Here is a 288,358-nt window from a genome sequence, read left to right as displayed (position 1 = left end):
GGAATGTTTCACATTTCACGTTTCACGTATCTTATGCTTACCTACATATGAATATAAAGCTACTTATGAGACATGTAAATTTCAGTATCTGATACTTGATGAAACAACACTGTTAAAATCAGATGTAAAAGAATACTTGGTTCATTTTTTTTTATCAGTTCACTTTAAATCATGACTATAGTGATGACGATGTAGATGGTTACTGCAACACACTGGAACCTGTGTCACAGATCTGGAAAAATAAATTTCTTATATTTTGCAAATAATAGAAATTTGTATTTTAATATGTTCCAATACAAAGGTATAGACCCAGAAACAGGCAGTTTAAAATAACAGAGAAGAATAACCTGGAAAGAAGAGTCTGAAAGGGATCTGTAGGTTCCGATGGAGAAATGGCATGAACTCTTAAGCAGCTACATTATGGCAAGAAAAGTTAATACAATTTTTGAACACGTTAAAAGAAAATAAATTAGCAAAAGCAGAGAGGCAGTTTTTGTCTGTTCATGAGATCATTTTAGAATAATATTTTCTTGTCTACTAGCCTTTTTTTTTTTAAAGATGTTAAAAAAGAAGGACAGAAATGGAATAAGAAGAGCCATAAAGCTCAGGCCTAAGATAATGCTTTAAAGCAAGAAACCTGAGGGGCCAGATCATCTTGGCTTTTCAGGAAAAGGACTGAGAAGAGACTGGAAACTATAACGGAAAAAGACACAAAGAAAACCAGAAGATGGACTCAGAAGGCAGAGAACTCCAACTTAAAAACTAGACATCATGTTTTTACAGAGATTAGTGGATTTTTCATCTCTCAGTGCCTTCAGGTGAAGACTAGACACCTTTCTAGAAAATTTTTGGAAAAGATGAGTCATTTTGCCAAATAGTTCTTAGAATGTAAGAGTAACTGCATATTTGTTCAATACATAGAAGAAAGAGACTTCATGATTTACTATTCTGTTCTGTCCATCTGCAAAGGTAGAAAGGTCAGTAGAGCAATGATTTCGGCTAAATGAGATCAACATTTTCTGTCTCAATTAATCCTGTTGCCAGAAATTCACTGCTAACCAGGCATCTAACAAGCAATTTCAGAAGATCCACATCTTGAAAGAATGGAATTTGATCCTTGCCTAACTGTTCAATCTATAAATCCAAGAGCTTAAAGTTGTCATCCTAAAAGTCATATTGTTACATTTGTAGTACCCTCCTCATATTTCATGATCTCAGGTTACATATACACTGCAATATTTTAATGCAACAGCCTAATGCAAAAGGAGATGAGTCTTAGTTTTCTTGGTTTTGTGAGCTTCAGTCAGCACCAAAATGTTACTTATAATTTAGAGATGTTAGAATACCAAGGACAGCAAAAAGTTTTTTGTTAGCAGCTGGATTTTCCACTACAAACCATCAAACAAATGTCGTATTCTAAATTCTGAAATTTTGGTTAATGAAATATCTCTAATTCTAAAGTTGACTTAATTCTGAAAGCTACCAGCCTTTGGAAGCTGATATCCTATAGTAGTCCACAGAATACAACTGTGGCTAGCAATAGCAGTACACATTCATCTGCCAGTGTAGATTCCTACTTGAATCTTCCCTAGAAAGGGAGTTCTTCACTCTCCAGCTTACAGCCACATTTGTTCCCCAGGAACTTCCCTCAGTCATCTATCTTTTTCATCCTTCAGCTTTCATGTGTTGAGTGAAGCTGTAATCTGTAGGATACCAACACTGTGACCCATCCTGACTTCTCTATCGGCCAGCTTCTCTAGAGGAATATAAGAAGTCCACTCCAATCCCCACACACACACACTTCAAAGAACTTTTGAACAATTTGAATTTACGTATGAAAATGTACTCCTAGCCAGTCCCATTCAGCTGCTGAACTGGAAGTTTTAATATAATGTGATTTTCTGTGTTTGGTTATTACAATGGCTATGAGTCATTGACAAAGGCAGGCAGCTTTTGCACTTTTTCCCACTTTCTGGCTAAAGTTAGAGCCCTTACATGACTTGAATCTAATAGTATTTGACTGAATAGGAAATCAGAAGTCAGGCAGGAATTTTTCAGCCCTAGAAAAGATAAAAGTGAGTTACTGCTTTAATTGGCTGTTGAATTAGCTCATATGAATAATAGCTCACGGTCTTTTCAAGTTCTGTGGTTTAGTAAGACTCTCTTTTACTTCTTTGTCTGAAGATTTACTGGAAAAGATTCATTCCTTCTGGACATAGTGATTACATTCAAACTCCAGATGTGAAAAAAGAAACAGCTATGCAAAGCAAAAAGCATAAATAGTATAGGCTGCTGGTAGACTGGTTTTTTACCACCTTCTCCATGTGGCAAACACAAAGGTCTGTTTTAATTATGCTACAGGGCAAAAACTGAGGGGACACTTTGTTACATGGGACTGCACCATAAGGGCCTTGCAGAGCTGCATATAAAAATAAAAACAAGAAAAGGCAAAAAGGGACAGAACAGATGTATGCCAGTACAGCAGAACCATCACCGATGTCAGAGAGCTGGAACCCAGGTGGTACATGGGCTTTTGCAAGTTCAGATTTGAACCAACAAACATGGGGAGAAATTTTATGTGATCCAAAAAGTAGACTCCTATTGAGCCCCGGACCTATAGAACCTACAAGCAGACACTACCAAAAACCATTCTGTGTGTATCAATAATCAAAACAAAAGGTCAACACAAAAGGAAACAATTCTTTATTCTTTTTGAATTATTTTTGTTGTGAGTTACTAAGCCAGTAGCTCCCTACCTGAATGAACTCTTACTATAGCATCTTTTTCCTTGCAAACAGTAGCATTAAAGATGTTTATCTAATCTCCAACCAGGCACAAGCTGTTAATGCATTGCCACTATCTTCCATGGCACCAATTAAATATCTACCTAAGCACTATTTACCTTAGTGTACCCAACCGTACCACTTGGAGGCAGTGACTACGTGGGGCATAGCGTGGAGCAAGTTCCCACAAAAGACAAGAACCTCCAAAAATTCCATCACCTTCTGCTCTCAGCACAAAGTGCACTCCTGAACCCTACATATTTGAAATAGGAGTATAGTCACTAAAGTACTCATCACAAACCTGAAACTCCATACTACCCAAACAACCAACCCTGCCCCAGAGACAGAAAAAGGCATGTGGGACATCAGTACATTGTTTAATCCCTGCTTTTGGAAATCTCTCCTGTACAAGGGCGATAATAACATCTTGTATCTATGTATTTTGACACAGTCTTTAATCACTATTTTTGCATAGGACCACTGCTTCATTCCCCAAACAGCTAATCAATATTTTGCTTTCACCTCATAACTCACTGTGTGGCCCATGCTTTGTTTACTGCCCATTATTCAATTGTGTTATGATGGCAGAATTATTAATTTCCTCCAGGCCTTCTCAATGGTGCTCACCACTTCAATATCTGAGTGCTGCAGAAATGCAAATTAATTTAGCTTCACAAAAATCCACAGTGTCAAAGAAAAGGTACTACTGCTATCTAAAATATGGCGTGGAGGCACAGAAAAAATAAAGGCAGAGATATTCACTGATTTTTCATGTCCTGGCTGAGGCATCATAGGTGTAATTTAAAAGTATTTAACAATATTTCAAACACAGAGGTTGCAGCATCAGTCGCAGGTGTGACTACTGAGCAAATTGGATTTAGGACTCTAAAGGTGGACATTAAAAATTAGATAATTAGAAGCTATTAGACTATCAGAGGTTCCACATACAGAGATCATGTTTAAGTGGCTATATTAACACTAGATAGGAAAAGTCCAGTGCAACAGTGCATTATTTTGGTCACATGACCTTCCTTTACCCTCCCTTGCTTCATTCATTAATGACTTCCCAGCTAAAGGAATAAATGAGGCAGGAGTCACACGAGCATCACTGGTCTCTCCTGCACAGCCCTAGTGCATCCCCAGAGAAGGTCCATCCTGCACAACGCTTGAGCCAGAAATCCTGCATAAAAACAATATGTGATCACACATGTATCATAAGGGGACCGAATTAAGGTTGCCAAGCAACCACCTCCCCACATTATGCCACAAATCCTTGTCCTTCATCTCTTCAGCAAACAAATGCCAGGCCCTGTCTCACAACCCTGCTCTTTCCCTAGTCTGCTTCTGCGACCCTCATTACCCGTGCTCCCAAAGGCTTCTTCATTGCAGTTTCTTTGTCCAGCCAGTACCAGCTTTCCGTCATTACTCCAGTTGTTATTCTGTCTTTGTGTTCCTCATAATTAGCATTTAGTCCATCCTATTTCCTATTTCCCTGACCAGCTCTCAGCCCCAAGAGATGAGACAGACACTGCTAAAAAAATAAAGCATTCTCAGTGAGGAGAGAAGCTTCAGAGATTTTAGCTGTTAAACTTTTAGCAAGTGTCTCCAAAAGCAGTATAAAGCACAGTTTCTTCTAAAGCATTAAAATGTTGCCAAGTTTAAGCGGATTTTTACAGCGAAACGATCATCCACCTCTCTGCTACCAAAACAATTGCCTGCCAGATTTCAATTATCTATTGCAGAATAGGGCATGCTACTGCATTTCCAAGAAAACATCACCAGAATGAGCAAAGCATTGTCATATTGCATAAAGTTTATCCTCAAAACCAGCTAAGACATCTCAGCTGACTTTTTTTCAAACACAAACAATAATCAATGGGCATGCAACACTGAAAATGTCAGATGAAGATAATGAAGTCTGGCAAAGCTGTGAGCAAAAACAGTTGTTAAATGAAATTTTCTTTAGACTTTTTAATGGGCTAAGAGCATGACTAGAAATAAAAAAGTTCGCCTACACTTCATTCTCGAAGTGGTTTCTGCTACTGTTTTCCTCTAAGTGTGAATTTCACCCAAATTCAACCAATATCTTCAAAATCTATTTTATCTATCCTCAGCATATTTTTCCTTTACCAGTCCATTGTCTTTACTGTGATAAATCACTGAGTAAGTTAAAATAAATTTTAGTTGCAAAAAGAATAGATGATGAGCCTGATAACAGGAACTGGATCCTTGCTTGAGAGCCAGTAATAACATAACACTTATTGTCCTAAAACGCACATACCTATGGATATGTCTGACTACATAGAGAAAAATGGTCTAGAATATACTTGGAGCATCAAATGGTCTGTTGGTCTTCTCCAAGGGGTGTGAGACAAAGACACGACGGAACAGCTGATAACAAGCAAACAGTCACAATAAATTTAGTCAATCCAAAGAAAAGCAAAAGCAGCAAAAGAAAGTTAAAATAATCGTGTACGTGTCACTGCAAACAGTAAGGGAGACAAAGCAAAGTGAATTAGGCACTTTGAGCATACTTTTGTTGTCTATTTCTTGTTACACAAGGCATTTTGCTGTTCAGAAAACTGCAGTCAGCAAACCAAATCAGAAACGTGCCAGTGCATACCTCATTTCAATAGGACGTTTGGAGGACACTTTCAAAGTAGGCCTCCTGGTCTTGGAATGACTTGTGATTTAGATCTGCTGAATATAGGCACTTTTGTTGTTCTAGGCAAATTTCATTGTGAACCTCTGAGGTGCAGTGGATGGCGTTGTCCCCCATCTGCCTAATCTAACTCCCTCTGTGTCATCTACTTGTCTCCTCCCATTTTAAAAGGAGAATTGGATCTGGTATATATTCCCTCTATTACTTTTTACTTTAAAGTGAAGAACCCTATGATTCTAGGATTGAAAGCATACTTAGAATCCCACATCTAGATAAACATAATAGGTCTTGGTAGGACACGTGCTTAAAATAAGCAAAAGAAGATGCCTCTTTACACAGAAAAGATCCAGCCTGTGGAACCGATTGCCGGGGGACACTGTGGACACGGTAGAAGAAAGAAAGATCCGTCAAGGGTTACTGAGTAGGAAAACTGTATCGGGCTCAGGCACCTCCTGAGAGCAGTCAGCAGCTGGAATGATCCCTGGGGCAGTAGGGCACGTGGCTGTCCTACTCTTAGTCTTCCCCCAGTGTTCACCTATGCCTACAGCCAGTGACAATAGGAAGAGGCTGGACTACTAGGGCATTACTAAATGTGTAGAAACCACAGGAAGGTCTCAAACTGTGTACACTGGGAGAATAACAGGAGCTCTATCATACATGCTTGCCCTCTGCTGCTACCCCTAGGCCTGTGTTTATGGCTGCTCTTCCTACACGTTTTCCCATTTCAGACACAGGTGTCAGCTCTTCCCTAAAAAAAAAAAAAAAAAAAAAAAAACAAAAACACCTAAGATTTTACCTGTGAACAGTGATCTGAAGATGAAAGAAATCAGGGAAAACAAATGCAGGGGAATATGGAAGTGGAAACAAGAAGGCAGGGGAGAGTCAAAGGATTGCAAATGTAAAAAATAGGGATTCATAGGGTGACATCAAGCTGAGCATCTCTAACAGCACTGCTGTGAGCCCTCTGAACGTATGCAAGGACCTGGGGAGGCTGCCCAGTGGTGGCCCACCCGGAGATGGGTCAGGATGAGAAATGGGCCCACAGGCACTGGGATTCCCCTTCCAGTTGCCTCCTCTAAGAGCTGCTGCTGACATGCTCACCCAAGGCAAGAATGTCACTGGCAAGAAAATCCTATTATCTGGTGAGGCCTGGGAAGGGGACGATATACAATTTACAGGCTACTGGACAGATGGCCCCTTGGTCTGATCCCACACAACAGCTTCATGGCCTCATGAACATGCTGTCCTCCTTCAGAATCCCACAATTGGTTTCCACCTCAATTTCCCCCATCTTGCCCCACCAGGCCTATGGTGTTTTATGTATTTGCAGCACAGGACAGAGTCTTGGTGCAACCAAGTCACTCCCATCACGCGGCCTTGCACAGCTCTAGCTCACGTCTCATGGACAAGGGTGTTAAGGGAGATCTCATTATGTACAATCCCCGTGTTAGCATTAAGCCACTGCTTACAGATTTCTAGGAAAAAAAATATCCGCAAATACTCTAATATTATTATTCAGCTTCCCCACAGTGATCCTGAATGCTGCTGAAAGGAGCACCACGTGCAGCCATGCAAGTATAAAAGCCTGCATGAAACCAGGCGAGCACTAAAGCTGCACTATTCCAATGTGTATGCGGAACAAGCAGCAACTGAAATCACTAATGGTGACATTGTTTGCAGCTGGCTTATCAAGCCACTATCAAGCTTTAACAAGATGATTTTTAGATAGGCTATGCCCAGCAAAAAGGCACAATTTCAGAAGCGGAGAAATGCTAATAGAAACGCAACAGCACGTTACTGCTTTATAACTCAAATGTTACACAGGAAAATGAAAGGGTAAGAAAAAATATAATTCAAGAAGAAAATGGTGACCATGCTTAAGTATAAGACAGATATGCATATGTATCAGTGCTCTTTCTTTCTCCCTGTGCTTTCAGTACAGCTAATCTTTTCATCTGCTTGGTATATTTATAGCATTCTGCAGAAAATTTCAGAAAGTTATAAAAAAACGCAAAAACATTGCAAAAATTACAAAAATCACACATGCGTATGTTTGTAGTCTTCTCTCTCTAAATTTCACATTAAAATGTGCAGGGTTTAGCTGCTTACTGAAACACAAGCTATGCTAACATCTTCTAATCTATATTTAACCTGCTGTGAAGAATAAGGCTAGACAAAAGATTTTTTCACCCATGTTATGAAAATATTCTGGCAAACATTCCTGCAAGAAAATCTTTATTGTACACATGCTTTCAAGGGCAGAGGACTGTGTCAAGGTTCTGTTTTATGAGAACAGAATGAAAATAAAATATCAAATAGTGCTCGCCAAAAGAGTACCATCCATCTTGTTATGCACGTAGAGAGAATCTGGTGAAAAAAATAGCATGTGAGTATATAATTAAAAACTGTATCATGATATATATGCATAAGAAGGGTAATTAAGGTTGCACAGGCACCATTCTTCTCTGACTTTTGAGGACTTCGTCATACAATCTGAATAGTATCTTTTACCTTAGGCTTGGGTGGGGGGTTGGAAGCAATAGGGATGAAAACAAGCTAATCATGAGCTAATTACTAATTAATTTTCTAAAACTGCATAGACACAGAGAAATTGCTCCCAGAAGCCTAAAGAAGAAGAAGGAGTGACCAAAGAAAAAAAATCAGCTGCTCTAAATAAGGTCCAATACATTTCCTAATGGCAAAGGCTAAATGTAAACAAGTCACCCAAAAGTCAGTAAGAAAAAGCTGAATTTCTCAAGTTATTTAAGAGAGCTAAACAAGGCTGCACCGTCTCCCAGCCTATGCAGCAGAGACACAAAGCACAGGCAGAAAGAGATTCATGACCTACTCCCATCCCTGCCATTTGTATTACTTCAGTGCCAATGTAGTTCATTTACCTAGCAACAATAGTCTTCAAAGTGCTGCATAAACATCTATCTTTCCAGTAGCACCGCCCCTTCTCCCTTGTCTGCAAGGGGGTAAAAAGTAAAATCCTTTCTAACAAACGGAGAACAGAACAAATGGGGAAAAAGAACAAAGGCTTTTCAACGATCTGGCCAAGGCCACAGAGGAAGCATCCAACAAAAGTGGGATGAAAGCCCCAGTTATATCCCACTGCTGTTTAGAAGCAGTTAAGCAGTGCTTTGCTCAGCAGCACATCCTTACAGCCAGTACATCCACAGACCTGGAGGTAGGCTGGGCTGCAAGTGCATTTTAATGTCATTCAAGAGAAGGCTCAGCCTGTGAAAGAAAACAAGTCCTTGCCTTGCTGGGCCATGCTGGAGCTTAATTCATGCTCCTCTGAAATTTATGTGAAACACAACATCAAAAGGTGGCAGTGGATCAGAAATGATATATGGACCGTCTAATAACTGCTCCCGTATATGCCAAGGGTTTGACATGACAGTGATTGCCACGCAATTTCTTGCACCGCTTTCTCGGCAACCCCCGCCCCCGGAGCCCGGCTCCCCCTTCCCGCGGCAGCGCCGAGCCCCCCGCTCACCCCCGGCCTGACAACCCGCGCCGGCTCCCTGGGAAGCGGCTGAGGAGGCTCCCGGCCCCGGCCGCGGCCTGGGGCACCCGGGGCCCGGACAGAAGAGCCGCGCCCGTCCCGCCGGGTGGCGGGGGCGGCGCGGGAAAGGGAGCGGGGAAACGCCGCGGGCGTTGCGGCGGGAGAGCCCAAAGCGGGCTCCCTCCGGCAGGGCTGCGGGAGCCCTCCGCCTCTGTCTGCCGCCCTTCGCTGCTGATTAAGCTCGGAGGAGAGAAAAAAACAGAATTAAATAAAAAAGACAGATGCCAGGGCGGGTTTGCGGCCTGCTGGGCGTGCCGGGTGCCGCGGCAGGGGATGCGGAGCCGAGCCGCGCCAAGATGCATTATGGCAGCGCAGCCCCGGTGTCCCCCCCCGCCCCCGGGCAGCTGAGCCCCGCAGAGCCAAGCCGCGCCCAGCCGCTTCCCCGCCGCCGCCCCGTGCCGGGAAGGCAGCAGGGCTGCGGGGAGCGGCCGGGCCCGGCGGAGCCGGCACCGCCACCCCTCACCCGCTCCGCGCTGCGGCTGGCGCAGGGCCCGCGGCGGGGGGGCAGGCACCGCGCTGCGCTGCCGCGCCTAACCCTGCCTGCCCCGCCCTGCCTGCCCGCTGCCTGCCTCCGCCCCAGCCCGTCTCCCTGCCTGCCCGCTCCCTGCCTGCCCGCTGCCTGCCTCCGCCCCAGCCCGTCTCCCTGCCTGCCCGCTCCCTGCCTGCCCGCTGCCTGCCTCCGCCCCAGCCCGTCTCCCTGCCTGCCCGCTCCCTGCCTGCCCGCTGCCTGCCTCCGCCCCAGCCCGTCTCCCTGCCTGCCCGCTCCCTGCCTGCCCGCTGCCTGCCTCCGCCCCAGCCCGTCTCCCTGCCTGCCCGCTCCCTGCCTGCCCGCTGCCTGCCTCCGCCCCAGCCCGTCTCCCTGCCTGCCCGCTCCCTGCCTGCCCGCTGCCTGCCTCCGCCCCAGCCCGTCTCCCTGCCTGCCCGCTCCCTGCCTGCCCGCTGCCTGCCTCCGCCCCAGCCCGTCTCCCTGCCTGCCCGCTCCCTGCCTGCCCGCTGCCTGCCTCCGCCCCAGCCCGTCTCCCTGCCTGCCCGCTCCCTGCCTGCCCGCTGCCTGCCTCCGCCCCAGCCCGTCTCCCTGCCTGCCCGCTCCCTGCCTGCCCGCTGCCTGCCTCCGCCCCAGCCCGTCTCCCTGCCTGCCCGCTCCCTGCCTGCCCGCTGCCTGCCTCCGCCCCAGCCCGTCTCCCTGCCTGCCCGCTCCCTGCCTGCCCGCTGCCTGCCTCCGCCCCAGCCCGTCTCCCTGCCTGCCCGCCCTGCCCCGGGGAGCGACGCCGCCTCCAGCACCACGGAGAGCGCCCGGGCCCCCTCCGCCCGCCCCGTCCCGCCCCGCGCCGCGCCGTGCAGAGCCAGGCCGGGCCGGGCCGGGCCGGGCCGGGGTGGGGTGGGCTCGTCGCCTGCTGCCCCGCCGGGCCAGCCCCCCACCAGGGCATGCATCCGCCTGAGACCGGGGTAGGGCCAGCCCTGCCGGGGTGCTGGGGGCCGGGGGTTGTCTCTCGGTTAGGGCGAGGCTCCCCAACCCTCTGGGGCGTCCCCCTCCCTCCGCCCTTCTATGAGCAGCACTCAGTCGTTTCTCACCATTTCCTTTCAGGAATAAGCTCCTCTCACTACAGACATCCCGGCACAATTAGGTCTCAGTCTCCTGCTCACCCTACCCCACAGGCAGCCACACAGCTGAAGGCCCAGGGGTTTTTCACCCCAAAAGGCCGCAGGGTCCCCGGGGCCGCCCTCCTGCTGCGGCTGAGGGCAGGGCCTGCCAGGATGGCAGATCACCCCCCGCATCCCCGCAAACCTGCCTCATCCCCCGCCCGTCAGCGAGCCAGAGCTGCCTCAGCAGGGAGCCATCACAGCATCTGCCGCGCTGCAGCTCACGGGCTGGTGAATCACAGCCCTCTCTCCGCACGCTGTACCGTTTGGGGAGGTTTCCTTCCCCCAGCTCACTTGCAGACTTTACCGTTCTCATTTAAAGAAAAAAGAGCTAGTTCCTGCAATTCAGAAATCATCAACAGTGACTCAGAGGAGAAAGCTGGCCTCAGATGCATGCTCCGGGCCCTGCTTTACTCAAAGGTGCTGCTTACTGACCTCAAGGAAGCTTGAAAATCATAGTCCTGCATTGCCTGTGCTAGGGAAGCACACAGAGGGGAAGAGCAGCGCAGTTGGTGCTGGCACACTGCGCGGGCTGTGCAGCTGCGAACAGTACCACTGAGGGAAGCAGAACGGTGCCAGTGCCCTGCCTGCTCTGGGAGAGCGCAGCTCCACGCTGGAGACCTCTGCCCGCTCTGCTGCTTTTCTCACCCACCCTTACACACAACTCCACAAGCGGTGTCCTCCAGATGCCAAGCTGAAAATTTGCCCTACGCCCTGTCTGCCTGCAAGCAGTGTGGGAGGCTGTTAGCACTGCAAGCTTTTGACAATAAGGCTGGTTTTCCCCTGGGAGAGGCCAATGAGCTCCAGCTGGGCAGTGTAAAGATCAGAAGGTAAAGATGGAGTATGAGAAGGTAAAGATGGTACTCCTCCTTGTACCACCGTCTTGGACACTGTCTCCTCTAGGCCAGCAACTGCTTCCAGCCCTAGGAGGTGTACAAATAGGTCCCATCACTGCCATCTTTCTAGCAAGAATTTCAATTAGCCCCCCACATTTGTTTAGTGGCTGTCAGCCATGTCACTGGCTTTCCTCTTGCTGGGGTCAGAGAATCCTTAAAATTAACGTAGAGAATCCTTAGAATGTGTCCATCCCCTTTCATGTAACAATCACATCAGGTCCCATTCTGCACACTTCATCAACTGAATCAAGCTCGCAGCTTGCTTGCTGGCTCTTGTTCTAGTACATCAGGGAAATGGTTATGGACAGTTCTTTTTGCATTTATCCTGGTTTTGGCTTTCCAGAGCCCTTCAAGAGTGCCAGCAGGTCCAGCTGCCGTTCCCCAAGTTTTAGCAGAGTTCAAGTTGTCCAGGGTTAGGTTTGGGGATACTGAAACATAGAAACATTCAGTATAAACCAATTGTGTATGGTATCTGCATGCATTTGTAGGAAATGGGATGCAGAGGTAAAAATAATCTGAGCAGCTGCTTTACCAAAATGGTTTAGAAAATCCCTTGCACTGGTCCCTTTTTTTTTGTCATGTCTTTGGAATAAAATGTGTTAAAATGAATTTGTGCATGTTTTACAGGTAGCAACAGCAGAGCCTTCAACACCAATAGGCTTTTTTCATGTAAGACATAAAACATTTGACATGGAATGTACTATTAACGCCAGACCGAGGGGGGAGAGGCATTCAAGGACTGAATTCCATTTCAAACGGCATTCTGGCACTTTGTACTCCAGCACCATTGGTGGATCAATATTTAATGCCCAGAGATTCTGGCTCTGCAGGAGTCATGTCAGGGGACCTCTAGAGCCAATCTGCTTGGGTAGAGGAGTGATAATTATTCATGGGCTCCTGCCTCTTGCTCCTTCTCTTGCACAGCCCCACTCTGCTGACTCAGTGCCTTATTCAGTCTTCTCTCCCTCTCTCCACTGCTGTAGCTGGACCCCTTTGCCTTCACCACATCTGAGAGCCTGCACATCCCACCATGGCTAAAACAGCAATGGGTAAGAAACCGCATCTCTTTTTCTTCAGCCACTACAACGGCCACTATTTCCTAGGACGGCTACCTACACTGGGTGCTCTTCTCAGTGTCCCTAAAGTTCAGAAGAAATCAAGACAACGCTAAACATATTTTTAATTTCTTTGATCAGAAAAAAAAAGGGAGGGGGTGTGGGATCCTGGGGCTCTTTTAACGTCTTAACCTGAGATCAGATTCATTCTTTACTGATGGGTGAGGTCGGCACATGAGCACAGCCTAATTTTGAAACGGCTGTCATTATTTTAAAGAGAGAGAGAGATATAATGGCATTTAAAAAAAAAAAAAAAAAAAAAAAAAAAAAAGAGAAAACGAACCGGGAAGTTATCCCCGCTACAGACATGCCTCCCACCGCCCCCGTAGCCCCCCTCGGCCGGGGGGGTTATTATTATATTATATATTATCATTCTCCCCTCTGCTGCTGGAACGAACCGCGGACCACGCGGGGAGAAGAAAAGCGGGGCGAGGGGAGGCAGCGCCGGGCGAAACCCAGCGCGGCGGCGGCGGGGGGGGCGGTGGGGGCGGGGCGGGGGCGGCGGGGGCCGGTGGGGCCGGGGCGGGGTGGGGACCGGGGGGGCCGGGGCGGGGGGGGGGACCGGGGGGGCCGGCGGGGGGTGGGGGGCTGCAGCGGGGCGGGCCCCTGCCGCGGCGCGCACTGCGGGCCGGCCGCGCCCAGCCCGGCGCAAGGGGCTGCGGGGGGGCGAGGAGAAGGAGCCGCCGCTCGCCCGCTGCCCCGGCGCTGCCGCACCTGCAGTCTGCCGGGGGCGGGGGGGGGGCACGGCGGGGGGGCTGAAGTAGGTCACCGCATCACGGGTAGCTGGTGTTTGCTAGCAGTTCCCACCCTGTTTTTCTCTCCCGGGGGGGCAGCTGTCAGGGCTGTTGTTATCTTGCGTTTTTCAGCTGCAAGCGAAGCATCCTCCGCCCCGGTTCCCCCCCCGCCCCGGCCGGGAGCCGCACCCTGCGCCCTGCCGTCGCGGCGCCGCCCCCCGCCGGGCCCCAGGGAGCGGCCGGGCGGGGCGGGGCGGGGCGCGGCCGCGGGAGGTGCGCGGTCCCCGCCGCAGCCCCGGCCCCGGGGAGCCTCGGGGGGTCGGGGAGCGCTTTGCCCTCGGGTCCCTTCTGGCCGTGGGGCGTCTGTCCGGGCGCCAGCGGCGGGAGCGAAAGGCAGGAGCCCGGCTCCGGCCCCTTTGTTCGAGGGAGGCTGCTGGAGCGGGTGGGGGAGCGGAGAATCGCGGCGGGGGGGGGCGGGAGAAGGAGACCAACCGTGGGGGCAGGCTGCTGAAAGCATCCAAACCCTATTACTCCTTGATTTTTCTTTTTTTTTTTTTTTGGGGGGGGGGGGAGGAATGAGGCAGGACCTACGTTTGACGCATTCAAGTTCAAGTTTTCACAATCATTCACCATTAAAGTAATGCACACACAAATCTCACAAAATAAGGATGGAGAGCTCCAACGCAATTATTATCCTTCCCCAAGAAGCAGATCCCATTCAAATTCACATTCTGTGCAGGCTCTGTTATCACTTTTAATCATGTTGCATAAAGTTATATCAAATCCTCCTGGCACTGGCTGTAACCGATGCATTATACATTTATTTATTTGAATGCTGATGTTCCGCTCCCGAGGAATAATCGGTGTGGATTGAAAGCATTTTAACCTGGCTGTGGCACCCCTGGGAACAAGGCATGAGACAGCTGTAGACGCAAATAGAGGAGGGAGACAAGGGCTGTGGGAGTCTGGCCAGCCCTGCAGTGCCGAGCACGCCATCCCCTCCCCACTGCAGCAATCTGGTAATCAGTATTGATAATTTGTAGTCAGTCGGAGACTTACCACTGCAGAAGGCCCTGTTAGGAATTCTGTCACTAGGGAAGAAAGGGCTCTTCAGTCTTTGATTAATGATCTCGCAGCACACAAATAGAAAGGTTTCTGCAGCAGGAGAGATGCTGGAATCATTAGGTTTGCCCAGAGACGGATTGACTCTGCCACGCCAGTTTGCTTATTAATACCTGGTTAACAAGCTACATACACAAGCATTAAAAAGCAATGTAACTACATAGGTTTCTAAAAATACTAATTACAACAGCATTCAATTAAAAAAAAAATGAAAGAAGCGTTGTTAAAAGCATCTTCTGTCTTTAAACTCACAAAGGTTAAGGATTCTCTTCACCATTTCTTTGAACCTTATTCTTCCTTGCTGTAGTTACTTGTAGAGAAAATTTGGATCTAGACAGCATATTAGAATAAGCCACTTTATTCCGAGAGTTTCTTCAAGGCAACAAATTTTATTTCCATGTGGAAAAAAAGATGCACTATCAGTCATACACATTTCCAGTTAGTGCTAAATAAGCTACATTTGTTTTGTACTCAAGCTTTACCCAATAGACCACTGAAAGAACTACAGAGTGCCTGATTTTTTTTCCCCTGTTGAGCACCGTATTTTGCAAAGTGGCAATAAAGGCTGGATCCTGCTGCCACTGGAGCCAACAGAACGTTTCTAATCAGCTTAAGCTGGCCCACTGTTATGTTTCTGGCCCTGATCCAGCAAGGCACTTAAGCAGGTGTCTGAGTTGGAGCATGTGAATAGTCCTACTGGCTTTGGACAGAACTCTTCACATAGCTCAGGTTAGGCAGGTGCTAAATACCTTGATAAGCCTGCGTTTATATCCTGCCATAGAAAGCAAAATTAAGCCTCATTTTCTCTTAGGCTCTGTTAAATAAAAGGTTTCCCAGGAAATCTCCTTTGACTTACATAGGAATTTCAACAGCTGCAAGAACTTCTGGAGCTCAGTACACCCTGAATGCCCATGATGCTCTTCTCTCTGTTTAGTTTACATAGTATCTGAATGATGCACGCCAGGCACACACACACACACACACACCCACACACCCACACACACACCCCCACACCCACACACACACCCCCCTATTTATTTATTTATTTGTATTTAAGTGTGTCTTATTTTAAAATTCCATATAACATGACTGTACAGAAATTCTGGGGGCTTTTAAATTGCATCCTCCCCTTGATGCCATCTTCCAAATGAAATCTGGATCGTATGGATGGACTCCTTCAAACCTTATGCTCCCTACCATACAGGATGTGTGTTAGGTAAAGCAGCAGCTTTTGCAGGTGGGGTCACTACAGACCTGATAGGCCATGTACCTGGTTGGAAAAAGTTTCTTAGGATATGTACATGGCAGTGTGAGGGTGAAGCAGTCAGTGATGCCACTGGAACTAAAAAAGGTGTCTGAAACGATTATTTCATTGTTTCCTTGCAGTGTTTAATATAAAGAATATTTATTATGAAAACATCTTCAGACAATTGTCATACAGAAAGTCTCAGTCCCAATTATGGTTCTTGTTTATTTTATAGGAATTTGTCTAACAGAAATACATGAGATATGTGTGAATAATGTGTTAAAGAAGTGTTTTAATTCAGATTCCTTTTGAGATAGTCAGGAACTCTGTGAGGTGATAAATGGATGGGATTATGAGGATATGGGAATTCAGGCAGCTCCACGCTGTCTCCTTTGCATATCTCAGTAAGACTGATTAAACTGTAGTAAAAGTACTTCAGAGTTGTTCTTCTATTTTGTCATTTGCATTTTAGTTACAAGCTCAGACCTCAATACTTAGCTTGATGGATGCAATGTCACTGCTAAGTTTGTCTGTTAACCGAGCACTACATTATTCTTTTATCTGGTATGTAAACATACATACGAAGTCATAAATATGTGTATGGTTGCTGAGTTTAACTGGTTCAATTATTTTAATAACTAAGCTTTTTGACTGGAAAGGGGTAAGCATTCTGCCTCTCATCTGCCAGCACGCTTAAACAATTGCTTCATCTTCAACAATTGCACATGAGTAGTCATCTGGACATCAATGGCAGTGACAAGCTTCAAGTTAAACAACATATGGCTAAGCACCAGGCTGAATTTGGACTGAACCTGCTCCTTTCCGTATTATGCAGTTTTTAGCAGAAGGTTTTAACCTTCCACTTTTATAAATAAATAAGGTTCTTCCCCTTTTATAAATAAACACAAGTCAGCAGTGACTTATTTTCAGTTGTCAGAAAATTACATCTGTACAGACAAACAGGAAATTACTTTAAGATGAGAATGAATGTAGACAAGATTCAGAAAAGAGTTTATTGTCTCATAATGTTAGCAGAAATGCAGTTTGACTGAGACACCATTTTTCCAAATTTTGTCAAGATCTAGTAGAAGAAACATTTCAATTAGTTTATTTTCCTGAGAATTTTGATTACTAAGCTAATATCAAGTTGATGGCAAGTACAATTCACTAGAGAACTGAACGTTAACACCTATTCACATTATTTTCCTGTTTTTAAAGAGTAGATTACTCTTCCTGCTATTGAGAATTCAGGCAGTAATAATTTTAAAAACAGTCCATATGGCTAAGAATTTATGTTGCCTCATAGCGGTTCTTTACTTACCCTCTGAAGCGTACAAGCAGGAGGATGGAGCGTCATCTATTCCATCATCTTATGGAAGAGATCCCATAACATGCGGAGGAAATAAAAATAAAATTCAGCAGCTTGAACACTTCCAAAATGTTCTCTCACCTCCACCTCCATGACCTCTTTGTCCCAATATGAGCTCTATTTACACTAAAGGCTTCCCTGTTTAATAATGGATTCCTGTAATTCATTGACATTGATTTTGTCAATTTGAATTTCCTTTCATTAATTAATTAAAACTGGATTTTTTTTTCCCCATTTCTTTGGTATTTGTACTACAATAGTACATTTCTCTAGATCACATTTTGCACTACAAATATATGTGTAATCTAACCTCATGGTTAGCTTTTTCTCAGGTGACATTTATATTCATTGCTTTAGAAAAGAATTCTCCATTTTCAAATTAATAGCATTAATTTAAAAATACATTACAGAAGCGAGATCACAGAATCATAGAATCATAGAATCATAAAATAGTTTGGGTTGGAAGGGACCTTTAAAGGTCATCTAGTCCAAACCCCCTGCAATGAGCAGGGACATCTTCAACTAGATCAGGTTGCTCAGAGCCCCGTCCAACCTGACCTTGAATTCCAGGGATGGGGTATCTACCACCTTTCTGAGCAACCTGGTCCAGTGTTTCACCACCCTCATTGTAAAAAATGTCTTCCTTATATCTAGTCTGAATCTACCCTCTTTTAGTTTATAACCATTACCCCTTATCCTATCACTCATATCTAGCAATATATTTAGATAGCATTTTAGCCTTCAAAGACATACAAAATTAACTAATTAATTCTCCTAAGAGCCTTCTGTGAGAAGTAGGCATTATTATGTAGTCTGAAACACAAAGATCAGAGGGTTCCCATGACAAGTAGGTCTGGGCAATACTTGACCTGTGCAGCATTTTCACATAGGTCTAATTTAACTACCTTATTAGTTCATCGTCAAAAGGAACAAGAGATGTTCAGGACTTCTGAAACACATCAAGCCCTAGGTGTCTTGAAATAGGCATTCGAAAATGGTGTCACTGCAAATAATTGATGTAGTTGGAAAATTAACTCACTAAAAGCTTTGCTAAAGATTATACAGCAAGAAAGCCACCACTTGAACATAAAGGACTGAGGGCAGCTCCTAGCCCAATGACCAGTGGGCAACCACACAACTGGAAGTGAAGTCTTCCAACAAGTCTTCTTGCAGTGTGCTCCCCCCAGGCTATATATCTATTGAGTACATTTGCCTTTCAACTTATATTATCAGGCTTCAGAACTCTTTATCTTGGCACTCTCAGTAGTTCTGCCCAATGCTTTAAGGAGGAAAAAATGTCACATCATGAACCAGCAGTGCTTACTTACCTCTGCAGTAATGCCTTCAAAAATCCAATGTTAATTATCCATAGAAGTCACCTTTATAAACAAAAAACTGTTGCTGTCATTAGGTGGCTTGTAGAGAACATGTCTTCTTCAGCAGTATCCATAAAATGGTTGATAGATGAATCAACTTTGCAAATGAGTCTTGCCTCATTGGAGTCAATGAAGTTCAGCCATTGGCTTCAGCACAATCAGCTGATCCTTAGCCCATGGGGACACAGAAATTGGTAGCTGATTTGGAGGAAAGGCTGCTATTCACAGTTTTCTCTAGGGTACACATAAGCCTCAGGCTGTGAATTCTGTGGATACGGTCTGAGGTGTTGTTCATTTTCATTCAGTTTAAAAATACTGTTGATCCCACTTGGATGTGTGAGTCCCCCTGTGAACATCAGCCAGCAATTCTACCTGGGACACATTATCTCGATGCTGAAAGGTGCTAGGCACCCATGACTGCAATTCAGGCAGTATCTATAGCTCTAGTTGCTCAGCATTTTTCAAAAACAGAAAAAATTGCTTTGGAGACCTCAGTCTGCAGAGACCTGCAACCTCAGTTGAAAAAATGGACTAATGCAGAAATGCCGGCCCCTGGGAACAAAATATGCAAGACATAGTGTGTCTGAGCAATACCAGCATACAAAGCTGCTCTGTAATTAATTCATTTTCTCTTCCACTTATTATGTTTTTCTTTTTCCTGTCTGCTAATGCATAAGCTAACAAATGAATTAAAAAAGAGAATTTAAGCTCTTTCTGCCAGGATGTGCCGTTAAACTGATGCGCAGCGTCTACACAAAACATGAGGCTTTGCTGAATACATTTAGCAATGTTATTTTTTTGTAGGTGTAGCTGTCTAATCCAAGAAGTTCATAAATAAATTACAATTTATGCACTCATTCTAATACACAAAACTCATCGCTGTTGTAGCAGCTATTGCATGGAGAAATTGTGGTCCTCCATGCACACAATCACAAAACAGGATTGTTGGGGTTTGGTGGGGTTTTTTTCACTAGTTTTGCTCCAAGGAGGTGGGTTAGTTTAGGGAGGTGCCTGAGGATAGAGTTAATAAAGTTCTAAGGCACCTGTGGTGGGGTACAGGTGTGACTGTACCTCCACAACACTTGGGGAGAGGTCAGCGCCTCTGGCCATGGTTGAACAGCACCTTCCTGAGATCTGCCCAGAGTGGATCTACTCATCACTCAGTGACCAGAGGAAGGTACAGGGGGGATTGGTGAGACTTCAACCGTCCCTTGGGCGCTTCACCTGCAGCCACAAAGAAGGGGTGATTTGGTCTTCACCATTGTGGTGGAAGGAAGAAGAGGTGGCAATGAGTGCAGTCCTCCCCCTCAGCCAAACAGCTGGTGTTTGGCCTCTGAGTGTGGCACTGGAATGTGGTGGCCCTTGTCCCTACGTGTCCTCCCTCCCTGGACAACAGCAGAGCCACCAAGCTGTGGCCCCTTCCCATTCTGCCATGGGAATGGAATCATGCTGGAGAGAGGACAGGAGAGCACACAGGAGGGAGATGACCTCCACCATGATCTCCACCTAGTAACTGGGAAGCTCTGGTTTATAGGACCATCACTGGGTTTTGCATGATACAGCCACTGAAAAAAAAAATAGAAACAGCTGTGAGAGCAGAAAAATAAAACTCGAGTTTCTTTGAGTGGCAGTTAGGACCCTTCAGCTTGAATCCCCTCATTTCTGAAAGAGGTTGAACCCAGCTTGGGCATTTCCCAGTCCAAGGTGCTCACTGTAGACAGCTGTACCAAAGGGCAGGAGTAAGACAGCCAGCAACGTTTCTCCTCAGCTGCATTTTAAAAGAAAGCAGTGGCTGTCCTTGCATTTATGAAGGACCCTGCCCTATCTATGTGTGTGACATCCTCTCAGAAAATAGGCTACACCCAATTCCCAATATTAAGGGGTTAAACATTTCAAGTCTAAGGCATCCTTGCTTGTAGAAAAAAGTAGCACCCTACAATGCACCACCAATTTGAAGAGCACAAATTGTGATATTTATGGATTTTCATGACCTCTCTGCATCTGTGCAGGAATTTGCAGGATCAGCATTTTGGATTTAGAAGCCTGAATTTTTCTTAAATATCATTTTAGGCGCCTAGCTCCTTTATTGGATTTGTACCTTAAGCATTTTATGACCAGACTTTCTCTTCATTAAGATGGGGATAATCTTATATACTTACCTCAGAGTTGCGATGTGAGGTTATGTTCCATACTGCATGGAAATGTGTAACAATGCTCTAATGTTATAGAAGTTGCAAAAATCCGTACTGATCAGATGAGGAAAGAGAGCAACTTACCTTCTAAAGCTGTATTAGCATTCTGTGCTATTCAGGTACTTTTTATAATCTTTATCAATTTCTTAGGTAAAAGAAAAATAATGATGCGTCTATTTTATACTACCGATTGGCATAGAATTCTACAAATTGAGAATTTAACTTAAGATATACTTTAACTGAAGCTAGCTAAAGTACTTTTTAATGTTTCAGTTTTTTACATTAAATTTAAATATTTTCACTAGTCATTAAGTGACTACATAGCTAGATCCTTTCTAACATTGTTGAAAACACAAATTGTCCTTTTGGCCTAAGATTTCTGATATACCCATGGACAAATTCATCCTCTGGTTTCCACTAGGATGGCTCGTGATGGGATTTCATTGGCAGGGCTCCCTGAAGTGTCTAATATTATTAATTATTATTGACCTTTAAAGGTCCCTTCCATCCCAACACGTTCTATGATTCTATGATTACGGTTATTATTTTTTCCATTTCAAAAGACTGTAGAGACCACAGCTAGGTCAAAGATGCACAAAGATTTTTACCTACATTTATGTATAAAAGTGCAGCAAAAATTAAATTTTTTGGTTTACTAGTATTTTTATACTGCAAATGCTCCAGTTACCTGAATGGAGCTGGAAGAAATGTTTTCACGCTCCTAGGAAATCTTTCGAATTAAAATGAATGCATGAATCAAGCTCTATAATTTTTCAAAGATATTTTTTGGAGGTGAAATTCACTTTTGTAACCCATTTTATTAGCCGTTGCTAAAGATCACATTTAACTATTTTGATATATTTGTTTCTTATTCATGTGAAAAGAAAGAGCAGTTGATGTCACTCAGCAGTCATTTTTATAGTCACTTGAATATACAGTCTTTGTCTCCAGGTAGTGGTATTTATTCAAATTATTATGTAGATGTAACACAAAAGACTATTTCTAAGCTAGTATCTTTTCTGTGTGTTTAGGTATTTTTTGACACTATCAAGATTGCAGTCAGGGAGCTTTTAGTATTATTTGTTTTAGATAGGAAAGAAGCCTATACTCTTTGTGGTTTAAAAACTGAAATGTTTAGTATTTGTCAACAAAACACTTGTTCTCAAGCAAATAGCTTCTTGCTGGGGAAATGATGTTCTGCCTCTAAACATCATTCTTTTCTAAGTAAAATATCAATAAAGGCTTCTTAAGAAAAGTAATAGTAAGATATTTATTTTAATCTGCATTGAGGATTCAGGTTATTCCCTTTTGAAGTGCATTCACATTTTTTGCAGTGAAACATTAAGAAGGGAAATATCTTACCTAGAGAATCTTACTGCATTAGATTAACAGTGCAAAGAATTTCACCTTCTAGTGGTGGGAGGCCTGAAAAACAGGATTAAGTATGATAGAGGTACTTTTAAGTGCTCTGCAAAATTGTAATTATCAGTTTGCAGAGCTTGCCAATGCTATTCTAGAGATCTCAGCTCTGCTGGCATCCTGATCTCTTCTGCACAAAAGATGTGAGCAGTACTGTAAAGGGTAAAAATTGCAATAATAAGAATAAATACTGAACCCTGGCAGAAAATTCAAGGCATTTAGAGAAGCAAACAGGAGTAATATGCAATACAAAGGTTACAAAATTGCATTTAGTATATTTCTATGTACTTACACAGATATAATTTCCTAGATTAAAACAAAAATTAAGAAAAAGTATCCTGGAAACAATATTATATCAGATGGACTTCAGCCTGTCCCTGAACTGCTACTCTAATATTTTTGTAGTCTTTAGTGTCATTTACATGTTAGAGGAAAGTCTGAGCTAGCAGTCAGGAAGATTTCTATTTCAGATGACTCTGAACTGTCTTGTGAACAATCTGCCATCCTAATCAGAATTTCCCATCTGCTCCATCCCCACCACCTACTGATTTCCAGTCCCAGTCCATTTCCTTGGTACCTTTTCCCTCATTTTCTTAACCCAGCCTGATTATCCAGTCAGTTGTAGTGTCACCCTCATTCTCCGTCCAGTTTCAATCATCCCATCCCCTGACTTACTTTACCTTTTTTTTTTTCTTCCTTTTTTTTAATTTGTCTGCTCTTGGCAATTTCTTCCACCAGGCTGATTCAAGTCTCGTCCCTTCACACAGCCCATGCCTTCTGATAATCCTCCACAACTTCTGCAGGGCCAGAAGGGGAGGCATTAAGACCACAGGATAGTTGTTTCCTCTTCTTTTTCCAGTTTCCAGCAGTCCTCTGGTCCACAGCGACCAGGAGGAGCAGTGCTTGAAGCATCAGTCTCAGCCCATGTGGAATCAGTCATGTCCAGCACAAAGTGTTTTCAGAGAAATTGGCTGTAAGGCCTGGATATGTCTCTTCCAGCCACGGTTGAAGCCTGAAATCAGATTATTTCAATGCCTTATTCCACAGCCAGGCCTGGGTGGATTTTTCAAATGAGGACCTGGCACCAAGTGCTAGAGCCTTTCAAACAAGTACAATAAGTGCTTGTTTAGTTTACCATGTGCAAGTTATGTATTTTTCCCTAGTCATCCTCCCAGAAACAGTGAAACGATTTTTGCTAAAAACTTCAGCAAAATTCAGCAAGAGGCAGCTCTCCAGCCAAGAAAACGGTAGGCCAAATTGTAATTTAACAAAATGATACTCAGTGGAAGGAGGACTCCCATATTTTCTAATGCAGTGGAAGTAAAAAAAGTGGCACTAGATGGGAAATAACAATGTCTCACTGTGGTGTATGGGTCACACATTTAAGTGGCTAAGATGTGCAAAGGCCAGGAACACGAATCTTGCTTGAATTAGATCCTAAACCAGTGCAAATCTGTGGTAGTAGACCCATGTTGATTTATGTCTGATGAACCCATTTTTTCGCCTTTAAATCTCCTGAAGCAGCAGCTTAGGAAGGAAACATCTCCTTCATTATTTTGAAAAGTCATATAAAAGCCAGATACACTAATAAAGGAGAATTTGATTATACAGGAAAAGAGACTTTTTTATACAGGAAAAAGAATTTGATTATACAACAAAAGAGAAAAAAAAGGCTGTTATAAGTTGACATTCGGTTATATCCAGCTCCCCTTACTTTTAGAACATATTGAAAAATGTGATGGCCAAGCCAGTCCTGGAAGTTTGGTAAATCCGTTATAAAGGACAAGCTGAACAACACAGCAGAAGTTCTGATTTGCCTTTAATGACAGACTGTTGATGCTGGGATATGCTGGTGCACAGTGCCCTGAAACTCTAGCTACTGCAAGTGAAGATCCTTTTTTATTCAAAATGAGCCAAGCACCCTCACATCAGAGCCCCACAGAAATCAATGGAGCACCTCTGCAGGGATTGACTCCTCATGTGGTTAATTTAGTAGCAGAGCGGTGTCTCTGAATTCATTAAGATACTCTTCTGCGTAAGTGGAGGCCAGTACTGCAGAAAAGTAGAGACAGACAGACAGATAGATAGCCACAGAGAGACAAATAGACTGACAGAGCAAATGAATTCTAGATATCTTCAGTAATATTTCAGAACAGGAAAAAAATCACTACATTGAAAAACAGTATAAAAGAAGGAAGGAGAAGAGAAAGATGAAAAACAGAGGTGGATCATGAAAGACTTAATTGGGAGCAGTCATGTTACTGAAAGTCCATATAAATTTCTATAGCATAGACATTTATGCATTAATTCTACATCTGAAAAAATCAATGCATTTCTATTATGGAAATCTGAGTAAAGCTGCTTAAAACACACGTCTCTTTCTCTGACCAGTGGTTCTTGTTCTAGTTTTATTGTAGCGTCAATTGTAACAAAAATATCCCACCAGCAATTGTTCTCTCTCAGCCAATTTAATCAATTCTGAATAATATACTAATTTCTTTGAACCATCAGCATGGTTTCAAAGAAGAGGCTGTCATTCTTTATTTTTCTTTTTTTCCTCATCCATTCTACACATCATCTGATTAAAATACTCAATAATATTTATAATCTATGCCTAACTATGATAAATTTTAGCAATATGCTGTTGAGTGGTGTCATTATTTTCTTAATGGAGGCAATCAAATGTTTGAATATATGCATAAAGACATGGCAGGATACAATAGTAGAAGTATAAATCAGGTAATTAGTAATAATAGCTGCATAGATAGTTTAGTTAAAGATCATACAGAAAAATCTGAAAGCCACAGAACAGCAAACATGTGACAAATAGCTCAAAAATTTCATCTTAGAAAGCCACCCAGAAAGCATCTATTAGATAAAACTTAAATGCACCAAAGTCAAAGAGAACTTTTCAGCTGACTTAAAACAAGGCTGAGACTTCTTCCACGAATGATCTGATTGCTAGTAAAACAGTACCTTCACCTGTTCCTCCGTGTCCCTCTTAAATTGGGGGCCCCAAAACTGGATGCAGTATCTCAGGTGCAGCTCCACAGCACCAAATACCTTCAACCACTGGTGAATCCAGCCTCCCCTCCTGTTGATTCACACACACCTCTGCTTCTGGTCTGCTTCCTCTTCTCCATTTTCCCAATCTGACCTCTTTGAAAGAAGGGTGGAAGAAACAGCAAAAAACTTCTTCCTTGTGAGACTTTCAGAGACAACCTACATATGCTGAATTTCTGTAAATTTACTTAAAAAAAAGTCACTGCCCCAGTATCTGCTCTATTTTGGTGCTTAGACTTCATCTTTCAGCATTGAGTAGCCACACACTGAAACACTGTCTGAAATCTCACTTGGGCATTTGTACTTTCTTTAGGACTGGGTAGAAGATTAGCAGAAAATTACCTTATGTCTTTAAATGCTGTGAAAATAGATTTTCACAGTGAACAGTTTGAACACTGAACTGTTTAGAAAGTAGCCCAAGTTTCTAGATTTGAGGGCCTGCCAAAAGGTACTTTTCCTAGTCATTCTGCTGCCTGCTTGTTAGGAGATAATGCCAAATGAGAAGATGAGTTTTACAGAATCTGCTTTGTATCAACATGGTTGATCAGGGAGTTGCTGTCATTTTTGCTTACTCTGTGTGGGGCTTTCAAAGTCCTTCAAAACCTAAAGACATTATTTTTGAACCAAAGGATTTCTCCAAGGATAAACACACCCTTGACAGGCTTCCTACACAGGGAAACTTTCTTAAATTAGGGACTAAATTTCTCTAACCCCAGAAATTCAGTCCTTTGGAATATCTTGTAATTAAATAAGTACAGCTTCTTGCTCCCTCATATACCCAATTGAGTAGACTCTTAAATTTGTATAAAAGCATTTAAATTTCTATAGTCTTTGTTATGAAAAAAGGGAATTAAGCCACACAATATAAAGCACCAGAGTATCAGGGCATCTGCAGCACAGTTTCCATTATCACACCTCATTGGGTTTAAAGCAAAATCCTCCACAAATACGAGTTACGTTGACAGGCAAACTCTAATATCGAATAGTTTTATACAGAAACTTAAAAGTCATTTACCAAGAGCGTATTTTGTTCTGGCATTAAAATTTACAACACTGTTGTTAATTAACACAATTATAATGTGCATACCATTGTTTGTATTATCGCAAGGATAGGAACACTTCATTTTTAAGTAATCTGCTTACATATGTCATTTGCAATTGTGTACAGAAAGCAAACTAATGCCTTTATTCAAACTGATGAGACAACCTTATTTTAAAATTAAAATTCCATTCACAACCCAGAAGAAAATTGGATTTTTTCAAACTGTCTCCTTTCATTGTCTTTTGCATTTTGACATTTAGTCGGTAGTCATGGCAGCCAGTAAGAGTGATTGTGTAGCATAAAGATGCCATTACACATATTTGGCTTTGGGTTAAGTACATTAAATACATGCGGATTGCTCACAATCAACCAATAAACTTAGGTAAAAAAAGCTTTATATATATACATTTTTATGTATACACATATATAAACTAAATAATGAATGCTTCTATATGTTTCCTATTCAGACACTATAAAATGGGTTTTCTAGGCTATATGAAATGATTAGTTTGAGGGGTACCTTCCACAGCCCTCACAGCAGCATATTGTCTCTAAAATGGATTATCCTGATAATTATGGTGTGAAAATAATTGCAATAGGTTCTGCAGTCAGTGAAATGACTCAGCAAGCAAGGAATACATTTAATTACTGGAATATAAAGATCAAGACTCCAACCCTACTGCAAATTATAATTGTATTTATCCCATGTAATATAAACACAAATTGCTACTTAGCTGATTGCCCTCAGTATTTTCTTTGCCTAAAGCAAAAAAAAATGCACCTTGCAATTGAATTTGCTTATTGTTTTCTGAGCCTGAAGTTATGACTAACTAATATTTTGGCTTTCATCAGTTCAAAGCACAATTTTTAAAATATCGGAAGACATCAAAGATATCTGCACTTTGAAATGGCACAGGATGTGTATTAATGAGGGTTGTGGTTACAACCCCTATATGAGTTATAATAAAGGTCACATTTTACATCTGATGTACATTTCTATTAAAACCACATGTATCACTGATACCAGAAAAATGGCAAGGACCAGACTCTCTGTTAATGGAAACTGGTAGCAATGCAGCTCTGTTTCCTTGATTGAGGTACTCCACAACAGCTGAGGCTCCTTGAATGATGAAAAACAGAAAAAGTTGGATAGTTTACCCATTCTTTCTTAACTGCCTGCTTTGCTGAAGCATTGTGGGCTCTCTTGATGCTGTATCAATGGCTTGCTTTCAGAACATGTGGGTAATTCCTAAAATTTGCTCTGTTGAGAAGCTCAATATGGCTCTTAAAACAATTGTAATCTCTGACTATGATCTCAGTCCAAAAATGAGGAGGGATTTCATAACATAATTGCAATAATGTCAGTACAAGTCCAGAAAGGACCTACTGTGTCCAGATGAAAAAAAACGGTAGCACAACTCTTATTTCAATTGTAAAGACTGACAATATGTCAGGATTATGTCATTACTCTCTAGGCATGATATTACACAGTTGCCATGGAATAAAATGACATCCAATGTCAGTGGGTGATGCATGGCCGGGTGATGCAAGACCAGGAAGAGTTTTTTGAGCCTACATAAAGGGATCAGGGTGATGCAAAATTAAGTCAGTGGAAGCCTCTGAAGACATCATTAGGAAAAACTGAATAAATGCCACTGTTCCAAACACACATGGCTGAGGGCGAGATTCAGAAAAATAAAAGAAATGCTGGCAGCTAGCTCTGTCACACCCTGCTCTAGTAACCCACTCTTACTGTGCTAAAACAGAACCCGCAGCACAATTCATACCTTGGGAAGATGCTGTTTGATCATAGCAGGCTGTGTCACCAAACCATTGCCATTCTATTTCATCATACTTGATTTGCATCTGCACTCTAGAGGCTGTTTCACCAGCCAGCACCTGTATTATCTGCAGCACTCTCCAAGAGACAGCCTGTGCCAACGGAGGTGTCACTCATCCAGAAATCAGGAGACCTGGGTTCTCCATGAAGCTTTCCTACAGAGTGGGTCTGTGACCGGAGGCAGTTTTTTTCGCCTCTGGGTCATTTCCTCCCCGGCATCCCTTGCCTGTCTTTCTCACTTACACCATAAGTTCTTTGGCACAGGGTGTTCGCATCCAACACGTTCGTACAGAAAGCAGTGCAGATCTCAGCTGGGCCTCCACGTGCTCCCACAATACAATAATGAGATGACCTTAAGAACACGCTGGGAGGCAGCAGCCATCTCCAATAACCTAGTCCCTGACTGCTGGGTGCTCCAGGGGAAACTAGTGTGCTCAACACAAGGACTTGAAATTGCACTTCCCATCCAGTGCCTGGACCACCAGCAAGCAGAAAGCTGTAGGCATGCTGCCGCTGTGGTGACTGGGATCTGCACACCAGGGCTGTTGGGGGAAAGCAGGCTCTTGCAGGCCCTACAACTTCTGTCCTTCCAAGCTGTAACTCAGTCCACCCCACACCTCACTTGTTATCTGTTTTGAGGACATTGAAGAAGTACCACCTCCTTTGCACATCCTTCCCTGGTGCTTCAGCCACCAGCGCGGACCAGGACCAAGCCAACCACCACAGCTTTGCGCCCAGGAAACAGCATGGCTCGGGGGGCTCGTAAGCACTACACAGTCTCTTCTGAGGGAAGGATCATACATCTGGGGGTTGTCCTGCTGCAGGGAAGTCCTGAAGCAAACTCCACTAGGTGCTGTTAAAGCAGGCTAGTAGAGGTGGTAGCCCCAGTGTCAGAAATGCTGAGACAAGATAACCTGTGTGCAGCAGGGCTGCGATGGGTGTGTTGAGGAGGGTCTCTGAGAAGCCTCCTGCTTCTCTGGCCTTCACATGTGAACAGGAGCGTGCCTGAAAACACTCCTTTTAGCCTGTGTGGAGACTGAGGTTCTGGTTCAGTGCTGCTTACCAGGGGGGATCTTCAAAGTCATGTTAGTGGAAATTTTTGAGTGAAATATCTGTCTTTTTAAGTCCTTTTATATGTAACTTGTCTTAGAAGTAAAAGAGTTTAACAGCTTTGTGTGCTGGTGAAAGGGTATGTCACAACCCTTTGGGCATATGATGCAAAGGAAATACGTTACACACAGTGAGCATTAAATCATGGAAAGCAAATCCGCCTATTCAAAAATTCCAGGGCTTAAGGTTTTGATCCTTAAATCATTCATGTAAGACTCTGAGTGATAGCTCAGGGGATAGGAGTTTTTCCTGAGAACAGGAAAATTAATGGTAGGATCAGACCCAGAATGATAATGTGCAGAATCACTTACCACTACTCTATCAGTAGTCCTAAACTAAAAGAAAAATTGAGGTGTTTTCTGTAAGACATGACAGAGCCAAGCTTGCTACAATACCAATCAAAAGAGACTGTTTTCCCAGTGTGCAGGTATGTAACAAAACCAACAACAGTTCTCAAGCAGGTAAGGTGAGCCAAGTAAGGAGGGTTATTTCCTCCTGGTGCAGCTGCTACCGCCTATTCACTTTTTCCATCCAGTTCACATTCAGAAAAATCTCTTCTATTTACATCATCCCATAGCTGAATTTCTGCAGTCTTCTGTTGCTTCCACAGAATACAGAAGACAGCAGATAGCAGAATGGGTTGGGTTGGGATGGGGCTTCCTTAAAGACTCGCAAACTCTTGATGCTTACATGACTTCCACACTTAGGTGATAATAGTGTATCAGCAACTATCTATGGCTGTGATGGCCTCTGATGAAGGTAGGCTTAAGTTCAGCATCTTAAACATCAGCATCCTGCCAAAGTGTCTGAAGAACAGGGGTAGAACTTCTCACTGCAAAAAATTAAACAGTTGTTTTCAGTTAACCAGCAGGAGATAAAGCTGTCTTAGGAGTACTGTAGCCTTTGAGTTCATTCCTCACAGTTCATCCTCTCCATTGTCTTCAAAGTCTGTTTCAGTAGCTCACATCCTTTCCAACATAAAAAGCTCTATGGGAAGAAAATAGCGGGAAGGGAGATGGGGTGTGGAGGTAGGGAGGGAAATATGGTGGGGGTCCCTTGAAAAAATTGCAAAGGCAAGGCAGATCTTAAAGAAGGAGGTCTTCTCCCCCTGGGAAAAAGAAAATTCTGGAATTATTGTTTTCACCCTAGCTGACGTTCCCTAAAGTTCAAATAGATTTCAGGAGGGCCGCAGACCTCTGTATTAGGATTGGGTTCCATTGCCTTCCCCTCAGTCCTGGACTGCTGGAACTGAACTACCAAGAGCTTCCTGATGCTGATGTGGTGCGCTGGCTCTCAAAGGGTTGGCTCACAAGAGAGAGTGCAGTGCATGGCTCTGCCACCGCTACGGACTGGTTTCTGCAGAGCCTGAGAAGGAGGAGAAGCTTACCCACAGCTTTATTGTCTGGCTTACTTCTGTTCTTCCCATGTTTCCACCAGCATGCAATGCCGTGAGGCTATCAAGGCCCTGAGTGCACTGACAGGCTCTGGAGAAGCACATGTCTGTATTCCTTCCACGCTAGAAGGAAATGTGTGTGTTGACATTTCTGTAAACAGACAGTACAATCTGGCCCAAGACTCTCTAATAGTGACTATGGCAAAGCATCTGCATCACTATTTGTGTCGAGTAACCATGAGAAGATCTTTTTTTTTCCCCAAATTAAAAAAAAAAAACTTCCATTAAAATCTCTTTTTGGCAATGCTGTTGCATTAGCCTGACAAAGTAGTCCCATTAATTCATGTCACAGATGACCCTAACAGTCAGGGTTCAGTAAACGGATTTTCTCATTGCTTCAGCAGTGAAAATTACATAAATTGAAATAATACAAAATAGTAACTTTACATCTTAACATTCTGACATCAGAAAATAAAGTGAGCAAAGATATTTGAATCCAATCACATACATAAAGTAAAAATCATACACATAGCATCTGGAGTAGTCCATTTTAGTCCAAAAATTCACAGTAATGATCAGTGATTAAGCTGTAAATTTAGGGGCAATTTTCAGTCAGACTTGCGGCACCCTCCAATCTGCATGTTTGCATGTGTTTGCGTCTACACACCGTAGATGCAAGAAAATCATTGTTGGGCAGTCTTTGCATAAGCAAACAGCTGCTTGTATATTCCTTGGGATGGGTTTTCCAGCCAGATCCTGTGCTGTCGCCTGACCTATGCTGTTGAAGTGGCATGCAAAGGCTTGCACTCGAGGACAGGGTTCATATTGGTACAATTTGACAGAGTCTTAAGAGGAAGCTGAAGGGTCAGATCTGTCGCTTGCATCTTTTTTTGTGTTTTGAAGAACTGATGCTACAGTGCTCCCTGATTTCGCTACCACCCTGTGCTTTTATGAATAGTACTTTATTCCATCCCAAGCCATTTCAAAGCTGTTCGTTAAAATGATCTCTTGTTGGAGAGAATAAAATTGCTAATACTTCTGCAGAAACCTAGGTGGCTTTAGTGACCTCAGAACAGTCAGGAGGGTTACAGAAATTAATGCCTAAAACTACTTTTTAAACCTCTCAGTTGCCACAAAAACAGATTAGATCTGTCCACGTTCTTTCTTTCTCATTTTCTGGACATATGGTAGGAAATGCTAGAGTCGCTGTTGGCAGGGGAAACCCAGTAATTCACAATTTCTTTTCCTTGTTTTCGTTTCTCATTTCCTTTTCATAGTACCTGCTTACTCTATGGCCTAGATACAGAAATACCACAAAATTCAGGGGCAGGGGACATGACCGAAACTCTGTATTCATCCCTATACTAAACTGCATTGCAATATATGAAGAGTGCCATTTTAAAGACTTGGTGACCAAAGAATGGCCCCAAGTGAGTGAAGGTCCTGTGCTACCTTTCCCACCAGTGAAATGTGAGCACTATAGGGCATTAAAGAGGCAGTTCTGTCCAGCTTAAGTGCCTTTGCTTTGAGCCCGTGAGCTGTTAATACAATTTAAAGCAGTCTAATTTTTGTTGGGGAAACTGGACAAGTACACATGTACATGAAGTTGCGAGATGGACTCACACCAAATATTCTGGTGAGCAGCGTTTTGTGCTCAGAGAGACAGTCAGAAAATAAGCCCCACCTGTATGAACCACCAAAATGAGATGTCACTCATGACTGAGTGTAAGGGATGGCTAAGAGGTATTCACTGCAAGGGCTTTTGCTTTCATTCCCTTCATCACTGCGACTCCATAAGCCTATAAACATCCTTAGGTTTTCTGACAATGGAGGGAGATGCATTGGCCTTAAGACAACCTAATTCATTTATCTTAGACGGCTCTCTTGGAATGGGACCAGTCACTCGCTGGTGGTGCTTCTCTCTCCATTGACTAAAAAGAAAGCTTTCATGTCTGCTGCAAACTAGCTGTCTTAAATATTAGACAGCCAGCATTAGTTAAAGTGAATCCCAGACTCCTACATCTCAGACGAGTGCCAAAAATTAAATTATATATAGAATCCCTATCACTCCTGCCCCTTCTTGAGTTTTACTTTCCCCGGTCCCACGAACTAGTCCCAGTACTAATTCACCACTTTACCAGCACTCATCTTGCAGCCTTCTTCAAATACGCCACCAGCTATGGGGAAACAATTGCAATTATGATCATATAACACTGTTTCATTTGGCAGAAAAGGATGCAGCACACTATTAAAATGAATTATTAAAAAAAAAAATACTGGCCAACAGAGTGTGCCTGTTGGTGTTCACAAAATGACATGGCTTTTCGTGACTTATAGCATTGTCTTGGCAAACCATAAACTCTAGCACTTCAAAGGGAGCATTAACAAAGTGAAATTTGTAATTCACTTTGTCAATAACTGCTTTGTCAATAACATCCGTGAGAAATCGATGTAAAGGATGGTTGTGGTAGGTCTTCTGTACCTTGCATTTCATGCTTCACCTAAGCTTACTTCTTATTCCTGCAGTCTCTTCCAAAGCAGAAAACAAAGCAGGATTTCATTTCAGTCTCAGAAAGCTGTCTGTCTGACAGGTGCCTGGCAAGGGAGCACAGGGCTGAGCTGTGGTATGGGTTGCACATTTGGGCAATGTGCCAGTTTCTGTTTCCTTCCAGGTGTGCAGAACTTCAAGAACTAGTTGGCTAGTGGGACTTGAAGTGTCAAAAATCAGTAACACTTTATGATACGCAGACTGGATTCAGTAAAGCAAAAGGAATCAACAGATTCGCCTTCATCAGATGTTAATTATAAGTAACATTTACACTTCTCTCTCTGCTTTCATGTGTTAAAAATAGTCTTGCTTATGAATAATGGTCTCTGCTGTGACACAGCAATCTGTCCTAGCTGTGCTTTGCCAAGGAACAAAATGTGACCCAAATTGCCCATGGCCCATCAGTCAGGACAGATTTTCATTTTACAGTGTAAACTGTTAAAAAATTCTTACAGCTATTGGATAACAGATGAGAACAGACAGGGTGGTTTTACCAGTGTTTTCCTTAATCTTCCTATTTCTCCCAGCAACAAATAAGTGCTTGCTGACTTCTAGTGGCAGCCATAGCGCTCTTCCTTATTAGCTTCACTCAGTGAGGAAGTGAGCTGCAGGACTGGCGATGGACTAATTTTCTGTTGTTAGTGGAGGAATGTGAGATGTATCTGAATAAGCATATTATTTGAGATCAGGAGAGCACTTTCAAAAAGAATCATCAAAACACCCCAGCTGACCATGCTTTGATTCACACTGCAGAGCAATCTCAGAGTACACAAACTGGTTTACTTGATAAGTAATGAAACTGGAAGATGCACATTAGCAGTATAGCTGCTATGCTCCAGGCACTAATGGTTGTTCAGACCATGGGACCAAACTAGTCTAAAGAAGAGACCCACAAAATATATACATGAACATGGAGTCCTTAGAATCGTTTCCCTCCAGAGATCCAGTCCTGCTGTGCTTCCCTGCTTGCTCATGCAGAAGTAGCACTGACGCCCTTGAAAGCCTGCGGGAGATCTTATCTGGACCAGCAAGTAAAGAGCCCACAAAGAAAGAGCATGGAAATGTTCACCCAATGCAGGGAGTGGCTTCAGAGTTTCTAAACATAGGTGTTAAAAAATAACAGCAGAAAATGTTGAGACTAGCTTAAGACAATACTAAGGTGCATTTGAGACTCATTCAGAAAAAAATCATGCAATCTTGAGTTTCAGACTTATCTGAGTTTCTTCTCTGAAGCTGTCAAAGCTTTTAGGGCATTAGATAATATTTCCAAGGCTTTCTCTACAACTCCGAATATGATGAATTTATTTTTAAAAAATAGATGAGGTTCTGAAATAATCACACAGCTTCAGAATTTAAGACCTGTAAATATTAGGATATTCACAGCAAAACTCCAAGAATTGCTAATACCAAAAGCCCTGCTGGTTTTAGCAAAAATCAGTGTTCTGCTCTTGCCCAACTTTGAAGCATTTAATGCATCTAAATCTTGCTGCATATAACTGAGAAGATACTCTTGCTGTCTCTTGTCAACATTGTTCTTTCCTAGCAATTTCCCTATCAAAGCTTTTGTAGTATTACGATTACTATCATTTACTTTCCTTCATTTAACTTGCACAGTTAATGGCATGATATGTACCCTACATGACTGCACAAGGAGCTATCTAATTAGCAAGCCAGTTGAAACACATTTGGAAAATAAACTTCGTTGCAATCACTGCTTGTCTTCAAGGGTTTTTAAAAGCTCCACTATAAGACAGATAATTTTTGTGCCTGTTCCAGTTAACACAAGAGGTCCTGTGCAGGTTGCATAAATGCTGTGCTGTTGGCTTTCTGGCCTAAGTGTGCGGCTTTTTTAATGGAAAAAAACGTTTCTTTTAGAAAGAACAGGCTTCCATGGCTAAAACTCTAACTCCTTGGAATTTAGGAAAGCACAGTTATCTCCCTGTTCAACCTGCGTGACACTGGCCAGCCACTCTAATCAGACCACTAACTACAGGTGCCTATGTAGATGTCACTGGGCTAACAATACTGTTTGTTTTTTTTTAATGTATGGCAGTTTAAGAAAGGACAGGTGAGCAAAGCAGGGCTTCTGCTACTTAGTGCTGCCAAATAAGCTGTTCTTTGCCCAGTCAAGGAGGACAAATCACAACAATGATGCTGAACACCTGAGGAGATGTGTAGGTCTTCAGTTCCTTTGAGGCCCTCAGCCCTTGTCTCCAACTGGAAAAAGTACTTGTCAACATGTCAGGAATACGATGCATTGCATACTCTCCCAATGGCTGCCCGAGGCAGAGTAGGACTCCTTTCCCATCCTCTCCTGCATCATCCACGTGTTGTTTGGTTCCCAGGGTTGCAGCAGCCTCCAGAACTTGCTGCGAGTATTCAAGCCAAGTTCCAGCTATGGTTGAAGGACTTTCTAGGGCAAATGGAGACTAAATCAATACCATGAAAAAAGAAAATGTAATGCTTGTAAAGTATGGAAAGTCATCCTAATTCTGTCAGTGGCCAGAATGATATAGGACAATCATTTCGCCAGCGTGCTTTCACTGCAGCTGCTGTGCTGAAAGGAAAGAGAGCTGAGCATGTTCTTATCTTTCTCCAGCCATGTTTTGCAGATGACAAGCTGGGAGAACAAACACATTTTTCTAATTGTTTTAAATGCTGTTAGAAGGCAAGACATATTCAATGTCAAGAAAAGATAAAAAACAATAACAAAGGCCACAAAAGGCAGGATTCCTAGGACACTGCTCTGCAGGCCTCTTTCTACAAAGATATTTCAAGGTGTACATTGTAACAGTGATGCAGCAGACCTTGTACAAGAACATTGAGCTTTCAGCTTGGGTCATCAATGGCCATGTCTTTAACACACAAGCCAGCGTCCATTTTCTGTATGTTTAGCAGCCTCCCAGGTGGCATGCAGGGTCCCATGTGCACCCACTCCAAACCCTCCCTGCTGAAAAGGATGCAATTTTGGTGGTGTGCCCAGCCGTCCTCAAAGGACGGTCTGGACAACCACACCTGTGGTCTTAGAATTATGCATGCGGCTAAATGCTTTGTTGGATAGAGGCCTAAATGAACATATCATTATGTTTGACTATTAACAGACATCAATTGGACATCACTTGTTTTTTCAGAGGATTTTTGTGTTATTCCTGGCAAGTTGGTACTTCTGTTTCAAACCAAAAAACTTGTCAAGACCAAGCTTCCTTGACAACCTCAGGTCACAGAAAGAAAAGTCTTCAGTACACTCTTGAACTGAGATGCTGGCTTTCACCAGGGGTTTCCGTAAAGCTTCCTTTGGGTGGGTTATTTATTGTCCATGATTAGAGGCCCCCACGCAAAGCTTAATTAGATTAATCATCCACTGGCAGTTAGAAATCCATTCCTGAACTGATGTATCATAGAATCATAGAATCATTTAGGTTGGAAAAGACCTTTAAGATCATTGAGTCAAACCATTAGCCTAACACTGCCAAGTCCCACTAAGCCATGTCCCTAAGCACCACATCTACCCGTCTTTTGAATACCTCCAGGGATGGAGGCTCAACCGCTTCCCTGGGCAGCCTGTTCCAATGCCCGATAACCCTTTTGGTGAAGAAATTTTTCCTAATATTACCAATCTAAACCTCCCCTGGCGCAACTTGAGGCCATTTCCTCTCGTCCTATTGCTTGTTACTTGGGAGAAGAGACCGACCCCCACCTCACTACATCCTCCTTTGAGGTAGTTGTAGAGAGCAATAAGGTCACCCCTCAGCCTGCTTTTCTCCAGGCTAAACAACCCCAGCTCCCTCAGCCGCTCCTCATAAGACTTGTTCTCTAGACCCTTCACCAGCTTTGTTGCCCTTCTTTGGACACGCTCCAGCACCTCAATGTCCTTCTGGTAGTGAGGGGCCCAAAACTGAACACAGAACTCGAGGTGCAGCCTCACCAGTGCTGAATACAGAGGGTCAACCACTTCCCTAGTCCTGCTGGCCACACTATTCCTGATACAAGCCAGGATACTATTGGCCTTCTTGGCCACGTGGGCACACTGCTGGCTCATATGCAGCTGGCTGTCGACCAACACCCCCAGGTCCTTTTCTGCTGGCCACCTTTCCAGCCACTCTTCCCCAAGCCTGTAGCATTGCATGGGGTTGTTGTGACCCAGGTTCAGGACCCAGCACTGAGCCTTGTTGAACCTCATACAGTTGGCCTCAGCCCATCAATCCAGTCTGTCCAGATCCCTCTGTAGGGCCTTCCTGCCCTCCAGCAGATCAACACTCCTGCCCAACTTGGTGTCATTTGCAAACTTACTGAGGGTGCACTTGATCCTCTTGTCCAGATAGTTGATAAAGATATTAAACAGAACTGGCCCCAATACTGAGCCCTGGGGAACACCACTTGTGACCGGCCACCAACTGGATTTAACTCCATTCACCACAACTCTTTGGGCCTGGCCATCCAGCCAGTCTTTTACCCAGTGAAGACTATGCACGTCCAAGCCATGAGCAGCCAGTTTCTCCAGGAGAATGCTGTAGGAAACTTACTAAAGTCCAGATAAACAACATCCACAGCCTTTCCCTCACCCACTAAGCAGGTCACCTTGTCATAGAAGGAGATCAGGTTAGTCAATCAGGACCTGCCTTTCATGAACGCATGCTGACTGGGCCTGATCCCCTGGTTGTCCTGTACGTGCCGTGTGATGGCACTCAGGATGATCTGCTCCATGACCTTTGCTGCACTGAGGTCAGGCTGACAGGCCTGTAGTTCCCTGGATCCTCCTTCCAGCCCTTCCTGTGGATGGGCATCACATTTGCTAACCTCCAATCAACTGGGACGTCCCTGGTTAGCCAGGACTGCAGATAGATGATTGAAAGTGGCTTGGTGAGCACCTCTGCCAGCTCCCTCAGTACCCTTGGGTGGATCCCACTTGGCCCCATAGACTTGTGTGTGTCTAAGTGGTGTAGCAGGTTGCTAACCATTTCCCCTTGGATTTTGAGGGCTTCATTCTGCTCCCCATCCCTGTCTTCCAGCTCAGGGGAGTACCAAGCCCAGGTACCCCGAGAACAACTGGTCTTGCTATTAAAGACTAAGGCAAAGAAAGCATTAAGTACCTCAGCCTTTTCCTCATCCTTTGTCACTATGTTTCCCCCCACATCCAACAAAGGATGGAGAGTCTCCTTAGCCCTTCTTTTGTTCTTAATGTATTTATAGAAACATTTTTTGTTGTCTTTTTATAGCAACATTTGTTATTGTCTTTTATGGCAGTACAGTATCATTCAAATGCCACGATTTTGAGCAGCACCTAAAGGTTCTCAAGCCCTCATCAACTTCAGGGGCCTTTCTGAACAGGAAAAAAAATCAAAAAAGCACAAGCGCATCCATGAGAAAGGCTGAATGACAATTTCATATGTATCCACAATTTGAAGATCAAAGGGCTGTCTGATTTTCCTTTAGTAACATCAAGGATTAATTTGGCCTAATCTGTTAAATACAATACTTTCAGCCACAGTTATATTTTAAGCCATGTTTTCACATGCTGGCAGTAAATGTGTGTCTGCCTCTGTAGATATGATTTTGACAGCAGCAGGGATTTGTGTGTGCCAAGATGAATTTTGAAGCAACCTCCCCCTCAACATATATACTTTATGCAGTGTGGGCAGTGGCTAGGGTATTACCCCAGGACCCAGGAGAGCTGGCTCTAGTCTGGGCTCTGTCATTGACTTACCAAGTGACCAGATACAAGACTATTTTCCTACTTAGAAACTGGGATGATAGCAATTAGAAAGGGTGAACACAGAACATATTGTATAATGGGTAGGTATTGGTATCACCATTTCTAGTCTAAGTCCTCCTCAGTCCATGACTGGGGCCTATAGGCATTACAAAGTCAGTAAAGGTAATATCCTAAAGGTAAATTACAAGGGTATTTATTGCATCAGCTGATATACACTAGCCCTGAGTATGGAAGCAAGTAGGTGAGGAAGGAAAAGTTTTGTTTCAAGTAGTTAGGCATATTAAGGACCTTTTGCAAAGGATTTGATAAATGTATCCTCATGTCTGGTTTTATTTTTAATTATCTGGATGACATTTTCATTTGTAACAGATAATGTCTTTAGCATCTGTCTATGGCAACACATGGGCAGCATTTCAGAGCTGTTCTCAATTGCATTTGGATACGTCAGAGAATTTGTAAGAGCTTCATTTCTCTCCACCTGCCAGGAGAGAGTGGAGTCATGGCACTCTTCCAATGCTAAATAAATTTCCTGGTAGCCAAATTCACTTTGTATAAACCAAAGAGGACTGTCTGTGTTAGACCTAAGGCTGAGGTCATGTAGGAGATCAGAAGCAGTCTGCAGTACTGAGCACCTCATGTGTAATTTGATAAAGGCTCAATGTTCAGAAGCAATATTTGAAAGTGAATATTCTAGAGAAATATGCCAGGTGGGTGATAGAGCAGATTTCCTGGTCCCCAGCCAGTCACCTCAGTTAGAGATTCACTAAGGAGGATTTGGGGAAATGAAGCATGCTAACAAGGTCTCTCGTTTCAGCTTACAAGGAAAAGATGAAGGAGCTGTCCATGCTCTCTCTGATCTGCTCCTGTTTTTACCCTGAACCTCGCAACATGAACATCTATAAATATGATGGTGAGTGACTTTCACTGGAAACCATCCTGCAGGTCAGATAATGTGCTAGTGCTGGGAAATTACTCCATTCACCGTCCCAGTCCATAATGTTAGTCAGTGGATATTTTGCTGATTTAACAACTCGTTTGCTGGTTTTGGCTATTACTTTCTATTGATTGTGTATTACCCGTGATGCTGGATATTGTTCCTAATAGCAGCTAACTAAACTCTTAAAGCTAGCCCTCTCATACTGAGCTGTACTTTTCCTACTACCTATTTGAAAATTACAGCTCTTCACAGCTGACATAATTCCCAAGGAAACCAAGAAAAGATGAAAGCATGCTTAAAAAATTAATCAGTTTGGGCACTGCTCACAGGGGGTGTGAAATGACACGGAACCCCAATAAGCTTCCAAAACTGCTGTAAATTTTTATCTTTATGAGATTAAGGTATAATTAAGCTATTACAGAGAAAATGGAATACACTTCTCCTGAGAACAGTTTTCAGCCCATAATCTGCCATTGCATTTAAAATGCCCAAGGCAAAGACGGTAAATCTTTTGTCTGTGCTTCTTATCCTACACAAACGTCTGTGCTGCTTCTCTCCTCAATACCGCTGAGGTATTGAAGGGCTTACCGTTTCTCACTTTATTGTGCAGACATGGAAGTGAAACAAATCAACAAACGTGCCTCGGGCCAGGCCTTTGAACTGATCCTAAAGCCGCCATCTCCCATCTCAGAAGCACCACGAACTTTAGCTTCTCCAAAGAAGAAAGAACTCTCTCTTGAGGAAATCCAGAAAAAGCTGGAGGCTGCAGAGGAGAGGAGAAAGGTATCTTTCCTTAAAAAAATGCTAGTAATTAGACCTGACAGTGTACACAACAACAGCCAAGTTTCCTGTCCTTGGTATGTTTTCCATTGCCATCACTGACTCACAGTGGCTTGCATGGACAAAAATTATTAACATGTTTAACAAATGAGTTTTTATTTTCTTTCAGCAGCTTGCAAACAAACCTCACTGGTTTTGACGCTTGGGAAGTGTGTGTCACAAAATACAGATAGCTTTGGACAAGAGGCCCAAGTGGGTTCAAATACGCATGCTTACTGTGTGAGTGTAAGCGGTTCATTCAGACCATCTATAATAGTTGCTGAAAACCAGTACAATTCTTCTGGTGTCTAAGTTTAAAAGAGGTGGATATGCAATTCAAACAGGTACTGTCTGGGCTACCAGATCTTGACTCCTTGTAGTGCTCATGGAAATTACTCAGAAGGCCTGCCTGAAGCAACTAAAATGTCTTATTTATGCAGTATGGAGGCACATCAGCCTGAATAAAGAGTGTTCTGGATCATTCACCACACGTGTGGATGAAGATGCTGGCATAGAACAGCTACTAAGGAGACACTCTCAGTATTGCTGGAAGTTGGCCTTGTAGGGTTATCTACAGACTAAGTGTTCCCTTCTTTATGACCTTACCCATAATGGTAAAACCGTGTTTCATAATCAATGCTTGTCACATAGGGTTTAGAAGGATTGTTACACCTTCTTCACAAAGGTTAGCACAAATGCAAGGTGCATGCAGCAGGCAGTCCACATATTAACTCTTTATTTGGCTTTCATCTTGACTGATGTGTTGAAGAGGTCTTTATTTGCTCTAAGTCAGAGCTAGCTCAGATTGCTCTTTTTTTTTTTTCCCAGAAGATAAAAGGCCAAATTCCAGATCAGATAAGTTGGAGGATGACAGGCAAAGCCAATGAGACACTCATCACTGACAGCCTGAATTGCCAGTCTGAAAATTAGCAGTGTTCTCTATGGGCTCAGTGTTTATGCTGTGTGGCACCATTTGAGGAAGGTCATGGCTGGCTGCAATGGCCACAGAAAACTCAAGATGTGGTAACATATTGTCCTGGTTAATCCATGTTTCCTTTTGCTGTGGCACAAAAGGAAAGCCACAGAAGCCAGGGAAGCCTCAGGAGCCATAGAAGGACTCTCTGTGTCCTTCAACCAGGCAATCAATGTTATTTTGTGGCAAATCTGCCTGCACCAGTTAAATTGGAGTTAGAAACCCCTTCCACCTGCACATGGAGTCCCTGGTAGAGTGTATCTGAAAATGAATCAAGCTTAGATGTTTCTGAGCCTTTGATTTATCTCTTAAACAATGTGATTTGTTACTAAAACAGATGCTTACAGAATTGTTTCCAGATATGGACAAAAGTGTAGGCAGAAGTCCAGGGACAGCAGATATGCCACAGATAGCGCATGCAGCAGCTCCAACAAAAGCAGGTCTATTCTCCTTTCACTCCTTTCAGACCAGATCAGGGTCACTTCCAAGAAACCCAACGGAGTGATTATACTGGTGTATGGTGAGATGTGAGTCCATAGAAGCCAGTAGATCTGGATTACTGAGAGGTCCTTAAAACCTGGCCCTCAGTTTTGATTTGCAGTGAAACCTGACTATTCTGGACCTCACTAATTTGAACAATTATTTTAGGTGAACACTGAAGCGTTGCCACATTTGCCATTTCTGCTGCCTTGCTAACACAAGACTGTGCTTCTAATACACACACATTAGCACTATTGCTTCTTTCAAAGAAAGTCTGCTGCCAGAGTGTTCGTTTCAGTGAAAGGACATGACTGTATGTGAAAGGAATATGCATTCGCACTAGCACCTGCCCAGAAGTATGAGCTTTCACACACCCAAATGATGATATACCCCAAAGACTCGATCTGTGAAGCGCCTCTGTACCGAGTAGAAATATTCAAGTAAAGACGGACACAGAATGAAATGGCAGCAGTTAAGAAGCCTGATATTATGCATATACTTAGTGGGAAATAGAAATTGAATGTCCCAGAGATTTCATTTCATTGATTTCATTACTGTTCATTTCTTGCTAAAGAAAAACTCATTATGCGATAAACTGGTAATCAGTGATAGCAATACAGACACCTGCCATTTCTTCCCCTTGGTACTATATTCATTTTGAATGAACATATAACAGTTATTTTAATAGACAAGATCCTCCATATGAGCATTGCAGCAGAAATTGCTGAGAAAGGAACAAAGAACAGAGCAGAAAACTTCATTACCTCACTGTTATAATCCCTGGTGCTCCCACATCTCAACTATTGCCTTCATTTTTGGCCTGAAAAAGAGTATATTGCAGAGAAGGATAAAAAAGCAATCAGAGGAGCAGAACATCTTCCATAAGAAGATAAATTAAATAGTCCACTTTTCAGCTTGGAAAGAGACAAGAGATGGAAGATAAGATAGAAGTCTACAAAGTCATGAATGGCAATGAGAAGATGAATAGGAACAATTATATTCTGTTTCACGCAATCCAAAGGGGAAGAAACACTCAATGAAATCATCAGATGGCAATTTCAAAACAGAGGGAAGGAATCACCTTTTCATGTATTGTTTAATCAAGCTGTATTTGTTATCACAGACTATTTAGAGATTATTAAAATATTATGTATTTCAAAAAGATAATAACAAAATTGATAGAGCACTACCTTGTAGGAAGTGATTATATGAATGCAGCCTCTGGCTCAGAAAAATATGTAACTTGGTGACTGCTATATATCTATATCTGTCTATCTCTCAAGGAAAGGATGAGGCAGATTTGCCCAACTTCATCTACACTTTCCCTAAGCCTCTTCCACTTTCTGTTGCTAGATGAACCAAACAGACTTTCTGACATCCAGCATGGCATTTGTTATCATACTTTTCAATCTATGTACAGCAGCTGTCAGGCATGACCATTCTAGATTGTGTCCTTCCAGCACAGTTCGAATTAAAATCAAGTATAACTAATGGATGAGAATTGCCTTTTTGGAAAAAATACTAATTGATTTCACACTGTTTAGGAATTAGGTTCTGCTCTGTTAATTAGGCAGTGTTCATTAATAAACTTTCAAACTCATGAGAACATCTACGGCAATACATGCACTTCAGCAGTCTCCTGCTTCTGCTGTTTCCTGTTTATCATTCTTGTTTATTCCCTTATAAGCTTTTACAGGCCTCTTCCCTTTTCTCCCCCTTTTTCTGTACCTCACTTGACAGTCACTGTGACCTCATACTCTCAGATCAAACCGACAGTTTCACCTGAGGCATTTTTTCCTTTTGCACCGCATAGCGAGACCCATTTGGGCTAGTTACAGATTTGTCCTTTCCATTTATAGAATCCTCTTTACAGCATGTCGTTATCATCCCATTATTTTTCTGGCATATGTGTGCTATATTTTCGCACCTTGGTGGATAATCAGAAAGATCTTTTCATCCTTCCCACTTAAGAAATTAGAGCACAATGACATTGTAAGCAGCAGATTATTTCCTACAGAACCTTTAGCATTTGACAATTTTTATCCATTGGCCTTGAATGTTCCTCTATTATTACACTTGATGTACAGACTTCAAGAACCATATGTTGAATTATATATCTTTATTACCCGTGTTCAACTTACTAGCATAAAAATGAAACACTAAAGGGAAGCACATTTCTACTAGACTTTGGATTATGGGAGAGAAGTCGTATGTAATTAAATCCTCTTAATGGCTTTGTATTGGGATGAAATTGAATCAGGCTCGTCCCTAGTGCTTAGCGCCACAAAGAATGCAGGAGAACAGTCATAATTTTTAACTTTCATGCTGTTGGATGTAGACTTATAGCTACATGAGGTTTTAATACCATTACTATGAAATGTGGCAAGATAAGCCCCCCATGCAGCCCAGGCTGGGCAAGGCTTGCTGTGCTCCCTGCAGCAGGCAGGCAGCCCGAGGCGTCTCTGCCAGCGTCGCGGCCGCACTCTGCGTTGGGCTTCAGCACCCAACTTGCTGCCCCTTTGAGCCAGCCCCACACCCTGCCCAGAGGTACTTCTTAATACTCTTGATCCATCTCTCCTTTGGCATTGAAAAAGCCACCTGTGCTTTACTGCATGGTACACCAGGCTGTTGGGGTAAAAGGCTTCACCAAGGCGGGGAAGGCGGTGGAGCTGGGGGACAAATGCCCCCTCCTAGAAATTGTGCGGGACCTACAAAACTGCCGCTCCAGGCAAGAAGAGAAGCAGAGAAGGGATCAGTATCTTCCCTGGCAAAATTGGAGCTTCGTTCTTCCAATTCATTCCTAGTCCCCTCTTTGGTTTCCTGTAATTTGTAAGCAAGCGAGCAGGCTGGGAGGGAGGACAGGCACTGCCCGAGACTTTTGCCTCTCATCTTGCTCATCTACTGATCTCCCTTTCTGTTGCTGCTGGCCCTCAGCTGTGCTTGTGTGGAGCGGGAATACAGCATGAAATGCTTTTCCACATGAAGGTCCCAGCAATACGTGTGGAATCAGCACCAGAACCAGATGTTTCTGCCCCATTTTGGTTTACACCATAGCGTTTCCATACATGGTGCTTCACACCTAATGTTTATGAAAGATAACCAAAACCTCAAGCCACTCTGCAGCTCCTCATCCAAAAAGTGTAAGCCTGTGGGATATGTGGCCACAGGAAGATGTTTGATACCAGCTAGGAGCAAACAAAGGTGTTAGGCACAAAGGTCTTGTCTCAGAGCGCATGGAGTCGAGCAGAGACAGCATACATCCCAATGCTGGCAAAGCTGCTCCCCACAGTCTGCTGTGGGCTTTGCTGCTATTAAATAATCATAAGATGAACTGACATTGATCTTTATTAGCTTTAAAATGCCAGGCCTCAAACTGCAGCAGATCAAGGAACGCCTCATGAGCAGGGAGGGGAGCATCAGGCAGAGGGCTCAGGTGGTACCTCTTGCATCAGCAAGGGGTTTGTTTCACATTGTGGATGGGCCCTTTTTTTTTTTTTTTTTTTTTACTCTTCTTTATGTGCTTAGTAGCCCTGACCCAAAGCTCCACTGGCAGACAGGACAAAAAAAAAAGATTCTCATCCAAATTCAAGCAAAATTTTGCACTATATCTATCTGGTTTCAGTAGAAGCAAGACTTCACCTACGGTTAAAGCTCAGATGTCTCTGGCTCTCCTGACGTATGGCCATTTCACTCCTCTGCTCTGTGACCCCATGGAGCAGGAGCATTCCCGTCTTTTTTGTGTCTCTCTGGACTGTCATTGCTGTGGGAGAGGATCTGCCTCTCCCTGTGTATTAGCACACTGCCGGGGACAGTGAGTCCTCACAACAGCCTGAACAGGTGCTAATGTAATACAAATAATAGTATTTCTAGTGAGGAATAGGATGTAACCATACAGAGATTTGAAGAAGCCAGTACCATGAGTGAGGTCTAACTTGAGTCCATTCTCTCGCTTCTATGTGGAAAAATCCCAACCTCAATTCCTTCACCTGAAAACATCACTACTTCAACTCACCATTTCTTTCTGATTAATACCTAGGCTTCACCTTGGCATTTACCTTGCACTAGGAGCCTTTAATTCTGTCTTCCCATTATGTTCCATTAATAATATACCTTAAATACACAATATGCTGAAGAATACTAAGGTTAACACAGCTTCTGCTGAACAATTTAATTTTAAAAAATCCAGCCAGTGAATGAATGTGTTATGAAAGTGGAGCTCTCATGACTGGTAGTGTGCCTCATACATCCTAGTAACTAAGGATCCTAGTAACTAAGGTGAATGCATTCAAGCTGAAATTCCCAGTTTAAAAGCAGTTGTCTGAGCCCATTTCTTGGTTAAAAGTAATCCTGTAATTTTATCTCTGCGTAAATGACTTCAATATTTGGACATGTCAAAGAAAAATAGATAAATGTGAGAAAATAAAGCACCTGTTACTCAGGTAAGTAGAATTTTCTTTCTGTGAGTAATAATTTATATATATATATATCTCCAAAGCCAGTGTCCATAAATAATTTTTCTCATGAAATGAATGTTTAGTTGTCTGCATCTATCTCTAGCCATCTAAGTATGAGATGTGGATTTCCTTTAGAAGCACTCATCTCTGAGAACTGGAGGAGCACAACATCCTTTAGAAATATGACATGAATATCATAGGCGTTTGCCTGCATTAGCCATCTTTTTAGCATAGCAGTACATTTTGCAACAAACAGGAATGTTTTGCAACATTTTTATTCCTCCCCATCTAGTATTACATGCTGCAGCACTATTATTGATTATTCCTTGTTATATTTAAGAAGTCTTCTGGATATTCCCCCTCGAGTATTGCTTTTTCCTTTCTCTGCCATTTCATACTTTTCTCTCCTCATTAATCTTCTTTATCTTTCATCCCTTTTCCAGCCTTTTTTTACTCATTTTCTCACAATAGTTATACAAGAAGCTCTTATTGTAAGCCATTTACAAATGTGTTAGAACATGGACTATCAAGGATTTGAAAATATCCTTTCCAGCACTTCAATCAACACAATGTTGAAAATAAACTTGGAATCAAAACTTCCTACATATGTTGGAATCCTGTATCAAGAACGTGGGAATCCAAACGCAGCAGTTAAAAGCCAACACAAACAACAAAGGGAGTCTATTAATCCCAGCCCCACTAGGTATCTGGGGTCATTCATTTAGCCATTTCTGGATGTGTAGTAGACTTTGAACAGACAGGGTGGCCAAGTTCTTTTGCCAAATGTGTTGGAAACAGAAAATTGTTTGACAATCTAGTACAAAAACACACCAACTGCCTTCCAAAATTGTCATAAGGGGATTTCAAAAATGGTCTGAACACCAGGGAAACAGGCAGACTCACAGCTGGGGTACAACAGCGTTAGAAGACGGACATCGGTCTAAATGAGACTCTACCCCATGGATGTTTTGTGCTGGCGAGGGGGATCCCTTTATTTTGAACCAGTCCTTGGTACCTTGAACATTTTGAGTGAGGAAAAGGAATGCCGTTTAAGGCATATCATAAAGGAAAATCGCATTAGGGGTGCAGTCAGTTCCTGAGGCCTGGTTTAGCTGCCATTCAGACTCTACTGGTGCCAACACAATTTGCATCCAGTGAATACTGAATTAGAGTATAAGGATTTTCTTCATTATCATGCATTAGTGGACAAATTACTTTTGAATGTGTTGTCTGCCAGCATAGCCTCCAGAACTATGTGTACTTTGATATGGAACTCTAATTTTTCACTATTCTCCTGGATTTATGATAATAAGAAGTAGTTCCAGAAGGCAAAGGGTTTGAATGGAAGAAGATAAATCCTGAAAAATGGGCAAGTGCCCCAAAGTCTCAAAGGCATGTTGCTACCTACCTTTGAAAGCCAATGTTCTTTTCAAAAATGCCGCTTATAGGCACAGTCTAAACCTTACTTTTCATTATACCATCTCCATTGGCCCTGGGTATGTCCTTGGAAATGTCTGTTTATCAAATATGAAAATGCTTGATTTTATAACACATTTTATATATATATTTAAACACCATGAAATGTTAGCCTTCCAAATTAAGAAGTCACTTCTTAAATGTTACATGGGAAAGGACATTACAATTAGTATCATAGTATCTTTTCCATTTAAACTCCCAACAGGAAGATAAATAGATTCTTAGATTATCGAAGTTACTTTTAGACCACTTAAGCAAAGGCTTCACAAACTTCATGTCAGCAACCAAAATTTAATGACGATAACTTTTCCAAAAGTAGATGAAAGGTTGACATTGAATAGTAAATTAAACAGAAAATGCAGAATAACTTCACAAGCACTGGTCAAACTGAATCACTCAAGCTGGTCCAAAAATGGTAAAACAAGATGATGTTCAATTATTTCAGTGTTACATTGTACAAAATCTTTAAAAATAACTTCTTTATATTTTTAAGTAGCCTACATTTAAAGAAATGTTAAATGCTAAGTATGTGAAATCAAATCTTTTATTCAAAATAATTTATTTTTATTATATGATTATTAAAATTATTGATATTCTTGTTAAACTTATGGGGGTTTTATGATTTTTCAGTTAGTCTACAAATTTCCTTCTTTGCCCAGCTCTCTTTCCCTTTGGCTCATTCTCCTTCCATTCTCTGCCAGTGAAACTCCCTCTGCTTTTGGTTGCGCCTGTCTTGCCTGGGGACTTTTTGTTCCCATTTGCAACCTCTTTTGACCTTCACAACAGTTATTTTCTCTGAGTCAAAGATCTGAAGAATGCTTGCTCTATTACTATCTGTTCAGCATGTGCTGTAATGGAGGTAAGAGCAAGGAGGAGCCTTTGTAAGGTGCCAACCATTTCAGTAGACCATTCCCATCAGGAGTGCTCCAGGGAGCACAGTTTGAGAAATGAGCCCTTAACAGCAACCAGGCCAGAGGTGAAAGCAAATGCATTAAGTCACTAAGATGGATGAAAGCAGCTTTTTTCTCTGATCTCAAGCAAGCTATTACAGCCTTGCAAAGCCAGATACGTTTTACTTCAGTGTCTTGCTGCAAGATGTTCTGCCTGGCTTTTGCAGCCTTTTCTAGAATCTGCTTAATTTGCCTCGTCAGTGCTTTTGGCTTTATGTGTATCTTTCTTACCTTCGTTACAACACTTGTTTTCTCCTTCTAGTTATATCTCACTCATGTAAAAGAGTTGCAGCCTTTTTCACTCCATTTAAAGCCACATGATAGAATTTAATAGGATTCATTATCACTAATTGTAATTATTGGTTGCAGCCCTTAATTTAGGCCTTAAGCTAATTCATTTTTACAGATAACAATGGAAACAGTGCATTGTGATCTGCACTGAAATACACACTTAGCTTCCTGGAGCCATATTTCATTCCCTGATTTCTGTTTGCTTCTCATGCTCCCTCTAATTTATTTTATCCAAAAGCATACAATGTTGTTCATCATTTCCAAATAACCCCTCTGAAACATACTGTCTTTTCAACTAGACTTGCCTGGAGGGTGGGTCCAATGCTCATCTTGGCTCTCTCCTAGGATTAGTGGTTTCATATTAGTAACTTCATTTAAAATAAATAACCAAGCTTATGCTTCTGAGCAATGAGTTTACAAAGAAGAATAACACAGTATTGCACATAGGTTGCATCCGAGTAATTCCTACCTGCAGTTTTCATCTTCCTTGCAAAATTTGAATTTTTAATTAAAAATAGCTTTTTTGGTTTTTTCTATAGAATAAACCCCTTTTTTCCCTTCCTAATCAGTGAGATGAAGCCAAACATAAATACCAGGGGGAAAAGAACATTGTCTGCATTGATTCTGTCTGTCTTTCACAACAGTAAACTTCAAAGCCCGTTATTAACTATTCAAGCACATTAAAGGATAGTCCAACCTAGGCGAAAAATGCACGTCTGCTCTGTCGGCAACCTCCTTTTTAACACTGTACATACCTTCAGCCCCCAGTCCCATAGCTCTATGAATAAAATGCTCATAGCTAAAAGACGGCAGCTGTCAGAGGTTGAGCAACCACTGCAGTAACCCGGACAACCCAGGGCAGTAACGCATGACAGCATTTCTTGTTAACAGAAGTGCTTTGGACACTTCTCTGCTGCTGCCTCAGGCACACACCTCACATTTAGCCAGTGCCTCTTAAGCCCCTGTTATTGAAGTTAATCTGGTTTATACACAGAAGTGATCTTTCCAAACAGTGCATGTAGCAACAAAGCAACAAACTTTACGCAGTTTCTAAACTCTGTGAACTGTTACCCTATGGTTGGGTTTTTTTCTCCACATAAGCATTTCATTTCAGCCACATGTCTCTCTGTTTCCAGTCCCAGGAGGCCCAGGTGCTCAAACATCTGGCAGAGAAGAGAGAACATGAGCGAGAAGTGCTTCAAAAGGCTTTGGAGGAGAACAATAACTTCAGCAAAATGGCAGAGGAAAAGCTGATACTGAAAATGGAACAGATCAAAGAAAACCGTGAAGCTAATTTAGCTGCTCTTATTGAACGTCTCCAAGAAAAGGTAACTGCACCATCACTCCTCACCCTAGACCAAAGAGCAAAAACTAATCAATATTTTGAAGAGATGTTGTGGGTAGCTCCTATCTCAGTTGCTACACTTGAGCAATTTTTAAGTCAGAGTCCCTGATGCCTGTCTAAACCACCACTCACAAGACTAAACATCTATAATCACACAATCACAGAATGGTTGAGATTGGAAGGGACCTCTGGAGGTCATCTGGTCCACCACCCCTGCTCAAGTAGGGCCACCCAGAGTAGGCTGCCCAGGACCATGTCCAGACAGCTTTTTAATATCTCCAAGAATGGAGACTCCTCAACATCCCTGGGCAACCTGTGCCAGTGCTCCGTCACGCTCACACTGAAAAAGTGTTTCCTGATGTTCAGAGGGAGCCTCTCATGTTTCAGTTTGTGCCCACTGCCTCTGGTCCTGTCATTGGGCATCACTGACAAGAGGCTGGCTCTGTCCTCTTTGTACCCTTCTTCAGGTATTTATATAAGATCCCCCTGAGGCTTTTCTTCCCCAGGCTGAACTGTCCCAGCTCCCTCAGCCTTTCCTCATAGCAGAGACTGAGAGATGCTCCAGTTCCTTAATCTTCATAGCCCTTCACTGGACTGTCTCCAGAGAAAGACTGATTTTCTACCTTTTAGGAAGTGCTGTGAACAAATGAAAGGTCACATGTTTAGATTTCAACTTTTACGAAAAGTCATTGATCAAATCAAACAGTTGTTCTCTGTAGTTCTTGGTTTCTCGGAGGAGAAAGACAAAAAAATATGTGGAAAAAATCTTTCCTATACATCAAAAGGGGCCTGTTCTTCCATAAGTCTTGCAAGTAAAGAGAGTAAATTTTCTTTTGGAGATCTTTTGGTACAGTCAGAGGAAACAGGTAAATCACAAACCCCACGATGCAGGACCAAGTGTGCCCTTCTCCAAAACAACCCTTTCACACAAGAGAGAAAAACATGCGAATAAAGATTTAGAAGTGTTAAGAAAAAACTAATTAGTTCTGCATGAGTGATCACTTGTTTCTCTCAATGATGAACTTTCTAATATGTTAGTAAATTGACCAACAGAAAGAAAATAGCTCTCAGTGGTTTTCAATGAGATCTTCTCCATAAGCACCTCTGTTTCTTTGTTGGAGACAAAAGTCTCACAGAGCAGGAAAGAAACAACAGAAACCAAGGATGATATTACAAGTGACTATGCAAACAGAATAATTCTTGAGCTTGACATTTTTGTATGAGATTAGTTTGCAGACACATACCCCAAAGCTTATGAAAGGGAAAAGCCAATTGGTCATCCTTGAGACCCAAAAGGAACTGGGAAGGACAGCTGAAGCATCTCTCCGTCCTAGGTTAATGTTAACAGACTGTTAAGCCCCGTTTCCACAGCAATATGATGGCATATGTGCATGAAATCCAAAGAAGGCTTCTGAACAAAGGTGACAATAACTCATTTGGGAACATTTTTACAGACCAGTAATTAAAAATTGCATGACTACACAGTTTTGCCAACACAAAAGTGAACCCTGAATATGCAGGAAAAGAAGAAGTGAGATATCTGGGTCCAAATCTTCAAAAATTACACAGAACTGTGGATGCCCCAAGGTTTTGGTGTCTAGAAGTTCCTACAATCAAAGATAACTTCTGCATACTGCAGTTAACAGGAGCAAGGAACAAGTCCCATACAAAATCTAGCATTCAGAGTTACGGAACTTATAAGAAACTGTGATTTACAGTCAGTTGATGCAATAAGCTCTCTTGGCCTGTGATCCATAGTTCAACTCAGACAATAAAAAGATAACTGTTGACTTTGGTGAATTTTTGACAATAAAAGATCCTCTAATGCATGGAAATAGCTAGGGAGTGCCTTAAACTGAAGTCAGCTAGGGATGGATGTTTGCTTCTGTAGTCGCTTTGTGCTTGTCATTTGGTTGTCTGGGGTTTTTTTTCAGTGATCAGACTCAAGAGGTAAAAGTCTGATAGTTTGACAGTTGAAAGGAGAGAGGCATAAACCAAAAGCCCTAAAACGCAGAAGTTGCCAAAAATACAATAGTTTTATAAACACCCCAAGTAGAACATTCCTAAATTCATTTGACAGCTGTTGTTCCTGACCACAGGCCCATTTCCACAGAAGTCTCTGAATACAGAGTGACTCAAATAAGTCTAAATTAGTTATGACTGCTTTTGTAAAAGGGAAGGCAGCATGGCTGGAAGTGGACAGAAGGGTCTAGCATTGACTTTTGGTAACCACGTCCCTTCTCCATCACAGCCAGAGAAAGAATGGAGAGGACAGCTAGCTTCATCGTTGTGTCTAAGGGGATGTTTGAGATGTTCAGATTGACCCATCTTGGTGGAACTAAATTCTTGGACCTTTATCAATGGTTCCTAAATGCTACAGATAACACAGTAACTAAAACTTTTTCTGCATACAGTGTGCAGGCAATTAATTCAAGCCCACTCATCCTCCCCTATATTTAGTTTAACATCTAGGAATTCAAAGAGCAAATGCGAGCGTGTGGCACATTTTATGCTGCAGGCAACACCTCTCTATGTGGGCCTTTAAAATGAAACTGTGAGGTGCTGAGGATTATAAGGCCATACCAGATAAAAGACTGAGCTCCAGAGCATAAGCAGAATGTAAGCGTCAAACATGCCTCAGGCTGGTCTGGTGGATGACACCTCTCCTGAGCTGCATCCTTTAAAGAAGGCTGTGCTGTGAAACAAGTTTTGCACAGGCACCAAACGGGTTGTCATCAGGAGGCTCCCTGGGCAGGTGGAATGAGAAAGAGGTTTGATGGTTTCCCTTCTTGATGTTTTCCAGGAGAGGCATGCTGCAGAGGTCCGTAGAAACAAGGAGCTCCAGGTGGAACTGTCTGGCTGAAAACAGCAATGGTGGATGTGACCCATCCCTACCATTAGTAAACTTCCCCTGCCTATATTATTATGGATCATGCGATATCAGTATGGGAAATGTATGACATGGTTTAAAAAAAAAAAATGAAGAACTCACTCAATAAAAAACTTTAAAAAAGAAACAAAAATAAAAACAAAAACAATGCGGTCTCTTTGCAGAATGATTTGCTTGATGTTTAAAAAACTTGGATCTTATTTTGTAAATACTTACATTTTTGTTAAAAAATACAAGTATTGCATTATGCAAGTTATTTCATAATCTTACATGTCCTGTAACAGGCTTCTGATGTTGTCTATTTCCACTCGGTTGAATTTGCTGGGTCTGTTCATTTGAAGCACCTCACGTCTAATTCCATTCCCTGCGACTTTCATTCCAACCCACCACGAGGTCAGTAGTAGTTCTATGGTGCTAGAGACCAGTCATTGCCTAATAACCTAGACTGCTTTGCCATCAATAAGCTTTGTTGAAACAGTGACTACATCACAGGTATCGTGACTTCACGTTCAGCTGTCCGAGACAAAAGGCTCTTAAAATGTAGTTTGTTCAAATGCAACTTACACTACAGGACTCTGTAGTGTGCTATATAATTGAGGTTAAATCACCACATGCAGTACTTGTTGCTTCTGCTTTTTGAGGTGAGAGGCGACAAATACAGCTGTGCAACAGAATGAAAGCAAGTGGGATCAGTTTGAGGCAAATTTAAGAGGCACATTGTACCCATCAAGCTATGACAAATTCTGGATGATGCCAAACAGCCATACAAATGCTAATTGTAAAGTGAGCTTAATTCACCACTTGAAAATTTATTGATGGAGCAACTACAAGCATCAAGTGGCTTTATCTGTAGATGCCATGATCTATGATACTTATCTGATGCTACCACATTACATGTGTAATAGTACAAGAGGCTACCGAATATTTCACCTCGAACCCATGAGCCAGTTGTTACCTTTTTTTTGACACTGCTGACTTCCATTCATCATGACCTTTACTCTTCAGTGTTAGCCAACCCTACCTAGTGACAGACATCTAGGACTATGAGGGCTGAAGCAGGAGAAATGACTAGACAGGGTGCTTGTGCCAAGTGCAGTATCACCAAACCTAACACATCGTCCCCAAAATAGCTGCAGTTTTGAAGTTGTCCCTACCCCCCCTGGAGGTTGCTGCCTGCATATTCTACTCTTCATTAGTGCTATTTTCCTGTATGTCATTGTGAGCAAGCTGTGATTAATAAAGAATTGGGGTTCTGTGAACTGAAAAAGGGCTTGTCTCTTCTCTCGCTCCATTACTTCTCTGACATGTGCCCATGTGAGGTGAGAACCTAATGTAGTCCTAAAAGCATGGAAATGAGACTTAAATAAGACCTATTAATAAACCAAGCCTATTTCTCTGCTAATACAGGACTAACCCCTGCTATGTGTTTTCCAGTGCTTAGGCTGGTTGTTTTTAAAGATTACCGTATAAACTGAGCCTATAAATGTGACCTCTAGCACTGAGTTCATTAAAAAAGAGAACTAGCTACACACACATGCACATGCACCCCTCCATCCTGACTCAATATTGGGAAAAAAAAGGAATTTGGGGGAAGAAAAGTGAATAATGTAGCTGTGGGTACATGCATCAATAGCTGCAGCAAGATTCTGGCTGTTAACAATACACTGATTTTCAGGCTAAAAGGGATTCATTTACAGGATTTATTGAAAAACAGAAAATCACTAGGGAAGCTGCTGAGCTGCAAAGCTAAGATATAAAATTGGATCTGACCCCATTTAGAACTGGACAGGTGATCGAAAATTACCTCTAGGATTAGTTTTCTAATTTAAAGTCATGAAAGTGGCATCGTTTACTTGCTCTTTCAGAGAGATGGCCCAAAAGCTCCAGATCTGCAGCCATCAGTTTCTGACCCATGCAGCTTATTTTATTTCAGAGCCAAGTTAGGTCCCTGGAAGACTTGACCCTCAGTCAAAAAGCAGCAGAAGCTAATCCAGGCGCAAGGCTGCAAGCTCAGCTCTGTGCGCAATGAGCTCTGTACCACAGAATGAGAGGAGTACTCCAACTTGTTATGGCAGCTGGGTTTCCTTGCCTAAATCCCTTGTCTTTCTGGGAAAATTACCAGAAGTAAACCTGGCAGATACACCGAACAACAAACTTTGAATCTAGATGTCATGAGCTTCAACATTGCCAAGCCTTCAAAGTTTGTATATTGCTTTAAGTACCAGTGAAAAAGGACATTCAGTCCTTTTACGGTCTGAATTAAGGTCCAGGGTCTTGGTTTGAGGGCTCCTGGATTTTGGTTTCATTTCCCAATGGCAAGTCACTTACAGTTTTCCTTGTCCATCGATTTAATAAGCTCTGGTCGTGCTTCAAGCCCTTTTCCTGTTTGTCCTGCTGGCTGTGCTTGCTCGGAGAACAGGCCAAGGACAAAGCTCTGATGCTGAGACCAAGTAGGGCAGCCTGCCTTGCCACCATGGGGCTAAACTCTCTTCCCCCACAAACGAGGGTGTCCACACCCCAAGTGCCAGTTGGGATGGTCCCTGGCACATGTTCACCCCAGCACAGACCTGGCCATTGCCTGGAAAATGCTTCTCCACAGGTACCAAGACTGCACCAGGGAAATGAGTGAAGAACAAGAGAGCATGAGCACTGTAGACCCACGTCAGAGCCCATGCTCTGCTCCTGTTCATTTGGATCTTTCAACAGTTGTGGGTCTAGGGTTCATTTTATTAAGATATAGCTATATTTTGAAAGCCTGCTTGCAAATACACTGCATATTTAATCTATAATAACAAAAAGAAATACCCAGAGAGCTGCAGCATGGCCATTTCCTTATATTACTCCTGTTCCCTTATATTATATCCCTATATTTTGCTTTAGTACTGCTTTCCTAGCTCCTCCCTGCTTGTGTTAGCAAAAGCGTATTTGTGCCATGGATCTCTCATGTGGACTTGCAGATTAGAGATCTCCTTGAAAAGTAATAAAATATTCAAAACATCCATTTTTAAAGTATTACCATTCTGGCTACTTGAAATATCTCAGTTTATTTTTTCATTCAACGACAAGTGGAGTGCTCAGGACTTTTAGATTAAAAAAATTAGGCCCCATCTTTGATTAACTGTAGATGCCCAACTACATGCTGTGAGCTTTGAGCAGCTGATGCTGCAATGCAGAGCATTTTCCACAGGCTGCCTGAAACCCCCCGAAGGACGGGGGGGAGCCTGGAGTGCCAGCATTGCACCATGCAGATGCTCCCTCCTCTTACTGAAGTGTATATCTGATGGCTCAGCAGCGGGGCAGAGCTGTGCAGCACGCCAAGAAAGGCCATTCTGACCTGCGGCCTCCGCAGGTCCCAGGGCTGCCCCTCCGAGGGTGGGGAGGGCTCGGGTTCCTGTTAGCTAACCCATCGGTTATGTCCAGGCTGCCACGAGGAGGCCGCCCGAGTAATCAAAGAGGAACAATTCAAAACTGTCACGGTTCATGTGTCATGACATTTACGGTCAAACCAAGTCAAACATTTCCAAAGTCAGGAGGCTTGGATGTAGGGTTTAAACCCATCGCTGATCCAGAAGGGTTTAAACCCATCGCTGATCCAGAACTTGAAAACAATGCCTTTTTTCCTTTTGTTATCACGCTTCTTGTCACGTGGAGGTGGGTTTTGGTTTTTTTTTTTTTTGAATGACTGGAACAAAATCCTAACCCTTCTGTAGCCAAACAGCAATGTCTGTCTGTTCCTTCACTCCAGAATTCCCAAGCATGTGACTGATGTACAGCAATGTGCTACAGACACGCGTGCAGAGTTGTCTACCTCTCTGCCTTGCAGCAGTCCTTTCAGAGGGACGGGCTCTGTGATCAGTGTAGGAAAGAGCTGTACTCCCAGTGCCTTAAACCATACAGAGAAGTACTTCTTACTCCTCTCCCAGGAGAGGGACATGGTCTAAAACCTACATTTAGGGCAGCATGAACAAGTTCTTTCTCATCCAACTGTTGCCAGATCCCATCATCTCGAATCAAACCCTCTCATCAGGTTTTTGGTGGAGAGGAGAGAGGATTGCACGGGAAGAGGCAGGCACTACCTCCATCTTGCAGCACATGCCCCATTCTGAGCATATTTCAGCAGTGGAAGGAGGCAGCCGTTCACACAGCAGAAGGGATATTGCGAGGGGGGTAATGGGAGAATTTTAGATGATCTTTCCCGTGCCTCAGGGCTGGTGCCGCAGTGCTGCTGGTGCAATAGCGCCATGCAGTGGTCAGTCTTAATAATGGGGATCATCTCTAAATACACCAGGGATTGCAAGGATTTCCTCTGAAGGATATCCATTTTGTCTGCTGCACAGTTTACACTAGGTCTTTATATAAGCTAGATGGTGGCTCTGAAGTCTGAAGACTGAGTCCAGACAGTTTCAGGTTTAACTCCACTGTAACATGAGTGGCATGACCATGGATAGCTGTAAGAACAAAAAGGGCTGATATTTTTGTGTGGAGCAAGGAGTAGCCAGAATTACAACTCTTGCAACACCACCGTCAGAAACTTTCATGACTATGAGAATATCCGCATTACTGAAACTTCAAACATGTCTAGAAAGCAATAGATAATACACAGCAGCCAGCTCAAAAGAAAAACCGAAGACATGATAAAAGCAATGTCAGAAGTACAGGGAAGAGCAAGAGAAACTAGCAACAAAAATCATCAGCAGGTCAGAGACTGAATGAACCATGAAACAACTCTCACATTTGAAAAGTAGACTTCATCTCCCAGCAGAGGAGAGAGGATGGTCACCGTTGAAGCTGTCTCCCTTGAAAAACACTGAACTCTTTCTCCACCCCCACCCCAACACTTGGAACTAGGGCACAAGACAGAGGAGCCTAAAATCCAGCCTACAGTATAGATGTAAATGTAACCCATAGCTCTGTGAGCAGCAGAAACCAGAGTATGCTATGGACTCCGCATGGATTAGGGTTCTCCAGTGTACAATAGAATGCCTGTGCTTCAGCATTCCTAACTTCAGTGTTACGCTGATGCGCTGATAGCACCCGAGCTTTAACTTTTCCTCTGGGGAAATGAAAGGAGGTTCCTTTTTCTATTCAAATGTCCACAACGACCATAGGAATGCATATAATTGATAATTTACTTAGGGAAGCATTCACCTTCCTCAAGTTTACAATGTGATGCCATGCTCCCTTTCTTTTGAGTGGCAGTAAATAGCTGCTGGAAAATGTCTTCCTACTGTAACAGGTTGGCTTTGGCCAAATGGGTTCCAGAAAAGGAAGCTCCTGAGCAGCTCCTGAAAATGGAGGACATGAAAGACATTAGCCAAGAGGCAGCCAACACAAGTGTGATATAAAGAAACAGCTGAGCTTCAACTTAAATTTCTTTTATCTATTATAGTTGCAACAGACTTTTAAACAAACTTTGGAAAACAAGTACACCATAATAAAATAAATTTTAAAAACATTAACTCTTAAAATATATAATTTTCCAAAGAATCTTTTAGATAACAGTTTCCACAGGTTCACAGTTCACAAAAAATCCCCATGTACAACTGCTGGTCACCAGAAGAGGGCAAGCTCTGATTATTTAACAGACAACTACAGACGGTAAGTTTTACTTCAAAAAGCCTGTCAGGTTGTGCTCTACCCTGAAATCCTGCTTTACAGCATCGTGGAGATTGATGTTCTATATTTGCCCTAAAATCTGGATTCGGCTTTATATGCAACATAAAAGACAGTACTTTTTCTTTGGGCAAAATTCATTACTTTTGGCTAGATTTCCTTAAGAATACAGCACTGGGCAGGCATTGTGTAAGCTAAAGGATAAGGTAGCCATATGAATAAACAGGTTAAAATTAGCTGCTCTGTTAGTCTGGAGTTTAGGAGCTGATTCCTAGTCCCCAGGGAGTCTGAACCAGCCCTCCTGAGTGCAGGATGGAAGCAGGAAAACCTCATTGCTTTTCAGCTGGATTTCAAGCAGGCTAGGAAAGGTGATGCTCACAGCAGAAGCAACCAGACTCAGCAGCTGGGACACCCCTTCCCGCGCTGTGTTTTACACTTACACGTTTGCAGATGATGAAAAGACTGGTGGACCGCTGTGGCATGTGAACAGCTCTCAGTGAACCACGAACTGGTTACCCAGATTGCAGATTATTCCTGACATAGTTATTAGCTTGGGAGCAGCACCAGATAAATGCAAATCTTCTGCTTCCAGGGACAGGTTTCAAAGCAGCATAGCTGCTTGCTCACAAAACACAGCCTGTGCCTGAATTAACAGCTTCTGTTAGACTTTTAGAAGTCCCCATGAAGGGCCAGCTCAGTTTTCCTTGTGCATGCTCCTAGGACACCCTACCAATGCTGGAGGAAGCCCGACTCGACCCAGCCTGGTGTGTCAGCTTGGGTCCCTGCCTGCCCAGCCACAGCCTGCAGCAGAGCTCTAGGGGAAGGAGAAGACATCCCCTGTGTGCTGCGGGGAAGGAGGATGCTGCCGGCTGCCACTGGGAGACAGCAGAAAATGCGGCAGCAGCACCCGAGTTGGGGGAAGATAAGGGTGAAGCTGAGGATGCCACTTCTGCTTTGAGTCCGCCCTGGCCCTGGGACCTCAGGAGGGGTCCTGTGGGAATGAGGGCTGTGCATGGGGTCACAGGGCGTCCTGGGACCTGCGCCCTGGAGCCATCCAAGATGCTCTCCAGCACTGAGACCGCTGTGTGGGTGTGTGGCCCTCTGCGCCACAGCTCACAACAGGTCATCAGCCTTGGGCATTATTTGCGTCTCCTGGCCAGCTGTTGGCTCCATATTAGAGCCGACTGTAGAAATTACGCTACTTTTTTATTTTTCAGTGCATTTTTACCCTCCTGCTTTATGCAATAATCAAATGCTTGGGCTAGTTTTAAAAAAGTTAGTATTTTCCTATGAAAGGATTCATAATGACCTTTGAAGCCAGGCAGGCATCTCTGTTCTCTCAGGAGGCTACCTCCGTAGCTTTGATACAGCTCATCAGCAAACCAAGCTGGAATTTACAACACTGAAATTAGAGAGATTCTTCCTTATTATTTCCCATTATTTTTATGGTTATCCAAAGTTGCTAGTCTCTCCACATCAAGGCTGAAAAGAGATTTTTTTTTTCTTTCAAAGCTACTTAGGTGCGGAGGACTAGGAGGAGACAATAAAAATAAAAGAGCCACCTACTATCATTCCTCCCTACCTAATCATTTAACCAAGAAGTTGGTAACTCAGACATCTTCTTCCATGGCTCTGGAACATGGAGAGTTTACAGTGTTGCCAGGCACACTTTTGGCCAGTGCAAGCTGCTGCTGTGCCTGGCAGGTCCCAGGCAGGGTTGGGGAGCCCCACGTTCCTACCAGGCAGCCTGCACGCAGCTGCACTGTTTGGACACTGTGATTATTTACTGAGGCACGGGCTGGTTGCACCATTTGGCCTCCATGCCGAGGTACATTTAATGCTCATAGATGTAGCAAGCGGTCTTGGCTATACAAAGTCCTTTGCACTGCCCAAGGCATCTGCTGGCTCTTGCAGTACATGTGCAAGGATGTATCCAAGCAGCCCTAAGCTCCCTGGCCTGGGCTCAGGGCCGGCTGAGCTCAGCCAGCTTCAAAGCAAAATCCCCCCAGCCAAGCAACTCCATGCTGGGAGTCCCAGGACACACCAGTGCAAGCGCTCAGCTTCAGCTCACTGCTGGCTCGGCTCAGCCGGTGCGGAGGGCAGGTAGAGCCACCACGGCTGAGCAGGTCCCTGCAGACCCCGGAGTCAAGGCAAAGCTGGCACTTTGTTCTCCACCAAACTCTGGCTCTTTTTCTCCCAGCACAGCAGGTTCCTCTGGTCAAGGCTTCCCATGTCGTGGTTCTCCACTCTTCCTGCAGCCAGGCTGGCTGCTTCTGTCTTTTTCTACCACAGCCCAATTAGTCCTTGGGGTTTTTTGTGAGTATTAAAGTGGACTTGATTCCCTCTCTCCTCCAGGAGGCACTGGGTAAGTCCAGTCAGCTGCCGCAATGCTGAGGCTGACTCCCAGAGCCACTCAGCCACCTCCTTCCCTTCGCTGCACCTCTGCACCAAGACCTCGCCAAAGGCAGATAGGAAGGGAAGGGTGTGGGCAGCACTTGTGGGCCTGTCCTGTAGCTCCGAGCAGGGCTCCCCAACACATTGACTGATTTTTTAAGCTTTTCCAGACTCCTCCTACTGTTTTCCTCTGAATTAAGCAAGTACCTAACTACAAAAATGATGTCTTGCAGGTTTGATTAATTCTGCATCTTTTCAACCTTCACTTGCAAGAGCAGCTGCACTGGGTGAGACCAAGTATCCATTTGGCCCAGTACTCAGCTGCTGCTGGTGGGCAGTGACAGATGTTCAAAAATTAGTATAAGAACAGTATGGGCACATGGCAATGCTTCTCCAGCCTCCAACAAAATGCATGTCAAGCTGCCTGAGCAAGAATTACTTAGTATATTTAACATCCCTGATGGATATTTTCTGTTATTAATATGTCTAATCACTTTTTGAGGCCAATGCAAACTTCTGGTATCTGTAACATCCCATGACTGCATGCCCCACAGGTGTTTGATTTCCCCTGGTAGTTGTGTCTGCTACCGGCTACATCTTCAAGAAGTTCATCAGTTCTTTCAAAAAAAGAGAGGCAGACAAGAAACTTTGAATTTTTTGGCAAAGATGGGAAATTTCCTGGACAAAGTTCTTCTGTTCCTCCAGACCAGCAGCTCCCCAACTCTCTGAAACCTACTCACACACCCCCTACTCAAACACCAGCATGAAGGCAGTCATCCCTCAAAAGTATAGTTTGCTTGTCTATATGTTCCCAAATTATTCTATTTCTTCCCGGTTTAAGCAGTGTAACTCTTGAGGATCAGTCAGACGTGCTCCACAGCATTACACATCGGATATACAGATGTGCCTTCCTGGCCTGCATAAGCCAGCTCCTGGTTTTGGCAGTCATCAGCCAAAGAGTAGTCCTTCCCCTATGGAGAGGGTCTCTCTCCATGCAGGGTCTCAGAAGTGGAGTGGCTCTTCCAGCTCACTGGAAATGGATACCCATGCACACTTCGTATTTTCAAAGCTTCTAGCCCAGGGGGAAAAGCTGCCCCATGGAAACCCTCCTAATAATAATGCTAATGCTAATTAGCTAGCTAATGCTAATGCTACTGCTTACTACTGTAAGTATGGAGCACTGTCTCGGATTATGTGGAAAACTGGGATTTTTTTCTATGTTGTAATACTGGAAAAAATCCTCTCTTTTTATTTGGACCAATAAAATATAGGGGATATTTTTTCATCTTCCCATTTTACTCCTTTCTGAGAGAAATTTGACTTTTCTTGGTTTGGAGGAGAATAATTCCCTACACTGGAAGGGGATCCCTGCTTTCCCATGTCCTGTAACACAGGGGGACCACCATGAAGTCAGATACTATTTTACCTGTAACCTATGGATTCTCCAGGCAAGAAGTTTCTAAATCAAAGATAATTGCTTTCCAGGGGAATAAAACACATAGGTGTAGCCTGTATCTCTCCTTTTTTCCACCACATTTCAGACTATTTTCCAATGGACTTAAAGGCAAGACAAAAACAAGAAATCAGCTACGTATTCCAGCTTGCTAAAGAGCTCTCTATGCATTTTGTAGCTCTAGAGTCCTATGCCCAGTATAAGATGATGTATGGATCTGGAGTGTAAACAAAAATGAATGGTTAAAAAAGAAACGCACCATGTTTCTAAGTAGTATATTGATTTCTGCAGGGGAAATCAAACACAAATACTCTGATACTGAATCCCAGCATAGCTATACCCGTAAACTTAATCTTTCTTGGTTTGTGCAACATGGGAAAACATGATCTTTCTCCTTATTCTGCTCAGTGATTTATTCGTTATTCTGGTGTTAACAATGACTTATTTTCTTTCCACTAGCCCTTTAGTAGAAGCTATAGATGACTGAAAGCACAGAAAAGCTTTTGCACAGTGCATATTATCTCACTAAGAAAAAGACTTAAAACATGTTTTCACATCTTTCCACCACTATGAAGACAGTATTGTTCTTCACATGACCGCTGTGTTTACAGTGGTCTTAAAAGAAAGCAAACAGAAATGAAATATGAAATTATCTCCATTATACTTGGCCAGACAAGGGTTGGCTGAAAATACAGCTGCAAGTAGCTAGAGCAGTTGCAGTTTTATTCAGCGGCTGATCTTGGAGAAAGACTATGAATTTGAGATATCAAAATGCCTAAAGAAGAGTTGGAATAACTCCACAGTTTTCTCAGAATTAGGTAAGACTCATGAATCTTACCATTTTGAGGGCTGTTTCTGAGGAAATGAGTGGAGATGGAGATAAATAGCATTGATGAAGCAACAGGCTTTAGGAAGACAAAAGCAAGTGGGTATGTGGGTGATACTATGAATATTCATGGTATTCATTGCATTGCATGAGGTAGCTGCTACACATCAACAGAGGTAACCATGTCAGTAACTGCAGATATTTTATTACATCTACATCTGAGGAACAACTCCACTATGAAATTACAACTGTGGCACTTTCAATAGCAAGTGCAACAATCAGCCTGCTACTGGAGAAACCATTAACTACATGTCTTCATAGGCTTTCTACATGATATGCCACTAAAGTAATACGATCTATGAAGCATTAACAACTCCACATGGAATCATAAAATTATTTTCATGTAATTATCAAAAAAGCTGCAGAAAAAAACACCCTCTGACAAGGGACCAGCGAGGAGGATTCTTCATGCAGAAGAGAAGAAATACTCTACAGCCCTGCACAGAAACAGCCTCCTCACGAAGCGCAGGCCACCTGCAAGGCACAGAATGGCCACTCCTGCAAACAGTGGGCCAGATAGGTACATGGTTCTGATGAAAATGTCCTGCATTCAGGTAGCTGCAATCACCTGGCCACCACTGACAGATTTTAAGCTGCCTTTGGAAAGTTGCTGGAAGCACAAACACTGTTCCTATAAATAGTGTTAAATTCAAGGCAACTCAAAGCAGAAATTAAAGCTTCTCTAACTTTGTCTTGTCACCCACACTTTGGATGACTCACATGCTACCTACCTAAGTGGGCCTGTCTCATGACCCAAGTCCTCCAGGTAACTGCCTTAGTTACCCTTACCAGCTACCCATCCTCTGAGTAAGCCTGTGCATGGCACTGGGCTTCATTTGGTACAGCAGTCGTAAGAGAATGTGAATCCATGAACTTCTCAAGTGCTATTGAACCTCTTAGAAAGGACACACCCCCCCTTACTACAAGCTCCTTAATATTTTCTGGCAAAAGAGGTCTCAGAGGCCATGGTAGAGAAAAATATGTAAAGGAGAGAGCAGATATAGTTTCTAAAATAAGTCTGGTTTACCTCATCTTATGTATTTTGTCCATTGTAGCATAAAATAAGATAGTACTCACAAGTCCTGGTAAAAATGCTTCATGGCAAATTCAGGTCATTCTTTGGGATTTGCACAAGGGGGTAAAGAAACATAAATAATGAGGTAACACATAATTTTGAGTGTTTGGACCTCATTAATTCATGTGCACTTCTTGAAACAGTGCAATGCTCACCCTATGGAAACCTGTTTAAGTCACATACAAGGAATTGCACAGAATCCAATACTTGTTGTCAAACTGAAGAAGTGTTTTACTTTGTGAAGAATTAACTTGGCCTCTCAAAAACCAGATGTGGATCTGCAAAATTACTTAAGAATAAGTTTCTTTCCTTTTCTTTCCCATTAAGCACAATCTGATTTACTTCATTTTCTTAAACCAAGACCATTTTCACAGATTCTTAGAAGAGAATGGATTATAATGCAATGGCTGTGGCATTCTGAACATATATGGAATTTTTTAACTGGACATCACTAGTAAGTGCTACAAATGTTTTGTATTACATTAGCATTTAATTTGTTTTGATCATTCATGTTTTCATCCCTGAGAGAATACTGAATGAATTTTTGCTATTGAAACTTTATCTCAGTTTTCATTATTCTAAAGAAAAACTGATGGTCTTATAAGAGTCACAATAAATACATCCTCAGAGTAAAATCTTTTCAGTTATAGATTTAAACCTTTGCATTTTGATCATACTTTAAAAAGCATACAATTTAAAATTAACTGTAAACTTCCTAGAAAAGGACAAAATAACACTTAAGAGATACGGTCATTTATTTGATCTTTGCATGGCTAATAAAGGTTCTGACCTGAATATTCACTAATACCAACAGAAATTTGTTCTACAATGTCAATAAATGTTGAATCAGGCCCCAAATAGGTAATTCAAAATCTCATAGTTGAAAAGCTGAGTCATTTTAAAAGGAAGCATTTAGAGTCACTTGAGTAAATAAGAAAAGGCACATACTATGGCCCTTCAGACAACATCTTCTTTTTATCTAGATACCAGGGCATAATTTTCCCTAAAGTGGAAAGTACATTGCTGTTGATCTGGAACTACAACAATCATTCATTCATCACGTGTATCCAAACAGCACCTGTATCTGACTGCAAACCAAAAAAAGCAATATCAGCAAATGAAATACTGTCTTTGGCTTCCTACAAAGAAAGAAAAAGTTATCTGGTTAAGCACCTGTGACCCTGTGTGGGACAGCGCAGGAGCTGCATCTCTCCATTCTCTGACACAGATGAACTTTCTGGGTGAGCTACTTTCCTACCCTCCTGCTTGCCAGAGCTCTAATGAGTTTATCAGTCCTTGTTGTGTTATTAATGAAGCCATCAGAATAGTGGGTTTTGTACAAGACAATAACAGACTCTGTATCTCAACAAAGTACCTAAGCAGTTGCATGTATTAAGAGCAAGTCCTCATGTGCTGGATGCAGGCAACACTGGTCTCATGTCAACAGCAAGAAGAAATGTACAGAGGAGCTTGCCTGCTTTATCGTAACTCCCAGTCACAAACCAACTTATCCTCAAAGTAGAAAGTCAGGCCACAGCCCTGTGCATCCTATCTAATTCTCCCATCATGTTGGGTACTAAAGCTAAAGTCAAGGACATGTTTTATAGGTTGTAGTTAGGCATCTCTGAAGATGACTGCAAAGATTACTTATATCTATTTTAATCCACCCCAAAGAGGAGTTCTTTATCAACCCTTTTGGAGATGTAAATGATAGAACCTTTATGCTCACTTGATTTAATGGTATATGGTTTTGGGTGAGCTCCCGGTAGCCCATCACCCAGAACATTTGAGGGAACCAGAAGAAACTGCTAGGAGTAGGAGAGCTCAATAGTGATCCCACATCATTTAGGATTATTTAGGATTCTAGCAGGATACCCCAGATGAGCACAGCATCATGTCGGAGCTGAATGAGGGAAGACCCTGATTCTTCCCAGTGTTAAAAGATGACTGACCTTTCAGCAAATCCATTGGTATGTTCCAGAGCAGGCCTGAAGTAAAGATAACAACAAATGAGGCCTGGTGATGACAGCTAAAACCAGAGTCCTAAAACATATATCTGCTGAGCAGAGCCAAGCAAATCATGAGCTTATGCCTCTGATCAAAGGCAACCAAGAAAGAGCTGCAGCATTCCTTGGCATGTTCAGGAGATCCCATGGCTATTTTTGACAACGACCATGTGGTGGCCAGCCAATATATTCTGCACATGGGCAGATGATCCCATCTTGTTGCCAAAAAGCTTTAAGAGATTTACTCTCTTAAAGAGATCCACACTATTTCCAAGCTCTCTCCCAGGCCCTAGCCTCTCAGCACAGGGTGAGCTACGACAAAGTGTCCAGCAGGTGATGGGGCACTTCAGCTCACTTCTCATATGATAACGCAGAGCTTATGGTGCTCTTTTAACCAATTCAGGGGACACCTCAAAGTCACCCATATGCCCAGAGGAAGGATGGTGTCAAGGCCATGAAGACGCCTTTGGATGAAGTCTGTTTCTGGGCACAGACATGCTGTCTTGCAGTGTGTCTCAGGCAACCAGCGCAAACATAAATCTGTTCAAATTTGAGGGGTGCTTTATACAGAGCTGAAGCCCCTTTGAGTAACATTCTTCTGTCAGCAGAAAATAAATTGTGTGGATATTATGCCGACTGAGCATCCCTTTTAGCATTTTCAAACACAATGTCACGTAGGAGGATGCCAGAGAAGTAGTGAGAAAACAAAAGAAACTGCAAGCCAGGGTCTTGCAAGTCTCCAGTGGAAATGGTTTTCATGTCAAATGACGTAAGTGTCAAATATGAGTCACTGCTGCCATTTCTCCCTGCCCAGAAGAGAGAAATGTATATTCTGTGGTCAAGGCAGAGCAGGACAGGATGATAGATAGTATGCAGTTTGACTCCAGTGCAAATGAGCTGTTAGGGTTTAATAAAGGTATCTCTCTATAATGCATATTACATTTCTGTAGCACCCCATGAAGGACTGGAAACAGAGCCTTCCAGCCAGTGTGAGTTTACCAACATTTCAGTGACAGAAAGCAATACTCTTGGAAAGCTCTCCTGAACCGCTGCCCACATTTGGTAGCTGTGGTGACTAATACGAAGCTGCTGTTTTAAAAATGGCATTGGAACAAGAAAACTGCAGTTCTGCTTCATTTTCCTCCCTGATTATATGCCAAGCAGCAGTGACGACTGACAGTTTGATGCAAACAAAAGTTTAGGTTGGGGTGTTACTATTTAGACATAAAAAAGATGAAGCACCTGGAAAAGTATGTACACATAAAATGTCTTTTCTTTTTGAGAGCATGGTCTCAAAGGGGGCTGCTTAAACTAAGGGCAAAGTGGGCCAATCCTCAGCCTTTACAATATTTTGATCAAAGCTCCAGCAGCTCACCAGTGCCAGGAGTCTGGCCTATTGTCTGCCTTTCAACCCCACTTCATTGTCTGTGAGATTCGTCTTCAGTTTACCCAAGTTTAGTGTACTTCAGTAACTCAGTCAACAGAGGGAAGTAGATGGCAAACATTCCCTCCCAGAAGCATGGGCTTACTTTCTGGCAGTTTAGCAACATGAGGGCCATTGCCGATGCGAATCCTCCGGCCAGCACCCCTGTGCTTTGCCATCAGGCTTCCTCTCTAGTCAAGGCATCACTGCCTCTTGAAAGTCAAAGTGACATGGTTTGTTTTCGATACCAGCAGTGTACGTAGTTTGAATCATATCTCACTTCTTCAATGATTTGTCCAGAATGAAGCATCTGTTAGGAAAAAAATTGTAACACTGATCCTTCCCTGCTCATCTGGACACCTTAGAGGCATGCGTGTCATTCAGGTCACGCTGTGTCATCCCTTGCATGTGATGCATGGGCTGGGTTATCTCTGAGATTATAGGAGGAAGCTCAGGGGCCAGGAGGGAGGATTTTTTAGGTACGCTTGTGTGTCAGCCTGTGGGACTCGGACAGTTCAGTGTGCCCACCGCATTTCACTTTTCAGACTGGGCTTCTCCGTTACTATTTTCTCATTTTTTAATAACAGTTAATTCAAACCTATTAATAGTGACTATTTCAAGAGAGCATAAACACAATCCCTCATCTGGAATAGGCATTTGCAGGAGTGTGACACTCTCGCTCCATAGAGATGGCAGTACAGCTCCAGAGCAGAAAGATATTTTCTGACACTATATTATTTTCTGTAAGGGATCTCTCAGTGCTCAGTGGCACTGAAATTATTACTTTGCAGTTTTGAGCACGTAGCACTTGATCCCACAGGTCCTAGGAAGAAAAGGCACTCTTGGACTGCAACAGGGATCTCATGCCCATGAAGACAGCAGGATGAAACTTCTAATTATTACCCATCATACCAAGCCTCTGCACAGTTTTTTTTTTGTTTATTTTTTTGAAGGAAATCCTTCTTCCCTTGTGCCCTACATGTTAGAACTGAGCCCAGCCACAGTTGCTGGCTTTGGAGCAACGGGAAGGAAAACCAAAGAGAGTCAGCCCACTGCACCCCAACCTGCAGAAAGCCACAGAGACGTCAGGAGACAATACATACTATAAAGTCCTCTTCTGGAACAAAAGCACCCTCATTACACTCTCATTCTCTTTTAAATCAACAGAGTTGTAAAAGTTATTTCTATAGGCGCCTATTTTCTCTCTCTCATAAAATTATATGAAAGTGTTTCCTAAACAGCTCCATCGCTATTGTGCAGCCAACACCCCACCCCAAACAGCGCTCCTTCGCTCCCATGGGCCATGCTGCTAAATACATGAATTGCTCTGCTGCCTCACAACCTTCCTCCTCTCTCTTGTGAAAGCCAGAGCATAAACCAAAATTGTTCCAGAGACACTAATCTCTAATGTGTTTTCTGTACACTCCCTAAGAAGAGACATAACTGACATATTTTTGTGTGTCCAAGAGTTTTCCTTCCTGCTCTAAAGATATATAGTGTTTCTTTCCCTATAGAGGCTCCCTAAACAAGCCTCCTGTCCTAATCACAATTTTTTTCCTGACATCATCATGAGGAGACCACTTGCCCAAGGTTATAAGGGCTTCTTGTTCATTTCTTGAATAGGTTCTTGCCATCACTCCAAAGTACAGATTGGCCATTTGAAGCAACTGAGCCATGTGGAAACACAAATGCTTTGCTGAAACATCTAGTTGTTTATTTAGTGCTACACATTTGTGATCGTTCCTGGTATCAGGCAGTAAAACTAGATAGGCAACAGATGGAAAACAAGTAATTAGGGGAAAAAATCTACTATGGCACTGCTTATGCCCAGGGAAGACTGCAAGAGCACAGCTGTGCCTGCAGCAAGTCAGGTTTTGGGCCACCTTGTGCAAAAGGAGCAATGTTTTATTGCCAGCTTCTCATCAAGGTAATTATGTTCATTTCACGTACAGAGGCAGCTTCACTCAGAATAAAGGTCCAGCCCAACTGATGGTGATCCTAGCTCTCGTGTCCAAGTTACTGATGAGTCACATAGGGTTGGTAACCACCATGACATTTCTGACAAATGAGGAGGTTTGAGGGGAGTATCCTCTCCCTTCACACACAAGCCTTTCCTCAACCCTAACCTCTTTCCACAGTCCTAACCAGTTTCCTTTCATGCCTTTAACTCCTCCCAAAGCTGCACTCTAACTGCCAGTTTTCACCTCCTAGACATTTTTGTCACTGCAAGATTTTCCACTGGGATCCCAGCTTGCACCTCCCCATGTCCCTACCATGACCCAGCGCCACTGGGCAACTTGTGCCATCTCAACAGAGCCCTCATCTGTGCATCCCCCACCATCATCATCGACACACAGAGCTCCTCAAATGCGTACTTTTCTCCCCCTTAAATCCACTCTGCTCTAGGTGTGGTCCACGTGAAGATAACCTACATGTGTCACCAATTATCCCTCTCCATTGAAGGGGTCTAAGTAGCAAATCCAAGACCTTCAGCCCTACTGGTGAACCATAAGCATGATGAACTGAGACATCGTAAGGGAAGATGTGCCTTCAAATAATTTATTTAAGACCTAGTACATTATCCACAAAAGACTGTGTTAAAAACACAATGTTGAGCTGTGAAGTCAAACACACAAAAACACATCTAAAGGGAGTATTAATTTTGCCTAAGAAATCTGTTTCATTCCAACCACTGGCTGGATTTTCTTTCATCAGGGAGTAGTGAAGGGGTCTAGTTGTTGCTGAAATAGTTGAACGTGCTAGGAAACTTTGGAGTGTGAAATACAATCTAACAGTTAAGGGTACTGAAGGGTACTGTGGGATTTTTTTTTGCTTCTATTTACTTAAATGCTGTGGAAGACTAGGAGAAGGTTTCTAAAGGTTCCTGGTGTTCCTCATTGCCTGAAACTCTGACATGGGAAGTAGCTCAGCCTGATGTGAAGAAGTACTCACCCTCTGTGGCTTCCAGAAAGTCAAGAGCAGCTGTGCTTTGAATCCGGGAATTGCTGCAGAAGTCCTGAAGAAAAAAAAAAAAAAAACAACCCCGTTTGAAACACCTCAGCCAAGCAACTCAATCAACTGTTTGATTTTCAACTTTCTGAGTCCCAACTCCCTACCCAGAACACCTCCACGGGACATTGCAAATATAATTTAACTTTGGGGGAGCACATGTAATAGTGCTGAGACTGAAAAGCCCTGGGGATAGGAAGAAGGAGGCTTATTAATAAAAACCTCCTCTTTAGAGCCAGGCTTCAACATAAAATGGGTCTCAACTTTTCCCCTGTACCCTACCCACTCCCCTGGAATACATTTCATTCTGCAGCTTCTGCAGTCTTGGAACAAAGTCGGTCTAGATGCTGGGTACAAATTCTGTATACAGATTTATCTTCATCATCTACCACTGTCCCATAGGATTAACAGCACTGTTGCAACAGTTCTGCTAGTAAAAACGAGTGAGGAGCAGACGCTGTCGCCAAAAAATTAAATCTGAGGTGGCACTAGCCCCTGGCAAAGTCTTCTCTAGCCTTTTTCACTCAGTCAGACATAGTTGTTAAAGAAACCTTGTTTGGGACGTGTCAAATACAATCTCATAAAAATCTTCTTTCTGATGGGAGTTTTGGGTTATAAAAGTTAATGCAATGCAGATAGCTGAGCTGAACAGGCTGTTTCCCAATAGACTCTGGTATAAAAAGTATTTCATTATACAAAGCTTGAATCACAGCTTTCTCAGCAACTGTTTGATACAGACTGGGTTTCTATCTCACACAAGGCAATGAAAATAGTATGGAGGGAAGGCTGCACTTCCTAGCAGAGGAACTGGCAATAAGAAGGGATTTTGAACCTTTTTTTTTTTGCATTAGAAAGTATACAGCCAAAATGAAAGCTAAAGAATAATTTAATTATTTCTCCCTTTTTGCTTAAAAAATGCATGAAGTCAGACTGTCTGGCTAGCACATTATGAGGATATTGATGCTGTTAAAAAAGAAAAAAAAAAGCAGGGATTTTTCTACCCGGAAACCTGATGCGTCACTCCTTCAGCTTTGTCCCTGGGGGCAGACCATGGGAATTCCCAGTCTTGGGCCCCTGTGGCTCTCAGCCAGCCCTGTCATTGAAGCTGTGCTTTCAGCCTGGGATGTTGCTGTGCTGCAGGAACGGAAAATGAGGCTTCAGTCTGTGAACTGGCAGGATGAGGTCGGACCTGTGGGGGTTGTGTAAAGAGTCCTGCAGACCTCTGTCAGCACCATGAAGAAGCAGGGAGCCTTCTTACTTCCCAGAGAGGAGATAAAAACTGGACAAACATTGCCTAAAACAATAACAGTCCAAAGATTTTTCAAGCCCCATGACAGATTTTGCTTTAACTTCTTTCAATGAGTATCTGACTCATTCAGGGCTCTCACAGCTTCATGGCTGGTTGGGCTGGGGGCGGTACATGGGATTTCAATCCTCTCCTTTGAAAAAGACATGGATTTAACAGGTGAGGGAGTGACAACCATGTAGTTTTCGATCTGTCATGCCTCTCAGTGTGCTTGTTTGAGTTGGTGCCCCAAATCTCATGACACGGTTGTGGCCACGTGGCAGCTCAGCCCCTGGCTTCAGGTGGGGGCTGCACCTGCCCCTTGCTCAGCCCATACTGGTCTATGCGGTGGAAAAGGTCTCTGCAGCTGGAACTGAAGTACAGAGGGCCAGATCTCAGAAACCTAATGGAAGGGAAGGGTTTGTCTTCAAAAGATCTGCTCTTTCTGCTTGCATGGCCTTTACAACACACCGCTGACTAATGCACCTTACCCTGCCCACACCGACTTAATGGATATTTGGTTTTGTCCAACAAGCATGTGCACCATTTGCATCTCCACCTACTCCAGTTCTTAACAGGGTAAAGTTTAATCATTATTATTCCTGGTGCTGCTTTTGGGAAGAAAAAGGGTAATTTTGTCATTGCATGCTCCAGAAAACATGAAAGTCTCTCAGGAGCCCAAACTTCCTGTTACCAATGCCTTCAACTTTGCCCCACCTTTGGGAAGCACAGGCAGCTCGTGGAAGAATGTCATCCACTCTAACAATTGATTTTCTTATGTACAATAACGTCAGACCTTTTAAATAAAAGGCTGACCCGTCTCCTTCTAAAATAATTCGTCTGTTTTATGGAGTGTTGTTCTGATTATATACAATTCCCACAAGAAGGGAAGTACCTTTAAAATAAGGACTATTCAGTACTAGTACAGGATTTCCTCTTGTTGTTGATAATTTCCTCTTAATAGAAGACGCAATGAATCCCAGAGAAATTCAAAGGGGCAATCTACAGACAGTTAGGCATCTACATTATACAGGGAACATTGTTCAATCAAATTGATGTTTTCCTGATGAAGTAAAAAATAGATCTACCTGCTGTGTAGCATGTAAAAGCTCCTACAGCACAGACTTCAGTTCCCTTTGCTACATTTTTAATCCCTATCCAATCCCACAAACTTTTACGTAACTATCACTGAACAACAACAGATGACAATTATTCTCATTTCATCTTTTGGTATTCAAATTCAGCCTCTGAAATGGCCTCTGTTAAAGAAGACAGGCTTGGTGATAATAAGAAGCAGCATTACCAAGTTATTATCTGCACTATCAATAGCCATATATAATATGAATCAAGTTAGCAACTCTGCTTTCTCTCTACCAGACATGCCTCATCTCAGAAGCAGGCTCCATCCTCCCTTTCAATAGAAGAGTTTTCCATTACTGCTCTGAACATGCACCTGCCCTACTCACCTGATGGCGAAGGAGACCTCATACCGGCATAGACAGCTACCACATGCCCAAAACCACCACAGCAAAATCCAGGGCTAAGCAGCTGGGTGGTAGCTGCTGATAAAAGCTGAGTGATTTGTGGAAACGGCTGCTGGTCATTAGGAGCTCATATCAGTTATCCTGATGTTTCAAATTCTCTGTCAAGTTGGGTACAAGCCCCCTCTCGTGCACGGACCATGCTTTAATTCCTTGGTCTCCTTACACTCACTTGACCAGATTGTACAAATGCAATCAGTAAATCATGCTGTGAAGCATTCTCATAGCCGGCGATACTCCATCTGAGCCCTGGTTCCTCCCTAACCAGTGAGATGACCCATCAAATTCAATGAAGACTTTCACACACATTTGTTTCAGCACCTTACTGGTTTTAAATTATGTGCCTCAGTCTTTGTATGTTGCTCATCTGATTCTGACTTATTGAGCAAAATTTTGAATACTAAGAGTATTACCTTCCCTGCTCTGAATCCTTTACATACTTGCATGCAGCTTATTTTGTCATCTGACGTCACTCATTTCCGTGTCTTTGCAACAGGCAATGCAAACAATGCAACTCTGCATTCATCTGTTCACAGCCTCAGTTTTCTTCTGATCCTGCACATCACCCTTCCTTCCTGCTCCCTGCCGTTCTCTCGCAGAGCTGTGCCACCAACTTTTCTACTCCCAACATCCTTTCTTCTGCGGAAGCAGTGCAAAACAGAGAAACGCGCGTACCATCAGCATTTAACCTATTACTACTGTCTGTGCTTAGATTTTACAGCTTACCTTGGAGAAATACAAGCCACCTGGAAAGCTCCAAGAAGCCTTTCCAATGCAGAGAGAAGAGAGTGGTCTGCAGAGCTCTCCCTGTGCTGTGGCTGCCCCGACGAGCAGCAGTGCAGAAGATGTGCAGAACTGGTTCCAACCACCCCCCTTCCTTTCCAGGAGGCTTCACCTGAAGAAAGCGGCCTGGTAAAAGACTCTGAAGAGGTTCAAGCAAGGTAATGTGGTTAAGGGCTCTATAAGCAGGGCAGAATGCCCCTAGTGCTCAGCTGTTTTGAGCACTTGGATAAGCCCCTCCTGCATTATACAGCTGTGTTACATGAGGTATTGAAGAAAAAGGGAAAAACAGCAGGAAGAGAACCTCTGTCGATGAATTTTGCACTGCTGGGAAGGCTCGGGCAGGCTGCACACAGCACAGGTCAAAGCAAGGCAGTTTGGTCCACTCCTTCAAGTTGCATGAATAATTAGCAGAATTTGCTAGAGAAAAAATTGCGTGGGACTAGCTGGAATAAGAGAGAACAACATCTAATACCCAAGTACTTCCTTAATAAAAGCTTTCACCAAATGAACACTTCAGACTCCCAAAAGACACCTTCAAGTATCTGTATCTTACTAGGCACTGGCATTTCAACATTTATTACCGCAGTCAAGCTACTATATTGCAAGCATGAGTCAATGCCTGCATCTTCTGGCTCCAGAAGAAAGGGACTGTTCTAATTTTTATTTATAAGCTGGGCAAGTGGAGAGAGAGGCATTCAGTTACAGGCAAAGCACACACTGCTCTATGAGGCCGGGTAGGCTGGTTAATACACGGGCATATTCGTGCCTTAGCGTCCTGAGTCACAAGTACCACAACCCATCTCTGCAACCTTTCATGTAAGGCCTCAGAAAAGGGCTTTGTAAATCATTTTTGTTGCCTTCCAGCACAAAGCCCATGACCTCCACATTATTCGCTACAGACTTCAGCTCCGTATAGAGTATGTTACGATCCAAACTGGGAGTTTCTGGCAAGAAGCGCTTGTGAATATGCACACAATATAAAACAGGAAGAAGGATTTCAGTTTATCTGTGCTCACTTGGGCTTGTTTGCTGCTTGGAAAAAAAAAAAAACAAACTGGCAGGCTTCCCACCTCTATGCAATAGTCTAGGAAGGCTCCTGTCACCTGGGGACTCACATGCTGATGTGTGAGTGAAGAGAGCAATAGCCAGGATTCATGGGTTTTCGGCATGATCCTAATAAACTCTGTCATGCTAAGAGCGTTAAGACGGGAGCACTGAACAGAAACTGGCTTAAGAACTACTGACAGCTTCTTTCCAAAAGCTAAAAAATGTCACTTTCATGAGCTATTCCTTTATGCCAAAGCACAGAATGGATTTTCAAAGGTTTGTATCTGGTTTTATGCATCGTATACCAACCTCCTAAATTTATTCTGCACTCAAATCCAGCTTCCTTGATAAAGGAAGATAATATTAGCTTATATGAAATACCACATCATCTTACATCCCATACAAAGCTTTAGCCTGAGGATTTCCGGACAGACACAGTTCATCCAAAGCAACTGAAGGTAGCTGGGGGGTCATGGGATCAAGTCACACATGCATTTCCTTTCTTCTCCGGCATCCCTCTAGGTAAGCTTGTGCTCCTGAATTGCTCTTTTGCAACAGGGTAAACAAGCACATGTTTTGGGCTCAGGAGATACCTGTTGTCTATAGAAGCAAGCTTATTTTGCCTTTCTCAGTTTCTCTTTAGAAACCTAGCATCCTATAGGAAAGAAAAATAGGAGAACATCTCAGAACTGTAGTTTGTGAGAAACAACAGCATTTGTCATTCGTATAGAAAATTTCCAACTACCACTGTCTCTTGGTGAAAGGAGAAGAAGCGCTGCCATCCCTTTTTCACAGCTGACAAAACAGATAGGGATTAAGTGATTGCCAAGCATGATTTACTAAGTTAGCAGCACAAGAAGTAATACAGCCCTGGACTTCTGACCCTGGTGGTTCAGCTTCTGGGCCATGCTTTTCCCATTTGAATTACTAGCTTTTGCAAGTTCCTACAATTCGTTCATCTCTTTCTACGATAACCATCAGTAGATTTTGAGTCTCTAAAAATTAATATAGACTTACTGCAAAAGTTGAATAAAATTAGCACTTTTCATTAATACCTTTGCCGTTGGTAACGGAAAGAGAGGACAGTGGATGCAGAGACAAACACCAGCAGCTAAACTTTTATTGCACTCTCTGCTTCTGAAGTCCATTCAAGGGTAGGACAGTGGGACAAAAATAATTATAGGGGTCTTTCTACACAAAAGAGCCAGCTATTTAGAGGCAGGCAAAGTCATTTGAATGTCAATGAAATAACCATTAAAAGGCTGAGAAGCATTGCCATTTATTAAAAGATCTAAAGAATAGTTGCATGCACTATAGCAATCTTCTAGGTAGGAGTTGTTAATTTGGTATAAAAACCTATTAGGGACAGGGCAGAGCATAATTAAACAGGAGACAATATACACTGTGAAAAGGAAACTGGATTTGGAATTTTACAGCCTCTTATTTCATGTTTCTACATGAAATACTATGCTCTATAATCTCTCCTCAATAACACCTATGTATTTCCAGCTCCCAGAGTGTTTTGCGTTTCATTTCTAGCAGTGGTCTCCTACAGCCTAGGAAGGAAGGTAAAACAAGGTTATGCACTTGAATGCCCTCCCACTCTTTCCAGCCTCACGGCAATCCTTCTTCCAAGAAAGCCTCTCATCACTGCCACTCCTTAATTGGCCCGAGAGCCCCTCTTTAAACAAAGCTCTCGTCTCCCACAGGGCCGAGCTCTTTCTGCTGTTCTGGCAGAGCTAAATCCAGACAAGGACGTGCCATTTACCAGCACGAGCGTACTAGAAATTCAAACGCACAGGAAAGAAGCGAGGGGCTTCTAGGAGAAGTCGTTGATGTTTTTCTGCAGGTAGAGATTTGCAGATAGGACAGACCACATCTGGAGAAAACCTATTTACTTGTAAGCCTGTCAGGCTGTTACTTCAAGAAAAAGTGTAAGACGCTAGTAATACCGCTCAGTGACAAATAGAGATGGGTCGGAGACCTTGGGTAGATTCTGCACTCACACACTGAACGTGAGCTAAACCGGCCTGTTCGGTACAAAACTTTGTTCCAGAGCTATAGGGTAGGAAAAGATTTCATGAGTTAGACAGGAAAGGACTCTGCATTTGTAAAGATGATCGCTTTTTAATATTAATACACATCAGTAAGAATATTCGGGTGCGGTGCAGCTTGAACCTCCTCTTTAGCGGCAACCCTGGTCTCTTCGCCGTCTGCCCACACACTGCCAGGCAAGTAGAAGTGACACACAAAACGTATCCTAAAATTTCATTCCCTCGACTGTTACTCTGAGGCACCGCGGTTCTTTAGGTACTAAAGTGTAGCTGAATAGACCATAATATTTGAGAAAAAAGTAAATACAAATGCCCGCAGCAAGACTAAATAGCAATTGTTCGACATCTCCCGTGATACCCAGAGGCACAGAATTCTCCACTGATACATACCAGACAAACATGTCATTTAAAATACTTTGTTCTTTCTCCTTTATTTAGCCACAGCACAAATACAAGAGCAGTCAAACCCCGTCCAGTGGAACTCACTAGATAAACCTGTTCAGATTAAGATTCCCATGAAATCAGCCAAAATATACATGTACACGCACACACTCTCACGCACACAAGAACGCAGCAGAGCCCTTACAAAATGAGGAGTGGCACTGAACTGCACCTAAAAGTAAAATGCAATAGAAAAAACAACCGGTCAGGATACATCTGCTAAGCAACGAGGCTGTGCACTGAACGGGTTCCCACTGTACCATTCCATTGGCCATTTAAATACCAGCATCATTCGTTTCAGGTGCAAATTTGAAGGTCACAGAGGGCACGAGTCTGATCTCCGTTACCCAAGAACATGGGGTCGTAGAACAATGACTCCACCGTAACTCAAAGCAGAATCTGTCCCTATGAAATGAATGTGCCTATGGCCGGCTCCGGCTGGAAGACTACTGCAGGTGACAACTTTTTTTTCTCCTTTCACTTCCCCAGCAACTAAACCCATCACCAAGAGCGTGTGTAATTTGGCGTTTGCACCCTCCCCACTCTAGAGTTTGCTCTAAAGCACACACTGCTCCTTTTGGTGGAAGAAATAGCACAGTGGTTCTGTGATGTGAGTGAACGTCCACTAGGGACTAGAGTAAGACCACTAAATATACCAAAACACTGCAGAAGAAATAGAAATTGGGCTCTTAGATAAAGCTGGTCAAGCTGGTCCGTTTGATTTGTCAACGCTTTGTTCAGAAATATAAGACTCAAATATAGTTTACAAAAAGAGTAATTCTTTATAGAACATCTCAATGCCAAAATACTAACAAAAACAGCGTGTTAATGCTGAGAAGAGTGGTCTTGGAAAAATTAATAACTAAACTATGCCATTGCTAACAATAATAGGTGATATCTCTTCATAAAAAGGCGGTCTGACGTACTCAGGAAAAATGAAACATTTGAAACAAAACTGTTTACAGAAGTGATTTAAATGCTCAGCACAGATCTAACACAAGTGTTAACAACCACTATTGTAATTTTATTTTTGGACAACTTCAGCAACTATTTAAAAAAAAAAATTGCTAATACAAAAATGTAGAAAACGAAAAGAAAAATCCAAAGAGACCGTTTTTAGACAAACTTAGTTAAGGTGAAGCTGTACCTTTGTCCCAGTTATTAAGAACTTCAACTTTAAGCATGGCATAACCCAGCTCAGCTAGGTTTGTAGGCTTCCCCACCCTTACTAGAGAGTTAGTTCTTAGAAGGCTCCAATCTCAGTCCCCCAGGGTCTGTACGGTTTGCCAAGGGCTGCTGACTGCGTTGGTGCAGACGGGCTCAGCACGTTGGGGGACAGCAGATGGAAGGAGCCAAACGAAAAGGGGAACGCAGAGAGAGATGCCATGGAGGAGAGAAGAGGAGGAGACAGTTTGGTAGTAGATGTGACCACGGGGAGCACTGGTCCAACGCTGCCGTTTGGGGGCACTCTGAGTGAGGAAGTTTCAGCGTGTGGGGCAGCAATTCTGGTCTGGTGATGCGGTTCTGTGGAAGATGCTGTAGTACTGGTATTACCGTGCCCATTTTGAGCCAGCAGCAACGGGTGAGATATGTGAGGGTGATGTCCAAAGGCACTGCCCCAAGGGATGTGTCCAATGCCAGCGTGTGCGCTACTTGCTGCTTCCCGTTGAGAGGCGTAGTTATTGAGATGAGACACAAGCCGCACTCGCAGAGGATCGGAGGCGTCCAGACCCTCTATAATACTAAGGTATCGAGCAACTTCAGCCAGGCACTCTCGAAACCCTAGACTCCGGTAGTCCATAGCCAAAGCATGAGCATCAAAATAACCTAAGAGAAAAGAACAAAGAACGGAGTCTTAAGATGCTGTTTTCCAGTCATTGTCTACATGTAGCCTCCCCACTCCACCCTCCCCTATAAGCATATTTCACTTGGATGTGGTTAGTGTTCCCAACCATAGATTAGCTGCCAAGCTCCTTTTTTTTTTTTTTCTTTTTTTGTCTAACAAGCTTTTCTTTTATATCTGTGCTGTGATGCTGCAAGTCCCAAGACCAGTCACAGACTGCCATTTTTAAACTGAAATTGCACACTGTCACTGAAGGAAAGTACTTTTGTTCTTTTCATGTCTCCCCAGTGCAAGCGAAACCACAGCGCAGTGAAATTCATTAGAAACACAAGTCCTAACTTATCAGAGGGGACTTCTGCAGGCAATGTACTTTTTTCCTAAAAGTGCATTTCACCATTTTTGCTAATTCTCTTTTTGTTTCATTCAATTCACTACTCACTTCATCCTGTATTTTTTTCTGATTTCTGTTCTGAACTTTCAGAAAGTTAGAGAAACAAACATTTGACAACAAAAACTTTGTGTTTTTCCAGTTGCCAAAAGCCGATTCACTTCACAGTGCTGATACATTGCTAGAGAGACTTGTAATCACTCTCCCCTAGAACAACCAGGAGCTAGCACTGTAAAATGTTTCGGTGCTAGCGATGCCGCAAATCTTGTCAAGTAGAAGTCCCAAATCCCTGATGGAATATAAGAGAGTTTCCATTCGCTTTCTCCAAGCACTCCCACAACACACCGCACACCAAAAGCCAGGGCACGCGCTCCTCTCACAGCAGCCTCTCTGCAGAGCTGCTGACCCACTGTCAGGCACAAAACTTTACCTTTCCCTCCTGCCGTATGCAGCATTTTCAGATGATCGACAGTCATCTGCAGAATCTCTGCTTTTTCCAGCTTGGCTGATCCCTAGGAGAGAAGGGGAAGCACGAAACTTTTTAGGCAGGAGCAGAGACGGTAAAGAGGAGCGACCCTTCCTCCCGGGGGCAGGGGGAGGCAGCGCGGGGGGTCGCCGGGCGCTACCTGCTTCTCGAAGGCGCTGGGCACCAGCCTCCTCAGCTCGGACAGGCTGTTGTTGATGCGATCGCGGCGGCGCTTCTCGATGATCTAGGGCAGAAAGCGGAGGGTCAGGGGGCGGGCGGGCCGGGGCTGAGGGGAGCCGCCGAGGGCCCGGGGGCGGGCGGGCCGGGGCTGAGGGGAGCCGCGGCCGGACGGCGGGCACTCACCCCTCGGCGCCTCTTCCTGGCCAGGATCTGCGAGGTGGTGGAGGGCGACATGGAGCCCGCGGCCGAGCTCAGGTTCCTGCGGGGAGCAGCGGGACACCGGTCACCACAGGCACCGCCACCCCGGGGAAGGGGGGGAGGGGTGCGTCGGGGCCCCGCGGGGCTGAGGGAGGGAAGGGGCGGCGGGCCCCCTCATGGCGCCCACCCTGCCCGCGCTCACCCGTTCTCGTCCGCGCTCTCCTTCTCCACCTCGACGGCCTCGTCCAGCTCCTCGCTGTCCGACGAGCTGTACTCGGGGTGCGCCCGCTTCATGGCGGCGGCGGGGCGCGGGCGGCCGTCGGGGAGGCGGCGGCCGGCGCGCGGCAGGAGGGAGCCCAGCGCGCGCCCCGCGCCTCGCCCGGCACCCGTCTCCCCCATGGCGTTCCCACGCCTCACCTCCTACCCGCCGCGGCCCGGTGGGCGGGCGGGCGGGCAGGCAGGCGGGCGGGCGGGCGGGCAGGCAGGCAGGCAGGCAGGCAGGCAGGCGGCAGGCAGCCGGACGGGCAGGCAGCCGGGCGGGCGGGCGGGCGGGCAGGCAGGCAGGCAGCAAGCAGCCGGGCAGAGCACGCCCGCCGCCGCCCGCTGCCCAGCACCGCCACGCGCGGCCCCCGCCGCCCCCATTGGCCGCCGGCGCGCCCGCCTCAGCCAATTGCCGCCGGCCGGCCGCTGGGCCCCGCCCCCTTCGGCTGGGAGCGGGGCGGCGGGGGAGGCGCGGCCGCGCGCCGCCGGCCGTGGGAAAGAGGCGCGGGGGGCGGCGGGCGGCGGCGCTCCGGCGCGGGGCGGCGCGCGGCAGCGGCGGACGCCGCGTGCGGATCCCGGCGGCGGCGACGGGGGGGGGGGGGGGGCTGGCGGGGGGGGGGGGGGGCGGGGGGAGCACGTCCCGGGCTGCGGAACCAGGCGGTGCCGCTGCCGGGCGGTGGGCAGGGCAGCTCCGCGGCGCCCCCGGGGATGCCTTCAGCCCTCCCGCCTGGGTCCCCGGTGGCCCCGGCCCTGCGGGTCGATGACACCCCGTGGAGGTTAATTGCCTCTTCCAAGGCCGGCGTGGCTTCGGAGCGCTTCCCCGAGGCAGGCGGCGGCGGCAGCGAGGCCCGGGGCGTGCTGCGTGAGGAGAAAGGGAAGCCTGAGCGGGAGCAGCTTGCCCTCCTTCGAAAAAACGAGTTAAATGGGCGGCTGAGGCCCCAAAGTTGAGGAGGCTTAGACTTAGGCTTTTTTTCTTTGTTGGCATTGCATTTCTTTCTAAACTGCAAATCTGCTGGCCAAATCCTTTCCTTGTCTCCCTTGTCTCCCCCTCCCCGTATTTTGGAGGTGGGGAGAGGCAGGAACAGTTTTTAAGCAGCTGAAAGCAAATGCGCTTTGCTGTGCAGTTGCTGGCAAGGAAGAAGGGATGACAGGAAAGGTCAGCGTTGCATGCGGTATGTGCAGAGTTCTGGCTGGCGCGCTCGCAGTGAGTACATGCCACTTTGCACTAAGCAGGGCGCTGAGCCTGGATGCCGTATTCCCCCAAATTGCCATGTTCCCCAGCACAAGTCCTCTTCATTCTGCCAGCTTTCTCAGGCTGAGGTACTGGCAAAATGGGACAGGTGAAATGAGGGCGTCCTCTTTGAGGTGGTTTCATAATAATTAAACTTTCATTTACATGAAGCCTTTCAACTAATGCTTCTTTTCTAAGTTGATTCTTTTGTATTTCGCAATTGAAGGGGCTGCAGGATAACTAAGATGTGCACAGTGTGACAGCGAAGAACTGATGAACACAGGTTTCCCCATTTCACAACCCTGGAATAGCTACTTTCAGCCTCCCACTGGTTTAGGTTGAAGTTCCTGGCACAGGGTTGCTCCAGATTTCATGCAGTTGCCCATATGTTTGCAAAACATCTCTGGTGGGAAGGGAAATGGAAGCAAGGACCAGGCTACAGGTAGTAAAGAGCTGCAGTTAAGAAGATAGAAACAGTCCTGCAGCCACCTCTGAGCAGCTAACAGAAGATGATAGAAATATTCTGTTCCCACATTACATTTTTCAGAAATCTGTCCTTTCTGCAGTGCTATAATTGAGCTTGTGTCAGCACTTCTATTACATCCACCTTTCCAGTCTCTATATTTTTGTTGTAACACATCTCTGCCTGCACCACTTGCTGTTACAGGACCAAAAGCCAGGTCAGTGGAAGGCACAGTGACATTTATGCCTTTTTGGCCTGCAGACTACACATCAGACTTCTCCCATCCAGGCATGTATATGTCTTCTTCATACTATGGGGAAAAAAAGTCCTAAGAGAACTTATGCCAAGTTAAGCATTCATTGCTTGTGAGTAGAGGTCTGGCCACCCAGCAGTCAGATCCTGGAGCTGACCCCCGTCCTTAGCTCCATGAACCACTGGGGCCAGGCAGCCTCCAAAGATGCTTTCGGAGCTTGTATAGACACTGACTTCTCCGAATGCCTTACAGGAACAGGCAGGTAGATTGTAGCTGGGCCTCAGCCTGAGCAATTGCATTTGGCTATCAGCTGCCATGGGAAGATAAGAAATGTTTGCCCATGTGTGGTTTTGATCTTCCCATCCAGCGCTAGGAGGAACAGACAGCAAAACCAGCTTTAAATTACTCTTGTGCTTTTCTGGTACTGGGCAGGGCCTGACCCTCAGCGTTGCTCTAATTGTCAACCATGGCCCAAAGGGCAGTTTTATTAGCCAGAAATTTCCAACACATTGAGACAGCGCTGTCATGCACCTTTGTCGCCAGAAGGGCAGACAGGAGAGCAGCCTTTTGCTCACCAAAGTCCAAGGAAATTAAAATGACAGTGCACAAGAAGGCACTTCTAAAAAGAGCTTAATTTCAGACCCCACTGATACCTTCACAGCAATGAGGCAATGAACCTTAGGAGATGACAGCCTTCTCTCCTGTCCCCTAGACCACCATGATGCCTCCCTTCTCCCTGCTTCACACTACAGTGCAAGCACCCTCTTGCCTCCTACCTGCCTATCTTTTACTACAGCCATGCCTGTGCCTCAGTCTCCCCACCATCCAAACATTTTGTCCCACAGCTGCACCCCACACCCCTTCCTATCATGCACACCGGCAAATTTTCCTCCCCTCCCACTTCCCCATCGCTTCCAGGTCTGGCACAACTCAGCGTTTCCAGATGCAGGCTCCGCAGCCGCATCTGGCAGGAACAGCAAGACAGGGTAAAGCTGGCATGGCAAAGCAGAGGCTCAGGTTTGAAACAAGCAGGAACTGTTGGTCACGACTGTCCCTTAGAAGGGAGTGGTGTCACTTTTGTGTGCAACCCCCCATTTTTCTATGTTGAATGCCTCCTACGGCGATTTCAGTGCTAGTCCAAGTCCCACTGAAAGGGAGTTGTTTATTGCTGCTGCAGGCTTCCCTCCAGCGGAGACCTGCCACTGCTGACCCTTGCTCTAGTGTGTGCGCTAAATTAACTCCCATCCCCTTCCTTTAGGTCTTCTCTCCCAAGGGAGCAAGTGCTTTGAAGAGTAATCCCGTCAACCTGTCACCCCGAGTCCCGGAAACTCGCCGTTACTATGGTTACTGTGCCCAATTCAACCGGTGGCTCTGGCACTTCCATTGCAGCCAGGCAAAAACATCAACGCCCCCCACTCCCCCGCCGCCGCCCCCGCATATATCAAGCTGCAGCATCAGCTCTGCAAGCAAGAAGTTGCTGCTCCAAATCTTGTCTTTTCCTTCACTGACTTCTGGCTGAATGTGTTGATTGTTGGGTGCCAATGACACAGTTCAAAACTAGTTATCACAGATCGAATGGAAGGGCTCGAGAAGTGAATGGGAATGACAGAAGAGGGTTTTAGATTTCTTGCATGATCTGTTAGCAGTACTGTGAGTGTAAAGGTGTTTTCTCAGGAGCTGAACGCTGAAATTCACGTCTGCACGTCTCTGAGGTCCAGGTACCCCATTCAGAACTTAGGCTTGGGTGCACTCTAAGCATGCTGGCCCCAAGTTCTGCTGTGCAGATGCCGTGCATCTTCATGCTGAAGCAACCACTGCAGCAGAAGAACATAAATATTACACATTCACACTCACGTGCATCTGTAGTGATGTCCAGGTCATCATTTCTGTCTTCATGCTGGCCAAGGACGGGGATAATTTTTACATCAAAGTCCTTACTGTAAGCAGAATGCCTCAGCTGCAAGACTTCTGCTGCAGCATAGGTTTCAGCTCTCATTTTTTGGAAGTAGGGTATAGCTATAAATAAGCAAGACTAGCACTGTCAGCATATTAACAGCAGCAGTGCAGACAGATTTCTCCTCTGGATGGCTCTGAACAATGCAGGTAGACTTTGCATTTACCTGATTAGGCTTCAGCTCATCTCCAAAACCAGACCTGGGCTATAACTGTGTACAAGGCTAATCCGTGAACGCACATTCAAGCTGCTGACAGGCAAAGCTACCTTATATTCAGTCAGCCCTCTGTCTGAAGTGGGAACAGGCAGATTGGCTATTTTATCACTTGATTTCCTTTCCAATCAGTCCAGCCCCTTTTATCTTTCTATGCACACCTCCTTCTGAGTCAAGGCTCTTGCAGACAGCAGCTTCTTCCACTAGACATCCCTTCCTCTGTTCCCAAAGCACAGGCTGTCCTGTGCACTGACGGAGGCCGAGACCCTACAGAAGGAATGACACCAGGTCACCTTAATTAATGGCTGTCTCATAATAGATGCAAAAGGGGCCTGACTGGGGGTGGCATTCTGTAGAAAATTCTGGTTTGATTTGCAGCCACCTTTGCTCTTAATTACAGGAAAATGACCTAGTGTCCGTGTGTGTAAGAGTGTACCTTGTGTGTGAAATCACACAAGAAATTCAGTAACGTGTTATTGGCAGGACAACCTCTATCGGCATTGCCAAATGGTAGAGGGGACAATGGCCACAGATGTGTGTCACCTCCAGACAGCATCCCACCAAGGTGACAATTTCACCATAGCTGGGCAGTTTATTTATCCCCGTGTTCATTCCTCAGTATCACATGGTACAGTTTGCACCAGATATCACAGAGTAAAGGCGTTTTTTTCTTTTTGCTGACCTTTTTTCAACCAAGCCCTCTAGTTTGCCAAAATAGTTTTCTTCTGTTCCTACAGTACTTTTCTCATAACTGGACTGAGGAATAATCATACAGAAACTTGCTCTGGTTTTCTGCTGTCGAAATCCTCAGAGTCCGTCAAGGAACAGCCTGACTGGTCATTTTTCCTGTGCAATTTTGCAACTTCAGTGTTTTAAGAGCAGTGTTCAAACCATGCTTCATGTTATACAGTGATGTATGGAGAGGAAGTCCCTGCTCCAAAGACTTTACAGTCTGAGACCTACTTTGAGTTTTCTTTGCCAGTAAGATGCAGCTTTGAGAAAAATGTGTGTGTGCTATTCATTCTTGCTAGGAAGCATAGGATAGAAAACAATTCCCAGACCTTTTGCTCCACCACACAAACTGTTATTTAAAGGTACGTTCTTTCAAGGGGAAAACCTGACTTTTGGGCAAATGGAAAACCATTTTTCCTAACAAGTTTCCTAGAACTACATTTCATCGTGCAAAAATAAAAATGAGAGTTGTGCTGTTGGTAAGTACAGTTTGGAATAAAGCAAACCAAAGTAATAGTTTATTACTTTTGAAGGTACCAGCTATGAAAAGCTTTGATGACCATTGCACAGAGAAGTTAAATGAAAATGGTGCATATTACCTATCTGACGTGGTGAGCACTGACTCCTGGAAAAGTGTCTCTTTACTTTCTCTCCTGTGATAACTTGTCTTCATGTCACACCTTTCTGCCACAGCATTTACGAGACGCCTGCTGTCCCACAGCGATCAGCCAAATGAGCAAAAGTTAGACCTGGGGGAAACAACCACTACATAAGACACCCCCCAATTGCAGGGAAATGAACTGTGAGGGGATGTTTAGCATGTGTGACAAGAGTGAGAAAGTGTCAGGGATTTTTAATTGCCACAAGGCAGTCGGGACTTTAGCTGAGGTTTCGTCATGGAGATCCTGGCAAAGTCACCTGATTTGTCTGCTTTAGATAAAATAAGGACTAAGCTTGACTGGTTTGAGCGTGAAACCTTATTCCAGGCAGGCAGAGCATTTGGACATTGGAGGATATCAAAATCAAATCCTATCGTCAGTTGTCTCTTCCATTACGTTATGGAACACCAGGATAAAAATAAACAGCAGAAGAGAAGTGCCGCTCTGATTTTGCCAGAACAAAGTTAGATACCGAACCTACTTTTTGTTAGGGAAACTTCTATTTCTTAGATCAACTAAATGTGTATCAGCATCTGACCTGAGGCGTTTTTGAATCCAAACTGAGGGGTCATAAAGCAGCTAATTCCGAGATTAAAGGCGATTTTGAAGTGCCATAGAAACACAGTAACAAAATAGCAATGGTTCGCGCTGACACTGAGGGTTTTTTTCCTGTGAGATGCATTATTTCAGTCTTGCTCACAGTCCTTAAAAACCGCAGCATTCCTACGAGTTTCAGAAAAATCAAGACATGTGGACGCTGCAGAGCTGACCAGTGTAGCAGTGCAAGACCAATACCCTGTGCGGATCCACTGTTGTCAGAGTAGCTTCATTTCATCTGCTTTTAAAGAAGAAAAATTATGCCAAGAGAAATAGTTTTATTCCAAAATAGCACCCACCTGAAAGATTTATTCCAGATAATCTCAGTTATATGGGAACAGGAGCTACCAAAGCAGCATGCCAGGACAGCTATAGCAGTAACTTCCCATGCGTACCCAGGCCTCTCTTTTGATTCATACTGCTGTAGCTGCGATAAAAATCCCTTGTGTTTACTTGTTACAAAACCAAATCGGTAGCACATGGCTCTCAATCCATAACTGTCTAAGTGCTGCAATGCCACGATGATGAGCTCTGTATGAGCACCTCCACGGTCAGTATTAATGACGGTGCTCTAAAGCAAGTGCAAACAGTCACACGCTCTTAATGCTTAAACCACAGCAAATGTGTTTAATCCCGCACAATAGCTCCGTTATAATATGTCTTAAAGCTGTGGTCGGCCGGCGAAGTGGTGACCACTTCTCACATATATAACGTATACCAAACATATTCAGCTTGGCAGCAAGACAAGAAGCTGGAAGTGTCACACTGGAGCCTAGCCCCCTGACAGCATGAGACATGTGCTTGTAAGCTGTCTCAAGGAGGATATTTGATTGCCCTCTTTCTTCTTCTGCCTCTCTCCCAACAAAAGTGGAGTGACCTCGCCCATGACCTGGCAAGTGCTGAAATTCCCCAAACACATTTTTCTGTTGTGCCCCAACACTGAACAAAAGGAAACGACGCAGCCTCGATATACTTGAAGTATGGAATGAAAATAATAGCTGGCTCTTGCTCGGCCCGCAAACGCCGATCTTCACCTCCTGCCCAGCACGGCTTGCGCTGCCTCCCACGCTTATCTGCTGTATTGTTGGCAGCTCTTTTGGGTTTATGCACTTATTTATTTATTTATGCCTTTATTTATTTATTTGGAGAAGGGCAGAGTGGGGGGCGGGCGGGGGGAGGAGGGGGGGGTCTATGTAATTGCAGTTTACACTGCGTTCCCACGCTACTATTGTTTGTGACTTTGTTTCCTATTCCCATCACGTGTGCTAATTAGTTGGAGCTGCTGGCTAGCTGGGAGGCGTGTGTCTGGAGTAAAAGCAGAAAGATCACTTCCTGGAGGGATCTAGGCAATCTGAACAATTCTTTGCTTTACTTTCAGCCCTCTCCCTCCCCCCGGCTTTACCACTCAGGGAAGAGAGAAGAAGTGCTGATTGTCAAATGCTAGCCACGGGAGAGGCACAGATTTTCTCTTCTGAAAAGGAACAACTCATAGAGTCAAAGAAAATCGGGCTGGAAAGAATATTTCATCTGTGTTTAACAAACCTGACTTTTTATTATATTTTTTTTTTCCTCCAGAAATCCCCAGTGTCCTTCTGTTGTGGCTAAGAAGGTAAAAGCAGCATTTCAAAAAATCCTCAGGTTATTTTAGCCTGCCCTGAGGAAATGAGTCAGATTTTTATGGCAAGGCTAAAGCTAGCTCATGCCATGGCTTGCAAAACAAAATGAGACCCAGAGAGAGAGAGAGAGAGGGAGAGGGAGAATTACCTGAGTCATGGCATTTGCTTATTAGTGCAGGCATCAGACAGCAAGGCCAAGTCACATGGTGAGACCAAGTACCTGTGCATGGATCAGGTTTTAGACTTAATGTTTGATTTGCTGTTTTTTTTTTTTTCATTTGGATGTCCAATTAAATCCTCCTATCCATAGCCCTGGTGCTTTTCAAATGCCGAGCACACTAGACCCTCCTCAGATCGTGCAGGCAGCATGCAGCCCACACAGGCACCGGGCTGGAACCCCTCCGATGAGAGCTGCCAGGGTCCCACCGACCCTTGGTGTCACGTCAGCCTTAGCTGAAACCCGTCCTCCTCGGCAGCAAGCCCTGGGGACATGCTCTTCTGGCATTAATAGCCCTTGTCCCACTGGTCTAGAGTGACCCTCCACGTTTTCTGGTTTCACAGGCTGAGGAAAAAAGTGGGGGGCTGAGAGCATGCTGGGCAAGGGGAGGGGGCTCCTGCAGTCGGTGACTCCCTGAAGGGAGAGGAGTAGCTGGGGATCTTCTTATTTCAACCGTGGGCAACTGGCTTGAGTGCCTAATGCCTGTGCGATCATCGCTGTCAGGCTCAGCAAAGACCCAGGCGTGCTCAGGAGGAGGCAGGTCCCAACCTATTGCATTGAAGTGGGAGTGCCGAGCGCTCACCCAGAAACAGGAGAAGGTTTAAGACTGCATTTGCTTCTCTTTCACCAGGCACAAGTTTATGAAAGCAGAGGTTTGCTGACAGGAACTGTAGTCAGGCTCAGCACAAGTAAGTATGCCCTGTGCTTTCCTCTACAGCTCTGCCGATGTCTAAGGAAAAGCCCAAAGTTATGGCTATCAGTCTGCCCTGCCGTTGTGGGATTGCAGCTAGGTAAAAATCAATATTTCCATCCTCTGGGAAATTCCAATATTTCTATACTTTTTTTGGTTTTACTTGGGTCAGGGAGAATTGAAGTATCTTAAGTCTGTTTGGTTTGGGGTTTTCCTGTCTTTCTGTGGGGAAAACAAGTCCTACGTTTTGGAAACAGTGAAACACTTCCCTGTGAGTCATCTCAGCTTTAAAGGGCATCTCTTTGAGTGTCACATTAATACTTGGACATTGTCATTTATGTCATCCCCCCACCCTGTTTTTTCTTAAAGACTGGGCCCCCTTTCTGGGTTACCTGTCTCATGATACCCTCTTCAGCTCAGGGTACAGGAAAATATTTTGAATTACTGCAGGTACAGCCTGGCTGGCTGGCCCAGAGCAAGGCTGGGTAATTTTCCTGCAGTGGAAAGAAGTGTTTTACAGAGTCACTGTGCAAGGCTTCAGAGCTGCCTTCCTCGTACCATCATGCACATCCTGCTTTCTGTTCATAACCATTTTTGCCATATACAAACACTTCACATCCAGGCAGTAGCTCCAATTGCTTTGGTAGGTAAATTGGGAAAATATTTGCAATCTAGCTTTTGATGAGGTAGGGAGCTAGAATTTCAGGAGAGATGTGATCAAGTAGCTGGTGACCCAGCCCTCTGCAGATGAGCAGGCACTTCTGGTGCTCCAGTGGGTCGCAAAGCATGGTCTGCCTTGGAGTCGGGGTCATCCGCTGTGAATGTGGGGAAGCTTAATGAGGCAAAGACCTGCAGAGTCCACCCTACATCATGGCCTGTTTTACTCAGGAAACAGTAAGGCAAGGAAGACATCCTATAGAAATATGAAGGGCATTCGCATGTGCATCCTTAACTTCATTATTTCCATTAAATAACCGCTGACTTGGCCCCAGGTTTATATCTTTGGCAACCATGACAAGCAAATAGTCCTGAGCAGTGTCCCATCAGATCTTCCTTTCGCTGGTGGAAAGCGTCGCTTTCTTGGGAATGGCTACAGTATTACCGAGGGGGAAACTAGGCTTTAATATAGCACTAACAGTCTATGGAATCTGCAGCTTTTTGCACCTGTGGTCTTCTACTGGACTTAAATGTTACAATTTATTATTATTTATTTCTTTTATAATACAACTCACAAACTGTTCCAGCCACTGACCTCCCAGAGAGATTGCTAATCAGGCAAAATTGCACTGCAGGGAGTGGTGAGTGCTGTGTTCAGATAGCTTTTAAGGATTCGTGAGGACCACCAACATCTTTGCACAAGTAACCTGAACCAAAGGAAAAATAATCTAGCAAAGCAACTCTGTGCACTGTAACAATTACAAAACTTCATCAGGACTTAATCTAGTTAATGATGTTTTAGTTCTTGCAATTCATTATTTATATTTAGAAATTAAAGAGGTCCAGCAAGGACAAAAAAAACCCCAGCCCATCAGTGAGTCATTCGAAAGCTCTCTGTTCTTTTTCCTGTTTTCTCACTGAATATGGAAAGCGGCTCATGATTTCTGTCCTGATATGCAAAGCCTATTTGAGACTGGTTTAGCTGCCTGAGGGGGCTTCACTCAGACTTCATGGCCACAGTTGCCTACAACAGCCACTGCAATGCAACACTATAGCTCCAGCTAAAAGAGAGGCTTCTGGGTGCCTTGGTCACGGTAATTGCAAAATGCTCTGTGAAGATGCCCACCCCTTCTGGAACTACAAATTAAGTGAACGACCTCATTTCAACTTTCTCTCTGTGTGTGTACTCGTACAGTATACTTGGTTACACACAAAAATTTAAAAAATGGTGCTTTTCCATGGTCAGCAGAATTAATCAAACCTTGTTTCCTATGGAGTGATGCTCTCCATCCTGATACTGGCCCAATACCTGTACCTGCCAGTTTGCTCCACAGTGCTGCTGCCTGCGCCCACAGGCTGGCACCTGGGCAGGAGGCAGCCTATGCTGCAGTGGGCATGAAGGCTTGGGCATGCTGACCACCCAGATCAACTCCTCTGGCATGGCCAATGGAAGACTAATCTAGGTCCCTCCTCTTCATCAGTTTTGCATAAGGCCTGTAGGATCTTCATTAATTTGAATCTGCCATTTGTCAAAGGTGGTGGGTGTTGGCCAACAGGCCTCAACGTTATTGAGTGAGGAGTGACTGGTCGATAGATGGATAAACAGCAAGACAGATAAATGAGATGGTTTCCCAAGCTTGGTTACCAAAGGAAATCCATTTTAAAAGAGCCACTTTCGAGTACTAAAATGTTTCCCCATGGATTAGGAGGAAGAAATTACCTCTCTCCTTAGAGGTAGTAGTAGCAATGATATTGTTCTAGACCTGATGGTCTAAATAAATGAGATGCAGGTTTTTTAGGAAGAGTCAATATCTTTAGATCTAAGGTTTGTGTGCCCAGTTTATCCACTTTCTCAGCTATATCACCTGGTCTAGTAAAAGATATTCCCTTTCTTTGCAAACTTTGCCTCTCTTAAGGATTTGGAAGCCTCTAAGACACTGAAGTAATGGCCTCAGAGTAAGTACACAGATTAGATAGTTAATCAGTCACTCGCAGATGGTTTCTGAGATAAGAGCTTTCATACGCTCTCTTGGAGAGTTCTCAGGTTTGTGGTGACTGAAAATGGGGGGATGGTTTCAGTACTGCATTTTACAACTACAGGAATGTAGAGCCCACCTTTAACTTGAAAATATTTGCATAAAGCATTCAGGTAATATAAAGGAAACTGATTACTTTATACCAGCTGGATTACAGCAAGCCAATATTGACTTCAGGTTTTGGTTGTCAGCAAGATTTATTTTACTCAAGGTAAATATTGACTGTGGCACAGCCAAGGCCAGTATTTACTTTGGAGGAATATCAGTCTTGTGGCTCAAAACTGGAAGTCGATATATTCATTGTTACACTTTTTCATAAATACTAGGGAGGGGGCGCTTTGGCTAAAGGAAAACATATATATACATAATTTAAGAGAGTAGTTCTGGCGCAGTGAAAAAAAAAAAGAAAATATGGAAAGAAGGTTATTACCTTAGACCAGTAAAAGATGGGAGCTGCTGAAAGGAACATCACAGTTGGAATATTATAACTCCCAGGTAAACCCTCTCTGCAGATGCTGGTTGTTGGCCTCTTGAAAAGTAAACGGCAAGAAAGGTAAGCGGTAGCTGCCATCAGGAATGGTATAACATATGGAACAAGAATTTCTGTTCCCATTCTCCTTTGAACTGTCAGTTGATTTTTTCTTAATACTCTCTAAGCCCTGCAAAAGACAACACGCCTGCTCTGTTATGGGACAAATTTAGAAAGCCATTGAAATTGTGCTTATTGGAGTCTTTGTTTCTAGTGTCTCTGTAAAGAAACACAGCATCTAAACTTAAACCAAGAGGAAGACAGGGAGTCTGTTTGGATTTGGGGGCACTAACGCGGAAAATGCTCTATGTTGCTTTTCACTCTCTTGGCGAAACTGTGGAGGAGGGCACTAAAATCCATAACTGTTATGTTATCCATGAAATCTTTTGGCACATGCACACACACACCATCTTTCTTGAGGCAATGCACAACACTTCCCCAGTTAAAGTGCTACAAGAATATAAAAATAGCCATTACCCTGCTAATGTCAGAGACAGTCCTATTAATGGCAGAGATAGCCTGCGGGGTCCCATGGAGCTGGAAGGAGTGCTCCCCAGCACAGAGCCTAGGTGTAACGGCGTGCAGGAGGTGCTAACAGGTAACCCCAGCTGTGAAGAACCAGGCACCATCTGGACAAGTCTACCAAGGACTATGGCTGGTTTTCCAGAGGCCTTGTGCATGCCACCGCATTGCTGCTGGTAGCAGGACGAGTTTGATGCAGGCTAGCTAAAATACACCTTCTTAGATAAGAAGCCCATGGACTGATTCCTAGCCAAGGATAGGTTGCAGCTGCTGGAGCTGAGACCTTCCTGACCTGGAGCTCAGCCCCCTCCACATGACACAGGTGTTAATGGAGCCAGAATTGGGTCTCTGATCTGGAAATCCAGCCTTGACGTGGACACCTCTTCCAAGTGGTGCCAAAGACAGCCTGTCAAGAGCATGTACCAGCAAAGGAGAGCTAAGTGGCCATGGTTTGCTTCTCACCTGTCAGCTGCACCAGGAGGCATAAGCAGCAGTGGGGACACTCGCCAAGCCCACAAACGTGACAGAAGTCAGGTCTCTGCAGCAGGCCATTCACTATCTCAAGAAAATCCTCAGATGGTGGCTTACAGCTGGATTTGCCATCATCTTTGCTTGCCAGCTTTAATGTTTGCCTTTCAAAAGCTCTACGGACTTAACAGCTGTTGTGGCGATTGCTGCGAAGATCCAAGCTGAGCTTGTTAGGAATGCCGGCCTCCTTGCTTCATGTGTTATTTGTATTTGTATGTTGTGGCCCCTCCGAAATGTAGACATCAGAGCTGAGAAAACTCATACCGGCCTTCCTGCGTCTGTCCGCTCCCTCGGCCTTGCTGTGCTTGTGGGAGCGCTAGGCGTCCAACGTAGGCAGGTTCCCATCTGGAAGCCTGGCTGGGGCGAGTCCTGTGCATGAGCAATGACGGCTCTTCAAACAGCTTTCAGGGGGCTCAGATACCATAGAGGAGTTGCCCAAGTCATCCAACAGCAACGTTAGCTTAGGTCCATCCTCTCTTGCAATAAGTGACTCCCTGTGTATTTGGGATCAACAAATGTCAGCCTGCTATGAAATGACTTAATGAGATTAAGTTACTGCATGTTAACAAGATAACATTGGGGTAGCGTGATCATCTATTGCCTTTGACCAGGCAGCAAACTGCTATTTTATTAATTTTTCTTCTTTCTGTATTTTATGGTTTGGTCTAGAAGGTGGAAGAAATTTTGGCTATGGAATTTTACATTTTGTAGGTAATAGATGTGAATTTTGTCCCTCAATGCACATGAATATGATTCACTCCTGACTGATGCAAACGCCAAGAGAAACACAATGGGTTTGGAATAAGATACTCCCCTGCATGACTGCCTCAGAATATTGTAGGAGGGAACTCTAGAAAGTAATGGACAGCAGTCCTTTCATTACAGCATCTACAAGACATAGGGTTGTTTAGGAAAAGATAGCTGCCACACAGAGGCATGTGGTCCTCAGGATGAAAAACTGTCACATGCTGAAAATTCATCTGAGAGCAGCTTGTCTTGTGAAAAGCATTTGCTCTCATAGTGTCAAGGGGCTCAGTTTCGGCTCAGATAATTGAGTGTGTGTGTATGTGTGTGTTCGCCTTGATCGGCTCTAACTTATGGATCTCACCTTTTTTTCCATGCGGACTCCTTCCTTTCATACAAAGTGCTGTTTCCAAGGGTGGGACGCATCCAACCCCTTCCCGCACGTCAGGCCTTCAGCCTCAGTCTTAAAATAAATGTGGGTTCTCCCGGTGGGCTCATGTGAGGGGTAACCAGGCTATAATTGGGTCCCCCGGGAGGGTTTTACATGAAGAGGAGATGAGGTTTGTGGCTTTGTCCAAGCCAAGGAGCCGAGGGAGGAAATGAAGGGGGACCCAGGAGGAGCTCTCCCTCACTCTCACCTCCCATGCCAAGGAAGGCATAATGGTGCATTTTGAAATCAATATTTGTCTTCTGTTCCTGCTGTTCAAAAATACTTCATTCCCTGTGTTTGTGTAGTTTTAAGGCTTCTTTGACTTTAGTGAAATCCTTTCCCTTGCTCAGATTCATAACATTTTTTATAACTGGCCGTGCTAGAGGTCTGGAACGCCGTCCGCCTCTTTGGGAAATAATTACTGTTTGTGTGGTCTAATAAACGGTCCCAGGGGGTTCAACATGAAATAGCCAGGGTCTACAGGAAAGAAAACTATGTGCAAACTCGCGCAGCCCCACTAATCTGCAAGGAACAAAACAAAGTTGTACCCTGGGGTAAGAACCAGTAGCGACTCGCTTAATTGCTACCATGTCAGCGTGTGAAACTACTACCTCCGCACAAGCTAATGCGAACCTGATGCGGTTAGATTTCTGATTAAGACCAGCTAAATTTCACTTCAAACGAGCAGATAATCCCCGCGACAGATCTGCTGTGCAGCCAGGGCTGTGTTTGTTATCTGAGCCTGGTGAGGTGGCTGGTGGGGGGGAGACGGACACCCCAGGGCAGTCACCTTTAATGTGCGACAGGTATAAATAGGGTGGCCGGTGCCTCTGAATCTATGTCCCTCCCTCGCCCGCCTTGCTTATCCTGCCTGTAGAGGAGAAACTCAGCCAGAGGGTGATGAGAGCAGAAGGCGAAGTCCCTTTGGTTAGACTACAAATGATCCTCTGCATTTCAATCCCATTTTCTTCTTTCCCCTAAGAAGGTGTGCTTCAATGAGGGCAGCTTTACAAAGTCTCCCAAGTCCAGTAGTCTGCACCATGACCGCACAGGAGGGACTGTGAGTGCAGAGCAAGACAGATTTGGGCTCAGAAAGTCGTAACTCAAAACCCTGCTTTGTTAGAGCTGCACAAGCCCCAGCGGGGCTGGCCAGCCCGCCCAGAGGCAGTGATTCTGTGGCCAAGATGATGCCTGTCTCCCCTGTCTCCCCTGTCCCCTGTCACAGGACAACCTTCCCATGGTAGCTCTTCCCCAGATCCCTGCCCCGGACTGGGCCATGCGATGGCCTTGTGCTCCTTGGCTTGGATTTTAGAGAGCAGCTCATGAGCCACTCCAAGAAAAAAGTCCTGACCCCACAAATGCCCTGGCCGCAATCCCAGGGCATTGCTCCCGCTGTGCGCCGAGATGTGCTTACGCTGTCAGGCCCTTCAGCACCTGCCCAGTCACACAGGAAGCCTGTGGTAAAGCCAGGAATAAAACTGTTGCCAGAAAGACCTCCTGGCAGTCCTGCGCCTGCCTTAATCACTAGATTGCACTTCCTTTGCTTCACCCATTACACAAGATTTCTTCTTTTTTGGTATTTTTAGTGGGACACTCTCCAGTTTCCAGTGGGTTTCGGACATGGTAAATAACAAGGCTGCTGTTTGTTTCTTTTAAGTGTACGTGAATGCTTTCAGACACAAATTCCTGTAGTCTTTTCTTTGAAAGGAATCAAAATTCAGAAGTGAGGAAAGCTTTTCTTATAATGCTTTCGATGCTCCTGTAAATCTTTCCTTTTTTTAATTAAACCTACAGAAAAGTGCACATGACAGTAATGCGGTGGCTCCCACGTTACACACTGCAGTCACTGAAGGAGAGACCCCACGGGTGCTGGGTGGTGCACCAGGCAGCTTTTAGTACATGGCAGAGGTATTCTCATTCATCACCAGGAGATGCTACGGAGACGTTGGGTAGGTGCAACAAGGAGGGCCAGTGCCAAGACATTGCCCAACTCTGCATTCTGCATACATCATACATCACAGAAAACTAGTTTTGTTTTATCTGAAAATACTGAGACATTGCATTATTAGCTCTCGTACAAGGAAACTCTGTTTTTGAAGGAAGTACCAGGTGGGTTGTTAGGAGGAAAGAGGCAATGAAAGAGGAGACAGCAGCTGCCTGAGACTGATCAGAGGAGCTTTAAGTAGGTGAGAGCAACAGTACCCGGCTTCTCTTTCAGGTCCCTCAGGGTCCTGTGTCCACACCCCTTCACAGGACCCCTTGTTTGGGTGGCATGTGCCGACAGGAGAAGAGGGGCATTTATCTTCTGTGGCCAGACAACATCCTGAACAACTTCTAGAGGAACGGGTGTTGAGGAGCTGTTGCCAGCAGCAGAGGAGTTGGCCCACGCTTGCAGCTACTCTGTAGATGGTTTCTGAAGGCCAAGGTGGGTTAAACAGCTCACAGAGTGTGCATTTGCAGATGTCCCCCTTGATAAGCTGTTTCATTGGTGACCTCCTCCCCACCGCCCCGCCAAGACCCACTTTCTTCCATCAGCAGCCCACCAGCTCTGATGGGCACACTGCCCCATTTCTGCAGCCTCTCCTTGTACCTGCCCAGGAGAAAACGTCCTGCTCTGCTACCTTATAATGCACGCTAGCTAATCTCACACACCCAGTGAGCCGGTGCTGATAACAGAGTTGACATCAAAGGGCTGAATCCCGTCTGATTTGCACTGCCTGGCCATAAATTAACTGAACTCTACCCCCAGCACCCCCATCCCTATGACCTCTGAGGTGCTATATTTACCGGGGCACTCTGTGTGCTAAGTCAATGTGGAAACTGGGTTAGTCATACTTTCCTGGAAGTGTGATCTTGCCCTGCTTGGCTGCAACCCGTGAGCTTCCCCAACGCTATGAGCACTTTCAAAACCAAATGCTTTTCCAGTGGAAAGCCTTCCTGCTCCATTGTGAACCAGGGCTGAAATGATTTGCATTGGGAGCCAGCAGGAATTCAGGTTATAAAAAAAAAAAAAAAAGAAAAGAAAGGGGTGTGCTGAGGTGACTGAATCAATGCATTTCACACGGAGGTTTGCTTTCAGCTGAGAAAGGGATCAGCGGTTACGTGAGATAGGAGAGTCCTGCAGAGAACTCACAGGACTGGGTTGTTCCCTAGCTGAATTGCTGCATCTCTCATGAAAACTGGAGCAGCCCCAACACAAAACGTAATTGCTGAACCTTAAAGTATCATGAGAATGAAAAGAGAAATTATATTGCAAGCATGCAGCAAACAAGGAGAAAAGTTACCTGCTCCTGTTAAATGAATAGCCAGGATCTCATCAAGCTGTGATAAATTCAAGTCGTCTGAAGGACAACGTCATCCTGGTCCTTGGTATTCCTGTTTGATGGGTCTTCTCTGAAGTTATGGGGTAACCTTTGGAGGACCCCCATGCTAAACATTCAGACTCCAAACTGAATTCTCAAAAATGTTGTCAAGTTGATAATATAGGAAAGATTCACAACAATTTATTTAACAGCAATTTTATTTAAATTATGTTTTAGAGTAAATGAACTAAAATATCAAAAATAAATTATATTTACTTTGACACAGCATATTCTTTTCAAACTTTGAATAAATTGAAGCACTTCTCTCTCCAAAGTCCTATTCTGGAAAGAGTTCTGCTTTGAAGAATTTTTGTTTGCTGGTGCAAAATGCTCCACAGAAAGCTCCTGATAGCCAGAGTTTGTGGATTTACACTGTTTCAGCCCTGATAGCACTGGAAATTCAAAGGTTATTTGTGCTATATGCCTTGGCCATCCTCTGCAGCACTGCAAATGGATCCCGTGCTGCCTCCTGCCCTGCCACACTGCATCAGCACCTTCTCACCCAAAGGCCAAAACCTGTCAAAATGTCTGAGGCTCAAATGCATCTGTAGCTCTAACTTCTTACCTCATTCGATGGTTACCTCTCATAAAAGGCCATGAAAACAGCTCATAAAGCCATGAAATGTTTTCCGACTTTAAAACTTACACAGTATAAAAGTCTGCTTTTTCATAGTCTTTGTTGCTTTGTACAAGAAAATGTCTTCTGTAATTCTCTGCTGTCAACTAGCAGATTCTTCAAAAGAATTCGTCTCTCTCTTTTCAGGACAACAGATTTCTTAGCTGCATCTGTGAGGAGGTGGAAGCAGTCCTGCTTCGCCCTGCAGCCCTTTTGCAGGGGTGCCTGCTGCTGTGGAGTTACCCCTGAATGACAGCAGCAGGGACCAGAATCAGCGAGTTATTCGGCAAGTGAGCTGTGATGAACCCCAAGTCAGTCAACAAGCTGGAGAAGCACCTCCTCTCCTCCTTGCAGTCAAGGCTTTTGAGTAATGTAGCACCAAACAAGGTTTTCTAGTCCTATGTATGGGGTCAACCCAAACGAGCAATAGCTTCCCTCGTAGGAGTCCTAGGTTGACCTGGGAGACTTCAACAAAAACCATCTGTGTGCAAGAAGAAACATCTTCCAGTGGTTATCGCTAGCTGGAGGAGGCCTGGCCGTTGGCCAAAGAGTGGGGCACCTGGACCCTATCGCTCTCCCACAGGGCTGTGTCAGCTTCACCAGAGAGCTGGGTTGATCTCCTCCAGCAAGGTTAGGCCTGGCAAAACAACAAGATCAGGCAGTGATTTCGTCAGTGAGAGCACAGCTGTCCCCATGGCAGCTAGCAGAGCTTGAAGGCAGAGAAATGGAGGCCGCTGCCCCATGCATCGTTCAAGTTCTTATAAGCGTAATAGAGTATGAATATCAAAACCACATGAATTTGGGGTTTGCTGTCTACCAACAACTTCTGGAACAAGCCTTACAGTCTTTCTAAAAATGAACTATAAACAACCATGAAATTGAATGTAACCCCTCCCCAAATAATGTAGCAGCCAGCACTGTAAGGAGCTCTGGATAAGCAGAGGGTTTCTTACCCTTGCAGAGTCTACCAGCCTCTGTCCTGAGATTTAATTTCCTATGACCCAAAGCAATGTCAGTCTGTCGTGTGGCAGGTTGTCTGTGAACTTGGAGTAGCAAACCTCTGCTGTAAAGCTCTGGGCTTACTTCTACCTGGACTATGTCTATACCAGTAAATAAACAGGGCTCATGATGCCAAGTGCCACAGCACAGCTTATATCCGTACAGCCAAACTTTCTTCTGCATATTGGAGACTGGACTAAAACCATGCTGGTGAGACAACCTGGATAGTCATGGTAGAGTGGCTAAGCCCAGGGACAGCCTGCTCGAAATCCTGGTGCTGTGGGACATCCTACTGTGAGCAGGGGTCCTGAAGCTGGTCTGGCTGCAGCTGAGACAGCTGAAGCAGTTGCTGTTCAAGTGTTCATCATCCCTCCATCCCACCCGCCTCAGCAGCTCTGCCACCATAGCTGTGGGCATTATTCATCCAGGCCAGCCAACCCCAGCTGAGTTTGAACGGTTTTGGTGGGAGGTTCTTTGAGGACCTGGGTCATTCAGAGAGACAGGAATTAAGGACTGATTTTGCCATCAGCTGTGATGTCTGTAGGAGGTGAAATGACCCGAAGCCGGGGAAGTCTCCCTTGGGCTGATGTGCAGGCAGGGGATGCGTGGTGGCCCTCTCTGTGCCCTTCATGCCAAGCACAAGACATTTGCTGCTCGCTTCAATCTGCAGCTCAGTGTGACAAAACGTGAAGGCGCCGGGGGTCTGCCTTTACTGGGAGCATCCTACTGGTGGAGACAGTAGGGCTCCAATCCAGTCTGTAAATCCCTGGGAAGAGCAGGAGAAGAACGGCTCTGGTTTTTATATTGCAGGGCCATTCACTACAAATCATAGCATAGCTCTATGTCTTTCCCAGTTCAGGACCCACAACTGCGTGAGCTTGGCGACAGCCTCTCCCTGCGGCCAGCCACTCCGTTTTTCAGCGGGGCTGGCCAGATCAGCCTCGCAGTAAGTCTCTGAGACTTCAAGAGCTGCAAAGGCGTAGGTCTGATCCTGCCCCATAGCTGGGGGCAAGCTGCCCTCTGGGTCTGCGGAGTCTGCAGAGCCCCGGCTCCACTGTCAGGCATTGTCTCGCTCTTTGGCTAGCATTCTATTTACGAGAATTAGCCTGGAGGTTGAGAAATTACCAACGGACTGGCCAATGTTTGCGAGTAGAGCTGGGCAGAAAGGGGATTATGCAAAGCAGGAGCCACTGGAAAATCAAATAAAGAATACTGTCCTGTAAAGTAGGTTGCATAATAAAAATAACAATTAAAAAAAAAAAAGGAAAAAAATCTGGTCTCTGGGCGCAAGCCTTTATGGTCATTTTCTGACCCCTGCTCACCCAGCCCTGAGGGAGATGTGCAAGCCCCGTCGGTTCAAGGGGAGGCAAGGAGGCCGTTCCTTCCCCGGCCTAGCGAAAGCGGCCGCAGCGGGTTCCTCCTGCGGCGGGGCGGCGGGCGCGAGGGGTGGCTGGCAGGCGCCGAGGTGCGGTGGCCCCACAGAAGGCCACGCATTGTGCACGGCACGGCGAGCCGGCGCTTCGGTGCCAGCCAAGAAAACAAATGCCTTCCCGCTGTCTCCTGGAAATGCTTCCACCGCTCCTGCTGAGCGAGTTCATTTCAAAGCCAGCTGACTTTTTGCCCTTTCTAATAGAGCTTAAAATGTTTCTGTTTTCCAGCCCCCCCCCCCGCCCCGACCCTCAGCTCGGAGGCATTAATACCACAGGTTTGTGAAATGCCAGCGGAGTCTATGGCAAATCAAAAGGATTAGGAGGGCGATTGGTATCTGAGGGGGCCGGCAGGGTCTTAAGATTCTTCCCCACAGCGGCAGTGAAACGCTATAAACCCGCAAATCTTAAAAGGTATCGGTTAAAGCCAGCAAAATCCCCCTTGGAGTCTGACCCCTCCATCTGCAGGGCTGCCATCCCGCCTTTCCCATCCCGGCCTTTTTCCTTTTTTTTTTAACCCTCTTTTTTTTTTTTTTTTTTTTTCCCCTCCCCCCCCCCCCCTTTTTCTTTTCCTTTTTTTTTTTGTTTTTTGGCTTTTCTTTCCAGGCGCCGGCTGCGGCGGAGCGGGCCGGGCCGGGCCGGGCCCCGGGTCCCGGGGCGGGCGGCGGGGAGGTCCCGGCGCGGCGGCCGCTCCGCCCGGCGCTGCCCCGGCTCCGGCCCCGGCCCCGGCCCCGCAGCTGCCCGCCCGCCGGCCCCCGCCGCGGCCGTGTGTGTGTTTAGGAGGTGCCGTTTCCCACAGCTCTGATCTAATGCAGCTGTAATTCAATCTCCGTGTGACCGACACTCCGCCGGCGCTCTCCCACCCGCCGGCAGGCTCCTCTCTCCCAGGCTGTGTGTGTTACACATTTACACTGTCAATCTGACAGGCTCCCCTCAAACAACCCTTCTGTATAGATTTACAATGTCAATCAGGCGAGCTTCGGGGGCCGTCTGCGGCAATGCCTCCCGCCGCTCCCTCCCCTCCGCCGCCGCTGCGCCCGCGGTATAGTCACCCTATACCTGCCACTCAGCCCCGGCAAAGGGACTTTTGTTTCATGGCATTTGTGTGCGACCACAAAGAGTAAAGGCAGCTGAAGCAGATAAGGCTGAGAACCTGAAACAGATGTAAAAGAGATCAGACCGAGTTTTCTGCGGATCCTCAGCTCCTGTAGAGATTTATGACCCCTTTTAACCCCATTTTAAATAGGTTAAACTGGGTTTGTTTTATACGGACGAAATGAGACCGGCACTTGGATAGGAATTTAACCAGAGGAATGGATCAGCCCCCCAGTTTTGTTCTGTTCCTTATCGCTAAGCCAACCCATTCGGCCACTGCATTGCTGGTCGTTTGAACGCTTCTCTGTGATCTCATTATAGCTCACATCCTCCGAAAGATCGCAAAGCTGCCAGGTGACCTTTAGCCCCTGAAGAGTCCTAATTTTGGGTTGGCAACTTACAGCTCAACAAGCCAGGCAAGGCAGGCGGACAATAGCGGCGGCCGCGGACGGGGAGCACGGCACAACAATAAGCTGTCCTTGGAAGTGCTGGGCTGCGATTGTCATCCCAGACACAATCATGGGAGACTCGATTGGGATCGTTTTCTTTTGGCAGACGGCTTTGAACTCTGCTTTTCCCTTCCTGCTTCTCCGTTAATTATAAGTTTCTGCTTCTTCCCAATGACAGACGAATCCGCCAGGGGCGAGAAAAACCAAAGAAGGGACAAATTCTGCTCGGTGAGCGCTGCTGAGCTTCCGTTGGCTCACACCAGCTTACTCCAGGTTTACACCAGAGGGTCTGGATTGAGAGTAGAATGTAGCTTAGTAGTTCAGCCAGTGGTTTGTACAAAAGGCACAAACCAGTCTTCCTTGCAGAAGGTTTGGCAAGGCGCTGTGATATTCGCTATGGATAACGGCAAAGCTTTTCTGCTCGCTTACTGCCACAGAACTGCCCTCCTCCTCCTCCTTGTCCCGCAGGCACCAACAGCACCAATTTCTAGAAGATCCTGGGCGTCATTTCTTGAGGGCTACACCACAACTGGAGCCCCCAGTAAGACCCATTCTGCATGTCGCATCCTTGGGCTGGGACACAGGCTGTGCTGGGGCAGGGCAGTGCTGGTGCCCGGGCTGCATTTTAGGAATCACCAGCCAGCATCACTGGGCTGAGCCTTCGGCTGGAGCCCTCCAGCTCCTGCACCGCCCAATGGAAGTGGTGGCGGCTCCGCAGCCCCTTACAACTCCAATACCACTGCCCTTACCTGTGAGGTGGCTTAACGATTTTTTTAAACAAGAGTATCAGGGTTTCACTGATATCAGGAGAGGGCTTTTTAAAAAGTGCTTTTTCCATTGTTCTCCTAAAATGGAGGCTCGAAAAAAAGCAGGCCCAGAAACACTGCCATAAGAAGAACCATGTAAATTATTTCATTTCATGGGTATTACTGACTCATCACAGTTTTCTAGCGCGCTGAGCTTTTGAAGCCAGCTGTAAGAGGTGAAACATATTTCATTTCTGTCATACATGGCTTCTTCTGAACCCTCGTGTTTTCTCTGGTTGGGGATGGAGGTGAAAGAGGCAAGTCCTCTAACAGGGAAACAAAGAGTGTTCAACTTGTGGCTGTGCCTCCGCTCTCCCACACATGCACCTGTGTCCCCAAGCCTCTAACAACAGCACCAGATCTAAAAAAAGCTTTGCTGTGCTCAAAGGAAAATAAGAAATGTGACCATCCAGCCTGGGAGGGAGAGAGAGAAAACTTCTAACTAGAGGTCATGTCTCAAATCAGTATTCACAGGGCACGTGCTACTGGAAGGAGCTCCAGAGAAGAAGAAAGAACACACAGATAAAAAATAGAAGTGTCATAAAACAGAAATGGAGGCCTCTAAATTTTGCCACTTTTAGGGTGCGTATTTTCTGCTGAACTTCTGCCCAGCACCTGACTCACACCGTGCAGATGACCACAGATGCCAGTATTTTTCCCCACATCTTGCACATGCACGAGAGAATTCAACTTGCACTGAAGGGGCAGAAAACCAAGTGTTTGCCACAGCTGCCGGTGCTGTGGGTTCGTGTCCGTCAGCAAAAACCCAGACCTGGGGAGAGGAGGCTCCGCAGGCAGGCAGCTGCTCCCCAGAGAGGCGGCGGACCCACTGCAAAGCCCCGTGTCCAGCAGCCGCCGCCGGGCCAGGGCTCAGCCCAAGTCCTGGCCTCTCCTGTCCCTGTGTTGCTGGGGGGGGTTGAAGTTCCTCTGGCTTTGTGCAGACAACATCCCAGGGCCAAGAGCAAGACAGCACAAGGAGATCCTCTTGCTTCTTCAGCGGGAGGCCAGGTAGAGCTTAGCCTAACTCTCTACTCCCGTCATCTCTGCCTCAGCCTGCAAATTAACACCATCACCCTAAATCCACAAGCTGAGCAGAGAGAGTTGTTTTTATTTAAAGGCAACATAAAAAGCCTATAAAAAAGGTTAAAAGCCCCATATAATTATCTTATTTTATTTTATTTTCAGTCCCGTGGTATTAATTAAAAAAACATTACCCAGCTTGAGAATTTGATTCCTTCTGCCTGATATGGGGAAGGAAAGGAATCTCTCTTGAGAAAGGTCTCCAGAGTCCTTAATCACCATTTAGGGGCCCTGTTCTTTGAAGGGCCATAGAGGAACAAAGTGGTTTGGGGATTAGTGAATGGCTTTTATTTCTTCCCTAATGATGAGAAAAGTGCAACGAATGCCTAGGGCAGATGATAAATTGAGTCAGAAAATGTTGCACGAGTGCCCTTTGCTAAGCTAGAGGATCAGTGTCAACAATATAAAAAAATGCCTCTGTTTGCTCATAAGAAATAATGTTTGAAGCATTAAACAGTAGAGATGGTATTGGCCATATTTAACCGCCTTGTACCTGCAGCCCCTTTGCAAACAACCCCTTTGAAGTGACTTCAAAGGGTCTGTGCACATAAGGAGAGGCTGCAGTATCAGTCACTTCATTGGTTACTCATGGGACTGCGGAGCAGAGCACAAGAGAGCTGAGCTGCCTCTGCCCAGCAACCTCATTCAGGGATGGGAGTGAAAAGGAAGGCCATCCAAAAGCCCCTGAGAATATTTTACTCCAAAGAAGAGAAAGAAGAAAATACAGTGTGTTCCCTTTGACGTTGTCCCCCAAGCCACTTTGAGCTGGGGTATCCTTCAGCCGTGGGAAAAAAAACAAAAAGATGAGTTAATTCTAGGAAAAAAAATAATTAAATAGAGTCATGATGCTCTGTAGCATGTTTCTGAAAGCATCTGTGGTGAGGGTGAGGAATCTAGGAGGGAGCCAACGTCCCCAGAAGTCACTGGAGACTACCCCTGGTTTTAGAGAGTGCCAAGCCAGGGTTGAGTCAAGACTAGTAGGCAGGCACGAGTCAGAAAGCTCTGCTGGCATGAGGGGTACAGATCGGGAGCTGACTTAATAGAAAACAGCCAAATCTGCAAACCAGACTGTAATTTTTTTCCTTTTGTAAGGCTGAGATACAGCTCCATCTCAGAGCGCAGACAGGAATTTACCTACTGAATGACATGGCAGGATTTGTGGCAGCGCCTTTTCTTCTTTCCTTCTTTTCATAAACAATTTTCCCCTCTTTGCACAGACACCATGTGAGTCGCAGAATTCAGGCTGCCTGTGCTGTCCAGATAGGCAGAGATGGCATCGTGATGCTACAACTCATTGTTTTTTAACTTGGAGGAATGATACAAGTTCCTTGGGCAGATCTGGAGCTCAGATCGCCTTCTTTGGAAACTAGGGAGATACTGACAGGAGGTTAATTTTATTTATCTTACCTCTCCGTTCATTAAAGAGGAAGCCTACGGAGATAAGATGTTTTGTGCAGTGGTTTTATGTCTGGGGTTATACATTTCAGTGATATATAATGTCCTTCTCTGACTTATTATGGCCATTTAAAAGGTTCAAAAGCACTTTCTGAGGAAAGACACAAGGTAAATACACACTACGTGATTTTATTCTGCAAGATATTCTTAGTAAGTAACCTTCACCAGAGATGTGTAAATGTGCTTCCTTTTTCTAAAAATCTAAAACCAGTTTTTAGGTTTTTATGTTTAGAGGATTTCATAAGGCTCTTTGGCAGGATGAGATGTCAGGCAAGAACCTCAGGATTTCTGAGATAATTAGTATTTTTTAATGATGAAACAGCATGAATAAAAGTGCCAACAGTTTATCTCCATGGAGACAAATAAATTACCTGCTACTACAGAAAAGGAACCTGGTTAGCACCTTAGATATTTGTAAGGAATGAAAAAAATAATGATAGGGCAAGTGCTCCCCAATTAGCCATTGGCAGAAAAAGAAAATATGTTGTAATGGAAAATGAAGACTAGTAACATGCTTTACTGCACGTTACCTGAATATATAAAATAAATGCTGAGCTAGCATTATTGTCTTAATTGAAATACCTGTACTGTGCAGGTGACATAAATGGATGAAGTGGGAGAATTACTGAGGAATTTTAAATATAAAGAGCTGGAGAGCTTGTGTTTGCCTCTCTTGTATAAAACTAAACAAATGTGGGAGCAATAGCTTTTTGTTAAGGTTGAAATCGGAAGCAAAGACTTTGACTAAGCCAAGGAAGCGTAGAGATTAGGAAAACATTGTGGTCAAGAAATGTAAGGATGGATGCTATATAGACCTCCAAAGATGCCGAGGAGAGAAATTTAGGAGATGGTTTTTATATATGCCAAGAATGTAACACTGCCAACCTTTACGTCTGTGGAAAGGAAAAGTGGAAACATGTACCAGTGGTTCGAAAGGGCTTCTAGAAAAAATAAAAATGGGTTCAAAAAAGGGTTCAGGCAAACTGCCATGGCTGGAGGGAGCAGAGGGAGGAAGCAAGAAGGAAAGCTTCATGGTGAAAAGTAGTGTCACAGCTTATGAAGCTGTCACGGGAGAGCTAGGAATGGAGACTTGATTCCCAGGGACCAATTTCATCATAGTCTCCTATGGCAAAAAAAAAAAAAAAAAAAGGGAATGCTGCCCTTAATCAGGAGCAAACTGGAGGATGTCTGTCTCAGACATAAGACTGATGGGGGAGCAGCTAGAGACAGCTTCGGCTTTGGAGCCAGTCTTAGGAAAAGGGATCCTTCTGCAAGGTAAGAGTTAACCCTGGGAGCATGTTTGTGATCCTGGAAACTGCAAACACATTGTGAATAGGCAGAAAAGCTAAACACACAAAGAGAGAGAGGATCCATAAAGAAAGCGAAACCAGTTGTAGTAAAGTGGAGACAGGGATGAGGGCAATAGGTTCAGCATTGCTAAGTAAAGATGCAAGAGATTAGGATGAGCAATAAGCAGAAGGCCTTCCAACTATAAACAAGCTGCAAAAAGAGGAGTCTGGGAAAGCTGTACAAATAAGCAGAAGTGACTTTAAAAAGATATTTAGAGGAGCAAAAATAAATCTTGAATAGAGTCCTTCCGAGAGAGCTTTACAGCAGCACTGGCATGTGGCATCAGGCGTTCAGAGAAGGACACGCTGCGCCCTGCCCACCCCCTCTGACAATACCGTCCGACGAGCAAGGCCCTACGCTGGCGTCCCTGTAGAGCAGACCGAGGTTTGGGTCTCATTTCTGCAGATGCCGGAGGTTGTGTGAGCTCTTAAGGAATAAATACTAGAAATATTTGGCTAAAGAAGGATAGCACAGGGCAGAGGAGCTTCCTGGGCTGTCAGGTTTTGATTTCATCTGAAGGAAAGGCAAATAGTGGAACAGAAAAAAGAGATAAGCCAAATTTACTCTATATTTTATTAATATTTTGAAATGTTTTTTATACTGCGTTGATGAGCAGGTTAATAGACGACAAGCCAGGATATAAAGCTTTAATCTGTCATCTATTAGTGTTTCATAGACAACTTTTCAGCCCTCCCAGTCATGATATTTTATGCATTTACATAAGAAAACATGAAATAGAAAATCCTGATAATTTTAATCTTCTTATAGCCTGAATTGCTGCGGAGAAAAAAAAGGAGAAATGCTTTTTCATTATTTCCTTTTGGGAGAAAATCAGATACCACATGGTCATAAAGCCCTGAATTGAGAGCGATAACAAGTCCCCTTTCCCAAACAGCTTACAATGTGGAGAGGCAAAAAAAAAAAAAAGGGTTTGTGTGTAAAGGGGATAAATGGTTTTTTTATATCCAGAAATGCTTTATTTTTGCATGAGTCATAGCGGGTTTGAGTAAGTCCTTTAAAATGCTTCACATATTGGCTCTGGGCACGGAAAGCCTCTGTCAGAAGTCAAATTTCTTGAAGTCACTCAGAGGATGTATATGAGCTAGGGAAACTCAGAGCCGCTTCCACCGCTACAGGCCCCGTCCCAGGTCACTGGCTGTGGCAGCGCTGGGGACCCCGCAGCCATTGCCACCATGGGAGCTTCAATGTGTGCATGTAAGCCTGCTTGGAGCACACCGGCGAGTGTGTGGCTTTCAGATGTGAGCAGGGACACGTGAGCCCATCCATGGACGTGGAGACTAACTGGTGGGTGCTAGCAGCCAGTTTTGGGGTGTTTGAGTGCTTTTTTTTTTCTTTATGTTGTTTTTGTTTTTTTTTTTCTTTATGTTGTTTTTTGTCTAGAAAGCATCCCTAGGGATGGCGAGGGTGGCTCCTGTCAGGGAAGTCTTTTGTGCCAGCATTTAAACAGGATCTGTTCAGGATGCTCACACTTAATTCATACTGGTCCACATGTTCAGGGCCTTTTTCAGTCCTTTTACCTAAGCCTGAAAGCTTTCAATTGTTTCCTCAGCGTTTCAAGATTGGAATCAGCTCACGTCTCTGGGTGGAGATATCCTCTGGGCCACAGTATTGTTGCCCTGTCCCCTGCGAGCGGCCGTGTTTGCTAGGACGCCCGGCAAGCCTCCCCGGAGCCGTGCAAGTGCGACTACAGCCGTCAGGGGGGTACGTGGCTGATTTCAGTCCAAGGAGTTTGGGAGCATGAAGGAAAACAGAAGTGACGGGAGGCTTGGTAGCCCTCTTGGCTGACTTTCCACCAGCTGAAGGCACTTCCCCATCCGTCTCCCTGGGAGAGGTGGGGGGAAAAATGTGGGAAAAGCCGCCAGGAGCATGGATATCTGCCACAGCTCTTGTTACAGGGTCTCTGGATCACTTCACCTGTTTCCCTTTTATCACTAGGAGTTATGCCTGAGACATGGAGAAGCCCTCATAGAAAACCTGCTCTGAGTGACTTTCATTCTGCAGAGTTGCTCTGAATTATTCTGGGAAGAGGGGGGGATTTTCAAGCAGAAACTTTGGATACAGCACTTTGGATGGTGAAAATAATTACCTTACCCACTGGAAGAACTTTGCACCTCCCCTTTGGCCTGTTTGGCCTCTTCCAAGGCTGAATAAGAGTCATTAAACTCCTGACAGTTTGCTGTAAGCCAGGCCTAATGTTGAAGCAAGGCTATCCCTGAGGATTTTATTGAACTACATATAAAAATAAATGATATAGTCAGTACAATAGCCCTGCATTGCCTGTTTTATACTAAGATCTGCTTTGTCCCATCTATTCACCTTCCAGTGTACTTTGAATAGGTCTAACGAGAAATTTCCACCACGGAAATGATCTGGAGAGGCTGTCCTGTCGCTCAGACACCGTTCTCTCATTGCAGCCCCCAGCCTATGGCTGGATTTGTTCCTGACATCTTGGTGCCACGTCTACCACATATTCACATCCATTAATGAGCCTCTCTCCTATTCTGAATGTACTTGTCACATGAGGAAGGTGAATATATCATAAGGTGAGTCACGAAACAGTCAAGACCAAGCAGAAAAAGCCACAGAGGTTCCGTTAACAAGCAATGGCCATAGGATGCAGCCAACAGAAGACAGTCTTCAGCAATTATAATGAAAAGTCATAGCCAAGACACCAGTCAGATCTGAATTTGTCTCTTTTTATCTCACTGCATTGCTCTGTGGCCATGACATCACCTAATTTCAGTGAGTCCCCTGCCATTAGGCACTGGCGAGGAGCTGCAGGTACCCTGCAGGGCTCAGCACAGCCAAGAGAGAAGCCGCCAAGGGTGCGTTGTTGCTCCATTTAAGCAAAACAATTTGCTGCCAGGCCAACGTGCATGTGACATACCCAAACCCCTTTGACCTGCATGCCCTATAGAGGGCAGTTCCTGAGTTTATAAAGATATGGCATGGCCCAATCCTGTTGGTATTTAATTGCCAGCACCCCCTGTCGTGGGTGGCCATACCACAGCCACCGTTCCCACATGTCAGGCTAACCCCAAAGCAAGCACCGGGGCTGCTCATCCTGCAGGGAACTCCACGAGGAAATGTCTGACCTGAGGAAGCAAATTGCAGTTCAAACTCTGGGCTCCCGTGGCTGCAGTCGGTAGGGAGCACTGCCCAATCTGCCTCTCTTGGCAAAGAAATTGCTCACCCTCCAGACCTGTCAGCAGGGTCAGGTAAGTCTATAAATTATTTCAAAAACCAAAAATGTATAATATAATTTGGAGAACAGATTTGCCTGAAATATGAGAAGAGAAAAAGCAGTAGTGAAGCCAGGACACCATCAGGTTTTAGGAATAGCCTTGGGCATCTGATGGATCCTCAACAGCGCTGGTAGTTTCCGACTTGACTCCCTCAAATGCCTTTTTCACAAAAATGCATGAAAATGTCTGTGCAAGCCATGACCTCAGGCCACAGATGCCAATCCTTGTGTCTTGGGCCCTTGCCACAGTCCTGCAAAGGGATTTGCCCATTCTTGAACTGTCTCCTGCTTGTCTCACCATGCCACAAATGAGGCTCAGGCTGGGCTGGGCTCAAAGCAGCATGGCCAGATGCTTTTTTTTTTAATTCCTAGGAAACATCTTCTGATTTGAGTCCATCATTACATCTTCTTTGGTTTTTCCCTGTAAAAGACAGCTTTGAAACAGATCTTGATTCAGCTGGATCAGCTCCACTCTAGATATTTAGCAGTTTGAACTGTTCTCGGCTGGTACCTTTAAAAACTGTAGTCCTTGTTTTTTATCTCAAGAATAACCCTGCTGTGAAACCAGCATGCTGGGTTTTCTAAAACAGGACCACCACTGTGCCACTTTTTTAACTCCAATGACCAGATCCAGATTTCCCTCCATGAAGACTCAAGGCTACCTCTTGTCCTTCCCAAAGAAAACATCAGTAGATGACTTTTCTTCCAAGAACAATGCGTACTTCCCACGTACACGTTTATATCTGCTCCAGTCTGCACGTGGGTACAGCTGCAAGAGAGCAAGGGAGGGAAAGGAAGAGCCAGGAGAGACCGTGGAAGACAGAGGAGGTCTGAGAGGATTCTTCTTCCCCCGCCCCAGCATCACCTTATCTGACACTAACATCACTTCTCTCTTACCTGCCTTAGCAGCAATACCTCACTTTCCATGCTTAAACACCCCCTTTGAGTTAGGGAAGAGGCCATCAGCCGAAGCTCGAGTTCGGAGTTAAAAGTGGTGGGTGGGCTTTAGCTCCTGCTGGACTATTGTAGTCTGTGGTGGTGTGGTGATGGTGGCAGTGGCTGTGGTGATGGCCATGGTGGCCATGGTGCAGGGTTGCCTGAGGTTAGGCGTAGTGGGATCCCAGGGCTGGTGCAAATGCCAAAGCTCAAGCCAAGAAAGATGACAAGAAATGGTGAAGCAACCAACAAAACCTCTGGGAGACCTGGTCTCCCCTGTCATGGGTGAGGGGCAGCAGTGGGAGTTGTTTTGGAGTCTGCAGAGGGGAACAGAGAAAGGCAGTTAGGTGACAGGAGGATCAGCACCATTGAGGAGTACGAAGGAGAAAAGGGCTCAGGCTGAGCAAGGTGACTGCTGGATTTTTCTGTACTTTCTCCCAACTCTTGGGCACAGCCAAGAGAAATCCTTCTCCAGACCCTGCAAGTTGATGTACCAAGCAAGCTCCTTTTCATCCATCTGTTGACATGCACAATTGGAAAGAAGTTTCAGAAAGATCTAGTTGAATTTGATGTAAACCACAGTCATATTTTCTACAAACCTCCCACAAAGCCTTTTAAACCTTACCTAAACTTAACGTTGCCAGCTCTCCTGAGATTTTTTCTTGACGTCTTGTGATAATGGGTGTTTTTCCTAAAGCCCCAGCTCCTTAATGGAAATCATTATGTGAGAATCTCAGCTTTCATTAAAAAGTAGATTTCTGTCCCTCAGGGCCATGAAAGAAAGCTCAAAATCGTGAATCAAACAAATCATACTGGTTTAGAAAACAGAAGACAAATCAAAAGAAGCCTGTGGTAACTACCGTGCCCACGGCTCAGCAGAGCTTGTGGTCCTGGGTGGCTGGGGCAGTCACCACAGGGCCGTGACTCCATTCTCAGGTGAACTGCCCTGTGCCACCACGCATTGCAAAATAAAGGTGTATAAACTTTAGTTTGGTAGTAGTCAGGTGATTGGATGCCTTGATTATGTTTTATTTTGGGGTGCATGGGGAGACTCACCAATATAGATGCACTCAGAGGCACACAGACACATATCCATGTCAAATATCAGTTTTGCTGGTATAGACAGTCATCATTTCAGTTACACCAACGTAAAACCCAGACAAATTCATCAGCCTCACAAGAGTCCCACTACAGATATTGCTCAGTTATAATGAGACTACAAAAATAAGATCCGAAGACTCTTAGTTTTCTGATCACAATATTGGGAATAAATGTTACACAGCAAAAAATGACAAATGCTTACACGTTGCCTCCTGACTTTTCTAACAGCTAAACACCTCCGAGTACAAAAAAGGAGACAGAAAGAAACAATATGTAATTCTCGTCCTAATGTGGAAACACATTCAAAAGGAACAGGAAGAATAGGACCTGCATCTTTAGCTTGGCATCTCTGTCCGTTTTTTATATGCACATTTCACTTCAGTGCATGCTTAAACTGTTATATTTTATTTTGGGGGACATAAATATCTTATTTGCAGTACAGAAAGAGCCGGTTGTTCCCAGCCACAAATGCTTTGGTGATTCCTTTCTGCCAGTGAAGGACGGTGTTTTTCAGAGCAAGTACACCACTGATTTTACTGCCCAAATGCAGCAAAACACAGAGGTAGGTGCTGCACTACTGCACTGCCACTGTTTCCTTCGGGACCGAAGTGAACTGCTACAGAAAAGGAGCAGGGAAAGAAATTTCAAACTGATCAAAAAGGCAAAATGTTTTGTGACCTTTGAAACAGCACCGCAGAAATCCAGCCCTCTCACGAGCGAGCACCGGACCCAGCAGCACCAGTAAGCTTTCCATCAAGGGGCTCGGTTCGGAGGTTCGCTTGGAGGGGAAAGTGCTGCTTTAAAGGTTTTTAAAAGCTCAGCTCACATGTGCGCACACCCTGCTCACCAAAATACATTCTGAGCCTTTTCTCTTAACAATTCTTATTTTCTGACTAAGATAATTGAATGACTCAGTGAACATGGCTGGCATTAAAATCTCGGGGGAGGGAAAAGCAGAGGTAGCAAGCTCTAAATCCTCTGCCAAATCCCCTTTTCATAATTTATAGTCTGTCACCAGTTTATCACTGAGAACTGTCCCTCTTTTTCTCATTCTCCAGGCTCCTTTCCCAGTGGACAGTCCATGCCAGCTGTCTCGGCAGCAGGAACGTCCTTTTTTCCCAAGCCTCGACCTGTGGGAAAATCTTCATTGGCCAGTAATTGATTCCACCCTGCCAGCTCCATTACTTTAGTCTACAGTCAAACTGCCAGCAAGCTGGAGACAGGCAGCCTCAGCCCTCCCCTGCTCCCACTATTGAAGTCTGCTCCTACCCGGCCGTTAGCTACCGGGGCTCTGAGTTGATGTGTCAGCCTGCCCTGCAATTAGCACTAATCTGAAAATTGGCCTTTGCTAGCAAAGCCAAGCACCTGACAGCTAATTGTTGATGTCAGATTGATGTGCATTTAATATGGAAAGGTTATTTATCAAAGGGTACTTTTTTTCCTGTTGGTCTTGGTTTGTCTCTGGATTGCCACAGGCACTTACAGCCCACAAACCAATAAAGATCTTATACTTCATTTAACTTAAGGAGCCTTCTAAATACCCTTTTCAAACTCTCAGTGTAGGGCAGTGCAGTACTCATCTATTTATATTGTTTATAAAGAAACTGCTGCTAACCAAGCAGTTATTGTTTTCGGTCTCTTTTTTTGGAATCAAAATATTGAGGGGCAAAGAAAGGTTGATAACAGAATCGCAACTGCCAGCCAGCCCTGGAATTAAAAATGAATTAAGTTTTGACTCATCCCCAGAGTCTTTCCAGCCTTTCTTTACACCAGGCTCCTTCAGTGTTTACAGTATTACCTATGCTTTCCCTGGCTGCATGTATCATAGGAAACATGCAGGGAAAAATATCAGTCCTGTTGATTTTCACACAGGTTTTGCCACTCATTACAACAGAGCAGGGACTTCCCTGGTGGCTTCGTGGAGACAAAAGGCCACGCTCCGTCAGGTCCTGACCCTGCGATCAGATGGCAGAAGGCGAAGCATCGTGCACAGGGAAACCCCCCCACGCTGCCGTGAAGTTGGCTGACATCTATCTGCCGCAAAATGGGGTCCCTTGCTGACGAAGGCCATATTTAAATGTTTTCCAAGAGTGTAGTGCAATCGCTAGACTGAAAACAGGCTGCACTATGAGCATTACCATTGGGAGCATCTGCCTGACGCTGCACAGGTTACCATCTAGCACCCCTGTAAATAGCTTAAAAAAAGCAAACCCACCAGGTATTTAAACAGAATCACGTTTGTTTGGATTGGATACACACATTCCAAGTCATGCTAAAGTCCTGCTAAAAAACAGTAAGGTTTTGCAATTGCTCGATGGAAATTAATATATCCTACGGAGCCTAGGAGGTCAGCAAAGACACTAGTGGCACACATAAAACTCTGGCACGCAAGCTGCAGGAAGAAAAAAAGCTGATGGTTTTAAATGAAGCAAAAGAGAAGCCAGTCTCCAGCATGGAAAGCATGTTATGAAAAGTGGTAAATCAGATAGGACACAAACACAACAACTGTTTGATACAAATCATATTTTGACAGGGAAAAGAAAAGTACCAGCGTGAGTTGTGTGAAGCAATTGCTCATATTCATTCCACAGGTGGAGGAAAACATTTTCCATGTATATTGAACGTATCTTCTTTTTGAATGAAGGTGGTCATATATTTCACAGAGTCTCTGTCCTCTAAATACTGTGTTTTAAAATATAACAGTATGTAATTTGTATTCTTCCACAGCAAAAATTTAAGTGGAAAATATCCACCTGTGCAGGATCTCAAGGACTTTCACACAAAAAAAAACCCTTTCAAAAGAAAATGTTAATTAATTCACATTTCATCCTTCTTTAGGCTCTGCTTGGATAACAACATCTATGCATTGCTTTCAATATTAAATTTTACCCTCTGCAGTGAGGTGTTTAATAAATTTGACAAATTAAACATTTGGAGGTGAATTAAAAAACACAGTAGAGTTGGAGCAATGAACGGAGCAACGTGAGCAGATGAAGTGGAGGTGCCGACTTACTGGAGCTGGGTATCGGGGCAGGGAGAAGATGCTCTCAGCACCCAGCATCCAGCAGAGCTGACAGCAAAGTCCTGCGCATCCCAGCGGTCGCCAGACAGACAGCCGATAGACAAAATTTTCATCAGCGTAAGGGCTGCTGCTTTGCCAAGCCAGCTGCGCTTCGCTGAGACCAGAAATCGTGTCACTTGCTCTGACGGGTCCCAGGCATACTGGGAGTTTCTCAGCCAGAAACTCCAGGCCACTGTGGTATCTAAGAAGATCAGCCCCTGCCCAGGGCTGCACATCCCAGCCGCGGTGCTGCACACAGCTGCCGGCAAAGGCTGGGCGCATCCTGCACGCGTCCGCCACGGCGTGTCCTCCCGCCGGGGGAGCACCTACCCCAGACACAAAACTCCCTGCCTAGCACCCTTGCAGGCAGCACGTAAACTAAGCAAATCCTTCATTTTAAATACGTGCTTAAACCCGTCTGAGTTGGTCCTCGGCCGGGATTTAAAGACGTGTTGGAAGGTTTTGGCAGCGTTGGTTTCAACTTGGCCAGTGCGGAGATGTTGAAAGCTGCACGACTGCATCCACACTGGAGCTCTGAAATGTGTTAATTAAGACATTCTGTTACCAGCCCTTTCCTTCCTACACAAGACAAAACCCACCGGGTGATAAACGTGTCTGAAATGATTCGTATGGTTTAATGCTTTCCTGAATACAGATCAATTTTAACACTTTTTCTAATGCTTGTACCCTAGCCAAGACAAAGCCGATGACTCCAGTCTAATTCGAGCACACGTTTAACGCCCTCCGCTGAATAGGTCCTAGAAGAGGAGAGAGTTCAAGAAGTCATCTCGCTTACTCCCCTGCTCAGGGTGGGAGAGCGGCCAGGTGGATGTTTGTCTGAGCTGTCCTTAAAGATTTCCAGTAACAAAAGCTGCACAAATTCCCTCAGGCAATTTATCCTACTCCTTCAGTTTCCTTACTGATAGAAATTATTTTATGAAGTCTAATGCAACGCTCCCCTACTGCAAGTTAAACCATTACTTTTCTTTGCTGTCTTCCACGGACATGGAGAACACTGCTCCCACAGCTGACGTACATAGTTGAAGCTCTCCATGTTTTCCTTAGTCCAAACAATGCTGGTTTTTCAATGTTTCCTCAGAAATGTATCCCAGGCCCCTGAGCGCTGTTTTCTTCTGCATTCTCAACAACTGACCTGCCTCCTTTTTTCAGTACTGAAACTAAAACTGGAACTGGTGATCCAGTGGAAGCCACACCAGTGTGAGCAAGTGGAAGGATGAGGTCATAGATGCTAACAAGCTATTATCCGATTACATGTCCCAGTAGGACACTTGCCTTCCCTGCCACGACGTGACAATGCTGAATTGTTGCCCTCTGCAATGCCAATTTTGCAGAACTGTTGTCTCCCCTATAGCTGTACTTCATTGCTTCACAAGTTAGGAAAGCTGCTGGGCCCAGGTGCTTCCCCACCGCCCCCCTGTAGCACTGAGGTTTTAGGCAGGATTCCTTCAAACCTGCTGTTCCTGAGGGACAGTGTCTTCTCACCAGTCCTTCCCCAACCTAGATATCTCTCCACACATCATCTCACATCACAGGGACCTCCTTCTCCCCTGCAAAAATGAAATTCCCCCCCAGGCCAACCCCCTCCACAGAAGTCCCCCTCGCGCCCTCCAGCCCCTGCGTCACTCTCCCTCCTGGTAGGGCAGGATGGAGCTGACATGGAGAGGATGCACATGTGGTGTGATGGAGCCACTAAGATGTCCTGCTTGTGGACAAGCATCCCTGACTCCATGGAGGGGCTCTTTGGGAAGGACCAGCTTTGTGAAGGCATCGATCCCTCCATTGATGCCAGTGCAGGAGCACTGTCATGGAGAGCATCCTCCTTCCGCAGAGCTGAGGCCCACGGGACAACCAGCAGACTCGAGAACTGAGGTGCACATGCAAAGGACAGATGCTGGAGCCTGACTCCACTCCCTTCAATCTTTGAATCCAAGGAAGCTAAGAGCCCTGCTCCCTGCTGTCCCACCGCTCAGATGGAAAACACGGGCACCTCTGGGGTGACTGCAGGTGTGTTTCTTTCTAATTCCTCCATGACAGGCCTCAAAAGATGGCTCTGGTGATAGACTGTCCTAGTATCATTCTTGTCTTCAGTTTATATAATGTAAACATTATTTAGACACCGATACATCCTGGTATGGCATAAAACAGCTGTTAGTTCAGCAAAGAAAAAAAAGGGGGCAACTGACATTATATAAAGTTTTCTCTTACTTAAGTATTAATATCACTAGATAATACATATCCCTGTAATCTGGAACAAGGGTTTACTTCTTAGGATGTAAAAGCCTCTTTCTATCAGATTGGAACACGTGTGTGTCGTGGTCAGCTTATATCTTGGGTTACTTAAAAAAGAAGGAAAAAAATGCAACCATTTCATCAGCTAAAATGAGGAAAAGATCTCAGCCTGTCCAACCAAAACAATGACCTGATGCAAGACTCAAGTCTATCAGGTAATGCTCAAGGGAACATTTTAAATAAGGAAAAAAGAGTGGAAGTGGGAAAAAAAATATCATCATTGTATTCTTATTCAGTAATGTTCGTCAACTAGCATTAACAGCTTATCTTGCCATCTAAGCACTTCTAGATAACAGACTGGGTTTTATGTTGAGTACAGGCTGTACCAAGTCACTAAACCCCTTCTATTGTTAAAGATTATGTAAAATGGTCAATCAAAGTGTCACTTCTTCCTGCCCGTCCCCCAGGCTGTTATGTTGCATAGTTCCTTATAAAAGTCAAACATAAAGGGGGAAGGCTGGGAGCGAAGCGCTGTGAAGTAGAAAATGGCACATTGCAGAGCCAGCAGGCGCATGGGAGATCCCACCACCGCAGAGATACATTTCAGAGGGTCATACCACAAGGTCACCTAAGCAAAGAGAGAAAAATATCCAAATTAAACCTGTTCAGTGAATTTGCCCTTGTAAAAATTTGTGTTTAGCAGCCTGTGCACCTGCAGAGCTGCTGAGGACCCTTCCATGCCTTGGCTGGTGGTACAACAGGTCCCAGAGCAATACAGACACAGAAGATGAAGCTGGAATAGGCTTGAGAGAAGTACACTTTTCCAGCATTTCAAATGAGATTTCTAGATATCTATGCCACATCCATCATTCTGAAATAAGCCATGTCAGATTAAAACAATGAAAAATTATGAAATTTGGTAAGTGAGTTCAGAAAGTTGCTTGTGGATTTTTTGTTGTTGTTGTTGTTTTTTTTTTCCCCAAGTAGGTTTTCATACATACTTTAGCGCAATTTTGAAGGTGCTTTCTGAGGAGGCGTTAACTGGTACAAGGTTGCAGCTGCAGTTTGGAGCTCCATGGCCAGTGTTTATATGTGATGGGAAACAGCTCCTCTGAGCCAGAGCCATCCCACAGGCATCATGAGTAGTAGGGCTTTGAGGACAAACTCTTCCTCTGCATGAGAGCAAAGTAATCACCTCATCCATGGAAATATCTGCAGACTTCAGAGCAGCTTTGACTGAGGGAAGATTTCTCAGAATAGGTGTGATTGCCAGGCCTCAGAGAGGTGGGAGGTCTAGGTAAACAGGACTTCAAATTCAGTGATGTGATCACTTTTATTTCTTTATTTTTTTTTAGGAAGATGACCATTCTTCACAGGCCAGCTCAAGGAAAGTGATTTCTCAGGCCAGTTACTGCTCCTAGGTTAAACACGGGTAGGCATTGATAAATGCCTTGGAGGATATAATGCCCTTGAAGCCCATCCAGAGGACTGGTGGGGTTAGATGAATGTCATGGATGAAGCTCAGTTTTAGTCAACCACAGGTGGCTGACGCAACACATAGGATGTGGCCCAGACACCTCATCTGAGAGCAGACCCCTTGTTTGGGGTGGATGACTGAGATGAGAACAGCTGTACTGGGTCAGACCAGCATTGTCCAGCTTCCAACCATTGGCAGACTTGCCTCAGCCAGCAGCGGCTTCTGTGCATTTAGCAACCCTTGACAGCTTTCCCCTCCTTCGATTTGTGGAGTCTTCCCTTCAGTCTGTGCATGCTTTCAGCCTCCCTAGCATCCCACAGCAAGGAGCATCATCTGGAGAAGGTTTTTTCTTCTGTTTGCTCTGAACTTGCCTCTTGCTGGCTTCATTGGATGCCCCTATTCCTTGCACTGAAAGAACAGTCAATTCCTACCATAAAACAATGTTATAGACCTTTATCACACCTGCCCTCAGTCATCTCTTTTCCTCAGCACCAGAAGGACACAAATCTGTTGCATCTCACCCTTAATGCTCATATTCCTGGGAAAACTGAGTGGGCAGGAGAGCTCCATACATTTGTGCAGGGTTGAAATAAGCCTTTGTTAAGTATTTGCTTAACATATAAATGCCTTTCACATTTCAGGATAGACAAATCAAGCCTATGTTCTAATTAAGGAAGGTATCAGATGATGTGTCTTCCCCCCAGCAGAAATTTTCCAAAATTTTTACCTGGATTAAGCACATGGATTGACAGGGAGTGGAGATGGGTAACAGAGGGCTTGTGCTATTTGTGATTTGTGCTAGAGAGTACATAAAGAAAAGGAACAAGAAAAATAATTCCCACTTCTCAAATATCCAAGGGCTGGTCAAGTCTAAATACAGTTTGTATCAACAAGAACAGCAAACCACCAGCACATCTCATTTTCATCTCATACATGGGAGCCTGACACAACAGATTTAAAGGAAACCTGTGTATCATTGCACCAGGATACATGTCCCCTTATGTACAGCATGCACGCGCACACAGGCATAGCTGTATCATGTGCTGGCAAGTAACAGAGAAGTTTAGCAAACATACCTGAAATAGCTCACGTACTTAGAGATGCCAAACAGGCTCGTTACACCATTTCCAGAGGGTTTTTTTCCCCAGCTCTCCACATCCCCCCGCCATTCAAATGACAGTTGTTCATGTGGGTTTGCACTCTCACGCAGTCATCAATTAGAAGGTGACGACTTGAAAAACTATCATTTGTCATTGCAAGCCAAAACGAGCAGCCCTGCTCCTTCCTGCCCAGCTCTGACAAGGAGCTTCCTCAGGCCCAGGCTTGCTCCAGGGTTGTGCCTGCTCTCACCCCACTCTCTGGTCCCTCTGCTGCCTCCTCCTCCACCTCCTCTTCCTCCTTCATTCCCTGTCCCCTACACCCACCGTTGTACACTGTCCCTGCTCTCCCAGGCTTTTGCAGGGAGGAAAGCTTTCTCTGCTCTTTTTCTGCCTCTCCCCCTTGCTCTGAGGGTGCACGCTGGCAATCCACACTCCTGGGCACTCACGATGGCTGCAATAGATGAGCAACAGCTACAAATACCCCAACACAACATAACCTCTGTGTTTCGGGAGCTTAATCCTGCTATTCCCCCTATTGCAAAAGCGTCCAAAACTGAAAGCTAGTGCATTTGCAAAGAGTTGATTGCGCAGCAAAGACAACTGAGGACCAAATCTGCTTTGCAGAAGAACCTGAAAAGTTTATAGAGCAGAGAGGGTACCTGAGCAGAGCAGAGAGGGTGTCTGAGCGATTGTACAGGATGGCCCAGCTAAGGGTGGGGAAGATAGGCTGGAAATGGCAAAGAAAAAAGGAAAAGAGAAGTGGGGCTGTCATGAAGAAGCTTCTTGGTGAAGAAATCTGAGACAAGACAGGGAGTGGATGCTCCTTTGCTTTAGCTGTTTAAAACTGGACTGACAGACATGCTAGATGTCGCACTGCAGAGAGGCAGGGGGGCCCTGGAGGACGGTCGCCTGCGAGCTAGATGGGGCTGGTGGCCCTGATCCCCTGCAGTGGGACTTGGGCCAGGGAACCTCCTCTTCTCCTGCAAGCACACGGTGTCCACCTCCGGGGCAGCCCTCACAAAACCCTCCGGTGCCAATTAGGCCCCGAAGCAACTGCATTCCCCTGGGGCGGGGGCTTCTCCTGCGCTGCCTGGGGTACACAGTATATGGGAGTTACTGGGTTTGGCCTTGCAGTTCAATTAAATGAAAAAAAAAAAGAAAGAAAAAAGCCCTAGCCCCTTGCAGGGGAGGGCAAGGAGGGGGTCAGTCTCCCTGGTAGCTGCCTAATCGCTCACAGGGTGACGGCCCTGCTCCTGTCAGCACAAACTAGCAATTACAATTAATGGGCTGTGGCAATCGGATCCCGGTGCTAACAGAGACGGCAGGTCCCACCATTTGCATGCAGTAAATTATTCAGGCTGTCAGCTGTTCGGATGCGAATTGGTAATGTTGCGGTTAAACGCTGGCCACATGGCTAATTTGAGGTGTGCCCATCAGCCCAGGCACCGGGGAGAATTGGCTCTGTGCTGGGGCAGGTGGCACAGCTGTGCCACCGCCACGGCCCTGGCGAGCCCCACACCGCCCTGGCCAGACACCGGCTGTCGCAGTACACACACGGCTAATGACATGTCCTTCTGGGAGCAAAGAGCACCACGAAAAGCCCAACAGTGTCTCATTTAGTTTAAGTTTCAAGGGACTGTGGGCTTGAGAAGATGAGGAGAGCTGGGTGCCAGGGAGCAAGCTCCAGTGATTAAACCTACCTGTGTCTGCAGCCATGGCCAAATGTTTAGCAGGAATCAAATGCATGTCCGGACTCAAAATCGGAGTGTTTCTATACTAAAAATGAAGCATCCTATAATAATCTCAGGGTTTATCAGCTAAACCTGATTTTTAAAAAGCCAAAGGTAGCGCTCCAGAAGGGCCTCCATTCAGGTCAGCAGACATCAAGTACCTGGCATCAGCACCCACACACCGCTCTGGGAACATCTCCTTCTGCCTATCCGGCTGAGAGAGATGTGTTTTAATGTACCCACCCTCATGCAGAAAATGATTCTTTCAGAATAACCCTTCAGGGTGGAAAGACTGACCTCTCCTAAGCTCAACTACTGCGTTTCAGGAGCACAGCACAAGGAATAGCAAACGTGGGGCAGAAGGGAGAGAGTAATTTGGAAAGCAGTGGGAAAAAAACAGCACAGGCAGTTGTCTACTCGCACAGCCATCTAGTTCTTCATCCCTCTTTTCCCACGAAGAGAAGGGACAGTGAGGGATCTGACACAAGCACAAAACCAAGCTCAGAATGACTAAGCCATTTCTTCACTAGCACCTCAGTGTGGACAACTGCAGCAAAGTCACGCCATTTACATTCAAATCAGACTTGCTTTACAGGGGGGTCTGCCCGCATTCATTGGTACGCAGGCTGAGGGGGCCTATATTTCATGTCAGGAGCTTGAACTGGTTCAGAGTTGTCTCATATGGCTCAGTACCCCAGAAGCCCTTGTATCCTTGCTGAGCATCATCGCCCAGCAGTACCGGCACCTTTCTTGGGAGCACTTGGCTTTTTCAAGTACACAGGTCTTTTAGTAGAAAGGAAACATTTGATTAAGAAATATAAATAGTGACAGACATTCTTCTGAGGAAAATAAAAAATACATAGATCAGTCCTCAGACTTGCAGAGTTTGAAATTAAAAATGAAGAGAAATAAAAGGGGATGACAAATAGTAATACTCTGTGTAAGCACAGTAGCATAAATTGGTAGGAAAGTCATGATAATGAATAGTAAAACATATGTTTAACAGCACAAGGTCACTTTGCTAAACAAGTACCTACCTCTGAACGTACAGGCAGATCAAGGTGCCTGTGTCGGCCCAATCTCTTCAGCACTGAGCTCACATCTGTTCCACAGAATCACAGAATCGTAGAATGGTTTGGGTTGGAAGGGACCTTAAAGATCATCTGCTTCCAACCCCCCTGCCATGGGCAGGGACACCTTCCAGTAGACCAGGTTGCTCAAAGCCCCATCCAACTCAGCCTTGAACACTGCCAGGGAGGGGACATCCACAACTTCTCTGGACAACCTGGTCCAGTGCCTCACCACCCTCATAGTAAAGAACTTCTTCCTTGTATCTACTCTAAATCTACCCTCTTTCAATTTAAAGCTGTTACCCCTTGTCCTATCACTGTGTGCCCTTGTAAGAAGTCCATCTCCAGCTTTCTTGCAGGCCCCCTTCAGGTACTGGAAGGCTGCTATAAGGTCTCCCCAGAGCCTTCTCTTCTCCAGGCTGAACCACCCCAACTCTCACAGCCTGTCCTCACAGGAGAGGTGCTCCAGCCCTCTGATCATCTTTGTGGCCCTCCTCTGGACTTGCTCCAACAGGTCCATGTCCTTCTTGTGCTGGAGGCCCCAGAGCTGGACACAGTACTCCAGGTGAGGTCTCATGAGAGCAGAGCAGGCGGGCAGAATCACCTCCCTCGACCTGCTGGGCATGCTTCTTTTTATGCACCCCAGAATATGGTTGGCTTTCTGGGCTGTACGCACACATTGCTGGGTCATGTTGAGTTTCTCATCAACCAACACCCCCAAGTCTTTCTGCTCAGGGCTGCTCTCAATCCATTCTCCACCCAGCCTGTATTTGTGCTTGGGATTGCCCTGACCCAGGTGCACAACCTTGCACTTGGCCTTGTTGAACTTCATGAGGTTTGCATGGGCCCATTTCTCAAGCTTGTCCAGGTCCCTCTGGATGGCAACCCTTCCCTCCAGCATGCTGACCACACCACACAGCTTGGTGTCATCGACAGACTTGCTGAGGGTGCGCTCAATCCCACTGTCCATGTCGCCGACAAAGATGTTGTCCCAGTACTGTCCCCTGAGGAATGCTGCTCGTCACTGGTCTCCGCTTGGACATCGAGCTGTTGACTGCAACTCTTTCAGTGCAACCATCCAGCCAATTCCTTATCCACTGAGTGGTCCATCTGTCAAATCCATGTCTCTCCAATTTAGACACCAGGATGTTGTGCGGGACAGTGTCAAATGCTTTGCACAAGTCCAGGTAGATTACGTCAGTTGCTCTTTCCTTATCCACTCACGCTGTAATGCCATTGTAGAAGGCCACAAAATTTGTCAGGCACAATTTTCCTTACTGAAGCTATGTTGGCTGTCACCTCCTTATTTCCCATGTGCGTTAGCATAGTTTCCAGGAGGATCTGCTCCATGATCTTGCCAGGCATAGAAGCGAGACTGTAGTTCCCCTGGTCTTCCTTTATTCCCTTTTTAAAAATGGGGGTTATGTTTCCCCTTTTCCAGTCAGTGGGAACTTCACCGCACTGCCGTGACTTCTCAAATGTGATGGATAGTGGCTTAGCAACTTCATCTGACAGTTCCTTCAGGACCCACGAATGCATCTCATCAGGTCCCATGGACTTGTGCACCTTCAGGTTCCTTAGATGGCCTTGAACCTGATCTTCTCCTACAGTGGGCGGTTCTTCATTCTCCCAGTCCCTGCCTTTGCCTTCTGTGACTTGGGCAGTGTGGCTTGAGTACTTGTTGGTGAAGACTGAGGAAAAAAGTCATTGAGTACCTCAGTCTTCTCCATATCCCAGGTAACCTGATCTCCTGTTTCCCTCTGGAGAGGGCCCACATTTTCCCTAGTCTTCCTTTTATCACTGATGTAACTATAGAAACTTTTCTTGCTTCCCTTGATGTCCCTGGCCAGATTTAATTCTATCGGGCTTTGGCTTTCCTAACCTGATCCCTGGCTTCTTGGACAATTTCTCTGTATTCCTCACAGGCTGCCTGTCCTTGCTTCCACCCTCTGTAGGCTTCCTTTTTGTGTTTGAATTTGCCCAGGAGCTCCTTGTTCATCCATGCAGGCCTCCTGGTGTTTTTGCCTGACTTCCTCTTTGTTGGGATGCATCACTCCTGAGCTTGGAGGAGGTGATCCTTGAATATTAACCAGCTTTCCTGGGCCCCTCTTCCCTCCAGGGCTTTATCCCACAGTACTCTACCAAGCAGATCCCTGAAGAGGCCAAAGTCTGCTCTCCTGAAGTCCAGGGTAGTGAACTTGCTGTAAACCTTCCTCAGTGCCCTAAGGATCTTGAACTCCACCATTTCAAGGCTGCCCTTGAACTTCACATTCCCCACCAGCCCCTCCTTGTTGGTGAGAACAAGGTCCAGCATAGCACGTCTCCTCGTTGGCTCCTCTATCACTTGGAGAAGGAAGTTATCATCAATGCATTCCAGGAACCTCCCGGATTGCTTATGCCCTGCCGTGTTGTCCCTCCAACAGATGTCAGGGTGGTTGAAGTCCCCCATGAGGACCAGGTTTTGTGAACATGAGGCTGCTCCTGTCTGTCTATAGAGGGCCTCATCTGCTTGATCTTCCTGGTCGGGTGGCCTGTAGCAGACCCTCACTATAATGTCACCTGTCCCTGCCCTCCCTTTAATCCTGACCCATAAGCTCTCGGTTGGCTCCTCATCCATACCCAGGCAGAGCTCCATGTGCTCTTAGAGGGTCATTGACATAGAGGGTGACCGCCCCCCCCCCCCTTCATCTCCCCTGCCTGTCCTTCCTAAAGAGCCTCCATTCCAGCACTCCAGTCATAAGAGCCATCCCACCACCTCTCAGGGATGCCAATAAGATCATAGCCCTGCAGGCGTGCGCATGTCTCCAACTCCTCTTGTTTATTCCCCATGCTATGTGCGTTTGCATAGAGGCATTTAAGTTGGGCCACCAATGAAGCTGACCTACTGGCTGGAGTGGCTGAAATTCCTTTGTGCTGCTCTTCAGGTGCTCTCCTGCTGACCTGCGCTCCTTCTCCAGGCTCTGGGCATCTATTGCTGGTACTGGCATCAAACTGGTACGAGTGGGATGGGTTGAGGTTCCCCTCTCCTGGCAACTTTAATTTAAAGCCCTCTTCACCGGCTTGGCAAGCCTATGACTGAAGATGCTCTTCCCCTTCTCTGACAGACGGACCCCATCAGCCCCTAGTAGACTGGGGCTGGAAAATGTCTGGGCATATCCCATCCAGTCTGCCTGTATTTAGGACAAGTAATTAAGACAGTGTGATTGTCAGAAGGTCAAGCTATTTCAGATCTACAAAGACTTAAAATCCATTCAAGTGCTCAAACATATGCACTGAATAGTCCCATCGCGACCAAAGGGCCATGTAGCATGTGGAAATTTAGGCAGCAGTATCGGTTTTTGTACATCAGAGCCATATTTTTATCCTCATTGAAGCCCAAAGTACTTATGCATATATACACTAGCAGTAAAACAACAGAGTGATCCTTTACAACGGTATGCCCATAATCTAACTTGACAAATGCAATTGTCAGCATCCGTTAAAGTAAATTATAACTATGCCCCCTTGGCTAAATCCTGAGCCCTTTCAAATAACAAAACAAACGGCTCTCTCCCAAGAGTTGTGTTCTCTGCATTGTATTTTCTGACATGCTTTCCCACCATCAACCTTTCATCCTGTTGAACTAATTTCCATTGTAAGCGGCAGAAGGCAGGGACGATAAGTCCCATTAACTTCATGCTGGTAAAGTGCGGGCCTGCTTGGTGGAAAGGTGGTAGAGCGGGCACATCCATGACAGGGCCGGCCGCCAAGTCCCATGTCAAGAAGTTCGAATAGGGTAAGCTGTGCTTTTCTATAAATAGTGGGTAATGGGAGCTGGGGCTAACAACTGGGAAAAGGTCCTCTCCAGCTGCTCAGTGGGTGCCACTGTGGTTTGCACCGGTGGAGCATCACAGTGCATAGTTGCAGCTCTTCCAGCCTGGCGCCCTCACTGCCACCAGCAAACAAGACACCCAAAATAAGGTCAGAGACATTGCAATTGGCCTTTTTACAGGAGATACTCGGCTGAACTCTGGGTCTTACCACGACGTTGAAGGCAGACGCAGTGAGGTGCTGCCAGAGGCACTGCTGCGGCACGGCCAGCAGCACGCTTTTATCTTTTTGTGTAAATTGAAGAAAGATGCATTTTTCGTCCTATTTTCTTCACTCAGTACCCACACACATTTGTACTCCGTACTGTACACTATTCACTTCTCTGGGTTGCACAAGGTACCATGCTCTTGTTCCACCCAATTTTATGCACCTCAATCCTGCTCCAGGAAGACCTCCTGCCCTTTCAAAACCACTTAATAAATATGGAACAGTAATGGCACTTCTTTCTCATGAAGACAGGAGCCTTTGCTCTGTGCATCCCATCTGGGCCTGGCTTTGTCCTCCAGCAGGAGCGAAATGGCAGTGATGCTCTTAGGGATGCATGGGTGCTTTATTGCAGGGAGACTTCCCATGCAACACTATACACCTGCAGGGAGGGCAGATAAAGCCCAAGATGAGCAGGAGTTTAGTTTGCTATGGTTTTACTTTGCTTTCTGTATTTTCTTTACCCTAACATTTTGGTTTTCACCTGTAAAAATCCAGCCTTTGCTTCCCTTCTGATTTGTGGGTCAGTCATGTCAATATGTGTGAAGCTGTATTGACATTAGTATAACTCACAGAAAATTTAATTCCACAGCCTTGCCAGAGCCTAACCAAGGCTGGTGGAGCTGTCACAGCTTGGATGAATAGGATAGTTCAAGGAAAATCGTTCTCATAATTGGTGGTGGTAATTCATTAGATGAACCCTTCTTTCTGCATCAGCCGTGGATCTCAGCCCCAGCCTGCGTGTGGCTGTGACAAATTTAGGGGAAGATGAACGCTTGGGGTCCTGCTCACAGGTATAGCTTGCTTCACCAAGAAAAGGGCTAAACCTGCCAAACCCTAACCCTGAGGTTTCATCCTGCCCCTAAGCTGTGCCTGATGGCCTCACCCATGGGTGGGCATCCTCCACACCAGTGCTCAGCAGTGCTGTTCTCCTGGGGATGGAAAGGCAACGGCCCCAAAATCATGCCAGATGCTCCTTCTCCCCTCTTTCCCAATCCCTGCCCCTGCCCTGTAAGCACATCTGCCAAAACAAGCAACCAGAACGACCAACCAGCCTTGAACTGTACAAACGGCAGGGTCAGAGCTGGTTGGAAACTCACCCGTGAGGGAGTTTCTGGGGTGGGAAGCAGCAGAGGATCTGTGCAAGAGCTCAGTGCTCTCCAGATGGCTCAGCAGGAGCCCAGGGAGGACGTGTCGATGGCCTTAGCACACTGCATCTATCTTAAGGTATCCAATGTCGACCTTGAAAATCATCTTAGATATAAACCTCTCCCACTCACATGTGTCGTGTGTGCAGCTTTCAGCAACAGGATAAAAATCCAGAGGACTAACAGGTTTATCAAGTCATGCTTTAGTCCCTGCTGTACACGTTGGCCACTCTTATTGCTGCTGAGAGACATGGCGAGAGGGTTTGTCAGCCCATCCAGCTTCCAACACAGCCAACTGCTGGTGCATACAGCAGGAGCAATGATAGTGCCCTGCCGCACTGTCTCTGCGAGCCCTTGCCCAGCTGGCTGCGGTGCACAGCTCCCGTCCGCAGAGGACAAGTAGGAGTCACCTGAAATCCTTCTTCCTCGTCCTAACAGCTGAGGCTAAACAAGACAGCCTGGCATGCACGGTCACTGCTGCCTTTACCCCATCAGGGGTCTCAGATGGACAGTATCCAGGCACAGAGAAGAGATCTTCACCGTGTCATCTAAACAGAGTCTGAAACGGAGATCTCGAAGACATAGACCGCAGCTACCTGCAACGCTACAGGCTGGGGGAGGAGTGGCTGGAGAGCTGTCTGGCGGAAAAGGACCTGGGGGTGTTGGTTGACAGCCAGCTGAATATGAGCCAGCAGTGTGCTCAGGTGGCATGAAGGCCAATGGCATCCTGGCTTGTATCAGGAATAGTGTGGCCAGCAGGACCAGGGAGGTGATAGTGCCCCTGTACTTGGCATTGGTGAGGCCGCACCTTGAGTACTGTGTTCAGTTTTAGGCCCCTCACTCCAAGAAGGACATCGAGGTGCTGGAGCATGTTCAAAGAAGGGCAATGAAGCTGGCAAAGGGTCGGGAGAACAAGTCATCTGAGGAGCAGCTGAGGGAGCTGGGGTTGTTTAGTTTGGAGAAGAGGAGGCTGAGGGGAGACCTTATTGCTCTCTACAACTACCTGAAAGGAGACTGTAGCGAGGTGGGGGTCGGTCTCTTCTCCCTAGTAACAAGTGATAGGGCAAGAGGAAATGGCCTCAAGTTGTGCCAGGGGAGATTTAGATTAGATATCAGGAAAAATTTCTTCACAGAGAGTGGTTAGGCATTGGAACAGGCTGCCCAGGGAAGTGGTACCATCACAGTCCTTGGAAGTATTCAAAAAATGTGTGGATGTGGTGCTTAGGGATGTGGCTTAGAGGTGCACCTGGCAGTTAGGTTAACAGTTGGATTAGATGATCTCAGAGGTCCTTTCCAACCTTAACAATTCTATGATTCTGTGACTCTGATTCTGTCTGGATGTGGCTAACTGCAAGGTTGAGCCCTGATCAAAGTCACGAAGGATTCAACCAACCGGCCTGATCCTGCACGCTGTCTCAGGTCTCCTTGGGATCAGTGATGCCCACAGATGCAAGACTCTGTGGGGGAAATGTTTATACCTGCAAAGCAGCTTCTGCTCGCTGCTGTTTTCAGAGCCTCAGCAGACAGAAAATAGCAAGTACATTAAGCTCCCAAATAAGATCATAACATGCTGTAAATTAAAACATGCTCAGCTCTCCGTGTACAGTCAAATAAGGAACGATGCATGGAAAACAATGGGGGCTCACATTCGTCTCAGGATGATCACTCACAGGATGCACAACAATACAATTTCACACACAGAAATGAAAGAATCTCTCTGAAATGAAAGATCTGCCCTTTCTGGGTGTTGGTTTGGTTTGTTGTTTTGTTTTTTTTTTTCCAGTAAAGATTTCCAATGTGTTTAAACCGTTTATAATAATAATTGGAAAAAAAGTCTGGGAAATTATTGGCATGAACTTTCAGGGCTCTAAATTAAGGCCAGCCTAATTTTCCAATTAGGCAGCTTGATAGGCAAGATGACATGTGCAGAGTAGAAGGGCAGGCTCTAAACGGCATTTTTATGAACATTTCTCATGCCTGCAGCAGCCTTTCTATACCCAACAGCTGAGGAGTGCACTTTCCCATGCCGTCAGGGGTGAGGAGGTTACGACTCCGGCATTGTGCCCCTTGTTTTTCACACAAGAACCCGGCGCGCCGCAGCTCGCTTGAAAGGGTCCAGCGCCCCAGAGAGGGGCGGGCGCCCCTCGCCCCCGCGCGCTGCCGGCTCCCCTGCCCGCCCGGTGGCTCCCCTGCCTGCCCCCCGCCCAGCCCCGCGCCCGCCGCTTCAGCGGGCAGCTCAGTTTAACCCGCCATTGAGGCGGACGACTGGCAACGCTAATTGGGACGGGGGGGGACCTTTTTCAGAGTCGTTCAGTCGGTAAATGAAACTTCAGCTCCCCAGTGATCCAGCGTGTGCAAAGAAGCCGCAGCCCGAGGTGCAAAGGGCACGGCAGAAAGATTTCGAGCCGACGCTGCTCTTTCACAGCTCGAGCTGTCAGGCAGCTGCCTGCCTTCGCTGGGTCTGACTCTCGCCTCCCCGCTGCTCGCCCAGCAGAGAGAAACCCCGAGCAGTGGGGCAACGCATCCTTCCTAAGCTTGCTGAAGACCCTGCCATCCCAAACACTGCTGTGAACGCAGTGGTGGTCTTCTGGGAGTGAACGGGAAACGCAGTTGGCGTGCGAACCCCTCAATCACAGCCAGCAAAGTCTGGCCCTCAAGAGACAATGAAATCAGATGTCAATGCCTGCTCGGCACTTAGGTGATCCTGAGCAAACCACTCCAGGCCTATTTAAACATCCTTCTCTGGGTCAAGCAATTTAACAGCTAGATCCATGCTAGCTTACAACAAGCCAGGGGAGCGCATGCAAGGGCTTTGGCAGATGGGGAAGGCAGGAGTTACCAGTGACTAGCGGGAGAGGACATTGCAACATAGGAGTCCATGGACCACCGCCACTCTGAAAAACCATCCCTGAAGAACAGCTGTGCCAGCTGCAAGATGCTTCTGGCAGCGACATTGGCAAAACTGCCCTTTAACTTGGTGTGGCTGACGCCAAACTCTGAGCTGATGGACACCCTTGCCACACTGTACAGGAGCCTGAACCTAAGGAAATCTAAGTTTGGCTGAACCTATTCTCGGTTTGCCCATACATGCAGTAGGAATAAAGCAGGAGTAACGATACCTTCAGTGGAAGTGGGAGATGGCAGTAGCCACACGCAGTAGCCACACACAGTAGCCACAGTGTCCCTTCCACTGCAGGGAAGGCTGTGCTGAATAAACAGCAAGCCAGCCTCGAGGATACACAGAAGGTACCAATTTCCACTTTTGCCACTCATGGAGAACCCCGATTCCCTGCAGCCCTTCAGCAACTGGATCACCAAGTGAAGACCATACCTTCCTAGGTCAGGAGCAGATCATCTCCATGTCAGGGCATATAGAAGAAACTCTAAGCTTTCACAAACTTAAAGAAATGAAAAGAAGCAGTGTTCAAACAGAGTGGCATCACAAATAAGATGCCAGCAGATCACAGAATCACAGGATGGTTGAGGTTGGAAGGGACGTCTGGAAGTCATCTTGTCCATCCCCCCTGCTCAAACAGGGCCACATAGAGCTGGTTGCCCAGGACCATGTCCAGATGTTTTTTAAATATCTCCAAGGATGGAGACTCCACAACCTCCCTGGGCAACCTGTGCCGGTGCTCGGTCACCCTCACAGTGAAAAAGTGTTTCCTGATGTTCAGAGGGCACCTCCTGTGTTTCAGTTTGTGCCCATTGCCTCTGGTCCTGGCACTGGGTGCTGCTGGGGTCCTCCTTTGGGCTATTTTTGAAGACAGGAGTGACATTTGCTTTCCTCCAGTCCTCAGGCACCTCTCTCGGTCACCATGACCATTCAAAGATGTTCAACATGATGCCCATACACTCATTTGTGAGGCAGGTCAGGACGTATCCTGAACTCTCTTCTCTGTATGTTTTGGTAATTGGCACATTAGATTGTGGCTTTCAGCTGCAGTTAGTTTTGTGTTTTATTTGTATTCGATTTAGTCATTTTGATGAGAAGATGGCAGCTCCTCTCCCTGGGAAGAGAAGTATTAAGGCCTTAACTTTCTTCCCATGCTACTGGACTGAGACCGTGAAATGACACTTAAGTTCCCAGATGTGTCATGTCTTAAACACAAACCAGGTTTGAGGCTGAGAAGACAAGCAACGATTCAACCAGCCGAGCTGCTGTTGTGTGAAAGACAGTTAATAACAGAGCTGATTATTTCAGCAGTTCTTTGATTTCTCATAAAAGACAGGAGAAAAAAGACCTGTTTTACTACTTGAAATGTCAACATTTTAAAATAATTTAAATATGCTGCCACTTTCAGAAGTTAACCCAAAGCTCCAGAGTGACTACAGTAGCTGCCCCAAAGGGTGCCTTGGATCGATCATCCACTTGGGAAGTGTAACACTTGGCTGCACTTGACACCCAGCCTGCTGCAGGCAGGCTGCAACCTGAACAAATGGCTGACGTCCTCCTTCCAGCCGCCGTGGAGAGTGAGTGCATCAGCTTGCTTAACTCTGATTGAACAAGACACAACCCAGAAGGAAACAAGACCACTTAAGAGTATTTAAGAACTTACTGATGTTAGTCTAATGCAGTCATACCAGGGATAATATTTATTTTGGGTTATGGCCAGATGACGACGTTAATAGCCTCATTTGGGCAGTCTAGACCCTTCATACGTGATAAACACTTCCCCAGAACACATAGTTTACTAAAAAACACATGTAGAGTGCATGTTTATATCTAGCAGAAATGCTCTCTAGCCAAAACAGAAGACCTGAAAAGCTTTCCCAGCATAAGGGAATAATGCTGTCAGAAAAAAAGCTTTAACAATAATTCGCCTGATTTATAAATGTGACAGTATTAATAAATTAGGAGGAACCCAAACTTTCCAGAATGCCCTAAAGAAAAGTAAAATGTAAAGTATTCTTTTCTTTAGAAACAAGCTCAGTGCCAAAGCTTTGGTGACAAGATGCTAATTTGCTCTCAATAGGCAGGGCTGATTTCTTCAGCATTTCCCTTTTTCCCCACCTCATCACCTAAAGGCCTGGAATACAAAAGGGCAGACGAGCCCAGAGGGATTTACCAGGTCTTGTTATAGCACATCACTCATCAAAAGAACATTGAACTATTTTCATTTTTCTTCCAAGTCCACATCATGACAAAGCTATTTTGCTTTCCAAGTATGTATAAGGTGTTTAATGTTCTGTTCATAAAATAAAAGGTAGAATTTTAAGAAAACTTATTAAAGCCTTCAAAACAGGACCTGAATAAGACAAAAGGCAGAGTATTGCTTCAGCTAAAACTCAAACCAGCTTTGATTCAGTTTTTATTAAAGCTAACTTTGCTTATAAGCACACCTGTAAAACCAGAAAGCACTATGGACATTCAGGTATAATATTTGGGTGGAGTAAGATGTGGACGTGGGGTGGGGTGAAGTTCACGGGCACTTCAGTTACAGGCCTAGAAAAAGTGCGTGTCTGTCTAGCAGAACGCGTGGAAACATTTCTTGCTTGTGTAGAAGTGAGGGTTTGTACCTGCCCACAGCTGCTTGTTGCTGAATCAGCCAGCACGCTATTGCCAGCATGTACGTAGAGCACCCGACCGAGCGGGGACAGCGAGGCCGAGGCGGCAGCCAGCCCTCCTCCTCCTCCTGCCGAGGATGTGTTCCATGCTGTTCTCTGACCACGCAGCGTTACATCTCCGAGTGTAAATTGTACACCATACCAAGCATGAATTACAACTACTTGAAGTGAATCTGTCATGCTCATCCAAATTTAAGAAAGAAATTTGTCCATGAAGAGATGTGGGCAGCACGCAAAAAAGTATCTGATAGAGGAGGATGGAGAATTGAGTATCTGCTAATGGAGTGGGGTCTGTGTTGTTACCTGAAAATTTTCAGAGCAAAAAAAAACCTTAAACACTTTCCAAAATCAAGACTGTTACAGGAAAAAGAACCTTCAGAAAAACAGATCAAGAAACAAAGAGAGAGATCTGCTAACACCAAATGTCTTCTCAGCTGCATAATCAAAACAATGAATTGTGCAAGATTAAATCCATATGTTTTTAGTAATTATCTTTGCTCATCTGGTCAGTGCTTCAGAGTAAGACAAAATTACAAAATTTAGAAGAAAGCACAGCATAGCATATAGAGAAATTCCTGATTTTGGCAGCCAGATAAACATAGCTGCAGAACTCGGCTTATACCGGCCTCAGGATTCTCAGCAAAATGATGGATTTACACTTAGAGCTACAAAGTCTCGGTATGTTGAATCAGTAGCACTGATTTGGTTAATATTAGTCATACACGTAGTATACTTAAGGGAAGAGTGTTGCAGGTGGTGGTGCAGGCTAGGCACAGTGCTGCAGGAGCTGCTGGGGTGGCTGTACCCTCCCTTTATGTTAGTAGAAATGACTATCCTCATGCATGAAATAAGAATGAGCTCCAAACAAAAAGTCAGATTCATGCAACTGCCCAAACCAAGGCACATGCAAGGCCACTCAGGAATCCGAACTATGTGGACGAGGAGACTTCACTGTGTATTGTTCAAGAAGAACGGGTTGTACACACGCTTGTGTGCATCTGGCAGCAGAAAATGCAAAGAGAAGGAGCAAAAAGGCTTGCGGCCATGAAGAGGGAACTCCTGAGGATAGGTGGCAGCCAGCAGAAAAGTGTCTACATTTGTTACTCTTCTGTATGGATGACCATAGAAATACCTGTTTGCGTTATCAATTTCTACTCTGATAAAAAATTTGGAGTAAAAAATGAGAATAGTCTTATGGACACAGGGCCATGCAATTGTACTATCGTGGTTGTTCAGTAATGAACATTGGTGGTTCCTTACATTGCATTAAGGACATATAGTCTACACACATTCTTGGCACATGTAGGTATTACAAATATGAAACTGTCCTGGTTTCGGCTGGGATAGAGTTCATTTTTTTCCTAGTAGCTGGTATAGTGCTGCGTTTTGGATTTAGGATGAGAATAATGTTGATAATACACTGATGTTTTAGCTGTTGCTGAGCAGTGCTTACACTAAGTCAAGGACTTCACAGCTTCTCATACTGCCCTGCCAGCCCGGAGGCTGGAGGTGCACAAGAAGCTGGGAGGGGGCACAGCCAGGACAGCTGACCCCGACTGGCCAAAGGGCTATTCCATACCATATGATGTCACGCTGAACAAAAAAAACTGGGGGGAACTGGCTGGGCATCGGTCAGCAGGTGGTGAGCAATTGCATTGTGCATCACTTGTTTTGCATATTCTTTTATCGTTATTATTATCTTCCCTTCCTTTTCTGTCCTATTAAATTATCTTTATCACAACCCACAAGTTTTACCTTTTTTCCAGTTCCCTCCCCCATCCCGCTGCGGGGGAGCGAGCGAATGGCTGTGTGGGGTTTAGCTGCCTGCCGGGTTAAACCACGACAGAGACACAACCCCAACAACCCACCTCAAAGACATTTCAGAATTCCCTGCTCTGTCATGGTAATTCTGCATTTAGGAGTTGTACAGAATTGAGGCAATAGAGCCTCCTCCATGGGACAACTCTTGTCTGAACAGTTTAGAGGTCCAATAAATAACTGCTTTGAAGGTCACCGAAGATGAGCTGGGAGAACGACTGGTTGTCCAAAGGCCAGAATGGCTAGCAGTAGCCTAAAGCCATTGAAGGTTCAACCACACAATTTGTAAGACTGGGTTGGTTTATGTGAACCTGTGGGTTTCCACCTAAAACACTAAGCTGGATTTGAAATAGCAGCCGCTACAGTCTCTAACAGCCACTTCTCTACAGGTTATCCAGAGGAAGATTTGATAAAATCACTATTTGATACCCTACTGTGAAATAACTCTTCGCCTGCCCCCGAAACGTTAATGCATGTATTTCCTCCCAAATCACTCCTACTTAAGGCTGATCAAGCACGTAGGATGAGTTACATTCAACAGACAGGATTTCTCTCTGATATTTTAGATCCTTTTTGGCTTCTTAAAAAGGCCTTCTTTTTTTCCTGCTCCAGTGCTAGGATAACTCCTTCCCTGGAGGCTAACACCCAATGAAATTCATGTCCAAACTCCCCTAATTAAGATCACTGAGACAAATGAGCAAATTAAAGCAACAAAATAAGCTCACATTGCTTGTTTCCTCTCTCATGCTTGGAACCTTACTGATTTCAGAAACAAAACGTCAGCTTGCAAAACTATAAAAGGATCTGCTAAAACATGCCCACTCCCTTCAGAATAATTATGCATTTTCCATGTGATTCCTCCTAGTATTTTGGGCAAATAAATACCTGATATTAAAAATGTTCTCCTTGACAGATCATGCATGAGATGTATTTTGGAAACTACCGGTAGCAGGTGATGTCTGCACTATACCTCTCTTCTCAGTGTTACAAAAGGGCAAAGGTAGGAAAGGAGTTTTCTTTTGTTTCTTTTGAAAAGTTTTTCTTTGGGGCAGAAGAGTAGGAAAGAATCAAACCACCGTGCCATAGGGCTGTGGTTCCAGGTAAAAAGGCACTTCAGCTTTCCTTTCGCTTTTCATAGAATCATAGAATCATTAAGGTTGGCAAAGACCCTTAAGATCATCGAGTCCAACCGTTAACCTAGCACTGCCAAGTCCACCACTAAACCAGGCTTTCGAACAAAAAAATGAAAGACAACCACCTTTAAAATAGAAATGACAATGTTTTTGGAAAAGACCTCTAAACAGATTAAAGCTTTTGTATCCTGTTCTAAATGAATTTTGTTGGACCGTATGAAGACTTGCAGAGTTTGGGTGGCAATCTGACCCACAGGCCAGCTGCAGTCTCACAGAATTGCTCCCATTTTCTCTCTGATGCTATCTTATCCAAGCCTCTCTCAGACGCAGGCAAGGAAAGGGGTCCGTGAGCTGTGGCAGCCTGGAGCTGGCTCCCTGGTACCCTGCTTCTTTAGGGATCCCTTATCTCTTCTTCCTTCACGTGACTGAAATACCAATATACTCAGTCATGAGAGGCAGAAGGAGCTACACCGTCCTTTCGAGGCTCCATCACTGCTCACGTGGCCTGCTCCAGCAGAAAGATGAGGTGTCTGTGGATTTCAGTAATATACGCTGAAGCCAGCGTGCATTTTGCTGAATTAGTACATACAGCGAGAAACACATTGTCACTGGACAGTCACTGCAGATAGACAAGGCATACCACCTTAACAAATCTCATTTTATTCCAACATTTGGGAAAAATATTTTAAGATTAAACAGGCTTTCTTTTGTAATTCAGTGGTATAAATGGCAAATTTCCCTTGCCCTCAGCACACCTGCTAGGCACTATGCAGGTCGCAAATGACTGCAGAATTTGGACGTGGATATACCAGAAATCAGAAGAAATGCTCTCTGATAGCAAATGCTCCAAAAAGATACTGGAAACACCACAGCATGATTCTTTGGTTGTGTGTTTAAAATACCCATCACATTTATCTCAAATATACTTACAGAAACCTAAGACCTACACTTCACCTACTACACTGAAATAGTTTCTTTTCATTTATATTAACAACCAGAGAAAATTTACTAACATGCATTGGAAATGAGAGCTCCAATTAAAGCAAAGAATAATCTCTAGTTCTTCATGCAGACGGAGATAAAAGCACGATGTATTATAACAGAGATTAAAACCAGTATCTGCAGTAAACATTCTGCACTGCAACCTGGAAATCAGGAACCCTTGACGTTGTTCTGTATGAAACACCATACTGGAAGGAGCACCATGACAGCAAGCTTTGGACTTCTTCCATGGAAGTACAATGTCTTAGATCAACATCCCTTTGGGATGGAAAGACAAACTCTGGACCTCTTTATACAAGAATATCCAAACATTCAGCTAATATTACCTACAGAAGCTCAGTTAACCTTTCACATTCAAGTCTAAAGGCAGAGAGCTAGGAAGATGAGTGAATAAAAATGGACCAAAAATCAGGTACAATGCGCTTATTGTCTTTTATTGATCTCATTATTTACATAACCAAGTGGACAGAAACTTTTCCTTTATTTCCTGAGGAAACATTTCATTTGTAAAATTTGCTATAGAGCACAAAGTGCATTTATTTACATGAAATTTATTCCTTTTGCTTTGTTTGCTTGCTTTCCACAAGCCCTAAAAGCACGGCATCGGCTTCCAGCAACGTTGTATCAGTTGTTGCGCCCAAGAACCTAGACGTGAGTTCAAGATCCAGCAGTCTCAGGCGTACTCGGGTTCCTCTCTGATATTTTCTGTGAAGAAAAGGGGAGAGGAGGAAGAAGGGAAGTTTTGTTAAGCAATGGGTTTGCATCTCCTAAGGCTGCTCTCCTGTCTGCAGACTGAAGCAGCAGCCCCATAGAAAACAACGTGCTGCAATGGAAGTCCAGCACTGTTGCAATGCATCAGCACTAAAGCTGCTGGGACACACTCTGTAACACCACAGAGCCAGTCTCTGTTGGTACAATCCTGCCCATGGAAGAGCAGACACCACCAGACCCCGCTGAGGGAATGCAGGCTCTACAGAAAAGCAGTTTATTATATAGGAAACTGTTTGTGTCTTCCATCAAAATATTTTACTGTATCATCTGCTATCATGCACACAATTATCTGCAGGACAACATATCATTAAAGGGGAGGACAAGTTATCATTAGATCACTGGTGACATTGCTATTATCAAAAAAGGATAATGCCAGCTAACTATGGTTTATATTTCCAACTCTGTGCCTCAGGCAAGGGAACTTTCTTGTCTTATCCCCTCCTCCAAAGAGTGGGTATCATCTGCAAGTTTTTTATTACATATAATTAAAAAGAAACCCCACATCTATTGTAATGAAACATTCTGCCTACGGGGTTGGGTTTTATTGTTTTACGTTCTTTTTTTTCTTTCTTTTTCCTCTTAAGTCAGAAGATGCAAGTGTTCAATGTGTGTCAAAAACAGACCCTGTGTCAAGATGGCTGTGCCAAATTAGTGAAGATTTTTGAAATACTAGCATCTTTTATAATGCACCTGGAGAGCTACTGATCGAAGTCCAGCAATAAAACTGAGAATTACTCTTCTTTTGAAAGTTCAAGCCATACGTATTTTTTTTCCTAGTCAAAGCATAAAGAGCTGAAGATGCATCAAGCTTGACCACCTTGAGCAAGAGAAAGTTTGAAACATTCTCCAGTTACAGACTGGAGAAAACGTAACAGGGAAGTCTGGTTGCACGCATTTCCACCTTGCTCATTTTCACCTTCAGCTTGGACAGACAATCTTTACTGTCTGACAACTGTTTGCTAGCATGGAGCAAAACTGAACCAGGTTTCAACTTTCTTCGGCACATCAAACCAAGATCCTTTTGAAAAACTAAACATCTTGAGAAAAGATGCTGGACTTGCAATTATCTTCCCCCCCCCCCCCCATTTTCTGTCAATTCTATCTTACATTAATTTCCTGTGGCTCTTGGTTAATCCTGGGTAATATACTCGGTTATGTTACAAACTGCAAAGGAAGATCATTTGAGACCTCCACTCTGAACAAGTAGCTACATAGGGTACTTCAGCCAGCAAGGTTTCTGCCAACACTCATCCCAATGAATCCTGTGATGATCTGCATGAATCAACACAGTGGAAATACCACACATTTTCTTAAAAACATAAAACTGAAGTCCTTCATCTGTCCAAAACGTGAGTAACCACCGTTACAGTGAAGAGTACGGCACAGCTACCAAAGACAGAGAACAGCTTATGTTTGGTTGTTACCTGAATAGCTGGAAAGGATCAATTCTGCTCCTTTCTCTGTGAAATATTCGCATTTCAAAACAGAACAGTTTCACAACTGATTATAATTATTCATGAAAGCTAACACGCAACATTTCAGAGGAGTAAGACAAAGGCAAAACAAAATTAAAAGTCCATGCGTAAGACCTTAAAAATGTATGGTATCTTCTGGGATTTGTTAGGCTTATTTACAAGAGAAAGTTCCCGAAAGAAGGCAGGATGCTTTGAGATAAGAAGGGGAATGAAGAGGAAAGCTCCTCACTGAAGAACCTTAAATGAAGATAGCAGCTGACTCGTGATTTTAGCCACTTGGGTGTATGGGAGAAATCTCCAGAAAATTCTCTAGCATGAACCAAACCTTTACCTTACTGACAGCTGCTGGATAGATGGGTTGCTTTTGCATCCAACCATAGTTATCCTGATCCCTAATACTATCTTTGGCATAAATTATCAGACTTTTCTGCCTTTATCAATGAATGTGAAGAGTGGATGGGGCATGAAAAAAGACAAATTTTAAAAGAGCGAGAGAGAGAGAGAGAGAGATTAGGTTTTGCGAGAAGGCAAAATAAGAGGGAGAGAAGGACATCCGAGAGGGAGAAATGGTCTGTGGAAACAGAAAAGAGGGAGCAGACATCTTATAATGAGAAAAAAGGAGGCTTGGGAAGATACGAAAGAGGGGATAAATGGTAAAGCAGGTGAGAAAAAGGCACTGAAAACACTGCAGGCAAATAGTGTAGAAATGAAGGAAACTGTACACAGAGTAGAGCCACAGAAGAGGAAAAAAGTCACTGAAAAGTACAGACTGCATAAAACTATTATGCTTGAGTGACACTAAACTCAGACCTGTGACCTACAACATTCTGTGCTGCTTTTAAAAAGATGGACACATTTTTAACCAAATAAAACTTAATACAAAAACTAGTGGTTCTGTGTATTCCTCCTAGAGGAAAAGCAGCTCACCAATAACATAAAACAGGACGCTATTGTGAAAACTGGCTTCAGGGTCCAACACTTTTCCACAGAAGATTGAGCTGAACGAGGTTTAAATTGAATTAGAAGTCCTCTCTCTATTTGACAGCACAGAGTGGGAGAGAGATTGAGCTCCATCTTTGTAACTGAAATACAAAATATTACTTTCATCATGCAACAGTTCCTTTTGGGTTGGTTGCTAGACTACGGCAGTGTTTTGCAAGCGAACAGATGAAACTCATTTTTTCTAATCAAACTTTTAAAAGTGCTGTTTAGAACCAGGAAAGTCCATGAGGAAAATCTGTGAAGAAACTGTACTTCTCATGATTAATACATCTAATTTAATAATAAATTAATAATCTTAAGCATGACTCCCCCCATTTTAGCATTACGAAGATTTTGGTCATTGTACAGTCTGCAGAGAACTTTGCTCGAATTTCCAGACACGACTTTAGCATATATTTGTAATGCAAATTGTATTTTCATAAAACAAAAATCTTCAACGCTGCTTCAGTAACTCAAGCAGATTCCAGATACTTTAATCGTACGTAACTCAATTATTAAAGAAGGTTTTCCAGTCACAGCACATCTGCTTACAAAGAGATCCTGAAGAACTTCACCTTAAGGAGCTGACACAACTGCCAATTCGCATGAACATAAACATTTGGTTTTGTGACAGATGTTCCCTACAGCTAAAACACTTTAGAATAAACGAGAAGTGGAAGATGTAGAAAAAGTAGAAACATGAGCACAATGTGTAGTGGTGGTCTATCCACCACATTTAGAGCAAGAGGAAATGATAGGTTGCTCTACGCATAGTAAGTGTATTCTATCCACGAAGGTATTTATCCTTAAAACAGATGAAACTATCCTATAGTTAAAGCAGAAGCTTGAAGCAGGACCCAGAAACAAAGCAGGCATTTTATTATTTTCAGGAACGGTGTCCTAGGAGACACAGGACACCAGCGTAAAAGGAAAGAAACTATCTACTCTCTTTTGCAAAAGGACTTGCTTTATTTTTAAGTAACAATGCTGGTATTCAAGATCATCCTATCTCATGACCATCAGCAGGAACCATTAACCTTCGCCCAACCCCCAAGCACTGCGTTTGTCGAGGATGCACATGTTTTCCTCCTACCACTTCCCATTGCCAGGTAAGAGTATTAAATCCACTTTCAAGTAGACAAAGGTAGTTTAGTTGCATACATAGTTGAAGTTATAGAAATACTCTACAGAACTTTAAAAAATTATTTTGCAAGTAGAGTCAAAGCTATCTCCACTTCTATAGAGTTCATTTACAAGAGGTACCAGTTTTAACCCTTTAGGAACACCAGTTTTGCATGGAAGGACTCCGCCTAACACCCAGCTTCAGAGGTGGGAATCCACCGGCTGCTGTTGCTGAGCCGTGACCCCATCTCAGACCAGTGTCGGTAAAGCACCCACTGAAGCACCCACCAGAAACCTTTGCCTGAACTTCAGTCAAGGATCGATGGGCTCCAAAAAGCTTTCTCTAGTTTGAATGAGCGCTTGCAGGCTCCTCTCCATCTCTTCTGCAGTGGGCAAAGCACTGGGTACAGGTGCACCTTTCCTCAAACATCTGCTTCCAGAAGATGACTTTTAAGTTAAGTTGGAGGCAACCCAAATAATTGTTTCAGTGCTCTTTGTAATTTTGGGGCCGTCACGGAAAAGAATTTGAAAAGCAGCAAGATGAAAATCCTTTTTCTTAATTGAACCATAAGTTTGTGCAACCGTCCATCACCAATATAATACAGTATGTAAGAGCACAGAGAAAGCATACGGTACAGCCTTGCTAATGCTGCTTAAAGAAACTTTAAAAGCAAATAAAAAAATTAAAGCTTATGTCCTCTTATTACATTAAAAGTAGGGCCTTTTATCTTTGCATGCAAATACCAAACTACTGTGTCTTAACCTACATAAAGTAGGTCTTCTCTTTGCTGAACACATAAATAGCACAGCGTGCATTTCCAAGCTTAAGTAACTTGAAAGCTTCCTTCTGACTGACTGTATCCCTTTTATTGCAATTTGGTCCCTATCCTGATCCTTTCACTTTTGCACTGAAGCTTTAAATATCTCAAAATCTTAATGATAAATTAAAGGAAACAGCCAACAACCCCAAAACTCTTCAGTCAAGATTTTAAACTTGTAATTTTGAAAAAGTAAGTCATTTTACTATGTCCCCTTAAAATATATGAATAAACAAAAAATCCCAATATTTTTACATAACAAAATTGGAGGGGGAGGATATGGAATGATATATCTCAGCTCTTGCTAACTTTCAAGAATGCTGTGGGGTGAAATGTTCTTTTTTTAATTTAAAAGTCATTTCAGGTTACAGCAAAAGGTTTACAAAAGGAGTTAACTTGGAAAGCAATGAGCATGTAAAAACAAGGAGGCTATAACTAAAAATGTGGTTTTGATCCTAATTATACTGTTTGCTACCAAGAAAATGGGACAGTAGTTTTGCAGGTGTGCAATTTCACATGTAGAGGAAGCATCCTCATTACTACATGGCATTAAGAATTTTATTCAAACTCTAAAATTATAGGTGTAGACATTAAAGCATTTTGTTAAACTATCCAATATTTAAAACTGCATGTGATCACAAATTAGGAAGCAGTCCTTTTTCTATTAACTACTACTCAAGTTATTAGCTTAAAATTTAAAGCAACAAACCTTCTATTCTTGGAAACAGTGCTACAAAAATAACAACGCAATTACAGAAATGGTTGAGTCTCACCAGGTCTTGGCTAGTATTTCCCACTCATTTTAAAAATGCATTCACAGATACCCTCTATTGCATACTATAAAAATGCAGGACTGCTATTTTGAGACAAATGGAATATTTTAGCTTATATTCCCTCTATTTCGTTACTGGTTGTCAGTCTCCATTGCCTCCTTTTGAATGATAACCTCTGCAATGCAAAGCTGAATGAACTAGCTAGGGCTGGCTACGACCACCCTCGCCCACCGTTCATTCATCCGTGCCATCTGTCCCACCCCTTCTACACATGCGTTTCTGAATCGAGTAGGAAGGCAACTATTAAACCTGGTTTTTAATTCCTACACTGAAGCTGTCATTTAGAGAATTTGATTTGAATTTTTTACATTTTTTGTATCATTATTTCTTAACTTCCCCCAACACATTCTAGTGATGGTTTTCAAAAATGGCAATAAAAGGAATCCCTGGATTATCTCCCATACAAAATAGATTAATATAAAGCACTCCAAAGACAAGGTTAGAGTTGAGCCATGGTACTCTCAGAGAATGCCATGAGAAGTCTTGATGTCTTTCATTTTTGTACTGTGAGAATTTCAAAGTATGTTTTTCAGATCTATTATTCAAGAGGTTTTGTTTCAGTGCCTTAACAGAGTACAATACAGAACAGTTTACAAGATTCTTAATTGTTTCATTTTCTCTTTTTTTTTATTATGTGGAAGACATCACATTATCAACCTCAGAAAAAATACAACAACAAAAATGGTAATGAAATAAATTTGACCATCGCTTTTTCTCCAGATTTTTTGTTCACCGTTCTTACCACCATTCAAATCCACTCAAAATCACCCTGTAGCTCCTCATGAGTAATACTGAAACTACGATGCATCCCCAGAAGCAAGCCCACCTCTAACTGACCCCAGCCAGCAGCAAAGCAGTGCAGCTGGGGTGGGACGAAGCTGTGTGCGGAACAATTCATCTTGTTTCTCAAAAATGTTTTGAAGCATTCACAGATGCTGCCCGAGCCCACGTTGGTCTCAACTTTATCAGCAAAGGGAGGCCATATACCTGGCTTAAGGAGCTACCCTGGCACAGATGTATATGATTTTTGTATAGGTCACCCTCTGATGCCCTACAGGAAAGGAGCTCAGCAAGAGCACACCACTTCCCAGCAATTGCCAGTATACATAAAATTATTGTTCAGAAGAAATACAGATGAGATTAGCAGATTGTTGTCAAGTTGAAGGCAGCGTAGTTCTACGCAGCAATCTATATCTTGCTAAAGTGGCTTTTTCCAGCGAGGTACACATTGCACATCTAGCGATGGCGGGACAGTGATCCTGCTTCCAGCAGCTCAATACAGCAGTCATAACACACACACACACACCTCTCAGTATGAGCTCCTAGGCAATGCTGGGGCAAAAAGACCAAATCCTAGCTTTGTATGTACGAGCAAGATGGCAGAAGTGGCAGTAGATAGGTAGCGTGAACTCTGCAGAGAGCAGAACATGGGATGGTAAGAGAGATATTAGGAGAGTGTGTAGTATCCTGCTGCCTACCTTTCTTCAAAGGCTATTAAAGAGAGGACAAAGAATATGCATAAAACTGAATATCCATGTAAAGATCTTGATCTGTTAAGTTATTAAAAAGACTGAGCTGTCTGTACCTTTACAGAAAGAAAACAGGGGTATTAAAAGGTGCTTAAATCTGTCTGGGAAAAGCATGTAACGGCAGGAAAGTGAAGTCCAACAAATGCAAATGAGAATCACAATTTTGCCAATAATATTGATGAACCACTAGAAAAAAACTCCAAGCGCTGACACTTTTCAGCCATTGATGGCTTCAACTGAAGAGATGTCAAAACAGATGTGTTAGTTCAGTTCAGGATAACCCGCTGAAATGTCATGTCTCGTGATACAGTGAAGTCCTGAGAGACGACCTGAAGGTCTCTTTTGGCTTAAATTTTATTCATCCATTATTTATTATCACAGCACCCAGTCATTCAAATAAAGGATGGATGCTCAAAATAGGATTGTCAAAGCATCTCTGTTCTCTGCTATCAAACACTTCGCAAAAAATGCTCCATCAGAAAAATGCAATCTTTCTTCTCGTGACTCATCAACCCATTGCTGCTTCAGCTGTATTTGTTTCCTACTCAATTTGTTTTCCTCTTTCCATGAACTAAGCAGGCAAACATGCTCTCATTTCTTCTGAAAATTTACTGTTCGTGACACCTGCTTACTAATTTTTCAGAATATTTTTGCTCCTTGTGTCAAAGCCATCCTTTGATGGAAAAAGGCTACACTCTGCTAGATACAAGCAGAGATCTAGATACGCCGCTAGATAAAAGCAGATAAAAGACTCATATTCTTGGAAGCATTTAGCAGAATGCTGTAAGCCTGTGTGAAACCATCAGCTTAAGCAACAGTCATTGTCACCTTGTGTTTTCAACCAACAGTGCATAAGTAGAGCCTATGGCAAGCATCCTTAAAACCAACAGGTGCTTTATGAGGAAGTCCAAAGCCAAAACCCACTTTGCTCTGACCACTGCTAAAGCAGAAATTTGAAATGAATACCAGAAAGAGTCTGGGGATATTAGCTAGATCCTGATGTGAAAAACACCCTGAAGCACTTGAATATAGCCCTGGCCAACTGGAGCTTACAGAAGCAAGCACACACACAGTAACATCACTGCAAGCACTGACACTTGCAAGGTAACTACCAAACAGACTGGTAAGAGCAGCAGAATTTGGGAGCGACCCCATCATTAGGGGGTAAAATATTATCTCCGTTTATGCTTATGGAGCTGCCCAAAACTGTAACATATTGGTCAAGCCCTGGCATCTTCATTCTTGATCTTGTCACCCTTCCCTGTGTCTCCACTGTTGGCTATTGAGACGACTGACAGCCGAATGAAAGTGGCACAGACGCAGGTGAACGAAACATGGAAGTTTTCATTCCTATAGCTAAAAGAAGGTAAATGCAAAGCCTGACAAGAATTGTTTTATGATTGTCATGGAAAAGCGCCGAGCAAAGCACTGTGAAGACACAGTCAAGCTCTGCTATTACAATGACATCAATAATCAATGGCATCTGTTTCTACAACAGCAAAAAAAAATACAGCCAAAGGTGCCAAATATTTACACCTAATTCTGTTCCGCTCAGTATGGACATTCAGACCCTCAGTAGAACTTCTTAGTTGTGAGAAACTTCTAAAAAGTAACATGCTTGCCTTCAATTCAGACAAAAACTGAAGTACCCAATATTTACTAGAACAGACCAAAAAGATCTTGCTGTAATTTTTGTTACAGTCTCTGCAAGCATCAACTTGGCATTCACTAAAACTTTTCAGACAGGATCATTCCCTTTTTAGAGAAGGAACCCACAGAATAATCTATATTGTAAAATGTACTTCATATCACATCAAAGATGAATGCTATAACCTTTTCTCTATGGCATGGTGAGGTAAGCTTTGACAAATGAAATTTGCAATAGGTGGCTCCTGTCATCTAAGAACTTGTATCAGATATAGTTATGTCATCATACAGTAATTTATGCCAGTTGCTTTCTCAGTCTATAACGTAAAACATATCCTCTAACTTGAGAGGAAACATCACTCTAAAATAAAAGAAATCTGAGCCTTTAGTCCAAACGGTTATATTTTTTCTGCTGTTTAAACTACGTGATGAACTATTTTGATTAAAATATTGCTTTGTAACTTACACAACGCTAAAAAATAAAGATTATATACTTAAATATATAAAACATTTACCTAATTATACTACAAAACATTAAAAAAACCCATAGCCCTTCATGCTTATGGGCACCAGAAGCCAGGCAAACTGCTTAAAAGATGAAGAAAAAGGTAGCCAACTAAAAAAACAAAAAAAAGGCAAACAAACTCATGTGAAGCATGCTCTAGCTCATACTCTTCTGTCCATCTTTCCACAAGCAATCTCTATTGCAGTTCCTGTCCCTTCCCTTTCCCATGCTGGGACCTTGTCTCAGGCAGATACTTTTTGTGTACATAGTCCTAAACCTTCAGCTCTCAAAATTTCAAATGCAGTTTCCACAATACTGTTGTAGTGTTCCTCTTAACACACGTGGTCTCAATCTTACTCTCGTTCTACACTTACTCAGTTTCCCTAATTGGAACTTCTCTGATCTCTCGCTGCCTCCCTGGGATCTCTGACCAGGTGTTTCCAGTTTTCTTTTTCTACCCCAGGAAAAACTACTAGACATTTTTTCTTGTCCTCTCTTACTTACTGCCTCCTCACTGATCCTAGTCCCAGCCCATTTATCCAGCCAACCTCATTCTCCTTTCAGTTTCTTTCCCATCACAGATTTTTCTTTCACCAGTACCAACTATGTTCAGTTGTCTTCTTTTTCTTGCAGTGCTTCTCCGTTTACTCAGCCGATTCCAGTGCCCCTGCACCAGCCATCCTGGCAGGTCTCTTATAAGGGATTAAAAATAGTAGGTGTTGATAATCCAGACATGGTTATTATCAAAATTCAAATCAGACTGTCTCTCCCCCTTACTGTCTGGGTAATGACACTAGCTATGGGAACAATGACGATGCATTTAAAAACCTGCCCAGCCTTGGTGCGCAACCCTCAAGCTTTGTACAGCTTGCTTGGAGAAGCTGTCACACAGGAAAAACTTCAGCAAACCAGGATAATTCACATACTGTCAGCAGGTTTATGCAGACATGTCTTCTAACCCTGCTCTGATGCCCCCATCTGCGCTGATGGTAAGTACTGTCCATGTCCTTTCTTTGTCTTTAAACCCCATTGTAGCTATAAATTGGATTTATTCTTCTCTTGGGAGAGCTGGATGCAGAAGATGGGTGGGGAGGCTATAACGGCTATTCCAGTGGCAGTGAATGCTGGTAACGATGTTAATGTAAGGGCTGGCATATACAGATAGACAGAAAATGGAGTTGCTGAACAGCTGAAGCAGACACCTCAATTCTCAGTTGCACATGAATCCAATGGGGGAGACAGGAAAGGCGCTAAAGATGGGGGAAGGGTGGGCACTAATGGTCTGGGGTCTCAGAGAAAGAATGGGAGGGGGGAGTGGGGTCTGGAGGAGATGCAGGTTGAGGAATACAACTTCGGAGAGTGTTGGTGAGGTCTGTGGGTTGGTGAGAGTTGACGGGCTTGAGCGAAAAGGAGGAAGAACTGGATGGGGCTCTAAGACAAGAGGAGCTGGAGGTACCATGTGGTTCCCCTTTATCAATCAACTAAGGCTGAGGGAGGACTGCTCCTTCCCAAAGGACTGCTGAAAAGTACCAGTCTCTTCCCTGAACTTCCCTATTCCCATGTCTTTCCCCAATTCTCCTTTTGGCTGTTGGTGCCTACACAAAAGCACTGCCTGTAACATCTGCCTTCTGGCTTGCTCAGTCACTCTCACTGTTCACCTGTGGCCAAAGTCAAGTCACATTTACCTAACAGTTGGTCTAGAAGATGCAGCATATGCAGATTGCTCAGACAATTGCAAGACACTCAGTGAAGAAGTAATCAAAGATTTTAGCTAAAACTATCTGACAGTATCAACACTATGGTCTGACAAAGCTAAGAGGATAAAATGGGATCTTGCAGGCAAAAAGCACCACTGTAACAACAGATTATAAACCTAACTATTTCCAATCATCTTGAAGCAACACTGAGCGTGCAAATCTAGAATATATGCCTGTGTTTAAATACCAGAGAACATTACTCTACATTTTAAGGTATGTCAAGTAATGCTTTAAGTTTCAATTCCTTGTTAGCGTCCATTTAATCTGAATGTCCCAAGAACAATCTCAGCTACTTACATTATGAATGAACAATACGGACTAATACTGAACAGACTTTTTGATGAAAAAGAGGTCATGGTGCTCCTGTAAAAGGGACATTTTCAGATTTGGTCAGGAACATTTCTTTGTAAGCTAACACTTGCATTATTCATTCAAATGGCTTTCACAGTTAATGAAAGCCTATTCAGAGACAACATGAAAATCTTACTGGGGAGTGGCTCCTTAAAAATACAACTGCTTTGACGTTGTCAGTTTGATTTTCAAGAACTGGCAAGGAAGAGTGTGAAGGATGGGGAAGGCTCACTTCTCTGCAGAATGCCATGCACCTGTCTTTGAGAAAACCCAATATCTTATGTTTCCACTTTCTGCTAAAAATAACTAATATTAAGAGATCTTTACTGGAGTCTGGAGAGTGACAGTTTTGCAAAAGGTGTGTTTCAGATTTTAAAAAAATGTGTTTCACAAAACACATGAAACAGAAAGGAAAATGTATAAAGAACATCCATGAAGAACACAGTGGGTCTAGGCAAAGAGTTTACAGTGAGACAGCTCACCTAGCAAGCCACTCACCTGCTGCACACAATGACGTCAGGAGTGAGCTCAGACTGCTAAGGGCAGCTTTTAGAAATACTAAAGGGAGGGAAAAAGCATACAAAATAGCATGAAACAAGGTATTACCAGACACTATTAAGATATTAGAAAGGACAAAGGTTAACCTAATGCTATAATGCTTGAGGTTAAGGAAATACAGGCTATCAATGAACATAACTATCAAAAGGAACTTAGAAGGAACATCAGAAAATTTATTTTTGGAGACAATAAAGAAGAAATAAACAGTTGGATATATCAAAAGAGACACGTAGGCAAAAATGGCAGTTGCAGGTTGGAAGCAGACAAGGAGGGACCTCCAGCAAAAGCTAGGAAAGAAACCACGCTGCTGGGTACAGCAGCAGAATGTGTCCTGGGTTCCTGAAACCAAAGGCCGCAGAAGGGTAGGAAGGGGTTCCAAAGGGAATTCTGTTCAGGGGACACTGACACAGAAACAGGAGAATGCTTAGAGTTTTAAAAGGGGGAGTGAAAGAAGAGGGAAAAGCTTAGAGTAACTATAATCTAAGCAATCCAGTGAAATTGGAGAGACAAAGAAGAAACAGGCCTCAGGGATGAAAAAAGCTTATTTAAGAATAGTAAAAAGTAGGTGTATTAATGACAGCAGAACTGCATCCAGTACATAGAGTACACCTGGAAATGAACTAGCAACAATTGCCGTGGCATTGTACAAGGAGAAGAACCATCTTCCCCATCTACTTGTTTGGCTTATGCGTTCTTTTATAACCTCTTTATCACCTTCTGGTCAATAAAGAAACACTGATAAGTTCTCATTAAACACAATACACAAACATGGACTGAGAAAACATCTTTTTTTTTTCTAGATGTGGAAAGATGAAAGCTCCACAGAAAATTAAATCATTACATCTTTCTCCACAGCAAGGAAGCTAGAGATAGTTTAAAACATCTGGGGGAAAAAGGAAGGAATAGAGCTTCTGTCATTAGAGGAACAAACTGAGAAACAAAATAATTTATGGTTATTATACAGAGTCAGGTAACCTTCTCCTCTATAGTCTCACCTCCAAATTCTCCCTAGAAGCAATTTCTTCAAGGAATTTTTAATCTATAAGCTCTTTCTTGAGCCATTTTGAAATGGGGCCATATCTCATTTTCTCCATCTTAAACTGTGCAATCTTTCAACTGGATCTACCTAGGTAGACCTTTCACATCAAAACATATTTTTTATGGGGCTATAAAACAGCCAACCAAAAGAGTTAAAGTCATGCCAAAATCTGTGCGTATTTCAGGAATGGAGATAAAAAGTAACATGATGTGGACAAAAGGAACTTAATCTAGACCCCAGCTGACAGGTCTGTGTTTCTCTTGCTCGGTACCATCAACAAGAGAAGAGCTGGACTCAGAGCTTTAGGCTGGCAACGTCATCAGCTGTGCCCAAAGAAGCACCATGTTCTCTGGCAGGCTGTAGCACAAGAAACAATTTGAAAGGGCCGTATCCTTTTCTGTATGAAAGCTCAGGCAAACACTTAATGCTATTAGTTTCTAATTTTAAGCTGTTTTCTTGGAACCATTATCTAGAAAACCCACAACAGATGTCCTAAAAATGATTTAGAAGGTGGCATGTATCGATCAGATCTTCATATAATTAAAAAATGAAGAGCTGAAAGTATGACAGCTCCATCTTCACAGTCAGACCACTTTTGTTAGCTCACCAAATACGGCTGGTAGGACTTCTACTCAACGCAGCAGAACTGCTGCACACGCCTGGGACAAACCCTGTGACTGTCCAAACTATGCCAACCATACCTTGTACGACTGCTTGCCAAGGAGAGAGTGTTATTAGCCAGGCTTGGCTCAAACAATTCACTGCCCACAAAGCTACTTTAATGTACTGTCTCTACTGGGGAAAAAAACACAGTAATCCAACAATACATTACGATACTTTCCCATCACTGCAGCAATTCCCACCACAGGCAACACTTTGTCTCCAACAAAGCAGCCTCACATTCTGTGCCTGCAAAAAAACCTATCCATACTGTAGGGATGCCAAGAGGAACATCTGTGTGCTCAGAAGGACACAAAACTGGCTTTTTGTGTGCGTGTGTGTGTGTGCCTGGGTGAAAGAGATGGGGGTAGGGAGCTCACAGACAATAGCTTGTGTGACTGCCTGGTAAGGAAATGCTCTTTCATTCCCTTCCTCCTTCCTTTAATTTATTTTTTAATCTGAACAAGGGAGTCAAACAGCCCCAGCAGTTACCAACTACTTCTCCAAGCCCAGTGACAAGGGTTAAGTTTCTCCCACATTACTACTTTTAGCCTGGATTTATTTTTACCAGAAAGGATTTCTTTAGGTGTTAAACACATATATCTACTTTTCATCAAATAACCTGATGATTCTGGGTCTACTTGTCCCTCTAGCACAAATTATTATGACTGTAATGCAGATCTCATTCATGAAATGCTGAACTACAGATAGTAAAATGTCTCCTACAAGATGGATGCATTCGTGGGCTTTGATTATGAACAAAGCGAAGTTCAAAAAGGAGGAAGGAATCAGACAAAAAGGCACAAATACTGTTGCTGTTCTAAATGTTGGGTCAATCACTTGGAGAGCGGCATAAGAGAATGTGAACCAGGAACTTGCACTACCATGAAATTAAAGCTGTAAAGCAATGAAAACCAGCCCAATGGAAGCAAGTGACTATAGAAAGACCCTCTACAGACGGCAAAGACCATCGCTTGCCGATAAGCATTTATATTTATTTTGTTTTTAGAAGACCTACTTAATCAGCTATTTAAATAATCCAACAATTCTTTACTGATGGACTGAAAAATGCTGTTTTCTTCTCTGCTTTAGAAGGTACTTTCTGGTGGTGGGACTGTCCTGGGCCAGTGACATTTAAATATGTTCAAGTTCCTGGCTACATGCAAAAATCAGAAGAAACTGTAAGTTTTTTTCTGGAGCTATGCTTACACCATGTTCTCCTTTTCTTCCTGCCCATTCTCCAGCTGCTCCTTCCCAACCTGTGTCGTGCAATCTAATCATCTGCCAGAGACCATTAACTTGGACTGCTTCATGCCTCATCTTTTATGCCAGCAGTACCTCCAAAATTGGGAACAAGCGACCCAGGGAATCAATTAGCAGTGACTTATCTGTTTCCCCAAATATTTGTAACTCTCTAACCAAGGGTCTGAAATAACATCCCCTTCCCTTTGGGGAAAATGCAGCCAGGAGATATAAACCTGGAACAGAACTCAGCCTTTCAATCAGCCTCTCAAATGCTCACCTTGCTGGGAACGGGCTCGCGCAAAACAGGCAGGTTTTGACATACCTGTTGCACATCAGACAAAGAATATGACGTTTTCTGCTCACAGTATGCAGTGTTATCTTAGTGTGCCTTCTCTAAAGAGGAAATTGAGTTACAGGAGCTCCTACAACTCCTGTGCACAGGGAAAGGGAACAAAACAGCTCTGTCATCTGGGAGAGGTGTCCACGGCATCCTACTCCGGATTTGGAGACGCTGGTCCAGCACTTCCACTTTAGGAGGCTCAATGCAGAGAGGGCTGAACTCAGGCATGCAGAGCTCAGGTCTAGCAGGGCTCCCTAGGCGTGGAAGCAGTCCAAGCACCTTTACTGGGCAGATCTTTACTACCAAACCATGCAGATCTAAACTGTTCCTCTATGGTGCCAGATCTGGTACAGCTGCACCAGACTCCCAGTATCAGGAGCTCCAAGGGGGTACAGTGAAAGCAGCTTTTCAGAGAATCAGCTAAGGACAAGGAACATTTTTTAGATCTTGTTTAGCCCTGACCCTGCCAAATCAAGACTGATTACACATTTCTGCACTGGGCTCCAACTTCCAGAAGGTCTTGTTGACCCAAGTCTAATGCTACCTCAATGGGAAGAGTCAGCTCTAGTTCAGCATTGCACTTAAGCTAGTATCTCCCGTTGGAACTCAGGATGCGAAAGGCTACGACACAGCACTGCAAGAAACCAGCCCACATAGGAAGGGGCTCGAGGTGAGCGGGTGCCAGCATGGAACCACTTGGATGTCCTTCCTAGCGCATCCCATGATAGCCGTGAGATCCTGGCAAATGGAATAAACTGGATATCTCCACCCCAATCACCTTGGAAAAAGAGGTGACTGCAAAGAATGAAGTCCAAGCTAGGACTCATTTAGATAAAACACAACTAAATAGTTGAATAAAGTTAGAGCATTTGCTTGAGCTTAGTATTGTGTTAAACAAAAATGTTTCACCTGTTCTATGCATGAAGAAAAATGACCAGAAAATAAAAATAATTTCTTAATACAATATCTGTGCATGTACAGACAATATATTTTAATTCTCATTTTGCAGTTTTCAGTGAAACTAGTCGATGTAAGTGCTCATGAAAACAAGATTAAAATGGTTGAAATCAGTCAAATGTAAAAAAATCCTAAAATATTTGCAAACTAGTGCTTGCATTCTCTAAGAGTTCTGGTCCATGTCATTGACATGGATAAGCTTACTGATTTTTGTGGGACGACACATACAGCTGTGCAATATGCCTGCACAAGTGGCTGCTGAATTGGGGCTTTTTAAAAAAAAAAAAAAAAAAGCCAACCAAATAATGAAAAACAGATAGAACAAAATAAGGAGGCAACATCTCTCATTTGCTGGACTTTTTTCAGAGCAATAACTCTTCTTTATGAATGTAACATTCACATTTCTACTCTACTTTTCATATTTTCCTCCAAACTTGAGGCAGTTAAACTGAAACTTCCCATATAACTTCCCTCGCTACCCCCCTTCTCCTTATCAGCATTTATTTGATAAAAAAAAAAAGTCACCATAAGTTTCTCTAGCTGATGTCGTAGGATACAGGCATTCAGCGAGAACATTTGCTCCTAGCTAATGCTCGCACCAATTCTCAGAAGACCAAGCACCTTGGCCTGTATCCTGTGTTACTGGAGTGAAAATGGGAAGCTGTTAAGATGCTGTCTCATTTTCTCTCTGTTACCTTCCACTACTATACATTCTACACCCAACCCTTGATAATGTGCAAAAAATGTTCAAACCCTGTGTCACGGTCTCCTTAATTCATCACTGCAGTTCCTTTGTAGTGCCTCCAAGTCCTGATCTTCAAGCCCTACTGCCAAACTGCTCACTACTTCAGAAAAAAAGTCCACATCTCCTTTGTGTGCAGTAATTCTGCAAGGGTCTTCACTTGTTCAATCAGAATTTATTTGCACTGCGTCTCTGAAAGATTTCCCCCAAATCATCTGCAAAATCACAGTAACAGACTTCAAGCCCCCTCTCCTTTTTTCTTTTATCTGCAAAATTTTCTACTGAACATTTATGTTTATATTCTTAAAAACACTGAAAAGATATTTCAAGACTCCAAAGATTTCAAACACTTATAAAATGCACTATGCCTTTTTATAAACACAGGAAAACATTCTATAGCAAACTGTAATTGGATGTTTGGTATGTTCACCTTTAGTTTCTGACAAGTAAGAACGAGTTTTGTATTTTAATAGGTTTTGAAGCTGTTCAGGAATGGTAAACGAAATACATCCCGCCAGTGAATTACTGCAGACTTAGAGCGGTGGCACACATGAACGGAACAGAGTGGGTTTGGAAATATTTGCAAAGAAGCCCCGCACATCCACCCATCACCCTTCCATTCACTTCTCCAGGTCACGCACCCTTTTGTTTTCCATTTTTAACTTTTTACTCTCTTTTTCCCAAACTGCCTTGAAAACCTTGACTGCTTAACTCACCACCCTCAGACTCCTGGGAAGTGTGCTGTAGAGAGCTGTGGTAGAGGCTGTGCATGCACTGGCTTTGCTGCGGTGAATTATCTCAACAGAGGTGAAGGAGAAGGTTGCACTCATTTGCAGTTCTTATTTTTGTTCGGCCCTGCATGTAGCAGGGATGTTGCAGTCTACGAGGCTGGGACTGCCTGGTCATACTCACCCAGCACAAAGCTGAGCTGCTGAAAGGGCAGTCTGAGCCTTCTTCCTTCACCCCCACCTGACCACTCCTGGTGCTGTCCTTGTGACAGGGCAAGCTCTCTGGCTGCCAACCTGATCAGGAACTGGATCCATTTGAAGACTAATAAAAGAAAAAAAAAAAGGGCAGTTTTCTTCTGCATCAGCTCCCTGACCCAGCTTTAAATGCAGCTGCCCAAGGGAGATGGCCAGTGCAAGTGGCTGAAGATAATGCCAACGTGGACCCTGCCTGCTTCTGCTCACAGCAGAAGACAAGGCCATAAAAAAGATTTGGGACCCCTCCATCCCTCTGTCCGCTGCTAACTGAGATCAAGAGGAACTAGTTAGATGGAGCATAGGATAAAAGACAACAGGCTTTGCCAGTGTATCATATTGGAGGGATTTCATTAAAGCAAATGAAACCCAATGGAAAATTCACAGTTTATAAGCCTGGAATAAAATGGGCACCTGAAATGTTAGAAACTAGTCTTGTAGTAAAAGCAGTCCTTGGTTTAAATGCCAACTTTGTACTAAAGATTCAGTAATACAAATAAAACAAAGAACGGTTTTGTCCCAATCGATGTTCAAATAAGCTTGGTCATTGAAAAGGGACCTGCTTATCACTTCCATCTATCTCAGAAGTCAGAGTTTGTGGTTATATTTGTTAGCAAAAGTAAGAGAGATCTCAAGACTGCTTCTGTACCTTTCACTTGCTAGTCTTTTCTTTCTCTTTATCGTTTGAGAATTTCAGCTCCTGCTATTGCTTACCTTCTGGTGGAGTATGGTAAGACGCAATTAATCACGATAACAAAATCCTATTCTCGTTCGTAAGTAAAACTAATTGTTGTACAGTGTTTCTTTTCCATCACCTTAGAAGGTGCCTTGCAGCTTTCCCACAGTATCAAGTTCCCGATCCATGCACACACACACAGAGCGCCTAGGTGACGACTCATTCCCGCTTAACCTACCTTCTCAAACAAACTTCTCCAAACAATGTATTATCTGCATTTTAAATGGGGGGTGAAATTCTACCACTCTTTCTATAAAAAGGACAGGGAGGTTTATTGTACTCCACAAAAGATTTAAGGAAAGTATTGACAGTCCAAGCAATCCGAAATACTCTTGGGGTGGAAAGAATCGTTCTGAAAGTTTTCTCACGCAGGAAAAAGGAAAAAACTACACATAAATGATTTTGCCTATTAATGTGTCAATTCCATTAAAATATTTTATGAACTCTGAAAGAATTTACTTACGCATTTTAAAAGATTATGCCTGCAGTAAAACACTTTTGAAGCCGATGGTGTTAGTTAAAACAATAATGACTATACAAGGCAAAACCAGGCATTCAGTCACCCAGGTCAAATTCAGTTTCTCTTAGACTTGGGAATAAACTCAGTTTACGTGCGTGATAAAACACCCACAGAGCCCAGAGCGTGGCTGAGCACCAGGAGGCAGGTACAGGTTTACGTTGTTACAGGACTGATCTTCAGTACCTGCTCAGCCGTTTATCACCTGCAGAAGTTTAACCTGCAACCAGCGTACGTCCTTACACGGACAGACGTACATTCAGCACTGTTACACCATCGTACCGCAATGCTTAGGGCCTGAAACCTTAAATTTAACTCCAGTAAGGCTGCCAGCACCTCACCTATATAGCAACTTCTTTAAGCACATTGGAGTTGCACCCTTTCAGATGCCACCTTCACCACATCTCATACTGTCCCAAGCTAAGTGAACTATGAGAAGAAACTTAGAAGAAAGCGTGCTGGTTGAGGTGAAGTTATTCAACCCCAGTACCGATGGATGCACACAACTAACACACAAAGAAAATTATTTCAGTTAACATATACTCAAGTTACAATTTAGCAAAGCCTGCTAGTAAATTGTTTTAGAGATAAGGTCATATGATTGACCACCTCAGCTTCTTCCAACAATTATTGAGCAAATGGAAAGAAATGAGAGCTAAGAAAATGCACAAAACGAAATTGAGGTGGCAGAATCAATTCTGGGTAATAGCTGTATCAGTGCGTCAGCCAAATGCTTCCCATCTCACTCCTAATTATTTCATGGTCATTTACAAAAGAAGTTGAGCAGGTTACTTTGAGATTGTGTCTGTAAGTATTCCTCATCCCCCTGGGTCACTGACAAGGGAACATAAAATCTTGGAAAAAATACAGTATTTTACATGCAGCATGCCGAAATATTTATTTCAGAAATTTTGAAATGTTTACTGGCACCTACTGTATTGGGAAGCTGGATTTTCTACTGTACTTGCCTTAAAGTGTCTCAAAAGCAAGTCTTCTTTAATGATCAGCTGCTTTTTAAATGCTTGACCAAAATCAGAAAAAATAAAGGTGGAAGGAGACTTCCAGTCTTACCCTTTACGCTAAAGGAGGTTACCCTTGACAAATATTTATCTAACTTGTTTTTAAGAAACGTCTATGAAGGAAAGGGTTTTTTAAACAACCCCTAGGTAAGCCCTCTGAGAGTTTCACCATCCTAACAGTTGAACTTGTTTACCTAATATCTAAGCTAATTGTGTAAGCTAATTGTCTAAACCAAGCCAACTTTTTTTTGTTCTTCCTCCAGCAAAGATCAACAGATACGACAGAATCATTTTCTACTCTGGAAATAGGTTTCAAATACATGCACACATTATTTTCATATTGAAATGATTAAAAAAGAAATTACGAAATACAAGACTTCCTTTACTACTTCGTTAATTCTGGTATTTATGACATGAAGGAAAGCTATAAGAAAGTTAAGGTGGCAAAAACAAGCTTTCAAAAGCTAAAGATGAAAATGAAGTTTCTCCAACATTCTCAATTCAGTCCCTTAGGTATACATTCAAGTTTTATTCAACATCACTGGTTTTACTGCTATAGGAAACATACCACAGAGCAGAAAAAAGAGCCTAACTTTTCTAAATTCCAGTTCAGTTTTCAGTTTTCTCTTCTTCCTCCGAGAAGATCAGCACTACTACTAGCTGTTACTCTTGGCGCTAGCAGAAATCACCCCGTGCAAACTATTATCCAACGCAAAAAATTATACTTGATTCTCTAATCATAAGACTGATGACCGGCACAGTGATTAAGGGACTGTGAAATGTAAATCATTCTTTTTTTGTCCAGGAGAAATAAAACAAGAAGTCGTTTAGAAATCACTGTTTCTTCCTGACTACTATCCATCCTCCCTCACTGGGCTGTAGGACATGAGTTTCTGCTGTCAGAGCTCAACTTGTCTTTGGTCTGGGAGAAGAGCCAGTAGACACTAAGGGGCACTGAAAATAACAGAGTTGTCTGGAGATGACCATTGCTTGGAGAAGCTGATGCATTCAAAGATCCTCACCACAAGTACCTATCAAATCTCTATGCGTGTCCAAACACCTCCTATCTTAGCTCAGTCTACGTGGACTATTCAGCAAGTAGCACGAGGCACCTCCCCGATGAAGGCTATCCCTGTCAAATTTCAAGTTTTTGCCCAGAAGCAGGGCAGGATAACAACTCCATAAAAACAAGCCACAGCAACATACTTCCAGAAATGCTTGAAACATTTCTGCAATACAGAAAGTAAAATAAACGAACAGCAGAATCAAGGAAAAATGACGACGGATAATTTAATTGCAAGCATTCAAAATCCAACAGATTTCAGTATGGTAAGTAACAGGAGATATAAAACACAGCGTACAAGGCAAGCTCGCTTAGGTAGCACCACAATCAGTTTTGCCTACTTAGTATAAACAGATATATTCATTCAACAATTGCTTGCTAATAATGAACTGAACTGAAGAGTTGCTTTGCTATGGGAACAACCGCCCCACATCAAAAGAACCTCATTTGTACATCAAAGGAGAAATTACGCTCAATAATAATGTTTCTTTGAATTGTCACCTAAAAATAGTATAGGACAAACTTAACTTTTGGTCTTAAGACTTTTGAAGGGAGAAGAGATTTTCATTATAGCAAAAAAAAAAAAAAAAAGAAAACACTTTCACTCTGCATACTGCAAATATCATAGGAAAGAACAGAAACTAATTTTAACTATGCGGTGTGAGGAGGTGGGTGTGAAAAAGAGGAAGACTATTTTTACACGTACTCCAAAACCTCTCAGCAACATCAAAGGAAAGCACACTACGTTCTTCCAAGAGGTGTTTGTTTACGCTCCAAGAGCAGCTTATGGTGCGCAGGACTCCCAGTTGCACGGAGGAACGTGCTCCCGTCAATACCGAGATCCTCTCATGCTTTCTTATTTACTCCTCAAACACCTCCTTTATTCCACTAGCCCTATATGAAAGCTTGCTAGAGACTCAAGAGGTGCACAGTACTGCGCCACTGAAGCCTGCTTTGCCCACTCACAACAGAATATTAAATATTGCCTTGCTTGCTCTCTCTCTGCCGCTTTCCTCTTTCAAGAAACACTTTGGTGCTCTCTGCAGAATTTTGCTCCTTCATTCAACACCATCCACAAAGTCTGAAGTAGCTTAGTGGTGGGCTTTATGTCATTTACTGATGATGGCATGGCTTTATGTCACACACAGCACTTTCAGGCTTTTCACTAATCCCCATTCTTCTTTTCTTCTAAGCCTTATGTTACTTGAGAATTTGACAGGAGGAAGTTTCATATGGACAAGGCCTTCCAAAACCAAGCTGCCACTGGCTGTTGATGACCAGATGAAATACAGCAGTGTAGAGCTTTCATCTGTCAAAGGCTGCACAAACCGTAATGCAAGCTCTCATTCTTTTTCTCTAAATAAGGGCAGAAGTAAAAGCTCAAGGTTCAAACTCATTTGAGTCTTTAAACCCCACAGAAGTACTCTGAACAAACGGCCAAGTGCCACAAGCAAGGATGGCCATCCACTACTTTCCATTGTGTATGAAAATCACAAAAAAAGTTCCAACTTTTGTGAACAGATCCTAACACGGATTGTACAATTAAAAGAGATAGTTAACAAGATTTTAAATTCAGTACAAAACATCAATTCAATTGGTTAAAACTAAGCAATAAAAACATTTCTGCTTAAAAAAAAATCAAGTCACACTGTGACTTTGTCACCAGTCTAAACCCATAAAATGGAGAAGAAAAAAATGGTAGGTAACTTCAATGTACTCAATTACTTCCATTAATTGTTTACACTTCCTAATGAAATCAAACAGTTTCGCAGCCCTAAGCAATATAGCTTAGAGATGAAAAAGCAGGCCATACCCTCCTTGTTTTGAAGTCTCTCCACTCTTATGAGCTGTTCCTAGTAGGAAACACCCTTCCTCCAGCTGTAAGGACAGTCGAGCAGCTGCCTCAATAACCAATGCCAACTCCACATATTAATACATAAAAGCAGCTGCCTGCCTGCCTATGCAGCTGAAGGAAAAGTGCTGGAGGCACAGGCCAGTATCTAATACTGGCAGTGATTGCAAAGGCAGCTGCTCGGTTCATACAGCTGCAGGAAGAGTGCTAGGTATCAAAGTCAGAGGAGAAATGGAAGATGGAATGGCTCAAGCTGTGTAATCATAATTCCCAGAATTTATAATAGATACTTGCATCCTTAATCTCTGATCCTTAGCTGCCCATTTGTGAACTGGGATAAATATGGGATAAATACGCCTCTCTGCTCATAGGATCCTGAAAAATTAAATTCATTTGTGACTGTGAAGCATATTAATATAATGATATCATACCAATGCCAAGAAGAAACAGGGAATTCTATCTTCTTTGTGAACTATTCAAAGCATGGCATAGCTGTTCATTACATAAATACCATTCATTCTATGCATTAAATAATATTAAAGACTTAGAAAAATTCAAGATGAAAATTAAGCATGGATAGGCAACTTAAGCACTCTTCAACTTCTGAGTGCTAGCCAGATTTTGTAAACAGCTATAGGGATCTTACCTCTTTGGTTGCTTTTCAAGCGCATGTTTGTGCACGAGAAAGGAGTGCACGTATACACAACACATACATACTAAAGAAACATGCCCTGGTTTCCCCGCTCTGACTCAGCAGGCATATGTAGCAGTCTATACTTCACTGCATAACATAAATACTGTACGCAGCTTATACCGCTTTTGGAAAAAGCAATCTCCATCGGTATTCTGCAGCTGACGACAAACACTGAACCACCTATGTTCTCAAACTGGTACAGAAATTGCATGTAATTACTAGCACAAGGGGCTTTCAGATCCCCTTCCTTGTTGAAAGGGCAACTACAGGGCTAGCAGAACTGACCAGACTCTTCGAGTTGGAAGCAGGGAAGAAGTGGGAAAAAGAGCAAAGAACTGGAAAATAGATGGAAGTGTCTCAGAAACACTGGATCTACAAGGGTGGGACCAAACACAGGACAAGAATCAGAAGTGGAGGGAAATCTAGGGGCAGAAGAAGGGATGAGGAGCTTTGCATAGCACAGGTTCTTCCTCTGGTGCCAGCTCTTAACTTCGGGTCTCATTTCCTGAGTGAGACCAAGGGGATGCTCCTGGGTTAGAAAGCTCTGATTCAGGCGCAGAGAATCTCCAGTGCCTCTGTGGGAACCAGCACAGGGCTGGCACAGCTGGTAGGTTTCCATGCAGTCAGGTACCTCTGATTCAGGCCCACAGCGTACTCCGCCGTACCAACAGCACGTCTCCCCCTGTTCTCCAGAACATCCCAGACTTTATTTAGCTTAAGCTGAGATGCCCCACCTTCCTGTCATTCTGGCTTAATTTCTGAACAAATGTCTGGGGAAAGAAAAATCAACCTCAACCATTTGAAAATTGCCACCTCTACTCTCAACTAGTCATATACAATTACTGGCTATGCAATGGTATAAATACAATTTAACAGCTACTATGGCTGCTGGCAGAGTACAGTAACAGCCAATACTTGTATACTGACTTACGAGAAACTGCGCCTTTCCAAAGTTCCCATAAGAAAGAAATACCTGATACACAATGGAAACCGTCTACCTTGAAATCATCAGAAATACTCTATATCCTCTTGGATTATTCCACACAGCACTATTAAGAAAAAATAAATCGATCAAAAAATTTTTTAGATAAAGAAGTCTAATGTTTTTATTCAAACGCATTATTAAAGAAGACAAGCAGAAGAAAAATAAAAAGAAAATGAAATCTCACCGTATTACTAACTACCCCTCCTCATCTTCTCTAGGCTTTTGGTAAAGTTTAAAGATCAAATACTGGATATGGTATACTAAAATGATCAAAGCCACTTTACAGATACTTTGTGTCCCAGCCTTGGTCATCTGTAAAACATTCACCCTCAATTTTACTGTAAAGTCACTATGAGCGAGTGAGCTCTGTAGGCTGCTGCTACAGCAACCCATGGCTGCTTGATGACCCATCACCTAAGCTGCTTTGGCTCCTCTTGTTCATCTGCTGACAGGAGTCTCTTCAGGTCAAGTCCCACGAGGTGATGGGTTTCTCCCCAGTGCTGACAGCACAGTGTAATACCTCAGAGACGGGCTATCGCTGAAAGATGCCATATTTCATAGGAAACACTAATATTCGCTTGCCTCCATCGTGCTCAAGAATACTGTTACTGCAAATAAACTGGCACTAACATAAAGGTTAACGGCTGTATACAAGACGTTAGCGAGCAGATAACCAGCACATGGCATAACGAAAGAAGCTCACGTGGGCTTCTTTGGTTTCAATATCCTCCATCCATCTTTTGTCTTCCCCTAAAGTGACGATATAACTATATATATTGTATAAAATGTACATTGAAATGACTGGTACCATTACGTATGCCTGCGATGCACTGTTTTAATACCAAATAAATTTTAACATTGGTATCAAATTGAGTGAACTTATGAGGACAGCTCTTCATTCCACTGCTGGCTGTGTTTTTATGTTTCAGAAGTGAAGCACACAGCAAACAAACCACTCACACTTCTCATTACAGGCCCAATTATACATAGAACTCTGGTTGATAATGAGTGCTTCCTACTCAATTCCCCGTCATTCACACAACACTTCTAATGAAAGGGAATATATCAGTGTGTGACATGCTGCATTTTTATCGATACCCTATATACAAAGGTCAAATTAATTCACTACCAATAATGTTATCTTCTACTGCTCTATTAGTCAAGAACTTCCTTGCCCCCTCTCCAAGACTCTGGTAAATGAAGATATTCTTGTGATTTCTTCCAAAAATGGTAATGGCATTTCCCTCTTTCTGGGTTACGTCTGTTGTGTTGAAAGCTAATGTACGCTGAAATAGCTGAGGAAATCAAGCAAAAACTTTCAAAATATCTCCAAAACCAAAGATGTAGAGCAGAAGAGGAATGGCAAGCTACACAAGCTAAAAGACATCATCAACGGTGGCCAGCAGGTCAAGGGAGGTGATTCTGCCCCTCTACTCCGCTCTGGTGAGACCCCAGCTGGAGTACTGCATCCAGCTCTGGGGTCCTCAGCACAGGAAGGACATGGACCTGTTGGAGCGGGTCCAGGGAAGGGCCACAAAAATGGTCAGAGGGATGGAACACCTCTGCTATGAGGAAAGGCTAAGAGAGTTGGGGTTGTTCAGCCCGGAGAAGAGAGGGCTCTGGGGAGACCTTATTGCAGCTTTCAACATATAAAAGGGGCTTATGGGGGCAGACTTTTCAGTAGAGCCTGTAGCAATAGGACAAGGGGCAATGGTTTTAAACTGAAAGAGTGTAGTTTCATATTGAACATAAGGAAGAATTTTTTTTATGATAAAGGTGGTAAGACAATTGAACAGGTTGCCCAGAGAAGTTGTGGACGTCCCATCACTGGAAGTGTTCAAGGTCAGGCTGGATGAGGCTTTGAGCAACCTGACCTAGTGAAAGATGTCTGCGCCCATGGCATGGGGGTTGGACTAGATGATCTTTGAAGGTCTCTTCCAACCCAAACCATTCTGTGATTCTACAGTTCTCCTAGCTGAAGACCAGATTCCGAACATGACAGCCAACACACACCAGTGCTATGAAAAGGATGACTTCTGTCATTCACCCAAAACACCAGTGAAGGATCTGGAGATTTTTAGCGCATTTTAGGGTTTTCTTTAGTTTACTTAGGTTTAGAGAAGTAATGGCTAGAATATCCTGCTATTAGGTACTCTCCTGCTTTCCTGAAGACTCTCCCTTTGATTGCTATCAGACAGATAGTGGACTATCATATCTACAGCACTGGACGCACAACAGGAAGAGCGGCTAATGTGGAACTGGACGATGTACAGGATAGGGAAGAAGTAAGAACAAAACTCTTCTGCCTGTCTCTGAAACAATGACCATCAGCAGAACATGCAGTCCTAGGCAGTAAAACCTCACATAAGAAACACTCCCAGGTGCACTGCAGAGACGGGCCAAATCCCAAACAATGGTGCACACAAGCAATATGCACTCTGTAGAGAAGATAACAGTCTTAAGCTGCTACTCCTCTATTCATAGCATAATTGCTTCGTACAGGTTGTTTTTGTTATATTCTACAAGTGGCAATTCCAACCTGTACACAGGTTGGGAGAACAATCTTACTTTCTCCGCTTTCTTTCCCTAGGTACTGTGTGTTTCCACGTATCTCAGAGGAGTTCAATACTCTCATTTAGCTTTTACTTTTCTGAAATGAAAGCAATTAAGGTTTTAACAGGAACCTTTCCCTACGAACAAATCTTAAATAGAAAAAGCCCACTAAACAATTGCAATAGACAATGGACAATAAATACTGGGATTATAGCAAAATCTATAGTTTTTTTTTTAAACATGCAATTCTCTATACAACTTTATCCAAAACATAAAAACCCCATCTGTTTACAGGACCATATGCAGCATTTTTATCCCAGCATTCAGAAATATTTGTTATATTAAGCAAAACATCAGTCAATGTTTAACTCCAGCAACTGGCTGAGGGATGATGATATAACTACATACTTTTATGTAGTATGTTACACATATTAAACTATTAACCCTCCTAATTTATTCTTACAAATCTCAAGTAAGCAAAATAAGAAGCTAAGGAAGAAGGCAGTGTTGAGTTTTTCTTCTCGCTGTAAAGCAGGGAAGAATCCTGCTGACACCCTCCATTACAGCACAGTTCTGGAAACTGGCACAAGCAGAGGTAGACGCTTCACTAGCTCCAAGCTGCTCCGCAGTCTGACTGCCAGAAAACAGATGCTGGGAAGCCATAGCAACACTTATGCCATTTATCAGAAGAGTCCTTTTCAATTATGATGTGAATCAACAAATTTCAGCCAGGAAGAATAATGTCTCCTGGTAAAAACACAGAAATAAAATTCAGTTACTTCCTATTCCTCCCCCAAAAAAGTCTGTATTCATGGGTACCTTACAGTTTCCATGCTGTAATTTTTTCCTTTCATAAAATGGGAAAAATAGTTTACTCTAGCAGTGGGATGTTGAAAAACATGTTTCATTAATGTTTACAACATTCCTCTTGAGGATTCCAAAGTCAGTGACAGAAACCAGTAATTTGATATGACAACTTGTACAGAGACACATCTTATTGACAGTTATTCATGCAAACTAGGTTATGTACATGTAACATATGTACATATAGGCTGTTTCCCCTCTAATGTCATCAATCCTTCATCTGAGCCTAAAGATCACAAATAGGAACAGGCATTTTATTACAGGGATGCACAAAACAGGCAAGGTGATACAATTCCTACCCTGAAAAGCCTACAAACTTATTTTTAATGAAAAATAAACTGAGCTTAAAACAGCGGGAGGGAAGGACAGGTGAAGATGAAAACCAGGCCATGAGGTTACTCAGGACATATTTTAAAAAGTACAGGTCATAATAATTCAGAACAATTTTAAACCAAATAAATATGGACTGAGGTTCATCGTAGGGATTATCCATACCACGAGGAGGTTACAGTTAAAATGGTAGGAAAAAAAACATTTCCAAGACCAGTCAATAAAAGAAAGGTAGAAAAAAGGTAAAAGAGACAAGGATAGAAAAAAACCCTAATTTCTTCTGCAGTCAGGGTACCTGGGTATATGTCTTTCGAGTTCCTATGAATGTGTATCCATATATTTCTGTACTGCAATCTCTGCTGGTCTAATGTGACCTAAATATTCAGCAACTCACCCTGTAGGCCAACGGGCTCTCCTTAGCCTCCTCCCCAGTCTCCTGGTGGGAAAATGCCCTTGGACAGGAGCACCATTCTCAGGGGGTTTGGCCGAGTAGAAGCAGTGGCTGTGGGTCGCATCTCGTACATGGCCGTGAAACCCAGCAAGTGCTGCTACGTTTCGCCTCCCACGTCCCCGCTCCCACTGCAAGCCACGCAGCTTAACGTTTAAGCAAGTGAAAAGGTTTTTACCCTTCAAATGCGGTTTTCTTACAGAAAGCTTACAAAGGAGGGGATGCCGATACATTTCGTGCAGTTTTAAAAGCTATTCGGAAAATAATTGCGTTTTCAGGAAGTATTTCAGGGTGCGATGGAGTCACAATTTACAGCGAGACACCGCCGGTCCCAGGGGAAAGCAGGAGAGATCCAACGCTTTTATCTATAACAAACTCGCTCGACTTGGCTTGTGCTCACAGCGCGCTGGCAAGGCGGGCTGGCTCTCCTCGCACAACGGCACTTGTGTCTTCCCAAGGCTCCTCAAGTTCCCACCAACCTCTTACTCCGCGGGAGAGAACAGCGGCGTACTTGTTCGCTTCAGCATACTTTTTCATTAGAGAAGAAATGTTGATTTCAGGGGACATCTCAAAAATAATTATGTGGAACAAAAGCATCTCTTCAGTTTGGGATTACTACCTAAGAAAACTTTAAATTTTACTTCCACATGCCAAAACACAGACCATGCAGAATATGGTAATACCAGATACAACGCTTAGATTACAATTGAAATCATCAAAATTAAACCTACGTCTGTGAAAACAGCACTGGTCCGCTGCAGACTTTAATCTCGAATAAGATGAAATTTAATAAATAAATAAAGGACTAAAACATGCAATCACAAGATCAGAATCAAAATGTATCGGCCTATATAAAAAATTATTCATAATATTTTGGATGCCACCCTTCACCAGCCCCCCTACTATGCTTTCTCCAATTCCAACATATGTTTGTGTCTCTGCTTGAGATAATTTTTGATAGCGGGCAAACTAATTAAACATTCTTTAGAAGCCACAGGGCTGAAGTCACCGCGCAGTGACTAAACACTGCAGCTGTCAGGAGAGGCAAAGTGGGTTCCCATCCTAATCCCGCGCTGACCTCGGAGCTGAGCCTGAGAACCTGTCAGAAAGGTGCTCTCACAGCACAAGACAGCGAGCAGCAGCTGCTTATGCTCAGCAGGCTGCAGCCAGTCTTTTTTTTTTTTTCTTTTTTTTTTTTCCTTTTTTTTTTTTTACTGTCACTCTGGATACACGCTGCACAACGCTCGCGCATGCACATCCCTGCTCCTGGTGAGAAGGAGCTGCCTGTGAGCTCGGTTTTTCACATGCTCAAAAGCTGCTCAAGCCCAGATCGAGATGAAACCTGATGTCCTCTAGTCAAACTGCAGGCAGAAAACCTGCACCTACCTTATGCGTGGGACAAGAAGCATGAAATATATTTAAAGGTATTTCCAAATCCAATTAAATGCGAGTATTTGACAACGTTAATTCTTTTATGTAATTAACAAAAGTATTAAGCTTTTTTCCCCTTGAAATTAAAGAGAAATAATTTGAAAAGTACATCAATAATATAAGCAAAAGGGAAAGAAAGCTTCTTTAATCATACTAAATTAGTCACTAAAGCATAAATATGTGGCAGAATACCTAAGCTGTGTTTAATTTGAAGGTGTGATTTTTTTTAAGTACAAGGTAAAAGGCACAGAAAAAGCAAACTTTTTTTTATATTTTAACCGAGATGTAATGCAGATATAATATTAACTCACAGTGAAAAACCTGACAAACAACAGACCCAAGAGAGAAGGAAAACCTGAATAATGCCTTTGAATTAGGCATTCATTCAAACAAACAAACCTCAGCGATTCAACTAGGTCTGGTCTGTCCACAAAGGCTCGAATTACTAAACTGAGTGGAGGACACCAGTATTCTGTCTGCAGATCAATAAAGGAGGTGGTTTATCAGTGGTGACAACACTCTGGTGGTCACCATGCTTCTCATCCCAGGGAGCTCCTCGTGGCACCTCAGAGCAGCCTAATTTTTCTAAAATAAAAAAGGATGCAAATGTGATCACTGTTTATGGAAAGCTAATTCTGAAACAAAGATACTGGAAAAGGACACTTTTTTTTTGTGTAAGTTAATAAAACACAGTTTAAAGAATTACTCAGCATCTCAGCATTACTCAGCACTGCCTCATCAGTTTTGCTTACAGTTCACTGCAGGGTCTAGCCCAATGCACTGCAAAGACCTGTTCTCATCACAGGTATCCAAAATTTTCCTTTGGAACCAGGAGCCCATCCTTCCACCACCAATTAAACAACTCATCAAGTTTCCTCCGGTTCAATCCTTGCATACATAAGGAAATACTGAACAAGCCTAAAGGGATTTCAATCCAACTTTTACAAATTTGACCCGTGTGTTTCCTGCTTTTGTACCAACGGGGCATTTTCTGACTAGAAGAGTCGATATTGGTTTCAGTGAAGAAAAACTTGATTACAGATACAAAAGTCTCACCTGCACTAAGGCCTCACATAAAATTTAAAATAATACTTAGTGAGATCCACAACCAGATATTGAAAAAAAAATGTCGTGCCATGATTGATACTGGTCTGACCTCAGAAATAAATACATCTTAAACTAGGCACGCAGGGTTACTGCCTTTTTCTGAAGTCATTTTCAGACACTCTGCTTTCTTACTGTTTCTCAAAGGTACCAGTGCTTAGACGACAAAATGGTCAGATCTCCTCTAAGTGGTAGGAATTGAGGAGAGCACTTGAATTGCACCTTCTCCTGTGAACTGCGTTTTCCTGCTCATTTCTGGGACTGCATCAAACCACCCAAAGGCTCACTTGCCCAACTATCAGGGCAATAGCAGAGAGGTGAATATCAGGCACTTGGACAACATCATCATCTCTTCTCCAGGCATCAAGCCGCTCTTGAGGAAACAAGAGCTAGAAGTTCCTTAGCAAAACAGGTTACCAGGAGCACATCAAATCCCTCCTTCGATCAGCACACTGACTTATAAAGCACAGCACTGTATTACAAGATCTTCATCCCTTGGACTTAGAGGTATTTCAAGACACAGGGCTTGGATATATAAGATCTTCTAGTGGGCAAATTTCTATTATTTAAAGGTATTTTTGAAGGTGAAGCATGTGGAGTTATTTATTCACAAATCAAAACTTAAGTCTTCAAGACACTGGCTCTGAAAAGAGTGCCTGCCTACGTGAGAACCACCCCACGGCACACCTTTGTGTTTCAAGTACAAGCTGCATTCCTTCAGCTGGGGCTCCTTCTAGGAAGCAAACTTAACAAATGAGACACGAATTAAATCTGTAAAAACAAAATTCCGTATGAAACTTTACCCCTGGGAAAAGGAAAGAGAAACAAAGAGCGGATTGCATGCGACAGATGTTAGCCATGCCTCTCACGGCGTTGCTGGAATGTGCACGCGTACGTGGCAATGGGTGCAGGAGATGGGACCTAACCAGAATAAAACTCCACTGTCCCTAATCTACAGAAGGACATGGGCAAAACTTTGCTTTTAATCTTCAAAGTGCAGTTGGGATCATTATCCCATCATACTTAACTAATATTCAAACTAACTAAAACCTTAAGGGTACAGGTTTATAAACTACGAGAGGCTGAGCCTGGATACACTGATTATACAACATGAAGCTCACTGCTATGAACAGCCCATAAAATACTTATTAAAACTCTGTGTGAGAAGTTTTAAGCTTGATAACAAGAGTAAGCACAGATGAGCTCTGTTAAATAAAAATTTTTTTCTGGTCATGAGTGAGAATCCTGAGTAAGTATGCAGACTGTTTGTTTCCAACCAGGGATTTTTAACAGCCTCATCATTACCTGAATTAAAAGATGCTTTTCTCATTAATCAAAATTTTGACTGTAAAAACAGATTTTATCCTAGAAGGTACCTATTTATTGATATGAATATTTGAAAGATTTTATACTTTTGTCAGCACATGTCACATAGTTCACTATATAATTAATGATTTCTGCTGTGATTAAAGTTGGCTACAAAGCAACCTTTTGCAAAATGACTAAAAGTTGTACTTTCAAATCAAGAAAGAAGGAGTACCAGAATAGGAGACACTCCATTAGGGAAATGATTGATTGATAAAATGGTGTATCTGCTATATTGCCAGCTGGTCCAGGTGTCTGCCTTCAGAGAGAGGCTGTACCTCTATTCACATAACTATAATCATTTGCCAATGTATACCTGACAGGTGCCAATTTCAAGCCCGGTTAAAACAAAAGCGTTCTTACCATCAGTACTTCTGCGATCACATCCTTCTATCAGCTGCAGGATGCAAAAAGCTAGAATAAACTATTCAGGTAGAAGCTAGCTACACTGCTAGATTGCACGGTACATGCATTAATTGTCAATTTGCCCAGCCAGAAAGTTTTGAGTACATTTAATATCTTAAGAGGGAAAATAACTGACTTGGGGCGGGGGGGGGGGAGTATCCAGGCAGCGTCTTTCCAAAATTTAACCTTCTGAAACCTGATTTTCTATTCATGGTATTGATTGGCTAATTACATTTTACTCCCCCTTCCCCGTCAAACAATAGCAACTTCTTGTTTCATATTCACATAGCAACAGAGTAGCGTTCTTGTTCTCCATCTGCTGGCTCTGCGGCAGCAGTTGGCCATGATTTCCAGAATACTCCCATTGCCGATAAGGCAGCAAGGAAGAGCAAGGAACCAGACACAAAGGTTTTATCCTGCACCCCTTACTATTAATATTTGATGAAGTTGTGTCTATAATGAAATGAAAGCAGACATAACAGAACCAGAAATAATCCCAGAACTAATCAGACAGAAAATATGAAGGTGATGACCTGGGCTTATGACTGCAAAGAACTCACCGCTTTAACCATACTCATTTCTTCTGAGTAAATTTACTTCAGACTGGCTATCTGTTAAGAATGCTATTTATTTTTATTTACTACATCATGATAATTGTGATCATCATTGATTTTTATCACTGATATGACATTACTGATCTCACAGCTTATATTGTGCCATATCCTGGAGTCCTTCTACTCGATCCACGTGTTAATTTAACAGTTACCTTCAAAATATCCCACACACAGGGCCCACCATGAGAGGTGGTATCCAGTCTCTTACTGACAGCTTCTAATAGCCAGTACACTAAGACTAAGTTCTTTTAAAAAGCTAATAGCAAATTAAATGTTGTAGATATATATTTGCACCCTTGCAAGTATATGAGAGACAGACGTACTCCAGCACGCGTGCCAGTGCAGAGCAGGATGCTTTAGAAGATGGACTCCTGGACAGGCGAGCCTAAAATGGCAGCCAGTGGTTAAACAAGGTGCTTTCACTTATCCAGCAACCTCTGATGAGCAGCACGAGCGAACCTCCAGTGGAGTCAATGGGACTACTCCAGAGAAACTGCTTTTCCAGCTTCCCCAAACAGTCCCGTATCACACAACATTGCTCAAACTGCGGACAAGAATGGCCCAGGTGCCAAGAGAAAGGTTACTTTTAAAGAACACTAGCAATGATTGCCAGCATCCCATTTATGTCCTTCTCAGTTTTCACATATCTCATTTCCCACTCACTGGATTTACCTCAAATTTTGGTTTCCTCTTCCCCCACCCCAAGGCACCGGTTACCTTGTCCAGATGGTGTACCGAGAGCCACTCCAGCTTCTACAGGGAAGGAGAGGCAGTCCTTAGATGCCCTCCTGCCTCCCTTTTCAGTGGGAAATCTAAGAGACGCTACATAACTGGGATCAGACGGTTTAGTGCAAGGCTGAAAGGAGCCAAACTAAAGATCTGTATCACTTGCAAACGGTTTACTTGAATTCCCAGAGGTTTTCAGAAGGTCCCTTCCAAGCAGAACATAAAAAAACCCACCCCGCACAGAACACCATGCTAAGTTGTCATGGGATAAGAAGAATAATCATCACATCGATGAATGGGAAAAACAGGAAATAAAATGAGGAATAAAGTGGTTCATTTTCTCAATAAAGGGAAATCATCAGTCAAGTCCCACAGGAATCTAATACTGCAATCTGTATACAAACAGTCTCCCCCCAGAATTAGTAGAGAGGTTACAACTATTTATGTTAGTAAAAATAAAGCTAGTCACATAGAGCTGCATAAGCACCTCACAGAGTAGTGTGAATGAGATATAAACTGACAAGTGAAATTCAATGCAGGTAAGTGCGAAGCGTTGCACATTGAGGGAAAAATACCCAAACTTTACATGCACAGTAGACTACTTTCTATTGCTCAGGAAGAAGATTATGGGGTTACAAGAAATGATTTTAAGGAAAACATCTGCTTCAGACTCTGCTGCAGTCAAAAAGCAAATCGAGTATTTGGCTTTACGTAAGAAAAATAGAACTAAACCGAAAATATTTTATGCTGCTGTACAAAATAATGGCCTTAAAAAGTGTCCCCTTTATTCATCCTCTCTCCTATAAAAGGATAGAGTTAAACTTCCAAGTGTTCAGAGAACAGTGGAAAAAATATCTAGGACTGTTCAGCCTCACAAAGCAAGGATTGAACGGTGTGACCGGTACCCCCTGCTCCCGACCCCTGGTAAACTACAATTTTGTGTGACAAACAGGAATACGTTTGAGTCTTGAGTCATGGAAAGCATCTACTGGGTAAAATGGTTCATTGTTGCTTCTAATGCAGGAATAAGCGGGCATTACATAAAACTGGCATGATAAGCTAAGAAAAAAATAACTTCATTTATCACACAGGCTGTGATACTCTGTTACTGCAGATGCTGAAACAGTTGACAGAAGTTCAAGGAGTGTTTTACTGGGGCAGGGGAGATCAGCGAAGGGCTATTAGCCACGAGGACACTACCTCTTGCTCAGGAAGCCCCTCCGGCCACAAGCGGCTGGAAGGTGAACAGAAGCACGGCTCTGTTATTGCCCTGTCCTTAAAGCTTCCCCGGGCATTGGCTACTGCTGGAGACTGGGTACTGCAAGAGGTACTGCTGTCTGACCCAAAATAGCTGTTTTTACATTTTTGTTTCTGCCACCAGAAGCCACAGGCAACCACAATGAGAGGCTCTGGGGGTAGGCGATCAGCTCCCAGGCAGGCTTGATGGAGGCAGATGCAACAGGAGTCTGGAGTCCTCAGCTGGGAAGTCCTTCCTTTCCTCTCAATTCTGTGTTCTGCATCCATTCAAAACACCTTCAAAACCTCAATTATTTTCAAATGTCCCCAGACATGAGTTAAATAGTTGTGATTAGAGGGAAGTAAAGTCTTTAAAAGCTACCCTTAAACCAAAATACTTAAAGACCAGGAATCTCATCACTTACCTGGAAGCAAAACTTAGTCACTAAAAAGGGAAACACAAATGTCCTGGAAATTTTCTGTTGTTCAAACAAACATGAAAAGGTTTTAAAAATCATTGGTTTAAAAATACTGATGCAAAAAATAAGTCTGAACATAAACTGAAGGTAATAAAGCAAAAAGTAGTTCTTTCTCCTCACCAGGAATGCAACCTTGCTTTAATTGGTTTAAATTTTTTTAAATGGTTTAAATTTTTTATGCTTGTAAAGCCTCTTTCATTTGAAGTAATAAAAACCTAAGAAGTGACTGAAAATTGCACGCTGAACAAACTGTTATTCCTTTCATGTATTTATACCTATTAAAACGCATGAGACTGACTCACCACTTGTTTTAACATAATTTAATCAAAACCAACAGATCCTACATTAAAAATGTACAGTTTCTCTCACTGAACAGCTGTAGAAAAGTTTCTCCAGAGCTAATCCCTTTATATTGAGGGAAACCCTCGATAACATCCTTTATTCACCGAAAATGCATTGTGGCTGACTTTCATCTGACATGGGAGGAGGTCATGCATAGTGTCAGCACTTCAATGAATTAAAAACGTGATCACAGAGCAGCCTGAAAGGCCACAGAAGTGTCTTTTGACCAGTGACTATCTGTCCCAACCCCCAGATATCACAGATAGGCCACGACGATGGCAGCTATGGGGCTCTCCCCAACAAAATAAAGGCAGACCGATGCCACCTTCCCAGTCCAACACATTTTACGACACCTAAGGATTTGTCCCATCACCAGGCCTAAAAAAAATCCTCTTCACAAAAGGACAGACTCACAGGTTTCTCAGATGACCGGAGATGGACAGGGAAGATGGAAAGAAGGGACCCGTATGGATCACCAACATGGGAAGGGTAAAAAAAGTCTCTGTGGATCAAAATAATAACATTAACCAAAAAGACCCCTTTTTAGTTATCTGGAAAAGTTATTCCTTATTACTTTTTTTTTTTGGGGGGGGGGCATGATTTTCTTGATTCATATTTAGCTTCATATCTACAGTAACATCAAGGTTTTACTCTGTAGAACTACTGCCTACCATTTGATCCTCATTTGCATAACTGTTTTCTGCAAATGTCCCACACTTTGTAACCGTACCTTCCAATTGCCAATTTTGTTTTCAGAACCTTTCCCCAACTTGTCAACTTAATTTTGAAACCTAAGGCCATATTACAGTTTAAAGGAATCGGAAACTGGATTAGCAGCCCCTCTCAGCTTGGCATCACCTACACGTTTAATGAGCATACTCAGTATTCCATCACCCTGATCATTAACGAAAATGCTGGTAGCTACCACTAACCCAAGGCAGTGTCCTATGGAAACAAACTCAATGTAACTTTTCATTCAGACAAGGAAGCACTCACTGATAATGATGCACTATAGCTTTCAAATGAGTTTTGCATGTATTGTATAGCTCCTACCTTCCTAGTTTGCTATCAGAAGGCCACTGAGACAGCAAAAAACCACTCAGAACCATAGAATCCCCTAGGTTGGAAAAGACCTTTAAGATCATCACCTCCAACTGTTAAACTAGCACTGCCAAGTCCACCACTAAACCATGTCCCTAAGCACCACATTCACACGTCTTTTAAATGCCTCCAGGGATGGAGACTCAACCACTTCCCTGGGCAGCCTGTTCCAATACTTGACTACCCTTTCAGTGAAGAAATTTTTCCTAATATCCAACCTAAACCTGCCCTGGCGCAACTTCAGGCCATGTCCTCTCATCCTATCACTTGTTACTTGGGAGAAGAGACCGACCCCCACCTCACTACAGCCTCCTTTCAGGTAGTTGTAGAGAGCAATAAGATCTCCCCTCAGCCTCTTCTTCTCCAGACTAAACAACCCCAGCTCCCTCAGCCGCTCCTCATAAGACTTGTGCTCTAGACCCTTCACCAGCTTTGTTGTCCTTTGGACACGCTCCAGCACCTCAACGTGCTTCTTGTAGTGAGGGGCCAAGTACAGGGGGACAATCACTCCCCTAGTCCTGCTGGCCACACTATTCCTGATACAAGCGACGATGCTGTTGGCCTTCTTGGCTACCTGGGCACACTGCTGGCTCATATTCAGCTGGCTGTTGACCAACACCCCCAGGTCCTTTTCCGCCAGGCAGCTCTCCAGCCACTCCTCCCCAAGCCTGTAGCATTGCATGGGGTTGTTGTGACCCAAGTGCAGGACCCAGCACTTAACCTTGTTGAACCTCAGAGTTGGCCTCCAGCCTGTCCAGGTCCCTCTGTAGAGCCTTCCTGCCCTCCAGCAGATCAACATGAACTCTTCCCCCCCCCCCCCCCCCCCCCCGAGTTTCAGCCAAAGCTCTCTGTTCAGCCAGGCCGGTCTTCCCCACCGGCTCGTCCTTTGGCACATGGGGATGGCCTGCTCCTGTGCTTTTAAGACTTCCTTCTTGAAGAATGTCCAGCCTTCCTGGACTCCTTTGACCTTCAGGACTGCCTCCCAAGGGACTCTGTCAATCAGGCTCCTGAACAGGTCAAAGTCTGCCCTCCGAAAGTCCAAGGTAGCAGTTCTGCTGACCCTCCTCCTTCTCCAAGAATCAAAAACTCTACCATTTCATGACTGCTATGCCCAAGACGGCCTCCAACTGTCACATCACCCACCAGGCCTTCTCTGTTCACAAGCAAGAGGTCCAGCAGGGCGCCTTCCCTAGTTGGCTCCCTCAGCAGCTCTGTCAGGGAATTATCCTCCACACACTCCTAGGAGCACACTAGGAACCACCTAGACTGTTTCCTCTCTGCTGCATTGTATTTCCAGCAGGCATCTGGTAAGTTGAAGTCGCCCAGGAGAACAAGCCTAGCGATCGTGAGACTTCTTCCAGCTGCTTATAGAATATTTAGTCCGCCTCTTCATCCTGGTTGGGTGGTCTATAACAGACTCCCACCATGATATCTGCCTTGTTGGCCTCCCCCCCTCATTCTTACCCATAAACATTCAACCTTATCATCACCATCATTAAGCTCTAGACAATCAAAACACTCCCTAACATGCAGGGCTACCCCATTGCCTCTCCCTCCTTGCCTATCCCTTCTGAAGAGTTTATAGCCATCCATTGCAGCACTCCAGCTGTGCGAGTCATCCCACCATGTTTCTGTGATGGCAACTATGTCATAGTTTAACATTAACTGAAGTCTACAAAACCCACAGCCCTATGTGAGGGCCAGATCTGCCCAAGTTTATATGTTTTTTAGCTTCAGTGAGGCTTCACAACATTTAAATCACAACACCAAGACAGTGTTTCAAGTACTCGAGCTTGATCCAGACTGGTCCCATGCTCAGTTACACCTCTAGACTTATTTATTCCATTAGTCTCTGAACTGCATATAATAAAACGCAACATATGCAGGAACCATATAATGCAAAAAGCACGTTGCAGAAAGTACACAGGCTCTTTCCCAAGAAACGTCTGCTGATGCTAAACACCCACGCTGCACATAGGATCTTGATCCCTATTTCATTCTTGCAACCTGCTGTGTCCCATTTTATCATGTCAAAAGTAGGTGAAGATGGCAGTAAGATGCGTTTCTCACCCATCATCAAGTTTTACAAACCCATATGACTACACTTCTGCAAAACAAGAAATATGAAAGTATGCAACGCCGATTACAATTTAATAGTATAACTGACTTGTTCTCTTATCTGGCAACAATTTGGCTGCCGCCATCCTCTGTTCAACTGAGCTTGAAATAAAACACACAATTCAAGAAATAATATCTGAATTGAATACATTTACATATAAATGTATATATGCACACATACAATTTTCAGCCACTTAATTGTAATTCTAATACTACACAAACAATTTCACTGCAATCAATATAATAAAATGAGCAAATCTAGTTCCCTGACGAGTATATGTGAAAAGCAAGTATTTTTGCAAATGCTCACTCTTCTCTTCAGGACTTCTTTAAATTCAACCTCATTCCTTAAAATATTTTACAAGGTAAGGCTCAAATACGCATCTTTCTTCCTGGTTTATAAGAATCACAAGCAAAAGGGTTTTATTAAAGAGGGTGACATTAAACATTGAAAGAACCAGTGAAACACATGCGCTATATACCTAATTTTCAAATAATTTAGCTATGGAATTTTTCACTGTAATTATTCATTATGCATTCCAATATGTATTTTCTCATGGTAGATTTTAATTGATCCTCAGCAGTCCTTTCGTGAAACAATTGCTCTCAGATAACTGGGTCAAACTGTTATTTTTACAAGTGTCTAAATACAAATTTACACAGACACATTACATTCCTTAGAATAAACAAACACACATGCAAACTGTCTACAGTAATATATTTGAGTATTGACTTTGCTTTTCTATTTCTATTTAAAATAATTGCACAAACATTTGGAAAAGCAGAGCAGATCATTGACTATCCAAATATTTCTCCTAGAAAACATACGCAGAAAATGTAAACACACAACTTCTGCAGTATAATTAACTTGGCAGTAGCTGCATGTACCCAAGACCAGTCTAGTCAGAAGAAAACATTTCCATGCTCAAGGACATCGTCCATTTTCCCACGTGGTTTCTGTGGAAGGAATAACCCATGTCTTCAATAAGCAGGAAAGAAACACTTCAACTATCCGTGGCATACAACTAAGTGCCCACTCAAGAAGAACTGGCTGTCTCAGAGGCGTAACGCAGGTGGATAAATCCAAGAAGCTCAATTCCTTATATTCCAATTAGGTACACATACTAGGAAGTCTTCCAAAGGACCCAGAATTCTTTACTATCTGTGCTTACTATATACTAAGAGAGATCACCTTTTTCAAGCAAAAGGTAACGCTTCTTCGTGCAATAAGACCTAAGCGGGTGGTGTTCTCCACAAAGAAGGTCCTTCTCTTCTGAAGCAGCCTGCACTATGATTGAATGCTATGACAGCAGGTCCTTTTTTTTGCTTTGCAGGGTGGACTTTCACTGCTGGAAGGTTCTGATGGGTTCCTCTGAAGTGATGCATGATCCCAGGCAAAAAGTCAAACTCGTGAGTAGAAAGCATAAAATGGGAGACAGTCTTTCCAGGGCTGTTACCATCTTATTCCAAGTGGTTTTTTATCAGACCAAACTGCAGACTGTAATTCACAGCTGATTTTTTTAATTTCTCTCCATATAACCAAAACCTACTCAAACAGTGCAGGACAGGTCCATAATGGTAACCCACCAGCCTGGCACACACAAAGCCAACCCCAGCATTGCCACTCTGCCATCAGTCAATAGGTAAGGGTAGAGTTAGACACTCGAGAAATGCTCCAGTCAGGTGTTAAAGTAACAGATTATTGTTATGCACACAACTGGCATGGATTAAATGACCATTCAGTGCCTAATTAGCACAACTTCCACTCTGCTGTCACCTGCAAGCCTCCTCTGATGTGATTTACTATGTAATACAGAGTCCCGCTGAAGTGAATAGGGTCTACCTGAAGATTTAAAGATACACACAAGTATGGTTTTGATTCAGTCTTGTTACTTATTATTAAATATTAATACCAGGAAAGACTATTTTTGGTACTGTGTTTTTTTAGAGTCAGGCTGCAATGCATTATTAATGTTGTTGCACCTAAAAGCAGATTACTTTCAGGCCATCACAGACCGGATTTAGGTGTTTAATTTCCACTGAAATTCAGTGAGAAATAGAAGAGCTTAACTACTGTTGATACCTCTGGAAACTCCCTCAAACTTACAACACATTTTTCCTCTCTTGAAATACAGGTGTGGGGCATTTCGACATTCACACAAACCCCAAGATGCAGTCTTACAAATTCTGGGTTTTTTTAATTGTAAAAATACATGCCTTTCTACACGCTTTACAAACATACCAGCTTGAGGAGTATCTACCCTACTGTCTCTCTGAATATGTGCCCCTACGTACATAATGTTATCAGCTCAATTTTATCACAAGTCCGTATCTCTGTATTTCTCATTGTAAGATCCAGCAACCTAGTGCTGCAATTATAAGTAGTTTTATTGTTTCATTTTTAAATAACAGGTTTGGTGGTTTTGTTTACATTTAATCTGTATCATCCATCCTGTGACAATATATGATTAATTGGGCAACTTGATATCATGTTTTTCTTACCAGGACTGTAAATAGGCTATAACCTTGGGAAAGCAGTATCTATTAATAATTCTTACAAGTAAATCATCATCATTTAAAAAAAAATAAAAATGCAGTAATTCCCAATTTGAAAAGCATCACCACGAGTCATCCATGTTTTAAAATCTTCTCAGGCTCAAACTTCAAATTTTCCCATTTTAAGGCAAATGTTGTACTCATTCTCTACAGCGTGCAAAACCAGATTTACTCTGCAGTTTTAACTAGCTCCTCCTTCAAATGCAGGCTGCTATGTGCAATGACTCCCTGCAAAAGCTACTTTTATTGACAGGTATCTCCCCCCTCTCCGCATCCCCACATCCTTTCTTTTTAAGGCTACGATGGTGAAGCTGGATGGGAAAATGCTTGGCTGCTTTGTTTCAGGCCTGGGCAGCATCTTGCTTTCCCACAACAGGTAGGCACAAGCAGAGAGTGCTGCTGAATGCAGGAGACCTCGCCAGAGACTCAAACCACTAGTTACTGCTGCCCGTCTCAGGCACAGCGTATTTTCTACTGACCATGGCTCCTTGCCAAGCTCTAATTAAGACACTTCAGTATGTCAGAGAGTTAACCCTCTGCTGCACCTACCCTCTCCAGAAGCAACCAAGGCATACGCATCTTCTTTCTAGAAATACCTGAGCAGCTCTTACATTACTGGAACTGTAAGGGCTCCAAGCCCTCCACATTTTCACATCACCAATTCTATAAATGAAGATGACTTAACCAGGTAGTTGGCATTATGACTTTTCGCAGCATTTCTAAAATCGGTAAGTATTCCTCCTGCACGAATTTGGTGTGCACTGCCATGTCTATTTTCCTTCAAAGAAAAACAGATGTATCTCAAATTACCAAAGAGCAGAAATTCCTTTAAAGAAATAAAGCAAGAACAGCTTGCTGAAAATTCTTTACTATCCAAATAGTTTTTTGTTTAACTCTTGAAGGCTGCAGAGCAGCAATTTTGTCATTAGGGTAATGAGAAATTCTGAAGGAGCCAGAGCTGCCTTTCTATTTTACAAGAGATCACATATAAACCCAACATTTGCTGATCTAGCAATACTATCTGTTGGTATCAGGCAAAGAACAACCGCCACCGAACTGAATGAAGGGAAGCTGTGACAATAGTCAGAGGGGGTAAAAGGAAGCCCATGTCAAGGCTGACTTGCATCAATTGTAATCTATATTTTCTTGTTCCCAAACCCTGTTTAACCACTGCATCCTGCCTATACACAGAAATCTTCCCTAGTTAAAAGGAATATAAGTCACAATGTGACTGAGACATGAACTAAGTTGATTTCATTCTAGTAACTGGGGGGGGGGGGGGGGGCGGAAAATCTTAACTTTGAATATGAGAAATGTCTACATGCAATAAAACCAATAGGAAAAAGCAAACTGTTTCAACTTTCAAAGAGTTACAAAACCAGAAAATTTAGTTGACTAGCCAATTGCCCTCATGGAGTATAACAAGACATTTGTAATGGAGGCTTTGATTACTTTGGGGCAATAAATCTGGATTTTACACAGTCAAAATGAGGTACTTTGTAATCTTTGCTCTTACTGTGCATTTGCCCCCATGGCAGGAAGAAGAGAGCTGTCTTCCAAAGCCATTACTGATCTGATCTTGGTTGCACAGTTTTCCTTTTTTGAAGTGAAATGCTCTGCTTTGGACAGCATGATAAAAACGAAAATACCCGATCCTCCCTATAGCTGTGTTTATGTAAAGCAGCATCTGAGCTCTTCATTTCAACACATCCAGAAAACAACGCATTATATGAACATGCTCATAATGCTGTCTCAGTATTAGATAATATTGTACATTTTTAAACTGAAATAAGCAAGCTACCTATTGGGCTTTAAATGATTTTTTTTTTTTTAAAGTTAGCAAAAATAATTTCAAATGTTTTGTGCTATTCCAGTTTTCTGCCGAGATAAATGCACTTTTTTAAACCTGAAAAAATGTTTACAAAGGAACATTCAGTTGTTTGTACTGGGAGCTCACAGAACCATGAATCCTTTCCCACAGGCTGTAAAAGACAAATCCTAAAAGGAGCAGTAGTGACAGGTTAGCCTTCATCTACAGGTATTGTCCATTCCTACACTTCACTGCTGTATCTTCTTTATAGCTGTAATCCACAGATGCTATGTATTGGAAAAGGGCTGTCCCACACTGGGCTATCGGAACGTTATTTCCAGTACTCAAAGGGTATGCCCTCAAATATATATTTAGAAAGGTTGTTTCAGTTTCCATAAAGTTCTTTTGAACTCACAGGGGCAATGCATGCCAAGCGTACTGTTGTTTTTACGCATAGGTTATGATATCCTGGGGCCCTTTGTTGAAACAAGCCAACTAATTTCTGTTCAAAACCTTTTTTCTTTTTTTTGACTCAGACTTCATTCTCCTTCTAAGAAAGGTACACGAACTATGCTAATTTAGATTACGGCTACATATGCGTCATACGTGAACTGCATATATATGCATCATATTTAGGGCTGACTTTACCAGTAAGTATACCAGTTTCAGAAAGAATATTATTCATTTCCATTTCCAATGCGTAAGGAGAGATACCGATTGATAGATAATACTGTTGCATTGTGAATAGTCTCACACAGGCTAATTCATATTAAACTGAAATAGAAAGAGAGATACATTTAAACTTTATGATAATCTAATCCACTACATAAACAAATCTTTGTTAAAAAAATCAAGCAGAATTCTTTGTAAAAGGTATAATAAATTCCTGTTAGTTTTTCATTTGATACATGATGCGACTGTGAAAGATAAAGGAAAAGCTGCTAAGTGTTGATCAGAGACGTCGTTTCCCATTTAATAGTACATATTTCAAGTACTATCACCTCCAAGAAAAAAAAAAAACACCCTCATTATTCATTTCAGCTGAAATTCTTTATGCTTATTTGCCTGTTTTTACCTTCGCAAGCTCCCATCGCTTGGGATGGGAGAAAATTAATTAGACCAACGAAGTCATTATGAATTTTTCATTCTGGGAAAACCCAGGCGCCCACACTGAAGTTGTTCTCCGCAAAGAGCGGGTCAGGGTGTTGAGTACACATATTACATGTCCAGGTAATCAGTTTTAAGTGCATATCCAAGAAGTTTACATTCTCTGCTCTCTTATTTTGTCTAGAACTGTAAGAAATTTGTCTACAATGCCTTGTTTGCTGAAGCATGAAACTAAGCTACATATACCATGGAAGGTTTCCCCCTGATTACATTAATATTACTACCTTAATGCTCCAAACCACTGAGCGCGTAGTTATTTCTACAACTAGTTTTCAACCTTCCTTTCATTATACAGCGCCACCTTCCAAAGGTACAAGAATGCTGCAGTGGTTAATACCCATTTCAGTAAGTCCGGTGACAAACGTAAAGACAAGAAGTCATCTTTGCCTCTTTGAAAAATGCATTCTTAGGACTCCTTTTGAATTACCTAAAGAGACACTCAGAATTACAGCTGAGGTATCACAGGATGCACAAGGCATCAAAATTGCAGCACCCAAGTTAAAAGTTTGCTCAAGTTTTACTTATTAGGTAAGTCAGAGGAAAAAAACAATTCAGCCAGGAAGCTTCTTGATCTCTGCTGGGAATTCTCATTTCAAGTTCTTCCTGACTTTTCATATTTGGAGTGGCACAGGTTTTCTTAGTTATAGAGTTACAGTATTTTGAAGAGTGTAAAGCATTTACAGACTTCTATAGGATAAATCTTCAGTCTCATTTATCTCCTCTACAGGTAACACAGCTGAGGAGAACACTGTTTTAGACAACTGAGTCCTTTAGATAAGTATTATTCTTTGGTATTCCCTTTACAGTAGAAAAAATAGCAGGTGATGAAGAGGAAATACTGTATTTTGAATATTTTCCTTTTTTAAGCAGAGAAATGGGCAAATGGTTTAGGCGACAGAACTACGTAGGTGAGAAAGAACAAATCCCTAAGACTATCTAGTATTTTTATGAAGTTAATAAATCTACCGGGGAATGCGCAAATATAATTTTCTGCATATTTGGAAAAAATCTGTCTTGACACACAGGCAGCAACGAGACTGTATATAGCCCTGGTATATCCTAGAAAAGTCCCTAAGGAAATTTGTTCCTTCCTACAGCAATAAGTATCGAAGAGCCACAGTATCAGATAATTGTGAAGATGTAATTTAACTGTCTTTTGCTGGTAGATGGACTTGGTCTTTCCTTACTGTCCTCTGCCTGAAAAAGATGCTAATGCCAACACATTTCTGGATACATCTCAAGTATTTTTGGTTTTGGCCTTTTTACCCTTGCTTCTTGTATAATAGAGTCAGTAAGTTCTAGAGAGGCCTGTAAGGAGTAGAAAAAGGTAAAAATCAAGTAAAAAAAACCAACCCACAGAAAAAGAGAAAAAGCTAATTCCATAACAGACGCCCGTACAAGACAATTTCAGAGATCCACAATACAAGCAGCTTCCCATCAGTCCGAGCAGACCAGCTTTTCTGCCTCCCTGCTCCATGAGTGAAGAGCCAGCCCTCTGCTCCGGAACAGTGGACATGCCTTTGCAGGAGAAAGTTTCACACTCTTAGCAATTACAGTCCTCCCATAACTATGAAGCATTATATATATTATATATTTGCCATAACATGTAGCACCTACTCTCCCTGTTGCATTACACTCCACATTGCAACAGCTCTTCAGAAGAACTGGCTCTTAAGGAACAGCATTGGGATGCAAATGCAAGGAGGAGCAGCTAACCATTCCTTCCTGCAAGAGATCCCTAAAAGCAGGGATTTATCAGCTGGCTGCACTCCCCTCCTGCCCTGCAGCCAGGGCTGCCCAGCACTGAGCGTGCTCTCAGCTTTGATGTGCCACAGCAGTCACCCAGGGCCGTGTAGCCCGCTCTCCGAATTTCCATAGTGGTTGTTGGCTACCCCGTCACTGAAAGTTGCACAGCACAGAAAAGCATGCTGGTTTAATAATTACGTATGTTAGGTAGAGACCTCTTCCCTCCCATCAGAAGGCGGGGAGCAGAGGGGGATGAGAGAGAGGATGTGTCAGACTAATTTACATGCAAATACTACACCTCAGTTCCAAAGTACATTAAAAGAAAAAGCAGTTGCCCTAAAATAATTTATGGCCAGCAACGTTTTATTACCCTTGTACACTTACCACCAAGTTTCGAAATGCTAGCCTATTGATAATGAAGGCTTGTTATCTGGAAATCCTGGCAACCTGGCCTCTAAGGATGAGGTTGTAAGCCTCTTGGTTTAGAAAAAAATATAAAATTACTTAATGTCGTGGCTGTTTGCAGAGCTGTTGTGCACAGACATTCTGCAAGACAGGATGACAAAAGTATTTTGCTGCCTCTCTTGATCTAAAACCGCTAAATAATAACTGGATCTAGAGCCCAGCCAAGCCCGCAGCTATGGGAAAAATCTGATGCGTAAGGTAGCAGAAATACCCAAGCAACTGTGCTTGGACTTATTTCTGCCTACATGGATAAAGTATCCACCTTGTTGACCTGTCAGTCTCACTAATCCACCCTCTATTTTCAGTTAATATCATTAAAGTTCAGCGCTTGAGAGCCTGGAGGGAGAGGCGAGCGCCCCATCCCCTTTTTCCACGGGGCGGTAACCAGATGTCAATGGCCGCAGCTGTGACTACATAATTACCTGTTTGCATGAACGCGGACCGCAGTTTAGATTTAATGGGTCAGACGACAATGCAGCAAGACGCATTTAGCCCACGATTACTCCTTTTCAAACATTCTCTCGCTCGCAACTTCGACCCTGGGAACATTGCGGGCACAGACTCGGGTCAATAAGAAACATTGGCCGGCACAATGGGGCTGGCCTCAAACAGCGCTGTTGACAGACACCGGCACAAAGGCGGTGAATAGAGTCCCCCTCAGTTCTCACACAGAGCGAAGAATGACTCAGTGTACTGCCGCTTTGGTGCTCTGTTTGTACAGTGTATACAGCTTTTGTCCCCCGCCACTGTTCGCCGCTCAATGGGGGCTAAAGAGCCGAGGAAGTGAAGGCGGAAGAATGGCTCTGCGCTCGCCCCGGCAGCCAGCGGCGCATCCCCCTGCGCAGGACAGCTCCGGCGGGAAGCCCGGCGTCCCCGGTCACGCAGCTCCCACCGCCCCACCGCACAGCGGCGGCACTTCTCGCTTCTGACCTCGGGCGAAGCCTGTGCGCGATGCCACCGCTGCGGAGACAGCATGGCAGCTTTAAATAACACATTTTACCTCCTTCAAAAACAAAAACACAGTAACGCCCCCTCCCCTTCCCTCCCACCATGACCCGATTCACAGCTGCAACTTCGACCAAGAAGAAAAAGTGAGCATGGGGTATGGAATTACAATAGCCCTACGTCCATTCAAAAGGTACATCAAAGACAGTAACAACGTACTCATCATTTTAAATCCCCACTGCAAAGACTTTTAAAGGAACTGGGAAGAGAAACGAAAGACTACCATAGCTATACATCTGTATTTCACGCAAAACATTTACATTGTGCAAATAACGGGTCAGGGAAAATTTATCATACACACAATATTGCATATGCACCTGTATATTAGTTACCTATTAGCAGAGGAAAAAAAAACCCACTTCATATAGATTACTGCTATTCTTCAAATAATTATTCTTGTCAACTTTCCCTTTATAAAAACCATACGACTTTTCTTTACAATACCATCCTTATGAGCATCTCTAAGAAACAAAAGTAGCCCTCTGGCACAAAGTCAAAACTGTTACCTTCACCTGCTTCATATACTAGAGTATAAACCAAAATACGCATCGTTTATCCTACGGAGTGAAGTCTTTGCTTGCAAAAGGTATTTAGACTTTCGTATGATTAGCATGAAGCTTCAGATACAAGGGAGTTAGCAACTGCTCTTTAATTCATGCAGACCGTACTACGGATAAAGTCATACCTGATAAAGCCAGAGTGAAAAAACTGTTTAACATCTTTTAAGACTGTGAATTGGTTAAAAAAAGAAAGAAGAAAAAAATGCATTTTAAATTGAACAAATCTCTGGATTTCAATGGATGGAACACAAGGAATATTGTTCATTTTATCACTAATAGCCAAGATAGTATTAGCATGCTTTCTACTGCTCTTTCAATTTTATTTTTCAAGCTCAAAATACTGGAATGTTATTACATTAACCAGCTACAGAAGAAAGCCTCAAAATAGTAAAAAAAAATCAATGTGTCTAATTCCAGAAAAAAAAAAAAACAAATCCCACAAATGGAAAGTTTCATTATGTGTGAGCTAGTCATAAAGATTTTGGGAGTCTGAAGCAATGACTTTCACTCTTGGCAAACAAGATGCGAGCAAGTAACCTGAAAGATATGTGAAGACCATCACCTTATTCTCAGATACTTTATTTTTAAACAGCGCAAGAATTTCTACTTTTTACATTTACGTATGGCCTCATTTAAATAAAGCAGGCCTGTCTGTGCTGAACACTAGCTGTAAGACTGCACTTGAGTATACTGGCACTGAGTACGTAAAGTAGGCAAACGTTTGTATGAACGCCAAAGGATGCCTGCAAGCCTACCAAGGATCTGATAATTCACAATCCCGAACGGACAGTTTTTAGTTCACTTCAGAGGAGGAAAATCCTCACCTTTCAACTACTGTTAGGGTTATGACATACCCTGCCACAGGAATACTCGTAGATTGGGGCTGATCAAGAAAGCAGGAAGAATTAACATCTAGCACAATTTTTTTTCATAGTGAATGGGAAATTCTCAGCAGAGAAGCACCTTCCAAGTTTGCCCTATGATGAAAGAACAAGAAAATGAAGAAATAAACTCTGCTCCACCAATTCTTTCAACAGAGTGATTCTAAATCACCGCAAAACTTTTTTTTTTTTCTATTTTTTTAAGCTTAAATCACTGCTTAGCAAGTTAAACCTAGCCTAACCTACTCCAGCCATACATTATTCCTTTCCACTGGCTTACTATAAATTAGTTTTAGCTAAATGCACCACTGCTGTCTATACCAGGCCAAAGAGTAGCATACTCTTTATACATCTTGCAGAAGCAAGAGGAATATTTCACAAACCTTCACATTACAGCAACGTGTGATTCATTCAAGTCACCGAAAGACTCGGAAAGGGATATTGTGTTTGCTGCCACGCATCACCGCTGCTCCGCATCCCTCCCAGGCTGGCAGCAGTGTCAGCGCTGCCTCCTGCCAAGCAGAGGACCACAGTTTGTTTACCGAGCTCTGTCTGGAGGAAGCAGAGCACGTTTCAGCCTCATCTCCAGCAGCCCTGTCAAGCCAGCTGCCAAGAACAGTCTTGAAAGGCTTCAGAGGGAGCAAAATCTAGTACTGAGGTGGTAAGTAGACTGGTCTGGCGCCTGGCACCCAAAGATGAGTGAGGGGGAGCAGGCACTACCCAACCTGAAAGACTAAACCACTTTTAGGTAACTTCAGATGTATAAAGTCATAGGAAAAGAAGTAACTGAACTCCCTAAATGCAGGGCAGATCAGCAATCAACTTGTAATTGCAACTCAGATTAAGATCTCTACCTGAATACTTGAAGTTTATGAGTACAAATTGCAAATAAACTTGTATGCTACTTACATTTCCTTACAATGTATGAAAAAGACCTAAAATGTTTGATTGGGATTTCATGTTGTAGAGGATTATAGTTTAAATATTTTAATGTTTAAAATTAACACTCCATTACTTCCAGAAGATTTCAGAAGCGTTAAACACGTGTGCTGTGCATTTCTATAAATGCATGCTTTATATAGGTTTATATCAACTGTGAAACTGGTTCGTAAGATCTCATTGCCTTTGGAAGAGCCCGATAACTACTACAAAAACAAAGAACAAGAGGTTTCACAGAGAACAAACAAGCAATCCTTCATTCCTTTTAATAAAATCATTAATCAAAGAAAAATTGCCTAAGCTCTTTTCCTACTAATTTGAAGTCACCAAACACTAATAAGCGATAGGCATTCTTCATTGTATCCAATGCTTATTTCCCTGCCTTTAGAGTCGTATCTCAATTTCTCGGTTAAGTGGGTACATGCTCACGCAGTGTCACCACATTATGTGCACTTTTCCATGTGATCAGAGCCTGCCAAGTCTCAAAGCAGTTCATTTAAAATATAGCTTCAGTATTTTTCAGAACAATTCCGTCAAGATTTGGAGGACTGGAGGGGTGTTATTATTTCTTTCCCAGGCTGGGTGGGTGGATTTCGAGTTCTCTAGATAAAAAATAAGTTGTTGTAAAATGCTAAGACAGGAAAATAGAAAACTTGCCTCTCTTGACAACTATCACAAAAAGTAAAGAGCTTTGTTTTTGTTAAAAAAAATGCTCCACGATTGACTATCATAATACTTTATATTTCAGTGTCCATAAATCATGGCTACATTCAGCAAGTTCACAAAGCAACAGACATTTGCATCCCTGCTTGGCTGCTATCATGCCTAAAATGCTGACAGAGCCACGGCAGCAGTGGCCACACACAGACTCCAAAATTTATTAAGGCAAGTTTTAACAGCTACTGAACACTGTTAGAAGCGTAGCACCTCTTTTTTTCTTTTTAAATATATGAGTCTTTACTTACAGTGCATTTCTTCCAGCACAACAGCAATACCTGCCTAGGATCTTAAATTTAATCTTGAAAATTTAAGAAAAATCAGGGAAGCAAATACAACAGCAGGGACTGCGTTGTCAGTAAGGGCAATTACATACAACCTACATGTTGCTTTAGTGTTTCTATCACCTCTGCTTCTTCCTCCAAAACATTTAATACAAAAATTATACTCAATTGCTACTCCCATCCTAGTTCCATACAAGCGCATGTGAAAACAGAGGCAGCAAGGACTGTGTTGGTTTTGTTAGCATATTAGCGAACAGGAGAGAAAAGGAACGGAAATTACTCTTAAATAATAGACATACAATAAAACGTTACTTATTTTTGCCTCTAAACACTGATTTTTCTTTTTATTCAGATGTGCTGAGCTGCCCAATAACAGTAAAGCAGCTGAATGCCCTATACAGCTCAGAAACACTCGGCCTTCAAAGGCTTACCTTGCTGTGTAGGAATGTACCTGCTTTTGTGCCCTGGTTGGATATTGGCATCTAAATAGGCTGACAAGGAGTTACAGAAAGCGTCAGAGGAAGAAAAGCATCTGTCAGGGGTTCCGTGTGTAGGAGTAACAGAATTAATTTTATCAGTCTTTTGGGCCTATTCCAAGTGGCAGTCAACACCCACTCCTCCCTCTGATGAACCATCCCTCTGTACAGACAGTTGACTGTAAATACAAATGTGTGACTAAATCATCAATGGCTGCTGCCTTCCGTCAGGCAGACAGATCTTCTGTCAACTTATCATCTTAGGATCACAGAAGAGGGGAGGTTGGAAGACACCTCTGGAAGCCACCTGGTCCAAACTCCCTGCTCAAAGCAGGGTCCCCCAGGACCGTGTCCAGACAGCTTTTAAGTATCTCCAAGGATGGAGACTCCACAGCCTCCCTGGGCAACCTGTGCCGGTGCTCGGTCACCCTCACATTGAAAAAGTGTTTCCTGATGTTCAGAGGGTACCTCTCATGTTTCAGTTTGTACCCATTGCCTCTGGTCCTGTCACTGGGCACCACTGGAAAGAGCCTGGCTCTGTCCTCTTTGTACCATCCCCTTCAGGTATTTCTACACATTGATGAGATCCCCTGAGCCTTCTCTTCTCCAAGCTGAACAGTCCCAGCTCTCTCAGCTTTTCCTCATTGGAGAGATGCTTCAGTCCCTTCATCATCTTAGGGGCCCTTCACTGGACTGTCTCTTGAACTGGGGAGCCCAAAACGGACACGGCACTCCAGGTCTGGCCTCACCAGGGCTGAGTGGAGGAAAAAGACCACCTCCCTCCACCTGCGGGCAATGCTTTGTACAATGCAGCCCAGAGCACCATTCACCACCTTTGCCAGAAGTGTAAATTGCTGGCTCGTGTTCAACTTGGCGTCCACCAGAACCCCTGCACCTTTTCTGCAAAGCTGTTTCCCAGCTGAGCAGGCCCCAGCACGTACTGGTACCTGGGGTTGTTCCTCCCCAGGGGCCAGACCTCACATTTTCCCTTGGTGAACTTCATGAGGCTCCTGTCAGCCCATTTCTCCAGCCTGTCGAGGTCCCTCTGGATGGTAGCACAACCACCCTGTGTAACAACAACTCCTTCGAGTTTTGTACTCTATGCAACCTTGCTGAGGGTACACTCTCCCATCACTGAGGTTAAAGATGTTAAACAGGACTGGACCCAGTGTTGACCCCTCAGGTACACTGCTAGTTACTGGCCTCCAGCTTGAGTAATCTTAATATTATATAGCAGACTAAGAAAAATTATCAGTTAAATAATTCTGTACAACATCTCTACCTTTGCTAATATTAACAACTTTATCTTATCTTTCTGATATTTAGCATCTTAAAAGTCTTGCTTCTTGCAGCTATACTGTTACACGAGAAGCTCAATTGCCATTAAAAAAAAAAAAAGCTGGTTGAATTAAAAATTCCTATTCTGCCAAGTTAGGGAAAAAAAAGTGATTTGAACCCAAAGACTAAAGAACCCAAAAAGAAATAAAACAAAAAACAAAACCAACTTTAATATCATGATTTGTGGGAGGCTTAACTCATGCATTTTGAAGAGCTTGAGGTTGATATATTACCTGCAGAGTGTTTCCCTGGCTGTGTTAATTCCCTTCTCAGAGTCGCTTACTAAAACTATTCCAGAGGGATGAATAATTACCACTCCATGGTTATATGATAGCATTAATTTTCCCCGAGTAAGATCTATGTTATATGAAGACTTATAATTCACATTTGGTCCAAACCATCATTAATTCAGTTTCTCAACCTAGAAACTAAATAGCTTCTGTCTTTGGGCAAGTCTACACCTCTCAGTGGATTGCCACGCAGAGCCCATGAGCTACTTCAGACCAGGCTGGCTCCCAAACTGAAATCAAAGGCCCCATCAGCACAGCACTGCAGCTCAACTCATTACGTTAAGAAGAGGGTTTAGTGCACAGTTACACCCAACCTAATAAAGCAGTTATACTGCTTCAGTAACCTGGACTGCTTTTTTCACCTAGCTCTTACCTCTGTTACAGGAACAGTTCAAACTGACCTGACTTTAAGCCAGAAACATCTGTGCCTTGCTCTGCTCCGTGGTTTAGTGAAGTACAGTTCCCTGTATCCCTGAAAAGTACCAGACACCTATATAACTGGCATGTCCCTACCTCATCCGCTGGTAGCCAGAGTCAGTGAAACACGCCCGGGAACATTAGGGTTTTCACTAAAAATCATAATCTGCATCTGGAATGGCTGAGATTCCTAGAGCTTTTTCTAGCTATTGAGGTAATTAATTCTACTTTACTAGAAATATTTAAGTGAGAGAGCTCCTCCCTGCATGCAAACCACGAGGGGTTTCCTCCAAAGCTGGGGGGGGGGGGGGGGGGGGGGAATTTCCAAATATGCTGCATACAGAGACTCAAGTCATTTATTCTCATAAATTTCAAAACAAAATACTAGAAACAACTTCAATTCTTCTGCCAAGTCATGAGTTTATAATTCTAGGTCCTACAGTTCTTGACATCCAATACCTGCATTAGGGGAAAAGAGTTAACCTACCCCATCTTTTACAGACAACGCTCAAGCCTTCCAATGCAGTAATAAGTTTCACAAGCCTTTTTTTCTATCGTGTACGTGTGCACGTCCACATATGAGGAAAAAGTGTGGCTTAACAAGTATTTATAGACTTTGACACTGCCAAAAAAGCTGCAGGCCACCTATGGACTGCTTTGTTCTCCCAAGATGTTTTATACAGCATACTCCATCTCCCATTTATCATGATGCCCTGGGAAGACAGAGCTGGCACAAAATTTTCATCAGTAAATGCTGCTGGTTTTGTGGGGTTTTTCTCCTCCAAAGGCCATCAAATTTCATAACTCTCCTGCTACTTTAAACTAATGACGGAAGTGAAAACAAAGATGAAAAAGTGATTTGAAGGCTCGCATGCACTGCTGTGGCCATAAGCATCCTACGTCTATGCTGTATATTCTGTACCAAATGCTGAGTAGGGTGCCTCATTAATATAGATTAATTGTACTTTTAATACTCAACACCTGTCCCATGGTATTATTACATTCACTAAACTGTACAGTATCTGTCTGTGATGAAAAATTTACAGTATAGTCCAAAAAAATGTTTACAGACTTTGGGCTCCAGGAACTCTGGAAGCACAGTCTTGTGTATTACAGAACCACACAAAGCCAACACCTCCATTTGTGGTTGAAAATAACCACTGAAGAACGATATACAGTGGGTGGCAAAAACAGTCACAATTGTAAAGTAACCAAGAAAATAATAAGCCATGTCCATAGGGGATAAAAATACTATAATTTCCAAAATGCACGCAGCTATAAATAAGTTAGAGGTTATTTGCTGAAGCACACAGATTAAGTTTGCAATCACACAGCTATTCTGCATGCCTGATTGAAAAAAAAAAAAAAAAAAAGCTGAAATTGTTTGACAGCAGACAGAGTGGCACCACATGCATTGTTTGTGCTTGGAGCAATGGCGAATTGCGCTATATGGAAGCTTTGTAGAAAAGGGAGTTCATGCCACCTCCTTGAATTTAGCCCTCTTCAATATAAACAATAAGGCTTCCTTTTTAAGTTGCAACGTTGGTACGTGGGAACAGGACAACAAGATCAGTCCTGCTTACCATTTCTCCCTGGAATTTGGGCAAAGTTTGAGACCAAAGGCTGACCAGAGTGCCAAAACCCAAGTTTGCTGATGACTAGTGCAAACCACCTTGGTCCTCAGAGAATTTCAACATGACATTCTGGTAATTTTAATCACAGAAAGAGACTGGTTTTCACAGTGTGGAGACCGGCTGTCTAGTTATGTTTTCCATAAAAGATACAAACTGGAAGAGATTCAGGAAAGTGTGCGTGCACACTTTGTTTTATACTTCAGCATATTTGACCAGGTCATAATTATTCAACAACTCAAAAATAATATGGTCTAAGTTCATCTTTCAAACGCAGAGGAATTTTGCCCTACCTATTGTAGGTGCTTACCTGATACGTAGGACAACCTGGAAGCTAAGGAGGGTGAGGAAGGAGCAGGGAAGTATGAAGTCTGCTTTGATTTCAGATAGCTATTAAGTATTTCAAACATATTAGTCAGCAACGTGGCACTGACGGGCGTCAACCATTTGACGTTATAGGCACAAAGGAAATCATTGTCATACAAACTTACCAAGTTCTCCCAGGTTGCTTACTTATGCCACTACTTTTTTTTTTTTTGATAGGCAAGAAATACTTTCCAAACAAAACAAAAAAATCAAAGCTGATGACAAAAGAATAGAGGAAATTTTGTGTGAAAGGCCAGGTAAGCATTCATGTTGACTGAATAAGATTATGCTAATAGGTATTTTAGTAAGTTATGTCATTTCTGCTTTAATTATGTATAGATGAGAAAAAATTCTTTATAAAACTTTCCAAAAGCATTATTAGAAGGAATATATCATATACTGCTGCAATACGCCCACCTCTAAAACATGGTGACTGCTTAAAAACACATAACAAAACTGCAAATTCTAACAGTTCGGTAGGATAACATTGGTAAAAAGGTGAGCAATAATATGTAAGCTAAAAAGGCTTACTAACTTACATAATACTGAATAGGTATAATAATAGAAAACTGCAATTAATTATAAATGTAACCACATTATATTTATATTTTAAATATATATTAGCAATCAGTATTGGAAAAAATAATACAGAGAACAAGCCTGGAAGGGGCACAAATAGTTAACAACAGCACACATGAATGAGGCAATGGCAGCAAAAGATGATAGAAGGAAGGAAGATAACGTATTCCCTGTAAGAGACTGGTTATACATTTTCTCAGTCTTCTCATAAGAGTTTTTCTACAGTGTGGTTACTATTAGAAAGACTTGTGAGAAAACAACTGATCTGTTGGGAATGAAAACTACAACAGAAGAAGGGAAGCAGCAAAGGATGAAACCACCCATTTAATGTCGATGAGCTAACAGCAACAATTTGAACACATAAATAGCATGAGAAAATGCTGCCGGTATAGTTACCATATTCATTCTCCTCACTTACCAAAAGTGGGAGTTAAAAAAAATTTCCTCAGCGGACCTTGAGCCTTTTCTAAGCAAGACTACACCACAGAAATCAAAAGCAATTTTGCACACCGACCCAGCATGGTGCGCACTTTATCAGTAACTTCAACATGCATTAATAATTAAAAAAAAAAATTTACTAAGTTTCTATAGGTTTTCAGTCTCTTTCATGTGATCTGTTTTTTCTGCATCTGCACGAGTTTGAAAATTGTACTTGCAAAAGCGTCATTTACTCTATCGCTTGTACTGCTGGTTAGCAATTTCCTTCTTTCCCCTCGAGAATTACACATTACAGATAGATGCTATTTTGCTGGTAACAGACAATAAAAAAGGAAGTAGACCACTGTAAAAACAAACTCGTAAAACTAAAATCAACATTACTGCAGCAAGAAATGTTTCCTTTATCTATTGCATTAATTACCTTTTTTTTTTTTTTTAGCAGTAATAGTTCCATCAACATTCAAAGTTTGACATGAAAGCTGTAGGATGCGCCAGGCTGCCAGAACAGCACCAGTACAGGATAGGGAAGAAATACATACTCTAAGGAAAACATCACTAAGTCTCTCTGCTGCCATCAGATCTGTATCCTATGGGTGGCCCATACTGCTACTCAAAGACTTTGCTCCCGGTTAGACACAGACACCAGGTTAAGCGTGAATTTGATGCTTGCGAGTCCTCTGACAATGAAAGAGCAGGGTGCTGGGTCTCTCTATCGGGCTAGCCTCCTGCCAGTTGTCTGGTCTTTATTTAATTTTAAAGGAAAGAGTTAGAAAGGTTATGTCTTTAATGTCATCTCTCTAAACCTTTCCATAGTAATCTTACACCATTATATACACAACAGTCAGGGAAATTAGGGTGCAGCAAGCAAAGGGTGAATTTACCACACAGTGACATCTTCCCTTGTGCAAGTATCCTTGCCGCACACCGAGATGGAGGTAGCTTACTTTGTGTGAGGTAGCTCATTTTGGTTGAAAGATGCGCTAATTGTTCAAGAAGCATATTCACATGGCATCAAAATGGAGAAGTTAACTGCAAACTCACCCTCCAGCTTAACGCACAGTGACTTTAATACACAAACTGGAACTAAACCAAATGGTGTCTTATTGAAGCCCTCTCCCCTGCGAGCATCTCTTTCCATGCACCTGTTTTGTTTTTTCTTTTTCAGAAATTGATTTTTTTAATCTTACAAGATCTTTTAAATAGTTTCACCTATCACTACTAACTTACATTTAAGACCGTCTTAATAAAATGGATGTGCTAGAGAACAGCCAGCCTTATTCACATTATCTAGTCTAAAGAGATACATTATTTTTAATTGGATTCCATTCTGCCCTTATCTATAAAATATTTTAAAAATAGAACAAAAAGAGAAGAATTTAAAATGTTTCCCAAATAAAATCCACCCTGGCAGCCATTCAAACAGTGTAAATATTTTGATACGCTTTACAGAAACAGCATTAGGTAATGTTTTATGAAGCTCATTAAGCTGTCATGTTCTAAATCACAACCGGCATCAAATGATTTCTTCCCTCTCTACTATTTAAGTTTGGCAAATATGCACTGTATAAAAGGTGTCAAGTAAAATCGCCACAGGATATACTGGAAATCCCTGCACCAGCTGCATACTCAAACATAAAGGAAGTGTCTTTCTGATCCTACAGCCTGATAATACTGGAGTTGCTGGAGGGTTACAGCAGTCTTTGAAAATAAAGCTTCATTACACTGGCATGGAGAGGTGCAGTTTAATCCCCTTTGGAAGCTGGTCCCGCAATCCTACATTTTAGAAAATTGCTGAAAGCCATTGTGCTTTAGATGGGAATTGGTCATTAACAGTACAGGTGCAGACCATGCAACAGGCAGTGTCAGCACAACCCCTTCCCACATTTTCTGGTTCTTAGGAATTCCATCTGATAATGGCAGAAGCAGGTTGTAACAGCACCTTTTTGCCACGGATTAAGTTGTTGCTCATTTGGAGATGCAAGACAGACACTTTCCTCTTTAGGACTTCATCTCCTCTGCATGTTAAAAGAAAGAAAAACACACCACTTCTTCCTATAGCTGAAAAGTTACTTTACCCTTACTTTCCTACAGACCCTTTCTCATTTGTATAAACTCTGGATGCTTTACAGAATTGCTATACGTTGTTGGCATAAACCACAAATTTAATACAGCGTGTATCAAGAAACATATTTTTACTAATTACAGTATGTATTAAATAAGTAAAGCACATATTAAATAAGACCTTGAAATCATAAGAGTAATAAATACTCCTGTCACACTAAATAAATCTCAAATAACAAAATGCTGTTGTTATTTATAAGCAAATACATCCTCGCCTGACCCCAGTGAGATTTAACCAACAATATCTTTGGTCTCTAACTAAGCTGATGCAGGCTTCCAATCTCAATACCATCAATGGTGATAATGAAATATATTTTTTGCAATCCTATGAAACAGCTTTCCCAATGTGGTGGGCTGACCTTGGCTGGACACCAGGTACCACCAAACCGCTCTGTCTCTCCCCTCCTCAGCAGGATGAGGCCAGGGGGAAGAAAATGAGATGGAAAAAAAACTCCTTGCAGGTCAAGATAAGGACAGGGAGAGATCAGTCATCAATTATTGTCCTGGGCAAAACAGACTCAATTCAGGGAAATTAGCTTAATTTATTACCAATCAAATCAGAGTAGGGTAATGACAAATAAAACCAAATCTTAAAACACCTTCTCCCCACCCCTCCCTTCTTCCTGGGCTCAACTTCATTCCCGATTTTCTCTACCTTCTCCCCCTCCAGCAGCACAGGGGAATGGCTTGCAGACCCCTCACAATCTTCCCCTGCTCCAGCGTGGGGTCCCTCCCACGGGAGACAGTCCTCCACAAACTTCTCAAATGTGGGTCCTTCCCACGGGCTGCAGTTCTTCATGAACTGCTCCAGAGTGGGTCCCTTCCATGGGGTGCAGCCCTTCAGGAACAGACTGCTCCAGCGTGGGTCCCCCGCTGGGTCACAAGTCCTGCCAGAAAACCTGCTCCAGCCTGGGATCCTCTCTCCATGGTGTCCACAGGTCCTGCCAGGAGCCTGCTCCAGCGCAGGCTTCCCACAGGGTGACAGCCTCCTTCGGGCATCCACCTGCTCTTGTGTGGAGTCCTCCATGGGTGGTGGGTGGATATCTGCTCCACCATTAACCTCCACAGGCTACAGGGGGACAGCCTGACTCACCATGGTCTTCACCATGGGCTGCAGGGGAATCTCTGCTCTGGTGCCTGAAGCACCTCCTCCCCTTCCTTCTTCACTGACCTTGGTTGTCTGCAGGGTTGTTCCTCTCACATATTCTCACTTCTCTCTCTCCAGCTGCAGTTGCACACGCTCCCCCCCCCCCCCCCACGCCCCATTCTTGAATATGTTATCCCAGAGGTGCAACCACCGTCACTGATGGCCTTGGCCAGCAGCGGGTCCGTCTTGGAGCCGGCTGGCATCGGCTCTGTTGGAAATAGGGGAAGCTCCTGGCAGCTTCTCGCAGAAGCCACCTCTCTAGCACCCCTGCTACCAAAACCTTGCCATGCAAACCCAATACACCCAAAGAGGACAGGAAGAAGGAAATCAGTGACAACCAAAAGAAAATAGCTAGCAGGTTCTTCAAATGTTTATTCAATTTAAATTTTGTATCATTACTGTTCTAAGGTTTCTTTTACTTAATAGTTTGTGGTGTTTTGTTTGTGGTTTTTTTTTTTTTTTTTAAAAGGTTGAATTTTACTTCAGAAGAACAGATACAAAAATATATTATGTAGCTACTTCAAGTTTTCCAAGTGAGGGACACCTTTTTTTGTACTTGCTCTTTTACCCAAGACAGTCTTGAGGGTGGAATCCTTTCTTATGGCCACATGGTGGTAGCACTACAGGGTCTTTCACTTGGACATCCCAAGAAATCACAACTGTTAGGATCAGGACTGAGCAGTTTAAGAGAACAAGCTTTACAGACAAGAACCTCTTGTAGGAATTTTGTTTCTTTTCAGATAACTTCTAGCACTTTCAAAGAGCAAAGGACATTACATAAGAAAAAGAAAACTGTATTATATTATCATGAAAATAGCTAGCTGAGTTCTGGTGAGAAAAGAGCCAAATGACCAAGGAACTATCAAAAGCATATGTCCTCACAGAGACATGTCGTTACATAAAAGGCAAGAGAGTGTTTTTTCCTTTAAAGATACTGAATTGATATTTTTGAGGAGTTGCCAAATATCTGAAGAGACAATACAGTAAAACCAAAGATCAGCATCAGAATACAGGTACTAGAAGAGCCATGCTCTCAAGACTGACTTCATAAAAATGGTATCATGAATTTCTGTGTCTGAAGATTATATCTGGTTCGTCTGTCCTGAACTGATGGCCTTCAAGAAATCATCTGTTATCTGTAAATTAAAATGCCCATTCTTCTCCTTGGCACAAACAATAAAATTTGGCAAACAAAACAGTTCTACTGATTACACGCATCTACAACATGGTGATACAGTCACTTTTATCAGCAAGTGAATTAACAGAAATAACAGTAACAAAGTCTTACTGCAGTCACCAATGGAAGCTGGTACAGATCTAAATACACGCTGCAAATTCTACCCAGTTACTTTCAAGCTTTGGTAGAAGATACTCTAGCACTAGTTTGACCTTTATTCTGGTGATCAAAAGCAGTTATTTTCTTCCAAAGAGAAGTCAGTGTCCATCGAAAGACTCTAAGCCTTCACACTTACAACAGGTCAGCATATGAAAAGATTATATTTGTTTTTATACGGCAAACTTTACTCTGTAAATCAATGAGCTGCTGTCTTTACTATGTAAGCAGATCAAAGCAATTGTACAAGCAAAGGCGTAAGTCTTCCCACTACTTTTTTGATACGCAGGGAGATCCAAACTCAGCAGCACCTGAATGTCACTGATGACATACACAGCTAGCCAAGATAGCTGTTTTTCGTGTTTCTTTTTGATTCCACGAGTACTTTGCAAATTTTGTGTTACAAATCCCAGTTAGAAATGAACTGGTACAACTATGTTACATGACACAGCACCTTACGACAAGCTACAAGCTAAACAACAGAACAAAAGACTGCCTGTGACTGCAACTTTTTGTAAATCCAGGTACATTTCAGAAATTCCAATTCCAGAAACACAATGAATTAGAAAAAGGTGGCAAGATTTATTGAAATTATTTATTTTCTTGTACAAATATTTTTACTTAGAGGATTAGGTCCATCCTTTAGAGGATTAGCATTTAAACACTTAAGAGGTCAGAGACAAATTCAGGTTCCTGGATTGAACTGAGGAGAAAGGGGATTTGAATCAGTCACCTACATCTCAAATGAATGCTGTATGTCCATTAGATATAGAGTATCAACACTGCTACTTCTACTGCCACTACATCCTCAATATTTTAAATGCTGTCTGTATCGTTTTGTGAACTACTGCCTATAGTTCCAAATTTTATTTCATTACAAATGCCCAGGCTGTTAATTTCCCTCTCTCCACTCCCACTCAAAAGCAGCGAGAGGGAAGTATAAACAGGCCTTATGTGGATCTGCTTTGTTTTATCATTATAACAGGCAGCCAAGAATACAACTAGCCTAGATCCTCTCAGCCCCAGGCTTATGCTGTCAGTGTTCAATGGACAACTGACTCACTATGAAGCATCTGCTCCAACAACAGTTTCCTTGGGCCTCATTTCCCACTGTACCACCGCAACATGCACCAGAAAAGACACAGAGCATTAGGAGAAAGATGAGAGCAGGGAAGGAGTGGAAAGACACTTGTCTGCCTGTGAGCTTTTTTAAGAAGAAATACTTCATTACTTTCCCTCAATTTGTCTTGCCACCCAAGTATTCCAGAGCACCATGACAAAAGAAGATATTAACACCACACAAGGAAACGGTGAGCGGTGGGCTCAGCATTCATGAGGCGAACAAATCGTAGTTAGGGATTTGAAGACACCACACGAAGTTGCCTGCTCCCCAGACCTGGGAGGAAGCACACAAGCAAACATGGTACAAGGTAAAGGGGGCTGCGCTGCAAGCAAGGAAGGGGCATGAGCACATGGAGCCTTGCTATGAGCCGTGCAAGGAGACAGCTGAGAGCTACAGGTCAGAATCAGAGAGGAGATCAACAAAGACAGTGTCACGGTGGATGTCCGCTATGGGCTGTCTGGTCAGGAAGAAGGAGTGGATGAATCCTCATTCAAACAACCAGAAGCCACCTCATGACTGCAGGCCTTGATTCTCACAGGGGACTTCAACTGTCCTGATGGCTGCTCAAGCAGAAACAAACATGGAGGGGAGCAAGCAATCCAGAGCGAGTGCCCTGGTGACATTTTTTTGCCAGAGGTGCCAGACAGCCCAACTAAGAGGTCTTCTGCTGGACACATTACTGACAGGCAGAAAAGAACTGTTTGGGAACACGGTAGCTGACGGCAGCCTCGGCTGCAGTGACCACCAATGACAGAGCTTAAACGCTGAGGGAAAGTGAGAAAGGCAAGTGGCAGAAGAGAGATCTGGGCTTCAGGACAGCAGACTTTGCTTTATTCAGGATAGACAAGAAGCTGTCCTGATGTGAAAAGGTGCCCAGAAGAGGCCATTGATCTACAAGGACAAACTCCTCAATGCTCTAGAAGCGTCTTCCCCAATGTGCAAAAGTCAAGTGGGCCTGGCAGAAGGCGAGCTCAGCTGAACAGGGAGCTTCAGTCTGAACTCTATCACAAAAACAAAATGAATGGTCATAGATCCAGATGAATATAGAAACGCTCCTCAGGCATGCAAAAATGGGATTTGGAAAGGCAAAGCTCATCTCAATTTAGAATGAGCAAGAGACACAAAGAGCAACAAGCAAAAGACTAAGAAAAATCTCTGCCTACTGCCAAATGTGATGGGCACAAAGGACTCTGTTTATCCCGGGCCATCAATCACATTTGCTTTGAAAGTCATAGACCTGTCAGAAAACGGAAGCTTAGTATACAAATGCTGTGATAAAATACTATCACAAACTTGCGCACAAACGTGTGATTGTTTCTGTTAAGTCTTTTCAAAAAAAATCAACTATTTCAGAACCGTTTATCACAGGAATCATATTTAATGGTTTAGACACAGTGATCTTGCAGATTAGCAAAGATGCTTCTCCTCTCTCAAGGAAAAAAGAGGGAAAAGAGATGGACTGAAATATTCTGATGTTATGAATTCAAAAACATGGTATTTTCCCTACATATTAAAAACTAAGTGTTAAAGCAGCCTGGAAACAAATTAAATAGACAAGATATTTTTGACTAATACATAATCATAAGGTGTTAAAGACAGTTTAGAAAGCTTATAAATGTGATTTCCACTCGAATTCATTGCTTGCTTCTCTTTTAGCTCTTTACTGCATTCCCCAGCACAGCTGTCCTAGGTGCACTAGAGTTCTAATTCAGGACACACAGTGAAACTTGCTACCAGAATCTATATAAAATCTTCTTCTACAATATGGAATATTTGACCACATTAGCACTGATAATCTGTTATGAACTGTATTATCACAAGTAATGTGTAAACTCCCCAGTACACCACCTCGTATATATATTTAGCAAAGATAGTTCCTGCCTAAGGAGGCTTACAATTTACATGGGATTAGAGTTTCACATTCACAAAGCTCCCAAATATTTCAATAAATAGCACTCGTTGTAACAACCTGGATGATAACGATTTCCCCTTTCCTTAGTGACAAAACACCCATTAATTTCGTTTGGTCATCGTAAGTTGGAATAATGTAGATAGCAACAATGCAAACTTGCGAAGGAATCTGCACTCAAGACAACGATGTCTGAGCTACACAGATCTGTTTGTGATCACGCTTTCATTCTGTACAATATTTTCACTTCCATAGTTTAAACCACAAAATTCATATGAACTATCCAAGGTTAGTCCAGAAGATGGTCAAGTCCCAGCAGCTAAGCATTTCAGTATGTCATTCACATATGTTAATCACTTACCGTAAGTTTATTACTTACTTTCCATCTACTTCTGGTCTTTTGCACACACAGTGAAACTTGCCACCAAAATCTATATAAAGATCATCTTCTACAACATGGAATATTCGACCAATGGCAATTTTATCTTTGGCAGGTCCCATCTGAATTAAAGGAGAACGTCTCAACATGGATGCAAAGGATTCCGACTTCTCTGAAGGAACCTACAGATAAACAAATAAAAAAAAAAAATCACCAAACATACTATCTGGAGGAGGAATTAAATTAAACTTGTAACGTACAAAAAGGCTTTATCCACTAAATTACAAGTAAAGATTTCATGTGTCCGGCACATTTTTAGCAAGACTCCTACGGAGGCATCTGGTACATTTCTCCAACTCCAAACATTTTGCACATTAAAGATAAAGCTTTCCTTAATTCAATCACACAAAAACATAACACTTTGCATCTCCTGAAAACATCTGCCAGTTCTACTGTTGGTTAGGTAAGTTGATTTAAAAATGCATTCCCAATATTAGGAGATACGCCTGCAAAGAACATCTCTCATCTCTTTGTTATCTCCTCAAAATCAAGACAGGATTAGTACCTTGCAGCTATTCATGCAACCATTTAATAATGAATAATACCTAAATCTTTATTTTAAAAAACAAAACCATTTTGCCAAAGCAGCAAAAGTAGAAAGCATGCACAGGACTGATCTAACACATTAAAAAGATCTGAACCATCACTTCTCTCATTTTTCACTCTGCAATATCAAAGTAAATATTTTAATTCAGTAACTAAATAAACAAAATGCCAGTTTCTTCTCATAGACCTTTGGGAAAATGGGAAAACATAAATCCTCCTGCTCTTCATCATGGAGACATCTCTCTTCTGTGATCTGAGAAAGCTGACTACCACAGGCTTCCTGTCATATGCTAGGTGAAAATACCCAGCTGTATCAAAGTGACATTCATTCTCACATATGCTTACTCTGATATACTAAATTTGACAACTTTCTAAAGATTACCGCCTTTGAAATACAATTAGTGAGAAAAGCCTTCTTGCCAGTAATGAATGAAAGGGGACATGCATTTTGGAAGCATGATACCTGAAATCTGAAAGTGAATCTAAGTAAATAATTTTATAGATGGATAAATAGATTCACAAAAAGAGAGCCTATTAATTTTCCCGCACATTTAGCAGTAATTAATTGATGTAATAATTACTTCATGCAAGATCTCAGACTATTTTCAAGCCAGCAGAAGAACTAAACAGAAAAAAATAATCAAACAATTAAAGGTTTAGAGATCTGTTGGCTTCAACGACACACTTTCCCATTGACTACTTCAAGTGGATGCTGAAAATCCATCTATATTTTATATGAATAGGAGAATAATGCCATCATTTTCCATTTGTACATTTGGAAATTTTTATTTTTGGGGAAGCCAAAACAAGAGACAGTTTTGAATTCCAGCCCTGCTGGAAGGCACAAACAGCGTGGGTTGTTCTGACGTGACATAGCCTCGGGAATTATAAGTTAGAGATCTGACACCTGGTAAATTCGCCGCTTCAGAAACAGGAATTGTTAAATCCCAAGGACAACGGCTGAACAAAATGCAACACATGCACACGTGCATGCACACACACCACAAAAAGCAAGCAGCTGGTGATGGTAAACCACAAACAGCGCAGTAGGATTTTATACAGGAAAGCTAATATCAGATAAGGTTCCAAACATAGGATTGTTTGAATTTCACAATGCTGTCTAAATTCAAATACATGAAAATTAATCGTACAGGATGCATTCGCAAGTGCTCCAAGAATAAATGCAAAATAGTGGAAGTAATAAGAGGAAGTATTTAAATGAGATTTATCATATGAATTGAGGGGGCAGCAGCAATCTAGACGCAACTTTAAATCAATGTATAAGCCATAAGCTAAAAGTAAACATTTTGAAATTAACATTCCCTCAAAATGACTCTGTCTGGGCAGGAGATTATAAATCAATCCTCATATTGAAATGCCAAAACCTGTTTTAAGGGAAACTGAGGTACAACAAAGTGCAAAATTCAGTGTCTTCCACCGACTTTCTCGCTAACCAGCGTTATGCCATTTCTCCGTCCTTCACTCCTGACCTAACTCTCTTTGTCTGAGGAAGATGATGCCAATGAAAACAATCACCCAGAAAGCGACAGCAGGAACGCTTACAGCGGAGGATTTCCAGTGGACATTCAGTCTCTCAGATGGAGCAGCTGAGTGCTACATACGACAACAACTTTCCCAAGTAAGAGAGTTAACATTATCAAGGGGGGATGCCTGGAGGGACTTGAGAAATACACAGTGTAAATACAGAAGGGCAGCATATGCGATACTGAAGAGACAGACACAAACACAGTATCATCAACCAGCAGAGATGCTGGCTTTTCAGAAACTGGTGTTTTTGCCATAGATCATCCTTCCAAATACTTCACCTGCTCCATCTACGAGACCAAACACCTGAGAAAAATCTTTCTGGGGTCCTCCAAAAACTCTGTTAAGTCTTCTTAATTTAGGACACAGGTCTGTAAGTCTTTAAACCAACCAACCAAGCCGGCACTGCCGTGCCTCATCCTGCCCTCTCCACTCCCTCCCAGACAGAACTCCTGTCCCCTTATGCCACCGCCGAAACTTGTCCTAACCTGGAGTAAGCCGGCTTCAGGAATGTAACAAACAAGTGCTATTTACTTTCTTGTAAGGACAGTTTTCTTTCTGTCAGTCTAGTTTCCAAACTAGATCACCAAAGGACCAAGTGAGTATCAGGATGAACAAACAAGAGTGTGAGAGAGCCCAGAGACAAGGGCAAAGATAGAAACATGGCAGCAACGTATAAACTCAGGCTGATAAGGACTACTATCATTTCATCCCAGAATATTTCCAGTTATCCTTCACAGAAAAGCAAACTAATGAGAAAATTGGTTGGGGGCGGGGGGGAAGGCAGATGTTATCATTCATAAGATAACAGGGCAACATACTGTATTAAGCACTCTTCTGATTCTCAAGGAGCGTTGAGCATGCAGCTGTGATAGATAATGCGTCGATAACAGGTCAAGTTGCAAAAATTGGAGAATATTACAAAATTCAGAAGCACAAAGGGCACATTCTTTTCAAGTACCTGAAGTCTAAAGACTTTTTTTCTCTCCTTTTTAAATGCCTAACCTGTTTGACTTTCCTTCTAATTTCTAGGTTTTAAAGTTTTTCACAAATATCTGGATGCCTTTCACTTTCTGTGCACACAGTTCAATAAAAACAGTACCTCTTTCAATTACAGAATACTCTGCAAGATGACACACATTAACCAGAGAGTGGAAAAAGTCATAGATTTAAACCCCAGTAAGATCCAAACGAAAGAAGTAACTCCAACGGAGGAACGTAACACACTACTTCTGGAGCAAGGCCTATGACTATACAAGCAGGGTGGTCCTATCCCACCCACTGAGCAATGTGTCTTTAAAACCCTAGCCGTGCGTTGTATGTTTGCTTGCAAAGACAAGTAGCGTGCACATTGGAATGTGAGAGATATGGATGAAACACGGAGAAGTGAGATGGGAGATTGGTAATCTGACTGCTACAATTAAGGGGTGAATGACATATTAACATCAAGCAGCATGCAAAGAATGCAATCCTCCATAACTATCAAATTTGTTTTCCTCAGCACTGTCATCCATAGCTAGAAAGATTTTTCTGTCCAAAGTTACACAAAACAACAAAATGGGAAAACTAATTTGTAATAACAAGTTAGTATGATGCCACAATAGCTAAAGGCCCAACAGCTTGGAAATACTCAAAACTTGACTGAAAAAGGCCCTGAGCAACTTGAACCAAGTTTGTCCTGCTTGGAGCAAGGGGTCTGAACAGATGACCTCCTGAGATCACTTTCAACATGTATTATTTTATTTAGAAGAGAGAGAAGACCGGGAGCCTGCTATAAAGAATATTAAAACAAAACCCAATACATTAAGTTACTCTCTGACCAAGTATATATTGATAAGGCACTTATTCCAACCATCAACCTAAAAATATTTCACTACCTACTAGCCCACCAGACCTTAACTTTCCATACCTTGTAACTAACTAAAAGTGTGCACTGTTGCTTAGATATAAACCTAAATCCTAGGAATTTTTTAAAAGTTGGTGTAGGCATTACTAGGGCAACAGGTCATAGTGATTCACGCAGTTCATTTACCAAATTCCTCTCTAGTGTACTTCTACTATATTTTACTTAAATAGAGCAACAAGCTCTATTTAAGTCAAAATTCCATTGTGCAGAAGAATATCACCTTAAAGGCAACAGGACCAGCTCAGACAAGATACCGCAAAACCTGACATCCAAGAGTTAACGGCCTTCCATCCAGAAGCAGCATAAGAAGCATTGCCAACTCAAGAGTTCTCCTAAATTTATCAAGGAACAAGCATGGAGCTTTGTTTTCACTACCACGCTTCCCATGCACACTGAAGTTCTTGCAAGAAACAAGGGTGAAGACTCAGGAGGAGCACTGAGAGGACAGATACGTGACTTACAGTGACTGAAATTTCAACACAGAAGCATACAAGCAAGTACAGCTCAAAGTAATTTCTCCGGGTGCCGCCTTCTTTATATACATTAAACTATATAGTCTAATGCTGGTGACTCGTTATTGAGAAGTTTAGTGTATCTTACTCTGGTTCAGAACATAATCACTCAAATTTTAGGCCTCAGGCCTTTAACTCATCTCAAACAAAGATGTACAGCTCTCAGTCTCCCCTCGACCAAATAAGTTCTATACCTTCTATACCTCCAACTTTGAACATGTTCACAACTCCGTGCCTAGCAGTAATTAGTGATTTTAGAGCTTTCTCAAAGCAAAAGCTCTGCTTCCTGTGTTAGGAGGAAAGAAAAGTTTAGAAAAAAATATTTTAAAAGTTAAGAGCTGACACTGAAGTTTATTACTTACTCTAAAATACTGTCAACCTTTAGTAAGTGCCTAATCTAGATTTCTTAAAAACCAACCCAGTCTTGCATCTTCAGGCTCATTCCGCTGTACAACTATTGTCTACCAAGACAGCATTCCCACTAAACCTGCAGAGCCCTCCAAATCTCCTGCAGTTACAGACTTTTTGTCTCCTCTTCTAAAGCAGCTCTGCACTGGGCAAAATGCCCTGCGCTGCCTGCCTTGGATCTCTACCACTCGCATCTCTACCCAAAGGACAGGCTGACACAGAATTGTTCTTTTTCTTCCTTCAAATTTTTTAAATACTGTCCCACAGTTTACATATATCCCGAGATGCAGAAAACACCGTCAGTCATCGGCTCAATATATAGCACTAGCTACAGTATTATGCATCCTACTCCTCTGCAGAAGGCTTGTGCCTACCATTATTTTTTTTGGACAACACAAGCTACAGCGCTGCAAGCCAGCGCTTCACCTACTTGTTTATTATCAACAGATAGGTAAACAATAAATAGAAAGAAAATGTGATAAATACTTGTACTTGTCATATACAGTACATGACTTGCTTATATTCTGTAGTACTGGGAGAAATCAGAAATCTAAGATGAAATATGACTCCGGAGCATCACTTGGACTTTCATGTGAACAGTAATGCAAAGGCAGGAATCATCCCTTCAGTATGACACATACCTTCTCTTCTCCATCTCCATTCTACCATTTGAAAAAAGAGACATTTGCAAAAAATCAAATTGCTTGTTATCCTCTTATTTGCAAACAGCATTCATCTCAAGTAGTATTAAAGAGGATAATTTGCAAATTGCTAGCTAATATACATTATTCACACATGGAGAATACATACCATAGACACGAGCTTGATGCTCCAGTGACTAAAAGATGTACAAGGCTATTTTAGCCTTTTTTGAAGCCTGATGTTTAATTCTGCAATATGTACCAAGGCAAATATTAAAATGCTGTTATTTAAAAACCCCAAATGCTTATGGATAAAGCAGACATGTGAAACTATGCACATAGTAGAAAACAGGAAGATTATTCTCATACAGCTCTGCATAATGCAAACTAGGACACAAGTTTTAGCTAGTATACAAGTAATTAAATACAACTGCCACAACTGCTACCAAGGCTCATAAGTAACAGCATAACATCATCCCACTTACAGCACACAGTTATTATCAAAGACAGCATGAACTCAGAGTTTTTTCTTTTTAAGTCCACTGTCTGTTTTGCATTTTTCCTGACCATGATATAGCTCTTATTCCTCCTCGATTAGTGGCCTGAGGTTTTGTCCTATAAAAATAAAAAAATCAAATAACTGAAGTTCATACTGTTTCCCAACACATTCAACTTACAACTCAAATTGGGCAACCACAAAGACAAGGAAGATCTCTTCAGTTTCTTTTAAATAAGAGACTTTTCCATTTTATTCCATACAAACAGATAAAAGTGAAGAACTAATATAAACTTCTTGCTAATAAAAGGTTTTGAAGATTAACTACTGTACAAAGCTGAAACAAAAGCAAGATTTGTGTTATTTAATAAAACTACTGAAAGAAAATAGTCCAAAGAGAAAGCATAAAAGGAGGATCCGTGATTCAAAGCAGAAATAAAAACAGTGATTTAGGGAAAAATCTAAGATTAATGACTGCAAAGTCACAAAGGAGAGCTCTGAAAGCAGTCAAGGAGAAAACTGGAAGCTTCCCTGCTAGTAAGCAAGAAGATATTTATAAAAAGCTTCGTATGAATCACTTCCTACGCGAAGATTGTTACAATGCCCAACTTCTGTAAAGACAGCACTTGCACGCCAGCTTACACTATGATGACCTGAATTCTTTAAGGGTATTATTTTAGTTATAAGGATTCTAATATATTCTAATTATTTAATATCTACAGTCCAGTAGAAGAAACATCAGTATAACTAAAAATTCCAGCAGATACCATAGTCATTAATTTCTGCCCATACCTGAGTAATTATTTGAATTGCACCCTCAATGGCAGCAAACCCCAAATTATATAGTTTTGGAATAAATATAAACAGCATCTGTATCCATCTTTTTAAAGGTAAGTTTTGAAGAAAACAGGAGAGGGGAGAAGAAAACAGAGCCACTTTTTAATACAATATGGTACTACAAAACCAGTATTTAAGAAGAGCACAGTGAGCACTGAAAGCTTTTCCTCCAAAACTTTAAAATTTGGAGGGAAAAACCTCAGATTTTTATGGTCGGAAAAAGCAAAGGAAAACAGCTGTTTTTGCCTAGAAGAGCATGAGGGAAATTGACTGCTATATTTTCATTCCTACCTTTATTAAATGTTTATTAACTTTTAAAAACCTTGCATACTTAGGGTTTTAATCGTCCAGAGTTATTTCCCATCCCAACCCTAAAACTACAAGCACCCCCAAAGAACCGCCAGAAAGCAAAGCAGACTTCTGCTGTTTCAACCGAAAGAGGAACATCCATACGTTCTCCTTAGCACAGTAAAGAAATGTGGTTTTATTTTAGAAAGCAAAACAAACAAAACTATTCAGCCAAAAAGGCTGGAAGTAAAAAGCTGAAATTAGGCATTCAGGCATCCCTTGGTGAGAAGCAGTGACTAAGTGTTTTGGCAAAGCATCATTTAAATTTCACTGTAGATACTAGGATTTTTGGCGACTAATTTACTGTGCAAGTCTAATGGTATTTTGTAACGACCTCTTCATTAAAACGCTGACTCCTTAGTTTTTTAAATACTGCAGGATTAGGCTTTAAGGAGCATAGGTACAGAAGCTAAGGTATCTCCACACTCACTGCTAACTTGAAGGTAAAATCTGGCAGTGACTTAGCTGCATACAATGTACTACAAGTCTCGGGGTCCCAGCACGACTTGGGAGCACACCTGAACTGAAGTCTCTGGAGAAGAGCACCCTCGCCCCTGTGGAACGTCTGAGAGAGCGTGATCTACTCCATAAGCCTTCTGTGCAGCTTAGACAAAACAATGTGACAATATTTTAAACCTTAGTTGTAGACCAGAGAACTTAAAGCTGCTCTTGCCAATCCACTTGAAACCAGGTGAGCTATAAGCTCTAGAAAATGAAGAATATCTTACTTTTTCAATTTAGTCCTAAGTAAACTACAATAATACTGAAAAAAAGCCTCTAGGAAATCCCATTTAGATAGTTACATTAAGTGGATATCCAAGCTGCCCTCATAAGGCAGAAAACACCAAAAGTAATACTGGAATAGAAACTCTGATGTTGCTTTTTTGCATGCATGTATTACGATTGACACTTTTTCCATAGAACGGTTTGTGTTGGAAGAGACCTTTAAAGATCACCTAGTCCAACCTCTCTGCCATGGGCAGGGATATCTTTCACTAGGTCAGGTTGCTCAAAGCTCCATCCAACCTGACCTTAAATGTTTCCAGGGATGGGGCACCCACAACTTCCCTGGGCAATCTGTTCCAGTGTCCCACCACCCTCATCATTCTTCCTTTTGTCCAACCTAAATCCACCCTCTTTCAGTTTAAAACCACTGCCCCTTGTCCCATCACTACAGGCCCTGATAAGGAAGATAGAGGGAGATGTTTTACAAGCCCTCTAAGTATTGAAAGGCCACCATAAGGTCTCCCTGAGCCTTCTCTTCTCCAGGCTGAACAACCCCAACTCTCTCAGCCTTTCTTCAAAGGAGAGGTGTTCCACCCCTCTGATCATTTTCATGGCCCTCCTCTGGACCCAGTCTGTCTTTCTTGTACTGGGGACCTCAGAACTGGATGGAGTGCTCCAGGTGGGGTCTCACGAGAGCAGAGTAGAGGGTATTTATTTATTTTTAAGTCCACAAATTTATCTGAAAGACAAGCTTGCTGGGGTAAGTGCAAGAGTCTCTGGCTGCAATTCAGTGCCTTATGTCAGTCGAAGTCAGTCTAGATGGCCACAGTGATCCCTTCCAGCCTAAAAATCAATTGTTTTATCTTAAGTTACATAAGTACATGTTATACTTTCAACAATAGAGATACCATTTTCCAGCATCCTATGCAACAATAAAATCTTCTGGCACATAACTCTTAAAGAAGATCTGTAAGAGCTGTATTGCTTCATTGACTTCCACCTAGGAAGAATTGTGACTAATTAAGAAAGAGGCTACTACACAAAAATATCTACAAAGCTAGTTTGAAATACATGTAATGCAGAAATAGCTGATTTTTGCTGAATATCTTCATTTTGTCCAAGTTACAGTTCCTATTTAGCAACCTTTCTCCCCCCCCCCCCCCCCCCCAAAATATGAAAAGGACTAAACTTCAGTTTTACTAAGAATAGGACTATTCCTATTTTATAACATTATCCAAAGGGAAACAAACATCATTGTAAGAAGTTACAAGGGTAGTAGCTGTCATACTTGGCAAAGAACATTGGAAGATTTTGCTTGGCTACAGACACAATTTTTAACCCAACCTCGCATATTCAAATTACACTTTTTAAAAAAGTGTTTTAAATTATAATTTGATTGGAGATTAGGAAAGGATTACACTTGTATTTTAAAAACAATGAAAGATTCATGACACACTATTTGATATCAGTTCATGTTCATCAACATCCTTCCATCAAGCTCCATATTGCAATGCTGACTGATGAATATAGTATATTCCAAACCTAATTTATTTTTGCATACAGAATAACTTGTAATTAAAAGTATCTCAGCTGTGCAGAGAACACACAATATACTTGTACGTATATATTTGTATATATATTGTCCTCATAATAATGAATGAATAATGTAATATTGTGAACTAAGCACATTTTTAAGAGAGATGCAAATAACAATTAACTAAATACATGTAGCACTTAACCAGTAAAATACCACAGTGAAAACAATCTTTGTCTCTCATAATTACATTTTTCAAGTAGGATCATGCAGATCTCAAAAAAAAAAAAAAATCACAGGAATAGGATTTGCACGCTGTGCATAATATTCAACAGGCTTTCCTGAATTGCACTTTTAATATCAAAACTTCTTTGTTGTCTAGAAATCTCTTTACCTTATTGAGGTTATCTGCAGCTTTTTTCTGTTTGAAGATGGATATTTCTTAGACTTATCATCGAGATGCAGTACATGAACTGTTCTTCAAACTCATGAAAGTGCATAATTATTCAGAACACTTTGCAAAATGATGTAAGTTATCAGTGTCTTATTACATGCTGCTAAATCAAATGTAGCAATACTGTTCATAAAACAAATGCAAATTTTTTCAACTAACAGACTAACCTCTTATGTCCTACAACAAATACTGCACTATCATAGTAAATCCAAAGACAGATGGCTTTTTTAGTCCATTATGGCTATAACTGCCCCTTATCAGAAGAGTCAAAGGTATAGTCTATTTTGCTTGAGTCTGAATTTTTTGGTATTATATATAGCAACACACGTGACTAAAATTTAAAACTATACTTCTTTTTCTATTATTTTACACAACTGTGCTTAGGAGGAATAGCATAAAACAACAGAGTACATCTGGGAAAGACATCACAGCTGTATCAAGAAAATTAAGTATCTACAGCTGCTTCTGGACCCTTTTTTGAAACTTCTTCATCAATCAACTGCCCATTTAAAACAGCAGAAAGCAGCAAAGTCATATGGCTAACACACTATAATGCTACCCGAACCATCAAGGCTTACCCAGCAAATCTTATAAAGGTACAATCTGCTGCACTGGTTGACTCAATACCAACTTCTTTGTGTCTGTAGTAAAAGGAAGGTTTTCCAGTTATCTTCACATTTTAATTGGCTATACAGTGCAGAAACTGCAAAACAAGACTTCGATAAAGAATTTCAAATGCAGCTTTGAAAATATGCTGTTGACTAGCCAGAAGGATCATTTACTAAACAATGCTAAGAATTTATTTCATAACATAAAACAGTACATAATTTGGTCACAATAAAGCTGCTTATTTTTCTTGAATTTAAATAACTTCCATATATAATTTAAGACATAAAGTATTTATCTATATCTTTCTTTCAAGGATTATTTTATAGCAAAAAATTAGAACATTGCAATGGAATCAATACAAGATTAACAAAACATGAAGCTTTCAGACAGGTGGAAAGAACAAACGGATGAAAACAAAGAGCTGAAGACAACCGTACAGACAAAAGTTCATTGATGTTCTGCTTTAAGGAATAAAAGGAGAGCTAAGTCTTACTGCAATTTCTTCATTAGTAACAGGAAAGGAAACAAATTCAAATCACATAGTTATTTAAATATTTTTACTACTTTATGTAATATATGGAAAGAGGTGAAAAAAACCAGGAACCAAGAGGTGATTCCTAAAATGCCCTGAACCTGTATGTCCACTGCTTTTCATGTTCCTCCCAGCTACCTCCAATTCATACATACTCCTCGCCTGCACCAGTTCCTAAATCAGCTGGGATCAGCTCTCTCAACAGTAAGACTCCCATCCACCTAGCATGCTTCCAGCCACCCTGAGAACCCAAACTCCAGGTCACCTGCTGGTGTGAGCATACCAAAACTCCCAGCTTGCAGAACACCCCAAGTATCTAACTCTCCCGCACAATTCTGAACAGAAATCACCTAGTCTCTAAATCTGGGAAAGTGGGTGAACCTACCGCATGGATTACATCAAAAAGAAAATCATACCAGATGAGCACACACGGTCTTAAGAACAGCCCATGGTGTTTTGAGCCCAGCATCTGCCTGTGCAGCAAGATCGCTTAGACAGAACTCTGCATCATTTCTCTGAGCAATTTTATGCCTGCGTCCTCGCATTTGCGGTTGCTGTATGGGGTTGCCATGCTGAAATGGTACACTGGCAATCCCACACAACACCACCGTCTTATCTTCAGCCTGACAGTTTCCCTGTTTATCACTGCCCTGCCCTTCCAGGCTCTTTCTTCCAGGCTCCTGGAGGAGAGGATGCTGTTTCAATAGTCGTAGTAGGAGAGTAACGGGGATCTCCCACAGCAACAGTGGATGTAAATATCCTGTCGGTAACAATAACCCCTAGGAAGGATTTCAATTCCTATTTGACCTTTACATTATGGTTCCACGCACCTTCTTCCAGATATCTCACATGTAGCCAATCAAGAGTAGGCAGCTGGCATTCACTTGCTTTTCTCCATGATCCTGGTAGTCCCAAGACGGTTTGAATTTTGGGATTCCGCTCCAAGAGCCAGTCATCCAAGGCGTATCACGCATGCCTACCACTCACAGACCTCCAGCAATGCCAAAGCGATCACTCACCAACCCAGAGCTACCCGAAGGAGCGAGTTCCAGAAGACAACTGCAACCCGCTGCTCCCCCAGCGCTGTGGTCTTCCTCGTGCCAACCAAGGACAGAACTGTGCGAGGTGCTCAGGGCCTTCCCACACGAATTTGTGCTCCTGAGTCACCGCTGCCTATCACAACTGTGTACAATTTTACTGTACTATAGTGACATCCTCCAAAGGGGCAGCATGCATCATTCCTCTGCCGTCCAACAACATTAGAAGCTCTGTCTACTTCATTTCAGAGAGTGGTGCTCCAACACCGTGTGAGTTTTACAAAATCCTGTCGTGCCAGCACTTATGCCACATGCAAAGCAGGTCATCCAACAGAACCCAAGTCAGAAGAGCCAAGTTTTGGTGCCTCAGCCAGAGCATTCACAGGCTAGAACTGCTCCTTCACGTAAGTCAAGCCCTTCAAAAGAAGGGCAAACAGGCTCATTCCCCCTATAATGCAAACCAGCATTTCGAGCAGATCCAGCTGAGAGGATGCTGAGAAGCCTGCGATATAGTCCTTATTTAGCACAAACCTGAAAGCACCAGGATCTGTTCACAGCATAGCAGGAGCAGACATAACCCAAGTTTCTCAAACGCAGCCGTACAAGCTGGCAAGGTAAGCCACAAGAAACTTCCAGGTAAAGAAAACTCGTTCCAGCTCCCTCAAATCCCACAACTGTCACATCCCGCTCTCAGTTAGTCAGCACTTTACAGTACCTGAATGCTGGCCAGGAGGTAATCTACCTAAAAGAGGAACCTCTGTGCTTGGCATATAGGTTTTAAAAAATGCTGCTACATTTGCAATCAAACCAAAAATGTTTTTAAGTTATTTATTAACACTGGGAAAGAACTCCATCCACACAAAGATTATAGTGTCCTAAGAAATATTACACTACGAAAATTACAAGTGAAAATTGCACTAAATAAGTATTTTTGTTCTCAAACAACTGCAACTTCAGTAAAATCATCTTCTAAATGTTAACTTATGTGGGAAGATAGAGCGAGAAATATTTCCCATCAATAATTACACTAAAAATAATTCTGATTTTTTTAAACGTGTGATTTCAAAACATCCAGTGTTACACATTATTTTAAACTGAGGTTGCCAAGATATTGCATAAGCACGACAAATACGCATCCTTTATAAAGAATACTCATGTAGTTTTCAGAACAGAACTGTAATACATTCCTTTAAAAATCTCACTTTTGTGTTTTAGTTTTTAATCTCTCCCCTAAAACATAGATAAGGCAACTCTTTATATCACCTATTCAAATAGTTTTTATTTTCTTCTCTTTATGAATATTGATATTTTATTTTAAAAAATAGTGGCAAGAAATTCAAATACACTGACACCGTCCTCAAATTTCTGAATCCTTTCAGGAGATAACCTGTGGCTGACTAAGTAAATTTAAAAATATATAAGTTTCTGGAAGATATAAACATATATAAAAATATATACGTTTCTGGAAGAATAATTTGTGATCTCTTTATTTCAGAAATTAGTTATTATGATGTACTGATACCAACCCAGTCCCTTCCATCTGAACTTTAGAGAAAGCCAGTTACGTTTCTTCTTAATAAATGCCTTCCCTTAAAACACGTTATTCAAGGAACTAGATAGGAAATTCCTCAAACGTGCTACTTTTCCTGCGACATCTAGAAACAAGCAATGCCCTCTGCTGTGCCGGGCGCGGAGGTTCACCTAAACCCGAGCGCAGCATCCCTGCCCAGCTGCCTCGGCGCCCCCCACAGCTGGAAATCTCTGCTTCTGAACAAAGACTGCGTTTCTGCTCGTGTCACTGACCCCTGACACGCACCTGATGGTTTCTACCCTGTTACTATAAAGTAAAAAGGTACCAACAGAGAAGTTTTATTACGCTGTGACACATATTGCAGACCAGTGGCAAAGCTATTACAGTGATAACCCATTTCTACCTAAAAATATATTTGACAAACTGCATCACTCATTTTTGTAAAACATTTTTAGACCATTTATAGTTCACAGTGCAGGAAAATGTACAATTTATTCTTCATTAGTTACTTCATTCTTACATTTTCTTCAAACACTGGTAACCCAGCTAGGACCATACCTCAACAACCACTTCTCTACCTGTATCAACAAAAATCATCACGTCCTTCCTAAAAGGCAAAGTTTCCTATTTTGCTAGTCAGGCAGCTTCAATCTGCAAAGAAAGATAATACCTAAAGCACTTTGTGTATTTCTAAAAGATTTCTTTAAGCAATTCCACAAAGAAGAAAAGGACTTTAAACTTGTCTTTTTTTTTTGTTCAGTTTAGAATGCAAAACTTAGATATTATAAAAATGCAGAAGGAAAAAGCAGTAAGAAATAAGCTGCCTGCTGTAGACAAAGTTAAATATCATGTGGGTTTATCAGAATATTCTGCTTACCAAGTTGCTAACTTTTTAACAATTTTAATCAACATTTAAGTGCCTGTTCTGTAAGTCTCATTATTTGCAAAACAATGACAACAGAACTGTAAACTGAAGGTGAAAAATAAAACACAAACCCCTAAAAAATTACCAACTCAGCAGAGAACACCACCAGGCAACTATGAAGCAAGGTCAGCAGTACACATTCGCTGCTGTGCCCAAAAAACCTTAAAAAGCTACCTAGGAAAAATATCATCATGCTTTTTGAATCATCTTAGATGAACGCATGTCAACATGCCAATTTATCAAGTTTCCTAATGTTTGCCTAAAATAAGCCACTGCCTACCAAATATCATAGCATTCATCCAGTCTCAAAAAAGGGGAAAAACAGCTGACATAGGAAACCACTACAGAAACATCATCAAACCTCTACCCTCCCCAAAAGAAACAGAAACACTAAGGACCCAAATAACACCTCTGTGCTCTTACAAGGTGTAAGCACACCAAAAGCCAGGCAGCGCTTTGTACCTGTCTATTTGCCAGCAGAGATAAGGAACACAAGCTTTCCTCTGGCTGCGGCTCAGGTAAGGGATGAGCAAGACCACGTTCCTCCTGCTTGAAAGAGCAGATCCTGCAGATGCATGGCACCCCAGAAAGGGGCTGCAGCTAGAGCCACTGCACCCTCTCCTGAGGAGGGCGCGTTGCTCCCCTGAGAAGGGTCTTCTCGAAAGGTCTTCTAATGCTTTGAGTTTATGCCAGCAGCATGCAGTACATCCTCCCGTAAGTATTACCCAGCTTTATCCCACATTAGCATCAGGGTTGCTCCCAGCTGTGGAAAGTTTATTTACCAAATAACACACTTCCTAGCAATCAAAAATCAGGTAAAATTGGTGAAAAGGTGATTTCAGGAAAACTACACTGAACCAACAGATTACACTGCAAGTCAGACCCCTTTCATTTTCCTCTTGTTTCAGTATGCCATCTTCCCCTGTTAACTCATTCTCACCAAAACCCACTCCCTCTTCCACACACTCTTAAAAGAGCAAACAGTGAATAATCATCAATCACACTGGGGCTCACCGAGCACTTTGCTAACCAGGCTAAGAACAGCATGAAAGCAGACTCATGACAATCTAACTTCATCTCATTGTTACATTTTTAACGTCACCATGTCACTGCAAAGCAAGCTACTGGTTTTCCTCTTGTTCAAGTGAGAAAGTAATTCAGTAAAGCACAGAGAAATCCAGACTTGTAGTCTGGCTCTTCACTTTACATTCCTAGTTTCATTTATGTATTGTATTATTTACATTTGTATATGTAATTCCATTTGGACATGACGCTGTGAATACTATGTAACATTAGAGTTAGTTCAGAACCTTTAAAGGCTTGATAACAATTTATTTATAGATAGAAACAGAAAAGAATATGTTCCTAGCTTCTTACTTCAACAGAAAGAGGAAAAAAAAACACAAAAAAACCAGCCCCCAAATCCCCGATGTAGCATTCAGTATCTTCTACAGCTAGATCAACTGGATCTCTTCCCAAACTCTTTTGTGGACATCCCCCTTGGACACCACCTCAGCCAGCACCCTGGGTTAGACAGACCTTCGATCCTAGCACAGCCAGCCTTGTCAGTGTGGATATTCAATGGAAGACAGTGTTACAGATTACACAGTCATTTGGGACATCAGGTCCTGGATTCAGTGACTGAGGCATTTCTAGTTCCACACTCCCAGTACTAAACCAGTCCTGCAACATTAATTCACAGCATTAATCTCCATACTCTATTGGGCACAATTCAAGTAATCCCAGCCCCTGATGGGGGGAACTGGGAATTTCCCCAGAACTGGGAAAATTAGAAAAAGAAGAGTAACAAAGACTAAGAGCAGTACGGAATCACTTCCGCCTGAGGAAAAAACAGCGGTCAGGGTTTTTCAGCCTGGAAAAGATACTCTGGGATACATTAGTACATTTAGGTTGGAAAAGGCCTTCAAGATCATCGAGTCCAACCGTTAACCTAGCACTGCCAAGTCCACCACTAAACCATGTCCCCAAGCACCACATCTACACGTCTTTTAAATACCTCTGGGGATGGAGACTCAACCACTTCCCTGGGCAGCCTGTTCCAGTGCCTGACCACCCTTTCAGTGAAGAAACTTTTCCTAATATCCAACCTAAAGTCCCCCTGGCGCAGCTTGAGGCCATTTCCTCTTGTCCTATCACTTGTTACTAGGGAGAAGAGACCGACCCCCACCTCGCTACAACCTCCTTTCAGGTAGTTGTAGAGAGCAATAAGGTCTCCCCTCAGCCTCCTCTTCTCCAGGCTAAACAACCCCAGCTCCCTCAGCCGCTCCTCAAAAGACTTGTGCTCTGGTTTTCCACATTAACATACACTACTCTTTCAACCTCTGTCCTGCTGTTTCTTTTGACACCTTCACACACACGCATTTGCACACGTTTCATTCATACCAGCCTTCATATTTCCCCTACAAGTCCCTAGAGTACTGGCCTAACAGGTCTTTCATCTGCCCTGCTAAAATTGTTTTAATTAAAGATTTTTCCACATCCTCCCTGCCTGCCTGTGAAAGCCAGGATACAGTTTTGCCGACAGAGCTGTACCTTGCCTTCTACACACCCAAAACCACTCATACACTTTCTATATTAGATTTTTGCAGGAGTACGGTAAAAAAAAAAAGAAAACAAAAAGGCACAAGAAGCGCCCACGTTTCCGTAGGACAGTTACTACGCAGGGTGAAGCGGTGCGGAGAGGCAAACACGCGACACGGGCAGCAGGCAGACGGCAGGGCTGTGCGGGGAGCCGGCAACTCAAGCAGGTAAAGCGAAGCCGGCGGGGCTGCACCCCGCCCGCGCCGGCCAAGGGGCAGAGGGAGGCGGCAGCAGGCCCGCGGGGCGGCCAGGCCACAGCCTCCCCCGGACACCGCCCCGGCCCCCCCGCCGCGCCCTCACCTGCCGGGGGCCGGGGGCCGCGGTACCGGTGCCCCGCCGCTCCTCCGTCTGCTGCGGGAGGGTGGCGGCATCCGGCGCTCCCGCCGGCGGGGCACCGCTGCACCGCCTCACCGCCGGCAGCCGCAGCGGCCGAGCGCCCGCCCGGGCGGCGGCCAGGCCCCAGCTCGGCGCCGCCATGACGGTCCGCGTGCAGGGCGGAGCGTGAACGCTGACCCCCGCGCCCCGCGGCGGGCGCAAGCGCCGTGGCCTCGGCTGAGGCGGGGCGGCCGCCATCTTGGCTGAGGGAGGCCGGGCTCCGCGCCGCGGGCGGGAGGCGGCCTCGTCCTGCCGCCCCGGCCGCTCTTCCTGGAGGCGGAGACCCCGTCTCCCGCTGAGGCGAGCCCGGGGCGGCTTGCGGGGCTACGGGGACAGCGCAGGGAGAGCCGCTCCGTCCCGGGCGGTAGCCACCCTGCGCCCGGCGAAGGGGCGAGCAGCCATCCGCAGGGCGGGCTCGGCTGAGGAGCCGGTCGGGCAGGCCGGGAGCGGAGGCGGCGGCAGCCCTGCCTCGGGGAAGAGGAGGGAGGCGCCGGCTGCGGCGTGAGGCCCCGCACGCTGAAAGCGAAGCTTAAATTGCAGCAGCCGCCCCAGGCTCCTTGCACGCGCGGGGCGGGCGCAGGCAGGGGAAGATGCAGCTGCGCAGCTGGGTGTAGCATCTTACAGAGCTTAAAAAAAAGAAATTATCTTCCTTCATAACCCAGCCCACCTCTGGACTAGATGACCCTTCTGTTCATCAGTTAGATAAATAGAAAAAGAACCCATGCAAGAAGGATGGTGCTGCAGAAGGACCTGCCCTAGCTGGTGGTGACCCTACAGAGGTCACCCTCTCGCCGTCATTCAGTTCTCCCTTTCCTTGTTAGGGTGTAGCCGTCAGGCTGAGGGTACAGCTCAACCTGCTTGATCACAGCAGTGTAGAAATCAACCTAGGCGTAGTCTTCTCTAGAAATGCCAAGCTCATCCATGCAGATTTCCTCCAGTACAGTAGTGTATCTCAGCACTACTTTGAAGGACTGTTTCAATTAGAAATAAAAATTTCTTACTTGTATATAATCCTCCATATTCACAGGACAATACGTTCCTCACATACAGGTTTTTATTAAGCTTCTCACATGTAATTAAGCACATATACTACATCTGACATGCTAACAAGGTTGTCAGGAGCCAGCTTTTTTTTTCCTCCAGACATCTGGGGCAGTTGAAGTTTCATGGATTCCACACAAATGTTTCAAAACTTGTTTCCAGTTCTAAGCGCGGTGATAAAACACTTGCCAAAAGTTCTAACCATACCAACACCACGGGTCAGAAACATACAAAATACAAGAAATTTGAGGAGTACATCAGATAAAGCAACATGTAGGAGAAGAGACCTTGTAAGAGAGCTATGCCGCGGTACGACACTGCACCTCTCAAAACAGACTTCTGGGGTCTTAAATGGGAACAGGGGTGCTGCTGGTGCAGGCCTTTAACAAGGAAAAAAAAAATAAGACAGTGTAGCAGATGTTTTCGATGGTTAGCCTACAAGGGAAACAACGTTAGCATTTGAGAGCAGTTCTCTTGATGCCTAAGGAAGAACCACTTTTGTGCACAGGCTTATTCTTACAGTCCCGTGCTTTGTTAGTGTAAATGTGACACCACCATGTGTGAATCGAGAGGAATCTATTCACGACTGATCACAAGTTCAGAAAAGCGTATCTTACCACATTAACATCATGTACAAAACACAAGACTGAAAACGTTAATGTAACTGAACCAAACGAGCACTACTAGGCATCTTGCTTCCATCTGCCATGGTCAGAAGTTTCCCAGGTGGATAATCCACAGACAAATCAGTAAGTTTTCGATGTTACGTATTACCCTATCTGCATCTGTTGCGTGAGGAACACGCTTGTAAGACAGTACGTTCCTACCCATGTGTAATCCTGCTATGAATAACTTGTTCGAAGCCTGTTGAAGCAGAAGTCCTTTCTTTAGCTGCAAGCGATCCTCCTAGTCTGGTGTCTCGTGCAGGCAACACTTAACTGAAATAATCGCAAGGGAGTGAAGTAACAAGCTTCAGTTTGGCAGCAGCAGTAGATTCATAATGATTAAGTTGAGCAGTAGTTACAGATTCAAAAGAAATTATGTATCCACAGTATATGTACAGTATAATTAACTTCTCAGAAGAGTTTTTTTCATTGCTATATTTTAAAGGTTGCCCTCAAATTACAGATAAAGTCCTTTAAATGCTTGAAAGGCATAAAAATTCCCCTTCCCACACAAAACCCCAAACAATGTATTTTAGTTTCAAAAATATTTTGAACCCACGAACAAGCTTGGTATCAGTTAATCTGGTAAAATAACTACGTGCTAAATAAAAGCACATCTGGTGGAAAGAGCGCAGAGAATGTTACAGGTGTGCTTAGTTTTTGCTTGCAGCATCTGGCAGTGGGTAGCAGGACAGAGGCAGGAATCTCAGTGGGTCTCCTCCTGTGTCTGTTCTGCAATCGTTTCTGTGGCACTGGCATTGGCAGCAGAGTTGAGAACTTCTCCGAAGTCTCCCCCGGCGGGTTTGCTTCCTCCAACTTTAGACTAGAACACAGACAGAGCCTCAACATAAAATTGCAGTTATTTGGCATGCCAAACATGGTTAATTGGATAAAACCCAGTACCTCTGCATGAAAATGTTTAATAACTCCTTTCAGCAGAGCAGGTTTTCCAGAACTGGGCTAACCTCCACAATACTCTAAAGACAAGTCTTTAAGTGTCACGCAGAAAACAATCACCAGCAGCAGAGGAACATAGCAGTCTCCCTTTGACTTCGAGACACACAAAGCATGAAGCAGCCCTGATTCCAGGGTGTCTGAAGGTCGACACACCCTCAGTTAAAAATGGATACAGGTATGCAGCCTGTCAAACCATTTAGGCTTTGAAAGATGCAGAGTTAAAACTCGCTTCCGTATTGCTCAAGGAGGAACCTTGAACAGTTTCCAGTTCTGGAGATCTTCAGTGGAGCATAGCAACTACTTTACTGTCTCCAAGCAATGTGTTTGCCTTTTCACTTCCCTCCACCCCTGTGGGATGGCAGGATTGTTAATGCCAGTTAGTTTGCTAGGGAATGCCCAGTTCCCCATGCTATTGCTTGCATGCTTCTCATCCAACCCAGTGTGCCCCCAAGAACAGTTCCAGTAACTGGTTCCAGTTACATGTATTAAGTTATTTTTAAAGTGATTTTTTACCTAGAGAAGCTATTAATGATTGCTTCTGGCACTTGAGGCTTTTGTGAGTAAATTTTAAATTAAGGTACAAAGACCTTGTGTATTTTATGCCAGAAATAAGAGAAACATCCCAAGCTATACTCCTGTGTAAGATACTAGTCCTTAGGAAAGCATGGAAATAAAAGCCTAGCGCATTTTGGATACGTAACACTAGGTATGTCATACTAGCAGTTTCTGCAGGTTAGCTAGCTGTTAGTCCTTCTAGTTAAAAGCATCCTCCTGTAGGAGGTGCAGGAAGCCTATTTTTTATTCTCAAATCATTAGGCAAAGAAACCATTTCCACAGTACTTAAAAAGATGTCCATCTAAGCACCTTCAACAGTTTACCAATAACTAAAAAACAGGCTACCCAAAGTCCACTTAGTCTTTTCTCCACATCCACAGCTCCGCAATCACCAAGGTGTTTTAGTAATACTTACCTTTAAGTTTTCAACTTTTTCCTCAAAGGATTTGAAAGTAGGAGAATTTCTAGGAAAATTAAAAAAAAAAAGGAACCACAGAATTAAAAACATATCTGGTTAGTCTATAAATATCAGAAAACAAGCAGGCAGTTGCTTTTTCCAATGTCAACATGAGTTTTGTTTGTTTGGGACCCTTTCCGTGTTTTAAGGGTAGCCTAAAAATAGTTTAGGTCTGGATCTCCCCATCTACTACAAAACTAAAATTCAAACACACTCAAGTTGCAGCTCATTTGTATCTTTGGCAACTAAGCATTGCCAGGCTCAGCAACAGGATCTTTCATCACACATGGAAGGGAGAACTAGCAAGTGTTTTAGGTTTAGCTTATTATTCCCAGTGATTTCAAACAGGTTTCTGGCTTAAAGGATTTGTTCAGAAAAGCTTAGTCATCACTTCTGGTTAGCCTAGTAAATTATTGCTGAAGAAAGCTCGTCATCAGAATTTTTTCACTTGCTATAGGAAAACTAGTTTAATTTAATAGGGTATGTGTTCAATTAACAAAACACAGTTCGCAGTGCCATTTTCTGCTAACATATTAATTTAAGGGAGACTCCCCCTTGCCTCTTAAGTGCTGGAGACAGCTGTGATTACAAATGGTAAGTTCTCCATATGAAGAGCAGGACAGCTTGGGATTTTCAATGCTGAGGGCCAGTGCATTATTTATTAGGGTCAGAAGAGTGGCTTAATGCTTCAAGTAGCTGTCACTGCCATTTGCAAATTTGCGCAATAGCTTGTACACCTTTTCTGCCTTTATGCAGGATGGAAAATGCTTGCCTTCAGTGGACCAGGACTAAGGATTCATAGCAGACTGAAAAATAATTATTATATAAAGATGAAAGACAGGATGGTTTTTTCAAAAGAGGTCTTAAGCCTCCCTTCCCCCTTTGCTTAGTATTTGTGTAGGTCGCCCACACTTAGCAGCACTCTTTCATCTGGGAAAGCACACGGTGACATATATATTTCAAACCAGACTCTCTCAGGAGATGGAGACACACAGTGCCAAGCAAGGGGAGAGAAAAGGCAAGCACTCCAAGTCAGCAAGAGACTTTTTGTGAAACCACAGTAATTTTTGCTCACTTTCATTGTTCTGAAACAGATGCCAAGCTATTGCCTTTTAAACTTGGGATCATTTAGTAGCATTACATTTCTAACAGACAAGGAAAAGTTGTTACAGTTCTCCAAACAGCAGGAAAGTGCACTTGGTCACATTCCAGATGTGCAATAACCACCACCATTAAGCAGAATAAAATAAATTTTATCCTACGTGTTAGTACAGGAAATCCATTACAAAAATGGGTGGGTTTTTTTGTTTTGTTTTAAATCTCTGTTAGTTGACTTAAGTTCAGTTTGACTTGATTCCACACATGAAAACAAATAAACCCAACAGCTGGATTACGCATACTTTACCTCATAATAGGCATGCTAATTGAGTGTTGTATGGAGCGTATACTAAATGCCAGCATTAAGAAAAAAGAAAGCAAGAAGTTAGTTTAAGTGATAGACTGAGAAGAAATTGGCTTAGAGAGCTGACTTCTGGATACAATGGTTTTGCTTTCATAAATTGCTTAGCCATGCACACACACACGCAACAGAGCAAAAGCCGCCACAACTTTTTTCCTTCTTAGAAAAGATTCAAGTGCCATGCTTGTTAGTGCAAATTCTGCTTAGCTGCAACAGTCTGTCTACTCGTTAAGTTTCTCAAGCAATGAGAGACATGCTTCATTTACAGTTTCATCAATATCAAGTAGAAAGTGAACACTCAAGAGTCTTATCAATCAACCAATCTTCCTACTGAAAGAATTATTCCTACATTCAAAAGGCTTCCGTTTCAATTCGGTGTAAGATTTCCATACTCAACAATACAAATTATCTACTCATCAATATAGATTATCTAGCAAGAACAGTCACATCAATCTATATTCAAGGTCAGGTTTATGCTGGGGGCAGGGAGAAAGTCCTAGTCTCAACCCTGTTCTGAAATTCATGGAGGATTTCTGTAACCTGCCGGTGTTGCTATACAGTTACCATTTGTTTAGTGACAACGCACACCTACTCCTAGGAGATTAGGGAGCTCCCAAATAACCTCAAGACCATCTGGAATCTAATATAGTTCCATATTCTAGAAAAATCCCTGTTTACTCCTGATACAATTTACTTTTATATGATAAATGTTTCTTGTCAAATACCATAATAGTAAGTTAGAATAACTGATGATCACAGTTTTTCATAACTGCATTTGGAATGTCAAATTTTGACTGGGCTTTATGATGCCTTTCAAGAGAATACTTTCCAGGCAACTGCAGGGTAGGGCAGGCGGAGGGAGGAGGCGGGGGACACCTCTCACATTCGATGCACCTCCAAAACTCCAATTAGTATTTCAGCACAAAGGAAGATACATTCACAGAAGGAAAAAGGCTCTGTGTTCATTGCAGAAGGAGTTTTAAGAGATTCTTTCGGGAGGCTCATCAGTAGAATACAGTGACAGAAAAAACTACACATGTAAAAAGTTCCCTTAAGGTTGGGATCCCTTAAGGCAGATGCACAACTGAAGGTTGTTTTGTAGGTACAGTGTACTGGCAATCAGATCTGCGAAGGGCAGATGCTGCCCTAACACACGTCAGTAACATGTGGCCATATTCCATCCCTTTCCCCAACCCCATTTCTGCTGTGTTTCATCTTCACGGATGGTTTGGCTTCCACAAGCTTGTCCAGAGCGCATAGAAGCGGATTGTCTTCTGGAGTGTAATTTATATCCCTCGCTCTGTGATGTGGATTACTACAAGTTCTGGTCTTGCTATATGCCAAGTTCTAGTACAGAACTAGGCTGATGCTAACTGGTTCTCTTTGTCCAGTCGTGCTCAGCCACCTCCCCTCACGCTGCAGAATTGCTTCCCTGCAAGAAGTTTAAGGCTAAAGAGGGTGAAAGTTACCTTCTTTTCCCCATATATATTTACAATCTGTAGGCCCGCTCACACTGAAAAGCAGTAACCTATGGTGCATTGCGGATCTTTTAACAGGTGCCTAGGGAAGTTTAGTTTAATCTCAGAGAGATCATTCAATGGAAGAACTATTTGTAGATTCATGAAGGATTTACTTGCTGTTGTACAATACATGTACGTATATTCAGTATCCATTTTGTAAATTGTCACCATAAGATAGTATATAGTTTTATCACAGAACGATCTGGTTTGCAAGAGAACTGGATTAGATAAATGCATTGATCTTTTTTTAACATCAAATCTCCTGGTCTTCAAGTAGTGCAAAGAAGCACGATTAAGCCTTGTAAAGCTTTACAGAGAAGAGAACCTGTATTTCTTTTCACAAATGACAGAATGCCACATCAAAGCACTCACTCAACTAGGCCATCAAGTTAGGTGGTTTGAAGAAGAGAAGCTTTTTTTTCCACAATGCTCACAATCAAACCCCTACCTTTAAAAAAAAAAAAAAAAAACCAAACGAAAAAGGCACAATAAGTTACTCTCCAGCCTTCCACATATTTTTTATTGCATTAAAAGCTTTCTTATCCTTTACACAATTATTTTTATAGCTACTACATTGCCTCACATTTTGAAAACGCACAAGGAGGTATGCCGGAGTCCCTGCCTGGAAAACACAGGCCTAAGAGTGCATAAACACTAGTTATTTGCTTTTGTTAATAGTTAGGTTTCCAGCTGATATGCTGATAAATGATGATCCATGATCATATCAGATTTCCAAAGCAAGCAAAGAAAGTTATTCTGCAATCTCAGAACAGGGCAAAGATGAGGACTTCTGCTCCCTAATATGGATGCAGTGCAAGAGGAGCTAAGTGCAAAGTCATGATTGCTCAGGAAGTTTGCCCAGGGTTACATCTTGGTACTACTGCTGTTTTGCACGTAATACTGATGTTGCCTACACAAGGATGGCTAGCTCATCAAAAGTTCAAGACATTCTTATAAAGGAGAAAAAAAGGCATTAAGAGAAACCCAAGAAGGAACAGAGTTCATTTTCAGTGTAACAAAAAGCAGAAGAAAAACACAAAAAGGAAGCAATAATGCACTGACTTTGCACTACCAGTCCTCTCTCTTCCTCTCTATTTCAGTACTTTCCAAGTTCACAGCTCCACCAGCTGCCTTACTCCCTTTTGCCACTCCCTCCAAAATCACTTTGCAGTGCAAGCATAAAGACCTGCATGTGATGTTTGCTGCATGGAACACGTGGAAATAGTCCAACACAGAAGAAATCATGCCATTACAGCTGAGACATCCCTAAGCTAAAACAGTACAAGAAAAGCGAAACCATGATGAAGCAGCCACATAGGAGTTTAAGAATAAAAATCCACCTGCATATTCAGTATTTGTTCAAGTAAGTATCAGGCCCATCAACTCTCATTTCCAGGAAGGAACTTGGGCATCTAAAACTTTCTCAAGTTCAGACTTGCGTAGCCTTAAAAGTAGACACCACTTGAGTAGTCACATAACCCTGTGACCTGGTTGAATCCCAGATGAACTCGGTCCTCGTGAAAGCAAAAAACTGAAAGGTTTTTAATCTTCTGTTTAAGTGCAGCTAAGATCTTGAACAGCACTAATTCTTCCCACTTTTTTTTAACCCCAGCTGCTCCTGAATTTATAGCCATACCTTGAATTTCCATTGCCGTGATTCTCCCCAAGATACACACCAACAGTGTGGACTCCTCTGGCCCTGTTACATTCCCTCCCAGTGGCCCAGTTTCTGATAGAGAGTACTCAACACCTACCTAGCCACTAACTTGAGTAATTAGGACACTCTTCTTAAAGGAGGTACTAAATTCCTGAAGCCAGAGCGCGAGCTACAAGTCTGTGCTTGTCCTTGTCAAATGCAATAGTCTCATACTAGCAAGGGAACACCACAGCCTTAAGGAAGAAAGGTGAACCCTGCTAAGTGAGTAGCAAAGCTCTGCATCCAAAAGGTATAGAGACATCTTTCAGGCTCCCTTTGTCTTACTGATGCTCGAGGGGAGGTATTTCAGGCAGGTTGCTGTTCCGATACTTGAGCAAAGGGAGCTCACTTCAGAGTCTGAGTTCTGACAGCGTCCCCTGCTGCCCATCTCCTCCCCAGGCACTGCCCCTGGGGCTATCGCTCAGAGTCGGTATTCCAGGAGCCAGATCTCTGCGTCTTCATAGAGATCCTACTGCTGTCTTTAGCTGCTTAGTGGGAGAGCACAGAAACGATGAAGCCAGACTCAGAGGTATGCATAGACGGGATGAGAGGCAATGGACAGAAGTTGCTACACAGGAATTTTAACTACTGAAAACTTAACACTGCATCTTTGCTCAGACTAGGCAGATAAAAGGCAATGCAGACAAGGTAACTAAAATAGTCAGTGTCTGGAGCTGCTAAAGTAATCAACTCAAAGATAAGGACCTTCATGGACAAACTACGAACAGAGAATGCATAAACTATTTCACATTTAGACTCTAGTGATTTGATTAGAGTCAGAATGCTAAACAGCCATTGTAATAGACACAAAAAAGGGAAAATTTCTACCCTGTCAAGGCACAAACACTGTACAAAGAGAAGGAGGAATTCTGCATGCCATTGACCTCAAAACCACATTCTGTCTCTTTACAAAAAGCTTGCATTTTAACAGATTCCTTTCTTACAAGGAAGAAAGACTGATTTATTATTATGTATTCTTAAGATTTCATGTTCTGGGATAGTTACCAGGTGAACATGAAGAAACATCTTCCCTGACATTAAAAGAGCTTCAGTTTTACATCAACTAACACTGGAGGAAAAAAAAAAAAAAAAAAAAAAGAAATTACCTTTTACAGACAAAGCTTAAAAATTTTAATGGAGACAGTCTGACTACATGCTTAGTTTCAGAAACAATTCTTGCGCCCACCTTACCTAAAGGAATGTGAAAATGCCTGTAGTCTGCACAATGCCAGAGTAAGCATTAAAGAGAGAAAGGAAGTTCTGATAAATCTGAAGAAAAATATGTAACTGTGTAGCTGCACCTCAAAGTGTTTTCTCACTAGACTTCAAAAAGCAAGAAAGAGGTTAATGGCAGCACTTTAAAACACAGGGCTGATTTTATTACGCTGCTTTCCCATGCAGCAATATTCTGTTAGAATGTGTGAATTTTTATTTGTCCAATAATTGAAAAATAAGTTTGATCCACTATTCACAACAAATTACAAGCAGAGATGAATAGTTGTATATATTCCAATAGTAAAAATTATATAATCAAACAAAGAATTGTAAGCTAAGCATATGATTAGATTGACTCCAGGAAGAGTTTTACATGCAGCTCACAGTAGTGCTAAAAATGACCACCAAACTTACCTAATTTACATGAAGGGCTGTGTCATTTGACACAAAGTGAAAATAGGTTGTAAGCCAATACTTAAGAATTAAAAAGTGCCAATAGTCTATTAAAAAGGTAATAAAATCAAGCCACTGCTGTGAGGTAGAATAGCTTACAAAGAAATGAAACACACCTGAAAGGAATCCACACACGAGACAAAAAAAAAAACGACCACAGAAAAGCCAACAACCAAACCAAACCACAAACAGTTAAAGACATCAGTTGTTTAACTGTAGTACTCGGCAAGCTGAGAAAGTCCGAGAACAGAACTGACAATGCTATGTGCACCACACAGAGGCAGGCAGAGATGCTGCCACCTGCAGTCCTACCAGAAAAGTAAGAGTAGCAGGGAAAGTAACAGCATACATTGCTTCTCTTGCATATATAAAACACACACCACGGAACTCTTCTGCATCACTGAGGACACACAAGCAGATTTTGCAGCAAGTCACTCGGCTCTCCTAAAATAGATGCTGAGGGTTCTTGGTAGATTAACTTTTTGAAGTCCGTACGTTAACAGCATAAATTTCTTTCAGTGGTTAACACCATAAATTTATTTCAGTGATCACCTGCTTAAATCAAAAATGCAACTACTTGGGAAATGCTAAAGAAACCTACCTGACGTCTTCAAACTTCTTGGTTATGACTGAACCAACAGATGAAAAAGCAGCAGAAGCCTTCTGACCAGCCTGAGACAGGGTTTCTGATGTTTTCTTGTACCTGTGTTCAAACAAAATTAAGTCTGTAGTTATTTTAATAGAACACATAAGGAACCTTTTAGTGTATGTAAATTTGTAGCAAACCCAGAGGTGTGCTTCAACTTTGGGGTCAAATGGACAAGCTACTTAAGAGATTATTTTGAGCCACTGCAGTCCCTTCTCGCTACAGCCTCTCTGCCACCTCAGACTTCAAATCAGGTTCACCAATGTGCACCTACTACCCCACCCCCAGAACAGATGCTATCTGCTATGGGAGGACTTTAAAAAAAAAAACAATCACCATCCAAAAACAAAAAAAAAACAAGAAAACAACACCACGCACACACACTGAAAAAGAACAGAGGTCTAATTTTTGTGCCAAGCGTCTAAAATTTTGTACCGAATCGTTTTGTCAATAAACATCACCATAAAAAGTTTCAGGTATACCCTTTTATATTCTGTGTAGTCACTAACTGCAGAAGACAGTTCACTCTAGACCTTAAGCTAACAGTTGTGTTTGGCAAGAACATTAACTGTGACTTTGCACTCTTCCTGCAAGAGCTCAGCTTACAGCCATGTTTCAGGCTGGAAAAGAAGGGTATTCTGTTGGACTTGGGACACGTTGGTATCTCAGTAATGGTATCTCAGATCTGTCAGACAAAAAGTGCATTCGAATCACCCATATTACAGTCAATCATTCTTATTTTGCATGAGATGATATGGCTAATAGCGGCCTTTAAAGAAATCAATGATGATTTATCCAGATAAGTTTTAGCGCAACTTAACTTTGTGTTATCTACACTCATTCTCATTTCACAAGAACAGAAGGTTTACACATGACACAAGAACTACATAGTTTTCACCTCAACAGCGGAGACAATCATGAACTGGTACGTACGCTGTGGTTGATGTAACATCTTGCCAGCTTTTGGTAATGTTCTGCCTTAGTTCCTGTAATGAGTTAATTCCCAGCTTTTTCTTGATTTCTGCTAGATGCTTCTCTTTGGCAGCTAGCACTTGTGAGAGCGTCTGGATTTCCTCTTCCACCTATGGCAGCGGAGTTGATGAGAGGTAAGTTAACAAGCAATACAGCCAGCCATTTAACTATGTATTTATTGAAACATCTACTAAACACGAGTAATGGGAGGGCTAACGCGTTCTTAACATTGCCTCACAGTTATTTCTAAATACTAAAAGGGAAATCCAACATAGTCTACAACAAGAGCTAATGAGAAAGTAATCTACCTGCAGCTAGCTCTGTTACTGGAATATGCACAAGGAAGTTGGCAACTAAAGGACTGTATAGTTAGAAATCATTACCTTTAGACAACATTAGCCTACGTAAAGCTTGAAGATTAGTCAAACCTGGGACAATCGCCAAGCCTGTATTCTCCTTCCACGTCAGAAGAGATACCAATGTATGACCAGTAGCAGGAAGCTCAGAGCATGTGTGATCCATACACAAGTTTTGTCTCCTTGCTTGAAAAAAAAGGTTCTTTCGTGGCTTAAGCCAGCAACTGCAGGCTGTATCCAGCCACAGGAGTGCCTTCCCCAGAGCGGGGATGGAAATGGTGGCAGACTGAGCAGTTAAAAAGAAAAAAAACAAAACAAAAAAAACCAAACCACCAAACCAAAAACAAACCACCATACCAAAAACCACCAAAAAACCACAACAACAAAAACACAGCACCTTTTCAGCAACTAGAAAACTGTATTGTTTTTATACTTCCTTCTTTATACAGATGGTCACTTCAGCCTTTCACAGAAGCACGACCAGATCATGATCAGAGATGTCAAAACAGTTTTACAATGCCATTCTGTGGGCTAGATAGATGTGACAGAGGCACTAAGGCCATACGTACAAAGGCGAAGACATATATTCAACCCTACTTCCTCATCCAGCCTGGACCACCCTACTTTAGAGTATCAGGCTGCCCACGCATTTAAGCTCCTTTGAGGAAATACCAATATCTTCAAGGCACCTTTGTTTTGGATACCTGTCCGAAGTCCAGCATGACGTACCCTAGCAGGACCAGATTTCCCTCACCATCTTCAGCTGATTGTTTGACATGAAATAATACTCAGGACTACCAAAACCAAGACTGCATTAAAAGTGCTTATTTCACAGCTAACCTTCATTTGCCAACCTTAGACTTAAGTTAATGTCTTTTATTAGGGTCCTAAAGTCACGTAGAGCTACAAAAGAAAAAAGACTGGTGACTCAATAAAGCTTGACTTTAACAACTTTTGAAATGTACGTATCAAGCTTGAATATTTGACTGTCCTTCGAAGAGTGCCACTTTAACTTGCTCTTAAGAAATTTCTGCTACCTGAACTATGGACAAGAATAGTTACATGGTTAGACATTAGCAAAACAGTGTATACACCCATATTACTATGAAGTATCCTTCATGAAAACAGCTTTAGTTACTCCACACCAGTTGAGACAATACTTGGTTTTGGCTTCCAACCATGTTCTCTTTGACAGCTTATTTACCCCCTTTCTCACTTGAGGAAAAAAGGATTAGGCATTTATGCATCCTGGTTTAAGATCTGTACACTCAGCACTTCTAGTTTAATTCCTCCTAGCTAGAACTGGCTGTTCTTTTCTCCTTGACACTTTCCCTTTCCCTCCCCGCAATACACAGGAGTGCCGTACCCGGCTTTAGACACTCACAGAATAAATATGCAAAGCATTAACTGTACATTCAAAGACAGCATTATCCCAGATTTTCATTCTCAAAACCAGTTTAAGAGCTATTTGCAAGAGATTTACCTTAGCAAGCTCTTTTCTTAGCTCATCCTGTTCTTCTTCTGAGAGCGTTTCTGCCATACCAACTGTAGCAGCAGCATCCTCTCCAACCTCAGGTATAGAGTCACTTCTCAGCAGCCCTTGAGGTGAATAAACCATTAAAAGTCAGACATCTGCCATGTGTCTGCCAGATAGCAGCTAATGTTAATATACAGCCTTTTTGTGCCAGTGCACGAGGAAAACTGATGAGAGGACACCGAAGCCATGCTCCCCGAGTACTACGGCGTACAGGAAACCAGAGGCGTTTTACTGGCTGTTTCATTCTATCAGGTATTAAAGCTCAGTATAATTGCAACTGCTGCTATAATACGAGACTGGAAATACGTTGAGAACAACACATCCCACTACTCTGAGAGAAACCAAGGCACAGAACGCTATGTCCCAAGCAGCGGTTCCTACACCACCTCTGCCCAGGAGCCCATGCGCTCTCTGCTCGCTCTCACTCACGCGGCGCACAAACTCTGGAAGTGCTGGAGGTGCTCAAGAGCAGTGCAGAGGCTCCCTCCCTCACTGCTCTCTGGATCAGATTAAAAAATGCCCATTCTCAGCACACTGGGAGCAGTCGTAGCAACAAGCGAGCTCAGCAACAGCAGAGAAAAGGGTTGCATTGCAAGTACGAACTCTTCCCCCGCACCCTGCTCAACCCCTCTGCCCCTAGTAATTGGGACCACTGTGGCTAGAAAGTCGCAGATATGGAACTAGAAGTAAGGTGATGTTTTCCGCCTGGATGTTAAGACAGATGAGAAGACCGGAGAAGGAGCTTGGGCACAAAAGGCCGTCACTTCAACCAAAGCAGTGGAGTGCTGAGAAGGGACTGATAAGGATGCGCATCCACTCACACTGCTGCCTCTTCCCCTTCCAAATCCAGAAACCAAAACTCAGCCAAACTCCTCTGTATGAATCCCAAACATCCCTATGGTCTTCCTCAACTTCTGCCTTCACAGCTTCAAGGAAAGGAAGAACGATTTTATTTGTATTACTATGATGTGCTCACTTTAAAGATTCATATATTCTTAGTCCTTAGTGCTTGCAGTAAGATCACTTTAAACACCTTCTAATGCAACAAACAGATTTTCCAGCAAAAGATTTCCCATTTTGAATCTTTGTAGCTGATACTTAAACATACCAGTTTGCCAGAATTAAGGAATCCTGTTCTAATTTGCCAAGAGACTAGTTTGCGGAGAGACTGCATGCTGGAATGGTTGTGGATTCCCGGACTAAATCTCTATTCAAGAGATAAAATAGCTTTATAGATAGTAAAAAAGAAATAATAATCTTAAAATAGAAGAAAAAACCAGGAGGATTGTTTCTTTGTAAGGAGAGAGGGTGAGTGTGTACATATGTATATATGTGTGTGTGTATACATATATGTATATAAATATATAATTCAGACAAGTTGAGGACATATTAAGTAATATTCCCTTACTAGTCACTATAGTAATTAACCAGATAAAATTCCATCCTCATTTCAGCAGCTTCTGATGGCACTCCATTCTGCCATTTGGCCTGGGAATCCAAAAACTCATTAATGTGCAATGAGACCGCCACTATGATTTCATTGTGAGGCTGGATATCAAATAGCTACATCACATTCAACTGAAAAGTCAGGGGAAAAAAGATTCTGCAGGTCTGTAATTAGTTGTAGGTATTGTATGAAACATGCTCCTAGCAGCTGTCAAGCCTAAGAAAAGAGGCATTGCTCTTGATCAAGTTACTGAACTCAGGTAAAGCTTGATTCCACAAATTCTTTCCAAAACAGTTATGTTTTCCGCCTGTACTTGTGTCCAGAACACTTGTCCTCTAGAAGTACACTGCTACATGGGCAGAACATTTGTAAATGGCAAGTTAACCACTGAGTACACTGAGAAGGAAGCATACAGAAAGCAACTGAAACCTCATTCTGCATTTATTTATGAAATCTATACCACGTTTTTCCAGAGGTTTACGTCTGGCTTCTACACAAACATAATATAGTTCCTACAGGTTTCCCAATACACTATTTTCTGGCAGAAAAAAAGTTCGAGTTTAATGCCCAAATCAAAGCACAGCACTGCAGCACCAAAAAAAGATTACAGCTCATGTCTCAATCAGATAATTTTTGTTTTATACATCAACAGGTTTCCTTTTCTTAATATCAATCGGTCAAGAATGCCATACTTTTTTGTCAAATTGCTATTTATCCTATTCATTACATATGCCAGTACTGAAGAAAACCTAACAATTTAAACTGCGTTTTCCCCGACACTCTACAACCCCCAGTGCACAGGTCTCCGACTCCCGACCTTCAGGGACTACAGAGCTGGCCATTGCAAAAGCCATTTCAGAAAGTTTGCGAGTACCGAAGACCAGGCAGACTCCAAGAGCATTAGCACATCCAGCTGAAAGTCTGTTCAATCTGGTTATGAAGAGTCATCTGGATTATCTCACCAAAAATAGACCAAGCGAATCCAGCAGTAGGAAAACATGCTGGATTGTCTCCCGCAGCAACAGCTTCTGTTTTGGGAATGTACCTTCTCTTTGGAAAACTAGTGTTTTAAGGGAGTTTGTGCTGCTTGCTGCCTACATGGAACTTAAGACACAAGGCTAAGAAGCAAGGGAATGATCGCTCCTCCCCTTCCCGCTTCTAGATATTTTAGGAAGACAGGAAATCACTGCTCCTCAGAGTGCTCCATCCCTCGCCCTGCACATCCAACCATGCCTTCCTCCCCTCGCCTTCTGCCCCCCTCCCAGTTATTACTTTTTCTTTAGCTCCATTTGAAGTGTGCAAACACCTTCCCATCAGTCTTTATTCTGGCACCTCCCCTCTCATCCCATTCCTGATCACCCCTCTGCTCGCTGTGCTCCCATTCCTCGGTTCACTTCAATACTTGAAGGACACAGGGTTCATCTGTGCTATGGGAAGGCCGTGCAAGGCAGCATGACCAAGAAGCAGTTGTCTACACAGATAGCAACCCACAGACCTCCACAATGGCATGGCTACAACCCAAACACACCCCATAAACTAGGGCTGACAGACAGTAAGATCCTGGCTTTGAGCAAGCTTCGTAAGGAAAGGTGCACAGCCCACCTTAGATATTTTTGTGGGGTTCAGGGCAAGAAACCAGGGAAATAGCAATCAGCCAACAGATGGAAATACTTTGGCTCAGTCTGTTATTAAGAGAGCATTTCTCACTTGGGGTCTTCTCTGTTCACCAGCAGAACTGTTTCATTAGTTCTCTTGCATCTTCAGAGTTGCAAAGGACTTAAAATTCAGTCGTTTGGTACTCTGACTGCTATAACCAAGCTTAGCTGAGTATTTCACATCTCTCAAACTCTTAAACAGAGTAAAAATTCTGTTGAGAAAAAAAATGGGAACTTTATCTAGTATTGCGAAAACTTACCTAGTGTTAAGGTCAGTTTTTAGGTGTCTGTATTTCTAAGATTAACATATCCCAGCAGGTTATTAGATCTACTTAAATGAACCAAATAAAGACATGAACAAGTTAGTTGATTAGGACTCCACGGATCACGGTCAGGGAAACAGCACTCAAATCCCTATTATTCTGCCAGGGTAGGCAAGGCATTAGGGTCATTCAGTTTACACTCAGGTTTTCTGGTTTGCTTTGATTGGTTTCAACCCAAGTTCGTGCTCTGTTTTGACCAGAAGTTCCTACCTCTTTCTGGCCTGAATTCAGAGATTAGCAGTGAACATTAGCAGTTTAAGGAAGTACTGGTCATTTCAGATGAGCAGCCTTTGGGGAGGGGGAGGGTGAGCCTTCACAAAGCTTTATCTTTAGCCGGGCCTGTTCTGTGTCAGACACTCGGAGTGAGCATTTCGGCTATCACTATAGAGTTGGCAAAGCTAAAGAAAAAAGGCGCTTGTTAGACTTCAGGAGAACAAGCTGTTACACGATTGTAAAATCACTCCGATATTTGAGTAATGTACAGTGCTACAGAGGATATTTATTTTGCAATATCTAAGAAGATCAAATTTAAGTGCTTCCCATTTATCTCAGTAGAAAAGCCAAAGTGAGACATATTTCTTCAACTCGGGGAAGAAAGTTCTTGGGCTTCTCCCAAACACTAATCACATATTCATTCAAAGTGAGTGAAAAAGAAAAAAAAGGCCCAGCAAAGGTTGGTGCTTACAGTGATGCATCACCAGCATATACAGAGGACTGCTCCCCCCCATTTACAAGAGGTGGGAGATGCAGTAATTGCAGAAAGCCAACCACCATTCCCCAGAGGCCCAGTGCTCATCGAGTTCACAGAGGGGTTTGTTTTAGTTCACAGAGGTTTCCCCAAGGGATACAGGTTTCTAAAATTTTTAAAGAACGAGGCAATCAAAAAAACCAGTCAAGACCTTTGTAACTTTGATTTGCTTTGTCACACCTGAAGTAGGGCTAAGCTTTCTGTATTTTTAATTACTCTGGAAGATCATGTCTGGCAGCACGGAGTGGAAAGGAAAGGTGGTAAAACCAGACTAGGATGTGTTGGGAGGCACGGCTGTAGGTGTTCTGTACAACAGGCTACCAGCTAGAAACTAGTAGGGTTAAGCACTAGATGGATGCCACTGCAGCACAGCACGCAACAGCTGCTTCCTCGGGGGAGCGCAAGTACAGGTAGTATCGGCAGGTGTAAGATTTACAGCATTTTAAATGGAACAGAGTGGAACAGAGTAAAGGTTTTGGAGGGCATTTTCGTTAATCAGTGATATTTTCAGTACTAAGGCAAGAGCGGATGTGAGACTATCCAGAGCTCTGAAGTCACACTAAGCATGCGATTCCTACCTCCCCCCTCAAAAAGGTAATAATCAAACTAGGCCAATTACTCCAATCTTGCAGAAGTTGCCCTTTTGTTCCTAATTTATTTTGCTCACTTCGTTTTCCCTCAAACCGCCTTACTACTGAATTAAGAAATAACAAATAAGGTAAAGCTGGTAAATGCATAGCACATGAGATATTACCTGCATGACACACCAAAGCCAACAAACTACCGGAATTAACAGCAGGTCAACTTTTACCTTCATTTACACCTGCCTTTCAGCCAAATTTTATAAATTCTTAATTTGAGAAGTTCCTTTTTACAGATATTGATCACTAAGCTTTCCATGTAGAGGTTTTGAAAAAGAAAGGGAAGGAAGTTACCAGACTTTGCCAGTGTAGGTGATCCGGGTGGAGAAAGGTTTATGCTAGGCGACAGGTAAAGATAGTTTCTGTTCACTCCAGCATTGAAATCGAAGGGCGATTTGTAATCCTCATACAGATCCATGCCAGAAAATTCAGAGTGCGCAGCCATCCTCTTCTTCCACCGAAGCATTCATCTTCGCTTTCTGGGGCGACTGGGACAGCAGGATTCAGAAACCCTGCGTTTCTTCACATGACGCTCACTATACCTCCTCATAAAATTCAGCTCTTATGCCTCTGTTAGATTTGATAGAGCTGTCTAACAAGTGACTTCTTAGCCATCTTGTAGCTGCTGCTGTTTACATGGCACAAAGTTAAGTTCCTGTAAATTTATAACTGGGGCTGGACTTAAACAGACCGTTCCTTTAACAAACATTCACAGTGCACTGTTTGTGGCTTCTGGAAGAGCCCTGGTCCTCTGTAGGGCTGCATCAAGAATTTTCAATCAATTAAATAAAAAAAGGTCAGCTGACTGCAGCTACACCAGGATATCCTTAATCTTCTAGGACACAAAAGGATTACTAGCCATAATCTATCCTATACACCATCTGTGTAGGACTTTTTCCTCTGATTAATGGAAAATTCTGCGTGCATAACTATTTCTCCAGCTGCTTCCACCACTGTAATAACCAGCAGCCAGAACCCAGTCACTGCTGCCCAGGTATCACTGTAGAGCGAGCTCAGAATAGGAGAAAGCAGCACTCGTCTCTGAAGGCTATGCTATAAACACCACCTAGGTTTTTTAATGAACGTGCTACTGTGCATTATGATTTTTGCCTGTGAGGCTAAACATATCTATGTTTATGAGGGGGTATGAGGGGGTTTTGTTGTTTTTTGGTTTTTTTTTTTGTTGGGTTTTTTGTTTGTTTGTGAGGGTTTTTTTAAAGATTATTGAAGTCCACTTCCCCTTGGTGCTTTAGCCAGTGTCATTTAGAGCAGACAGTTACGCCAGGAACCGGTAACACTGGAATGCATTGTCCTAATGAAACCTGTTTATGTTTTGACACGTATACCATAAAGAAAGATCAACCTTACATAAGCCATCTGACTTCACGCTGGGGGTATGAGATTCAGCCCTGGGAAGCAGAAGTGCTTCTTACCCACAAAAGGCACTCAGCACAGTTTTGCAGTGCTTCACTAATTTTTTTTTTTTCCCCCCTTCCAAGGTCAGCTCCTGTCACTGAAAAAACAAGCTTGCTAGCAGCATAGATCACCTTTACAGCTGAGCAACAATTTCCTCCCAACCCCACACCTTCACCTGGGCTCTTCACTGAAGCCTGCACAGAGACGAGCATAATGGAATGGAAGTTAATCTTCCTCCACCGTAAGAGTGATGTTTTAAGACAGAGCCGATCAGAGACATTACGCCACCCTCCACTCAAAGCTGTAGAAGTGAAGGAGCCTTGCCGCATACCCACGTCACGCCTGGGCAACGTATTCCCTGGGGATACAAGAAGAAAGCGTACCACTTCTGAAGTTTTAACTTCCCGTTTCCACTGCAGTCAGTGGGCGCAGGAACAGACCTTCCAGCTAATTAAAGAGCAGTTCCTTTAGGCTGTAGACCTACATTGGCTTCTGGTACAGACTGCCTGCAGGCTCGTAACAATGAGTGCCAGAGTCTGAAACACAGGTCTCTGCCATTTTCTGAACCCACTGAAAAGAAGAAAATATAATGCCCCTCTGCATTTCCGACACATGGCTGTAGCATCTGCCAGAAATACTGCAAAGTTCACCTGACAAAGGTCAAAGCTTTGGTCACAGATTCTAGTTAAAGCATCCAGAGGCAGCGGAGAACTGTAACACGGCTACAGTAATAATATACTCTCTATTAATCAAGCATGCTAATATGAATAGCTACCCATTCTGCTTTGAAACCTTCCCTCATATAACTCAGCAAACAGGGGCTACCTTCTGTACAAAAGGCTCAGGCAGTAGGTGTACTAACTGGATTAGGCAAAATGACAAGTTACCAGATGTGGCACACCGGAAGAGCTGGGGGTTTTCTACCATCACTCTCGTGACATAGAAAGAGACAGTGAAGGTGAAGCTACCCCCTAGGACTTTTTCCCAACCCCAGAGAATCATTCAATGTAAGACCAGTCAATGCTAGCAGGCTACAACAACTGAAAGTAGCTATTCTAGGAGAACGAACCCCTTATGAAGACCTGTTCATTCCTGCTAACAATCAGGAATATAATTTCCTGGCCGAGGGCATTTACTGGAGTCAACACTTACGTTCTTGTCATTTACGGGAAACTCCCTGCAGTCAGTTTTACCCCATACCATCCATTCAAAAAAAATCCGGTACTCTTCCTGCATCTCCATTGTACAAAAGTTGGTTTCATGTCCCTGGAGACATCTGGATTGCTAGTCTAAGACCGCTGACCTGGCCTGTCACTGCTACGGACAGGAGCACGTATGGGTCAATCTCTCCAACACAGGAGGGACAAGGACAGGACATTGCCCACTGCTAGAACATACCTTTGGCTTACAGGGAAGGTTTGCCGAGTTACAAATCTGAGCCTCTACATGAGAGGCTGAATTCTGCTTTTGCCCTGGCTTATGCACATAGTGTGAGCACAAGCCCAGAAGTCAACCAAGGCAATCCTCTAGTTTTTAGAAATATTACTGTCCTAAGATTATTGCCAACAGAGGGACCATGCAAGCACTCCTTACTTCAAACTACCCTCTTTGCTCAGATTAATCGAGCTTATAGCTGCTGTAGAGCAGGGTTGCTATAGCACCTCCCAAACAAGCCCCCTAAACACACCAGCCTCCTGCTCTCTTACCTACAGGAGTTCACAGGAGTGTCGCAGTGTCGCCCCCTGCTCATTCTCAGCTACAGATCCTACCCGGTGATGAAGGAAGCTGTCTCACTGAACAAGCTTCTTCCCCATCGCCTAGGGAAGTTTGATGGTCTTCACCCTGAAGTACAAGCCAATCCAGCTGTAAGGAGAAAGGATTGCAGTCCACCCTTCCAAACCTGCTGCAAGACAACTTCTCAGCTACCTGTCATCCCTAACTCACCCACTGCAGGGAAGACAGGTACTCCCCTGCCAGCCGTAACAGCCAGTTTATCCACTTCTTCCCCAGTAGCTCTTAAGCGCACCAAGGGATTCAGGGCAGTGCAAGGCAGCGCTCCCCCCATACTGCCTAAAGGCAGTCTGAAGAAGATAGGCCCTGCTAGCTGTTAGTGTGGTGCATTTGGAGAAGGAATGAATTTCTCTCCAAGGGACTTTCCAAATTAAAGTGATGGCCCCAAGGAAACAAAGCAGGATGGGGGTGACAGACAGCAGCCACACAGAACCAAAAAGAAAGGTTTTGCTCTGCAGCATGAAGCTTTTCGATGAATTTAGCAGCTCTCGACAGTCTGAACAAAGCTAGGCAATGGCAGGAATCAAGATTTCTCTACACTATGAAAACAGGCTCATTATGAGGGCCCTCCCATACCCTGCTGCACAGCCTTCCTCCTCCTCACTCTTCACAGTAATTCAGAGCACATGCAGCTGGCTCAAGGTGGAACTGAGGCTGTAGAGCCATACCCTGCTAGATGTACCCTGCCTTCCCAGTTCGAGACATATTGTTAGAGCTGAAGCTTAAGTTTAGACTTCTGTTACGTGGCTTAGAGTAGTTATTGTGCATGCTCAAGTATCTTTGTTTTTTTGCCCTGCATAGCAAATTCAATTCTTACAGGTGTACCCTGGTTGTTACTGCAGGTATCAGCTGCAAGCCACTACCTGAAGAGATCTTGAAGCCTAAGGATGCACCTGCTTCAGAGACAAGTGGCAGTGGGGTTTTGCTCACTATGCGAGAGATTAAAACTGAACATTTTGCTGTTCCAGAACAAGTACTCATTTGCCCTTAACAACTCAGGATAACTAAGAGGTCGGTACTTAAGTTATCTATGCAATTTTAGAAGCTGGTGTTTAAGAGACTGGCATGAAGGTAGATAACTTCTGTCAAGGATGCGTGAACCAATTACTGACAAGTTTAACTGAATGCCGCAAAGTGGGTCAGGAAGGCTCGGCAAGCCTCAGCAAAGCATTACCATCACAACTCCTACCATTAATCATGTTGCAATCTCCTCTGTTAAGGTCAGAGAGCGTGCTTGAAGCTTTCCCAGGTAACTATTGAGCATCAGGCAGCACAGACTGCACACAACATGAATCATAAGGGAGGGAACTTAGTCCACAACTAGAAAAGCTGTTAAATTTGAGCTAACGCTGTTAACCCAGGTATTTGCCTGCCTAGTCTCAGACATTGTTCTTTCTTCAGATACCACCTGCTACCCAGGTCTGCAGCTTCCACCTTAGCCCAAGGCTCTAGCAGCAAGTTAAGTAAAGCAATATAGTATTAAAGCACTTCCACCTTGTTGGTAGCTAAGCGAGGATAAGATGTTATGGTAGCCTTGCAGAGAAGCTGCTTTTCCCACATTTAGGTCTAGCAGAACAATAGTTTGTTTATACATGAAAAAGTTATATCCTTCTTTCCCTAAAGAAACCAAGCCCAGCTCAAGTACAACTGAATACCATCTCTGGACGTTGAAGAAACTAAGCTATGTATTCAGTAGGGTTTCATACAGAGTTAAATTCAAAATGGAAAGGCTACCACTAATGCCTCAGGACTGGAGGAATGCAGAGGCTACCCTAGGACAAGATCCAAACAACCTTTGGATAAAGCTACCTAAATAACCAATCCACAAGATCTCTGCCTAATCAAATTAGAGTTCTGCTGCTACGTAGGCACCTTCACCATCTTGGACGTCCTGCATTTGTGTCCTGTTTAAGCACAGCGATGCCAAACTTGTGCACCACAGCCCATACTTTTACCAAACCTACCACAACTCCAACACTTAATTCAGAAAGCAAAAGAGGATAGGGGAAGATGAGGGGAAGAGTTTGTTGCCAAAGAGGGGGAAGAGGTGCTTGCTGTTTTGGGAGCATAGCAAAAAGATTCAATCTCTTATTTCAAGGTTGGTTGTTAAGATTCAGCTGCCTGCTCAGCTTATAGCTGGTTTGAATTTGCATCTTCTGCAGTCTGCTAAGAGGCAAGACTGACTGGAGGCCTTCCTGTAACTGTGGCTGGGGTAAACGCTTCCAGCCAGGTCTTCTCCCACCCCTATCTTTCCCAGGTAGATCCCAATCAGGCAGCAACAGTCAGGCTCCTCTCCCCAGTCCAACTGAGTTTTATAGGGCATAAGCCATTTTAAGAGCTATAAAGCTCCTTAAGCATCTTAAGCCAATCTAGGTTCTGTAGCATCAATTTGATCTTCAAAGTCTTACAAGTTTACAGACGAATAAAGCCTTTCAGCACCTGATCCAGGGCCTTAAAACTGCATTAAGAGAGAAAGATGCCATGAAGCAATAGGACACAAGCCCAAACGCTAAGCAAGCCTTAAATTAGCACATTTGTGCTCCTGTTTCCATGTTGTGCTCTCTCCCTTCCCTTTAAGAGGGGATACCTCTTTCAGCCCCTGAGATTTGTGCATGACATGAATGGAGCTGCACAGCTATAGCAGCTGCTGAACGGTTCAAGTACAGGCTTCTGCAGCCCTGTTAGTAATGGTCAGCAGACTGTGGCTTAAAGGTTTAAGCATTTGCTGTCTTCTAGCAGAGTCCAACTCAACACCACTATATTAATCTCATTACTTCAGCTTCCCCCCACATGCTTTCTCTGGACTAGCTCTCCCTGATGCAACGGCATTGTCCAGTATGGTTCTTTGTATAGAAATACCTTCTCCGGCATTTTCTCAAGACTAAATGCTGCCTTCACTTACTCATATTAAAAAAAAAAAACACCACCAAACAAACAAAACTATCTTAGAATGATCGGTATTCTCCCAAGATGTATCACCCTGCACCACAAACACTTCCAAGTGTTACAGTTAAGGATTACGGGGTTGCTAGTATCGCTCTTTTCTTAAACCAAAGTCTCAGCCCACAGCATTTCAGACAGCTGACGCATGTCTTAGCGAAGGCAGAAGTTCTCTCCTCCTCCCAATCCAATTATAAACTCAGACTAATTTCCTGAGATCTTGTGAGGGAGTAGATCCACGCTCCGGCATATTTTGCCGCTAGACAAGCTGATATCACAGTAACACTCTTAACCTGTCTGTATCAGACAGAAGTCTCTGTATTTGCACAGGTTCTCTGCTACCTTTTGAAGACATCTGCTCCAGCACTTACAAGATTTTCATTAGGCAGAAATCCCTGACTTAGGGCAAGGTTTTGTGTCTCAAACAGTGGTCAAAGCAGTCACATTTGTCAACTCTAGGAATACCAAGTGAAAAGCATTTCCAACCTATGGGAAGAGTCCAGGCCAAAGGACGCAGTAGCCAGCATCCCAGAACCAGTGATCAGGTAGGGCATTGCATTGACTTTGGAGAAGTCAAGCCAAACTCTGCAAATACAAAGGAACATTTCCAAGTGAGACTAACAGAGCCAAAACACTGTCAAGTAGATTTTAGAGGACTGTATTTAGTTATTTGACTTCAGACACTTATCGCAGTTATGCTGCCGTTCTCTAGAGACTCTGATCTAAGAGACTGAACCTGTCAAAAATGCTGGAGAAATAGTGCTGAGCTGCAGGCAGATGACAGTTGGAAAAGATGAGGAAGAAAAGGCTGTAGTGCAGAACAGGATTGTTTTAAACAAAGTTTTAGTATGTAACCTTGCAATCTAATTAAAAGCTTTACTTGAGTGAGTTTGATTGGAGCAACTCCCAGCCTCCCTCAGAAGGCAAGTCTGCTCTTTTGCACTCCTAAAGCATACCTCCCTCTTTGAACACTGCACCCCAGAGCTTCCATTTCTGAAAAGCAGCTCCAGAAAAGCCTACCATTCCCACTCCACAATATCAGGTCCCACTATGCTGAAGTTTTAAGAACAAAGCAGATTTGATTACTTATTAGGCTGAATCACATACTGTGACATCTGAAAGGATAATCACCAAAAAAAGCAGTATCTCTAGTCTTAGCAATACCTTAATAATACCAGCAAACACTCTTCAATGCTTGAGGTACACACTAGCTCCCACCTCATCATTACCAAGTTCTTGCCTGGATTTGGTGTAGCACAGAATTTGCACCATTTACTATCAAGGACAGAAGTTCAGAAGCACCTAAGCAACCAAGCAGCGCACAATTTGATGCAAGCACCAGGATTTAGGGTAAGTACTTCACAAAATCCATCCTTTGAGATATTCAAAAGCCATCTGCACATGGTCCTGGGCAGCCAGCTCTACGTGGCCTTGCTTGAGCAGGGGGCTTGGACCAGATGACCTCCAGACCTCGACCATTCTGTGATTAAGACAGTAGCTGTACAAAGTCACAAGCTCCTCACCCAGACCCTCTAAGGTCTGCAACCCTGGACAGACTGTCTGGGAACACAAGGCATCCTGGTGCCCTGCCCTGGGGGAATCTGTGGCCAGCCCCTCATCTTGTGAATTAGATTTCCAAATACCTACCTGCTGACAGAATAAAGTTCAATTTTCTCCCCTACTTTCTAAACTGAGGTATGGACAGAGACTTCACAGGAGACCTGGCACTTCCTCACACCTTCTCGGTGTACAGGAGCATTATGATGGCTGACAAACAAGGCAAGAGCATTTACAGTAGTGGAGACTGTTTTGATACCAGTTAGGAGTCTGCAGGAAAACGGCAGCGGACCAGTCCAGCTGGGCCAGATTCTGGGGAAAGAAAAAAGTCCTGTATTTGCATAAAAGGGACTGGCTTACATTTTGCTCACAAGATGAGTGAGCAAGCAACTTCTTGGGCCTGACACGTGATTCCAGACCTTTAACACAGAAGAAGCTCCTGTCAAATACGTTTTAGAAAGCCAACCACTTCTCCCTGACCTCCCTTCCCCAGGAAGCAAGTGAATGTATGCTGCTTCAGCAGGAAGAATTCGCTCTTGTATATGAAGAAAAGCTTGAAGTAGACAAATTATCTATCAGTGTCACTATGCTAAAGCTACATTATGCTCTGTTTATAGCAGCAGCCTCTCCTCCTCTTACCCTTTAATTTATCAGTTAGAGCCCAGGAAAACTAGGCTGAAGTTAAGCCTTTGAATTCCCTTCTCAGATTCCTCAATTTATTCTTCACCCCCCCCAGTGCAGCTTCCTTTATGCCTCCAGCAACTTTCCCTAGTCCTTGCTCTCAGGTTATGCTAGCAAAGCTCCTCAGTCCACACAAAAGCCGACACAAAAGCTTCCCAACACATCAGTTCAGATAGAGATGTTAGCTTGCCTTTCAAAAGCACTCAGAGAGTCACTTCTGTGCTTGGGACATGGTAATTTTTAGCACTGTCATACACGTCGCCCAGAAACAGTCAGCACAGTAATCTGCAGGTGGGCTCCCACAAAGGATGCACACGTAACACCAACTGGAGTGAAATTTGTTAGAAGCACTGCTAAGTTTACCATCAGAAGACAACAAGGTATGGAAAGCTCCATCTCGTCACAACAGCCTTCTCCTGTTGACATCATTCCACCCCAAACATCCCTAAGACTAATGAAGGAAACAGCTAGCTGGCTGCGCTCTCCTAAGATCCCACTCAATTTTGTAAATGCAGGCAGTGTTCAGATACATTCACCCCTGGCAACCTCACTGCAGATCTGATGGGACTTAATGGAAGCATCATTTTGGCTTCTGTTGTTACACATACATGTGCTGCTCAATGGCAGCCTTCATATGGAAGCCTGGCAGCCAACCTTTTGCCAGGTTGTTCAGATACCTTTTTTTTTCCCGCCCTGCCTAATACCTCATTGGACTACCCTGCCCTCCTCTAGGCTCACAGCATCAGCTGGCTTAAAACAGATCCAAACAATATATCAGAAGTCAATTGAAGGTACTTAGAATCATAGAATCGTTAAGGTTGGAAAAGACCTCCGAGATCACCAAGTCCAACCTGTTAACCTAACTGCCAGGTGCACCTCTAAACCATGTCCCTAAGCACCACATCCACATATTTTTTGAACACTTCCAGGGACTGTGGTTGTTGCATCACTTCCCTGGGTAGCCTGTTCCAATGCCTAACCACTCTCTCTATGAAGAAATTTCTCCTAATATCCAATCTAAACCTCCCCTGGTACAACTTGTGCCCATTTCCTCTCATCTTGTTGCTTGCTACCTGGGAGAACAGACCAACCCCCACCTCTCTACAACCTCCTTTCAGGTAGTTGTAGAGAGCAATAAGGTCTCCCCTCAGCCTCCTCTTCTCCAGGCTAAACAACCTCAGTTCCCTCAGCTGCTTCTCGCAAGACTTGTTCTCCAGACCCTTCACCAGGTTCGTTGCCCTTCTTTGGACACGCTCCAGCACCTCGATGTCCTTCTTGTAGTGAGGGGCCCAAAACTGAACACAGAACTCGAGGTGCCGCCTCACCAGAGCCGAGTACAGGGGCACTATCACCTCCCTGGTCCTGCTGGCCACACTATTCCTGATACAAGCCAGGATGCCATCAGCCTTCTTGGCCACCTGAGCACACTGCTGGCTCATATTCAGCCAGCTGTCGACCAACACCCCCAGGTCCTTTTCCACCAGGCAGCTCTCCAGCCACCCCTCCCCCAGCCTGTAGCGTTGCATGGGGCTGTTGTGACCCAAGTGCAGGACCCGGCACTGAGCCTTGTTGAACCTCATGCAGGTGGCCCCGGCCCATCGATCCAGCCTGTCCAGATCCCTCTGTAGGGCCTTCCTGCCCTCCAGCAGATTGACACTTCCACCCAACTTGGTGTCATCTGCAAACTTACTGAGGGTGCACTCAATCCCTTCTTCCAGATCATCAATAAAGGTATTGAACAGAACTGGCCCCAATACTGAGCCCTGAGGAATACTTGATACTAGTCTGGAGCCATTTCAGGAAGCTACAAAAGTGAACAAGAGCCCAGGCTTCTAAGTTACCCTTTCCATCCTCAGACCCAACTTTAAGCTTATTGCAACTTGGAAAAGAACTACACCCCTCCAACAAATGCGTATTAAAATGTGGAAATGAATTTGAAAACTTACAGCTGAATCTAGCCCTTACTGTACACACTCTTAGCAAACAGAGGTGGCTATGCACAAATTCCTGGGACACCAGTTACTTTTAAGTGGTCCCTCCTGAGAACAAACCTTTCTAATTTCTCAAGTCTCGCAGCTCCTTGCAGTCACATCATGTTCTTGGAAACTGCAAAGCTGTACAAACATAATTTTTGCCAGAGCTTCCACATGCAAGTTACTGGTTGCATGGTTCAGCTGCACTCCTGCTGTAGTCTGGCTCCTTACTCAGTTACCCACAAAGATAAGCTTTTTCCTTAATAATTCAACATGATGATGGCAATCACCAGGTTGATACTCTCTTCCCTTCTCAGGCCTTGACTAATCAAGTTTAAGATTTAGACTGGTGCTGTCAAACAAGTGTAATTGTGTAACACTTGAAGTATGATTTCTCCAACACAACCAACTACAAGCAGCAAGCTGTATAGAAATCCTATTAACGTTTTTGCTCCCGGCTTATCTGAGAAGATAGTGTCAAGTGTCCATGAAACTGTAAAACCCTCCCTAGCCAGCAGTAGAAGTGCACTGGTACAATAACTATGCACTCATATATGCCCCAGAAATCTCTCGGGTCATGAGAACATGGTCCTGATCCTCCTTCCCCAACCGGTCAAGTCATACCCTTAGACTAGTAAAGCTTTTTGCCACAAACCCTTCAGAGAACCACCCTGTCCATGAGGTACTTAAAAGCTGACAATAGACACTGAGCCAGTTAGGTAGCTTAGCCAAGCAGATGAGCCCATAACACAGACAAGTCCGTATTACTCATCTACATTTCTCACCCACTGCAGAACTTTGGTGAGCCCACCTAAACTTAAGAAAGTAAGACCTAGCATAGAAGTGGTAATGGCACACCAACAGATTGCTGGTATAAAGTACTCTTGCACACTGATGCAGCAGTTCACTATTACTGGGTATCTCTCATTTGAAAACACAGTTGTGTGTTTTCTCTGCAGCATCAAGCAAGATACATTACCTATTCCTTTACAGTCCAGCATTTTACAAGTCACTCATCCAACCATGTAGTACTTGAAGTGTACCATTGCAGATGGAGTTTGACAGCTACTTGCCTGTACTGCTACACGGCATACGCAGCTGGGCAGCACCAATTCCCGCAGTGCTTCCAAACTGATTTGGAGCAACGGCTGTCACGAGCAAAGGGACCTTGAACCGCATTCTGCCACGGCTGCAAATTGGTCAAACTCAAGACGTAGGGCTTGAATATTTCTGCACTGCTCTTAATCTCATTTAAGAGGTAAGAGGGAGAATCCTGCAACTGTGCATGCAATGAACCAGGAGCAATTCACTAACAAACCAACTGCACCAACTGGCTTATTTTTTTCTAATATAATGCAGATAATGCATCTACCTTTAAAGTATTACGACCACTGAAGTTCCCATTATATTAATAAGTACTCTGAGATTTTATCCAATTGATATGTCCTTGAATGACTTTTAATGCTGCTTGAGCTGAGTAAATCCTGTTAAGAGACATTTGCTCCTACTCCAAGTCAGACTAGGACAGTAAATTAAATGAAACTGTTAGCCGACAGAGATACTGCTGTCACAGAAATCAACAGACAGTCATAAAACACTTAATCACTCCAAAAGCAGAGGAAGGCAAAGAAAAGGGTCAAGAAAGTTTGTCCAGAGATGATTCCCCACAAAGAGACAAAGCTTTCAAGGAATTCCAGGTCCTAGAAGAACTTGAGCATACCCCTTTCCATCAGATGGGACTTCGGACAGAAGACATCACTTTTCGCCTCTAGGTAACATTACAGGCAATCTATATTTGCTTTTTTACAACCTACACAGGCTCAGATGAGAAAAGTACTGATCTCAGATCAAAGTACTAATCTCACAAGATTTCCAAGCAGTATTCATATATTTATGCATAATCTAGTTGTGTCCCAGTCCATTTAACACAAAGGTAAGTTCTTCTAAACATCAGCATGCTTGGATAAGCCGATCTCCAGGCTCCTCACTTATATTTCACAGCAAATTAAGTAGAGCAAGTTAAACCATTTATTTTACTGAAATATATGAGCGTGGACAAAACTGGAAAGACATACCTAGATGAACACAAAGTTGGGCAGACATTCTTCCTGATTCTGGTACAGCTGAAATGATGGAAACTACAGGGGCAGGGAAGAAGTGCTGTGGGTTTAAAGGATCAAAGTTAGAAGGATGTGTCTTGAAGGAAATTGAGCTTCAGCTCTAAAAGGGGGGGGGGGAGAGAAGGGAAGGGGGTTTTGTTGGGGTTTTTTTGTTTGGTTTTATGTGGTTTTGGTTGGGTTTTTGTTTTGGGTTTTTTTTTCTTTGTTTGTTTGTTTTTAAAGAATGCATATGCATAGGCACTCTAAGTACTGGTGATGCTCCAGTCCAAGTTTAATGGATCAGTTCTGTTTAATGGATTAGCCTGGTAAACTTTTCAAACTTTATGCTTAAGGACTGGTCTAGCTGATAGCCAGCAGGTTACTGGTTACTGTTACATCAGGTCTGGCGCATCATAGCTTGGCCATCAGCACAGAAACCACTCAGAATAATTCAGAGCTTAAATAGCTATTAATAATGCAATTCAGTTTTTTATTCTGCATTGCCAGATAAAAACTAGATCAGGATATTGAAGAGGGGAAAGTCCAAGCACTGACTTGCATACTGCTTGTTCCCAGCTGTCAATCCCCAAGCCTGCACTTTAGCTAGGGAGCTGTGATATGGCATTATTATTAATGAGCCATCACACCCCTCAGAAATGCTGCTGCCACCACCTTGCATGAAAGGGAAACAAAACCTCTCTAGTGACATTGCCTTGGAACAGGCAGACTACAGGAATTCAGTTATTTTAGTTGATGCTTGCATTGTCCTCGACTTACCAGTTCTCCCTCCCAAAAAGCTTAAAAAGTCTTCTCAGCTCCTCTTGACCACACACAGAGGTCTCCCTTTGACTTCTGTATCCCTCTTCCCATTCCATATTTTCACTTTCTCAAAAGATGCTTCTTGAATAGGAAACCACTTTTCATTGGGGATGGGAGGGAAGTACGTTTCTGTGATTCACTAAGAGGAAGTTTGCTCTTGAATTACAAATAAGAAACAGAAGCATATTAAAGACTTCACGTACCAGTGTGCTAGAACGGAATTAAAGACGACTGTAAGTTTATTCCAGTAAAGCTCTCCCTTTTGCCATGTATTCCAAAAACACTCCCTTGCCTCTACAGGAAGCACTTATCAGGTGTCTCTGCAGATTCCACTGACACTCACGTTGCTTTCCTTGTATAAAATCTTTCTTTTCTATAAAATCTTTCTTTCTCCAAAAAATCTTCCACACCAAAAAAACTGCTCAGTGACAGGCGTGCAAGCCAACCGAAACCATTCAGCTTCAGAGCATTAATTCCAACTGCTTTCACTTGCTCCTGTTTAGAAATATGCAGAAATTAATTCTATCACCGCTGCTCTTGTCAACCATAGCACTCACGTTCATCTGCAATCCACACAGAAAGATATCAAAGCAGGATGCCCCAAATACTCTTTAAGGGTGGCATAAGTTTCCCAATTAAAGAGTCAGACAGTGTCTGTGATTTATCATAGATTCATTTGGGTTGGAAGGGACCTTTAAAGGTCATCTAGTCCAACCCCCCCTGCAATGTGCAGAGACATCTACAACTAGATCAGGTTGCTCAGAGCCCCGTCCAGCCTGACCTTGAATGTTTCCAAGGATGGGGCATCTAACACCTCTCTGGGCAACCTGTGCCAGTGTTTCACCACCCTCATTGTAAAAAATGTCTTCCTTATATCTAGTCTGAATCTACCCCCTTTTAGTTTAAAACTACTACCCTTTGTCCTATTGCTACAGGCCCTACTAAAACGTCTGTCCCCATCTTTCTTATAAGTCCTCTTTAAGTACTGAAAGGCTGCAATAAGGTCTTCCTGGAGTCTTCTCCAGGCTGAACAATGCCAGCTCTTTCAGCCTTTCCTCATAGCAGAGGTGCTCCATCCCTCTGATCATTTTTGTGGCCCTCCTCTGGACCCGCTCCAACAGGTCCATGTCCTTCCTGTGCTGAGGACCCCAGAGCTGGATGCAGTACTCCAGCTGGGGTCTCACCAGAGCAGAGTAGAGGGGCAGAATCACCTCCCTCACCCTGCTGGCCACACTTCTTTTGATGCGGCCCAGGATACGGTTGGCTTTCTGGGCTGCGAGCATACATTGCCAGCTCACATCCAGCTTTTCAACCACCAGTACTCCCAAGTCCTTCTCTACAGGGCTGCTTTCAAGGCCAACTTCTATGGAGCACAGGATCCCCCTCCCCCCCTTAACTTGGGTTTGGGGGGCATGCCCCTAGCCGAAGCTTGGGGCTGAGGTCCCCGCACACCCTAGAGCAGGAGCTGGTGGGAAAGATAGCATGCAGGGGTCCAAACATGGCCTGAGACCTTGGAGAAGCAGGGAGTCAGGCCCATGCTGTGCTCAGTCTTGCTCAGGAAGAAGATCAGGAATGAGCAACTGCTTGGCAGGCAGCAGCACAACCCCAGCTTGCCATTTCAGACACATCACCTGGCCTTCTTCAGACGTCCAGACAGTTATCTCTTTGGGATCCTCCGCAGTAACTTCTGCTCCCTGCTCCTTCAAGTGACTCTGGAGGCGGTGACGGACCACATGGCAACGTCCTGGGTACAGCAGGTGCACGCATCCAGGACACATCCCTTGCTCAAGGGCCCCCATACACTACCTAATCAGGGCATTATAGCTGCACAGCTCCTGAAAAGTCTGCCTAGGGAGTGGACACAAAGGGCTGTCACAACCTGGAGGACAAGAAGGTAAAACAAACACCTGCTAGGCAGGCACCAGAGTGGTCTTGGGAGAAGAGAACAACAAAAATTCACTGCAGGCCTATCCTTTTACTCAAGATCAAATCCCCTCTAAAAAAAAAAGTTTTGGAGCACAACGCTGCAAGTGGCTTGTCAAGGAGAAGAAACACACAGCACGAATGGTGCTTTTAAGAGCTCATGGCTCCAAGCAAAGCACGTTGCAGTACAACGGCCTGTTTTCCTTCTGCCAAGACAGTGATATCTGGCAAAAGGAAAGTCAATATTTAAATAAGGCTCCTTCCCCACCCTGTGCACTAGGCTGGTACATCTCCTGATGCTCCTCATCCCTGAACGCACGTCAGCTGCTCAGCAAGCCTCTTCAGGGACTGCCTAGCACAGATTTGAGTGGTGCTATGGAAACAGCATGCAGCAGCCTGCGATCCGCTCATGCAGACTGAAGCCTGTCGATGTTCAGGCATAAAACTAAGCTTTGCAAACAGTAATCACAGTGCACAGAAGAGTCAGCAGGTTAGTTAAAAACAGTGATTGATTTGGGGGCTTCTGTTCTGCCTTCAGCCTGCTTCTCAAGACTCCTCAGATGTAGGCAAAACACTTTTGCGCTGTGCTGAAGAGATTTGTCTTCTACAGAGCAATACAGCGATTAGAGAGCAAGACGCGTTTCAGCCAGCATGAGCTGTGCTGATTTCATACCCGCGACCCTTCTTTTAGGTTGGGAAGTACCGGTTCCTACTTACAGGACAGCTTCTTTAAAGAGGCTTACAGGCAAGTTCTTGCACAGCTCCGCTCGTGGGAGCCTGTGTGAGGAAAAGCAGGGACCCTAGACTACTCTGCAGACACTACAGGGGACCAGAAGATGCACGTTTAGAGAAATGGCCTTCTTCAAAGGCAGCCCTTCCTGCCAGCAGCTGCAAATATCCACTATTACACAAGTATTCTGACGGACTGGACTGCTGTAGAGCACTGCAATGAACGTCAGACAGCAATGACTCCAGCAGAAGCACCAAGGCAGGGGTTCTTTTAAATTCTGCTATCCTAATCAAGTTAATCAAGACTTTCTAATGCCGTGATGCGACACATGTTTAGGCAGAGAACAGTCAAAGAGAAAGGAACGATTAGGATTGCTTTTTGCTCATCTAGTACTTTAATTAAAGTACTTTATAAAAAAGTAAACAAAGCACAACAGACATGAGCAACATCCCCAAGGCTCACAGCTGAAACATGCAGTTTTGCCATCCTAAAGAGCAGCTAAGAAGCATTACTTACAAAGCTGCTTTTTCAATGCTTTTGAGGTTTTTCTCATGAACCGAGATCACTGCCCAGCATGTGCTCTGATCTTAGTGAAGCACAGGGGAAGCACCTGACTGAAAACACCAACTCCAGCCCATGTTTCCTCCCTTGGCACATCTTTTCATCTATATCCCAGGCTTAGGGGGCTCTGATGAAACTCCACTCCCCTCTAGCTGCTAGAGAAGGGAAAGCAAAACAGGAAAAAACCTGCTGTTCTGCCTCTGCTGGTGTCTCCCACCACCCCCAGCAAGCTGCAGCTGCTCACCAGCCTCTTTGTTACCCCGCCATACCATATTGCCATTGCTAGTAACAGGCCATAAGATTTGAGTGTGCAGGGCCTCAGGACTAGAGGCCTGTCAGGCTTGCTCCGTCTGAACTCCCCTTGATTTGCCTGCAGCTTTGTTTCACTTGGTGTATCTCAGAAAGCAGAAACATGGGATGTGACAGTACAGGCACGGTATGATAAGTAATAGGGCACAGGGTTGACACCGGAGATCCTACGGCTGTAATAAAGTCATCAATCGCCAATGGAGATCTGCAGCTGGACAAAACTATTTTAGAGGCAACAAAGAGAGCAAAGAAATAATATCTAACATACAGAAAAGGTACTTTATATAATAGATTTGGATGTAACACGGAGCTTGCAGAGCAATGAAAGAAAGAGCAAATGTGTAAAAAGCAAACATAACAGAAGGGCCCCTGTGGATCCTACAGTGAGGAAGCAGCAGCCATCAACATCCCATTCCTCCCAGCAAAGGAGTCACAACACTGACAACTTGCTGCAGTAGCCCTGCCACCACCAGAATGACGCTACCAGCCTCAGAAGCCAGGGGAAGGATGAGAATAACACCAGGAAAAGGTGTAGAAACTAAGTGCCTAGAACATTACCTTTATTATTACTAAGACTTCATCTGCATAAATAGTCTTAAATAGTGTAATAAGACCTAAAGTAATAATCATTCTTGAATTAGATTGTTAAAATTTCAATTACACTAACAATGAGTTATTGGCATTCTTTTTATACACATACATATATACACACACACACAAAAAATGTGCTTCCTCTTTGCCTATCAAGTTTTTAAGCATAGCATGCATTTGTTGTGCTGCTGGTAGGGTACAAGCAGGAGAGGGGCAGTTCAGAAGCCCGTCACTCCGAACCGTGTGTGGCACAGCATGTTCCTACAGACCTCAGTTCTGCAGCAATTAACAGTGCACTGCCTTGGCTGAGCCTGGGATGCTTACATTTGCTGGAGCACTCCACTGACAGTGAGCATCTGTGGACACTTACTGCTCTGCTCTCACACTGCAATAGAGAAGTTGGCTTGTGAAACAGGAAAGCTGCCTCTTTCAGTGACAGCATTCACACCACAATAGTAGCGCTGGTTTCTCACTAGATATCATCAATCCACCCCTTTCTGTTCAGGAGCAAGTAATAGCACAATGAGCATTTTTCCGCACACCAGCATTTGCTGGCAGCCAGTATACTCTCCACTGTGCTGTCGTCCCCCTCCCCGCCCAGGGCAACTGGCTGCAGACTCATGCAGACAATTGCAACCACTTGAAGCTGCAATAGCAGAAAAATCCATACAGCTGCCTACACCTCTGCTAGAGATAGATGCTTTCATAGCAGGGCAACCATATTCAACATCAGTTACGCTAGCTCATGGTATCGCTCTGCCAAACTGCCAAAGCCAACACACAGCTACATGTTCTTTCAGCTCCCTTAACCAGGGGCAGAGGAGAAGGAGGAAGAGGAGCAAGAGGAAATGGCAGGAGTGATGCTGAACCTTCAGGAGAGATACAGATTAGAAAGTTATGGGTAGCTGGTCTGTTACTACAGCCCTTTTCAAAAGAGAAGGCTTGTGGTTGAAAGCCTACCCTCAAATACAAGGTTTTTGAGTGAAGGCTCCCAATCTCTCTAGCTAATACACACCCAAATATGAGCGACTTTGAAGATGCTCGCTACCTTCAACAGGAGAGAAAGCTGTCCCTCTGGATTCTCAAATTGAAGCTGACACAGAGTGACAGTTTTGGCTGAACAAGAGCATTTCAATTTAGTGCTTAATCTCACTTAATGCTTGCTTTCCCTTTCAGTAACCCTTTGACATTTTTCTGCTTACTCACTGCAGGATATTAAAAGGACAAGGGTAAACACCTCCTTGCCTCCATACAGGAAACCTCAAATCAGAAGTGCCCATATTACAAAAACTCCAGTGGAGGCAACAGTGGGTCATCATCGCCGGACCTGGAGGTGAGCTTCTCTTAAAAACATGAAAAACCCCACACCCGTCAGATGTCTGCTGCACAGGGCTCAGCAACTGACAGTGTTGTACTTTCCTATTAAACCAAAAATGGAGTTGTTTGGGTTTTTGTCTTTTGAAAGCTGGTCAAGAAAACATTGGCATTCAAGAAGACTCCCTGCACTGTACCTGCTGCCATGGAAACATTACTTTTTGAAGAGATAGAGCTGATATCCTCCCTTACCTGCAGTAATGTCCAGCACCCTCAGGAACTGGCAATCCACAAACAACTCACTGATTTTACATGGCAAATCTAGTCCCTTGACTTCATAAAAGACTCCTCTGTACTGGGTGAGGCGCTCCCTCCCCATGAAAATTGTCTGGACCCCTTCCTGTTAAAGGAGCAAACAGTCGTGAAGGAAGAGGACAAAGCCTACCCAGCACCCCAGCCTTTACAATACTGAGGGCAGCCAAAGCAGCTTTCAGGGTGCCCTCACCCAGCAGGGCCAGTATATGGCAGAAAGCATCAGAAGCCCCAACACCCGTTCCCCTCACCACCTGGCTCCCCCCAGGACTATGCTGAGATCTGGCTCATGAAGCAGATGCTGTGAATCAAGGACTACTGTTTTTAGCAGCTGTAGAAGACAAGGAAAGAAATGCATGTACAAGATAGACAGGAGCAAGAAAAGGAATACAAATAAAATTCCCAAGGCAGACTAGTGCAGCACGCGTGGTTATTGCCAGCCGCTGCAGATGGAAGGGGACGTGCTCAGAAGTCTCCAGGCACAGCTGAAAGCAGCTCAATAGCACTCGTGCCCAGGCCAGCTTTAGGAGAGGTGTTAACATATGGCAGTCAACTTCAGCCATAAAAATCAGCTGTTCCCACTTTACCCACAAAGCACTCAGATCAAGCAGAGCAAGGCACTTGCCCAGCCTACGCTAGCACAGTTCTTAAACCAGAGCTGAAGCGCAGCGCTTTGTTTTGAGCCAGCAAGGTCAGACCGAGCCTCCAAGGTCTCCCGTTGCTTAGATGGCGTTTGCAGTGGGAGAAAGGGGAACCCATGGGCCGTTTCACAGGGCTTCAAAGTGTGGGAAACTGGAACAAACAGGACTTGCATCAGTTTCATGTCACTGGGATTTTAAAAGCCCAGAGCAGCTACAGCTTGGCCTTGTTGGAGGATCAAAGGAAGCAGATCCTTAGCTAAGCTTTCCCTACCCCAAAGGTCTGAGAGCAGGCTTTACTCCAGCTGGGTGAAGGATTGCCTTGACTGCATGTGACAGCACTGGGTATAGAGAACAGGGACAGAAGATCCACGCATACCACAAGCAACAGACTCTTTCCACTGCTGGAGAGCCAGGCGGGCTCCCTCCTCCACCTCCTCCTGAAGCGGGTGTGAGCACAAATGATAAGTGCGTGGAGAGGGCAGGAACAGCTGACACTGCCCACCCCACGCCGATGCACAGGCAGCTGCTTGTGCATCAGCTGCTCCAGCGTCCCTCCAGCACAGCGCACCGATCCCCTGCATTTCAGTGCCTCATTCATGCACTGGCTGTGGGGGGAGAACAGCAGTGCCATTAAATAAGTCATGTAATGCCACGCTGTCAAGCCAGGACACTCAGCCTGAGCCAGAACAATGAGATTTCCCCCGCCTCCACCGAGTTTTTCATGCGAGAGGGGAAGACTTGCTGCTGTTCAAGGGACCTACTGATGCAACCGTTCTGCTATGTTTTTTCCTCTTTCATCTTCAAGTCACTGCTACAGACACTCGGTTCAGTGAAATCATTCTTCCTTTGCAGTTCTGACAACAGCTGTCCACTATTATTTACTTGTAAGTGTTTGATTTCACAATTCCATGCTAAGGAAAAAAAAAGTCTTACCTACAGTACTGCAAGTACCTAGTGATAAAGAAAACAAATAAAGCAGCAGAAAAAAGCGCAGCTTCGTCCATCAGGGCAATGGCAGAAATCTTGTCCTACTGCCAGCAACAAGTTCTTTCTGCACAAAAGTAACATTAAAGTCCATTTTGTCAGCCCCAGAAATCCAAGTCAAGGCTTTAGGAAAAGAAAGGCTTACATACTCTCCCTAGAAACCATGTGTTGTGTTTTGGGACTCCTGAGTCCCACAAAGCCAGAAGACTTTGAAAGACACCAGGTTACGTAAGCGAAGAGCTGCTGAAGTATAAGAGGAACCCCCTAAATACAGTTATCTACTGCATCTCCAATGTTGTTTGTGCCATGCTGCACATCTTCACAAGACTGCTCAGTGGCACGGTCTCATCGTTCAGAGCACATCAACACATTGCTTATACTGTTGGGGCAGTGGTGAACCGTATTTTTCCAGTGGTGAACCATACCAGCACTAACAGTAACAGTGGCAAGCCACAGAGAGACTCTTTTTGCAAGTAAAACGAGGTACACGATTTTTTGCAGGAGGGGAAAAAAAAAAAAGCCAGAATCTTTGTGAAAACACAACTGCAGTTATTAGTCCATTCAGCAACTGAGCCCACACAGCGAAAGACCAGATTGTGTTCACAGCAACTTAATGCAAAGCAATAGAACAAGGGACTCCTCATCTCAGGAGAATATTATATCCATTTGGCTTGAGCTGACACTGCTGCTTTGGTACTTGTAATCAGAGAGCAAGACACCCCAAGCGCTTGCAGCCCAAGCTTTCCAGAGCGGTTGGAGTCCACCGAGCCCCATGTGGAAGCATACAGCCAGGCCAAACATCCCTTCCCTGAAAACAAACACACTTCAAGCAAAAAAACTGTTCAATGGTTCTGATGCTGCTGATGGTAGGCTAGTAACAACTGTTCAAGGACTGCTGCCATACCTGACCGCTCAGGAGAGAGGAAAGACTTAAGCACATTACACACCTGGAGTATTAGTCTTTCCTAGTTTGGTTGCAGTCTTAACTACAACCTAGATTTTCTTCCCACCTCCTAACTTTCACTAGCTGAGAAAGCTGTCATCCTAACAACGAAAAGTGCAACCTCTGACTCACACTTTTAAACAAATTAATTTCTGGTTAGAGGAGGCAATCCAGGATGTTTAAGCCAGCCCCCGAGACAGGACCTGGCAGCCTGGATTTCAGCCAAGTATGTGGCTTTGGTGAGCAATACCATATCATCAAGCACAATTTCCAATGCAAGCACTCCAGCTTGCCCGGGAAATGGGTCTTTGAATGCTAACTAGCAGGGTATTAGAAGTCATTAATTTAACAGGCACAAGTGTGTTGTCTATTCTAGATTTTCCCGCTGTACCTGCAGGTCTTCACCTCACCCAAAAGAGAAAATAGCATAATCGCCTCCAAAAAGAAGGCAGAGGAAGAAGGTGTTGCACCATGTTTGCTCCATAACAGTCACTTATATTACACTAGATGCACAACTTGAGGTGCAGTACCCTCTCCGTACAAAGCAGTACTTACACAAAAATGAGTTCAATAGCAAAACAAGCCTCTAGAAAGTGTCAGCATTGCCACTAAAGCTTTTCAAAAGACCGTAGGATTTTACTCTCCTTTTCCATTAGAAGTTGTTCAAGACCCTGCAGTCTCAATAAAGGTGTTTGCCTTTTAATAGGCTCAAACACAAAGAAAAAACTTCAGGACAAATACTGAAAACTGTGCTAACAATCCTGCTTTAGGAATTAAAATCCTGATCAAACTGACAGTTGTGCTGTTTTCTGACTGAACGGTTCTGTTTGTCAGTCCCCAAGAATAGGCTTTGGGGGCTTGTTTGGATTTTCGGATTTTTTTGTTTGTTTTTGTGTTGGGTTTTTTTTTTTATATACGTTGAAGATAGACACAGGACTTCAGAATGGTTGAAGGAACCTCCCTGAGGAGGTTCAGCCCCTCACCAGATGATCTTCTGCTCTGGCAAAGACAACTTGCCCTTTCCTCTATATACAGAGAAAGTCAGAAGTTGTTGCTAATTATACAAGTGTACTACAGCAGCCTCAAAACACTTAAACGAGAGCATGGACAGATCCAGGTTGGTGCCTAAAGCAGCTCACCTGGCAGAGCAGAGAGCTTGACCGCACAGAGTCAGTGGTTACACTCCCAGCACCTCCTGCGTCTCCAACGCCGCTGCCGGCGCAAGCGAACGCTTGCTACCGTCCCGAGCACGCTCAGCAATAAAACACTGAACGAAATCGGTCCAAGGGCACAGATGCTGAGCTGGGCCAAGAAGCCCTACCAGCTTACTCAAACAAAGTAGCTTATTGACCCCGGCCTGCCTCACTTCGTCCAGGGGAAAGCAGCCGGTGCGTAGTTCGGTACTACACCATATAAAAGACTGCAACTGATACGTGGATCAGTAGGATATATGTAATACATCTTTGTGGGAGAAGCTTTTATAGCAAAAGATCCTGCTTTGTCCGCATTCAGGTCAGCCTTCATCAAGGCACCAACTACTCTTGGGCAGCAATCCCAAGGCTTTTTTATTTAAGAAAAAACAGGTTTAGGGAGCGTTGCAACCGCGGCAGCTCGGACAGCAGCCTTCCCCAGGCAAGACGCCCCCCGGTGAAGCCGGGCCGGCGACCGCCTGCCGCCCCTCGGGAGCGGCTGCCACAAGGGAGCTGGCAGCTGCTGAGCAGCCCCGGGACGGAGCGAGTTCGGAGGGAATAAACCCTGCCAACAGCGCCGGTTAATCCAGAGTTACGCACTCGCAAAATGGAAGCGCTCTACTTTCACTCCTGGGTGAGACCAGACGGCTTATTCTCGCCTCCACCCGCGGTGGGAAGGCCGGGATTCACCGCCCGTGCCCGCCGCCCGGGGAGCGGCGGCACCCGCTGGGGGGGGGCCGCCCCGGGCTCTGCCGCCCGCCCCGGGCTCTGCCGCCCGCCGCGGCGCGAAGCCAGCACCCGCCCCCCGGTTCCGCATTTTCCGAGCTGAGGGCGCGGCGGGAGGCGCAGCCCCGCGAGAGGCCGGGGTCCCGTCCCGCACCGCACCGCACCGGCCGCCCGCGCAGCCACCTCAGCCGGGCGCGCTCAGCTCCCGCAGCGGACCCCCCCGCCCGCCACGGCAGTTACCTCGTGAGGCGATCCCCCCACCCCGGACGCAGGGCGCGCCGAGCCCGGCCCGCCGCCGGGTGGCACGGCGGAGCTGGGCTGGGCAGGGCAGGGCAGGGCAGCGCCGGGCCGGGCCGGGCTGCGAGAGGAACCGCCGTCCCCCCGCCGCACGGCAGCGCCAGGCACCGCCACCCGCCCCGCGGGGCCGCCCGAGGCGCGGCGCGGCGGCAGCCCCCGCCCTACCTTGGTCCCTCGGGGGCTCCATGGCGGCCCCGGCGCCGGTCCCCGCGCTCCTGGGCTCGGCTCGGCAACCGCCGCCTCCCCCCGCCGGCTGCTGGTTGGCAGCCGAGGCGCCGCCCGCGCCCGCGGGGGCGGGGCCGCCGCACGTCAGTCAGCGGCCCGCCCCGCCCCGCCCAGGTGAGGGCGGCGGCGCCCGGCCCGCGGGGCTGGCGGCGGGCAGCCGGCGGTGCGGGACCCCCCGGCCCCGGCCCCGGCCCGGGCCCCGTCCGCCGCTGCCAGCCGGCGCGGTCTGCGCCCGGGAACGTTGGAGAGACCAGAACCGGCCGAACGAATTCACTGCGGACCGGCGCTTCGCGTCGGGCGGCCGCAGCGCTTTTAATCCGGTACTCGGAGTCCTAAAGCTGGACCTGGGGGTTGTCCCGCCCGGCAGAGCCCCCGTTCCCCCCGCCGCAGCGCTGTCCCCTCGGTCAAGCCCTTACCTGTGGTATTTTTCACTCCAGAGCAGCGCCTGGCCCTCAGAGCAGCGCCTCTGCCCCCGGGGCGTGTGCGACCAGGGCCACGCCGCCCTTGGCCTTCCTTAACGCAGCTTCGCCCGGGCTGGACGAGGAAAGGCACGAACAACCTGCAGTTAACGCTGGGAGCTGGAAGAGGCTGCGCAGGCACGGTGACCGAGGAGAGCCCGCCGTTCTCGGCGGTTCTCGCTTCGGCTTGCTGTGGGTGCGCTAGCGAAGCGTGCGCGCCCTCGCACACTGCACCGCGTTACGGAAATTAAACGGTGATTTTATTTTCACTTGGGAGATTCCCCTGCCAGACTCGCTAGCACTTGCGCCAGGCAAACCGATGCATTGTGGCTGCGTTAAAGAGGCTTTAACAGTTGAAAAGAAAATCAGCAACAACTTTCCTAGCTGCAATTTGAGCCCTTTCTATTAAAATAACATTAAGTGCAGAGAGGTTTTCATTACCGAGTTTGCCCAGCAAGCTGCTTTACAAAACTGCCAAGAACATTAGGCTACCAAATAGATCTTTTACTCCACCCTTTTCAAATCCCTGGCCTTGACATGTATGGATTCGTTTGTTCGAAAAGATCAATGTTTGTGCAGAACGGGCGGCAAGGCCTCCACAGCGTGGGGCTGTGTGAATAGCCAAATTGTCACCAGCCTTCAGCATGCACAGTCACATGCTAAAGCAGAGCACAATAGCGAGCCAGGAGGTGCCAACTCAGGATGACCTTGCTTTGGATGACAAACAGCAGCAGCAAATCCAGGTATTTTTCAATCTACGAAGCAGCTGAGGAGCGTGAGCTTTTGCTAGGGTAAAGGAACGCTTGCTTGTGTTCTAGGATCTGCATAGCTGCAGCAGGAGGTTGTTACAGTGGTGCCATAAAACCAGCAAATAGATCAGAATATATCCCTGCATGTTTATACCTTGTTTCATCTCATAGCACAGAAATTAATTTGCTCAAATATACAATTACCACCACAAGCTCATTCCACGTATCTCACTTATGTTTTATGACTGTTTCAGAAAATAAACTCAAATAGATATTTGAGAAGGTACATCTGCTTTTTTTTTTTTTTAAGAAAAAAAGAATAGCTTTTTTCCCACACTGCTCCACTTGAAGTCCCAAGCTTTCCCAGTGAGCAGCTGATATATGATACATGATCTGTAATCACAGTGGAAGAGTATCAACAGCATTAAAATTTGCCCTCCTTTACTTTGCATCTACTTTAGCAGCAGCCCTGGCAGTGCTGAAATGCCTATCAGGAATAAACCCGCAGAGCAGTGAAGCTATCAGCATCTCACTGCTTCTTTTAGGGGTGGGGATATTTCACCAGCACATCCCAAAAAGCAAGAGCTAGCCGTCAGGAAAGGGGTATTATCCGGAGAGCTGATTCAGTACCCTCTGCCAGTGAAACTCCCGCCAGCCCACCTGAGTCCATGGCACTGCCCTGAGCAGGGTGCTGCTGCCGCCTCACTCACCGTCCGCCCCGCTGAGGAATGCCCTGTTCAATGCAGGTGTAGCCTTAACGTACACGGCCTTGCACCAATTTTGCTGAACTCGGTGTCTAAGGTTAGAAATCCCCCCCTTCCCAGTTCCCTTAGACACTCTGCAGTTCGATTTCCCTAGCAGCTGTCACCCACTCCAAGTGGCGACGGGGCTACCTGTGGGATCAGAGCCCCACCAGGTCCCCAGCTGTCTTGTCCAGAAAGATTTTACATGGGAAGACACTCAAAACCCACCGTCTCCAAATGCGATGATGTATTCCCTTTTTACACATACCCCTGGCTAGCAAGGAGATGGAATCGTTGTAACGAGCATCTGTTACTCAAACCGATGCCTATTAAAAGTAGTATGAATATTGCCTACGGGCTCCAATTATGATCGTAGAATATAAACACATGAACTGAGAAGAAAAGACTGAATCTGTCCTGAAGGTCTTGTTGTCTTTACGAAAAAGGAAAAAAGTGAAGGACAATGGGACTAGGGGTGTACTGAGCCACTGAGCTTTGTGCCCATGACTTCTTGTTTCCTTCAGTCAGTTATAAAAATAAAAACAAATGTACGTATATAGAAGGCTAGCCTATTTGAACTTGAGACTGCCTGCCTAAACACAGGACTTCAAAATACTTTGTCCTGAGTGGGGCTGGGCCTGTCCTGTGCAAGGGACATTAATTGTATGAGAATACGAGTAGAGCAGCAAATGCAGAAGCAGCTCACGTTATAGCTGTATGTGACGTTTCGTTTCACACTCACAACACTTGAGCCTTCCCAGTGCTCTGCCATACAGATAGGCCAGTTCTCCCGCTGTGGAGTCAGAGCCCAATTTTAAAACATATTCCCCCTAGATCAGATGTTTATTGCAAATAACAGGCAAGGCAGAAGTTAATAAAGGCCAAGGTTTAAAAGAATTAATACTGCCAAGGTCATTGAAAAATCCAGATTTAAGACAAGTAATTATTTTTCAAAGAACCTTGCTGCCCTTTAGCTTTTCCGCCATAGTTACAAATGCAGTTACCTCTGAACAGATACCTTCCCATGTACACAGAGCTGAATCGGATGATGATAGGTTCAGGGTAGCTGCTGTGCTGATCTAATGGCAGGTGCGCTGAATAGGCTGCGTCTACCCAGAGAGCCAAGTCCCAAAGCATTTTAGACCTGAATCATGTAGGTCACGTAACCTCAGTACTAGAAAGTGCTAAAGAAATCTGTCCCAAATCCTTTGCCTTGCCAGGCTTATAGTACTTTACTTGGCACAAAATGTCCTACATTCATTCACAGCCTTGAGTCACCTTCTGGGAGAAATCCTTCGTAAGGAACATGTCCAACGTTTTATTTCAAAATGCAGTAAAAGAGCACCGTCAGCTTGGCTCCTTTATAAGTCAGTGCCTAGAAGGATTTTGTTAGCCTAAACCTGAGTTCAACTCCCTCTTCTAGGTGGGGAATTACGCTCTTATCTCCCATAAACCTGTCCCAACCTCAGTGGGAAGCACCCTGCTGTGGGGTAGGAAGTTCAGTTCCTCCAATGGAAACAGTTCCACTGCACTCTTCCTAGTCGCTCAGCTGCGTTCCACTGAGGTCATTATTAAATATTCAGTGTAACACAGCTAAACGCAGAGGGTTTTTTTTTCCTCCCCCACAACAGCCCTGATGGCAGAGTGGAATTCATGCCGCTCTCTGGCTCACCTGGTAGCCCCTTCCTCGTAACCTCCTGGCTTGGGCACTCTCCTGCAAAGTGCAAATTCAAAACCCCGTCAGCAGCGAGACAAGTATATACTGAACCGTCGGTATCACAGGTGAGTAAAAACTGTAGCTACTCAATGAACCTATATTTGCCATATCCTAGGTGAATATCAGTGGGATACTGGAGGAAGGAAAACAGACAAGCAAGCACACTCCGTCCCTCTATGTTATTGCCTGATGCACCGGGCACACTCTGAAAGCACTTACTGGATCAAAGTCCTGGCAGCCAAAGATGGGCACACATTGGGTCAGAAATCCTATGCAATATGTCCCACCTGAGGCAGCATGAGAAATCACTAAAAGCGTAATTGCCTGTGCCCATTTAACCGTACCGTCAAAAAGAGACACTGGACATGTAAGTGCCTCTTTAAGGCTGGGTATCAGCTGACTAGCAAGGCAAAGAGTCTATAGTTTTGACTCATGTATTTCCTGCTAAAAGCCTTTTGTGGAAAATAAATCATTCACACCTCTTAGTGTCTACAGGTCAAGATCATATCTATGTAGGCGCTGGGATAGATAAGCAGATGCCTAGTGGGATTCTAAAATCCCATAGGCTCCCATCTCACCACAAGCAAAGTGCGGTACGTTGCTGAAAATATTTGCGGATGCCTTTCTACCTCTTTAAATGCCTGAGTGTCTCCAAGTCCAAGGTCACTTTTGCAAGTGGGAGTTAAACTCTGAATTGGTTAAATGCTTTAGAAGAGGATTACCCTGCAGTTCTAGTCATTTGGGTGTTGATACATTTAGGGCAGGGCTGTTGGAGATGCCTTCAAAAGAACCCAGAGGTCTTCAGCAGAGTAGTCCACCATAGTGAAGCTTCCCTGAGCACTGCACAGGGGGCATTGAGCTGTAAAAGACAGTTATTTGTCCTGGGCCAAATCCCGAAATCCTTACAGGAACTAAACTTTCCATCAAAGGACCAGGCTTCACGACACCCACCTGCGTGAAACTCGTTTCCCGTAACTAATATGACTGGGTAGGTGCAAAAGGCCACTAGCTGGGAATTCGTGCCTCCCATCTGTAGTAGCATGTGACAACCACTCCGTACAGCTGCTAGCAAGCGTGGGATAAGTAGGCTTGGGGGGGGAGGGTAAAAATAACAAAAATAAATTCAAACCCCGTGTTAAATCTGCTGCAGAGGCACCAGAGGGAGACCTAGAGCACCCCATGGGTTTGGATTTTGTCTGTCTCCTGGTTGTTTCATCGTTTCCCAGTGAAGGAAGAGTACCTATGTGCTTATTTTACTTAAGACCCCAAAACTCCTAAGAAGGCTTATTTTGCATGAGATACAAGAAATTCAGCATAGATATACACACAGATGCACAAATGCTGTAAGCTTCATCACAAGAAAGAGGATATAATGCAACTATTAATTTGATGTTAATGTCACTACTTTCCCCCTTTGCAGAGTTACTAAGACTTATGTATATCTAGGAATACTTTGTATTTCTCCTTCCCACCCCGCTCTGTCCTACCCCTGCTCTTTACTTTCTCTTGTGAGCAGGAGACACTTAGCTTCTCATTAGTTAGCTACTTTTGTACCACAGCTTCCTTTGATAAGGTTTGCTCACTTATAGCTCCAGGAGTGATGTGATAAAGTGTTCTCAAGCCTCTGAGCTGTTTCCAGGTATGATATAAATATATTGATTGGGGAGCACAGTACTTTCTTTGTCACATGCATTGCCATCTGCAGCAAGCACCTTTATTGCTGTAGTAAATATACAGTAGATAAAGCTTTAACTAAACTACACCATTGTCAACTAACTGCTGCTAATTAGTCACAAATACTCTATTCCAGAAGGTGGACTAAATGGAACATTTGCACATTCTAAAAATTGATACTAGGAATAAAATGAGATCATGTCTTCAGTAACTCGTTACTAAATTGTTTTTAAGGCTGCAGTGCTGTACATGGTAATTAAGAACCAGAGGATTTAGGATTGCTTTTCAAATTGTAGTTAACTTTCAGCATACTCTTGTGAGATGACTAGGTATTACCAGGTCCACTGGTAAGCCAAAACACAAAGATTATAAATAATTTGCTAGAAGCAGACAAAAAAAGCAGAACCAGAGCAAGAAGAAATATATAGGAGTCCAATTAAAAGGTTACAAGGGAGAAAAAGAGCAATGACCCAATTAACTAAAACTGCTGCAAATTGTGGATTTTACAAGCAGAAAAAGACTATTGCGAAAGCCTGCTCACTTGCGTAACACAAGCCATAGAACTCCAGCCTTTAAATTCCCTCAGTAGACATTTTTTCCTTCCCTGTTTTGCAAATAAAAACTCAAGTGTCATAGTTCCTCGGTAATGTAGCATCTAGCCTCTTGAAAAGAGACCATCTTTGTTTCAAGCTTCTAAGCATATCGCTGTTTTCATTGATAAGGCATTTCACTGAGCTAGACAAGGTAAAGTGAAAATAAGAGCAGCAAATTAAACTATAAACACTGAGATGAAAGATTCGTTCATCTCATTAATCTTTTACCAGTAACGCTGCCTACTCCCTGCTGCCATTACCCAGCCAGCAGGCAGTGCCATCACAATCTCACTTAGAAATGTTTGCAACACGAGATGCACAAATCAGATATAACTCATGTATGTCAGTTTTTCCTTCGGACTCTTGTGAAGCCAACTATGCTACATCTCTTAACATAGTTCCTGCCTGATCTTACAAAGTTCATTTTGAAACTTCTTGCAAAATCCTGCCTTGAAATTTCCCCGAAGCAGACAGGCTGTACTTCCAATTTCAGCCACAACAAAACAGATAAAGCAGGCCTCCTCAGTTCCTTTCCTACCATATATCTATTTGTTTAAAAACAGCACAGAGTTTATATGATTGCTCAGTGAACCTAAACTTCCACCAAAAGATCTCAAAAACTAGGGCCGCCACTTCCCTGCTCAGCAGCAGCAAGGAGGCACAGATGTGGTTCTGCAAAGTCAACCACCTGCCACCCCTGGCCTGAGCGGGTTTTGATTTTACTTCTTCTCCCATCAAAGAGAAAATCCCCGTACTTGTTTGATTTGGAAAAGCCTATACATTTTGCACCTCAATTATACATCGGTGCCTGAGGTAAATACAAAAGCATGAGGGTGTTCTTATTTGCCCATGCAATCGCTGAGGCTGTGTGTGTAAGCCGTGATAAAGCAACACTGCTGGCCGATTGCAAGCAGTGTACGTGCAGTTACCTGACCAGTAACCTAAAGGAGAGCTTATGCCTCTTCAAGTAGTACCCTGCCCTCCTACAGCACTAGCTGGGCCACATATAGGTGTTTACTCTCCCATTCCAAATTTGCATCTCTCAGCTCATTCTTTCAGCTCAAGATGTGCCCGGTTGATGCTTTGAGAGCTCCAGTCTCAGTCCTCACCACAGCAGCAGCTCTCCAGATGGATAAATGAATGCAAACTGGGTGAATAGCTGTGAAACCTCTGTGCTTGAAAAATACCCCTATTCTGAAACTGTACTTTTGCATTACACATTTTTCATTTCCATTATGTCACTAAATAAACAGCCTGAGTTTCTGGTATGAATCCGATTAACAGCCAGGCTTGGTTTCAGTACAGATTCTGCTCCCTTCATGACTGCAGAGGCTGTTGGGCATTTCTAGCATGCTGGTAGCAAGGTGGCTTTCCTCTGCAATTTTGAAGGAAAGTCATTGCAGGCATGTTGGTGTACCACACTCCAGGGTGGCTGCCTCTTGGTGCTAACTGGAAGTGGCTGGAAGATGAAAGTAAAGCTCTTTCCAGAACTCCTGGTGTGCAGTACAGCAGAGGATGAAGCTACAATCTGGATTTGTTTAACCTCCATGCCTCACTCTGTAATGTAGCCATTCACACACCCGTTCAGCCCCTCATGTGCACACTTGTTCACCCTCTTTTGCATATGCACCAAGTCCCAGCTGCTCCAGTTCTCCGTCACACAGCCATGAGCATGTGGTCACTCTGACTCACAGTTACTCTTATTTCCTGCATCCTCTGAGTCAAGGACAGCAGCTGTGGGATCTTGATCAGGTTTCCAGGGGCAGGACCCTGCAATGCAAGCCAGAACTTTGGTCACAGCTTTGTCCTTTTAAACTTCTACCAGGTGGGTACGTTGGGCTCCTGGCTTGGAGCAGTGACATGTTACACTTAACGCCACTCGCTTTACACTGCGGTAAGGGACTACTACCAAGGGCAAACTTTTAATCTGTTCTGTAAAGCCCTGGGAGCATGCAAAACACAATAAATAATAACATCCTCAGCACCAGTAAGGAGGTCTCAGGAGATACCCAGTTGCCTGTTCTTTCTTTTTCTCCTGGAAGGTTTGTAGGTACCCCCTCCCACACAACCATGAGAAGTCATAGCATCATAGAATCATAGAATGCTTTGGGATGGAAGGGACCTTTAAAGGTCATCTAGTCCAACCCCCCTGCAATTGGCAGGGACACCTTCCACTAGATCAGGTTGCTCAGAGCCCCATCCAGCCTGGCCTTGAATGTTTCCAAGGATGGGGCATCTACCACCTCTCTGGGCAACCCAGTGCATGGAAGTCAATGCATGACAGCCCCCTACACACACACAGATCTCGAGGTGCTGTAGTTTGAGGGTATAAAAGAGTGTGTGAGTTCAAAAGCCATAAGGGAGCATGTCCTGTGATTCACCTCCTAACACATCCGTGATAATCGTTTAATCACAGTCTTCGCAGTAGCTTTATGAGCAATGTTTTGGTTTGCTGTGAAGGAAAGCAGCATGCGAATGGTTTTGTTGGTCAGCCTGGAGCCAGTACCTGCTTACCTGGGTAAAGAACTAATATTTGCGGCTGTTCTCTCTGAACACTGAACTCTAGCTTTTTATTTCTCTTGTGATGACAGTACTCAGTGGTGTCTCCAGTGTGCTTTCCACTTAATGTATTATATACTGCTGTCAACTTAAAACAGCCTAGGACAAAGTCCACAGTTTCTTTTGCAGCTCTTCTGTGCTTTATCCTCAGGGTTTATGAAGTAAATCAGTATGTGGCTGTGTGTCTCCAGCCAATTTCAGCATTTAGAGAAAGTATCACAGATAACATGCCTAATTCTTTTCCTGTGTGTACCAAGATACAGTCAGAGTCAACTCATTGGTGTGAAGTATTCACTGCTATCAAAACAGAAAATGAGAGGGGAACCAGGCTACCCATATAACATGCATCTTGAAGAAACTAAAGACGTGCTGCATGTTCTTTTTCCTTATTGAACAGAGCAGTAATAAAGAGGTTTATTTAATTGTGACAAAGCAATTAACTTTTGAAGATGTTTCCTGCTCCTGTGAGGAAGCTTGATTTTCTGCAGCATATTTCTTTCAAACTAGAGTCTCCAAGTGCCTTGCAGTATTAAATACGTCAGCTGAAGAACTAAATAATAAATAAGGCCAGGGGAAGGCAGACCTTTTAGCAAAGCTTCCTCTGTCTCTAAGTGGTCATTTCTTTCATTTTTAAAGAGGATGTACACTCCCCCTCAAAAAAAAAAAATTAAAAAATAACATCTCAAACTGGCTGATGATAAATACTCCACTTATTTACACTCTCCATCTATCTGCACACAAGTGTATACAATAAGAGGAGGCGTGGATGTTTAGGAAGTCAGTTTACACGTGGATGATTTCCTTGGCTTTTACTTGCCGAATCACTTGGCTCTTTCAGTGACCCGTTTCTGTAGCAACTGCCACCTCACTCCACAATTAAGCTGTCTTGCAGTCATTGGGCATGGTAGGTACAGAGTCACATTTATCAAAGCTGAGGAAAATGCTGGTACCTTCCACGTGATGTTTATGGGCTTCCCCCCAGAGCTCCTCCAGATGCTGTGCAATGCATGTTTACAGGGGCTGTAGTTCAGCAGCCTGGTCTGCTGACGGTGAATTCCCTTCTTGCTGCTCATTATGCATTGCTTGCAGCCTCCCCACCTGCAAACCATATGGATCCCTCACCCAGGGCAGAGCAGGAGGAAAGGAGAGGACAGCAGACCAGAGAGCAGAAACCAGCCATGAGACCGGCAGCTGGAGGAAGGCACCCCAAGGTGGCTCTGGTCGGGGAGAAAAAAAGACAAAGCTCCAGCAGTTTTCCTTTCTTGTGAGGTTTCTTACATGGCTTCTCTTTATGTACCTTGTCTTTTCTTCTTCAGGGACAACAGGACTATAAATACCAAAAGGAATTGGCAAGAATGTACTCTTTCATAGCCTTAATGTACTTGCGTGTACTGGAGAAGCGAGCAGTGCAAAGCGGCCAGGCTCCCACGCTCTCCCTGAAGAGCCACCTTCTTATTGCCACTGTTGAAGACAGGATAAAATCTCCAAAATCATGAAAATGGCTAAAAAAATGGTGTTTGATATCATTCCAATTCTTTTCACTTTCCTTTCTGATCCAGAAGCTTGAGGGAGCATGCTGATCACATCCTCAGACTCATCTTTCTGCCTCCTGGGAAGTTTTAATGACACGATGCTGTCCCCGTCTAGATCACATGCACATTAGAGTCAAAACAGCTTAATTAACTCTACTTCATAAAGAAAAGAAGAAGAAAAATTGAGGTGAATGCCATACATAATCAAGAACCGGGAGACAGTGGGACTTAGAGAAAAACACCAAATGCTATGGCTCGCACATCAAGCTGCAAGACCTGCTCACCACAGATCTGATGCCTTGTGCTCAGAACTCATTTTCCAAACCCATTAGTTACCATTTTTAGATCACTCCTACAAGCTTATTGCTGTTATCTCTACTGGCAAAACAATGCCAAATTCAAATGGAAACACATTTCTCAGGCCCAGTCAATCATGGTACGCTATTGCTGTCCCTCCTGCTGTCCATCGCCCTGTTGTGTCATGGCTGGCTGGAGGACCTGCTTTGCTGCACCACTGCGGTGACTCCAGGTCAGCTCTACAGGACTGAACTTTGAGATTTTCAGTAATGTAGCTGTAGAACAAGGAACTGAATGCAGGTTGTAAAATCTACCCAAGGAGCAGCATAAATACAGAGTGCAACGTGAGTCCCAGGCTTGCACAGCTACACCTAGTCAGTCCCTGAACTAGTCAGGGTGTGCCTCCATGAGATGTGGTTTTGGTGGCAAGTCCAGCATGCAAGGAGGTGTCTTCGCTTTTCATGAGGTACACACTGCAACGGGAAATGTCCAAGTTATCGCCACATAATACCTCACAACTGAGTTCAGAATTGAGTTTCATAAAGCAGGTCAATCTGAGAGTATTTATTCACATGAGAAATGGAGTGAAAATGGTGGCTTTAAATATTTGTTTAGTACTTGATATACCCATCTGGAAGGTAACACTGCTCTCATACAGCTTGGGAATTCATACGTGCTGTGCCTTTGCCCAGGGTCACTCATGAACCAGGAGGGGTGGATTTGAGTTTCAGGGGCCCCATTCCCTTCTCTCTCCGCTGGCGTGGTATCCTTACAGCCACTGCAAAGGCAACAGTGGAAACAAAGACCATCTGCATATATGACACTGCTTTGCTAGAAGCTCGTGAGGACGTTTACATAGGATATTGCATGACAGCTGAATAAAACTTTTAATAAAAACATAACTCAGTCAATGTCTTCAGCCTGCTGACTCTGCTTTTCATAACACACTTTATCAATGCCAGGAAGCTGTAAAAAGCTATAAATGGTGTTGAAGGAAAATGCTAATGTAATTTCCCCGAGTCTCTAATCTACATAATGGGAAAATATTAACACAGATATATTAGCACAAGATATTTCTTGTTCTAAAGGTGCATGGATTTTACCTTGACTGAAGTGTTTAGAAGATACAGACAGATTTTTCAGCCAGCATGAATCAGGATAGTTTATATTGACTTCAGCTTAAACAAGCTGACTTTTACTGAGGATGTAGTATAAATATTGACAAATCTGCTATTACTCATTGGAAATAACGAGCTGGGCAGAAACAGCTTCATCACGTGTCCACACAAGGCCAATTCAGTCTCACCTGGGTTTTGAATTGGAGGGAATATTAATGAATGGGATTAAATCTTTCTCTGGAAAGCCAAAAGTGAGTCGCAGTGCCGCGGGGGCCTTGGTGCTGCTCCGTGGCAGCACGGCCAGCGGGGCAGAGCCCTCACCGACAAGGGGCCAGGATGCTGAGCAGCCAGTCCAGGGCAGGATCAGGTCTGGAGCAGTGATCGGGGTCAGACACAGCCGGGTGGTCACCAAGCAAGTCTGCAGCAGCAAGACATGTCCACGAGCAAGCCATGAAGCTGAGCTGGTGGAGCTGGGTCAGGGCCAGAATCGTGGCAGCAGGAGCCGGGGCGCAGGCATCACTGCGGCACAGCAGCGATGTAGCACAGGCAGGGGCCAGGGGTAAAGCCTCAGCTAAAAAGCAGCTCCCACGAGACAGGAGGAGCAGGCCCTTGCTTCTGTGTTTCTTCGCAACAGCCCTTATCAGCGGAGGAGCCGACCTTGGACGCAGCCAGCTACGCTCCAGAAGGGGATGTGCCGAGCACCCTGGCAAGGAGGTTCGGTTTTTCCATCCCCATTCAGAAACATAATTTTCTCCACCTTCTCCTAATCTCCTTCGACAGATAGCAGTCAGAAGAGAACTGTATCTCATTAGTGTGAATTAAAATTTGCCCAAATCTTCAGCAGGCTAATTGCTGAGTGACTTCGTGATAAAAGGAGAAAGAAAGCATATTTTAATTTCAAGACTAAAACTGGGGGATTAGGAGAAGACAGGTTTAGATAAGCTACTGGGAAGAGCTTTTTAACATACTGCTCACTCTTCTTTGCAGGGAGTGTGAAAACCCAGGGGGTAATACTTGTAGATTAAAGTAATCCATTTAGAGGAGCCGGTCCGTCCTTGGCAAAAAAAACCATAAAATACATGTTACTGCTACTATTGCTCCCACTACTAAACACATCTGCAGCCTTATCTGGACTGTGTGGAGGGGCCATGCTGTTAAAGTGGCTTTAATGTCAAGTGAGGATAGGTATCTCAGGTAGGCTTGAAGTGGATGGGCAGCCCGGCGGCTTCCCTCGCGCCTTCGGAGTTCCCTGCGCAGAGACCCTGAGGAACGGCTCTGCCCAACCGTGCTGGGGCCGGATCCAGCAGCACTGGATGGAAATGCATATGCAGCGAGCTCTCCTTCCCCATTCTTCTATACAAATGGTAGCGCCTCTGAAAAGAGGCAGAAAAACCCCGATTAATGCGGTTGCTTTCATTTTATTCATTTTATGCTGTGTGCCGGCATAAATGTGTGTGGTGATAAGAAACAGCAACAGAGAAGACAGCAGGCACATTGAGAGACAGAGAGGGGACGTATGGCCCAATTATAGTATTAAATATACTAATTTTTCACTTCTTATCATATTATTTAGGTATCAGCAATTTGGAGGTGAGCAGTCATATGTTGTAAATGAGACAGAGCCTAAGTTAGTTCTGAAGAAAGGAGGCATTAGAGAGTGTGCAGAACCAGACAGGAAAATCCTGACCCAGAGGTTAGTTTTGATGTTTCACAGGACTCCCCGCTAGCAGAGGAGCCACCACCTACTGCTTCCCAGCAATGCCTTGGGAAGAGGGAGCAACCTGCCCGGTTGTGGAGGCCAGCAATTCCCTCCTGAGCCAGAAGGAATCTGATATCACTTATCTGCCTCTGAAAGACATTTATGAACCCACTAGTGAGCAGTTTTTCAGCCATGGTGCCGTGAAGAGCTTCAGGGACTCATCTGAACTCTCATATATTGGTTGTTCTGAGCAAGATTCAGGTATGGCAAAGAGGCTTGTCACTGCTGCAATCTCATACAGAGAATATGTGAAGAAAAAAAGAGAGAAAAGTGTGTGCAGAGGGAACTTTGCACAATTAGGTACCCTCGAAAGAGACTGTGTTGACCCTGCCTATGCCAGAACGGAGGATCAGGTAGGTTTAATAGAAGGCATATAATTCACAATAATTTGTGTCCTATGTTTCCATCTTCCCCCAAAACAGATGCTTTTCCAGCCCACAGCAGGAAATAATGGTCCTGAAGAGAGGAGAAAGTGAGAGGCGAAAGCAAAGCTCTTGTAGATAAAGCTGTTGTAGATGCTGCTCTGGCCTGCAGTTCGACTCAGCTCTCCAACTCTTTCTGAGCTAATCTGGCCAAGAGTTCACTTTGATTAAGTCTTGGGGAATTAAAAAAAAATCAAGAAACCAGTTCCTGATTCAATTCACGGGGCAATCTGATGCTTTAAACTTGATCTATTCCACTCTGGGTATCCTGCATGTCTTAGACGAGGTTACAACAGCCTAAGGTTGCTTCCTCAAGCTGTTGGAAAGAGGATTGGCGTGGGATGGAGGCTGATCATATGGAAAAGATTCCAGGGACCAAATGCCAGGCCACCAACTCTTCAGCTGAAAAGAGCTAAAAGAAGAAGACAACCCAGGCAAAGGAGTAATTTGCTATTAGTAAATTACTAAGGACTAACAATGCATTCAAGTCACAGAGAGGAAGTGACTGCAGGGATCCCTCGTTTTACTTGACCTAAATATGCATGTATTCATTCTTTGAATATTTTATACTGCTCTGGCTCCTAGCATGCATTCCACTTTTGTACCCTTGTTTAAATGTTCTATTTCATATGTCACTTGCAACAGTCTCAAAAAAGAAAATAGATGAAAAACATTTTTAAAGGGAAAAAAAAAAGATGATCCCCTGAAAGAAAAATTAGCAAAATGGGCATTTCCATCTGGGGCAACAGATGGGGTGGTGAAAAACGTGCCTGCAGGGCAAAGTTCTGCTCTGATCAGTCTCCTGCCCACAGCAGGCAGTTTTAATTTAAAGCACGGAGGATTATGCGCTATGGAGCTACACTTTGTTAATTTATTATCCCTCACATTAATCTGGCATGTAAATCATGACAACAGGCAAGCGCATAGCAAAAGGTGCAGACTGCTCTGCCATAGCAAGCAAGTAGAGTTAGATTAGGAGGTTCAAATATGAAGAAACCTTTACATGTCAGTTTAAAAAGCTCCCGTATTTTCCATGTTAAAATATCCCATCAGCTCAATAGCAGTTTTCCAGGGACAGGGCAGAAACTGCTGCATACAAAATGGAGAGAGGGAAATTTTGATAAAGAAACTATTTTCAGTATTCAGTCTCTAAGAATTTCTTAGGATGAGGTAAAGAAAGTAGTTCAGAATTAAAGGAAAATTTTTGGGCAACCACTTTTTAAGTGATAACATTGAGTCAAAAGAGAAAGCTTTTTCCTTTTTTTGTAATAACTCCGTGTTGTGTTGGGATGCACAGTGATGAAGCCTTCCCTTTGCCGTTCAACACACAAATGGAGTTTCATATCTTTCTGGATTAGGCTTTGCCCATAGATCAGCTGGCTTACCCCTTTGGAGGTGGCTCTTTCTTCCTGCTGACTGACTAAAAGAGAGCCTAGGTGACCTGCTTATGATCAAGACATCAAACTCGGTGATGTCTAAACCTAAATGGGACACATTAGAGCATTAATCATTGACATTAAGCAGCTAAAATAAGCAATGCGAATCTCCCACAAGTAGTTCCCTATTTGAGTACTGTCTGTGAGCATTCATACTTTTCACATCTCGAGCAGGAGTTTTACCTCTGATTTCAAGCCAGGTGTATCTTCAGACATGACAAACTGGATCAGAAATCACATGGAGATTTTGGAAAAGTCTGCAAAACCTGTTCTTTGAGATGCCTCCTTGGAGATACTGAAACTGTGGAATGATAAGGTAATGCATAAACAAGTTACTGGGTCTACAGATAAAATGACACTGTAAGAAAACACTGCCTTGCTGGGGGAACAGTTCCTGGATGTTTCCTGCAATATGTGAGGAATCAAAAGGAAACACCAAAAACTGCAGAACCATCTTTGTGGACAACTGGTGTGCAGCCATGGACTGAATTTCTGCCAGCTTCAGTAGAGGGTAGTGATGGTTGCGTCTACCTATAGGCGGACATATCGTCCACCCATATGGTGTCCACCTATGGGTGGATGAATTATCATGCATATTTAAAGGACTCTTCTCCCTATTTGGAGAAGATGAAAACAGGAGCTCCTGCAACACAGTATGCACAAAGGAAGTATTCCACAGAGGTGCCAATCAATAAATGATGAATTGCTCTGGGCACATCTCAACTCTAACAACTGTGCTCATCTGATGAGAGGAAGACTTGACTTTAGGATACATCAGTGAAAGCTGCATGCACAAAATGTGTGGGATCCATACAGAAAGTCTGGGGGGAGGCATGTAGTAGAGAGCAAAAATAATTAGAGATCTGGGAAGTGTTCAGAATGTTTGCATATAACAATAATAATAATAATAATAAAACCGTAAATTTTTAAAAGAGATTGCTTACACATAAGGCTTACTAATTGTTCTAAGGGAGGTGGATTAATGAGTAGAGTGCATCATAAGTGGTCAAAGGTACCTAAAAAATGTGGTTTATTTCTGGGCTTCATGTACCACTAGTATAATACATACAAAACCATTTGACTGTCTTGGGCAATGTGCTAGAATTCCCAAGCCTAATGGTTGAAAAAATCACTTGGTTCTTCATTACTAAAATCTCAGTCCAGTACCATTAATTTAATCATTTGCTTGCATGTTGCTGAATGCAGACATTCCCTTATATCCGAATAACAACTTTCTAACTATTCATCTTCAGTTGATGGGCAGGAATAAATAGGTGATCCACCTATCCACAAGTCACTGTCTGATTTAGCTAGGTTCTAGGTTAAAAAATTAGAAGATTGCATTGCCCTGCAATCCCCTGCAGATGTTCGGAGCAACAGTAACATCCAGTGGTCAAAATGTTAATTACATTATATGAGGGCGTTGCATGCAGGCAGCATCTTACGACTGCATCTTCCTTGCAATAAAAAAGCACGTGAGAGCAAACCTTGAAAATTCAGGATCATGCTTACATTGCACAACACACAGTAACGCATCAGCCTTCCTACAAGGTTGGTGTGTTTTTCCTGCTCATGCCAAGTGAGATGTACTGACCTTTAAGTTTGTGAACACTAAGATTGAGATCTTTACGGCTGGCTGGATGTCAGCACACAAGGATGCCATGCACCAGGTCATGTTATAAAGAGGGAGGATGGGGGACAGGAGGAAGGCGGTGTGGCCTTGGGCTGATGTCTGGGGATGAACCTCTGAGCACAGGACACCGCAGGGTAGCTGTGCTGCAGTGCTGTGACTCACCCCTGCTTGGGGACCTCAGGCACCAGGCACAGCTCAAAGCAGCACAGAAGCTATAGCTCTGTCCTGGAAATAGGATGCCAGCACTGCAGGGGGGCATAGGTGGAGTTTGACTCTTACAGCCAGGGAGGTGGGAGAGGGGATCTCCTTAGAGGAAGCAGGCACCTACCTGTTCATTGGTGAGGGCACACAGTTTTTTTAGGGGGGGATCTGCATTCCTCCTCCCCAAATGCTCTTTATCTTCATTTGCGCTGGGGAGTGAGAAATAGGGGCAAAATACGAGTCCCACACTGAGAGGACGATCCTTGCTTGCGCTTTGTGGACTGTAGGAAACAAGTGACTTCAGATAAAGGCTCTGCATGTGCTCAAGGACATGAGAAAGGGAGGTGACTTTCTGCTCTCATCCAGGAAAAGAGGTTTCATTAGTCACACTGCAAGGGAGCGACCTGCCAGGTGTTCGTGGGGGAGAGTTGGGTTTAATCTTCCCAGCAACATGGGGACTAACCAGAGAGCAAGGAGCACATTGTCCACTCAGGAAAACAAGACCTTGAAGACAAGGCGACCAGAACTGGGATGTCAGAAATTTAGCATGTGGTAACTACAATTAGACATCTAGGGCTAATTTTTCCCTGGAACTGCAATAAAGGAGTAAAATAAAAATTATTAAAAAGGAAAATAAAAATTAAAGAAACAACTTTTAGGAGATTCAATGTTCCCATCCTTGTGCTGCGTCAGCATCAGTGATGAAGAATCCCAGGAGCAAACCTGGCTGCAGCTTTCTAGGTAGGTGCAGAGCTCTGCCTTTCATGGACAAGGTGCTCTGGTCCCCCAGCACCAACAGACTTGTTTTGCTGCACTCCTGTAGTCTTACAATGCACCATTGCTCTGTGACCTTGAAGCCACAAAACTTGGCAGGGGCAGTTAATGATTCTTCGAGCCCCCTTGATGTCTCGCTGCTCCCGTGCAAACATTAGCCAAGACAGAGGGGAACCAACCATGAAGGCTGTCTCACTTTCTTTTCCCTTCTCCTTTTTTAACTTTAACAGCAGAAAATTTGCAGATCTCGTGCAGAACCCTGCTTGCCCAAAGTGCTGGAGAGAGGAATTCTCCCTCACCATCTTTCCTGATGTGTATACCTCCCCACAAAAATACCGTGAAGGGGTCAGATACTGAGGCGTATGCAGGGAGGGCTCGCCTCGAGGGCAGGTATGTTATTTAGATTCCAGTCTGCCTCACACACCTGTGTAGATGTGCTTTCAAAATTATTTCCTTCAGGTTCATACTACCTGACATGAAATGGAGCATCTCCACGAACAACAATCTTTTACAGAAGAGCTTCTCACTGCTTCCCTGGGAATGCATTGGGAATTTTCCACCATGTATGCGCTCGGTGCAGTGATGCTCTCCGTGTTGTGCTGAGCCCTGCGTGCCACGGGATCACTCGGTGAGCCTCGGTGAGATGCATGGCACAGGTAACTGCACTCCAGTCTTTGGGACAAATTGAAAGGCTCTTCTCTCCCCACCCAACTGCTCAGGTAGGCTGTAACATTTTCAAACTGCCAGCAGATGGCTATGGGCATGGCAGCTCTTCGTGCTGTGATGGTGTTAGGGCAGTAAATGCCATTGCTTGCGTCTCAAGATCTCTCAGGTGTTTTTGCCAAGGGAGAAGGGAGAATGGATAGCACACACAGCAGGCAGATGCAGCTATATGAGCACAGGGTCATGTGAACCTCCAATACATGGGCCAGTCCTCATTGCGTGGGAGCCTAAAGCACTGTAACCTCTTCTGTCTGATGCACATTAACAGAATCAGCCTTCCTGCTCTTATCCTGAGGCACCCCATCCTCTCCTGCCGCAAGCAATGAACTCTTCTGCTGCCTCACAGAGCAAAGCTTCTTTAACTCTCCTCTCTGAATCTGAGACTGAAAGTGTCTGGGAAAATGAGCCATACATGGTATCTATTAACAGGAAGATGAAGGCAAGAGAACAATACCTGTTTTCAACTCATAACTGTGCACTGCATCCTGCACAACACCTGGGAAAGCAAAGGAGAGAGCTTTGCCACAGCTGGGACATGAAGACTCAATGACTTTCCAAAGGCTTTCATGTCGCTTGTGAAAACCTGACCATGTGGGACACATTATATGGGATGCGTACATCCCATGGTGCATGGCATTTGGCTGTGTTATGAACCATCAGTGGGGCCTGCTGTGTTTTTGGTGCCCCAGGAGTATTAAACACTGGGGTATAAGGCCAAGGTAGGTTCATAATCCGTACAAAGGCTGTCCTGCAAATGCTTTGTGAATCTTGCGTGGGAAACCCAAATTGTTCACAAAAATGTTCCTATACTTTAATAAAACGCAACTTCAGTAACTCTAAAGTGCACCTACTAAAAGAGCAAACAGCAGTAAATGCACAAACACCGATAACATGTATACTGTGGAAACAGAGAGGTTTAAATTAATGGATAAAAGTGATTTACACTGCGATGAAGGAAGTTTGGGAGAGGGCTCACAGCTGCAGTAGGCACGTTTTCACTTTCGGACTGTGCAGGGATCTCTTGTGCCTGGAGCAGCATAGGTCTGAGGGATAAGACAAGTTGGCTCATTCCAGGTTGCTTAGTTTCCATGGTAACAATGCTAAAAATCACATCACATCCAGTTCTGGAAAGCCATGTCCCAAGGACGCTGCATAGATACGCAAGACCCTAGAGGCAGGGAGTCCTTTTCAGATATTCCTCTCAGGTTTCTTGGTATGCTGATATAGGAAAGCACCCTGGCACGAGCATCTGGTATTTAATGGGCTGCATACTGGCTGCCTGCTGCTTTGCATTTTATTGATTCTCAGCAGAGGCTGCATTAGTTCTGAGGCTATAGGACCAGAACTCTAATTAGCAGGATAAGCGAGAGAGGTCTAAGAGATCGTCTGGGTGAGAACTGCTCGCGAAGGCAGGCGAACGGGTGTTATGTGTTTATACTCGGCAAGCTTTCTTGCCTGTTAGACAGCATATTCTGAACCACGTAATAAACAGCAAAGAAAGTGCACTTATAAACAGGCATCAGAACCAGGCACAGTGTGGTGCCAGTGCTCATCATGCCGCTGCCTCCTGCCAGTGTGCTCAGCCAAGGGCAACACGGGCATCTCTCCCGACCTAGCAAAAAGGAAGATCTGACTAGCAATGAGAGCGCATTGCTAGAGCCCTCTCTGAATCTGAAATACCATTTTACCTCCCCTGTGGCCATGATCTGATTCCTTGTCCAGTCATCAATCCTGTTTTGCAAGCAGTTGCAGAGTCAGAGGGGTTTGTGGCTCTGCTTTGCAATGTGCTCCTTCCTTGTACTTTGCTTGTTACCAAAATAAGGCCAGCAGTAAATTTAATGCTACATAGGAAAGGCTCCGTTATCAAAAGCTTCTTAGCACAATAATATTTTAACAGAAAGCAAAATAATTTCCTAAGATTTGTGAAGGCAATTAACTAACCCGGCTTCCTACACTGATTTCCTACAGTAATTCCCAGCACAGTCAAACAGCACAGTTCACAGCTCTTTTGTCTGTAAACACATTTCAAGGCCATTTGAGTAGAATGAGCTGTGCATGTTCAGGCTGATTTGTTTAGTCTTTCCCAGCTGCTCCCATCCTCCTTTCTAGCCTTGAGCTTCTCGGCTATGTCTGAGATAAAGTGTGATTCCACTCTGGGGTCTCATGCCAAAGTCCTGGTTTTGTCTTGCAATGCACCTGCAAGCCGTTTTCCAGAATCATCCCAGACACTTGCAGATGTAACCGGAATAGCCTATGAGTGCAAAGTGATGCAGGAAAACACTTCTTGTCAAACCAAATATTGTGGTTTTATAGGTGCCAGATCAATGTTTTCACTTTCTCCAATGTAAAATTATTCCCAAGCCGAATAGCAATAAAATCTCTTGCCAGGTCTTCAGTTCCACTGATGTGAGGACACACACACTGTTTCAACATACCTCTGCCTCTAAAACGCAAAAGTCTTTGGCCCATACAAAGGGCATTTAAAGATAAGCCCCAGGCCTGCAGGTGGAGCAGTAGCGTCATTGCATCAGGCCCTCCTCACACCTTCCAGTCCCTGCATACAGTAAATAGAGCTGTGAAACAGAGCCCCCCAAAGCTGGAGGGCAGCTGCAGTTTGTTGAGAAATATAGTACAGTTAATACTAAAGAAAGAAGAGCCAAAGAGGAGAAACACTAGCTGCAAACATTAAAAATACTTTCCTGAAATAGATCCTTTATCTAAAAGCCTTGAAAGTAACATTTTGGTTCTCCAAAGTTTAAAATTGTCACTAAAGCAGTCGTAGGAATGCAACGCGAAGGTTCTGTTGCTGCTTGTGATTCCAAACGATGTGTAGTTGTTCAAAATCTTTGAACCAGCCCAGGATTTATAATTCTTGTAAAGCTGGTTTAACTAGACTGGCAGAAGGTCAAGGTCTTGCCTTTAGGATTCAAATTTGAGTGTTATCCTGCACAAAGACGTCCCTTCAAGAAAGACGCTTCTGTCGCACAGACTAAGCCTGTTGCTTTTGCTTCTACGAGCAGACACCTTGTGACTCGGTGTTCTGTTAAATGTACCTGGAAGGATTTCTTACACTTCTGTTTTCCAGGTCATAAGTTCCCCAGGGAAAAGAAATTAAGGGGGCAGGGGACCTATGGCAGAGGTTGATAAAATCATGGTTGATGCAGAAAATGAAAGCAGAGAACAACTTTCTCTTACAATACAAGACATCAGGAGGCGTGAAACAAAACAGTTAAAATAATGAAAAATACTTCTTAGCACCATACAGCATTAAGTTGTGGAGCTCCTTGTCACAGGACACTGGGAGTGTGGGAAGTTCCTATAAGTTCAAGGAGAAATTGGACAAAAAAGGAAGAAAAAGCCATCAAATACTGTTTAATACGAATTGCCCCTTCTATCTAAGGTGGTCCCAAGCTGCAAATGGCTGCAGACCACGAATGTATTTTATTTCTGTATTTTTCCTGTTCTTAAATGCTTCCTTAGGTATCTGCTATTGTTCAGTCCTTTGCTTTCTGTAAAGAAGGGATGGAGATGAGGGTCAAAAGACCGAAGCTTTAAAATGATAGAATTGCAGAGCTTGAACACGAGCATCTTCACCAGTAGCTGTTGCTCCTTAACAGTGTCCAGTGAGCTGCTGAGAGCTACCTGCTGCTATCAGTTCCCCCTTTTAGGATGCCCAGCCCTAACAACATTACATGCTCTCTCCTCATCTCATTCCACCCAAAAAGAGGAAAAGCTGAATCATGGCAATGCATAGTAGATGACAGACACTGGGAATTCTTTTATTTCCCTTCTCCTTTTTATTTCTTAATTGACTGGAATTTTCCCATTTCCTGAAATATGCAGCTATGACTCCCAGTAATTTAAATTCTTTATTTGTAGTTTGTTTTTTTCGGACGAGAGAAAAAGGTTCACCGTAATGGTCTGCACGCTTCCCCACCCCCCACTTCTCCCTTGCTTCTGTGTTCACTGAGACCTGGAGTTGAGCAGGAAGGTGAGTAAGCAGGGATGGATGGGATGTTTTCATTGTAATACATACAGGACATTTTGTCTCTCTTTAAAAACAGGGGAAGAATTACTCTAAGTGCAATTAAAATCTTTAAGATTTTACTACCCTTTGCTAACCTGATGCCCTTTCCAAGGCTAGTCCTTGTTTGTTTTGCAGAATGGCGCTACGCTACCTGGGAGCAAGAAGCTAGCGTGCTCCTCGCTGCAGCGCCAGCTCAATTACCAGTATCTGCATTGCAGAGGTACCCCAAGACCAAGCAAGAATGGGCCCTTATTGTACAAAACCTTGATCCGAAGACTAAATTACAAGACAACTGGCAGCCAACTGTTTCAGGCCCTTGGTTCATATAGGTGTCTCCAAGAGCAGAATTAAGTATTCAGACACCTATGGCAGCCAGCACTGGAGAAGAGATGCATGAACTTTCCCCACTCAGGTCAAGGTGACTGTGCAAAAGCCAAAGTGTATTTTATCAGACTGGTGATTTCAGCTGGTACCGCTCAGTTGCCACAGATGCAGTCGCTCTCCCCCTTCTCCGCAGTCGTTCACAGCTGGGTTGGGATGTGCCCAGGGAGCCTCCCCGCCATGGGGGTGCCACATGTGCAGGGTACCTGCCCCAGCCTCTCCCCTCCGCGCGGGCAGAGGTTGGAGCTGGCAGGCAAGCTGAACAGAGGCCAGTTTTTCTAGCTGTCAGAAGAAGGTTATTATCTCCCCTCCCAGTCCTGCAGAGATGTAACACAGCCCCACCACAGCCCCCGCGGTTTCTCCG

At 43.7% G+C, this 288,358-nt stretch overlaps 4 protein-coding genes across 6 annotated transcripts; 1 reads left to right on the top strand and 3 right to left on the bottom strand.

Moving 5' to 3' along the window:
• Positions 1-12,346: 12,346 nt before the first annotated feature.
• STMN2 (stathmin 2) lies at positions 12,347-54,709 on the top strand. Its single transcript, XM_009471813.2, has 5 exons — positions 12,347-12,602; positions 39,650-39,745; positions 40,383-40,555; positions 50,352-50,543; positions 53,364-54,709. The coding sequence occupies exons 1-5, from the start codon at positions 12,584-12,586 to the stop codon at positions 53,421-53,423; spliced, it is 540 nt and encodes a 179-aa protein (XP_009470088.1). The 5' UTR covers positions 12,347-12,583; the 3' UTR covers positions 53,424-54,709.
• Positions 54,710-78,421: 23,712 nt separating this feature from the next.
• On the bottom strand, positions 78,422-81,934 carry HEY1 (hes related family bHLH transcription factor with YRPW motif 1). The gene is made up of 5 exons (XM_087735207.1): positions 81,738-81,934; positions 81,521-81,596; positions 81,318-81,401; positions 81,122-81,203; positions 78,422-80,287 (listed from the first exon to the last, which is right to left on the bottom strand). The coding sequence occupies exons 1-5, from the start codon at positions 81,932-81,934 to the stop codon at positions 79,704-79,706; spliced, it is 1,023 nt and encodes a 340-aa protein (XP_087591333.1). The 3' UTR covers positions 78,422-79,703.
• A 57,715-nt stretch (positions 81,935-139,649) lies between these two features.
• MRPS28 (mitochondrial ribosomal protein S28) lies at positions 139,650-223,046 on the bottom strand. Its single transcript, XM_087751031.1, has 3 exons — positions 222,759-223,046; positions 205,211-205,392; positions 139,650-139,946 (listed from the first exon to the last, which is right to left on the bottom strand). Exons 1-3 carry the CDS (start codon positions 223,029-223,031, stop codon positions 139,793-139,795), a joined length of 609 nt encoding a protein of 202 aa, XP_087607157.1. The 5' UTR covers positions 223,032-223,046; the 3' UTR covers positions 139,650-139,792.
• Positions 223,047-223,864: 818 nt separating this feature from the next.
• TPD52 (tumor protein D52) lies at positions 223,865-265,271 on the bottom strand. 3 transcript variants are annotated; one of them, XM_087751020.1, is made up of 8 exons: positions 265,139-265,271; positions 236,309-236,424; positions 234,431-234,579; positions 233,453-233,554; positions 232,375-232,401; positions 227,914-227,955; positions 226,467-226,515; positions 223,865-225,362 (listed from the first exon to the last, which is right to left on the bottom strand). In XM_087751020.1, exons 1-8 carry the CDS (start codon positions 265,158-265,160, stop codon positions 225,246-225,248), a joined length of 624 nt encoding a protein of 207 aa, XP_087607146.1. In that variant the 5' UTR covers positions 265,161-265,271; the 3' UTR covers positions 223,865-225,245. The 3 variants fall into 3 exon arrangements, with proteins under 3 accessions (XP_087607146.1, XP_009470090.1, XP_009470093.1); XM_009471815.2 differs by lacking the exon at positions 265,139-265,271 and adding an exon at positions 241,471-241,813; XM_009471818.2 differs by lacking the exons at positions 227,914-227,955; positions 232,375-232,401; positions 265,139-265,271 and adding an exon at positions 241,471-241,813.
• Between the last annotated feature and the right edge of the window lie 23,087 nt (positions 265,272-288,358).

The sequence above is a fragment of the Nipponia nippon genome, unplaced genomic scaffold, assembly GCF_047370975.1.
Source record: "Nipponia nippon isolate SJK-2023a ecotype South Korea unplaced genomic scaffold, ASM4737097v1 scaffold_1, whole genome shotgun sequence".
NCBI lineage: Eukaryota > Metazoa > Chordata > Aves > Pelecaniformes > Threskiornithidae > Nipponia > Nipponia nippon.
This window is presented reverse-complemented; position numbering and strand designations above follow the sequence as displayed.

What these genes read in the sequence shown, in the direction of transcription:
- STMN2 (XM_009471813.2), top strand. An exon ending in GAACATCTATAAATATGATG is followed by an intron (nt 39,746 to 40,382) that starts GTGAGTGACTTT and finishes TTTATTGTGCAG; the next exon opens with ACATGGAAGTGAAACAAATC. An exon ending in TTGAACGTCTCCAAGAAAAG is followed by an intron (nt 50,544 to 53,363) that starts GTAACTGCACCA and finishes GATGTTTTCCAG; the next exon opens with GAGAGGCATGCTGCAGAGGT.
- HEY1 (XM_087735207.1), bottom strand. Translation starts at nt 81,934, where the DNA reads ATGGGGGAGACGGGTGCCGGGCGAGGCGCGGGGCGCGCGCTGGGCTCC. An exon ending in GAGAGCGCGGACGAGAACGG is followed by an intron (nt 81,597 to 81,737) that starts GTGAGCGCGGGC and finishes TGCTCCCCGCAG; the next exon opens with GAACCTGAGCTCGGCCGCGG. An exon ending in CCAGCGCCTTCGAGAAGCAG is followed by an intron (nt 81,204 to 81,317) that starts GTAGCGCCCGGC and finishes CTTCTCTCCTAG; the next exon opens with GGATCAGCCAAGCTGGAAAA.
- MRPS28 (XM_087751031.1), bottom strand. Translation starts at nt 223,031, where the DNA reads ATGGCGGCCGCCCCGCCTCAGCCGAGGCCACGGCGCTTGCGCCCGCCG. An exon ending in CGGCCCCCGGCCCCCGGCAG is followed by an intron (nt 205,393 to 222,758) that starts GTGAGGGCGCGG and finishes GTTTATCTGTAG; the next exon opens with GTTCCTTCAGAGAAGTCGGA. An exon ending in AGACCAGAAGTAGATGGAAA is followed by an intron (nt 139,947 to 205,210) that starts GTAAGTAATAAA and finishes TTTTCTTCACAG; the next exon opens with AAAATATCAGAGAGGAACCC.
- TPD52 (XM_009471815.2), bottom strand. Translation starts at nt 241,642, where the DNA reads ATGCTTCGGTGGAAGAAGAGGATGGCTGCGCACTCTGAATTTTCTGGC. An exon ending in ACCTACACTGGCAAAGTCTG is followed by an intron (nt 236,425 to 241,470) that starts GTAACTTCCTTC and finishes ATTCACCTCAAG; the next exon opens with GGCTGCTGAGAAGTGACTCT. An exon ending in ATTAGCATGCCTATTATGAG is followed by an intron (nt 226,516 to 227,913) that starts GTAAAGTATGCG and finishes TAATTTTCCTAG; the next exon opens with AAATTCTCCTACTTTCAAAT.